General features: G+C 43.2%; 1 protein-coding gene across 2 annotated transcripts; it reads right to left on the bottom strand.

Annotated features, from left to right (window-relative positions):
- Nucleotides 1-71,578: 71,578 nt before the first annotated feature.
- LOC137380604 (leucine-rich repeat-containing protein 27-like) lies at nucleotides 71,579-202,053 on the bottom strand. Of its 2 annotated transcripts, XM_068052679.1 has the most exons (10): nucleotides 201,844-202,053; nucleotides 195,182-195,312; nucleotides 165,922-165,980; nucleotides 152,971-153,120; nucleotides 119,372-119,564; nucleotides 99,353-99,496; nucleotides 93,132-93,237; nucleotides 90,956-91,086; nucleotides 76,546-76,672; nucleotides 71,579-72,076 (listed from the first exon to the last, which is right to left on the bottom strand). In XM_068052679.1, exons 1-10 carry the CDS (start codon nucleotides 202,006-202,008, stop codon nucleotides 71,930-71,932), a joined length of 1,353 nt encoding a protein of 450 aa, XP_067908780.1. In that variant the 5' UTR covers nucleotides 202,009-202,053; the 3' UTR covers nucleotides 71,579-71,929. The 2 variants fall into 2 exon arrangements, with proteins under 2 accessions (XP_067908780.1, XP_067908781.1); XM_068052680.1 differs by lacking the exon at nucleotides 152,971-153,120.
- Between the last annotated feature and the right edge of the window lie 12,248 nt (nucleotides 202,054-214,301).

Raw genomic sequence — 214,301 nt, forward strand, 5'->3', positions numbered from 1 at the left:
CAGGAACTCTGCATCTTCATGGTTGGATGCTAAACCAAGACTTAAACTTGCTTTGCCTTAGCAGTTCCATCTGCATTAGTGTGTGCTTTTTAGAAATATTACTTGTACAATTTTTGTAACTCTGTACTGAAACTTCAATTAATATGTTACATTTGTTGATATGTAAAAAACATACCCAATAAATGAGTTGTTTATTGTATATGGTTTGGGTTCGGTAAAAACATCCTGGCACAATCCATCTTTTCCTCCACATTATCTTCTTGCATCGTTTAATGCAATTAATCACTCCATTCTCCACCACCACCTCTCCTCAGTGGTCCATTTGTTTCATACTGCCCTGTCATAGTTTCACTTCAATCTGTCCCAATATAGCCACTCATTTGGAATGGCTTTCCTCCAATACACACACCATACCTTCCACCCTTGTCATAGAAGAACCATAGAAAAATTACGGCACAGAAGGAGGCCATTCAGCCCATCGTGTCTGCACCGGCCAAAAAAACTAGCTGCCCGTTCTAATCCCACCTTCCAGCACCTGGTCCGTAACCTTGTAGGTTACAGCACTTCAAGTGCATGTCCAGGTACCTTTGAAAAGAATTGAGGGTTTCTGCCTCCACCACCATTCCTGGCAATGAATTCCAGACACCCACCACCCTCTGGGTGAAATTGTTTTTCCTCATGTCCCCTCTAATCTTTCTACCAATCAGCTCCCATTTGTCATCTACACATTGCCAATTCACAATATTGTCCATAAGCATGGGACCAGCTTCTACACATATGTTAATATTTCCCAGCTTTACCTTTCCACCACCACCCATTCCATCACTGTTATCCTGCTGCCTTATGTTGTATGATTGCCTTTAAGAGTGATGTCCCTTTAAGATCTTAGTATGCTAATGAGCTAAGTACCAGGACATGGTCATGTGACTAGAAGCTGGAGTCACTCTGCAGGGGCAGGTTCTGTAAATAGTTAGCTCTGTACTGTGTATAATTAGCTGTAAATAGACCTGTTTGAGATCTTCAACCAACTGAACTCCATGCACTTCATTTATGTTGCATCAGACAACATAAAAAGAACTCATTACAACCTTACAGCTTGTGTGACATTAAATCACAGGTGAAACATAAATTATAAAAACTTACAATCACCAAGATTGAAGCCATTTTATCTGGATCTTGCCAAAAACTCCCCACCCACTAGCTCTTAATTCCATCCCTTCCCAATTTTTTGTTCACAGTGAAACAAACAGCGCACAAGCTTGCTATCCTTTTGTCCGAAGCAATGTGACAATTTGACGGATGACTGGATTGATGAAATGATGGATTATATATAGGCTACGTAACAATGGGGAAACTGTACATAAACAAACCCTTTTCTAAAGTGATGTAAAGAGACGCCTTGAATGTGTTCCTGACTGTAATTATTTCTGACAGAGGGAGATTATAGACAGCAGGAACATTTACTTAAATTGTGCTTTTAATATGGCAAAATGACCTAGGACATTCACAAAGTTGGGGAAAGAGTACCAAGCAGGAGTTAGGAGAAAAGCAAGCTGGAGGTATTTAGGAAGGAACATTCAGATTGTAGTTGTGATGGCTGAAGGCTCTGATATTGATAATCAGGAGACGATTGGGGAGGCAACTGCATAGTAGGTCAGAATTGCTAGCGGGCTTGCATTATTAAATAATTACAATTAGGAATGCAGTCAAGAAGTCCTTTTGCACCATTTTAGAAGAGAGGTTCAATATTTCAGTATAGTTTCCTCATTGTGATGTCTCCAAAGTATAATCCATCATTTCATCAAACCAGTCATTTGTCAAATTGTGACATTGCTTAGGACAAAAAGGAGCCATTCTAACAGCAAAGTGAGAACTGAGTGTAAAGGCATATCTTGAATTTTATTGTTACTTATGATCCTAACACAACTGTGCAAAAAAAACCTAACCTCTTCCATGGTTCTTTTGATGACATTAAATTTATGCCCTCCAAATAACTAATGCTTTTCATTTTATCATTTTAATCAAACTTTTCTTCAGCCTTTCCAAGCTTAAAATACTGAGTGCTTTAGATCTGAATAATATTCACAAAGTTATTTGCTTCTTGCCTTCCCCATTTTTGAATTAAGGAGTTAAATAATTGCTTAGCAGGAGCATTTTTACCTGGTTTAGAGTAAGATTGAAATCATTCCTTTCATGCATATCATGTATCATATTATTTCCTATGAGTGATAGCACTCTTGCCTCTGTCAGAAGATTAGAGATTCGAGCCCCATTCCAGTAAATAAGTACAAAATCTAAGTTGACACTTCAGTGCAGTACTGAGAGATTGTTGTAAGTACTGTCTTTTGGATGGAATATTAAGCTAAAAATGCATCTGTCTTTTCAGATAGATGTAAAGCTCCCCCGTCACTATTTGAAAAAAAAGGAAGTTGTTCTGGCGAATGTTTAGCCCTCAACCAACACTGCCAAAATAGATGAGCTGGTCATCTCACTGCTATTTGCAGGACTTTTCTGTGGGCAAATTAGCTGCCACATTTGCCTACAAAACAAATAAGTCAACAGTTCAAGGCAATTAATTGGCTGTAAAACAATTTGGCACACTCTGAGCACATGAATGTTGCCATTTTAATGAATGTTCTCTCTATATGTCCAAAGTATTAAAAAAAAAATTAAACAAAACATTATGCTAAATTTTTGTTTATTGAGCTATGTATACAGTTCTTTGAAAATAAAAAATCACCTTATGACCCTAGTGTTCAATGGGTAGAAAGAATTATTCCTTCTTGATGTCCTTTCATATGAATGAAAAAGCAAATAAGGCAGAAACTTACCAACTTTGAAATTTTTCTGCAGCTGGGACCAAAAGCGGGTCTCAATCCCACCGGTGTCAGCTGGCCACAAAAAGTTGCAATCTTATGGGAGGCAGCCAATTAAGAGGCTACCTCCACATTCACCATCCAATTAAGGATGTTGGTTGGGTTCCTGGATGGAGGGTCTGAAGCTCTGGACGGCTGGCAGCTCCACCAGGAAGTGGGGGGGAGCGTTGCTGAGGCAGGTAGGGGAACACCAGGGCACCCCCAGGATTGCTTGTGGCTGCAGTAGCTCCATGATGGGGACATTGAGAGGAGGCGTCAATGGCAACCCTCTCCTGCTGCCAAGAGGCCGCCTTCAGATACCTGCTGGGCCGGAGCTCAGTTTGACATTGGGAACAACCTGGTGACATCAAGAACTTGCATCCCCATTTGATCACTTAATTGGCCTAATTGGCTGCCCACTGCTACCAGACAGTAGTCACTGTCATGTTGACCCCGTCTCTGGTAAGATCATTTAGAGGTGGGATGTTTTGGCTCCCTGTTAATTTCAAATTTTGCTCATGGTCCTGCCTCCACGTGGCTGATGAGATTTCACACATAATCTCCCTCATCACTTTTAATGGTAATACCAGTTGTCAAAATAAATTGATTTTAATTACTGCATTTTTCCTAAGTTTTATTTGAGTAGAAATACTATTTAATGTTTTCTTATTATTTCCTTCTTGTTACTTCAGTCTTGAATACATTTTGTGTGCTGAAACAGAGTATTTATATCTATGGATGTGCTTTCAATTCACACAAACATTGGATTTTTATTTATATATTAAAGGGATGTAGGCATCGCTTGCAAGGCCAACATTTACTACCCATCCCTAATTGCCCTTGAGAAGTTGTCTTCTTGAACTGTTGCAGTCCATGTGGTGAATGTACACCCGGAATGCTATTAGGGAGGGAGTTTCAGGATTTTGACCCATTGACAATGAAGGAGCAGCAATGTATTTCCAAACCAGGATGATACGTGATTTGGATAAGAACTTGCATCTCATGATTTTCCTATGCACCTGCTGCCTTTTGCCTTTGAGGTGCTGCAGAAGGAGGCTTGATGAGTTGCTGCAGTGCATCTTATATATGGTACACGCTGCAGCCATTGTGTGCTGGTGGTGGAGGAAGTGAATTTTTAAGGTGATGAATGGAGTGTCCATCAAATGAGCTGCTTTCTCTTGGTTGTATTAAGCTTCTTGAGTGTTGTTGGAGCTGCACTCATCCAGGCAAGTGGACAATGTTCTATCACACTCCTAACTTGTGCCTTGTAGGTGATGGAAAAGCTTTGGGGAGTCAGGAGGTGAGTCACTAGCTGCACAATATCCAGCATCTGAACTGATCTTGTAGCCACAGTATTTATGTGGCTGGTCCAGTTCAGTTTCTGGTCAATGATGACACCCAGGCTATTGACAGTGGGGGATTCAGTGATGGTAGTGGCGTTGAATGTCAAGGAGAGGTAATTAGACCCTTTCTTGTTGGTAATAGTCATTGCTTGGCACTAATGTGGCATAAATGTTATTTTTCTTTTATTATTCGTTTGTAGGATGTGGGCATAGCTGGCTAGGCCAGCATTTATTGCCCATCCCTAAATGCCCTTGAATGGAGTTGCTTGCTAGGCCATTTCAGAGAGCATTTTAAGCATCAACCAACCACGTTGCTGTGGGTCTGGAGTCACATGTAGGCCAGACCAGGTAAGGACGGCAGATTTCCTTCCCTAAAGGACATGAGTGAAGCAGATGGTTCTTTACAACAATCAACAATGGTTTCATGGTCACCATTAGACTAGCTTTTAATTCCAGATTTATTAATTGAATTCAAATTTCACCATCTGCCTTGGTGGGATTCGAATGTCCCTAGAGCATTAGTCTGGGCCCTAGATTAATTAGTCTAGTGATATTACCACTACGCCACAGCTTCCCTGCCACTTATTTGCCACTTATCAACTCAAGCCTGGATGTTGTCTGAGCCTTGCTGCATGTGAACATGAACTACTTCATTATCTGAGGAATTGTGAGGGGAACGGAACACTGTGCAAACATCCCCACTTCTGACCTTATGATGGAGGGAAGGTCATCGATGTAGCAGTTGAAGTGGCTGGACCTAGGACACTGCCCTGAGGAATTCCTGCATTGATGTCCTGGGGCTGAGATGATTGCCATCCAACAATCACAACTATCCTCCTTTGTGCTAAGTATGACTCTAATCAGTGGAGAGTTTTCCCCTGATTCCCAAGGAAGTTATGTTAAACATGTATAAAACACTATTTCAGCTTCAACTGGAGTATTGTGTCCAGTTCTGGGACCCACACTTTAGGAATGATGTGAAGGCGTTAGAGAGGGTGCAGAAAAGATTCACGAGAATGGTACCAAGGATGAGGAACTTCAGTTACGTTGATAGATTGGAGAAGTTGAGACTGTTATCCTTGGAGAAGAGAATGTTGAGAGGAGATTTAATATTCAAAATCATGAGGGGTCTGGACAGAGTAGATAGGGAGAAAGTGTTCCCATTGGTGGAATGATCGAGAACCAGAGGGCAGAGATATAAGGTAATTGGCAAAGATGCAATGGCAACATGACGGAAAGCTTTTTCACACAGTGAGTGGTGAAGATCTGGAATGCACTGCCTTAGAGTGTGGTGGAGGCAGATTCAATTGAGTCATTTGAGAGGGAATTGGATTATTTTCTGAAAAGGAAAAACATGTAGGGCTATGGGGGGAAGGTAAGGGAGTGGCACTAGATGAATTGCTCCTTCAGAGCCAGCACAAACAGGATGGGCCAAATGGCCTTCTTCTGTGCTGTAACTATTCTATGAATTCTATTGAATTCTACTTCAATTTTGCTGGGGCTGCTTGATGCCAGTCACTCAAATGCTGCCTTGATGTCAAGGACAGTCACTCTCACTTCAACTCTGGAATTCAGCTCTTTTGTCCATGATTGGACCAAGGTTGTAATGAGGTCTGGAGCTGAGTGGTCCTGGCAGAACCCAAACTGAGAATGGGTGTGCAGGTTTCAAATGAGTAAGCATCAGTTGACAGCACTGCCGATGACCCCTTCAGTCCCTTTGCTGATGATTGACAGTATTGATGGGGCGATAATTGACTGGATAGGGTTTGTGCTGCTTTTTGTGAACAGGATATACCTGGGCAATTTTCCACTATATCTGGTAGATACCAGTCTTGTAGCTGTATGGGAACAGCTTGGCTAGAGACATGGCTAGTTCTGGAGCACAAGTCTTCAGCACTACAGCCGGGATTTTATCCTTTGCCCTATTCAGTCCACAGCCATTTCCTTGATCCCATGTAGTCTGAATCGGATTTGCTGAAGACTGGCATCTGTGATCATGGGGCCTTTAAGAAGAGGCCGAGATGTATCATCCACTCGGCACTTCTGGCTGAAAATGATTGCAAACGCTTCAGCCTTGCCTTTTGCACTGATGTGTTGGGCTCTGCCATCATTAAGGATGGGAATTTTCATGGCGCTTCCGCCTCCCCCTGGCTGTTTCATTGTCCATCACCATTCACAACTGGATGTGGCAAGACTGCAGAGCTTTGATCTGATCCATTGGTTGTGGGATCACTTAGCACAGTCTTTAGCATGCTGTTTAGCATGCATGTAATCATTTGTTGTATCTTCAACAGGCTGACACTTCATTTTTATGTATGCCTGCTGCAACTCCTGGCATACACTTCTATATTCTTCATTGGCCCAAAGTTGATTGCCTGGTTTGATGGTAATGCTAGGGTGAGGGATATGCCAGGCTATAAAGTTACAGATTGTGGTTGAATACAATTCTGTTGCTGCTGGTGACCCACAGCACCTCACGGATGCCCAGTTTTGAGCTACTAGATCTGTTCTGTATCTATACCATTTAGCCTGTTGGTAGTGTAACACAATACGATGGACTGTATCCTCAGTGTGAAGATTGATGAATGATAACAAACAACAACAGCAACTTGCATATAAATAGCACCTTTAATGTAGTAAAATGTCCCAAGGCACTTCACAGGAGCAGTATCAAACAAAATTTGACACAGTCACATAAGGAGCTATCAGGACAGGTTAATCAAACGTTTCATCAAAGAGGTAAGTTTTAAGGAGCAAATTGAAGGGGGAGAGAGAGAGATAGAGAGACGGAGAGGTTTATGGAGAGAATTCCAGAACTTAAGTTCAAGGTAACTGAAGGCATGGCCAGTAATGCTGCAGCGATTAAAATAAGAGGGGATAAGCAAGAGGCCAGAATTGGAAGTGTCCAGAGATCTCAGAACATTGTAGTGAAGTGATTTATGACTTTAACTCCTTATAGTGACTAAACCAAACCAGCAGTACATCCCTATGAATCTCCTTTAATCATGTTCAAACCAGACAAATTCTCATAGACACTTATTTGGGTCCAAAGAATTGTACTAGCTTTACCTCAAAGAAAGAAAACCAACAGAGAATATTACCATCTTTTGGATAACCTATTTTTAATCATTATGGCTAAGTCATAAATATCCCAGATATTGTAAGGGTCGCAGAAATCAACAAGCGCATGGGAAAGGCTTCCACTGCTCTGTCCAGACTGGCCAAGAGAGTGTGGGAAAATGGCGCACTGACACGGAACACAAAAGTCCGAGTGTATCAAGCCTGTGTCCTCAGTACCTTGCTCTATGGCAGCAAGGCCTGGACAACGTATGTCAGCCAAGAGCGACGTCTCAATTCATTCCATCTTCGCTGCCTCCGGAGAATACTTGGCATCAGGTGGCAGGACCGTATCTCCAACACAGAAGTCCTCGAGGCGGCCAACATCCCCAGCTTATACACACTACTGAGTCAGCGGCGCTTGAGATAGCTTGGCTATGTGAGCCACAGATGGCAGGATCCCCAAAGACACATTGTACAGCGAGCTCGCCACTGGCATCAGACCCATCAGCCGTCCATGTCTCCGCTTTAAAGGCGTCTGCAAACGCGACATGAAATCCTGTGACATTGATCACAAGTCGTGGGAGTCAGTTGCCAGCATTCGCCAGAGCTGGCGGATAGCCATAAAGGCGGGGCTAAAGTGTGGCGAGTCGAAGAGACTTAGCAGTTGGCAGGAAAAAAGACAGAGGCGCAAGAGAAGAGCCAACTGTGTAACAGCCCCGACAATCAAATTTTTCTGCAGCACCTGTGGAAGAGCCTGTCACTCTAGAATTGGCCTTTATAGCCACTCCAGGCGCTGCCCCACACACCACTGACCACCTTCATTGTCTCTCGAGATAAGGAGGCCAAAGATGAGATGTAAGGGTCTGGGAACTCTCTTTAATACATATCTCTCCACTTAAAGAGACACAGAGAGGGGGTTCTTTGTAGTTGTATACAGAATGCTACATGAGACGATTTATTAACTTTTATAGATTTATTAAAGAATTTAACATGCAATACACTTCTAAATGGATAAGTATATTACAATATCAAATATTACTAAAAGATGTAACACATAATCTTATTTCTATCATAGAATCCAAAAGTTTAACCTTGCTAATGTTACAGCAAAAATATCTTAGAATATCCAGAATATCCATCAAAATTTAAAGTAAACTTTTTACCTTAAATTCCCCTTAGTTGGGAAGCATTGTTTGAGGATTCAACACTACTAATCATTGCTTCATAACTTCTCATATTTATACTGTTTCTGAAGTGTCATCTGACTTTTAGCATTGAAATGTGACCTTCATTTATGTGTTTTGCTTCCTTTTAAAATCCATATCTTTTATTATCATTCCCACTTAATGTTTTACTGGACTTCCTTTGCTGTTGAAGTTGTGAGCATTTATCTAGTCAAAATGTTTATAATTGTGTTTACTTAACCTCTCTTGTTCCTGTGAGTACATTCCATTTATTGTTTCATTATCTATAATTGCCCTTTCCATCGTACCCCAAAGCAACCTCCAGAGCCAACCTGTCTGCACAAACCAATTAAGTTTATTGCTACCTCTTGCTGACAGGATATTTCAATTTGTGTGTTTATCTTCCAAGTCCCTGACAACAGAGACACAAATGGATTTCCCAACTTGTTTCTGGTTCATAACAGGGACCTTGAAATTTTCTAACTCTACCTTCTTAAAGAGGAATGTCAGTGAGTTCTAAAATCTGATCATTTATTCAATCTTTAAATCTAAGAGGTATAACCTTCTAACTATTTCTAAATTCTACTTAATTAAGCCTATTATACCTATATTCCATCACAACCCCTCTTGACCCGTATAAAGGCAAATAACGAAAATAGGTTGTTTAAACTAAACAATGCCTAAAATATAAACATTCAATAAAATGTCATAACCTATTATGTGAAACAGGGCAATAATACAAAAGACTACATTAACAATAACCAGAGTCTGCGTTTTTACACGGATCATCTAAAGTTTCCAAAAATGAATCTTATAATGCTATCACAAAGTTCAGAGTAAAACTATGCGAAGTGTCGGTGATCTGAAGTCGCAAAATGTCCACTGTGATGACTGTATCCCGACATGTCAAACATCAATGATCAATTGATGAAACCATGTGATGAGGTAGAGAAGTAAGATTTCATAGCTGCCACTTAATCTGAAATCCTGTTGAGATAAGCTAAAATGTGTTTCTACTTAATTAAGCCTATTATACCTATATTCCATCACAGTAGAGGTTATAGAGATAGACAGGTGGGGGGCATAGAGGGATTTGAAAACAAGGATGAGAGTTTTAAAATTGAAGCATCTTCAGACTGGGAGCTAATGTAGTTCGGCGAGCACAGGGGTGATGGGTGAATGGGACTTGGTGCAAGGTTGGATAAGGGCAGCAGAGTTTTGGATGAGCTCAGGTTTTTGGAGGATGGAAGATGGGAGGCCAGCCAGGAGTGCGTCGGAATAGTCAAGTCTAGAGGTAGCAAAGCCATGGATGAGGGTTTCAGCAGCAGACAAGCTGAGACAGGGACAAGGGCAGGTGATAAGAACCTAGGAACAGAGGAACAGGAGTAGTCCATTTAGCCTATTGAACCCTTGAACGTCTAGCCATTCAATATCATTGGTGATTTGCCATTTAACTCTGCATACCCGCCTTTGCCCCATATCCCTTAATGCCTTTGGTTAACAAAAATCTATCAAACTCAGATTTAAAATTAACAATTGGCCCAGTATCAACTCCCACTTGCAGATGAGAGTTGCAAATTTCTACCACCCTTTGAGCTGAACTTTGTTGAGCTCTCTGACGTGGGGCGGCCACAGGATTGTACTGACAGCAGGCTGCCATGGACCCCAACGCCGGGATGCCGGGCCCAAGCTTCCCATCGGTGGCGAGGCTCCGTGGCGGATCCCCCTGCCGCTGGGTGACGGGACCCGACTTTAAACATTTAAATATTTAAATCAAAGAAATGTACACATTTAAATAAAATTCACAGCTATCTTACTGGCTGCCCTGGATCTTCCGTGCGGCGGTCGGCACTCAGTGCCTTCACTTTCCCGTCCAGGAAAAGCTGGCGCCACCGAGGTGGGGAAGGGGGAACGTAGGATTTTTACTGTAGTCGGGGGGGGGGGGGGTGGTGGGGAGGGAATGGGCTCAAATCTGCATTAACAGTACAGGTAGGGGCGGGGTGACCTCTACACTTTATACAGTTTGGGGGGGGAAGAGGCCAAATCATCATTGTAAGTGTTTTTTTGTCGGGGGGGGGGAGGAGGGAATGGGCAACTATTTTATGTAAGTGTTTTTGTGGTGGGGGGGAGTAGGGCAACATTTTATTTGCGGTGTACTCGGGGGGATACGGGTTTAAATATTCAAATTTAGCGGCAGGTTCGGCAGTCCTTTAAAAATGGCGCCAGCACATTTTTTTTTCCCACTGCCGGGATTAAATCCAGCCCATTTGTGTGGAAAAGTGTTTCCTAACTTCAGTCCTGAAAGGCCTGGCTCTATATTTTGGGCTATGACCCCTAGTCCTAGATTTCCCAATGAACGGAATTAGTTTCTCTCCAACTACACTATCTGTTCCGCTTAATATCCTGAAAAATTTGATCAAATCACCCTTAATCTTCTAAATTTCAGGGAAGTTAACACCAGTTTGTGTAATCTCTCCTTGTAATTTAACCCTGGAATCCAGGTATCATTCTAGTACATCTACGCTGTACTCCAGGGAGAATGCTGTCACTGAGACTGCCCTCAATGCAGCCCAGCCTCTACCAGTCATGGATGAGCTGGACATACAGCCAACCAAATCGGAACTCAGTGATGCCATTGATTCCCTAGCCAGCGGAAAAGCCCCTGGGAAGGACAGCATTACCCCTGAAATAATCAAGAGTGCCAAGCCTGCTATACTCTCAGCACTACATGAACTGCTATGCCTGTGCTGGGACGAGGGAGCAGTACCCCAGGACATGCGCGATGCCAACATCATCACCCTCTATAAAAACAAAGGTGACCGCGGTGACTGCAACAACTACCGTGGAATCTCCCTGCTCAGCATAGTGGGGAAAGTCTTTGCTCGAGTCGCTCTGAACAGGCTCCAGAAGCTGGCCGAGCGCGTCTACCCTGAGGCACAGTGTGGCTTTCGTGCAGAGAGATCGACTATTGACATGCTGTTCTCCCTTCGTCAGATACAGGAGAAATGCCGTGAACAACAGATGCCCCTCTACATTGCTTTCATTGATCTCACCAAAGCCTTTGACCTCGTCAGCAGACGTGGTCTCTTCAGACTACTAGAAAAGATCGGATGTCCACCAAAGCTACTAAGTATCATCACCTCATTCCATGACAATATGAAAGGCACAATTCAACATGGTGGCTCCTCATCAGAGCCCTTTCCTATCCTGAGTGGTGTGAAACAGGGCTGTGTTCTCGCACCCACACTTTTTGGGATTTTCTTCTCCCTGCTGCTTTCACATGCGTTCAAATCCTCTGAAGAAGGAATTTTCCTCCACACAAGATCAGGGGGCAGGTTGTTCAACCTTGCCCGTCTAAGAGCGAAGTCCAAAGTACGGAAAGTCCTCATCAGAGAACTCCTCTTTGCTGACGATGCTGCTTTAACATCTCACACTGAAGAATGCCTGCAGAGTCTCATCGACAGGTTTGCGTCTGCCTGCAATGAATTTGGCCTAACCATCAGCCTCAAGAAAACGAACATCATGGGGCAGGATGTCAGAAATGCTCCATCCATCAATATTGGCGACCACGCTCTGGAAGTGGTTCAAGAGTTCACCTACCTAGGCTCAACTATCACCAGTAACCTGTCTCTAGATGCAGAAATCAACAAGCGCATGGGTAAGGCTTCCACTGCTATGTTCAGACTGGCCAAGAGAGTGTGGGAAAATGGCGCACTGACACGGAACACAAAAGTCCGAGTGTATCAGGCCTGTGTCCTCAGTACCTTGCTCTACGGCAGCGAGGCCTGGACAACGTATGCCAGCCAAGAGCGACGTCTCAATTCATTCCATCTTCGCTGCCTTCGGAGAATACTTGGCATCAGGTGGCAGGACTATATCTCCAACACAGAAGTCCTTGAAGCGGCCAACATCCCCAGCTTATACACACTACTGAGTCAGCGGCGCTTGAGATGGCTTGGCCATGTGAGCCGCATGGAAGATGGCAGGATCCCCAAAGACACATTGTACAGTGAGCTCGCCACTGGTATCAGACCCACCGGCCGTCCATGTCTCCGTTATAAAGACGTCTGCAAACGCGACATGAAATCGTGTGACATTGATCACAAGTCGTGTGAGTCAGTTGCCAGCATTCGCCAGAGCTGGCGGGCAGCCATAAAGACAGGGCTAAATTGTGGCGAGTCGAAGAGACTTAGTAGTTGGCAGGAAAAAAGACAGAGGCGCAAGGGGAGAGCCAACTGTGCAACAGCCCCAACAAACAAATTTCTCTGCAGCACCTGTGGAAGAGCCTGTCACTCCAGAATTGGCCTTTATAGCCACTCCAGGCGCTGCTTCACAAACCACTGACCACCTCCAGGCGCGTATCCATTGTCTCTCGAGATAAGGAGGCCCAAAAGAACTCCCTCCAAGGCTATTTATATCCTTCCAGAAGTGGCCAGAACTGAACTTCAGGTATAGTCTAACCATGGCTTTGTATAGCCGCAGTATGACTTCTAACCCCTTGTATTCTAGACTAGAGATAAAGGCTAGCACTAGCCTTTAGGATTATTTTTTGTCCTATTTTAATGATCTATGCACATGGAGTCCCAAACCTCTTTAGACCTCCACTGTTGCTAACTTTTCACCATTTAGAAAGTATCTTGTTCTATCCCTTTTAGATCCAAGTGGATGGCCTCAAAATTTGTCTATGTTGAAATCCATTTGCCACAGTTTTGCTCATTCACTTAAACTATTAATATTTCTTTGTAATTTTACACATCCATCTACACTGTTTACAATGCCGCCTATCTTTGTGTCATCAGCAAACATGAATATGTGGCTCTCAATCCTAAGTTGTTAATAAATTGTGAATAGTTGTGGGCCACAACAGAGATTCCTACAGGGTGCCACTAGTCACATCCTGCCAATTAGAGTACCTGCCCATTATCCCCACTCTCTGTTTCCTGCTGCTCAGCCAATTTTTTAACCAGGTCAACAATACATTGCCTTCAACTCCATGAGCTTCAACTTTAGCTAACAATCTCTTATGCGGGGCTTTATTGAATGCCTTCTGGAAGTCCTTATAAATAACATCCATGGAGTTCCCCTGTTCAGTACTTTAGGCACCATTTCAAAAAAATTTCAATCAGGCTCGTCAGGCATGACCTACGCTTTATGAATCTCTGATCAACAGAAAAAATCATGCTGTTCAGTCACTCTATCCTTAACTACAGACTAGTAATTTCCCAACAACAGATGATAGGCCAACCGCTCTATGATTCCCTTGGTTACCTTTCTCACCTTACTTAAATAGCAGAGTGAGGTGTGCAATTTTCCAATCTAAAGAAACGGTTCCTGAATGGAGATAATTTTGGAAAACCATAGTTGGGCATCTGCAATGTTATCACCTTGTTCCTTTAAAACCCTGGGATCAAAACCATCTGGTCCTCTGATATTACGGAGGTGGAATTAGGTTGTCTTAGGGATGGAGCGGATGTGTGGTCGCAAGTTCATCTCAGAGTCTAATATGACACCAAGGTTGCAAATGGTCTGGTTCAGTGGCCAGGGAGCAGAGTTTATGGTGGGGACTGAAGACAGTGGCTTCAGTCTTCCCGATATTTAGTTGGAGGAAGTTTATGCTCATGCAGGACTGGATGTCAGACAAGCAGTGTGACAAATCAGATACAGTGGACGGGTTGAGAAAGGTGGTGATGAGGTAGAGCTGGGTGTCAGCAGCGTACCTATGGAACCATCTAGAAATTATTTCTTAATAAATCAGAAGTAGTAATGTCACAATAATTCACTTCTGTAAAATTCATCAGGAACATTGGCAGAGAGCTCACACTGGGACAGGTGGGTGCTGCTGAGGCAGGTCGGGGACCGTGAGGATGCCTCAATATGGAAGCTCCCTCACTGGCCATCAAAGAATACAGAAAATCAAGACTCCCAAAGTTGATAGGGGCATTGGGGTGGAGGAGAAACCCCGCATGATTGGGCTTGGCAGTGATTGCGGCCTTTCATCCATGCAATCCCCCAGTGGGGCATGGAGCCTTTGGCTCCGATGGGCCCCCTGGCCTGACACAGGGAGCCCACCTCCAATGAGCTGGCAGTCTCTGCACGCAGCAGGGGTTGGGGGTGGAGCTGCTCCACTGCTGGGAAAGTTCCTGCGATGCCACAAAAACACCCCTAATTTGAGGCCTTAACCGGCCTAATTGGCTTCCCGCCTCCATCAAGTCAATTCACATCCCGCCCTAGGAAAGTTCCCTAGCGAGGAGCCATATTAACGCAGCTCCAAACCCGCCATCACAGGGCAGGGAAAATCCAGCCCATAGGAACAGGAATAGGCCATTCAGCCTCTCAAGCCTGCATCTTCATTCAATGAGATCATGGATGATCTGTACCCTAACTCCATCCATCTGCCTTGGTTTCATATCATTTCATACTGTTGACTGGCAAATCTATTGATCTCAAACTTAAAATTATTAACTGAACTAACTTCTACTGCATTTTGTGGGAGAGAATTCCATACTTCTATGACCCTTTGTGCAAAGAAATGTTTTCTAATTTCTCCCTGAACAGCTTGGCTCTGATTTTAAAGTTACATCCCCCTCTCCTAGTCTGCCCCACCAGCCAAAAAAGTTTCTCTACCTACCCTACCAGTTCCTTTCAACATTCTAAAAACCGCCATCCAATCACCCTCAACTTTCTATATTCACAGAAAATCTATATTAAAATTATTGCATGGGTCACACATTCCATTGCGAACAGGCATGGAACAACCTGCTACATTTCCCCGTAACACCAGCAGGTAGCAGTCTAATAGTAATTTCCAAGCTGAATTTTAAGATTTACCTGCAATATCTATTTGTCACACCACCAATGAGCCTCTGGTCCCTAGAGATTTCTTGCACCGAACTCCACCTGTGATTTGTCACTGCTCTAGCTCTCGGCTCAGTCTAATGCCACTGTAACACTTTTACTTTTTTCCCTTGTGTACATTATTTTTAAATGCATCTCAGCAATATTATAAAAATTAAAAATCTTTTATCTCCTGCTGCACTTGGAGTTGCCCTCCCTACTCTATTTGGTGTGTTGCCACTCCAAATTCCACCTGCCTGTATTTTCCTTTAACATCCATCCCCCCGCCCACCCACAAAATTCTTCTCTCTAATTAAAAGTGTTTCAAATTCTTGAAATGCCAAAGTTTTTTCTCTCCCCACTGTGCCTCACAAACATCACAACACATTCTACAACCCACTCTGCCTTCCAAACACCACTGCTCCTTCTGCCCCACCCTATCTTCTGAATGCCACTGCTCCTTCTACAACCCACTGTGCCTACTCTGGCAATGGATTTTTTGTCTATGTTGAATTTGTTTACAGTTTGTATTGTTGTTGTGTTAGAAGCATTGCTCAGGGTATTTCTCAAGGAGGAATGCTTCAGTCTAGACAACCTGTCTACGATGTTGCCTACATGTGAAGCCTGTCTCCAGATGCAGCAAGACCTGGACAACATCCAGGCTTGGGCTGATAAGTGGCAAGTAACATTCATGCCATACAAGTTTAAGGCAATGACCATCTCAAACAAGAGTGAATCTAACCATCTCCCCTTAATGTTCAGTGGCAACCATGTCCTCTTGATGTTCAATGGCATTACCATCGCTGAATCCCCCATTATCAACATCCTTCGGGTTACCATTGATGAGAAACTGAACTGGAGCAGCCACATAAATACTACAAGAGCAGGTCAGAGGCTGGGAATTCTGCGCTGAGTAATTCACCTCCTGACTCCCCAAAGCCTGTCCACCATCTACAAGGCACAAGTCAGGACTGTGATGGAATAGTTTCCACTTGCCTTGATGCGTGCAGCTCTAACAACACTCAAAAAGCTCAACACCATCCAGGACAAAGCAGCCCGCTTGATTGGCATTCCTTCAACCACCATCAACATTCACCCCTTCACCACTGATGCACAGTGGCAGCAGTGTGCACCATCTACAAAATGCACTTCAGCAACGCACCAAGACACCTTCGACATCACCTTTCAAACTCGCGACCTCTATCACCTAGAAGGACAAGGACAGCAAATGCATGGGAACACCACCACCTGCAAGTTTCCCTCCAAGCCATACACCATCCTAACTTGGAACTATATCGCTGTTCCTTCACTGTCGCTGGGTCAAAATCCTGGAACTCCCTTCCTAACAGCACTGTGGGTGTACCTACACCACATGGACTGCAGCGGTTCAAAAAGGCAGCTCACCACCACCTTCTCAAGGCAATTAGGGCTGAGCAATAAATGCTGGCCCAGCCAGCGACGCCCATATCCCATGAAGGAATAAAAAAGAATGGCATTGATAAAACTGAGAATAACAGAAAGGGTCAGATTTTTGATGGATGGCCATTTTGATTTAACTAAGCCATTATTTTCACACACCACCCCTCCAACCCCTGCTGACACCCCTGTCAATCCTGCCACAAACACCATTCCCTAGCCATCAATTTAATCCCCTCCCTGGCCACTGTCTTTGGCTGAATCAGGCTGTTTGCAAACTTGGCATTCTAGTTGACCCTGAGCTGAGCTTCTGGCCCCATATCCTTTCCATCATAAAGACCACCTACTTTCCCTCCATTGCATTGCTCATCTGCATTGCCTCAGCCGCACTGCTGCTGAAACTCTCATCTGTACTTTTTTACAACAACTACTTGTATTTATATGGTGCTTTTAATGTAGTAAAATGTCCCAAGGCGCTTCACAGGAGCATTATAAAATAAATTATAACATCGAGCCCACATAAGGAGATATTAGGTCAGATGACCAAAAGCTTGGTTAAAGAGATAGGTTTTAAGGAGCGTCTTAAAAGAGGAAAGCGAGGTGGAGAGATGGAGAGGTGTAGGGAGGGTATTCTAGAGCTTAGGGTCCAGACAGCTGAAGGCATGGCCACTGATAGTGGAGTGATTAAAATCAAGGATGATCAAGAAGCTAAAATTAGAGAAGCGCAGATATCTCAGAAGGTTATAGGTTGGAGGAAATTACAGAGAAAGGGAAGGGAGGGATTTGCAAACAAGGCTGTAGGATTGTTTAACTGGAAGCCAGTGTAGGTCAGAGAGCACAAGGGTGATGGGTAAATGGAATTTGTTGCAAGTTAGGACAGGGGCCACCGAATTTTGGATGACCACCAATTTATAGAAGAAAAACGTGGGAGGCCAGGCAGGAGTGTATTAGAATAGTCAAGACTAGAGGTAACAAAGACACGAATGAGGGTTTCAGCAGTAGATAAGCTGAGGCACAGGTGGATTAGGGAGGTGTTTCGATGATATCTCTGTTACCTCCAGTCTCGTCTATTCCAATGTTCTCCTGGCCAGCATCCTGTCTTCCACCCTGCATGAACTTGAGCTCACCCTTAACTCTGCTGCCCGTATCCTAACTGGCTCCAAGTTAGGTTCACCCACCACCCCTGTGTTCACTGACCTGCTCCTGGTCCACAAACACCTCAATTCGAATGTTCACATCCTTGTTTTCAAATCCCTCCATGGCTCCCCCTCACTATCTCTGTAATCTCCTCTAGCCCTACAATCCTCCAAGATAAGGGCGGCACAGTGGCGCAGTGGTTAGCACCGCCGCCTCACAGCTCCAGCGACCCGGGTTCAATTCTGGACGCTGCCTGTGTGGAGTTTGCAAGTTCTCCCTGTGTCTGCGTGGGTTTTCTCCGGGTGCTCCGGTTTCCTCCCACAAGCCAAAAGACTTGCAGGTTGGTAGGTAAATTGGCCATTATAAATTGCCCCTAGTATAGGTAGGTGGTAGGGAAATATAGGAACAGGTGGGGATGTGGTAGGAATATGGGATTAGTGTAGGATTAGTATAAATGGGTGGTTGATGGTCGGCACAGACTCGGTGGGCCAAAGGGCCTGTTTCAGTGCTGTATCTCTAAACTAAACTAAAATCTCTATTCTCCTCCAATTCTGGCCTCTTGTGTATCCCTCAGTCCCTTCAGCCCAACATTGGTGGTGGCACCTTCAGCTTTCCAGTCGCTAGGCTTTGAAATTCCCTCCTTAAACCTCTCTACCACTCCACCTCTTTTTCCACATTTAGGACCCTTCTTAAAACATATCCCTTTAACCAGTTGTTTAGTATGGCCCTCCTAGTTCTCTTTTGGACACTTTCTTACGTTAAAGGCATTATATAAATGCAAGTTATTGTTGCTGAGGCATCCTGTCTGCTGCTTTTCTTTCAAGAGTTGCAGGGGTTGTTCACACAACTCCCGTTCACGAGTCAAAGAAAATTGACTTTGATTAAAGTCTATTTTGAGTCCTTGAAGGAGAGGACGGGTTCATGATTCATTGCAACCATCGGATTGACAGCTTGGCAGACAGAAACTTTGGACATTTTTCCCTCTGGGCAGTTTCACTTTGACCTACTATTTTGACTCTGGCAGGACCTTAACTGAGTTTCCTGGGTCAGAGCTCATTAAGTATGCAGGACAGAGCTGGGGGAATCCCCACTGCACAGAGAGAGCCCATCAGTTGGGCAGCCACTGAGGATTGAGGAGGAGGTGCTGCAATTAAGGTAACAAAAGCACACTAAAGATTTTTATTTCAATGCTGAAGAGAAGATCTTGAAAAGCCACAGGTCCTCCTTCTGAAAGTAATGAGCCTCAAGCAAGGGAAAATTGAGCATTACTAGACGTCACAGCTGGGATTTTACGAGTCCCAGCAGGAAAGAAAAAGCGGAATCAGAAGCGGATCATGAAGACCCTTCCACTCCAACTCCCGTTCCCATGACGATCTGGTGCCTGCTGGCAAATCACCAGCTGGCAGGTGGTGTGGCCGACCACTCAGCGGCATGAATGGGAGCTGAGATGGTTGCTGGGTCATCACCTAACATGGCAGAAAGTGTGGCCACCATGTTTAAAGGGCCGCCAGCACGTCAGCCCTGATACAAATGTCCTTTGCTGCAGCACTCATCCCTGCAACCATCCTCTGAACAGTCAGGCATGCAAGCATCCTCTGCACATGAACCCTCCGTCATCCTCTGAACATCATCCTGACTTGGAACTATATCGCCGTTCCTTCACTGTCGCTGGGTCAAAAGCCTGGAACTCCCGTCCAAGCAACACTGTGGCTGTACCTACCCTACATGGACTGCAGCAGTTCAAGAAGGCAGCTCACCACCACCTTCTCAAGAGCAATTAGGGATGGGCAATAAATACTGGCCTTGCCAGCGATGTCCACATCCCATGAATGAAGAAAAAAAAATTGAACCCTCTGTCACCCTCGACACATTGAACCCTCCATCATCCTCTGAACATTGAACCCTCCATCATCCTCCATTCATTGAACCCTCCATCATCCTCTGAACATTGAACCCTCCATCATCCTCCATTCATTGAACCCTCCATCATCCTCTGAACATTGAACTCTCCATCATCCTCCAGTCATTGAACCCTCCATCATCCTCTGAACATTGAACCCTCCATCATCCTCCATTCATTGAACCATCCATCATCATCTGAACATTGACCCCTCCATCATCCTGTGAACATTGACCCCTCCATCATCCTCTGAACATTGAACCCTCCATCATCCACTGAACATTGAACCCTCCATCATCCTCCATTCATTGAACCCTCCATCATCCTCTGAACATTGAACCCTCCATCATCCTCCATTCATTGAACCCTCCATCATCCTCTGAACATTGAACCCTCCATCATCCTCCATTCATTGAACCCTCCATCATCCACTGAACATTGAACCCTCCATCATCCTCCATTCATTGAACCCTCCATCATCCTCTGAACATTGAACCCTCCATCATCCTCCATTCATTGAACCCTCCATCATCCTCCATTCATTGAACCCTCCATCATCCTCTGAACATTGAACCCTCCATCATCCTCTGAACATTGAACCCTCCATCATCATCTGAACATTGAATGCTCCATCATTATCTGAACATTGACCCCTTCATCATTATCTGAACATTGACCCCTTCATCATCATCTGAACATTGACCCCTTCATCATTATCTGAACATTGACCCCTCCATCATCCTCTGAACATTGAACTCCCCATCATCATCTGAACATTGAACTCTCCATCATCATCTGAACATTGACCCCTTCATCATTATCTGAACATTGACCCCTCCATCATCCTCTGAACATTGAACTCCCCATCATCATCTGAACATTGACCCCTTTCATCATTATCTGAACATTGACCCCTCCATCATCCTCTGAACATTGAACCCTCCATCATCCTCTGAACATTGAACCCTCCATCATCCTCTGAACATTGAACCCTCCATCATCCTCCATTCATTGAACCCTCCATCATCCTCTGAACATTGAACCCTCCATCATCCTCCATTCATTGAACCCTCCATCATCCTCCATTCATTGAACCCTCCATCATCATCTGAACATTGACCCCTCCATCATCCTCTGAACATTGAACTCTCCATCATCATCTGAACATTGATCCCTTCATCATTATCTGAACATTGAACCCTCCATCATCCTCTGAACATTGAACCCTCCATCATCATCTGAACATTGAACCCTCCATCATCCTCCATTCATTGAACCCTCCATCATCCTCCATTCATTGAACCCTCCATCATCCTCTGAACATTGAACCCTCCATCATCCTCCATTCATTGAACCCTCCATCATCCTCCATTCATTGAACCCTCCATCATCATCTGAACATTGAACTCTCCATCATCATCTGAACATTGACCCCTTCATCATTATCTGAACATTGAACCCTCCATCATCATCAGAACATTGAACCCTCCATCATCCTCCATTCATTGAACCCTCCATCATCCTCTGAACATTGAACCCTCCATCATCCTCCATTCATTGAACCCTCCATCATCCTCCATTCATTGAACCCTCCATCATCATCTGAACATTGAACCCTCCATCATCCTCCATTCATTGAACCCTCCATCATCCTCTGAACATTGAACCCTCCATCATCCTCCATTCATTGAACCCTCCATCATCCTCCATTCATTGAACCCTCCATCATCCTCTGAACATTGAACCCTCCATCATCCTCCATTCATTGAACCCTCCATCATCCACTGAACATTGAACCCTCCATCATCCTCCATTCATTGAACCCTCCATCATCCTCTGAACATTGAACCCTCCATCATCCTCCATTCATTGAACCCTCCATCATCCTCCATTCATTGAACCCTCCATCATCCTCTGAACATTGAACCCTCCATCATCCTCTGAACATTGAACCCTCCATCATCATCTGAACATTGAATGCTCCATCATTATCTGAACATTGACCCCTTCATCATTATCTGAACATTGACCCCTTCATCATCATCTGAACATTGACCCCTTCATCATTATCTGAACATTGACCCCTCCATCATCCTCTGAACATTGAACTCCCCATCATCATCTGAACATTGAACTCTCCATCATCATCTGAACATTGACCCCTTCATCATTATCTGATCATTGACCCCTCCATCATCCTCTGAACATTGAACTCCCCATCATCATCTGAACATTGACCCCTTTCATCATTATCTGAACATTGACCCCTCCATCATCCTCTGAACATTGAACCCTCCATCATCCTCTGAACATTGAACCCTCCATCATCCTCTGAACATTGAACCCTCCATCATCCTCCATTCATTCAACCCTCCATCATCCTCTGAACATTGAACCCTCCATCATCCTCCATTCATTGAACCCTCCATCATCCTCCATTCATTGAACCCTCCATCATCATCTGAACATTGACCCCTCCATCATCCTCTGAACATTGAACTCTCCATCATCATCTGAACATTGACCCCTTCATCATTATCTGAACATTGAACCCTCCATCATCCTCTGAACATTGAACCCTCCATCATCATCTGAACATTGAACCCTCCATCATCCTCCATTCATTGAACCCTCCATCATCATCTGAACATTGAACCCTTCATCATCATCTGAACATTGACCCCTCCATCATCCTCTGAACATTGAACCCTCCATCATCATCTGAACATTGACCCCTCCATCATCCTCTGAACATTGACCCCTCCATCATCCTCTGAACATTGAACCCTCCATCATCCTCTGAACATTGAACCCTCCATCATCCTCCATTCATTGAACCCTCCATCATCCTCTGAACATTGAACCCTCCATCATCCTCCATTCATTGAACCCTCCATCATCCTCCATTCATTGAACCCTCCATCATCATCTGAACATTGAACTCTCCATCATCATCTGAACATTGACCCCTTCATCATTATCTGAACATTGAACCCTCCATCATCATCAGAACATTGAACCCTCCATCATCCTCCATTCATTGAACCCTCCATCATCCTCTGAACATTGAACCCTCCATCATCCTCCATTCATTGAACCCTCCATCATCCTCCATTCATTGAACCCTCCATCATCATCTGAACATTGAACTCTCCATCATCATCTGAACATTGACCCCTTCATCATTATCTGAACATTGAACCCTCCATCATCATCAGAACATTGAACCCTCCATCATCCTCCATTCATTGAACCCTCCATCATCATCTGAACATTGACCCCTCCATCATCCTCTGAACATTGAACTCTCCATCATCATCTGAACATTGACCCCTTCATCATTATCTGAACATTGAACCCTCCATCATCATCAGAACATTGAACCCTCCATCATCCTCCATTCATTGAACCCTCCATCATCCTCTGAACATTGAACCCTCCATCATTATGTGAACATTGAACCCTCCATCATCCTCCATTCATTGAACCCTCCATCATCATCTGAACATTGACCCCTCCATCATCCTCTGAACATTGAACTCTCCATCATCATCTGAACATTGACCCCTTCATCATTATCTGAACATTGACCCCTCCATCATCCTCTGAACATTGAACCCTCCATCATCATCTGAACATTGAACCCTCCATCATCCTCCATTCATTGAACCCTCCATCATCATCTGAACATTGAACCCTCCATCATCCTCCATTCATTGAACCCTCCATCATCCTCTGAACATTGAACCCTCCATCATCCTCTGAACATTGAACCCTCCATCATCCTCCATTCATTGAACCCTCCATCATCATCTGAACATTGAACCCTCCATCATCCTCCATTCATTGAACCCTCCATCATCCTCTGAACATGGACCCCTCCATCATCCTCTGAACATTGAACTCTCCATCATCATCTGAACATTGACCCCTTCATCATTATCTGAACAATGACCCCTCCATCATCCGCTGAACATTGAACCTTCCATCATCCTCTGAACATTGAACCCTCCATCATCCTCCATGCATTGAACCCTCCATCATCATCTGAACATTGAACGCTCCATCATTATCTGAACATTGACCCCTTCATCATTATATGAACATTGAACCCTTCATCATTATCTGAACATTGACCCCTCCATCATCCTCTGAACATTGAACTCTCCATCATCATCTGAACATTGACCGCTTCATCATTATCTGAACATTGACCCCTCCATCATCCTCTGAACATTGAACCCTCCATCATCCTCTGAACATTGAACCCTCCATCATCCTCTGAACATTGAACCCTCCATCATCCTCCATTCATTGAACCCTCCATCATCCTCTGAACATTGAACCCTCCATCATTCTCCATTCATTGAACCCTCCATCATCCTCCATTCATTGAACCCTCCATCATCATCTGAACATTGACCCCTCCATCATCCTCCATTCATTGAACCCTCCATCATCATCTGAACATTGAACCCTCCATCATCATCTGAACATTGAACCCTTCATCATCATCTGAACATTGAACCCTCCATCATCATCTGAACATTGACCCCTTTCATCATTATCTGAACATTGACCCCTCCATCATCCTCTGAACATTGAACCCTCCATCATCATCTGAACATTGACCCCTTTCATCATTATCTGAACATTGACCCCTCCATCATCCTCTGAACATTGAACCCTCCATCATCCTCTGAACATTGAACCCTCCATCATCCTCCATTCATTGAACCCTCCATCATCCTCCATTCATTGAACCCTCCATCATCATCTGAACATTGACCCCTCCATCATCCTCCATTCATTGAACCCTCCATCATCATCTGAACATTGAACCCTTCATCATCATCTGAACATTGACCCCTTTCATCATTATCTGAACATTGACCACTCCATCATCCTCTGAACATTGAACCCTCCATCATCATCTGAACATTGAACCCTTCATCATCATCTGAACATTGACCCCTTTCATCATTATCTGAACATTGACCCCTCCATCATCCTCTGAACATTGAACCCTCCATCATCATCTGAACATTGACCCCTCCATCATCATCTGAACATTGACCCCTCCATCATCCTCTGAACATTGAACCCTCCATCATCCTCTGAACATTGAACCCTCCATCATCCTCCATTCATTGAACCCTCCATCATCCTCTGAACATTGAACCCTCCATCATCCTCCATTCATTGAACCCTCCATCATCCTCCATTCATTGAACCCTCCATCATCATCTGAACATTGACCCCTCCATCATCTTCTGAACATTGACCCCTTCATCATTATCTGAACATTGACCCCTCCATCATCCTCTGAACATTGAACTCTCCATCATCATCTGAACATTGACCCCTTCATCATTATCTGAACATTGAACCCTCCATCATCCTCTGAACATTGAACCCTCCATCATCATCTGAACATTGAACCCTCCATCATCCTCCATTCATTGAACCCTCCATCATCCTCTGAACATTGAACCCTCCATCATCCTCTGAACATTGAACCCTCCATCATCCTCCATTCATTGAACCCTCCATCATCCTCTGAACATTGAACCCTCCATCATCATCTGAACATTGAACCCTCCATCATCCTCCATTCATTGAACCCTCCATCATCCTCTGAACATTGAACCCTCCATCATCATCTGAACATTGACCCCTCCATCATTATCTGAACATTGACCCCTCCATCATCCTCTGAACATTGAACCCTCCATCATTATCTGAACATTGACCCCTCCATCATCCTCTGAACATTGAACTCTCCATCATCCTCTGAATATTGACCCCTTCATCATCATCTGAACATTGAACTCTCCATCGTCATCTGAACATTGACCCCTTCATCATCATCTGAACATTGACCCCTCCATCATCCTCTGAACATTGAACTCTCCATCATCCTCTGAACATTGACCCCTTCATCATCATCTGAACATTGACCCCTTCATCATCATCTGAACATTGAACTCTCCATCATCCTCTGAACATTGACTCCTTCATCATCATCTGAACGTTGACCCCTCCATCATCCTCTGAACATTGACCCCTTCATCATCATCTGAACATTGACCCCTCCATCATCCTCTGAACATTGAACTCTACATTATCCTCTGAACATTGACCCCTTCATCATCATCTGAACATTGAACTCTCCATCATCCTCTGAACATTGACCCCTTCATCATCATCTGAACATTGACCCCTTCATCATCATCTGAACATTGACCCCTCCATCATCCTCTGAACATTGAACTCTAAATTATCCTCTGAACATTGACCCCTTCATCATCATCTGAACATTGACCCCTCCACTATCCTCTGAACATTGAACTCTCCATCATCCTCCGCACATTGACCCCTTCATCATCCTCTGAACATTGAACTCTCCATCATCCTCCGCACATTGAACCCGCCATCATCCTCTGAACATTGACCCCTCCATCATCATCGGAACATTGACCCCTTCATCATTATCTGAACATTGACCCCTCCATCATCCTCTGAACATTGAACTCTCCATCATCATCTGAACATTGACCCCTTCATCATTATCTGAACATTGACCCCTCCATCATCATCTGAACATTGAACCCTCCATCATCCTCTGAACATTGAACTCTCCATCATCCTCTGAACATTGACCCCTTCATCATCATCTGAACATTGACCCCTCCATCATCCTCTGAACATTGAACTCTCCATCATCCTCTGAACATTGACCCCTTCATCATCATCTGAACATTGACCCCCTTCATCATCATCTGAACATTGAACTCTCCATCATCCTCGGAACATTGACCCCTTCATCATCATCTGAACATTGACCCCTTCATCATCATCTGAACATTGAACTCTCCATCATCCTCTGAACATTGACCCCTTCATCATTATCTGAACATTGACCCCTCCATCATCCTCTGAACATTGAACCCTCCATCATCCTCTGAACATTGAACTCTCCGTCATCCTCGGAACATTGAACTCTCCATCATCCTCTGAACATTGACCCCTTCATCATCATCTGAACATTGAACTCTCCATCATCATCTGAACATTGAACCCTTCATCATCCTCTGAACATTGACCCCTTCATCATCATCTGAACATTGAACTCTCCATCATCATCTGAACATTGGCCCCTTCATCATCATCTGAACATTGAACCCTCCATCATCCTCCACACATTGAACTCTCCATCATCCTCTGAACATTGACCCCTTCATCATCATCTGAACATTGACCCCTTCATCATCATCTGAACATTGAACTCTCCATCATCCTCTGAACATTGACCCCTTCATCATCATCTGAACATTGACCCCTTCATCATCATCTGAACATTGAACCCTCCATCATCATCTGAACATTGACCCCTTCATCATCCTCTGAACATTGAACTCTCCATCATCCTTCGCACATTGACCCCTCCATCATCCTCCGCACATTGAACCCTCCATCATCCTCTGAAAATTTACCCCTCCATCATCCTCTGAACCTTGTTCCCCCCATCATCCTCTGAACATTGTTCCCTCCATCATCCTCTGAACATTGACCCCTCCATCATTATCTGAACATTGACCCCTCCATCATCCTCTGAACATTGAACTCTCCATCATCATCTGAACATTGACCCCTTCATCATTATCTGAACATTGACCCCTCCATCATCCTCTGAACATTGAACCCTCCATCATCCTCTGAACATTGAACCCTCCATCATCCTCCATTCATTGAACCCTCCATCATCATCTGAACATTGAACCCTCCATAATTATCTGAACATTGACCCCTTCATCATTATCTGAACATTGAACCCTTCATCATCATCTGAACATTGACCCCTTTCATCATTATCTGAACATTGACCCCTCCATCATCCTCTGAACATTGAACCCTCCATCATCATCTGAACATTGAACCCTTCATCATCATCTGAACATTGAACCCTCCATCATCATCTGAACATTGACCCCTTTCATCATTATCTGAACATTGACCCCTCCATCATCCTCTGAACATTGAACCCTCCATCATCCTCTGAACATTGAACCCTCCATCATCCTCCATTCATTGAACCCTCCATCATCCTCCATTCATTGAACCCTCCATCATCATCTGAACATTGACCCCTCCATCATCCTCCATTCATTGAACCCTCCATCATCCTCCATTCATTGAACCCTCCATCATCCTCTGAACATTGAACCCTCCATCATCCTCTGAACATTGAACCCTCCATCATCCTCCATTCATTGAACCCTCCATCATCCTCCATTCATTGAACCCTCCATCATCATCTGAACATTGAACCCTTCATCATCATCTGAACATTGACCCCTTTCATCATTATCTGAACATTGACCACTCCATCATCCTCTGAACATTGAACCCTCCATCATCATCTGAACATTGAACCCTTCATCATCATCTGAACATTGACCCCTTTCATCATTATCTGAACATTGACCCCTCCATCATCCTCTGAGCATTGAACCCTCCATCATCATCTGAACATTGACCCCTCCATCATCCTCTGAACATTGACCCCTCCATCATCCTCTGAACATTGAACCCTCCATCATCCTCTGAACATTGAACCCTCCATCATCCTCCATTCATTGAACCCTCCATCATCCTCTGAACATTGAACCCTCCATCATCCTCCATTCATTGAACCCTCCATCATCCTCCATTCATTGAACCCTCCATCATCATCTGAACATTGACCCCTCCATCATCCTCTGAACATTGAACTCTCCATCATCATCTGAACATTGACCCCTTCATCATTATCTGAACATTGACCCCTCCATCATCCTCTGAACATTCAACTCTCCATCATCATCTGAACATTGACCCCTTCATCATTATCTGAACATTGAACCCTCCATCATCCTCTGAACATTGAACCCTCCATCATCATCTGAACATTGAACCCTCCATCATCCTCCATTCATTGAACCCTCCATCATCCTCTGAACATTGAACCCTCCATCATCCTCTGAACATTGAACCCTCCATCATCCTCCATTCATTGAACCCTCCATCATCATCTGAACATTGACCCCTCCATCATCCTCTGAACATTGAACTCTCCATCATCATCTGAACATTGAACCCTCCATCATTATCTGAACATTGACCCCTCCATCATCCTCTGAACATTGAACTCTCCATCATCATCTGAACATTGAACTCTCCATCATCCTCTGAATATTGACCCCTTCATCATCATCTGAACATTGAACTCTCCATCATCATCTGAACATTGACCCCTTCATCATCATCTGAACATTGACCCCTCCATCATCCTCTGAACATTGAACTCTCCATCATCCTCTGAACATTGCCCCTTCATCATCATCTGAACATTGACCCCTTCATCATCATCTGAACATTGAACTCTCCATCATCCTCTGTACATTGACCCCTTCATCATCATCTGAACATTGACCCCTCCATCATCCTCTGAACATTGACCCCTTCATCATCATCTGAACATTGACCCCTCCATCATCATCTGAACATTGACCCCTCCATCATCCTCTGAACATTGAACTCTCCATCATCATCTGAACATTGACCCCTTCATCATCATCTGAACATTGACCCCTCCATCATCCTCTGAACATTGAACTCTCCATCATCCTCTGAACATTGCCCCTTCATCATCATCTGAACATTGACCCCTTCATCATCATCTGAACATTGAACTCTCCATCATCCTCTGAACATTGACTCCTTCATCATCATCTGAACATTGACCCCTCCATCATCCTCTGAACATTGACCCCTTCATCATCATCTGAACATTGACCCCTCCATCATCCTCTGAACATTGAACTCTACATTATCTTCTGAACATTGACCCCTTCATCATCATCTGAACATTGAACTCTCCATCATCCTCTGAACATTGACCCCTTCATCATCATCTGAACATTGACCCCTTCATCATCATCTGAACATTGACCCCTCCATCATCCTCTGAACATTGAACCCTCCATCATCATCTGAACATTGACCCCTTCATCATCATCTGAACATTGACCCCTCCATCATCCTCTGAACATTGAACTCTACATTATCCTTTGAACATTGACCCCTTCATCATCATCTGAACATTGACCCCTCCATCATCCTCTGAACATTGAACTCTCCATCATCCTCCGCACATTGACCCCTCCATCATCATCTGAACATTGACCCCTTCATCATTATCTGAACATTGACCCCTCCATCATCCTCTGAACATTGAACTCTCCATCATCATCTGAACATTGACCCCTTCATCATTATCTGAACATTGACCCCTCCATCATCATCTGAACATTGAACCCTCCATCATCCTCTGAACATTGAACTCTCCATCATCCTCTGAACATTGACCCCTTCATCATCATCTGAACATTGACCCCTCCATCATCCTCTGAACATTGAACTCTCCATCATCCTCTGAACATTGACCCCTTCATCATCATCTGAACATTGACCCCCTTCATCATCATCTGAACATTGAACTCTCCATCATCCTCGGAACATTGACCCCTTCATCATCATCTGAACATTGACCCCTTCATCATCATCTGAACATTGAACTCTCCATCATCCTCTGAACATTGACCCCTTCATCATTATCTGAACATTGACCCCTCCATCATCCTCTGAACATTGAACCCTCCATCATCCTCTGAACATTGAACTCTCCATCATCCTCTGAACATTGAACTCTCCATCATCCTCTGAACATTGACCCCTTCATCATCATCTGAACATTGAACTCTCCATCATCATCTGAACATTGGCCCCTTCATCATCATCTGAACATTGAACCCTCCATCATCCTCTGAACATTGAACTCTCCATCATCCTCTGAACATTGACCCCTTCATCATCATCTGAACATTGAACTCTCCATCATCATCTGAACATTGGCCCCTTCATCATTATCTGAACATTGACCCCTCCATCATCATCTGAACATTGAACCCTCCATCATCCTCCACACATTGAACTCTCCATCATCCTCTGAACATTGACCCCTTCATCATCATCTGAACATTGACCCCTTCATCATCATCTGAACATTGAACTCTCCATCATCCTCTGAACATTGACCCCTTCATCATCATCTGAACATTGACCCCTTCATCATCATCTGAACATTGAGCTCTCCATCATCCTCTGAACATTGACCCCTTCATCATCATCTGAACATTGACCCCTCCATCATCATCTGAACATTGAACTCTCCATCATCCTCTGAACATTTACCCCTTCATCATCATCTGAACATTGACCCCTCCATCATCCTCTGAACATTGAACTCTACATCATCCTCTGAACATTGACCCCTTCATCATCATCTGAACATTGACCCCACCATCATCCTCTGAACATTGAACTCTCCATTATCCTCCGCACATTGACCCCTACATCATCCTCCGCACATTGAACCCTCCATCATCCTCCGCACATTGACCCCTCCATCTTCCTCCGCACATTGAACCCTCCATCATCCTGTGAACATTGACCCCTCCATCATCCTCTAAACATTGAACCCTCCATCATCATCTGAACATTGACCCCTTCATCATCCTCTGAACATTGAACTCTCCATCATCCTTCGCACATTGACCCCTCCATCATCCTCCGCACATTGAACCCTCCATCATCCTCTGAACATTTACCCCTCCATCATCCTCTGAACCTTGTTCCCCCCATCATCCTCTGAACATTGTTCCCTCCATCATCCTCTGAACATTGACCCCTCCATCATTATCTGAACATTGACCCCTCCATCATCCTCTGAACATTGAACTCTCCATCATCATCTGAACTTTGACCCCTTCATCATTATCTGAACATTGACCCCTCCATCATCCTCTGAACATTGAACCCTCCATCATCCTCTGAACATTGAACCCTCCATCATCCTCCATTCATTGAACCCTCCATCATCATCTGAACATTGAACCCTCCATAATTATCTGAACATTGACCCCTCCATCATCCTCTGAACATTGAACTCTCCATCATCATCTGAACATTGACCCCTTCATCATTATCTGAACATTGACCCCTCCATCATCCTCTGAACATTGAACCCTCCATCATCCTCTGAACATTGAACTCTCCATCATCATCTGAACATTGACCCCTCCATCATCCTCTGAACATTGACCCCTCCATCATCCTCCGCACATTGAACCCTCCATCGTCGTCTGAACATTGACCCCTCCATAATCCTCTAAACATTGAACCCTCCGTCATCATCTGAACATTGACCCCTTCATCATCCTCTGAACATTGAACTCTCCATCATCCTCTGCACATTGACCCCTCCATCATCCTCCGCACATTGAACACTCCATCATCCTCTGAACATTGACCCCTCCATCATCGTCTAAACATTGACCCCTTCATCATCATCTGAACATTGACCCCTTCATCATCCTCTGAACATTGAACTCTCCATCATCCTCCGCTCATTGACCCCTCCATCATCCTCCGCACATTGAACCCTCCATCATCCTCCGCACATTGAACCCTCCATCATCCTCTGAACATTGACCCCTCCATCATCCTCTAAACATTGACCCCTCCATCATCCTCTGAACCTTGTTCCCTCCATCATCCTCTGAACATTGTTCCCTCCATCATCCTCTGAACATTGACCCCTCCATCATCCTCTGAACATTGTTCCCTCCATCATCCTCTGAACATTGTTCCCTCCATCATCCTCTGAACATTGTTCCCTCCATCATCCTCTGAACATTGACCCCTTCATCATCCTCTAAACATTGACCCCTCCATCATCCTCTGAACCTTGTTCCCTCCATCATCCTCTGAACATTGTTCCCTCCATCATCCTCTGAACATTGACCCCTCCATCATCATCTGAACATTGACCCCTCTATCATCCTCCACACATTGACCCCTCCATCATCCTCTGAGCATTGTTCTCTCCATCATCTTCTGAACATTGACCCCTTCATCATCCTCTGAACATTGACCCCTCCGTCATTCCCTGAGCATTGACCCCTCCATCATCGTCTGAACATTGACCCCTCCATCATCCTCCACACATTGACCCCTCCATCATCCTCTGAACATTGACCTCTCCGTCATCCTCTGAGCATTGACCCTTCCATCATCCTCTACACATTGACCCCTCCATCATCCTCTGAACATTGAACTCTCCATCATCCTCAAAAGAAATCTACACCTCCCTCCATCATTGGTTCTTCTCCTTGCTGGAGAACCCTCCTCCTGAGTGAACAATGCCAATAACACTTGGGCACTACCATTCTGACTGTGTCGCCCCGCCAGTAGCTGCTGCAATGTGGCCCACGTCACCCCCTCTCAGGCTCCGCTCAAATGATTCCCCTGCCAGAACCACAATGGCATCAGGTGGGACTCAAGCCCAGATCAATGACTTCCCAAATCCTTCCTACCTATGAATGAAAAATGCCTCACTCCATGGTTGCCAAATGCAGCAATGACAACAACTGTCACCCCAATGCACTTACTGTTAAATCCAGAGGGACCTGTAAAATCATGGTCTATTGCCTTGTTAATCATCTTTAATAACAGTCAATTGCTCATATTGAAAATGCGAGCGGCATGCCCATCCGGCTTCCTGTCTGCCGCTCATAAAATTCGTGCCTTCCCGAGCTGACGTCATCCCATGACATTTTACAGCCCTCCCTCACCTCCATTGCTGTCCGTTTCTGCAACGTAAAATCCCGGCCCTTACCAAGAAAAATTTTTTAAAACGACAGTAGTGGGATTTCCAACGCTGCCCCAGGGAGTACTTCATTTCTCTCTTGACAGTTCCCAGTAGTTTTCTGCAATTGAGGCAGAAGGCAGGGAAGTCAGCCCATCTGTAGGGTGGCAGTCAAGGGGCTGCTAGCTGCTTGGTGGCAAGGGAAGAGAATTCCCAGGCAGTATTCTTCCACCATACCACCTGATTTCAGCATATTAGAGGAAAGTCCAGCCCTTCACTTTACAAGTTAAGGTGGTGGTTCTTCGAGAGAGAGAGAGGATTCTCAGAATATGCATTAATTTCAGAGCCTGCAACCAAAACCGTGTCAGTGTTTAAAAGCCTGAATCAACTGAGCAAAAAAGAGTTAAATTAGTAGATAAAAGACAAAATACTATGGACGCTGAAATCTGAAATATAAACAGAAAATGCTGGAAATATTTAGTGGGTTAGTATGGCCTGCTGATTATTTCCAGAATTTTCTGTTTGTATTTTAAATTGTTTTGTATTTAAATTCTGTTTCCAGACATACGTTTAAAAAAAAAGTTGTATCTTTGTAATCTCGTACTAAGGCGTGTAGGGAAGTAAATTTGCTCACAGTGTTAAACTTTATCCTGTTTGTACATTTATCACATGTAAATAAAACCACTTGTTAGTTTGAAGCGTGTGTCCCAATTCTGTAAGACAGTTTGTTCAGTCTGCTGTTGTTCAAGAAAGGAGAATTCACATGGCTCAACGGGATACATTCCAATGGCCAGGGTACAAACTGAGGGTTCTCTGTTATGATTCCTTGGTCATGCTATTGTTTATTTAGAAACTGAACTGTATAGAGGTACACTTTGGATTGTTGGGAAGATGAGGTTGGTTTACACATGTAACTCGTGATGCTGGACTTGAGAAAATATTCAGCTTAAAAAACCCAAAAGGTGAAGGTCCCCTCTCCTTCCCTTCCCGGCAGTGCCTCCAAAACACTATTGCTCCTTGTTGCCCCCACTGAGTTCCCAAAGCCTGCTGCTCTATATCTACTCCATTGCACCTCCAAGAGGCTGCCAACCAACATGGCAGCTCTTCTTCCCTGCTCCAGCTCAGACACCACAGCTGCTTCCCTCCATTGCTGTGGTTCAACTTTATTTTTAAAATTTCTGCTCTGCCTAAACTTGAACAATCATTGTGTAAATTCCCTTGAAATTTGTACTGAGGAATTTTGTGCCTCCACATCTTCCCACAGTAATTCTACCTACTCTCTTCAACACCCCTGAAATACCACTGTGTCTTCTGCCTACCGTGGCTCTAACTTCTTTTAAAAGTTGCATATTCAGTTGTCCAATTTCACTGTGAAAATAACAGTGCACATAACAGCGCTCACCATTATTTGTGTGCAAATAGGACAGCAACTTCCAGTGAGCGTGCATGCACAGTTAAATGCAAAAGTCCGGAAATTCAAGTTGCGTTGCTCCTCCATAAGCTGTGTGAAAATGGCATCTCGCCGTCTGTCTCACCATTCAAGTATATTGAATTGCATGAAGTCCTTGTACTGACAGATATGGAGTAAACTCATCACAAACAGATAGGGCTTGTCTAATCACAATTTAAGCAATCTTTTAATGGCGTAATAAGATTTAATTGCAGCACTGAACTAGTAATCCAGAGGCCCAGGTCAATGCCTTGGGGACATGGGTTCAAATCCCACCATAGTGGAATTTAAATTCAATTAATTGATAAGTTCAATTAATTAATTTTAAAAATCTGAAATTGAAGGCTAGTCTCGGTAATAATGCCATGAAACTATCATCGATTGTCGTAAAAACCCATCTGGTTCACCAATGTCTTTTAGGGAAGGAAATCTGCTGTCCTTACCCAGTCTGGCCTACATATGACTCCAGACCCACAGCAATGTGGTTGACTCTTAACTGCCCTCTGAAATGGCCTAGCAAACCCTTCAGTTGTCAAGGGCAATTAGAGATGGGCAATAAATGCTGGCCTTCCCAACGACACCCACATCCCATGAAAGAACTAAAAAAAACTATGGCACTGAGAATTAAACTTACCAAGTGTAGAGTCACATTCTTTCAGTTTTAGTTCTTCTTGGAGATTTAAAAAAAATAAAACTTTTTTTTTAGCTTTTTCTTTCTGTCACTTTTTTCTCTCCCGATTAATTCAAATTTTCTTTCCCTCTCTTTATTTTGCTTTCTGATTTGACATTTGTGATGGAACCTGTGGTCTGTGGGACTAGTGGGGGAGTTTGTGTGACCTGTTGTCTGATCAGATAACTTGTCAAATTTACTGTTAGGTGCACGACCCTGGTTTCAAAGCTTGTTTTTTTTTAGACAGAACCTAACTGAAAGAGAAACTAAAACTTTAGGTTTCTGAGGAAACAGAAACAGAAACTGAAACCAAAATTTCAGATTTCTAGGGAAACAGAAACTGATTGGAACCAACTTAAAAGACAGAGTCATCCAAACTCATCACACTGAGGTAGAACGAAGGCAAATTGAAGAAAGTGAAGGCTGGCAATAGGCAGATGCAATTTGCTGCAGTGTTTCTGTTACTTAAGGTAATACTGGTAGATCCACACCATGAAGACTGTGGTGAGCAAAGCTGAGGAAGTTGTGCAGAAGTGCAGCATTTTAGTGAGGACCGTACCCATGAAGTTTGGGTTGAAGGGGAATTACTGTCGGATGAGAATTAATGGCTGCATCTTGGAAGATAGGAGCTGGAGGTCTACCTGGGGAAGTTCAGAGGTTGAAGAACTCTGTGGCTGTAATTGGTACCATATATCCTGAGTGGACTGCCCAGTTAATCCGTGAGATCTTTCTTTGTTGTATCTGATAGTTAATGTGTAAAATTGCTATATATGTGATTTCTCTGTTAATTCATGTTTAATTTATGTTGATTTTGGTTTGATTGTTAATGTAAAAGTTATAAAAGTGAAATCTTGACCATATTTTTTATTGGTGTTGTTCAGTAAATATGATTCTTTTGGTTTGTTGATCTCCACAGGGATCATAAGAACATAAGAACTAGGAGCAGGAGTAGGCAATTCAGCCCCTCGAGCCTGCTCCGCCATTCAGTACAATCATGGCTGATCTCATCTTGGCCTCAACTTCACTTTCCTGCCCGTTCTCCATAATCCTTCAACCCTTTGCTAATTAAAAATCTGTCTATCTCCTCCTTAAATTTACTCAATTTCCCAGCATCCATCGCATTCTGGGGTAGTGAATTCCACAGACTCACGACCCTTTGAGAGAAATAATTTCTCCTCATCTCGGTGTTTAAATCTGCTACACCTTATCCTAAAACTATGACTTCTTGTTCTAGGTTGCCCCACCAGAGGAAACATCCTCTCTATGTCTACTTTGTCAATCCCCTTAATCATCTTATATACCTCAATTAGATCTCCACTCATTCTTCTAAACTCTAGAGAGTAAAGGCCTAAACTGCTCAATCTCTCTTCATAAGACAAACCCCTCATCTTCGGAATCAATCCAGTGAACCTCCTTTGAACTGCCTCCAATGCAACTACAACCCTCCTCAAGTAAGGGGACCAAAACTGTACGCAATACTCCAGGTGGGGTCTCATTAATGCCTTGTACAGTTGCAGCAACACTTCCCTACTTTTATATTCTATTCCTTCATCAATAAATGCCAAAATCCCATTTGCCTACCTTATTACCTGCTGTACCTGCATACTAGTTTTCTGCGATTCATGCGCGAGGACACCCAGACCCCTCTGCACCGAAGCACTCTGAAGTTTCTCTCCATTTAGATAATAATTTGCCTTTCTATTCTTCTGACCAAAATGGATAACCTCACACTTATCCACGTTAAACTCCATCTGCCAAATTTTGGCCCATTCACCTAACCTATCCATATGTAAATTTCTTATTTCTTTATTGCAACTTACCATCCCACCTATTTTAGTGTCATCTGCAAATTTGCCTATAGTACCTTCTATCCCTGCATCCAAGTCATTAATATAAATTGTAAATAGTTGGAGCCCGAGGACTGAACCCTGTGGCACCCCACTAGTTACACCCTGCCAACCAGAAAAAGGCCCATTTAACCCGGCTCTCAGTTTTCTGTTGGTTAGCCAATCCTCTATCCAAGCTAATAAATTGCCCCTTACCCCATTTGTGTATTAACCTTTTGTGCGGCACCTTATCAAATGCCTTTTGGAAGTCCAGATTTACTACATCTACAGGATCCCCATTATCCACTTTACTTGTTACATCTTCAAAGAACTCTCGCAAATTAATCAAACATGATTTACCCTTCATAAAACCATGCTGACTCTGATAGATTGCGTTTTGACTTTCTAAATGTCCTGTTATTACTTCCTTAATAATGGATTCTAACAATTTCCCAACGACAGATGTTAAACTAACTGGTCTATAGTTTCGTACTTTCTGCCTCCCTCCCTTTTTGAATAAGGGCGTTATATTAGCATATTTCCAATCCACTGGAACCTTCCCCGCATCCAGGGAATTTTGGAACATTATAACCAATGGATCCACTATCTCCGCTTTCACTTCCTTTAAGACCCTAGGATGTAGGTCATCAGGCCCTGGGGACTTGTCTGCCTTCAATCCCAATAGTTTGCTCAGTACTTTTTTCCTAGTGATGATGATTGTTCTAAGTTCCTCCCTTTCTATAACCTCTGCATTATCTGTTACTATTGGGATGGTACTAGTGTCCTCCACAATAAAAACTGAAGCACAATAATGATTTAGTGTCTCCGCCATTTCTGTGTTCCCCACTATTAACTCTCCAGTCTCATCCTCTAAAGGACCAACATTCACTTTAGCTACTTTCTCCCCTTTTATATACTTATAGAAGCTTTTGATTTGATTTGATTTAGATTTAGAGATACAGCACTGAAACAGGCCCTTCGGCCCACCGAGTCTGTGCCGACCATTAACCACCCATTTATACTAATCCTACACGAATCCCATATTCCTACCACATCCTCACCTGTCCCTATACTCCCCTACCACCTACCCATACTAGGGGCAATTTCTAATGGCCAATTTACCTATCAACCTGCAAGTCTTTTTGGCTGTGGGAGGAAACCGGAGCACCCGGAGGAAACCCACGCAGACACAGGGAGAACTTGCAAACTCCACACAGGCAGTACCCAGAATTGAACCCGGGTCGCTGGAGCTGTGAGGCTGCGGTGCTAACCATTTTATATTTTGCGCTAGTTTTCTTTCAGAATTTATCTTTGCTCTTTTTATTACTTTTTTAGTAACCCTTTGTTGATCTTTAAAAGTTTCCCAATCTTCCAGCCTGCCACTGGCCTTTGCAATATTGTATGCATTAGTTTTTGTCTTTATGTTGTCCTTAACTTCCTTGCTTAGCCATGGATGCTTTACCCGCCTCTTAGAATCTTTCTTCCTCTCTGGAATATATTTTAGTTGGGAGGAATTGAATATCTCCTTAAACATCTGCCACTGCTCATCAACTGTCCTACTTTTTAGTCTTCCTGCCCAGTCCACTAGGACCAAATCTGTCCTCATGCCTATGTAATTACCTGTGTTTAACTCCAGAACGCTAGTGTGGGACTCCAGTTTCTCACCCTCAAATTGAATTTGAAATTCTAGCATGCTATGATCACTCTTCCCTGGAGGATCCTTAACTATGAGATCATTAATTAATCCCACCTCATTACATAATACCAAATCTAGAATAGCCTGCTCCCTGGTTGGTTCCACAACATATTGCTACAAAAGACAATCTCTAATACATTCAATGAACTCCTCTAATACATTCAATGAACTCTACCTTGAGGCTACTCTTGCCAATTTGATTAATCCAGTCTATATGCATATTAAAATCGCCCATGATTATTGCCGTACCCTTCTTACAAGCCCCCAGTATTTCCTGGTTTATACCGTGCTCCACTGTGGAACTACTGTTTGGGGGCCTACAGGCTACTCCCACCAGGGACTTCTTTCCCTTGTTATTTCTTATTTCCACCCAGACTGATTCTACATCTTGGTCTCCAGTGCCTATATCATTTCTCACTATGGCACTGATCGCTTCCTTTACTAACAAAGCTACACCACCTCCTTTTCCTTCCTGCCTATCCTTCCGAAATACTGAGTACCCTTGGAAATTCAATTCCCAGACCTGGTTTCCCTGCAACCAGGTCTCATTAATTGCCACTAAATCATACCCATTTGTCTTTTCTTGCGCTGTTAACTCATTAATTTTATTCCGAATGCTTCGTACATTCAGATACAAAGTCTTTAAGTTTGTTCTGTTATCAAATTTCCCTACTCTTGTATGATTCCTTGGTGCAATATGACATTCACACATTCTGTCCCTACCTTTTATTTTCTGGTAACAATCAGCTTCATCACTAACCTGCACTCCTATCTTCTCCTTTAACTTTAACTTCCTAATTTTCCATGCAACTGAACCCTCCCCCCCACTATTTAGTTTAAAGCCCTATCTACAGCCCTAGTTATGCGATTCGCCATGACTCTGGTCCCAGCATGATTCAGGTGTCCCATCAGAACAGCTCCCTCCTTCCCCAGTATAGGTGCCAATGTCCCATGAATTCGAACCCATTTCTTCCACACCAATTTTTGAGCCACGCATTTACCTCTTTAATCTTATTGACTCTGTGCCAATTAGCTTGAGGCTCAGGTAGTAATCCAGAGATTATTACCTTTTTGGTTCTGCTTTTTAATGTAGCCCCCGGCTGCTCATATTCCCTCAACAGAACCTCTAACTTTGTTCTACCTATATCGTGGATACCTACGTATCCACGATAACTGGATCTTTCCCCTCCCACTCCAAGTTCCTCTGCAGCCCAGATGAGATATCCTGAACCCTGGCACCAGGTAGGCAACACCCTTCGGGACTCTCAATCCTGGCCACAGAGAACAGTGTCTATGCCCCTAACTATACTATCCCCAATTACGACTACATATCTCTTTTCTCCCCCAACTTGAATGGCTCCCTGTACCACGGTGCTATGGTCAGTTTGCTCATCCTCCCTACAGTCCCTGCTCTCGTCCACACAGGGAGCAAGAATCTCAAACCTGTTGGACTAGGACAAGGGCTGAGGTTCCTGCAACACTACCTCCTGGATCCCTCTACTTGCCTCACTCATAATCACACCCTTCTGTCCCTGACCACTGGCTGAATTCAAGGTAGTTAATCTAAGGGGTGTGACTGTCTCCTGAAACACAATGTCCAGGTAACTCTCCCATTCCCTGATGTGTCGCAGTGTCTGAAGCTCAGACTCCAGCTCATCAACTCAGAGCCGGAGTTCCTCGAGCAGCCAACACTTGCTACAGATGTGGACACTAGGAACCACAATGGGGTCCACCAGCTCCCACATCATGCAGGTACAACACATCGCCTGGCCCTGCATCCCTATTTTATTGAATTAGATTTTATTTTGTTTTTTAAATTTCCGACTGGTCTTTCGTTTTTAATCGGTAAAATATTTCTTCTATTCACTTTTAATCTGAAATCAATTTAAAATAGGTAATTCAACAAGCACTTACTTAGAAACCAATGAACTTACAGTTTTCCTGTGATGTCACTCTTTGTTTTTTTTCTCTCTGTTTTTACTCCCTTAAAATACCCTCTCTCGCTCTCTCTCTCCGGTCTCCGACTTTGTTCCTTTTGGCGCGCTTTTTAAAGCTCTGCTCCCATTGTGTTTTCTCTCTCTCTCTGGTCTCCGACTCTGTTCCTTTTGGCGTGCTTGTTAAAGCTCTGCTCCCACTGTGCTTTCTCTCTCTCTCTCTCTCTCTGGTCTCCGACTCTGTTCCTTTTGGTGCGCTTTTTAAAGCACTGCTGCCGCTCTGTTTTCTTTTTCTTTCTCTCTCTCTCTCTCTCTGTGGTCTCCCACACTGAATTCGATATTCTAACTGGCACTTCCTGGTTCAGACTGTGCTGCTCATTAATGATTCTTCAATCTGATTGGTTAAGGAGGTACACAAATGCTTGTCCCAGATGCTCTGTAGAGGGTGCTGCACTATTAGGATGTCCCGCTGACAGCAACTTGCCATGCAAAACCCAGTGGAAGTTTATGGGCAAGTGCAAGTCAAGCAAACTGTGGCACTGTTCGTTCATGGCTCACAGCAAAATCTGGTCCAATATCTCTTCTCCTACTGCCTCCTTTTCCTCCATTGTCCCTCCATCCCGCCTCAGATGTCAACCTTTCCCTGTTAGTTAAATGTTCAACCCACAGCTCTTCCCATTTCTACCTGCTTGCTCCCATGAATTTCAATATAAATATTTTGCTATGCTAATACCTTTCTTCCATTTATCCCGCTTTTTGCCTCTCTACCTCCCATTTCTATCTTTTCCCTAACTACCTACTGTTGGAAAATATTCACTTTCAGCCTTTTCCAGGCTGTCCAATCTCCCTCCTCTATCTATCTATGAAGTATTAAAAGTAGTATACACTGACTAGAACTATCACAGTCACTGCCTGTAACACTGTCCCCATAACATGGTTAGTAACTTTCCCATTGATATAAAATGGCAAATCCTCTTACTCATCATGAGGAATGCCAAGGGAGTACTACTAACAGGTTTTAAAGATCTTCAATCTTTACTACACAATGTTAACCTTAAAGCAGAGTATAAATGGCAGGGTAGAGGTTCAGCTTTGGTCACAATTGGTAATCTGGACATAAATTTTGTGAAGTGATTTTTTTTCTCAACTTCCCACTCAAACTCATCTATTTATCGCCGAAAGTGAAATCTGCTATGAACCAGTGAAATTGGGCAAGATTTTAAAGAAAATTTTAAAAATCACTTGATATAATTAAGAGTGGTAACTTGGTACAGCTTTATTAATACAGCTGAAAATAGATTTATCACAAAAAATAAGCATTTTAATTGTCACGCAGAAGTGCGATGATACATCAATCATGAACAAATCTGAAGATTTATAAAAACTGGCTTTGTCTTTTAAAAAATGAATCTTTATTTTAATAAAGTGAATAATACATCCAAAATGGCCACTGAAGGAATAAATTTGGCCTTTGTGTATTCAAATTGTCTGACAAGGACAAGGGACAAGTCTACAAAGATAAGAGGTGTCAATTGCACTCATCTTAAAACATTCCAGAACTGAATGTCTTCTTCTGAAACAAAGAAGGTGTGAAGTAGCCACGCTGTGTGCCATTGTGTGATCACCATGGTGAAGAGAACAGAAGAGGTGAGAAATAAAAGCAAAATACTGCGGATGCTGGAAATCTGAAATAAAAACAAGAAATGCTGGAAACACTCAGCAGGTCTGGCAGCATCTGTGGAAAGAGAAGCAGAGTTAACCAGGGACCCTGGTTTAAATATTTAAAATACCTCTCTGCATACATTACCATGTCATCTGCTGCGATCTTTCCATCCGTTTCTGATCTTCAGCGCAATTTGCAGCACTCATATGCCTTCGCTTTCCCGTCCAGGAGAAGCTGGCGCTGCTGAGGAGGGGAAGGGGTCACCACTGCATTTTATGTATAGGGAAGGAGGAGAAGGGGGTCAACTCTTCATTTTGTTGAACTATCTGCAGGGCTGGAAGCCTTTTAAAAATGGCGCCAGCACCTGCTCCCGCATCAGGTGACACCGTGAATATGCTAAGTGGCCACCCACCGCAGAATCATGTGGCGTGGGTCCCGCCTCGGGTGACCGCCATTTTCTGCACCAGCCACTGCTCCTGGCGGCGGGACAACAAAATCCAGACTACTGTCTCTGAGAAAAAATAATCAAACTTGACAACAATAATGATTTTAATAGCCTGCAACTACATAGAATCAATTTTTAACATGCAAAAAAAATCGTTTTTTCACTTGGAATGACATTCACATATTCTAAACAAAACTAAGAAAATCCTATATAAAATCTCCATTTACAAATTAGTGTCAGTAAAGAACATATAATACAAGTGGTGCTATACAAGCTGGAAGAACAGTGAGAGTGATCACAAAACGCAAATTGATAAGACACTGTGCGAACTGTTCGATCAGCAGAAAGACGGATACAGAATTGTGGTCATCGGTTGCAAGGAAATGTGATGCTGACATGCATCATAGGGCTGGCGCAGCCAGCGATAGTATAGGTCAGTCCGGGCATTGAGTCTTCCTGCTTCCAGCAATGCCGCAATGTGGATTTATAGAGATGGTGGCACAAGAGGCAGATCCACTGACTCATCCTGAGCAATAGCAATGGAGATCTACTCCTCAAAATCACCTCATGCAGCGTCACCTGCACTGTTGAGTACTGGGCTGATCTGCCACCTGCCTGTTGAGTCATGCCTTAATTCCCTTCATTTTTGGCTGCCTATTCCTAATCCACTTCCTTCAGCCTCGGCAAGATTGCCAATGGGTTGGAATTCATCTTGGCTTTCAGCATTTTTATCACCCTTCTCTCACACTTTCCTATAATTGTCCCATCCCTTTAAATATGACTTATATAAAATCTTCCACTCTCACCACCAAATCTGCACTTGGATCTGTGAATCGTCAGGCAAATAGCCTGAACCTGGAAATTTGAGTGCTCTTAGCATATTACCATTCTGGCAGGTTTAGAAGCAGTTCATGCATGATTTCATTGCCTCCAGATTTGACTATTCCAAAGCTTTCCTACCTGGCCTCCTTTGTTCCACCGTCCGTAAACTTGAGTTCATCCATATTCTGCTACCTGTATCCTAATTCGCATGTTCTGTTCGCCCATCACCTCTGTGCTCACTGACCTACATTGGCTCCCATTCAAGTAACAGCTCAAATTTAAAATCCTTGTTTTCAAATAATTCCAAGGTGTTGCCCCTCCCTATCGCTGTAACCTGCTCTAGCCCTGCTTAACAGACTTTAATTCAAAATCCTGCATGTTATGCACACACTTGGCGTCAACCCTTCTTAAATACATAACACTACATTTAGTCAAATGAAACCTGACAGGCACAGGCCTGTACCCCCATCAAATCTAGATAAAATTAATTGTTTGTTTGTCTCATCCAAGGTTCTAAAACTAAGTACATGTGTAAAGCTACTTCAAGAACAGACCAGTGCAATGATATAGGTGAAAGAAGATGATAAGAGCCATGCAACTATGATGTTGTTGCTATTACAGAGACTTGGTTGAGGGAAGGGCAGGATTGGCAGCTAAATGTTCCGGGATTTAGAAGCTTCAGGCAGGATAGAGGGGGATGTAAAAGGGGTGGGGGAGTTGCATTACTTGTTAAGGAGAATATCACAGCTGTACTGCGGAAGGACACCTCGGAGGGGTCATGCAGCGAGGCAATATGGGTTGAGCTCAGGAATAGGAAGGGTGCAGTCACAATGTTGGGGGTTTACTACAGGCCTCCCAACAGCCAGCGGGAGGTAGAGGAGCAGATATGTAGACAGATTTTGGAAAGATGTAAAAGCAACAGGGTTGTTGTGGTGGGTGATTTTAAATTCCCCTATATTGACTGGGACTCACTTAGTGCTAGGGACTTGGATGGGGCAGAATTTGTAAGGAGCATCCAAGAGAGCTTCTTGAAACAATATGAAGATAGTCCAACTAGGGAAGGGGCCGTATTGGACCTGATATTGGGGAATGAGCCCAGCCAGGTGGTCGAAGTTTCAGTAGGGGAGCATTTTGGGAACAGTGACCATAATTCCATAAGTTTTAAGGTACTTGTGGATAAGGATAAGAGTAGTCCTTGGGTGAAGGTGCTAAATTGGGGGAAGGCTAATTATAACAATATTAGGCAGGAACTGAAGAATTTAGATTGGGGGCAGCTGTTTGAGGGTAAATCAACATCTGACATGTGGGAGTCTTTCAAACGTCAGTTGATTAGAATCCAGGACCGGCATGTTCCTGTGAGGAAGAAGGATAAGTTTGGCAAGTTTTGGGAACCTTGGATAACGAGGGATATTGTGAGCCTAGTCAAAAAGAAAAAGGAAGCATTCGTAAGGGCTAGACGCCCTTGAGGAATATAAAGAAAGTAGGAAGGAACTTAAGCAAGGAGTCAGGAGGGCTAAAAGGGGTTATGAAAAGTCATTGGCAAACAGGATTAAGGAGAATCCCAAGGCTTTTTATACATATATAAAGAGAAAGAGGGTAACCAGGGAAAGGGTTGGCCCACTCAAGGACAGAGGAGGGAATCTATGTGTGGAGCCAGAGGAAATGGGTGAGGTACTAAATGAGTACTTTGCATCAGTATTCACCAGAGAGAAGGACTTGGTGGATGATGAGTCTAGGGAAGGGAGCGTAGATAGTCTGGGTCATGTCGTTATCAAAAAGGAGGAGGTGTTGGGCGTCTTGCAAAGCATTAAGGTAGATAAGTCCCCAGGGCCTGATGGGATCTACCCCAGAATACTGAGGGAGGCAAGGGAAGAAATTGCTGTGGCCTTGACAGAAATCTTTGTATCCTCATTGGCTACAGGTGAGGTCCCAGAGGACTGGAGAATAGCCAATGTTGTTCCTTTGTTTAGGAAGGGTAGCAAGGATAATCCAGGAAATTATAGGCCGGTGAGCCTTACGTCAGTGGTAGGGAAATTATTAGAGAGGATTCTTCGGGACAGGATTTACTCCCATTTGGAAACAAATGAACTTATTAGCGAGAGGCAGCATGGTTTTGTGAAGGGGAGGTCGTCTCACTAACTTGATTGAGTTTTTTGAGGAAGTTACGAAGATGATTGATGAAGGAAGGGCAGTGGGTGTTGTCTATATGGACTTCAGTAAAGCCTTTGACAAGGTCCCTCATGGCAGACTGGTACAAAAGGTGAAGTCACACGGAATCAGAGGTGAGCTGGCAAGATGGATACAGAACTGGCTTGGTCATTGAAGACAGAGGGTAACAGTGGAAGGGTGCTTTTCTGAATGGAGGGCTGTGACTAGTGATGTTCCGCAGGGATCAGTGCTGAGACCTTTGCTGTTTGTAGTATATATAAATGATTTGGAGGAAAATGTAGCTGGTCTGATTAGTAAGTTTGCGGACTACACAAAGGTTGGTGGAGTTGCAGATAGTGATGAGGATTGTCAGAGGATACAGCAGGATATAGATCGGTTGGAGACTTGGGGGGAGAAATGGCAGATGGAGTTTAATCCGGACAAATGTGAGGTAATGCATTTTGGAAGGTCTAATGCAGGTGAGAAGTATACAGTATATGGCAGAAGCCTTAGGAGTATTGACAGGCAGAGAGATCTGGGCGTACAGGTCCACAGGTCACTGAAAGTGGCAACACATGTGGATAAGGTAGTCAAGAAGGCATACGGCATGCTTGCCTTCATCGGTCGGGGCATAGAGTATAAAAATTGGCAAGTCATGCTGCAGCTGTACACAACCTTAGTTAGGCCACACTTGGAATATTGCGTGCAATTCTGGTCGGCACACTACCAGAAGGACGTGGAGGCTTTGGAGAGGGTACAGAAGAGGTTTACCAGGATTGTCTGGCAGCATCTGTGGAAAGAGAAGCAGAGTTAACATTTCGGGTCAGTGACCCTTCTTCAGAATTTCTTGTTTTTATTTCAGATTTCCAGCATCCGCAGTATTTTGCTTTTATTTTAGGTTTAGCAGGATGTTGCCTGGTCTGGAGGACATTGCCTTTGAGGAGAGGCTGGATAAACTCGGAATGTTTTCACTGGAACGACGGAGGTGGAGGGGCGACATGATCGAGGTTTACAAAGTTATTAGTGGCATGGACAGAGTGGATAGTCAGAAGCTTTTTCCCAGGGTGGAAGAGTCAGTTACTAGGGGACATAGGTTTAAGTTATGAGCGGCAAAGTTTAGAGGGGATGTGCGAGGCAAGTTCCTTACACAGAGGGTGGTGAGTGCCTGGAACTTGCTGCCGGGGGAGGTGGTGGAAGCAGGTACGATAGCGACGTTTAAGAGGCATCTTGACAAATACATGAATAGGATGGGAATAGAGAGATATGGTCCCCAGAAGTGCAGAGGGTTTTAGTTTAGGCAGGCATCAAGATCGGTGCATGCTTGGAGGGCCGAATGGCCTGTTCCTGTGCTGTACTGTTCTTTGTTCTTTGTTCTTTGTATGCAGCAAACCAAGAAGCTGGTGTGTTACAAGAGCAGGGACTTAGCAGAAATTATATTACACGCTGTGGTTAGAATTCAGATCCCAGTGATTAAAGGGATTTCTGCCATTCACCTGTTAACAATAAAAACATTTCATAGCATTCAGTCTTCACTGTGAAAGAAATCTTCAAGGGATTTGACTGATTCAATGTACCAACACAACTGAGTGAATTAAAGTAACGTTACACCATTTGCAATACTGGTACTACATGTCACAGCTCATGTTCCAGCTTTTGCAGCTGAATATTCAGCACAGCCTTGAAATTCCACTCAGCATTATTTTTAGCGTGCTGGCTGACATGCTCATGTAAAATTCTTGCTTGTTTTAATGACTTAGTTAAAACAGACAAATGGAAGTTTCACATGAGAAGGTTGTCAGTGTGCTATAGATATTGCTCATCAAAATTTGAACCTTTACATTTGTTATCTTGAAATCATTGCAGTCAGATGCAATGTTCAATAGGTGAAACAGTCCTTCACTGTTGCTTTTGTAAATCTTTGAATGTGACCAACTTTGCATTCAGGTATTAAAAACAGCCCCCATGTATGCAGATCTAAAAACAGCATCATGGAAATTGAGAACATTTATCAACAGGTAATGCATCAGTGTGATAGTTCAAAGGACATGCGTAAAGACTGCATTTAAAGTCTGAAGCACTTAATGGCTCATGACAAGAAAACACAAACAACACAGTAATTCTATTGCTTCAATAGCCTTGCACTGTGGTGAATGGGCCCAGTAACAACAATTTTTTCATTAACAAAACTTTGAAATGACCCTGTAACAGGATATTCATTCATATGTGTTACAAAGAATGCACACTGAGTCTGTTCAAACATATATTATTTATGACATTACAATGAATGTTCACTGAAACATTGGGGCTGCTTTTCCTCTACTGGTGCATGCCATGTTTCTTACAGTACAGAAACAGGTCATTCAGCCCAACAGGTCCTTGTCTGCATTTATGCTCCACAGGAGCCCCCTCCCATCCCTCTTCATTTCATCCTATCAGCATGTCCTTCTATTCCTTTCCCCCTCATGTAGCTTCCCCTTAAATAGTATAGATTTCGCCTATACTATTCGTCTCAACAACTCCATGTGGTAGCAAGTTTCATATTCCAACCACTCTCTGGGTAAAGAAGTTTTTCCTGAATTCCCTTTTGGATTATCTTTTCGTTTAAAATTCTGCCTGAGTTGCAATTCTTAGTCGGTTCATTTACACCTTTATTCACAAATCCAGAGGCAGACTGTGTTAAGTCTAGGAACACACCAAAGATAGGGGATAAAAATGAAAGTGAATGTACAGGGATGGGACAATTAAAGACAGGGCGTCAAAATTATGAAAGCCTTTAGAAAGGTTCAAAAGGCATTTAAACCCAATAGCAGGGTTTGCCAAGGTTGGAGGGGCAGGGAATTGATATATTACAAGCAAAACTGAAGGGACAGGAATGTCCATGTGCATGCCTGCGGCTGCTGCTTACTGGTTCCATCACTTATTGTGCTATCTCAATGGTGCATGCTAGCAGCATGGCAGAACTCTGCATCTGCTCCAGACCCCATGAAACCATTTCCCTACACCTATGGCCAGGCTGCAAATATGGCATTTTGTCAGATACAGGCCATGTTGACTAATGACCTGGCATGCCTTTTTTGATGCAGTACCAGATAAAGCTGTGATTGGGATGATTGTGAAGAATTATTCAGCACAACTGATAGTCAAGCCTCCACAGTGCCATTGGGCCTGTCACAATATACATTGAGAGTTGGAAACTCCAATTGCACTAATCTTCTGCCAAAGCACAATTTGGGCACATCTGTATGCAGAAATGGATATGCAGGTACTGTTCTGATGAAGGGTCACTGACTTAAAACATCAACTCTGCTTCTCTCTTCACGGATGCTGCCAGACCTGCTGAGTATTTCCAGCATTTCTTGTTTTTATTTCAGATTTCCAGCATCTGCAGTATTTTGCTTCTATTATATACAGGTACCCCTCTTTGGACACAGAGTAATTCTCATGCATTGCAACTGATTTGCCATCCCGTTGAGTCCTCTTCTTCCTAACAATTGACTTCAGGGGATAACCTTGGGAAACCCACTGATTGTACCATGAGGGGGAAGTAAAAAACAACTGGTGAAATGGGTTGTGAGAATTTGTGTCATGAGAAAGAAAACATAACAGGAACAATGAAGAAAAAGGAAGTGGATATGGGTCTCAGAGCAACTAACAGAAACTTCCATGCTCCCATTTAAATGTTGCTGTTTGCACTGCTCATCAACTGGTAACTTTGGGTGCATGGTTATACTGAGCATAGTTTTTTGCTGCTATAGATATGGTGTTGACATTAGAAAAAAATGCCCGAATCTTCAGAAGAGTGCTCCCATGTCATTAACATATGCTACCAGGGCTGTGCCTATTTCAAGTGGGAGCATCTGCTGCTGCTCCCCCGCCTGGCTGGAAATGTGCATTGAGCATTGTGAGAAAAATAATTGATGCCAACTTTTAAATTGTAAGAGTTTATAATTCAGCTGTATACATGCTTTATACTTGGCTTTTTCTTTAATACGTAAGGATGTAGGTAAGTATGCAATTATACAGCTGAAATAAAACACTTCCAACATTGGATTTGAATGGGGGTTTCTTTATAACTGCACAAAGTTCTAAAAGATTATCTCTCCACAACCTTTCCGCCCATTAAACAATGAGCAGATTCATCCAGCATGTAGAAGTAGTGTGGGTAGGTTAAGGCTGTGCTAAACTAACAGAAATACCAATCAAATACAGAAAGATCTCTGCCAATTCGAAGCAGAATCTTTCTGCTGAAAGAAATCCATGCTTTTACGTTATCATTGGCAAGAGAAGTAAAATACTTTGGCTTGGAGTTTCCACCTGGTTGTGTTGGTTTGTTCAGTGCAATTCACCCAAAATCGGCCAAACCAACACACAAGCTTACAGAATTTCAAATGCAAATGACATCCAGCACAAACTGAGTTTCTGCGATCTTTTGTGCTGGTTTAACAAACGTTGAGCTAAAAGCAGCCCTTATCCACAAAACTGGCTGTGTCCCCCATGTTGAATTTACGACCATTGGGAGTTTCTGAGAACTGCATCGGTTTGTGGGCTTTTGAGGAGGCTTTAAAAATTAAGCTTTTTATAAACACAATTAAAATTTTGTTTTTAATTTATGAAGAAACTAACTACCATACACCTATGTAACTAATAAATGGTCCATTTTTTTTTCAAATGTCATTTTCAGTTGTTCAAAATCCTATTGTAGGTCGTGGACTAGACACTCTGAGTAAAAATGCTTATTTTTTTGTGATAGTTGTGTTCAGTTGTATTAGTGAAACTGCACTAGGTTAACACTTTTAAATTTTAGGTTAACACTTTTAAATACATCAAGGAATATATTTTACAGCAAAGAAAATCTTAAAAATTCTGTTTTAAAGCAATGCCCAATTGTGCTGGTTTATGGCAGAGTTTATGCTCGGTGATATGCAAATATGTTTAAGCAGAAAATTGAACAAAAAAAATCACTTCTGAAAACTACAGGCAGACTTGCATTTATATAGCAGTTTTCATGACTACTGGACACCCCAAAGTGCTTTACAATCAATGAAGTACTTTTGAAGTGTAGTCACTGTTGTAATGTAGGAAAACTAGCACAGCTTTAAGCACAATTTGTGCCCTGATTGCCGATAGTGCCCAAAACGGAAACTCTACCCCAGGACTGTGCTTCTTGGTTGTTAGCCCCACATGAGGACAGTATTTAATGTGGCAGCACAGCCTTTCCAGCTTAAAGTTGTATATTACCTTTATCTATTTAATCACATCCTCAGAGCCCATTCTGCTCAGGGCAATCCCAGTTAGGTATGGCTCTTTCAAACTGGTGATCCCACGATTGAATCTTGCCAATCGAATTGAAGAAGCACTTGAAATTTTCAACATGAGTTCTTAAAAGCACCCAAATTATTAGTAGTAAATGACTTTACTACAGCCATATACACAATACAATATATATAGTAAACTGCAGGTTTCCTCCCCTCCATTATGAACTGAATGGCCATTTCTCACTCCATTTTGTATATTCTTATGTTTAAACAATAAGAAAAGCATCAAACGCATACATATAATGCAGACGGTCTCATTTGTGCTGATACAACAGATATATTTGCAATAATCATTTATTTTATTGAAGTTGTTTGGGAGTGAAGGTACATTGTAGCACAGTATATGCTCACTGTAATGTATTTATAGACTGAATCTGTACCCCTGCCATGGGCTGTCTACAGATCCTGAAATAAGATACTATGATTCCAGGGGGAGAGGTTACTAAATACACCATGAATCGAAGATAGAAGCAGAATTATTTTCAAATGATGGCATGATTTTTTTTTTGTTGTTTCCCAGTATTGACAACCTAAAAATATTGCATAGTAATTTATAAGGCCAGATAACTCTGGAATGCAGAAGGTGAAAATCAATCAGGAGAGTATCTTTTAATAGAGCTCACCGTAATTATTTTTATATGATAAGGCGCAGATTTTACAGATTGTCGCAGTCTGATGACGTCAGCTGCAGCTGCATTGTCAATAATCACTTTGTTTTTATATAACATTGCAAGTCTCATCAGGCACTAAATAAACATGAGTCAGAAATTGAGACCAGTGCCAAACAAATGTGCTGATATGACTCCGATGCACACATTTATAATTGCAACTTTATTCCATTGCTTTAGCTAAGAAACATGGTTTATTAACTTGACACTCAACCTTGAAATTTTGGAGATGGTAATGAGCTGCAGGCACTTCAAAATATTTCTTTTTCCAGCAGAAATTGAAAATAACCTCAAAAGTATGTGAAGGCTAGCAGCAGCTAATTAAATCATCAAGTGGTGGGGCATTCAGAAAAGAGAGGTACAGGGATCTTGGGGAAGGGTATATGTGCTTAGAAAAATGGAATCATAGGGAACCTATTTAATTGCGATGGCCTTCATATACAGCACATCACAGATCATTCATCTAGAGCAAGGTTGTCCTACATACGACCTGCGGGCCAGGATCCGGCTCGCCATCCAGCCCATGGATCTATTTCAGAGATGAGAAATTTCACATCGGCTTCTTCTTCCTGATAGTTTTTTTTAAAAAAATCTTAAGTGAGCTTCACAGATGACAGGCGCTGGGAACAGGAACAGCAGTTTCTGAACTTCAGACAAATTCAGGGTTTTCTGGCAGGCTTTTAAAAAAGAAATCAGAACCCGCCAGAAAATCTCGAATCTGCCCGAAGTTCAGAAACCGCTGTTCCTTTTCCCAGCGCCTGTCATCTGTGAAGCTGACTTAAGATTTTTTAAAAAAATGACCAACCACAAACTCTCTGTCCCCTTCTCTCGCTCTATCCCTCCTCTCTCTCTCTCTCTCTGTCCTGCATCCCCTCCTCTCTCTTTGTCCCCCCTCTCTCTCTGCCCCCTCTCGCTTTCTGCTCGTCTCTCTCTCTGCCTTCTCTCTCTCTCTCTGTCAGAGAGACAGAGAGAGACAGAGAGAGACAGGTTGGGACAGAGAGAGAGGGGGAGGACAGAGAGAGAGGGTGGGATGGCGGGCAGAGAGAGAGGGGGCACAGAGAGAGAGGGAGGGCAGAGAGAGAGAGAGAGGGGGGCACACAGAGAGAGAGAGAGAGAGGGGGCACGGAGAGAGAGAGAGGGGGGGGGGGAGCATGTTTCCCCTAGCGGAGAGGCCAATTACCAGGGGGCATAGATTTAAATGATTGGTAGAAGGATTAGAGGGGACATGAGGAAAAACTTTTTCACCCAGAGGGTGGTGGGTGTCTGGAATTCACTGCCCAGATCAGTGATGGAGACAGAAACCCTCAACTCATTTAAAAAGTACCTGAACATGCATCTGAAGTGCTGTAACCTGCAGGGCTACGACCAGGTGCTGGAAGGTGGGATTAGATTGGACAGGCTTTTTTTTCAGTGACCACAGACATGATGGCTGAATGGCCTCCTTCTGTGCCATAATTTTTCTATGGTTCTATGGTTCAGAGAGAGAGATGGGGGCAGAGAAAGAGAGAGAGGAGGGACAGAGAAAGGGAGGGGGACAGAGAGAGAGAGAGTAGGGCAAAGAGAGATAGAGGGGCAGGGAGAGAGAGGGCAGTGGGGGGGGGGGGGGCTGAGAAAGAGGGACAAAGAGAGAGACTGAGAGAGACTGAGAGACGGAGACAGTGTGATCAAAATCATTTCTGACAGATGGGCATCTATCTGGAATACTCTGCATCGCTGCAACAAGAGCGCGGGCAAACACTGACTGCTTGTGCAAGCATAAAATAATGCCAGGTACCTCACCAAATCAGGGTCCAATATAATGATGAGAAAATAAGTCGATAAATTAATCTTCTCATTTAAAACTTCTTCACAAAAGTGCACATTTGTTGTTGTTTTGATTAATAGTAAGATAAACTATTGATGCCTTTATCTTTACAAAATTTTCTCACCAGTCCCCTATATAAGACAAAAATTGTAATGTGGCCCCCACGCAACAAAGTTGGTAACCCTGATCTAGAGGGACCCTACAGTCACCCATCACTTCTCTTCATGACATTTTGTCTCTACTGTCCGACATAGAAGATTATTCCTTGTGTTGATCACCATTAGTGTAAATTTGAAGTTGGTCACATCAGTGCTCAGTTTGCCTTTCACTAATAAGAATCTGAATCCTCTTGTTCTAATTTTAAGGAGTGCTTTTAATTTGCCTTTGGTCGTATGGTAATTTTTGAAAGTCTGGGTTGAAATAAAGGTCAGCTTATTTTTAAGCAGTGATCTGAATTTATCAAGGCCAATCTTCCTCCCCTCTTCACCTGGGTGTAAATCAGTAAGAATATATATGAAGTCAATTGGCCTTTATTTCCAGGTTTATGTTATCACCATAGTCCTTGAGGCACCACAGACATGAGGCATTGGAAGATAATAATTAAGCACAATAATTTTTTTTTTCCAATTTCTAAAGGAAATATAATGTAACATCAGCTATAGTTGACAAAGAGAATGCCAAGACGGGATTTGTGATTCTAGAAAACATAATACAGCAGTGCAATGTGTAAAAAATTGAAACTGTAATTGCAAGAGGAGGAAAATAAGTAACTGCTTTTGATTTTTGTTTCTATACCAGACAGCTGAAGGTGGCATTGTGTTATTTCCTCTAGGGAGTAGCAGTACTGTGTGTTCAAAATGTGCTATAAGCCCTGCTGACTTATCTTCATCCCCTATGGAGAAGCACTTTATCGTTTCTTCACACTTCTCCAGACAGCTCCGACATATTTAATAAAACTGCAAAGGAGATGGGTGTGAAACATATATAGACAGAATTTCCAAATGTTAAGGAATCTTCATTTCCATTCACAGTATATGTTTACACCAGGCTAGTTTTTTTCTTATTTCACACTTTATGCTTCCTGGATTCGAGATGTGAAATTTGGTGTAATACTCATTTTATATCATACCCTAGTTGTATTAACAATGACAGTCAGTTCAACAGTTCACTACACTGAAGAGTTTATAAAACATTTGGATAACGATATGAGGATCTAAAGCGCAGAAAAGCTCAAAAGTCTTTTTGCGAGGATAAGTTTTCTTTATCATCAAATTAAGGAAAATCTCTAACAATTAACCTATTGGAATAAGAAATGAAAGCATCACAGATTGGAACAATTCACCAAAACCCCTCAGATTACTGAAAAATGTCAGACAAAAGAAATATGAACTTCTAGTCAATCTCCTGTGGCATTGTACATGTAGAGTTAAGAGCAAGTGTAGTTTTCAGATGAAGCCATGCTAGAGAGTAGGCCGGGGTGCGAAGTCATAATTTAGCCCTGTATTAAAGTCATACATTATTTTTAAACATCAATCTCATTTGATCTTGGTTATTATTTTTAAATGGGAATTTAGGAAGCAGAGCAATAGAGGTGGTTGGAATGTGGGAATGTCTCTGCAGCACAAGCTGAGGAGCCGTGAGACACTAACTGAGGTGTTTCAGCACCACCATTGGCAGGAGGTTTTAAATACAGTGTGGCAAGATTAAGTAGACAGTCTTCATTCTGAATGTGGACATAGGAATTTATAATAGAACTGTTGATAGCTATTGCATGCAAGACATTTTTTTTAATTTCCTGATATATGAAGCAAAGGAGAGGATTGATGAGGGTAGCCGGTTAACAATGTGTATATGGACTTTCAAAAGATATTTTATTTATTTAGAGATACAGCACTGAAACAGGCCCTTCGGCCCACCGTGTCTGTGCCGGCCATCAACCACCCATTTATATTAATCCTACACTAATCCCATATTCCTACCACATCCCCACCTGTCCCTATATTCTCCTACCACCTACCTATACTAGAGGCAATTTATAATGGCCAATTTACCTATCAACCTGCAAGTCTTTTGGTGGTGGGAGGAAACCAGAGCACCCGGCGAAAACCCACGCAGACACAGGGAGAATTTGCAAACTCCACACAGGCAGTACCCAGAATTGAACCTGGGTCACTGGAGCTGTGAGGCTGCGGTGCTAACCACTGCGCCACTGTACCACATAATAGACTTGACAGCAAATTTAAAAGCCAATGGGATTAAAGGGCTGTGGCTGTGTAGATACAAAATTGGCTTAGAGACACAAAGCAGAGTGTCGCGATAAACGGTTGTTTCTCAGATTTGAGGGAAGTATATAGTGGTGTCCTCAGGAGTCGGTATTAGGAATACTGCACTTTTTGATCTATATTACCGACCTGAACTTGGGTATACAGGGCATAATTGCAAAGTTTGCAGATGACATAAAGTTTGGAAAGGTAGTAAACAATGTGGAGGACAGTAACAGATCTCAGGAAGACAGACAGACTGGTGAAATGGGCAGCCATGTGGTAGATGAAATTTAATGCAAAGAATTGTGAAGCAAAACATTTTCTTAGGAAGAATGAGGAGAAACAATAGAAAGTTAATGGTACAATTTTGAAGTGGGTGCAGGAACAAAGAGAGCTGCTGGTGTACATACAAAAATCTTTGAAGGTGGCAGGACAACTTGAGAAGGCTATTAACAAGCAAAAGGGATCCTTGACTTTATTAATAGAAGCATAAGATAGAAAAGCAAGGAAATTATACTAAATCTTTGTAAAACATTGGTTAGGCCTCAACTGGAGCACTTTTGTGTTCAATTGTGGATGCCATACTTTAGGAAGGATGTCAAGACCTTTGAGAGGGTGCAGAAAAGACTTACTAGAATGGTACCTGGGATAAAGAACTTCAGTTATGTGGAGAGATTGGAGAGGCTGGAGTTATTCTTCTCAAAGCAGAGGAGATTTGATAGAGGTGTTCAAAGTAATGAAAGGTTTTGATAAGCTAAATTAGGATAAGTGTTTTCCACTGGCAGAAGGGTCAATAACCAGCGGACATAGATTTTAGGCATTTGGCAAAAGAACCGAAGACAAAATGAGAAGACACTTTTTATGCAGTGAGTTGGAATGTGCAACATGAAAGATGCAGATTCAAGAATAACTTTCAAAAAGGAATTGAACACTTGAAGGGAAATAAATTACAGGGCTATGCCGAAAGAGCAGGGGAGTGAGAATAATTGGATAATTTTATCAAAGAGCTGGCACAGGCACAATGGGCCAAATGGCTTCCTTCTGTGTTGCATCATTCTGTAGGTTGGATTTTGTTCCCAGCCCGACATCGACTTCTGTGGTGGTGTTGCGGGGGTGGGGGGCAGGGTGCTGGGTGCCGGAGAGTCGGAGCGGCAGCGACCACCGTGGAACCTGACGCTGGGATGGCTGGGCCCAATCTTCCTGGGGGCAGGAAAGGGTGACGTCAGCTTTCCCGTCCAGAGGCCAATTGAGGCCCTTAAGTGGCCTGTTGATGGCCAATTAAGGGGCTCTTCCCGCCGCCACTGAGATCTTACCAGCGGCAGCGGGGGACGCCCCAGTGCAGAGAGGACGCCTTGGAAAATGAGGTGCCCTCCCTGTGGGCTTGTGGGGAGGGTGGGGGGGGAGGTTGTCCCTCCATCATGGGCAATTCGTGGCCCACAGAGGACCTCCACCACCCCCCACCACAGGAACCACTGTACCCCTGGGACCCCTCTCCCTGGACCGCTCACCCCCTTGTCGTCGGGGTCTCCACACCAGCCCCGGTGTTCCCGCCTCACTTACCTCGGGCCCAGGGTTCCAACGCTGTGCCTGGGGCCAAGGCCTCTGCAGTACCGGCAGTGGCCACCGCTCCTAGTGGTGCTTCCAATACTGTTGAGCTGCCAGTCCTATGATTGGCCAGTAGCTCAGGGGGCGGGATTAAGTGTTTAAAGCGATGGGGATCCGCCTCCTTCCACTTTGATCCCAAAAGACCAGAGGATCGCTCTGGGGTTCAGAAATAATGCAGAGGCGCGGTTCCCCCCATCTTTTCAGCCTGGCGCCAGGAGCCCCACCTCCTGCATAAAATCCAGCCCTATGATTCTGTGATTACCAATCAGTTTCCTCGTGTCACACAGGATGTCATTGGTGACTTTGATAAGAGCTGTTTCAGTACTGTGGCAGGGGCAGAAATCTGATTGGAGGGATTCAAATGTGAAGTTCCAGAAAAGATCTCAGAGAACAGTATATTTGAAACAGCACTAGATTCCACTTATGCTGGATATTTCCATTATTGATTAAAAGGAAATTGGATTTGACTCCTACATTTGGCTAATGTAGGGGTGGGAGAGTCTTATTCTACAGGAGACTCCCAGTTCAGATGCCTTCCCTAATTATGCAGTTCCCAAGGGAGGAAAACTTTCCTCATTGTGTGGATGGTATGCACCCATCTGTCTGATAAACACTGACTGCAAGATTCTTAATATCCATGATTTGGGTGGCCTAACTGGAAAAATTCTCACCTCTCCCAACCCTATCCATCCAGGAATGAGGCAAACCTTTTAGACTGTAGCCAGAGATTTGGGGTGAATGCTCTGAATGATGGTGCAGCACCAGTCTTGGCAATCTCACTCAATGCAATAGAAGGCTTTTAACCAACTAAAAATGGGTACCTGTACAACACTTAGGATTTGTAAATAAGTTTTAATATTATTCTCAGCCCATTACGCAGAGGGTCAATACAAATGCAAAGTACACAAGATACCCTTATGCACCTCTTGATATTTTACACTTGACATCAGAAGATTATTCTTTTTAGGCAGACTAGAGTCTGCTCGATAATGGAGAAACCTAGAATGCAAATGTGCTGATCTGGCTGCAGCAGAGAGAAATGCACTCCTGCAGTGCGAAAGTACCTTTGATGATAACTTCCTGAGCGTCGCTGTTAAAGCACAGATCTTGATCCAGTTTTGAATGTCTGAAGCCATCCCAAATACCAGACAAGTAACAACTATTTGGCTCGAACAAGCTCTGCATGGTTACAAGCATTATGCAGTACATGAAGCTGAAAGAGACCATTTCTGTCTAGTTTCATCACTATATCTCAGACTGTTGTTTGCACTAGTTTCACAACCATCATTGAATGAGTTAAATACATGAGTGCAATATGCCCAAATCTCTTCAATCATTTACAATAGTCTGTAGATCCCTATGTCCATCTTCACTCGTACTACTGGCCCTGTTCTCAGGTTACAGAGTTTTATACTTTAGTTTCTTGCAACTGTGCTTGTTCAGAGACTCTCTTCAAATTGCAACCACATATTCAGGTGTAGCAGGAACTAAAGTCATTCTTTGTTTTTTTTTTAAATTGCACATTTAATTTTTTTAAATCTTCACTGAGACCAGCATTGTATTTTTTATTTATTTGAATAGATTTTTGTGGCATAAGTATAAGAGTCACTTAAAAAAATTGAAAATGGTGCCCCATTTTGAGGTTCTTAAACGTGTTGTGCCTAATATGTATGAATGATAGTTGAATGAGTTGAAGCTTGAATTTACTTGCTTAAAGAAAAAAACATGTGAGTTTGACAACTTTTGTGCCCCCAGTGCTTACTCTGATTTATGCCCATTTTGCATTTAAGAGTATTCTGTTGAGATTCACAGGCAATTTGAGCAGAACTTGAGAATAACAGATTGACCAATTGTCATTCCAGGTTGTATTCAAGGAGGAAATTCCAGACCATTATTTACTGGAATGTTAGGCTACAGGCAATAAGCCAGAAAAGCCCTCCAACGGTGATTTTATAAATTAGATTGAATCTGATAAACTATCCATGGTGATCAAGATCAAGATATCAAGAACTTGCAGCCATGATTAAGCCGCACATTTGGTAATTTTTTTTTCCCCTCAAGGGACAGGGAAATTCTGTCAGGGCAAGTGCTTACCAGACTCGCTGGACTAAATTTGGGGCAGTTGGGAAATAAAAATAGTAAAAATTTCAAACCTGGCTCCAACCCGCCCACGTCTCCAACCTGCCCACGTCTCCAACCCACCCACGTCTCCAACCCGCCCACATCTCCTCTTAACAGAGGCAGGTCGGGGTGGGAGGTGGGAAACCGGCGACCAATGCACTCAAGTGGTGGGCCATTGCAATCTTTTAAGGAGGCTGCATGCCTCCATTTTTACATGCTTTTTATTTTTAATGCCGTGCAGGTTTTCTGGGGCTTGGGAAACCTGGCAGATAAAAGGATGCCTTGAAGGGCCAGATCCATAAGGTAAGTGAATTTACAGCACTGCTCATAAGCCTGGAAGAGCAGGAGTGTTTCCTCCAGGCTTGACAAGCAAATTTCTTCACAGAACCTGCAAATGACCAACAAGCATGCCCCCACTGCTATGATTTATCACCCTCCTTGTCATATAGAGTGATACAGCACTGAAACAGGCCGTTTGGCCCACTGAGTCCATGCTGACCATCAACCACCCATTTATACTAATCCTATTTTTCCCCTCTCATACCCCCACCTTCCCTCAATTCTCCTATCACCTACCTACACTAGGAACAATTTATTTACAATGGCTAATTTACTGATCAACCTGCAAGTCTTTGGGATGTAGGAGGAAACTGGAGCAAACCCATATGGTCACAGGGAGAACTTGCAAACTCTGCATAGGCAGTACCCAGAACTGAACCTGGGTTGCTGGAGCTGTGAGGCTGCGGTACTAGCCACTGCGCCACCCTCTTGGGCTTCCTGGCTGGAACCCTGTCAATCAGGCTGGCTGATGGACAGGAAACCTACAGAGGAAATGCAAAAGCTGCCCCCTGTTAATTTCAACAGGACATCCGGGAAACACTTCCTTCTGGGCTTCCCGTCCAGAAATCTATCCCCACTATCTTCCCTATGCACTCCAATCTCCACAGCTCCACGTAAGCCCATATGTCTGGGATGTGAATATGTTTATGTAGTCAAGAAGGCATACAGCATGCTTGCCTTCATCGGTTGGGGCATAGAGTATAAAAATTAGCAAGTCATGCTGCAGCTGTACAGAACTTTAGTTAGGCCACACTTAGAATATTGCGTGCAATTCTGGTCGCCACACTACCAGAAGGGCGTGGAGGCTTTGGAGAGGGTACAGAAGAGGTTTACCAGGATGTTGCCTGGTCTGGAGGGCATTAGCTATGAGGAGAGGTTGGATAAACCCGGATTGTTTTCACTGGAACGACAGAGGTGGAGGGGTGACATGATAGAGGTTTACAAAGTTATGAGCGGCATGGACAGAGTGGATAGTCAGAAGCTTTTTCCCAGGGTGGAAGAGTCAGTTACTAGGGGACATAGGTTTAAGGTGAGAGGGGCAAAGTTTAGAGGGGATGTGCGAGGCAAGTTCCTTACACAGAGGGTGGTGAGTGCCTGGAACTTGCTGCCGGGGGAGGTGGTGGAAGCAGGTACGATAGTAACGTTTAAGAGGCATCTTGACAAATACATGAATAGGATGGGAATAGAGGGATACGGTCCCCGGAAGTGCAGAGGGTTTTAGTTTAGGCAGGCATCAAGATCGGTGCAGGCTTGGAGGGCCGAATGGCCTGTTCCTGTGCTGTACTGTTCTTTGTTCTTATAATATATAATGATTCCAGCTAGGTACAAAAGGCGTACAATTAAGGAGCAACCATAAAGAAAAGATTTCTTCCCCAACAGAAGTTCCAAATGTATGTTATGCTAACCTAGGGAAAAGGGAATTGATTTTGATGATCATGAGATTCTTGTAGGATGTGGGGCAAGGTCATAAGACATCTCAAAATATATTCCTGGTTGCTGACCTTACCAGTAATGGTGCAGTATAATAAATCTAAATATTTTCCATATAAATATTTATATTTGTAATATTTCAAATTTTTATTTGAAATTGTGAAATTTTCAAAGCAGAAATTAGTTGCTGAAAAGAAAACTAATTGTAAATTAATGCCATGCAATATCGCGCTCCTAACCATATCTCGCCAAAGATAAAATCTTCTTTTCAATATTCTTGGCATTATTTTATAAAATGATTTTATGGTTATGTTTCTCCTCATAAAACAAATATTTTGCTCTATCATAGCTTCAGATACTTAAATCTAAATTACTCTCCCATAGATTAGAAGACATCTCATGAACCAAAACAGAACATTCCGGCTGGAAGACAACGCCATTACAACAATAATCTATACAATTACATATTCATATGAACTGGGTGTGTCCATCACTTTTCAAAGGTGTCACATCTAAAACGTGTCCACAGAGGCATCTCACCTGCATAGTGTCATGCTCCATAGGGAAAAAAAAAGAACCCGTCTGAAATAAACACTGCTGATATAAAATATTGAGTTACAGTATTTCAAGATAAAAATATTTCAAACGATCTATTTGCTGACTTGACAGAAGGTTGTAAAGCTCTGACTGAGATATTTGCCCTAAATTTAAGAATCCACATTTTAAGCATATTGAGCATGGCATAAACAGCTTGTAAACAAACCATTTTTAAAAATATTATTTCCTGTAATGAACAGCAATGTATCACCTTAATAGCAAATAATTCAAACCTTCACTAACAAGAGGAAATTAAGTGATGAAGAACTCACGAGAGAAAGCATTAGTCTCTTCTAGATTCTTTCAAATGTCTATGTGCTTCAGATGTCTTTTGCTGTTGCCTTGAAAAGAAAACTCAAAGGATTAATTTCCTTCATATACTAAAATTAACATACTGTGGAAATTAAAACCCAAAATGTTTGAGAGTTGGAAAAATTGCTGATAACTAGGAAAAGGTAAGAGCAGGACTTAAGTATGCCTCATTTTTCTTAGAAAATGTCAGCCCTTTAAAAAATCTATTTTAATAAAATATAATTTTTAAAATATATTTTTTGGCCGGGATCCAGGTAAGCTAACAGTAAAATATTAACTCTAAATAATAATCCATCAGCCTATACATGGAGCCAGTGAGGTCTGCAGTACATCTTTTTTTTTGAGATACAGCACTGAAACAGGCCCTTTGGCCCACTGAGTCTGTGCTGTCCAACAACCACCCATTTTATACTAACCCTACATTAACCCCATATTCCCTACCACATCCCCACCATTCTCCTACCTACACTAGGGGCAATTTACAATGGCCAATTTACCTATCAACCTGCAAGTCTTTGGCTGTGAGAGGAAACCAGAGCACCCAGTAGAAACCCACACAGTCACAGGGAGAACTTGCAAACTCTGCACAGGCTGTACCCAGAACTGAACCAGGTCACTGGAGCTGTGAGGCTGCAGTGCTAACCACTGCACCGCCCTTGAGACTGCTGATAACTGACCCAGCCAGTCAGCTGACTTATTAACAGTACTTGGAAGGGTCGTCCTGCCATTGAGGGCTGAGATATTTTGCACTTGGCTCCAGTGAAGCTTCCAAACCAATGTACTAATGGGTAGGATGATATAGTCAAGTAGCTCAGTGAGTAAACTCCAACAGCACTCCTTGCAAAATTGGAAATCTCTAAATCTCGACACTTGACAACCTGTACTCATCAGGCTGGATTTTATCAGCCCATTACGGGTCCTGGTAGCAGGACCAGATGAGGGTGGTATCGCTGCTTGTTATGTGCATGGCTGGCCAACTGCAATCATGTGGTGGCCAGCCCATTTGAATGCAGGAGGTGCAGGGCCCATCCCATTGGAGGACGGGGGCAGGGAGCAAGATGCCAATGGCATCATCAGTGGAGATGAATGCAGGTGCTGGCGCCATATTTAAAGCACTGCCAGCCCTGCTTAAACTGCTGTTTCACTGGATTTGCTGCTGCTTTACCTTTGTGCTTCTGTGCTGTTGACCCCCCCTTGTTGGAGACCCTTTGCTGGTGTGCTGGTGTGCTGCTGACCCCTGCTGTCTGAAGTCCATGTGTTGCTTTGCTGCTGACCTCCTGGCTGGAGCCCCTGTGCTGTTGTGCTGCTGACCGTAACTCCACCCCACCCCCCACTCCTGTCTGGAGTCCCTGTGCTGCTGTACTGCTGACCTGCCTGGCTGGAGACCCTTTGCTGGTGCTGCTGACTACTCTGGCTGGAGATCCTGTGCTGCTGACCCCCTCTGTCTGGAGACCCTGTGTTGCTTTGCTGCTGACTCCTCTGGCCGGACACACTGTACTGCTGTGCTGCTGACTACTCTGGCTGGAGACCCTGTCTTGCTGACTGCCCCAACCCCTGTCTGGAGTCCCTGTGCTGGTGTGCTGCTGTGCTGCTGAACCCCCTGGCTGGAGACCCTTTGCTGCTGTACTGCTGACCCCACTGTCTGGCGATCCTGTGTTGCTGTGCTGCTGATGACTCTGGCTGGAGTCCCTGTGCTGCTGTGCTGCTGATGACTCTGGCTGGAGTCCCTGTGCTGCTGTGCTGCTGATGACTCTGGCTGGAGTCCCTATGCTGCTGTGCTGCTAATGACTCTGGATGGAGTCCCTGTGCTGCTGTGCTGCTGATGACTCTGGATGGAGTCCCTGTGCTGCTGTGCTGCTGATGACTCTGGCTGGAGTCCCTGTGCTGTGGGAGGTGCTCACCCAAAAACCCAAAATCGTGATGCCAGTTCTGGATTTTGTCAGTGGCGGAAAAGGACCAAGGCGGCACTTCCGCTACAATGCAGCAGGACTGCAGTAATAATTACTGAACGGGTATTTACCAGGCATCGACATGACTCAGATTTTATGGGTGGTTTCCAATTTAGTGAACTGTTCAAGGGGATCACGTACTTTCAGATCCCCAGCCATTTAATGATGGCTGCACCGAGGCAATGCCTCAGTGCCACCACGGGAAGGCAGCCATGGGGCGTGTTGGATGAATCCAGGAAGGGGAACATGGGGTGTGGCAGCCATTGCCCAACAGTCATGGCTGAAAGACTGGTTTGGGAGAAGTGGGTGGCTCAAAGATTGGTGTGGGAGAAGTGGGTTTCGGTTCATGGGGCACTGGCACCAGTATTGTGGAAAGTGGGGACTGTACCATTGGGATGGTCTGCACCTGAACCATGCAGAGACCAGTGTTCTAGCAAACTGTATAACTAGGGAAATAGAAAGGGGTTTAAACTAAACAAGGTTGGTGAGGGATCAAGCTTGGTTAGATGTAGCAAATCAAGGGGTAGAGTCAATGCAGGAGAGCAGAACAGTAATATAGGAAATTAAGGTCAGAAAATGGCAGAAGGGACAGAGAGAATAAAACGTAAGAACATACCAACAGTCGAGACTATATGTTACAAAGATAATAAAAAGACAAAACTAAAGGCTCTGTAGCATTCATAACAAAGTAGACGAACTGATAGCGCACATTGAAGTAAATAAATATGATCTGATATGGAGACGTGGCTGCAGAATGACAAGGTCCCGAATATTGAGGGGTATGTGACATTCAAGAAGAATAGGCGGGGCAGGCTTGAGGGGCCGAATGGCCTACTCCTGCTCCTATTTCTTATGTTTTTATGTTCCATGTTCTCAGTGGAGGGGTAGCACTGTTAATCAAGGATGGCATTGGTGCAATAGTTAGAGATGACCTTGGTTCAGGAGATCAGGATGTAGAATTGGTTTGGAGTGGACATGAGGAATAGTAGGGGAAAGCAGTCACTAGTGGGAGTGGTCTACAGGCCCCTGAAGAGTACTCACAATGTAGGACGATGTACATAAGAAGAAATATTGGGTGCTTGTGATAAAGGGACGGCAATATCATGGATGATTTCAATCTTCATATAAACTGGAAAAATCAGATTGGCAATAGTAGCCTGGATAAGGAGTTTATAGAATGCTTTAGAGAGTTTCTTAGAGCAGCATGTTCTGGAACCAACCAGAAAGCAGGTTATATGAGACTTGGTATTGTGCAATGTGACAGGATTAATTAATGACTTCAGAGTAAAGGCTCCTCTAGGTAGCAGCAACCACAATATGATTAAATTTTATATCCAGTTTGGAAGAGAGAAGAGTGGATCTAAAACTAGTATTTGTAACTTGAATAAGGGTAACTATGTGGGCATGAAAGCTGAGCTAGCTGAAGTGAACTGAGTTACTAGGCTTGGAGATAGAGCAATAGAGAAGCAATGGCAGACATTTAGGGGGATATTTCGGAATACTCAGAATAAGTACATTCCTACTATACACAAAAATTCTAAGGGGAGGACCCACCATCCATAGTTAACTAAAGAAGTTAAGGAAAGCATCAAACTTAAGGAAAAAGCATCTAATTGTGCAAAGATGAGTGGCAGTTCAGATGATTGGTTAGAATATAAAGAACGGCAGAGAAAGAAATTAAAGCATGAGAGGAAGCTAGTTAGAAATGTAAAAATGGATAGCAAGAGTTTCTATAGGTATTTTAAAAGGAAAAGAGTAAGTAAAGTGAATGTTGGTCCTCTCGAGAATGAGAATGGGGAGCTAATAGTCGATAATAAGGAAACGGCAGATGCAATGAACAAATATTTTGCTTCTGTCTGCACTATAGAGGATACATATGAACATACATAGAAACATAGAAAATAGGAGCAGGAGTAGGCCATTCGACCCTTCGAGCCTGCTGCACCATTCATTATGATCATGGCTGATCATCCAACTCAGTCACCTGTTCCCGCTTTTGCCCGTACCCTTTGAGCCCTTTAGACCCAAGAGCTATATCTGACTCCTTCTTGAAAACATACAATGTTTTGGCCTCAACTGCTTTCTGTGGTAGCGAATTCCACAGGCTCACCACTCTCTGGGTGAAGAAATTTCTCCTCATCTCAGTCCTGAAAGGTTTACCCCGTATCCTTAGACTATGACCCCTGGTTCTGGACTCCCCCACCATCGGGAACATCCTTCCAGCATCTACCCTGTCAAGTCCTGTTAGAATTTTATAGGTTTCTATGAGATCCCCCCTCACTCTTCTGAACTCCAGCGAATATAATCCTAACCGACTCAAACTCTCCTCATATGTCAGTCCCACCATCCCAAGAATCAGTCTGGTAAACCTTCGCTGCACTCCCTCTATAGCAAGAACATCCTTCCTCAGATAAGGAGATCAAAACCACACACAATATTCCAGGTGTGGCCTCACCAAGGCCCTGTATAATTGCAGCAAGCCATCCCTGCTCCTGTACTCGAATCCTCTCGCTATGAAGGCAACATACCATTTGCCTTTTTTACCGGCTATTGCACCTGCATGCTTACCATCAGCGACTGGTGTACGAGAACACCCAGGTCTTGCTGCATATTCCCCTCTCTCAATTAATATCCGTTCTGATAATAATCTGCCTTCCTGTTTTTGCTACCAAAGTGGATAACCTCACATTTATCCACATTATACTGCACCTGCCATGCATTAGCCCACTCACTCAACTTGTCCAAATCACCCTGAAGCCTCTCTGCATTCTCCTCACAACTCACCCTCCCACCCAGTTTTGTGTCCTCTGCAAATTTGGAGATATTACATTTAGTTCCCTCATCTAAATCATTAATGTATATTGTGAATAGCTGAGGGCCTAGCACCGATCCCTGCGGTACCCCATTAGTCACTGCCTGCCATTCGGAAAAAGACTCATTTATCCCTAATCTTTGTTTCCTGTCCGCCAACCAATTTTCTATCCATCGCAATACACTACCCCCAATCCCATGCGCTTTAATTTTACATGCTAATCTCTTATGTGGGACTTTGTCGAAAGCCTTCTGAAAGTCCAAATAAACCACATCCACTGGCTCCCCCTCATCAACTCTACTAGTTACATCCTCGAAGAATTCTAGTAGATTTGTCAAGCATGATTTCCCTTTCATAAATCCATGCTGACTCTGCCCGATTCTACCACTGTTCTCCAAGTGCTCTACTATAAAATCTTTGATAATGGACTCTAGAATTTTCCCCACTACTGACGTCAGGCTGATTGGTCTATAATTCCCTGCTTTCTCTCTACCTCCCTTTTTAAATAGTGGGGTTACATTAGCTACCCTCCAATCTGTAGGAACTGCTCCAGAGTCTATTGAATCTTGGAAGATGACCACCAATGCATCTTAAGTACTCTGGGATGCATATCATCAGGCCCTGGGGATTTATCGGCCTTCAATCCCATCAATTTCCCCAACACCATTTCTCTGCTAATACTGATTTCTTTCAGTTCCTCTCTCTCACTAAGCCCTGTGTTCCCCAACATTTCTGGTATGATATTTGTGTCCTCCTTTGTGAAGACAGAACCAAAGTATGCATTTAGTTGGTCAGCCATTTCTTTATTCCCCATAATAAACTCCCCTGTCTCTGACTGTAAGGGACCTACATTTGTCTTCACCAATCTTTTTCTCTTCACATACCTATAGAAACTTTTACAGTCAGTTAGGAATTAGGAACAAGAGTAGGCCACTCGGCCCTTCGAACCTGCTCCACCATTCAACAAGTTCATGGCCGAACTGAATACTCCACATTTCCACCTACCCCCGATAACCTTCCACCCTCTTGCTTATCAAGAATCTATCTACCTCTGCCTTAAAAATATTCAAAGACTCTGCTTCCACTGCCCTTTAAGGAAGAGAATTCCAAAGACTTAAGACTCTCTGAGAGAAAAAGTTTCTCCTCATCTCTGTTTTAAATGGGTGACCCCTTATTTGTAAACAGTAACCCCTAGTTCCAGATTCTCCCACAAGGAGAAACATCCTTTCCACATCCACCATGTCAAGACCCCTCAGGATCTTATATGTTTCAATCAAGTCGCCTCTAAATTCTCTTCTAAATTCCAGCAGATACAAGCCTAGCCTGTCCAATCTTTCCTCATAAGACAGCCCGCCCATTCCAGGTATTAGTTTGTAAACTTTCTCTGTACTGCCTCCAACACATTTACATCCTTCCTTAAATAAATACTCCAGATGTGGTCTCACCAATGCCCTGTATAGCTGAAGCATAACCTCCCTACTTTTGTATTCAATTCCCTCATGATAAATGATAACATTCTATTAGCTTTCCTAACTACGTGTTGCACCTGCATACTAACCTTTTGTGATTCATGCATGAGGACACCCAGATCCCTTTGCATCTCAGAGCTCTGCAATCTCTCACCATTTAGATAATATGCTTCTTTTTTATTCTTCCTGCCAAAGTGGACAATTTCACACTTTCCCACATTATATTCCATTTGCCAGATCTTTGTCCACTCACTTAACCTATTTATATCCCTTTGTAACCCAAAAAACATTCTGGCAATAGCTGTAAAGCAGGAGGTGGAAAGAAGCGAGGAACTTGGTGAAACTACAATCACCAGGGAAGTGGTATTGACCAAACTGATGGAGCTGCGGGCTGACAAGTCCCCAGGTCCCAATGGACTTCATCCTATGGTCTTAAAAGAGGTGGCTAATGAGGTAGTAGATGCGTTGGTGTTAAATTTTCAAAATTTGTTAGATTCTGGTAAGGTTCCATCAGACTGGAAAGCAGCAAATATAATCCCTCTATTCAAGAAGGTGGGGAGGCAGAAAACAGGTAACTATAGGCCAGTTAGTTAGATGTCTGTCGTGGGGAAGGTGTTAGAATTGCTCCATTAAGGAGGTTGTAGCTGGGCACTTAGAAAAACTCAAGGTAATTGGGAATAGTCAGCATGGTTTTGTGAAAGGGAAATCATGTTTAACCAATTTGTTGGAGTTCTTTGAAGGAGTGACATGTGCTGTACATGGATGTCCAGAAGGCATTTGACAAGGTGCCATATAAAAGGTTATTGTGCAAAGTAGGTGCTCATGGTGTAGGGTGCAACATATTAGCATGGATAGAAGATTGGCTGGCTGGCAGAAAACAGAGAGTATGCATAAATGAGTCCTTTTCTGATTGGCAGGATGTGACGGGTGGAGTCCCGCAGAGGTCTGTGCCAGGGCCTCAACTTTTTACAATTTATATCAATGACTTAGATGGAGCGATGGCATAGTAGCTAAATTTGCAGATGACAAAGATAGGTAGGAAAGTATGTTGTGAAGAGGACAGAAAGGAGGTTGCAGACTGAGAGAGATAGGTTGAGTGAATGGGCAAAAATCTGGCAGGTGGAGTATAATGTGGCAAAATGTGATGTTGTTCACTTTAGCATGAAGAATAAAAAAGCGAAATATTACTTAAATGGAGAACGACTGCAGAATTCTGAAGTGCAGAGGGATCTAGGTTTTCTAGTGCAGGAGTCACAAAAAGTTAGTATGCAGATACAGCAGGTAATAAAGAAGGCTAATGGAATGCTATCCTTTATTACAAGAGGAATTGAAAATAAAAGTAAGGATGTTCTGCTTCAGTTATACAGGGCATTAGTGAGACCACATCTCGAATACTGTGAGCAGTTTTGATCTCCTTATTTAAGGATGTAAATGCGTTGGAGGTGGTTCAGAGGAGGTTTACTAGATTGATACCAGGAATGAGTGGGTTATCTTATGAGGAAAGGTTGGACAGACTGGGCTTGTTTAGAAGAGTGAGGGGATACTTGCTTGAAGTATATAAGATCCTGAATGGTCTAGACAAGGTGGATGTGGAGAAGATGTTTCCTCTTGTGGGGGAGTTCAGACCTAGGGGGCACTGTTTGAAAATTAGGGGTCGCCCTTTTAGGGCAAAGATGAGGAGAAATATTTTCTCTGAGGGTTGTGCGACTTTGGAACTCGCTGCCTCAGATGGTGGAGGTGGGGTCATTGAATATTTTTAAGGTAGAGGTAGATAGATTCTTGTTAGGCAAGGGAATCAAAGGTTATCAGGGGTAGATAGGAGTGTGAAATTCAAAACAAACATATCAGCCATGATCTTATTGAATGGCGGAGCAGGCTAGAGGAACCAAATGGCCTACTTCTGCTCCTAATTCGGATGTTCGTATGGTGCAGCTCTCACAGCAAGGGTGTGTGCAGAGGGGGTGCAGACCTTACAGCAAGGGTGGGCTTCATTTTGGTTTTCGACGTGAGCGCCTCTCCTCTGAACTTTTTGCCCTCCCCCTCCCCCTCAACCCACCGCCACCTCCAATCCCTCTTTTACAGGCTGGATAAAATTCAGCCCACCTTCTCTGGACCGAGGTAGTGTGGTATGTCAGAATATGCACTTCATATTGGACACGCAGAGATGCTACCTGTGGAGATTTCTGAGTAGTTTGTTGTGGAGACCTTTAAGCATATAGATGGATTTTCACATGTTAAACACACACCTGAAACAATGGAGCAAATGGAGCACTGGCTAACTGTTACAAAACATTACTGCAAAGCTGCTAATTTCACTACCCATCGGGGCTAATTAACTACACATATAAAGAACAAAATGATAACTCAAAAATCATAATATTTGATGGTCAATTGCCAATGAGCATTCTGGAATTCAAAACAATACCCTATAAATATTTCTTCTCATAGCTTAAATGTGAGATATGATAGGTTACTGCACCACACTAGAAAAATCCCACATTATATTGCTGTATTGTGTTGAATTAGCTGATCTTAGGTAAGGTAGTTCCAGGAAAGCCCTGATAAATAATAGAACCCAAGAACTGAGGAGACTTGGAGAAAATCATGAAATGATCTTCATCTGCACTGTTATTGGCGGATATATGTGCATGTTTAATAGCCTGCTAACACTCCATTCTCGCTCATACAGGAAGGGTTCCCACTTCAGCCAGAATACCAGAGAATGATGATGACAGGAACAACACTTCTGTGAACTATCAGTGGCAAGAAGTCATTTATTTTTTGCTGCTCCAAATTCTGACAAGCGAGAAAGAAATTAATGTATTCCATTCTGACTTTGATTAACAATTTGAAAAATGCCATATTGCTTCATTCTAGTAAATAAAATAGAGCTTTAAAAATTGTACATATGGACAAAGAAAAGGTTTAATAACCGATTTCTTGTTACAGACAGAAATAATTGCAAGCTATCACACGTTGAACGGAATATATCAATTGAACATAGCTATTGATTCAATTTGGCTCCAGACTATGAATATTAAATAACTTGATGTTCCCAATTATTTCACTTCTATTATAAACTGTAGATATTCTTCAGTAGTGATAGTTCATTATAATTTCATGGTAGAAATACCATTTTGAGAATTGATAGTGGGTGCAGTGCTGGATAAAGGTCCTCCAAAGACCGCAATAAAATTATTTTCTGATAGATTGTCCACGATTTTTCTTCTGGCAAGTGTAGATTTCAGATTTGTAGCCTACACAGAAAGTGAAAAAAGTCTTTCATCAGATTAAAAGCTGTGCACACATGAATGTAGTATGAGAATACTAAACAACCGTACCTGAATGTCACTGATAGAAACTTCTACCTTTGTCTCCCCCTAATATGGTACACTGTATGTGACAGTGTTTCCTTCTCTCTGCCATTTTATCTGATTCCCTCTCAACCAGTACCCCTCTGAAGTAAAAATAAGCACTTCAAAATAGTTTTCCTGTCAAAATTCACTTCAACAAAGCTTCAAAGGTTTACGCTGCAGATTGTAAGTCATTTAGAAAAATAAACTCAATTCCTGCAAAAGCCTAAAGAAAGACATGCCTCAACTAACAGAGCTTTGGAAAGAATGTTGACTGAAACTTTGCATATTTTCCGAGGCAATTTTATGCATAAGTTTTGCAATTGCAAAATACGTAACTTTGTAAGTCTTTATGTTTTAAGCCTCATTTTCAGCATTTTTTCACTGGTGTGTAGGGGACTGACTAAAGTTTAAAAAGTTAGCCCAAAACTTTAAGTGATTTTATTTCTTCACTGCTGTTTTTGTTGGTAGATGTGTTCCCCATTGCCAATGCTTACAGAAAAGTTAAATTTGTGCTGATCAAGTGAAAGTGTGCCACAGGAATTTGCAACATACAGAGAGTAGCAACTGAAGTAAAATAGACATGAAATACATGCAAATATTTCACTTTTATATTACTAATAGATATCCAGTACACTGTTTACAGAGGATAGGTAGGATGTTGCTGGGCTGATGTAATGCTGAAGATTTATGGTCCCTGAGGAGATGTAATTGAACAACTGAGCAATCTTGCCGAATGCATGTTGATGGAAATTGTGATTTTGTTGGGAGGCACTCAGTGATGTTTTAATTGCTGCAAGATTTTCAGTGGCTGCAGATGGGTAAATATGGAAGCCTGTTTTATTTGAACCATGAATACCATTTAAACTAAAAGCTGGTTCCCAATTCAGCACTGAGAGAGAATCTTTTCATGAGGTCTGATCATTTAAGGGACACGATAATAGAGGAGGTGATGGAAGGAGTTACCAGGGAGTAGTAGATTGGCTCTGGATGGTGGGGGTGGAGCTGACAAGAAGGAACACTGGGATCCAGGACTTTCTGTTAGACGAGGCCCACTTTTGACAGAGCCAGGCAGTCTCAATTAGAAGTAAGGAAGTAAGTATAATTAAGACAAATACATAGATTTTGACTGTGACAGACACACATAACAGGAATAGTGCCACTGAAACAGCATGACAGCAGAATATAAAGCAAGAAAGTGCTAACCTCACAGGAAATGTACACATATGCAAGACTTTAAGCGCATCATGAGATCTTCCATAGTGTTGCACAGAGTGATTCAGACAATAAAAACAAGAAATGCTGGAAATACTCAGCAGGTCTGGCAGCATCTGTGGAAAGAAAAGCAGAGTTAACATTTCAGGTCAGTGACCCATCAGTGAAATGCTCACCCTGCTGACTTTGGCTGCCAGGTCGTGTCTTCTACGATCGAATTCCTGGGGGCCATACCCGTTTGACATCAACTGTTCGACCCTCCTCTCCTTCCTCAGGCTGCTTCAGTTGACCAGCCACACAGCTCTACAGGACAGAAGATCAGAGCCTGCTATTACCTCTCTACAACCAGGACCAAAGGAAGTTGCATGCCCTAGGGAATGGGTATGGCCCCCAGGAATTCGATCGTAGAAGACAGGACCCAGCAGCCAAAGTCAGCAGGGTGAGCATTTCACTGACGGGTCACTGACCTGAAATGTTAACTTTGCTTCTCTCTCCAAAGATGCTGCCAGACATGCTGAGTATTTCCAACATTTCTTGTTTTTATTTCAGATTTCCAGCATCTGCAGTAATTTGCTTTTATTTTTGCGATTCAGAGAATGTTGTTTTATCACCTGAGCGCTTTAGTTTCTCTGTTCCTTTTCTCTTCCCTTCCAATTGCAGCTGTGAGTGAACCAATATAGTTTGATGCTGAAATTTTGATGTAGGGTTTTCTCATTATAAATGTTAACCTATAAGCATTACTTCCAGTGCTTTTTGAGTAAGAAATATATAATATACATGCAGAGAACGAGAAAGATATATTTACATACACACACAACTATATATATATATAAAATATATATTGGCAGTTTTAATTTGTTTGTGATCAGCTGAATGATGTAGTTGATCTCAGGAATTACATATAGTTCATCCAGCTTTTATGAGAGTCAGACTTTGACCTGGTTTCCTTTTCTATTGAAAGGCAATGATGCTTTAGTAGACAGAATTTTTTTGTTGCGAGCACCTCCTCGATTGGAAAATGTCTACCAAGGCAATGTTTCCTCCATAGTTAACAACCCTCCTGAACATAATGAGTCCTGAATTTAGGTAGTCCTCCCGCCTCAGTCAGAAGGTTGTGGGTTCCAGTCCCTCTCCAGACCTCAGCATATAATCTAGGTGGATACTTCAATGCAGTACTAAGGGTATACTCCACTAGTTAAGATGCCATTTTTCAGAGGAGAATGATGAAACAGATTATCTGATTGTTTACCTCATTGCTGTTTCTGGGACCTTGCTGTGTACAAATTTGCTCCTACAATTACTTACATTACAAATATAGAAAATTTATGGCTAGAAGGAGGCCATTCAGCCCACTGTGTCTGTGCAGGCCAAAAAAGAGCGATCTGGCCTAATCCCGCTTTCCAGCACTTGAGCCTTGTAGGTTATGACATTTCATTCTTTTAGCCAAGCTTTTATTAAATGTGATGAGGGGTTCTACCTCTCCTAAACTTTCAGAGACTTCCATACCCCCACTACCCTCTGGGTGAAAACATTTCTCCTCAACTCCCCTCTAACCCTTCTGCCAATTACTTTAAACCTATGCCCCATGGTTATTGGCCTTTCTCTAAGGGAATAGGTCCTTCCTATCCACTCTATCTAGACCCCCTCATAATTTTATACATCTCAATTATATCTCCCCTCAGCCTCTTCGGTTCCAAAGAAAACAACTACAACAACTATCCAATCTCGACTCATAGCTAAAATTCTCCAGTCCTGGCAACATCCTCGTAAATCTCCTCTGTACCCGTTCTAGTACAATCACATCCTTCCTGTAATGCGGTGACCACAACTGTACATGGTGCTCCAGCTGTGGACTAACTAGTGTTTTATACAGTTCTAGCATAACCTCGCTACTCATATATGTCTTGGCTAATAAAGTATCCCATATGCCTTCTTAGCCACCTTATCTACCCGTCCAGTTACCTTCAGGTATCTGTGGACAGGCACTCCAAGGTCCCTCGGTTCCTCTACACTTCTCAGGATCCTACCATTTATTGTGTATTCCCTTGTCTAGTTTGCCCTCCCCAAATGCTTTACCTCACACTTTTCTGGATTGAATTCCATTTGCCACTTTTCTGTCCACCCTGAGCAGCCCATTGATATCTTCCTGTAATCTAAGTTTTCTTCCTCACTATTAACCAAATGGCCAATATTTGCACCATCTGCAAATTTCTTAATCATGCCCCTGCACTTAAGTCTAAATAATCGATATATATCATGAAAAGCAAGCTACCTAGAACTGTGCTCTGCAGAAACCCACTGTAAGCAGCCATCCAGTCACAAAAACAGCTATTGTTCATTACCTTTTGCTTCCTGCCGCTGAGCCACTTGCCATTTGCCCTTGGATCCCCTATCGGCTCTTACTTCTCTGAGCAGTGTGCCATTTGAGACCTTGTCAAAACACTTGCTAAAATCCACATAGGCCATATCAAATGTGCGAGCCGCATCGACCCTCTTTGTTATCTCCTCAAACAATTAGTCACAACAATGACTAAATTTCAAAAGCTGGCTGTGAAGAGCTTTCGGACGTTGTAAAAGGCACTATGTATTACAGATTCTTTCTTTAACTATATTTTATGCACGTACAAATTCCAGGAAGTGAAACTGGAAATGATAAAACAGACATGTTGCATGTAGCTCTCTAATATCATCAGTTACTTTGGTCAGCAGTCGCTTGAGATTTCTTCTCCCATTCTTTCTCAGCTCCAAATACATTGTCCTATATTCTCTTTCTTCTCCATGCAGCTCACTGTGTGAAAACCAGATTTCCTATTCTAACACATCCTTTTGCAGGACTCAAAAACTGCGGACTCCTAATATCGATTAACCAAATCTTGTCACCTAAATACAGCTTTCTGCTATTTGCTTAACTTTGTCTTTGGTTCTTTTGAAATTTAATGGCACTAATACCTAGGATTGGTCTCTCTTTAAAAATAAAAACACACAACATTTATATCCTAGACATATTTGGGGAAAAAAACTTCCAGAATACTGAATGTTTGCATTTTCTATTTTTTAAACTCAATCAACAAAAACCTTGAAATATATTAATCGCATATAAAAAATGCTAAGCAATGCTAAATTCAACTCATGCAAGCAAGAATGCTTGATGAACACACAATTTCTAAATCGTTCTTTGCAGCCTCCAGTTCTTCTTGAGCTGTTCCCTTTGGTCTTTTTCTTCTATCTTGCATCAATTTGATATGTTGCTGGATCTGTTCCTGCAGTTCTTTATCTTTAGCGGCTCTACAGAAAAATCAGTATATATAAATTGAAATTTCAAAAAATAGCTTAAGTCAAGAAACTGTTTAGTTTAGTTTAGTTTAGAGATACAGCACTGAAACAGGCACTTCGGCCCACCGAGTCTGTGCCGACCATCAACCACCCATTTATACTAATCCTACACTAATCCCATATTCCTACCAAACATCCCCACCTGTCCCTATATTTCCCTACCACCTACCTATACTAGTGGCAATTTATAATGGCCAATTTACCTATCAACCTGCAAGTCTTTTGGCTTGTGGGAGGAAACCGGAACACCCGGAGAAAACCCACGCAGACACAGGGAGAACTTGCAAACTCCACACAGGCAGTACCCAGAATTGAACCTGGGTCGCTGGAGCTGTGAGGCTGCAGTGCTAACCACCGCGCCACTGTGCCGCCCACAGTTTACTAGCTTCTTGAAACTATGCATACAGCAGAAATTCATACACACTTTCAGAAGTAAAAGTTTAATCATTAAGAATGAATGCAATAGAAATTAAAATGAGAAAGTAGTGAAAAAGTGGTGTTAAAATTATGGTATCTGACAAAGAACATAATTTTTCCCATTAATCTACTTTCAATATGGTCAATTCCTTAAAACCCAAGTTCCTTAAGAACATGGTGTACGAGTACATTAGAGAAAAGAATAGCGGTGCTTCATGTTAAAAATACAATGCATCTTTCTTAATGCTGAAATAAATACACAACATAAGACATTTGTCATTTAGTAGTATAGAATTTAAGTATTGCTGAAAATAAGACATGTTGTCGAAGCTTTTCGTCTTGCGCTCATCAGGATAATCACAAGAATAACCAATGTAAGGGAAAACAACAACTTATACTGCATGAGAAGAGAGTGCCGATTGGTTGGCAAGTGAACTCTGGTAGAGACCTTGCCATGGCAAATGCACCAGTTTACGGTGACTGACAGTTAACTGGTGCATTCGCCATGGCAAAACTCGACCAGAGTTCACTTGCCAACCAATTAGCACTCTCTTCTCATGCAGTATAAGTTGTTGTTTTCCCTTACCTTGTAAAAAATAACATTTTAAGCAACAAAGAGAAAATAACATACAATTAAAAATAAAGGTAGATTTCAATGGAAAATGCCTTCAATTAAAGTATAGCAAACACATGCTGATTTCTGCAGGAATTGTAGGAACCCATCATCCTCCTCTATTTCCTATGCCATATCTTGTAACTGCTCTTCATCTACAATTTGACATATCCCTCTTTTCATGGCTATCTTAGTGTAGTGTGAGCCTAACACGAACAGACTGATAGTTCTCTTCAGGATATATTACAGAGCAACCTTGGTGCAGTCCAAACATCAGAACAATCATTCCAGCATGTCAAGTACCTGCTCAATAGGGTTTCTTTAAAAAGGGGTATTTTTCCATATGTCTGGGATCTATGATATGTATTCTTTTTAAAAGGTTTGTATAGCAATGTCATGAACCAGTTTCAGTATTGTAGTAAAATATTAGTCAAAGTTACGATAAGAAAGAAAATAGCAGGAACCGATGCATAATATCTGTTGCTATTGCAACAGTATAGGTAAACCTTGGAAAGTAGTCCTTGTGAATATAATTGCATAGTTTGGCAAAAACAGTTGGAATCATGCAACAGAAAACTACACTATTATTTACAATTGACTCATTAATGTAGGTCTAAAATCCACAGAGATCCAAGCTAAATAAGGCTCAACTTTAGTATTTAGGTTTCATATTTCCTTATGGCAGAGAAAAAAACTCCTGTGTAAAAAAAAAAAAATTGGCCACACGGACTAGATTTGTAAAAAAGATTGCATCTTGAATTTAAGTCAAATCCACTCAATAGAACTCTTATCACATGGCACAGGATGGACAAATACTAAGTTGTTTTCTCAACTTGCCTACAACTAGAGAATTAAAAAAATATAGGTACTTGACTCAAAAGTTATATCCTATCAATAATTTGCTTACCAGATTGCCATTATAGAAATATATTTCACTATTCCCCAAATCAGAGAAATTTATGCTTTAAATAAAGCTTCTTCAAGTCTTATTTTGTTCTTGTACTGTTCTTGTAAATCATTCCCATCACAAGCCAAATAAAAACAGAAAATGCTGGAATTTCTCAGCAGGTCAGACAGAATCTATGGATTTTCCCCACAGATGCTCTCTCTCTCTACACATGCATAGCAGGTACAGTAGCATAGTGGTTATGTTACTGGCCTAGTAATCCAGAGGTCCAAAGTAATGATCCAAATACATGAGTTCAAATACTACCATGGCAGCTGGAAATTTTAAATCAGTTAATTAATTAAATCAGGAATAAAAAGCTAGTATCAATAATGATGACCATGAAACTACTGGATTGTCATAAATCCCATCTGGTTCACTAATGTCCTTTAGGAAGGAAATCTGCCTTCCGTACCCAGTCTGCCCTATATCTGATTACAGACCCACAGCAACATGATTGACTCTTAACTGCCCTCTGAAATGGCCTCGCAAACCACTCAGTTGTATCAAACCGCTGCAAAGAAGTAGGATAAGAATAAAACTGGGCAGATCATTCAGCTTTGGCCGAGGTATCAGATTCAGTTAAGACAAAGGCCAGTTGACCCTGCAAAGTCCTCATTAGCATCTGGGGACTTGTGCCAAAATTGGGAGAGGTGTCCCACAGACTAGTCCAGCAACATCCTGACAGTCACACTCACCAATTCATACCTTACAGCCAATGTTCTGGACTTCTCCCTCACCATCCCTGGGTATGTCCCGTTTCAGGGGCAGGACAGACCCACAAGAGGCAGCGGCACAGTGGTATACAGTCATGAGGGAACGGACGGCCCTGGGCATCCTCAACATTGACTTTGTGCTCCATGAAGTTTCAGGACACCAGATCAAACATAGACAAGGAGACCTGCTGCTGATGACCATCTACTTGCCTCCCTCAGCTGATGAATCAATACTATTCCAATTTGAATACCACCTTCTGATGATGTGACTAAAGGAGAGGGCAGGAAAATGTTTAAGGTTGTTATTTATATGGCCTTCAAAAAGTCATTTGATAAGAGACTGTTAGCTAAAGTTGAAGTTCATGGAACAGAAGGCAAATTATTGATCTGGTTAGGAAATTAGCTAAGTGGCAGGAGACAGAGAGCAGGGATAATGAGAATGTACTTTAATTGGCAGGATGTTGCCAGTGGTGTCCCACAAGGATGTGTGTTGGGGCCTTAACTGTTCACTGTATTTATCAACAACTTAGATGATGGAATGGAAAGCTGTATATCCAAATTTGCTGATGACACAACGATAGGCAACATTACAGGCAGTGTAGATGGAAGCATAAAATTATGAAGAGATATTGATAGATCACGTGAACAAGGAAAACTGTGTGTTAGGGGCAGGTGAGGAGGGGGTCTTAGTCTCCCCTTTTGCCCTTCCCATCATTTGATCGGAACAGGGTTTAGTCCTTTTTAAAAACAGTGGTTATGCTTACACTCGGCGCGCTGCTCCACAAACCACTGACCACCTCCAGGCGCTTACCCATTGTCTCCCGAGACAAGGAAGCCAAAGAAAAAGAAGAGAAGAGGTTATGCTTACCACCTCAGTGAGTGTTTTACCTTGTTCCTCTAACATGATTGTAAAAGAACCAATCTGACAGGTTTTCTTGAGTTTAAACAAGAAAGAGGTAAGTTTATTATACGTAATACTCTAACCCGACTTAAAATACTAAGAATTCGCTACACATTCATGCACACATTCACACGAGAGTCACACATGCAAATAGATTACAGAGAAAAACAAATTTGGTGTTTGGATTAAAGTCCAGAATAAATGGAACTTAAATACAGTCTGTAAGTCCAGTAGTCCTTGGCTGAAGGACTTAGGGCAAGGCACTGTCCTGGCTGAACTTCTGTTCGGCTCTTTGTTTCCAGTCCAATCTCCTGGTCTTTCAAATGTAAATTGCAGTGGCCATCTAGGCCACTAGTTTTTTAAAGTTAACTTGTAACATTTTTCCATTAAAAGTCTAATGTAAGTTTCCAACCGATGAAATTAATATGTCCCATTTGGCATATAGAGTTTTCCTGACACCTAGTAACCCAGAGACCCAGGGTATTTCTCTGGGGACATGGGTTCGAATCCCACCACAGTAGAAGGTGGAATTTGAATTTAATTAATAAATCTGGAATTAAAAGCTAGTCTAATGATGGCCATGAAACCATTGTTGATTGTTGTAAAAACCCATCTGGTTCACTAATGTCCTTTAGGGAAGGAAATCTGCTGTCCTTACCTGGTCTGGCCTACATGTGACTCCAGACCCACAGCAATGTGGTTAACTCTTACATGCCCTCTGAAATGGCCTAGCAAGCCACTCAGTTGTACCTAACCGCTACGAAGTCAATAAAAAGGAATGAAACCGGACAGACCACCCGGCATCGACCTAGGCACCAGTAAAGGCAACGGCAAACCCAGCCCTGTCGACCCTGCAAAGTCCTCCTTACTAACATCTAGGGGCTTGTGCCAAAGTTGGGAGAGCTGTCCCACAGACTAGTCAAGCAACAGCCTGACAGTCATACTCACGGAATCATACCTTACAATGTCCCAGACACTGCCATCACCATCCCTGGGTATGTCCTGTCCCACCGGCAGGACAGACCCACCAGAGGTGGTGGCAGAGTGGTATACAGTAGGGAGGGAGTTGCCCTGGGAGTCCTGAACATCGACTCCGGACCCCATGAAGTCTCATGGCATCAGGTCAAACATGGGCAAGGTAATCTCCTACTGATTACCACCTACTGCCCTCCCTCAGCTGATGACTCAGTACTCCTCCATGTTGAACACCACTTGGAGGAAGCACTGAGGGTGGCAAGGGCACAAAATGTACTCTGGGTGGGGGACTTCAATGTCCATCACCAAGAGTGGCTTGGTAGCACCACTACTGACCGAGCTGGCTGAGTCCTAAAGGACATAGCTGCTAGACTGGGTCTGCGGCACGTGGTGGGGGAACCAACACGAGGGAAAAACATACTTGACCTCGTCCTCACCAATCTGCCTGCTGCAGATGCTTCTGTCCATGACAGTATTGGTAGGAGTGACAACCGCACTATCTAGCAATGCAAAACTGGGCATCCATGAGACGCTGTGGGCCATCAGCAGCAGCAGAATTGTACTCAGCCACAATCTGTAACCTCATGGCCTGGCATATCCCCCACTCTACCATTACCATCAAGCCAGAAGACCAACCCTGATTCAATGAAGAGTGCAGGAGGGCATGCCAGGAGCAGCACCAGGCATACCTCAAAATGAGGAGTCAACCTGGTGAAGCTACAACACAGGACTACTTGCATGCCAAACTGCGTTAGCAGCATGCGATAGACAGAGCGAAGCGATCCCATAACCAACGGATCAGATCTAAGCTCTGCAGTCCTGCCACATCCAGCCGTGAATGGTGGTGGACAATTAAACAACTAACTGGAGGAGGTGGCTCCACAAATATCCCCATCCTCAATGATGGGGGAGCCCATCACACCAGTGCGAAGGATAAGGCTGAAACATTTGCCACAATCTTCAGCCAGAAGTGCCGTGATGATGATCCATCTCGGCCTCCTCCTGAAGTCCCCAGCATCACAGATGCCAGACTTCAGCCAATTCGATTCACTCCGCATGATATCAAGAAACGACTGAAGGCACTGGATACTGCAAAAGCTATGGGCCCTGACAATTTTCCGGCAATAGTACTGAAGACCTGTGCTCCAGAACTTGCCGTGCCCCTAGCCAAGCTGTTCCAGTACAGCAACAACACTGGCACCTACCCTGCAATGTGGAAAATTGCCCAGGTATGTCCTGTACACAAAAAGCAGGACAAGTCCAACCCGGCCAATTACTGCCCCATCAGCCTACTCTCAATCATCAGTAAAGTGGTGGAAGGTGTCATCAACAGTGCCATCAAGCGGCACTTGCTTAGCAATAACTTGCTCAGTGAGCTCAGTTTGGGTTCCGCCAGGGCCACTCAGCTCCTGACCTCATTACAGCCTTTGTTCAAACATGGACAAAAGAGCTGAACTCCAGAGGTGAGGTGAGAGTGACTGCCCTTGACATCAAGGGAACATTTGACTGAGTATGGCATCAAGGCGCCCTTGTAAAACTGAGGTCAATGGGAATCAGGGGGATTCATATCTAGCTGGAATCATATCTAGCTCATAGGAAGCTGGTTGTGGTTGTTGAAGGTCAATCATCTGAGCTCCAGGACATCACTGCAGGAGTTCCTCAGTGTAGTGTCCTAGGCCCAACCATCTTCAGCTGCTTCATCAATGACCTTCCTTCAATCATAAGGTCAGAAGTGGGGATATTCGCTGATGATTGCACAATGTTCAGCACCATTCGTGACTCCTCAGATACTGAAGCAGTCCCTGTAGAAATGCAGCAAGACCTGGACAATATCCAGGCTTGGGCTGATAAGTGGCAAGTAACATTCGCGCCACACAAGTGCCAGGCAATGACCATCTCCAACAAGAGAGAATCTAACCATCTCCCCTTGACATTCAACGGCATTACCATCGCTGAATCCCCCACTATTAACATCCTAGGGGCTACCATTGACCAGAAACTTTACTGGAGTAGCCATATAAATACCGTGGCTACAAGAGCAGGTCAGAGGCTAGGAATCCTGAGGCGAGTAACCCACCTCCTGACTCCCCAAAGCCTGTCCACCACCTACAAGGCACAAGTCAGGAGTGTGATGGAATACTCTCCACTTGCCTGGATGGGTGCAGCTCCAACAACACTCAAGAAGCTCAACACCATCCAGGACAAAGCAGCCCACTTGATTGGCACCCCATCTACAAACATTGACTCCCTCCACCACCGAAGCACAGTGGCAGCAGTGTGTACCATCTACAAGATGCACTAAGGCTCCTTAGACAGCACCTTCCAAACCCGGACCTCTACCAACTAGAAGGACAAGGGCAGCAAATACATGGGAACGCCACCACCTGCAAGTTCCCCTCCAAGTCACACACCATCTTGACTTGGAACTATATCGCTGTTCCTTCACTGTCACTGGGTCAAAATCCTGGAACTCCCTTCCTAACAGCACTGTGGGTATACCTACCCAAATGGACTGCAGCGGTTCAAGAAGGCAGCTCACCACCACCTTCTCAAGGGCAATTAAGGATGGGCAATAAATGCTGGTCTTGCCAGCGTCGCCCACATCCCATGAATGAATTTTTTAAAAACCTAGGTACCACGCAGAATGAAATGCGACGATGGGAGTATTTCATTAGAGGGGTGAAAAAGAAAAAGAGGAAAACACACATTTATTCTCATTCACTTCTCAACATCACTATTAATCTTAGAATTTGTGCAGCTATTTTTTCTTCACAACAGCAATGCTGATATAATTTCCTTTTTTCTTGGAGTTTTTCTGGGATGGTTATTTGTTGTCAAATGGGGTTAAGGTTTCTTTAGTATCAATTTATAATACCCTGGAGAGGTGCATCTCAATAAACATGTGGTTGTTGGGGAAGCTTAGGGTCTGCAAATTTCCCCATGTTTGTCTAAGGCACATTCTCCTGTATGTACAAGCTTTAACCCCTCAACTGCTGTTTTTGCCACACGTGGTTTTAACCATTCAGGTTCCAGTGCCTTGATCATTTTTCTCCCTATTGTGATAGTGGGCAATAAATTGATTTTAAACCCCAGTGAGGTGTCTGAAATTTCCTCTGGGCCCTTGTTCTTGCGGAATTCTGAAATGAAATTGTTGGATTTGATTAGCTTTGGGCTTGGGCCCTGATCATTGGGTTCTTCAGTGGGTAGATCCACCCCGATCTCACTTTTAGTTTTCTGGTGATTCATGCAAGTGCTGTTCATTTTCGAGCATTTTTGTTTCCCTTTTCTCTTTACTGTGGGGAGGCACTCTTTGCTAATCTCCCTCATGTCCGCTGGGACATTCCTGCTCGCAAGTATCTGTCCAGCTTTCACTGCACTCCCCTGTGGCACTTTGACTAGGTGAGGCATTGCCTTCACTGTAGGTTTGCTTTTTTGGGAACTTTCCTTGTCCCTGCAGATTTCTGTAAATGCTGTTAGCAGTCTTGGTAGGGTGCCTCTTTGGCCTGCATTTACATAGGAGGGTGGGTGGTCTAATTTTTCCAACATTTCAGGGTTGGCTAACTGGAGAATAAGGGGTTCCATTTGGGAATCCTCCCAGCCCTCCTTTCACCTGTCCTCACTGCCCTTTTCATCCCCTACCTCCCTATCTGTCTAACAGACCTGAGCTTGTCTGTTCCCTTTTGTTTTTGGCAGGGGTCCCTTGCAATCCACCAGCACTCTGCTGGAGGGTTTCCCAAAAGTTGGTATGGGAATTAGAGGTGCAGGTTTTACTGCAGGTTGGGGCTTCCCCACAACCTGTCAGGTGTGGCAAGGTTTACAGAACTCCACCACAACCTTATGTTGGCCAGTCAAAATGCAGTCTTAGGCAGGATTTGGTTTTTTGCACAACATGTCCAGCCATTTTAATAGGCCATTCTTAATATTTCTTTATGGTACCTCGGCAGCACCATTATCTGGTGAACCACTGTCCACTCTCTGTCCGCAGGTCTGTGAGGAGGTCTCCACTTCCTCGTCAGCACCTCATCCTTTGAATAGTCGCACTCAGGGACTCCAGTTTCAATTAGGGCAGTCTGTGCTAACTTCTTGAATATTGGGTCGGCTTGCTGAGCCTCAACTAGGGACGATCTGTTCAACCCATCCTTTGGGTCCTCTAACTTCCCAAAGAAGGTTTCAGACAACCAGACATTAGGGTCGTCTGTCTGCAGTGCCAGTTCAGCCTCCTCTGATGGAACTTGTTTGGCCATGGACCCAATCACCATACAGTTAGGGAAAATGCTGGGGACCTTCTCCTGAAATTGTTCTGTCTCCCTGACCTCTTTCAGTCTCTCTAAAACTACTGCAGAAGCTACCACCTTCGCCCTGCCAGATCGTTCCCAGGAGTAGTTCAACCCAATCCACAGACAAACTAGGGACAATCCCCATGGTTACTGGTCCCAAATCTAGGTCGCACTCCAATTGCACCCGATATAAAGGTATGGGCATTCCTTGCCCTCCGATACCATTCACTAACACTCTCACATTCACTGCACTCTCTGGGGAAAAGGTCATACCTTTTCCCAGCAGAAGGGATCTAGTGGCCCCTTAACCCCCGAGTATGACTATGGGCTTGCTTGCCTCACTCGCTGGGAAAGGGGTTACTTTCCCTTGGGATACAAAATCCTGATAACCTTCAGGGAATTTATAAATTTTTTCCGCACTCAGAGCAGTATGTTTCCTGGGTCTTAATGCTGTTGCAGTTAAAGCCACAGCCTGCTCTGCTGTGCTTTCCATCAGGGCCCCTTCTCCTGCACTGGTCTGACGTGCCCTGATTAATCCTACAGGCTTTCCCCATAATTTCCAGCAGTCAGCTCGGAGGTAATCTGCCTTGTTACAGTGGAAACACATAGGTCTTCGGGTCTCACTCCTGTTCTCAGCACCATCTTTTTTGGCATGAAGAAGGCCCCCTGTGTGTCCAGCTTTCTTTTCTCACCCAAGGCTTTTTGGGCTCCTATCACCCTTCCAATTTTTATCCTTTTCGGGGTCGTGGAGGTGACTAGGGAAGAGTTTCCCTTGGGGTACGGACTTACGTATGAGAACAAATTCATTAGCCAAAACTGCGGCTTGCCTGGCTCTTTGAACCCTTTGTTCCTTGATGTGGGCTTTAATAGAAAGGGGAGTGAGTTTTTAAATTGCTCGAGAAGAATCACCTCTGTGAGGTTTTCATATGCAGGCTATACTTTAAGGACCCTTAGCTACTGGTCAAAAGCCAGCTGCTTAACTCTTTCAAACTCAAGGTAAGTTTGATCAGGCTGCTTCCGGAGGGTTCGGAATTTCTGGCAATACGCTTCCTGTACTAGCTCATATACCCCGAAGATGGCATTTTTAGTCAGTTCATAATCTGATGAACTTTTATCTGGCAACAGTGAATAAACTTCATGGGCTTTTCCTCTTAGCTTGCTTTGTAACAACAGGGTCTTGCTCTCAGCTGGCCATTTCAACTATCTTGCAAGCTTTTCAAAAGTGACAAAAAATGCTTCTTCATCTCCCTCATTGAACTTTGGAATCAATGGAAGAACTTTAAGAGCTCAGCACACGGCCCTGAGCTAGGGGTAGCTTCCTCACTAGCCAGGCTTTCACTGGGGGTATGGTGTTGCCCCCTAGTTAATTCAAGCCGCCTTAGCTCTCTTTCCTCCTTCTCCTTCTGGAAAGTTCTCTATTTTTCCCTCACTTCCCTCTCTTTTGCCCCTCTCTTTCCTCTGGAATTACAATTCGAGTTTCCTCTAATTGTATTTTAGCTAACATTAACCTGTCTGTTTCTGACTCTAACCCTGTTTCTGAATCTTCAGGTTCAAGTGAAAACAAGTCTTAGGATTTCGGATTTCTTAGCTTTTGCACGTAAAGTAATCCCAAACTGCCCAGCTACATTCCTCAATTCTTCAATAGATAGGGCCTTTAATTTCTTCCCAAGTTATTTCACCTTGGCTTTGGAAGGCACTGGCCTCGGATGTGGACATGTTAGCATTCTAGCAGTGAAAAGCTGCATTGAAGATTTTTTTTTTGATAAGGATCAATTTGGTTTCCCACTTCCAATTTCTCATTTGCCTTTGGGTTACGATCCTAGACTACAGCCCCAACATTTCTGTTACAGCCAGGTGTGGAGGGGGTTTCAGGCTCCCCTTTTACCCTTCCTCTCTCATTTGACCGCAACAGGATTTATTCCTTACAGTGGTTGTGCTTACCACCTCAGTGAGTGTTTACCTTGTTCCTCTAACGTGATTGCAAAAGAACCAATCTGACAGGTTTTCTTGAGTTTAAACAAGAGGTAAGTTTATTATACGCAAGACTCTAACGCAATTTAAAACACTAAAAATATGCTACACATTCACGCACACATTCACACGAGTCACACACACACAAATAGATTACAGAGGGAAACAGATTGAGTGTTTGGATTAAAGTCCAGAATAAATGGAACTTAAATATTGTCTGTAAGTCCAGTAGACCTTGGCTGAAGCTGTGGTCCTCGCCGGTCCAAGTGCACTGTGGTTGGCTTGCTTTGCTCAGGGTTCCTGAAGGCAAAATTGGTACTTGATTCTTTTACTCTGGTTGCTGGCTGTAGTGGTCTGTAGGCTTGGAGGGGGTCCCCCAGACGCAGCCGGTTCTTTTCCTGATATTTTCTGGGGAGAGAGAAAGAGGGAGACACAGGGGAGCAGCCGCCTGCTTCATTGCTGCATTTTCAGTTACTGCCTGTCTGCTGTCTGTGCCACAAAACGTCAGTTTCCTCAGAGATGAGCCGGCAATTATATGGTTCTATCAATCCTCTTTGTTTTTTCTGGAATCTTCCACTGAAATTCAAAGTGCTACCTGCCCCAGGATGTCCATCCACACTTGGAGGGGGTTGGTTCTTTCAAAGTCAATGGGCAGGAATGGCCTTGACGGCCGTGCTGATACAGCCATTCTAAGTAATTCAATCACTTAGGACAAGCCATTGTCCTGGCTGAACTTCTGTTAGACTCTTTGGGCTATATTTTACCAGCCCTCCGACGTCAGGCGTCATGGCAGGGCGGCTCGGAAAATTCTTCTGGGAGAGGCCTGCCACGACCCCGGCACCGGGGAGGCCCCGTCGCATTGTACTGGCGGTGGCGAGGCCTCGGTGCAGGCACCCCCCCGCCTTTATTTTATTAAAATAAATGAAAACACATGCAAATTAACTTACCTTGTCCCGGCGGCCGTCCCACGCTGATATTCTGGCCGCTGGCCGGAACTCCCGCGCCGTTGGAATTCCATTCAGAGTTCTGAGGCATGACGCTGGTGTGGAGGGGGGAGGAGTGAAATTATCAAGGTGGGAAAGGGGGGAGCGGGGGAATCTGTTTCCATTGGCTGAGGGGATGGTGGGAAGGGGTTGAAGGCAAAGATTATGAAGATTGGGGGTGAAAGGTCAGTACTGGCAAAAATGATTTTTCGGTTGGGGGGGTACATGGTGATAAATATATTGCTTGATCATTATGGGGGAGGGGGTGGAAGAGGGGCTTTGATGTTCAATTTACAGTTTTTATTAAAAGTAAAGGTGCTGTGCTCTTTAAAAATTTAAATTATCGGTAAGGGCTTGAAGCCCTTTAAAAATGGCACTGGCACTGGACGCAATTGCCGGGGACGGAGGGCCCACCCCCTCTACGTCATTGGGGGCGGCCGTTCTGCCCCCTCCATTTAAATGAGCCCCCATGGGAAATATCACAGGAGCTCAGCGACGGCCGCTCCGCGTAGGTGGAACGCCGATTTCAAAGCGCGCTGCTGCAATTTGTGGCATGCTAATAAAATTCGGGCCTTTGTCTCCAGTCCAACCTCCTGGTCTTTCAAATGTGGCCAACTTGGCTGCTAGTTTTTTTAAAAGTTAACTTGTAGGATTTTTCCATTAAAAGTCTAATGTAAGTTTGCAACTGATGAAATTAATATGTCCCATTTGGCATAAATGGTTTTCCTGAAAGGAGGCAAATGGATTTCTGTATAGGCAAGTGTGAGCTCATCCATTTTGGACATAAAAAGGATAGAACAGAATACTTGGTAAATAGTGAAAAGCTAGAAACAGTGGAAGTCCAAAGAGACTTGGGGGGTCCAGGTACAAAGATCATTAAAATGTCATGAACAGCTACAAAAAATAATCAAAAAGGCTAATGGAATGTTGGACTTTAGATCCAGAGAACTGGGATTCAAGAGAGTACAAGCTATGCTTCAGCTGTACAAAGCCCTGGTTAGACCACATCTGGATTACTGAGAGAAGCTCTGAGCACCACACCTTAGGAAGGTTGTACTAGTCTTGGAGGGAGTGCAGCTTAGATTTACCAGAATGATACCTGGACTCCAAAGGCGAAATTACAAAGCGAGATTAAATCAACTAGGGACATATTCCCTGGAATTTAGAGGATTTGGGGTGATTAGATCAAAGTTTTCAAGATATTTAGGGGAGTAGATAGGGTAGATAAGGTAGATAGATTTCTGCTGTTTGGGGAGTCTAGGATTAGGGGGCATAGTCTAAAATTAGAGCCAGACCTTTTAAGAATGCAATTAGGAAAGACTCATACACACAAAGGGTGATAGAAGTTTGGAACTCTCTGCTGCAAATGGTAATTGATGCTAGATCAATTGTTCATTTTAAATCTGAGATTGATCGATTTTGTTATCCAAAGGTATTAAGGGATTATGGGGCAAAGGTGGGCATATCAAGTTGGGTCGCAATCAGCCATAATCATCTCATTGAATGGTAGAACAGGCTTGAGAGGCTAAATGCAGTACTCCTGTTCCTATGTTCCATTTAACATCTCACTCAAAGGGAGTTTCAGCCTTCCAAACGCGGTCTAAGTCCTGCCACCGCTGATCTCGGCAATCTTAAGCGCAGCGGCTCATTAAAAAGCCGGGGGGGCCTGCCCCCCAATCTCGTGGAGGAGATAGGCTGTCCGTCCTCGGCAATGGCGTCAGCTGCCTGTGTGCAGGCGCTGGCACCATTTTTAAAGGGCAACCACCCCTGCCACCTAATTTACATTTTTAAAGACAGAACCCCCAAAATTAATAAATTTCTAATGCCCCTGCCCCCCAATAACAATTACATTAACTATTTGCCCTTATCCACCCCCCCCAAAACACTTACCGTTAACATCTGACCTTCCCTCCCCCAGACTGCACAAAGTTTACAATTCAATCCTTCCCACCATCCCCTACATCCACTACATTTATTTGACCCTGTTCCCTGACCGCACTGAAAAACTTACCCCCTCCCCACCATCAAGAGGTGGTGAGCACAAGTTCAGGCCTTCTAGCAACATGATGGAATAAGATGATTAAAAAGAAAAGCAGATCTACAGTTATGGCATGGGGTATTAACAGGTGCATAAGAGGTTATCTACCGTCTCTTGAAAAGGGAATGGTGCATATTGACCTTGGGAAGAGTGAAAAGAAAGTTGGAAGAAGTTTTCATTGGAAGAGAAGGAAAGAGTTCACTGGAGGGGAAGCTAATTTTTCGAGAACAAAAAACACATCTAAACTAACCAATCTAGCTTTTAAAAGCAGTTATGAACCGTGTAAATAAGAAAAGTAATTTATTTCTAATAGAAAGGATGCATCATGAATATTTATATCATCACATTATTGATGAACATTTCTATGGATGTAACAATCAAAGTTTCATAGAACAGACCTTGCTTCTTCCATTTCCTTTCCTGAATGCACTCTTTGCATGGATTCAGGGATATGTGGTCCTTTTGAATCCACACTTCTCGTTGTACAGTAGAAGTTTGGATCCGTGGCATATGGTGCACTCTTCACTACCTGAGCACAAAACACCAGATTACTCAGTACAAAATCAAAATACTGCAGATGCTGGAAATCTGAAATAAAAACAGAAACTGCTGGAAATACTTAGCAGGTCAGGCAGCATCTGTGAAGAAAGAAACAGAGAAAATGCTTCAGGTCAACGACCTTCCATCAGAACTGCCAGATGCTGCCTGACCTGCTGAATACTTCCAGCATTTTCTGTCTTTATGTCAGGTTATGCAGTACAGGTATCGAAACTACCTCCCAGAGGGTAGCAGTATTTACTTTTTTTTGTATGGAAGTCTAAATATCATGGTTAGGTTATTAAGTCATGCAGGAAAGTTGCACCCATGTATCTTTAATAGAGTTCAGACTGGAATCATGAGCTGGAATTTCTCTTTTGGCCTCATGTAGATAGATTTGGGACATATCTTGGAATTTCTGTGTGCCTCATTGATGTGCCCTGAACCTTTCCCTAATCCCAAGGTCAGGGAACCACATCATTTTCAAGAGGACAGGGAGATGGATTCTACTGCTGCACATTGTCACAGCATTAAAGGCCCACCCTGCTGTCCAAATATCTGTTTGTTTTTCTTTTTTAAAAAAATAGACAATATCAAATTTGTGGTCTTTTAAATTAAACTGGGCAACACTTCTGCCAGTATCAAGTCCTGGCATATCAGTATGTCTACTTGATGCACCCAATTAAAAAGCAGCATTGAGAGCTTTGTAGGGAATGGATCTAAGAGAATGGGACCCAAACTTCCCATGGTCTATTCTGGACCATCAAGTCCCAAACTTTTATGGCAATTCTCTCAACAACTTCCAGCCTCCTGATCCATCCGTGGTGCCTTTTGTGTCTGTGAGTTTCGCTCTGCAACCCACTGCTTTTCCCATCATCTCTGGTTCCTCTTTTCACATTCTTACATTAATGCATTTCAGGGTGGATGTACCGCCTGTGTGTTCCTGTTGCATGCCGGAAACATATTATTGAAAACTGTGCATATCCAAGTAATGAATGGAAAAATCACAAGCTAGGGATACATAATTTCCCAATAGATACTCAAATTATGTTCCAAGAGAACAGCAATGGAAACTTCATCCTTTAGTGCATTTTTAGTTAGTTTGCTAATTTATCAGCCTATTTTCCAAGTTCTTATAAAAAAATCAGCGTGTCAAAAATGGTTTAGAATTCAGATTTGTAAACTGAATTTTCTACAGAAGACAACTGTGACAAAAAATGAAATGCATTTTCAATGTACAATGGTGAATATTAGAAAATAAATTAAAGACAAAGAAACCACAATCACAGGTGCTGCTTGCAAGCAGTTCATATTTTTTCATACCTAATTTACTGCAAAAAGCATTGAGTGATTTGATTGATTTATCAACAAATCATGATGGTGAAAAGTTTACATGTTTGGATAGGTTTTTTTGCCTTTATGAATGGTTACAGGTGGGCTTCCATTACGAATGTTTATATATGGATTGGTAATGCTCAATGATGATATAAAAACATGGAAATAAGGTTTGTGAACAGGAAGTGTGTGGTCTACACAATTTTAATATATAGATATGTACTGTACACACAATAGGCTTGTGAAGTTACTTTTATTCTATCTTTACTTCTTTTCTTCCAGTAGTGGGTGCTACAATGATGGTCATCATCAGGGAGCAGGCTCCTAGGATTGGATTAGACAATGATATTTGAACAAATTCAAATTGTAGTGCATGATTTGAACTGGGTCATATCAGTTTTATTTTATTGCTCAACATAATGAAAAAGCTGATCCTGTTTGTCACTGGGTAGATATTCAATCCATCTTCTGCACAAGGTACCAGACTTGCTACTGCTCATAGTGAACCAAGTACCTTGTCATGGGCAATGACTCAGAAAACCTATCCTTGTGTTTTGATTGCTTTGTTGTTATTTTCTTGAGGATAAACTGAAATACAACAAATAGCTTCACTATCTAACACAGTAAAAACGCACCTATTTTGGAAAATGATAAACAAATTCATTTGAAAGCAACAGTAGAAATATTTATGTGTGCCAGTACCTTGTTCCTTTCTGTTGCATGCACAGACCTTTGCTTTCTTTCTGTTTGTTTCTTTTCCTGTATTAACTTAGCTTGATCCCTCCAATCCTTCAATGCTTTCTGGTCTCTGTAAATAAGTACAATTCTCCTTACTCCTATTAATGATGAAATCAAAATAAAATAAAGGCAAATTCAGGTCTGGTGATAAATGATATTTAATCAAAAACCCCAACTCGGGCTATGATTTTAGGTAATAAATTATGCACTTTGGCTTGACGTGAAATCAGATGGGATGCTAATTTAAACTACAGTAGAAACGCTTGAAGCTAAATGCTCTATTCAACAACTGATTTAAGGTGCGGATCTGAATGCTGCAGGGACTCCAACTGAAACCAGTTAGTACTTTTATATATAACATTTAGGTCACATGAAACTGTGTATTGTTTCCAACATCAGAAACTTTGAAAATTATAAGACATTTATATTCTTAATAAATGCCCAAGATTGCGGCACAGTTTTGATGAAATGACTAAAACCTTAGAGTGAATTAAAAATCTGACGAGGGGATGTTTATGACATTTAAAACTCTATTTAATTTCCAATTGATATTTTTGCCGGTAGAAGATAAGCTTGCACATTGTCTTCTTGACGCATGGCAGCATTCCTCACTGCCTTTGAAAATCTTATCTAGCATTCAGTAATACTTTCCAGTTTCCGTTGTGCCAAATCTACTTGATTTATATTACGTGATGGATTCAGCAACAGAGGGAATTTGCATATATGCGAGATTTGTGCAGTGCACCTAAGTCCTGAATCTCACATTCACACAGTTAGTACCAGATCCCAAACTGTTTATATTTATCACCACAGGTAATGTGAGAGATCAGAAAGGAAGTGCATCTTTCATGATGACAAGGTAAGTGATTAAATACAGTATTAACTGCTTAAGAACTTGAATAAAAAAACTAGCACTTTTAAAGTTTTGAAATGGGAAAATTAGGGTGGTGGAATGGTAGGGTAGGTATGATAGGAGGGTGTAGAAATCATAACACGAGATGGGGGACGGGGGTGAAGTAGAAAGGGGAGAGGGGAATGTGTGACAGGAAGTGCATAGGGGTTATTGTGGGGATAAGGATGATGTGATGTTAAACCAGGGCACTGGCTGCTCTCAGGTGGATGTCAAAGATGCAATGGCACCATTCAAAGAACAGGAAGGGAGTATTCCTGATGTTCTCTGAATCAAGATCAGTAAAACAGTTATCTGGTTATTTAACTAATTGCTGTTTGTGGGATTTTGCTGTGTGCAAATTGCCTAATGTGTTTCTTATACTACAACAGTGACTACATTTCAGAAATACTTAATTAGCTGAGAAGCACCTTGGAACAACCTGCTCTATATAAACACAAGTTCTTTATTTTAAAAGGTTTAAACCGGCAACATCAAGAAGGTATTGTTGCCACTGCCAGAACCAGCTAAATTATTGTCTCTGGGGCACTCTGGCAATTGGATTTAACTTTGTAAAGTTCATTTCAAAGCACCTTGCTATCTGTCTGAAAAGTACTGACTCTTATGAAATTAAAATATAATATTCAAACTTACAATATTTTGGGTTTGGAATCTGCACATACCAATGCTGAGAAACAATGACACATTTTCAAGGATATATTTTGAGTGTTAACTGAGTAATGTGTTAAAGTAAGCTATAAATTGTTACAGCTCAGGAGGAGGCCATTCGGCCCATTGTGTCCACACTGGCTCTCTGAAAGAGCAATTCCCTCAGTCCCATTCCCTTGCCTTCTCCCCATAACCCTGCATATTCTTCCTTTGGATATAACTGTCTAATTCCCTTTTGAATGCTTTAATTGAACCTGCCTCCACCACTTTCTCAGTCAGCGCATTCCAGACCTTAACCACTCGCTGCGTGAAAAAGTTTTTCCTCATGTCACTTTTGCTTCTCTTACTAAATACTTTAAATCTGTGCCTTCTCGTTCTTGATCCTTTCACGAGTGGGAACAGTTTCTCTCTATCTACTCTGTCCAGACCCCTCATGATTTTGAATACCTCTATCAAATCACCTCTCAGTCTTCTCCTCTCCAAGGAAAACAGTCCTAACTTCTCCAATCTATCTTCATACCTGAAATTCCTCATCCCTGGAACCATTCTCGTGAATCTTTTCTGTACTCTCTCCAATGCCCTGTCTTTTCTAAAGTGTGGCACCTAGAATTGGATGTAATACTCCAACTGAGGCTGAACTAGTGTCTTATACAAGGTCAACATAACTTCTTTGCTCTTGTACTCTATGTTTCTAGTAATAAAGAACCTGAAACTGTATGCTTCATTAACTGTTCTCTCAACCTGTCCGACCACCTTTAATGACTTATGCACCTAGGTCCCTCTGCTCCTGCACCCCCTTTAGAATTGTACCCTTTATTCTATATTGTCTCTCCATGTTCTTCCTATCAAAATGAATCTCTTCACATTTCTCTGCATTGAACTTCATCTGCCACCTGTCTGCCCATTCCACCAACTTGTCTATGTCCTTTTGAAGTTCTACACTATTCTCCTCACAGTTCACAATGCTTCCAAGTTTTGTATCATCTGCAAGCTTTGAAATTGTGCCCTGTATACCAAGGTATAGGTCATTAATATATATCAGGAAAAGCAAGGGTCCCAACACTGATCACTGGGGTACTCCACTACAAACCTTCCTCCAACCGAAAAATATCCGTTAACCACTACTCTTTGTTTCCCGTCATTCAGCCAATTTCTTATCCATGTTGCTACTGTCCCTTTTATTCCATGAGCTATAAGTTTGCTCACAAGTCTGTTGTTTGGCACTGTATCAAATGCAACCCTCTCTGTTACCTCCTCAAAAAACTCCAGCAAGTTGGTTAAACATGATTTTCCCTTAAGAAATCCATGCTGGCTTTCCTTAATTAACTCGCATTTGTCCATGTGACTATTGATTTTGTCCTGAATTATTTTTTCCAGAAGCTTTCCCACCCCCGAAGTTAAACTGACTGGCCTATAGATGCTGGGCTTATCTTTACACCCTTTTTTGAACAAGGGTGTAACCTTTGCAATTCTCTAGTCCTCTGGCACCAGCCTGGAGTGTAAGGAAGACTGAAAAATTACAGCCAGTGCCTCTGCGATTTCCAACCTCACTTCCCTCAGTATCCTTGGATGCATCTCATCTGGTCCTGGTGCCTTATCCACTTTAAGTATAGACAACTTACCTATTACTTCCTTTTTATCAATTTTAAACCCCTCTAGTGTCTGACTTACAGATGCAAAGTATTCATTTAATACCTCAGCTATGCCCTATACCTGCATGTGTAAATCCCCTTTCTGGTCTCTAATCGGCCCCACTCCTCCTTTTACTATTTATATGCCTGTAGAAAAATTTGGGATTTCCTTTAATGCTAGCTGCCAGTCTCTTCTCATGCTCTCTCTTTGCTTCTCTTATTTGCTTTTTCACTTCCCCTCTGGACCTTCGATTTTCAGCCTGGTTCTCGTTGGCATTTTCTACCTGGCATCGGTCATAAGCACACCTTTTCTTCTTTATCGTAATCTCTACCTCTTTTGTCATCCAGGGAGGTCTGGATTTGTTTGCTCTACTTTTCCCTTTCGAGGGAACATACCTTGACTGTGCCCGAACTATCTCTTCTTTGAAGGTGGATCATTGTTCATCTACTGATTTTCCTGCCAGCTTCTGACTCCAATTTATTCGCCCCAGCTCCATTCTTACCCCACTGAAGTTGGTCTTCCCTCAGTTAATTATGCTTACCCTGGATTGCTCTTTGTCCTTTTCCATAGCCAGCCTAAACCTTATGATACAGTGATCACTATCCCCTAAATGCTCTCCTACTGATACTTGATCCACTTGGCCCACCTCATTCCCAAGAACCAGGTCTAGCAGTGCCTCCTTTCTTGTTGGACTAGCAACATACTTTTGTAGAAAAGTTTCCTGAACACACTCTAGGAACTCTTGCCCTTCACACTATTACTATCCCAGTCTATGGAAAATGGTGGGAATTATCTTTCTACAATGAAAGTTGAACTACTGTCCTTTAAATTTGTCACTTTCCCAATGACAATTCAACAGTTTATTTAATAATTAACAGCTAACAAATTTATGAGCCCTATTCCTGTTAGAATCTGATCCTGACACACAATGCTGGCGTGCATGATGCAGGCATACTTAGCATTGAGGTCTACAGAAACAGAAATGGTGGGAATTCCAACAGATGCCATCACCCTGCAGCCCACCTCTTCTGGTGACGTCTGTTCATTTTAATAGGTAGGAAGGTTGGAAAGTGCACAAGCAGAACATCCAGACAACTGAAAGGCATATTGCATTACTCAGCTCTCATTGTATCTCTGGTAAAATGGAGGAGGGTGTCGAAATTGAAAGGAGCCCCAGTAATTAAAATCTTCAAATCAAATTACAAACATTGCGAAAGTATCAAAAAATCCCTGAAGCTAATAAAAATAAAAACATGCTTTCATGAGTTGCATTCAAACCCATTACCTCCACTTCTTAATGCAATAAAATGTAGAATCATAGCATGTAACTTCTGTGTTCTTTTTAATGATGCATATAGGTCCCTCTTTCAACTTTCCTTATTTAAACAAATTTCTAAAACAAAACAAAATTAAAATTATTTGTCCATTGGAATACCACACAAGTCCTGATGCGATACTATGGCTCAGATTTTGCGTTAAGAATAACAGTGAGGTGATCAGCATTGACTATTATAATGGATTAAATCTGACAGCAACTTTTGGCATCTATACACATACAGTTAAATGTGGAAATCTGGAAGTTGCAGTCCGAATTACCTTGCTCTTCCACACGCTGTGCTTTAACAATATCTCACCGATTGAGGGACCTGGCATTGAAATTAATGTAAGGACATGAAGTTGTTGTACTTATCTCTTAGTTGCCCACTAATCACACCAGAAAAAAAGTTAAGGCTGGTGTATTCAGGTGTAAGCAAAATTTTAACAGCGTGATACATCTATATTACTGCCAAACAACCTCTCTGGCCCTGAAAATTTAATTTTACAACTGTGGATTCTCATTCCATCAGAATGTAATTGTAATTATTGTTGGAAATGTTAAAAAAAACTTGGTCGCTTTTAGCTCTCTCTCTCCCAATTCAATCTTTCCCTCTCATTTTGTTTTCTGCACAGAATTTTACATTGAATTAAATATTCTAATTTATACTTGCTTGTTCAGACTCTGCTTATATCTCAATGAGGCTTCTTCAATTTAATTGGTTGAAGAGCCAAGCTATTGCTTGTTTTGCTCACACATGCCACAGATTCCCTGTAAAGGGCACCACACTGAAAAGGATTTCTAATTACCACACATTGCCACTGAAAAACCCAGGAAAAGTTTGTGGGCAGCTGTAAGCATAAAGAATGCCGAGCACCGTTCCTTCACCACTGAGCACAAAATCCGGGCCATTGTTTGAACAACTCATGAGCTCAAGCAGAATTCATACACTCCTTAAAAATGCAACATTTCTTCATTCAACCAACATCTTTTTGGCAAATTTGGGTCTGTAATGAACAAAATTATAACATAGTGCAAGTCCAATTTGGGCAAAATACTGGCATGATCATAGTATTGTACAGCACATAAAGTGGACATTTGGTCCATTGAATCAGTATGGTGCATGACGTCACATCAACATAAATCATGGAACAAAATGCAATGGTCGGAGAAAATGTCAAGACTCGACAGATGCTGTAGCAGTTAAATAAACTGTTGCTCTGTAATAACTACTGAATTTGATTTCTAAGTCATAAATCTGTGGGTCTATTTAGCACAAGCACTTAAATTTTCATAATGCTAGTTAGAATAAAGCAAATTCTAGTTAGACAGAAAATGGATTTATGTCTATTCAAACTAGCTATTTAACCACATTTGATTAAATTCAAGATCATCACGTTGCCTTTCATTATAAATTGGTCACAACCAAAACATTGTTTTAATTCAAAGTTTTAATGCATTTTGAAAGCTTAAACAAAACTAAAAAATTCTACTGGATAAATATGTCAACGTTACTAAAAAGGTGAACTTTGTTAAGTCTGCTGTGCAGCAAACTCTTGGCCCTCAACTTAAAGTTTAGCCCTTAATGAAAATAGCCTGATTAAAGCGTTCAGCTAGTTATCATTCCAGTGAAAAACACACAATTTCACTTACAAGAGTGCAAAAGAATTCTGTACTCACTTTCTCCTCTGTTCAATAAATGCCTGCTTTTCTTTGTGTTCTTTCAGTGCAGCCAATCTAAGTTCATTCTTTCGCTTTGTCTGAATGGACATGTCATAAGATGTCAACTCGGGAAATATTGCATTTAGATTCGGAGTCTTCTCTCTGAAATACATAATGTCACGCTACATGTTTACAACAGAAATAGAAAACTATATACCAATGTTCCTTTCAAAATTTAGTTGCTGTGCGTGGCTCATTTTTTTTTTAGTACAAGGTCCCTTTAAATTTTTTTGTGCAGCCACGCACATGCGTTATTGGCCCAAAATAAGTCCTGTGTGGGAACTTTCAGGGTGCTGCTCAGCCCTGCACCCACACAGTTTAGCAGGAACACTGCTATCTACCCTTCCCAAAGAAATGACTATAGGAACATGAGTACGCCATTTAGCTTCTCGAGCCTGTTCCACCAATTAACTGGATCAATTTACTCAATTTACCTACCCTGGTTTCATATCCCTTACTTAATAACTTTACCGAACAAAAGTGATTCAACGTTAGTTTTCAAATTTTCAACTGACCGAGCCTCAACAGCTTCTTGGAGGAGAGAGAGTTCCATATTAAATCCTTAAATCAGTGCCCTCTGGTTCTTGACCCTTTCATCAAAGAGAACGGTTTCTTCCTATCTACTCTGTCCATACCTCTCATGATTTTGAACACTTCTATCAAATCTCCTCTCAACCTTTTCTTCTCCAAGGAGATCAGCCCCAACTTCTCTAAGCTATTCATGTAAATGAAGTCCCTCATCGCTGGAACCATTCATGTAAATCTTTCCTGCACCCTCTACAATGCCTTCATATCCTTCCTAAAATGTAATGCCCAGAAATAGACACAGTACTCCAGTTGAGGCTGAACCAGTGTTTTATAAAGGTTCACCATAACATCTTTGCTTTTGTATTCTATGCCCCTATTTATAAAGCCCAGGATCCCATATGCTTTATTAACCACTTTCTCAACTTGCCCTACCATCTTCAATGATTTGTGCACATATACCCACAGGTCCCTCTGCTCCTGCACCCTCTTTAGAACTGTATCCTTTATTTTATATTGCCTCTCCTAATTTTTCCTACAAAAATGTATCACTTTACACTTCTCTGCATTAAATTTCATCTGCCACGTGTCTGCCCATTCCACAGCCTGTCTCTGTCCTCTTGAAGTCTATCACTATCTTCCTCATAGTTCACAATACTTCAAATAAATTGAAATTTGATAAAATAATCACAAAAAGAATCAGGTGATTAAATTTGATAGTGTACAATTTTCATTTGCGATTGCTAAAAAGGCTTTAAACATAACAGCAGCCTTGCAGCACACTGAGCTTGAACTCTATGTTTTTCCCCCCACAAAAAGCCAATTTTGCAAAATCAGATGTTTACAGGAGGAAGAAATATTACACTTCTAGCCATAGTACACTCAGTGGAAGGGGAAGAAGGAACAGTATTCCTATGTTGGTTGGTCCATCTTATTCGTGTACGAGGCACCTGGTAATGTGCTACTGGGTCACTCATAAATTAACCCATCAGATCCTGTGACGTGGCTATCCTGCCTGGGTATTGCTCCTGAAAATCTGTTCATATTCCTTTGGTGAACCCGTATTGTAGATGAGCAAGTGAGATAAGAGTTATATAAAACTTGACAGTGTGTAGACGTGATGAATACTTGGTGATGCTGGAAATAGTTAAAAGAAAATTGACTGAAAAGTTGTGAAATTGTGACTGTGGAAAGCAAGCAATGAAATTTAAGGAACTTGAAAAGACCTTTAGATCTCTTCAGTTCCTACCTTTTATAGGGAATCAAACTTATCTATCCATCCTATGTCACAATATTCCGCACTCCCTTTTCTCCAGAAACATACCCAACAACCTTTTGAAATAATTTATATTACCCACTATAATGGTCTTCCTTGGTAGCTAATGCACATGCCAGTTAAGACTCTATGGCTCTTCGGACACAGAAGGAGGCCATTCGGCCCATCAAATCCACATCCGCTCTCTATAGAGCAATCCAGTCAGTGCTATTCACTTGCTCCATCCCCATATCCCTGCAAGTTTAAGTGCCCATCCAATTTCCTTACGAAATCATAGATTGTCTCCGCTTCCACCATCCTCGTAGGCAGCAAGTTCCAGGTCATTACCACTCACTGCATAAAAATGTTCTTCCTCACATCCGCCATGTATCTCTTGCCCAAAGCCTTAAATCTGTGCCCTGTAGTAATTGTACCATTGGCTAATCACAACAATTTTTGTTTGTCTACCTTATCTAAACCTGCCATAATCTTGTACACCTCTATCAGATCTCCCTTCAACCTTCTTTGCTCCAAGGAGAACAACCTCAGCTTCTCCAACCTAAGCTTGCAGCTAAAATCCCTCACCCTGAAACCATTCTGGTAAATCTCCTCTGCGCCTTCTCAAAGACCCTCACATCCTTCCTAAAGTGTGGATGCAATACTCTAGTTGTGGCCTAACCAGAGTTTTATAAAGGTTCAGCATAACTTCCTTGCTTTTGTACTCGATACCTTTATTTATGAAGCCCAAGATCCCGTATGCTTTGCTAACTACTCTCTCAATATGTCCTACCACCTTCACATGCACATGAACCCCCAGGTCCCTCTGTTCCTGCACACTCTTTAGAACTGTGCCATTAAGTCTATACTGCCTCTCCCTATCCTTTTTGCCAAAATGCAGCATGTCACACTTCTCTGTATTAAACTGCATATAACACTATTATCTTTTTATTAAAAAAAGTTCTGTTTCCCTTCTTATTCCTTTCTAAACATCAACTTGACTCAATGGTTGCATTCTTCCCTCAGTCAGAAGACTGTGGGTTCAAGTCTTATTCCTTGATTTGAGAGTATAATTTAGGCTGATGCTCCAGTGCAGTTTTGAGGGAGTGCTACATTGCCAGAGGTGCCATTCTTTGGATGAGAGTGTAAATCAAGGCCAAGACCAGCTTGTGAGAAAGAAATGCTAAAATTGGCAGAAGGCATATCTTTGGGGAAAAAAAATGAATAATACCTTGTGGGTGTGACAACCATAATATAGAAGTTATGCTACAGCTATACAAAGCCATGGTTTAACCGCACCTGGAGTACTGTGTTCAGTTCTGGGCACCACACCTCAGAAAGGATACACTGGTTGTGGAAGGAGTGCAGCAAAGATTTACCATATTGATAGCTGGACTCTAAAGGTTGAGTTACAAGGAGAGATTACACGAACTAGGGGTGTATTCCCTTGAATTTAGAGGATTAAAGGATGATTGAATCAAAGTTTTCAAGATACTAAGGGAAACAGAAAGGGTAGCTAGAGAGAAGCTATTTCTGCTGGTTGGGGAGTCGATCACAAAGGGATATAGCTTAAAAATTAGAGCCAGGCCTTTCAGGCGTGAAGTTAGGAAATACGTCCACACACAAAGGATGGTAGAAGTTTGGAACTCTCTACTGCAAATGGCATTTGATGCTGGGTCAATTGTTAATTTAAAATCTCAGGCTGATAGATTTCTGTCAGCCAAAGATATTAAGGGATATGGGACAAAGGTGGGTATGTGCAGATAGGTCACAGATCAGCCATGATTTTAAAAAATGGCAGAACAGGCTCAAGGGCAAAATGCGCTACCCCACTTCCTATGCTCCTAATACAACATAGGCAACAAAAAAAATCACGGGGGATCTGTGGAGTCTGTGAGCAGGACAAGCAACATGAAAGCTGTTCAACCAATAAGATTGAAGAATCCTCACTTAGACATGAAAACAGCAAAGTAGGAAGTAAAAAAAAAAGAAATATAAATTACATTTAAATCAGTGTACAGGAAGTAATTGTACAGGATCAGCGAAAGTGCGAGCGAGGTGGCAGCTGGGAAGGTGAGTTTCAGTTTAAAGTAACTTACCTTTGTTTCGGCAGCTTCTTTTGGATCAGCGATAGTGCGAGCGAGGTGGCAGCTGGGAAGGTGAGTTTCAGCTTAAAGTAACTTACCTTTTGTTTCGGCAGCTTCTTTTGGATCAGCGATAGTGCGAGCGAGGTGGCAGCTGGGAAGGTGAATTACAGTTTAAAGTAACATAGCTTTTGTTTCGGCGGACACGGGGACTGCTGGGTAAGTAAACTTATATATTCGGACAGTGGCTAAACCCGAAACACTACTCCTATAGTGTCTCCCACCCATCCTCCTCCTCTAACCAAAAAAAAAAGGACTCTTGTGTGGAGGGTTTGGCAAGGTAAGGTTTTCCTTTTTCTTTAATCTCTGTTCTCAATTTAATGCGGAGGGGATGGAAGCTAGGGCAGTTGCATGCTCCTCTTGCAGGATGTGGGAGGTAAGGGTCACCACTTGTGTCCCTGCTGACTTCACCTGTGAGAAGTGCACCCAACTCCAGCTCCTCGCAGACCGCGTTAGGGAACTGGAGCTGGATGAACTTCGGATCATTCAGGATGCTGAGGGGGTGATAGAGAGCAGTTATAGGGAAGTAATGACACCTAAGTTACAGGATAAAGGTAGCTGGGTGACCGTCAGGGGAGGGAAAGGGAATAGGCGCACAGTGCAGGGATCCCCTGTGGCCGTTCCCCTCAATAATAAGTATACCGTTTTGGATACGGTTGGGGGGGAACGAACTACCAGAGGAAAGCCACAGCGGCCAGGTCTCTGGCACTGAGCCTGGCTCAGTGGCTCAGAAGGGAAGCGGGGAGACTAGGAGAGCGATAGTGATAGGAGATTCAATGGTTAGAGGAACAGACAGGAAATTCTGTGGTAGCGAACGAGAATCCCGGATGGTATGTTGACTCACGGGTGCCAGGGTCAGGGATGTCTCGCATCTAGTCTACAGGATTCTTAAGGGGGAGGGGGAGCAGCCAGAGGTCGTGGTACATATCCGTACCAATGACATAGCTAGGAAAAGGGATGAGGAACTGAAAAGCAAATATAGGGAGTTAGGTTGGAAGCTAAAAGGCAGGACGAGCAGAGTAGTAATCTCAGGATTGATACCGGCGCCACGTGCTAGTGAGGCTAGAAACAGGGACCGAGTGCAGCTGAACACGTGGCTACAGAGCTGGTGTAGGAGGGAGGGATTCAGATATGTGGATCATTGGGATACCTTCTGGGGAAGGTGGGACCTGTACAAGAGGGACGGGTTGCATCTGAACTGGAAGGGCACCAATATCCTGGGCGGGAGGTTTGCGAGAGCTCTTCGGGAGGGTTTAAACTAGTTTGGCAGGGGGATGGGAACCGGAGCTACGGATCAGTGGATGGGGTAGCTGTTGAACAGGCAGAGACCGAGTGCAGAGAGTCTGTGAGGAAGGTTAGACAATTGACACAACAAAGTTGCAGCCAGTATGATGGGTTGAAGTGTGTCTATTTTAACGCAAGAAGTGTCAGGAATAAGGGTGATGAACTTAGAGCATGGATCAGTACTTGAAGCTACGATGTTGTGGCCATTACGGAGACGTGGATATCACAGAGACAGGAATGGATGTTGGATGTTCCGGGGTTTAGATGTTTCAAAAGGAATAGGGAGGGAGGTAAAAGAGGTGGGGGAGTGGCATTGCTAATCAGGGATAGTATCACAGCTGCAGAAAGGGAGGTCGTCGAGGAGGGTTTGTCTACTGAGTCATTATGGGTGGAAGTCAGAAACAGGAAAGGAGCAGTCACTTTGTTGGGAGTTTTGTATAGACCCCCCAATAGCAACAGAGACACGGAGGAACAGATTGGGAGGCTGATTTTGGAAAGTTGCAGAAGTAACAGGGTTGTTGTCATGGGTGACTTCAACTTCCCTAATATTGATTGGAATCTCCTTAGTGCAAATAGTTTGGATGGAGCAATGTTTGTCAGGTGTGTCCAGGAAGGTTTCCTCACTCAATATGCAGATAGGCCGACTAGAGGGGAGGCTATGTTGGGCTTGGTGCTTGGCAACGAACCAGGCCAGGTGGCAGATCTCTCGGTGGGAGAGCATTTCGGTGATAGTGATCACAACTCCCTGACCTTTACTACAGTCAAAGAGAGGGACAGGAGCAGACGGGAAGGGAAAATATTTAATTGGGGGAGGGGGAATTACAATGCTATTAGGCAGGAACTGGCGAGCATTAATTGGGAACAGATGTTCTCAGGGAAATGCACGACAGAAATGTGGAGGTTGTTTAGGGAGCACTTGCTGCGACTGCTGGATAGGTTTGTCCCGATGAGGCAAGGAAGGGATGGTAGGGTGAAGGAACCTTGGATGACAAGGGATGTGGAACAGCTAATCAAGAGGAAGAAGGAAGCTTCCTTAAGGTTGAGGAAGCAAGGATCAGACAGGGCTCTAGAGGGTTACAAGGTAGCCAGGAAGGAACTGAAGAATGGACTTAGGAGAGCTAGAAGGGGACATGAAAAAGTCCCGGGTAGGATTAAGGAAAATCCCAAGGCGTTCTACACTTATGTGAGGAACAAGAGGATGGCCAGAGTGAGGGTAGGGCCGATCAGGGACAGTGGAGGGAACTTGTGCCTGGAATCGGAGGAGGTAGGGGAGGTCCTAAATGAATACTTTGCTTCAGTATTCACTAGTGAGAGGGACCTGGTCGTTTGTGAGGACAGCGTGGAACAGGCTGATATGCTCGAACAGGTTGAGGTTAAGAGGGAGGATGTGCTGGAACTTTTGAATGATATGAGGATAGATAAGTCCCCGGGGCCAGACGGGATATACCCAAGGATATTACGGGAAGCGAGGAAAGGGATTGCCGCGCCTTTGGCGGTGATCTTTGCGTCCTCACTGTCCACTGGAGTAGTACCGGATGATTGGAGGGTGGCAAATGTTGTTCCCTTGTTCAAGAAAGGGAATAGGGATAACCCTGGGAATTATAGACCAGTCAGTCTTACGTCGGTAGTGGGCAAATTATTGGAGAGGATTCTGAGAGACAGGATTTATGATTATTTGGAAAAGCATGGTTTGATTAGAGAAAGTCAGCATGGCTTTGTGAGGGGCAGGTCATGCCTCACAAGCCTTACTGAATTCTTTGAAGATGTGACAAAACACATTGATGAAGGAAGAGCAGTAGATGTGGTGTATATGGATTTTAGCAAGGTGTTGGGTAAGGTTCCCCATGGTAGGCTCATTCAGAAAGTAAGGAGGCATGGGATACAGGGAAAGTTGGCTGTCTGGATACAGAATTGGCTGGCCCATAGAAGACAGAGGGTGGTAGTAGATGGAAAGTATTCAGCATGGAGCTCGGTGACCAGTGGTGTTCCGCGGGGATCTGTTCTGGGACCTCTGCTCTTTGTGATTTTTTTAAATGACTTGGATGAGGAAGTGGAAGGCTGGGTTAGCAAGTTTGCCGATGACACGAAGATTGCTGGAGTTGTGGATAGTGTGGAAGGCTGTTGTAGGTTGCAACGGGACATTGACAGGATGCAGAGCTGGGCTGAGAAGTGGCAGATGGAGTTCAACTTGGAAAAGTGTGAAGTGATTCATTTTGGAAGGTCGAATTTGAATGCAGAATACAGGCTTAAAGACAGGATTCTTGGTAGTGTGGAGGAACAGAGGGATCTTGGGGTCCATGTCCATAGATCGCTCAAAGTTGCCACCCAAGTTGATAGGGTTGTTAAGAAGGTGTATGGTGTGTTGGCTTTCATTAACAGGGGGATTGAGTTTAAGAGCCGCGAGGTTATGCTGCAGCTCTATAAGGCCCTGGTTAGACCACACTTGGAATATTGTGTTCAGTTCTGGTCGCCTCATTATAGGAAGGATGTGGAAGCTTTGGAGAGGGTGCAGAGGAGATTTACCAGGATGCTGCCTGGACTGGAGGGCATGTCTTACAAAGAAAGATTGAGGGAGCTAGGGCTTTACTCATTGGAGCGAAGAAGGATGAGAGGTGACTTGATAGAGGGGTACAAGATGATGAGAGGCATAGAAAGAGTGGATAGCCAGAGACTTTTTCCCAGGGCGGAAAGGGCTATCACCAGGGGGAATAATTTTAAGGTGATTGGAAGAAGGTTTCGGGGAGATGTCAGCAGTAGGTTCTTTACACAGCGAGTGATGGGTGCTTGGAATGCGCTGCCAGCGGTGGTAGTAGAAGCAGATACATTAGGGACATGTAAGCGACTCTTGGATAGGTACATGGATGATAGTAGAATGAAGGGTAGGTAGGTAGTTTGATCTTAGAGTAGGTTAAAGGTTCGGCACAACATCGTGGGCCGAAGGGCCTGTAGTGTGCTGTACTGTTCTATGTTCTAATGACTGGGACATACATATGGAATAAAGGGAAAGGACATAAAACAGCAAAACAGAAAATTTCAAGAAAGTTATTTTTTTAATCTGCAACATTAATTTTCTCCTGAGGGAATGAGACTCCACACTTGTCAAATTAATTTTTCAGGGCCGGAGGGGCTATTCAGCTGTAATTGTCTTAGTATGCTGTTAAAACTCAGTTACTCCTGATTGAAAAAACGCTAACCTTTAACGTGAGAATAGTGGGTAACTAGCCTAAGTTCACACCATAACAGTCATCCCTGCAGATTCAATCAACAAAGACTTTTTTTAATTCGTTCATGGGATGTAGCGTTGCTGGTTAGGCCAGCATTCTTATTGCCCTTCAGAAGGTGGTGGTGAGCTACCTTCTTGAACTGTTGCAGGCCTTAGGTTGAAGGTACACAAACAGTGCTATTAGGAAGGGAATTCCAGGATTTTGACCCAGCGACAGTGAAGGAATGGCGATATAGTTCCAAGTCACGATGGTGTGTGGCTTGGCGGGGAACTTGCAGGTAGTGGCATTCCCATGCATCTGCTGTCCTTGCCCTTCTAGGTGGAAGGTGCTGTTGAAAGTGCCTTGGTGAGTTGCTGCAGTGCATCTTGCAGATGGTACATACTACTCCCACTGAGCATTGGTTGTGACGGGATTGCATTTTGAAGGTGGTGGATGGGTGCCAATCAAGCAGGCTGCTTTGTCCTGGATGGTGTCGAGCTTCTCGAGCATTGCTGGAGCTGCACTCATTCAAGGAAGGGGAGAGTATTCCATCACACGCCTGACTTGTGCCTTGTAGTGGTGGACAGCCACTGGGGAGTTGCAGAATTCCCAGCCTCTGACCTGCTCTTGTAGCCACAGAATTTATGTGGCTGGTCCAGTTCAGTTTCTGGTCAATGGTAACCCCCAGAATGTTGATAGTGGGGGCTTCAGCGATGGTAATACTATTGAACATCAAGGGGAGATGGTTAGATTCTCTCTTGTTTGATATGGTCATTGCCTGGCACTTGTGTGGCACGAATGTTACTTGCCGCTTAACAGCCCAAGCCTGGATGTTGTCCAGGTCTTGCTGCATCTGGACACGGGCTGCTTCAGTATCTGAGGAGTCACAGATGGTACAGAACATTGTACAATCATCAGTGAACATCCCCAATTCTGACCTTCTGATGGAGGGAAGGTCATTGATGAAGCAGCTGAAGATGGTTGGGCCTAGGACACTACCCTGAGGAACTCCTGCAGTGATGTCTTGAGACTGAGATGATTGACCTCCAACAACCACAACCATCTTCCTTTGTGGGAGGTATGAATGCAACCAGCGAAGAGTTTTCCCCCGATTCCCATTGACTCCAGTTTTGCAAGGGCTCCTTGATGCCATACTCGATCAAATGCTGCCTTGATGTTAAGGGCAGTCACTCTCACCTCACCTCTGGAGTTCAGCTCTTTTATTTATTTAGAGATACAGCACTGAAACAGGCCCTTCGGCCCACCGAGTCTGTGCCGACCATCAACCACCCATTTATAATAATCCTACATTAATTCCATATTCCTACCACATCCCCATCTGTTCCTATATTTCCCTACCACCTACCTATACTAGGGGCAATTTATAATGGTCAATTTACCTATCAACCTGCAAGTCTTTGGCATGTGGGAGGAAACCCATGCAGACACAGGGAGAACTTGCAAACTCCACACAGGCAGTACCCAGAATTGAACCCGGGTCGCTGGAGCTGTGAGGCTACGGTGCTAACCACTGCACCACTGTGTCACCCCAATGTTTGGACAAAGGCTGTAATGAGGTCAGGAGCTGAGTGGCCCTGGCGGAACCCAAACTGAGTATCAGTGAGCAGGTTATTGCTGAACAAGTGCCGCTTGATAGCATGTCGACGACCTCTTCCGTCACTTTGCTGATGATTGAGAGTGGACTGATAGGGCAGTAATTGGCCAGGTCGGATTTGTCCTGCTTTTTGTGTACAGGACATACTTGGGCAATTTTCCACATTGCTGGCTAGATGCCAGTGTTGTTGCTGCACTGGAACAGCTTGGCTAGGGGTGTGGCTAGTTCTGGAGCACAAGTCTTCAGTACTATTGCCGGAATGTTGTCAGGGCCCACAGCCTTTGCAGTATCCAGTGCCTTCAGTCCTTTCTTGATATGATGTGGAGTGACTTGGATTATCTGAAGGCTGGCATCTGCGATGCTGGGAACCTCAGGAGTAGGCCGAGGTGGATTATCCACTCGGCATTTCTGGCTGAAGATGGATGCAAATGCTTCAGCCGTGTCTTTTACACTGATGTGCTGGGCTCCCCCATCGTTGAGGATGGGGATATTTGTGGTGCCTCCTCCTCCTGTTAGTTGCCTAACATTCCTGTTAGCCACCAACATTCATGACTGGGCATGACAGGACTGGAAAGCTTAGATCAGATCCGTTGGTTGATCACTTAGCCCTGTCTATTGCATGCTGCTTCAGTTGTTTGGCATACAAGTAGTTTTGTGTTGTAGCTTCACCATGCTGACACCTCATTTTTAGGTATGCCTGGTGCTGTTCCTGGCATTCCCTCCTGCACTCTTCATTGAACTAGGGTTGGTCTCCTGGCTTGATGGTAATGGTAGAGTAGGAGATATGCCAGGCCATGAGGTTACAGATTGTGGTTGAATACAATTCTGCTGCTGCTGATGGCCCACAGCGCCTCATAGATGCCCAGTTTTGAGTAGCTATTCAAAATCTATCTCATTTCGTATGGTGGTAGTGCCACACAACACAATGGTGGATACCCTCAATGTGAAGACGGGACTTGGTCTCCACAAGGACTGCGCAGTGGTCATTCTTACTAATACTGTCATGGACAGATGCATCTGCGACAAGTAGATTGGTGAGGCACTTGTTCAGCAATAACCTGCTCCCTGAGGCTCAGTTTGGGTTCCGCCAGGGCCACTCAGCTCCTGACCTCATTACAGCCTTGGTCCAAACATGACCAAAAACATGACCCTTGACATCAAGGCAACATTTGACCGAGTGTGGCATCAAGGATTGGTGATTCCCTCACCACCTGCCGCAAACCCAGTCTAGCAGCTATATCCTTTAGGACTCGGCCAGCTCGGTCAGTAGTGGTGCTCCCGAGCCACTCTTGGTGATGGACATTGAAGTCCCCCACCCAGAGTCCATCTGTGCCTTTGCTACCCTCAGTGTTTTTTCCAACTGGTGTTCAACATGGAGAAGCACTGATTCATCAGCCGAGGGAGGGCGGTAGGTGGTAATCTGCAGGAGGTTTCCTTGTCCATGTTTGATGTGATGCGATGAGACTTCATGGGCTCCTGCGTCAATGTTGAGGACACCCAGGGCAACTCTCTCCCGACTGTATACCACAGTGCCACAGGACATACCCATGGATGGTGATGGTGGTGTCAGGGATATTGTACAGTATGATTCCATGAGTATGACTATGTCAGGTTGTTGCTTTACTAGTCTGTGGGACAGCTCTCCCAATTTTGGCACAATTCCCTAAATGCTGGAAAAATTCCAGTGGATTGGAAAATAGCTAATGTAACACCTCTATTCAAAAAATGAGGGAGACAGAAAGCAGGAAACCTTCGGCCAGTTAGCCTAACATCTGTCATAGGGAAAATGCTAAGGTTATAGTAGAACATTTAGAAAATCATAATGCCATCAGGCAAAGTCAACATGGTTTTGTGAAAGAGAAATCATGTTTGACTAAATTATTAGACTTCTATGAGGAAGTAACAAGCAACGTGGATAAAGGGGAACCTGTCGATGTGGTACTTGGATTTCCAAAAGGTATACGATAAAGTGCCACATTAAAGGTTGCTACTCAAAATAAGAATTCCTGGAGTAGGGGGTAAATATTAGCATGGATAGAGGACTGGTTAGCTAACAGGAAGCAGAGAGTAGGGATAAATGAGTCATTTTCAGGTTGGCAGGATAGGACTAGTGGAGTACCTCAGGGGTCAGTGCTGTGGCCTCAACTATTTACAATATACATCAATGACTTGGACGAAGGGACCGAATGTATGGTAGCCAAATTTGCAGATGACACAAAGATAGGAAGGTATGTTGTCAAGAGGGCATATTATGCACTCCAGTGCGTGGGTTTAGAGGTGGGGAGAGCATATAATCAGGCAGGATGGTGGTGGGAAGCCCACCAACTTCCTGCCCCCGCCCAAATTAAGTCCAGGACGGGAAGGCCTGTGAACAGCCTTCCCCGCCCCCCAACCCCCCCACCACCAATTGAGGCTCTTAAGGGGCACTTAATGTCCAATTAAGGGCCTCATCCCGCCCCGCCGGAATTAGCCCAGCAGCGGCCAGGCCCATTGCCGAATCACACCAAGCAAACCCGGGCAGGATGCTTGCCGGCACTGGGGTTGGTGGGGGGGGGGGGCGGGGTGCGATGGCTCCCTTGTTAAAAGGCACTTTGTGTCTGAACGAGAGACCCAGCATCGGGAAGTGGGGGGCCCTTGCTGCTGACCCCCCTACGCCCTCTCTGCCGTGACCCCCACCCCGAGAAACTCTTCCTGCCCTGATTTACCTGTGGCCTGGATCCAGGGCCTTGGATGAGTGCTCCACCGGTAACAGCCACCACCTCCATGGTGGCGCTGCTCAGTTAAAATGCTGCTGGCCTCTGATTGGCCAGCAGCTCTCAGAAAGTGGGGCTTCCGTTGCCGGGGTCCTTGATCCCGGGGAAGGCCCGCCGCTGTCCACTTCAGTGCCTAATTGGCACTTGATTTGGCGGGCCTTCCCCAGAGGTGATGCGGAGCTCTCGCCAATGCTTTGCCAGTGGTCGAGATCCCCATCGCCAAGACAAAGTCGCAGGCAAAGAGGCTACACAGGGATAGGTTAAGTGAGTGGGAAAAAGTTTAGCAGATGGAGTATAATGTGGGAAATTGTGAACTTGTCCACTTTGGTAGGAAGAATAGAAAAGCAGATTATTATTTAAATGGAGAGAGATTGCAGAACTCTGTGGTACAGAGGGATCTGCATGTCCTGGTACATGATTCACGAAAAGTTAGAACGCAGGTACAGCAGGTGATAAGGAAGGCAAATGGAAGGTTGGTCATTTATTGCAAGGGGAATAGAATATTAAAGAAGAGAGGTTTGCTGCAGCAGTACAGGGCCTTAGTTAGATCACATCTGGAGTATTGTATACAGTTTTGGTCTCATTACTTCAGAAAGAATAAAATTGCATTAGAAGCAATTGAGAAGGTTCACTTGATGGATTCCTGGGATGGAGAGGTTGTCTTATGAGGAGAGGCTGAACAGCTTGGGCCTATACCCATTGGAGTTTAGAAGAATGAGAGGTGATCTTATTGAAACATATAAGAACCTGAGGGGACTTGACAGGGTGGATGCTGGAAGGATGTTTACACTTATGGATGAGACTAGAACGAGGGGACACAGTTTAAAAATAAGGCATTTCCCATTTAAGACAGAGACGAAGAGAATTTCTTTTTCCTCAGAGGGTCATTAGTTTGTGGAATTCGCTTCCTCAGAGGGCAATACAGGCTGGATCACTGAATATATTCAAGGCTGAGTTAGATAGATTCTTGATAGACAAGGGAGTCAAATATTATGGGGGCCAGACAGGAAAGTGGGGTTGAGGCCACATTCAGATCAACCATGATCTTATCAAATGGTGGAGCAGGTTCGAGAGGCCAAATGGCCTACTCCAGCTCCTAATTCGTATGTTCGTATGATATTGCTAATGGTCCACTCTCCTCAAGTACTGACCCTTGCTTCTTCAAATCTGCCATCATTACCCTTCTCCTCAAAAGCCACCCTGACCCTTCTGTCCTTGTAAACAACCATCCCATCTTCAAACTCCCTTTCTCTCCTATGTCCTTGAATGTGTTGTTGTCTCACAAATCTCCTCATAAGACAACCTCTTCATCCCAGGAATCCATCAAGTGAACCTTCTCAATTGCTTCTAATGCAATTTTATTCTTTCTGAAGTAATGAGACCAAAACTGTATACAATACTCCAGATGTGATCTAACTAAGGCCCTGTACTGCTGCAGCAAACTTCTCTTCTTTTATATTCTATTCCCCTTGCAATAAATGACCAACCTTCCATTTGCCTTCCTTATCACCTGCTGTACCTGCGTTCCATCCTTCCTGAAACTCCATACTTAAATCCCTCCGCCCGGTCACAGGACTGAAATGACTCTTATCAAAGTTACAAATGACATCCTAGGCAACTGTGACAAAAGTGAACTATTCCTCATTGTCGTTCTCTGCAGCCGCGACTGGGAGCTCCGATGGCTGTGTTGCCTGCCCGGTGCCAGGGTTAAGGACATCTCCTCGCAGCTGGAGAGGAACCTGGAGTGGGAGGGGGAGGACCCAGTTGTCATGGTCCATGTGGGAACCAATGACATAGGTAGAACCAGAAATGATGTTCTGCTTAGAGAATTTGAGGAGTTAGGGTCCAAACTAAACAGCATCTATGGTTCTGATGAAGGGTCACTGACCTGAAACGTTAACTCTGCTTCTCTCTCCACAGATGCTGCCAGACCTGCTGAGTATTTCCAGCATTTCTTGTTTTTATTTCAGATTTCCGGCATCTGCAGTATTTTGCTTTTATCATCTACGGATTGTTAGCTGAGCCACGTGCAACTTGGCACAAGGTCAAGCAGATTAGAGAACTAAATGTGTGGCTCAAAGAGTGGTGTGGGAAGAAAGGGTTTTGATTATTGTGGCACTGGCATCAGTACTCAGGGTAGAGAGAGCTATTCTGTTGGAATGGTCTTCACTTGAAGCAGCGTCCTGGCCAATCGCATAACTAGGGCTGCGGACAGGGCTTTAAACTGACAGGGTTGTGGTGGGGGGGCTGCGGGGGGTAGGGTTGAGGTAAAGGGAAATTTAGAAATCCAAACAGAGAGGTCAGGGCATCAGAGCAGAATAGTGATGTGAGTAACTCCCAACAGAATGGGACAGGAAGGGGCAGAGAGGTTAACAAAAATTGTACGTCGGGAAACAAGGTAATTGCAGGGAATAGAGGTCAAAAAATGAAATGAAATTTCCTTTATCTGAATGCGCAAAGCATCTGTAATAAGATAGATGAACTAGTGGCACTAGTGGAGTTTGCAAGTTCTCCCTGTGTCTGCGTGGGTTTTCTCCGGGTGCTCCGGTTTCCTCCCACAAGCCAAAAGACTTGCAGGTTGGTAGGTAAACTGGCCGTTATAAATTGTCACTAGTATAGGTAGGTGGTGGGGAAATATAGGGACAGGTGGGGATGTTTGGTAGGAATATGGGATTAGTATCGGATTAGTATAAAAATGGGTGGTTGATGGTCGGCACAGACTCGGTGGGCCGAAGGGCCTGTTTCAGTGCTGTCTCTCTAATCTAAATAGAGTAAATGATGTAGATCTAATTGCCATTACTAAGACATGGTTACAAGGAAATCAAGGTTGGGAAATGAATACTCTAGAGTACACAATATTTTGGAAAGACAGACAGATTGGCAAAGGAGGAGGGGCAGTCCTGATAGTAAAGGATGACATAAGGACATTAATAAGAAGGTATCTGGCCTCAGAAGATCATGAAGTAGAATCAGTTTGGGTGGAAATTAGGAATAGGAGTCTGAAAACACTGGTGGCAGTCGTTTACAGGCCCCCTAATAGTAGTTATATTATTGGATAGAACATTAAACGGGAAATTATTGGAGCGTGTAAAAAAGGTAACGTATTAATTGTGGGGGACTTTAAATCGGCATACAGACTGGGACAATCAAATTGGCAACAGTGGTCTAGAAGATGAGTTTGTAGAATGTTTTCATGACAGTTTCTTGGAGACATACATTGTTGAACCGACGAGGGATAAAGCTATCTTAGATCTCGTACTCTGTAATGAAGCAGGGTTAATAAGCAATGTAATCATAAAATTTCCACTGGCAAATAGTGATCATAATACCATTGAAATTCATGTTAAGTGACATGCTCCAATCACAAACAAGAATCTTAAACTCAAACAAAGCCAATTACAAAGGTATGAGGGGAGAACTGGCTAAGGTTAATTGGGTAAATAGACTGGAAGGTATGGCGGTAAATGAACAGAGGGAATCATAGATCATAGAAAATAGAATCATAGAAAGTTTAAGGCACAGAAAGAGGCCATTTAGCCCATCGTGTCTGTGCCGGCCAAAAAACAATCCATCTATTCCAATCCCACCTTCCGGCATTTGGTCCTAGCCTTGCAGATTACAGCACTTGAAAAAACTTTCAAAGAAACAATTTAAAGGGTTCAACAAAAGTACATTCCGTTCAAAAACAAAAACTCGGCAAGAAAGACACATCCATGGCTCACTCAGGAAGTTAAGGAGAGTATTAGATTAAAAGAAGAGGCTTACAATGTTGCAAAAAATATCAGCAAGTCTGAGCATTGGGAGTGTTTTAGAAACCAACAAAGGGCCACCAAAAAGTTGATAAAAAGGGAAAAAATAGAACTTGAGAGTAAGCCAGCAATATAAAAACAGATTGTATGAGTTTTTATAAGTACACAAAAAGGAAGAGAGTAGCTAAAGTAGATGTTGGTTCCTTAGAGGCAGAGACAGGAGAAATCATCATGGGGAATGAGGAAATGGCAGAGGTATTGAACAAATATGTTGTGCCTGTCTTCACAGTGGAAGACACTAGTTCCATACCAGAAATAGGCAGTCACCTAAAGAGGCTAAAAAGAGTGAGGAAATTAAGGATATTGATATCAATATTAAGGAAATTAAGGATATTGATAACAGCCAAGAAAAAAGTATTGTGGGACTAAAATCTGACCAGTCACTGGGACCCGATGGCCTACATCCTAGGGTTCTTAAAGAGATAGCTGAAGAGATAGTGGATGCACTAGCTAGGATTTTCCAGAATTCCTTAGATTCAGAAATGGTCCCATCAGATTGGAAGTTGGCAAATGTTACACTGCTTTTCAAGAGAGGAGGTAGAGAGAGCAGGGAACTACAGGCCAGTTAGTCTAACATCAGTTGTTGGGATGATGTTGGAAACTATTATTTAAAGAAGTCTTAACATTGCACTTGGAAAAGCATAGTATGATCCGAACAAAGTCAGTATGGTTTTACTAAAGGGAGATCCTATTTGACAAATTTATTAGAGTTGTTTGAGGATGTAACTAGTAGGGTAGATAAAGTGGAACCAGTAGATGTAGTATACCTGGATTTTCAAAAGGCATTCGATAAGCTACTACATAAAAAATTAATAAGCGAAATAAGGGCTTATGGTGTTGGGGGTAATATATTAGTGTGGTTAGAGGATTGGTTAACAGACTGGCAGCAGAGAGTGGGCATAAATGGGGCATTTTCAAGTTGGCAGGCAATGAATAGTGGGGTTTTGCAAGGATCAGTGCAGGGGCATCAGCTATTTACACTCTATATTAATGACTTGGATGAAGAGACAGAGAGTAATATATCTAGGTTTGCTGATGACACAAAGCTCAGTGGAAAGGTAAGCTGTGGGGAGGACATAGGGAGGTTGCAAAAAGATATAGACAGGCTGAGTGAGCAACAAGATGGCAAATGGAATATAATGTAGGGAAGTGTGAAGTTCTTCACTTTGATCATAAAAATAGAACGGCAGAATATTTTTTAAAAGGTGTGAAACTGGTAAGTATTGATGTTCAGAGAGACTTGGGGGTACTTGTACAAGGAACGCAGAAAGTTAACATGCAGGTGCAGCAGGCTATTAGGAAGGCAAATGGCATGTTGGCCTTTATTGCAAGGGGAATAGGGGTAACAGTGTGCAGTTTTGGTCTCCACATTTAAGAAAGGATATACTTGCACTGGAGGCAGTGCAGCGAAGATTTACTAAATTGGTCCCTGGGATGAGGGGGTTGTCCTTTGATAAGAAGCTAAGTAAATTGGGCCTATATTCTCTGGAGTTTAGAAGAATGAGAGGTGATCTAATTGAGACATACAAGATTCTGAAAGGGCTTGATAGGGTAAAAGCTGTTTCCACTGGTCGGGGAATCTTCAACGCGGGGGCACAGATTCATGATATGGAGCCAATCATTCAGGACTGAGATGAGGAGATATTACGACACTCAAAGGCTTGTGAATCTTTGGAATTCTCGACCCCAGAGGCGGTATCCTTGTGGATGCTCCATCATTGGATACATTTAAGGCTGTGATAGATAGAATTTTGGTCTCACAGGGAATCAAGGGTTATGGGGAGTGGGCAGGACAGTGGAATTGAAGCCCAAGATCAGCCATGATCATATTGAATGGTGGAATAGGCTCGATGGGCCATATAGTCTACTTCTGCTCCTATTTCTTGTGTTCTTGTCCTTGTTGACCTGTGTAGCCTTTGACACAGCTGACACCATCATCCTCCTCCAATACCTTTCCACTGCCTTCCAGATTGATGGGACTGCACTCTCCCGGTTCCATTCTTATCCAGTCATAGCCAGTGAATCACCTGTAATGACTTCTCTTCCCGCACCATTACCTCGGGTGTCCCCCATCTATCCTTGGTCCCCTCCTATTTCTCATCTGCATGCCACCTCTTGGCGACAGGATCCAGAAACCCAGCATTAGTTTCCACATGTACGCTGATGCCACCCAACTCTACTTCACCACCACTTCTCTCGACCCCCCCTACCATCTCTAAATTGTCAGGCTGCTTGCCCAACATTAGGTACTTGATAAGTAGGAATTTTCTACAACAAAATATTCTGAACCCATTGTCTTTGATCCCACCACACACACTGCTCCCTAGCCACCAACTCCATCCTTCTCCCTGGCAACTGTCTGAGCTGAACCAAACTATTTGCAACCTTGGTGTCATAGCTGACTTCGAGATGAGCTTCTGATCGCATATCTGTGCTACTACTAAGACTGCCTATTTCCATCTTTGTAACATCGCCTGACGCCACCCCTCCCTCAGCTCATCTGCTGCTGAAACCTTCATCTTTGCCTTTATGACCTCTAGCCTTTACAATTCCAATGCACTCCTGGCTGGCCTCCCATGTTCTGCCCATTGAAATCATCCAAAACTGCTGCACATGTCCTAACTCACGCCAAGTCCTATTCACTCATCACCCCTGTGCTCGTTGATGTACATTGGCTCCTGGCTAAGCAATATCTCTATTTTAAAAAATTTCATGCTCGTTTTCAAATCCCTCCATAGCCTCACCCCCACCTTATCTCTGTAATCTCCTCCAGGCCTATAACCACCTGAAATATCTTCACTCTTGAGCATCCGTGATTTTAATGATTCCACCATTGGCAGCCATGCCTTCAGGTGCCAAGGCCCTAAGCTCTGGGATTCCCGCCCTAAACCTCTCCAACTCTCTTTGCTCCTTTAAGAAGCTCCTTAAAATCTACCTCTTTGACCAAGCTTTTGATCATGGGCCTCAATATCTCGGGTGGCACGGTGTCAAATTTTGTTTGATAACACTCTCATGAAGAACCTTGGGACATTTCACTACATTAAAGGCACTATATAAATTCAAGTTTTTGTTGTTATTATTGAGAACTAATGCTATGCCTAGCTCAGCGAGCAGGAGACCAGAGCGCATGCCATCAAATACTGGGTTGACACCCAGCAGGGTACTTGATGGGAATGGAGTGGCATTTTACCCCATTGTACCCATTTGGGCCACCTGGCAGGGGGTTTACGAGTTAGGCCAACAACCTGCGTGCATAAAAAGGGATCTTCATTACAGAAACAATGCAGAGCACAATATGCATGAAAGAGAAAGAATACCAAGCTTGCTCTCACGCTGGGTCTAGCTGTCTAGCAAAGTATATAATTCACAGTTATATTCATGTTTTCATTTACCTAGGGATGTTAGATGTAGTTGACAGGAACCCAGCACCCCAGACTTTCCTAGATTGGAAAGAATCTTCCCTTTTCTCTTCTTGCATTAGTTTCTGTTTCAGTGTTTTGAATCGTTGCCACTCTTTTTCATCAGAGAAACCTAAACTTGATTCTGTTCGTACATTCAGTTGTAGTTTTTCAATTAATGGCATTTCTAAAAAAAAAAAATCAAAGGACTGGTCACTAAAATTTAATACCGTTCGATGTGATGTATGAAGTCAAAGCGTATGGATAATAAGCAGGAGTGGATCCTAAAATTCAGGGTACTTAAAGAAAACAGTATATGTAACTTGATGGACACACTATTATAAAAGAATTCCAAAAATCAAGTTTACTACTTAAATAACACATAACCAACAGACATGTTCATTTACATAGGATATGTCTCAAATATAAATACATGTATACACACACAAATATAAGACTGCATTGTGTATTCAATAGTCTTGACTGAGCTTTCTAAACAATAATAAACAGAGACAAGCTTTTTTTCCGTAGATCCTATAAACCAGTTACATAGCAATTTCACCTGGCTGCCTGCATTAAAACTTCATTTAATAGCATTATTAAGACTCCAGCTATAGACATAGAATCATAGAAATTTACAGCAGAGAAAGAAGCCATTCGGCCCATTGCGTCTGTGTCCCCCGGAAAAGAGCAATCCAGCCTAATCCCACTTTTCAGCTCTTGGTCTGTAGTCTTGTAAGTTATAGCACTTCAAGTGCGTAGCCATTGCTTTTTAAATACAATGAGGGTTTCTGCTTCTACCACCCTGTCAGGCAGTGAGTTCTAGATCCCAACTGCCAACTAATCTTTCTACCAATTACTTTAAATCTATGCCCCCGGTAATTGATCTCTCTGCTAAGGGAAATAGCTCCTTCTGATCCACTCTATCTAAGCTCCTCATAGTTTAATACATGACAATGAAATCCACCTCAGCCTCCCCTGTTCTAAAGAAATCCCAGCCTAATTAATCTTTCCTCATAGCTAAAATTCTCCATTCCTGGCAACATCCTCATAAATCCCTCTAGTGTGATCATATCCTTCTTGTAATGTGGTGACCGGATCTGTACACATTACTCTAGCTGTGGCATGATTAGTGTTTTATATAGATCTAGCACACCTTCCTTGCTGTTATATTCTATGTCTTGTCTAATAAAGGAAAGTATCCTGTATACCTTGTTAACCAGCTTATCTACCTATCCTGCTGCCTTCAGGGACTCCAACGTTTCTGTGCTCCTCTATACTTCTCAGTATCCTACCATTTATTGTGTATTCCCTTGCCCTGTTTGCCCTCCTTAAATGCATTAACTCCGGCTTCTCCAGATTGAGTTCCATTTGCCACTTTTCTGCCCACCTGACCATTCCATTCATTTGTTCTACAATCAACATTTTTCTTCCTCACTAAGAACTACATAGCCAATTTTTGTAATACCTGCACACTTTTTCACCATGCTCCCTTCATTTAAGTCTAAATCATTGACATTTGCCGCAAAAAAACAAGGGACCTACACATTATGCAATCTGCAACATCTGCCTAAACCTGGATATTACGTTCATTGTAACTCGGAGATTGAACCCTATCTGCTAGTTAGTTTCCATCCAAAGCACAACAGTGTTATTTGTGGAGTCAAAATATATATTTTAGAGCTGGTTACATAAAGCATACTCAGTAACAGAAATAGTATTAGTTGATGGCTTTCAGTGAACAATAACTTCAATGGCTCTTATATACAGACATGAATAACAGAATATAGCCAGCTAATTGTATTAAAAATGACTAGGTCCCAAAAATACAGCTGTATCAAGAGCCTAGAAGGAGCAGCCTCTGGCTAGGATGGAGATTTAGATTATGTTATGGTAGGACAAACAGCATTGAAATCTGAAGGAGAGGTGCAAAGGCACAAGCTTAGCCACTCTTCAGCCAGGCCACTAGATGGGAGTATCTCTCCCTGGTTGAATTACATGTCCTATGGATTCATCATAGAACAGAGTTGATGGCAACGTTGGAGACTTTTGTGATCCTGACGATCCTCTGCAAATAGACAAAGAAAATATGGCAATAGGAATAGGAGGATTTGGTAGGTGGCTTCAAATGCAAAAATACTGGGTTGCTTCATACTTGATTTGGGGCAGCATTAATTATTATAATGGCAATGTTATGCATTTTGTTTAACTGTATAATCTTAGAGTTATCTTATGAGGAAAAGTTGGACAGGTTGGTTCTGTATTCATTGGAGTTTAGAAGGATGAGAGAAGATCTGTTTGAAACATGCAAGATCCTGAGGGGACTTGACAGGGTGAATGTTGAAAGGATGTTTCCCCTTGTGGGAGAGAATAAAACTAGTGGGGCACAGTTTAAAAATAGACAGCAATTGTTGACAACGCGATCGGTAGGTGGCGCTGTTTTGGCACATGCGCAGATACAGCATGTGCCACGAAAACATCACAGCCTGCGACTGTAGCAGCTGCCAGGAATAAAGATGGCACTGCTCAAAAAATCACAGATGAAACCTAACAAACACGTGGCAGAATACAATGGCCGGAACGCGGGGAGACCAGCGGTAGCGGTGCCGGGGGAAGAGGGAGAGGGAGGGGGGGGGAGAAAGAGGGAGGGGGGGGAGAAAGAGGGAGGGGGGGGAGAAAGAGGGAGGGGGGGGAGAAAGAGGGAGGGGGGGGAGAAAGAGGGAGGGGGGGGAGAAAGAGGGAGGGGGGGAGAAAGAGGGAGGGGGGGGAGAAAGAGGGAGGGGGGGGAGGGAGGGGGAGAAAGGGGGGGGGAGAAAGAGGGAGGGGGGGAGAAAGAGGGAGAGGGAGGGGGGGAGAAAGAGGGAGAGGGAGGGGGGGAGAAAGGGGGAGAGGGAGGGGGGGAGAAAGAGGGAGAGGGAGGGGGGGAGAAAGAGGGAGAGGGAGGGGGGGAGAAAGAGGGAGGGGGGGAGAAAGAGGGAGAGGGAGGGGGGGAGAAAGAGGGAGAGGGAGGGGGGGAGAAAGAGGGAGAGGGAGGGGGGGGGGAAGAGAGGGAGAGGGAGGGGGGGGGGAAGAGAGGGAGAGGGAGGGGGGGGAAGAGAGGGAGAGGGAGGGGGGGAGAAAGAGGGAGGGGGGGAGAAAGAGGGAGAGGGAGGGGGGGGAGAAAGAGGGAGGGGGGGAGAAGGGGAGGGGGGGAGAAGGGGAGAGGGGGGGAGGAAGGGGAGAGAGTGAGGGGGGGGAGGAAGGGGAGAGAGTGAGGGGGGGGAGGAAGGGGAGAGAGTGAGGGGGGGGAGAAGGGGAGAGAGTGGGGGGAGGAGAAGGGGAGAGAGTGGGGGGAGGAGAAGGGGAGAGAGTGGGGGGAGGAGAAGGGGAGAGAGTGGGGGGAGGAGAAGGGGAGAGAGTGGGGGGAGGAGAAGGGGAGAGAGTGGGGGGAGGAGAAGGGGAGAGAGTGGGGGGAGGAGAAGGGGAGAGAGTGGGGGGGGAGAAGGGGAGAGAGTGGGGGGGGGGAGAAGGGGAGAGAGTGGGGGGGGGGGGAGAAGGGGAGAGAGTGGGGGGGGGGGGAGCTGCGGAACGGAAGAGAAGTGCCTTTTTCTGTGCATGCGCCATAAACACAACAGCAAAAGACTTACTGGCCAGTCCCTGGACCCGGTGACACCAAGGTCTTCGCACTCTCGCTCCCCGCGGCTCTCTCGCTTCCGGCCCTCTCCATTCAGCCGTTCCCTCCAGCTGCGGATGCCCAATCCAGTTGCTTTCTCTACTTCTCCACTGTACTTCAGGCATTGCAACTGTCTGGTCCCTGCATTTTGCATGCTCCCTCTCCCCACCCCTCCCCGCTCTCCCCACCCCTCCCCCTCTTCACCCACCCCCCCTTTACCCCCCTACCTCCACCCCTCCTTTACCCCCCTACCTCCACCATAGTTGAATATCTGAAGTGCAGTTGCAAAGTCGGGGAAATAGCATGCAAAACAAAACCTCAACAATTCTGGGTTTAATTATTGAAAAGTTTTATTAAGTTCATTAAGTATCCGAGGAACTGCTGTGCATGGATACATGAGTGTTGTGTCCAGCATTCCCGTTAGACAGACAGGCCGAGTCTCTGCTATGCACAGCTAAAGAGATTGTTCCTGGAGAGCCTTGTGGTGAATGAACGCTTGGCTCTCTATTCCACTACTGTATTTTCCATGTGAAGAAGGCAAAGTCACAAGAGTCTGAGCTCAGTCTATTCTTGGTGAATGTTCCCCAAGCACATCCCAATGTGCATTCCCAATTCATCCATCAATGCAATGTTCCTTTCCACATCGTGATGAGCTCCGCAGCATGATCCAGTTGCCTTCGTTGCTTGAATGCTGACCGTAGGTCTCGAGGATTGTTTTCTCGACGGCATGTTTTACATGAAAAGAAGAAAAGCAAATCAGAGTCAGAGCTTGCCTCCCTCCATCCACTGAAATTACTGTTGCGCACACCTTTTTAAGTTCTGCAGTGAAGGCACCAATTGATAACGTCGCCAATGAAGCACTTATTACCCACCTCAGATGCAGGAATCATCACATCCTTGTGTCATCTCCTGCACTGCCTCCTTTGCTGGAATGCCGTCCTTAAGTGTCAAGGATTGTTTTCTCAAGGGCACATTTTACACGAAAGGAAATAATGAAAGAACATCAGTGTCAGAGCTTCCCTCCCTCCAATGAAATTACTGTTGCGCATGCTTTATGCTCTGCAGTATAGGCCAATGAATCACTTAGTACCCACCTCAGCTGTAGGAGTCAGGATGATGTAACTGCCCCTATCTCGTGATGGTTCAATGCTGCTCTCAGGGAAAACATGAATGATGTGAGGGTGCTGGAAAAAGAAGCACATTTCTTTTGGACTATGAACATAAAGCAGGCCATTTAGCCCAGCTGTTCCCTGCTAGTGGTTATGCTACTCGTGCGTCTTCCCATCCATTCCCATTTAATCCTGCCTACTACTATCAGCATCATCTTCCATTTCTTTCACTCTTATCTACCTTTGCCTTAAAGCAACACTGAGGATGGAGAATGGTGTGGCTGCACTCCCACCTCACCAGTTGTGTACGCAGCAAGAGTATTCACATTTGTGCTACCACTGGACACGGCATGCTTGTTTCTTTTAGTGCTCAGTCTCTTCTTGCTGAATGTTCCCCAAGTGCTTGACCCCTTTGGACGCCTTCTCTGCTTGACAGGCAGCAGCTGGCAATTGCAGAGTCTCACAAGGCTCTACATGGTTGTTTCAAGGGCGGATGGGGAAACATGTGGCTGTGTGTCCACGTGCACTGCTTGGATGGGTGCAGGAACAGGTGACTGTGTAACTGAACAGCAAGGAGAGGGTACCGCAGGTGGGGGAAGTGGAGCTTTGAACAGGCAGGCGTATGTATGGTCCATCAGATCATTAGGCCAGGGGGTGAAACACTCAGGATCCATGGATTGTGGCACGCGACTGATGTCCAGCGCGTGGCCACCTCCATCCGAAGGTGCTTCCGGGCAATTGTTGGGCAAATTAATTGGCTCCATCTCATCAGCCAGTCCTTGTGTTTATGGCGCATGCACAGAAAAAGGCACTCCCCTTCCGCTCCGCTGCTCCCCCCCGACCTCCCTTCCTTCCCTCCCCCCGACCTCCCTCCCGACCTCCCTTCCCCCCCCCCCCGTTCCTCCCTCCCTTCCCCCCCCTTCCCTTCCCTCCCCTCCCTTGAAATGTATTTTCAGAGCAACTTACCTTGGAACAATCTCCTCTGTCTAATAAAAATGAAGCAAATGTCCAAAATGACTAAATAATTGAGATAAAATGCCCGCCAAAACCTCTCCTCCTTCCATTTTCAAAAACTCGCGGCGAAGCTTTCGGAAGATTGACGCACATGCACACATGGTCTCGGGCCATCTGCGCATGCGCTGCGGATTGCCAGGACCAGTCTGCGCATGCGCAAAGGCCAACCTGGCGTGTTCCCCGAGGAAGATGACGTTACGCGATGACGTCGTCTGCGCATGCGCAAACTGGTCCTGGCAATCCGGACCGCAGCGCATGCGCAGATGGCCGGAGCCCGTGTGCGCATGTGCGCACCGCGGCGCATTCTGATGACGTAGCGTTGTCATCAATCACTTTGTTAAAAATAAGGCATTTCCCATTTAGAACAGAGATGAGCAGTAATTTTTTTCTCATAGTGTCGTGAGTCTGTGGAACACTCCTCCCCGGAGAGCGGTGGAGGCAGGGTTATTGAATGTTTTTAAGGCAGAGGTAGACAGATTCTTGACAAACAAGGGAGTCAAAGGGTATCGGGGTAGGCAGGAAAGTGGACCCGAGTCCACAAACAACTCAGCCATGATCTTATAGAATGGCAGAGCAGGCTCGAGGGGCCGAATAGCCTACTCCTACTCCTAGTTTGTATGTATTTTATTTACAAAATAGTCAAGATTCAATTGCGTTGCTGTAAGGAATTTCCATTCATGGGACAAAATGTGCAGATAAACCAATTTTCTGCAGAATTTCCAGAACAAATCACAACAGGCTTGAAAAAACAATTTTCTTTCCTCTTTCTTGTCTCGGATGATCTGGGTATTGTATCATTAAAACTTTTCCAGCTAGTGACTGCTGCTGTCGACATCCTCTAAACTGAAATGCTTGGATTATCAGAGGTTTCCCAGCTGACAGCACAGCTGTGGAAATAAAGTTCCACTTTGCACTGACACAGTGCCAATTGATGTCTAGCAAAAAAAGAGAGCTTCAAATTGGACAAGAAAATTGAATGGAAAGGAAAAATACAAATGATAATTATTCCACCCAAGCAAAATTGTTGACAATAGTTTAAGCAGCTGTTGGGATATTGGAGTCCACATAACAAATGCTCAAATTTGTAATGCAAAATGCAAGTTTATGACAGGATGTCCACCCCAGTGTAGAAGACTGATGACAGAAATTTATAAACACAGATATAGTTTTCATAAGAACTCTAAATATTGCACAAGATCATTTTCTTTGTATTGCACATAAATTATGCATTACTTATGCCAACATCTCCTCGCTTCATTCCGTAATTAAATCTTTAAAATACCAAGCAACTCTCAAACAACTCTCTGAAACATGTGTTAATATCAATGATCAAACAGCTTCAAAATTTAAATAATTCTGCTTTTGCAGGTTGCAATTTTATTTTTAAATAAATGATTCAAGTTAGATCTGCTACTATATACCTGTGTTTTTAAAATTTATGCCATAAGTTGTGTTTACCTATTATCATTCACAGGTATCAGGCACCACTGCTGTGGCTATCTTTCCAATATTAGCACATGTGCCTCAATCCCCTCTCACCTACTAAGTATACAACTACGTCATTGGGGCTCCTCTCCAAGATTGTTATGCCCCTGAATATTTTTCCTCTACGCTCCTGGGCATGCCCTCTTTTACTCTCGTCATTCTATTTTTCTATCCTGGTTGGCTCGCCTTATTGCTTGCTCTTTTACAGAGTTCACTATTTTCACTCATGGGGCCTCTAAATACTGTGCCATTTTTCACTAATTCTGACCATCGACCAAATAATACCAAAGAAAATAAATCAGACATTAAAATGTGTTTGCACAAATAAAACTCATGTCAGCGCAGCAATGAACTGAAAATAAATATACCCACATTACTTCCTGCCATGTATTCTCTATATTCACAATTCAACATTTACTCTTATGCACGTGAACAAAATCGAAAAATAATTGTAATATGACTTTAATGGAGGATATAATCAGGTAGCATGTAGAACAGGTGTCTGAGCTGCACCAGCCCTGTTCCCACCAGCTGGGTTAGGTTAAAATCAGGGCTTATATTACTGCCAACACATTCTCTTTTTCTGCTCATCCTTGCTCCGCTGCCTTTCACTATCTACATGCTACCGTTTTGCAACTTTATCTAGAGGTAGGTGCTTAACTTCCACATGTATGCACAGCTCGACCTCTCTACTTCCTCCATTCATCTAAAGGTCATTGAGACAATTTCAAAAAGTTGGTGTGATATCGAGACCAAGATGAGCCAAAACTTCCTCTAGCCAAAAGTTGGCAAACTGAGTCCATCTCACATACGAACATACAAATTAGGAGCAGGAGTAGGCCACTCGGCTTCCATTCCTGTCAGCGACTCAATGACTTCCTTTTCAAGCTGATACAAAAGTGTGGAACCTTGGAATCCTGCTTGATGCTGAACTCAGACACCCATTTCCCCTACTCACTGACTCCCATTAAATTCCATGACCAAAATTATTTTCTTTCACTTCCACAACATTGCCCACTTCTATTCCTATCTCTCCTTTTCTGCTATCAAAGCTCTAGTCAGTGTTTCTCCGGTGTCCTCCCTGCATCAACTTCAATGCCACATCACTCGTCCTCATTTTCACCAAGTTTCAGACTCTCATTACCCCACCTTGTTCATGCTGCAATATAGGTACTCTATACCTCAAGCACATCAAATTTAAAATTCTTCTTTTGCTTTTAAAGCTTTCCATGGTTACACCACACCTTATCTTAACAACCTTTCCCTGCCTTATGTCCTTGCATATTCTTTCTGCCACTCTAACACCAGACTTCTCTGCCTTTTGCTTCCTCCATGTTATCAGTGATTGCTTGCTCAGGTACTACATTCCTGCTATCTATAATTCTCTACCCAGTTCCCTTTGGCTTGCCACCCCTTTCTATGATTTCAAGAGTCACCTCAAAACACTCTTCTTCATTAATGCTTTTGGTACCCAATCGTAACCTATCCATTTTCCACACTCAAGTCTCAATTTTAACTCTGGCTAGGAATTGGGCAGGTTCAGGTGGTGCAAGCTGTCAATATCACCAGTGTGAGGCCTGTGCAATTTTCCCAGGACTTAACATGCAGAACTCTAACAGGCTCCCTACCTGACCGTGTTGAGAAACAGGCAGTCCATCCAGTTTCATTGCACAATTTCCAGCAGACTGCCGGAGATCTATTTAAAGTAGGACTGCATCCCATAAAACGAGGTTGCATTCCCGTGTGCCAAGTTTCTTTGGAACAGTGGGGACAGAATAACATTAGGCAGTAACAAGTAAAAGGTCAGCCCTTAGATTTCCTGACGTCTCTGTGGAGGTCTTGGTGGTGCAGGTCAGGGCAAGGAGGGAGGTACATTTTCCCTAGTGCCCACAGGAAAATACTCAGGAAGATAATCCAGCAGTCGGAGACAGAGGTGGCTGATAAGATCTGGCAGTATCACCCCCAGAACATGGCTTTAATGTAGGAAAAGGTTCAACGACCTCACTAGAGAAGCCCAGAAGACAGCTTGCCAGAGGTCAAGATCATCTCTGCTAAACAGGAAAGAGATGAAGACTTCAAGGGCCCAGCTAGGCAAATAAAACTGCACATCTCTCACAAACAGTTATACCAGGTATTGGCAGGACTGCCAAAGAGTTTCAGTACCATGGCTGAATGCATGCTGAAGTCTACTTCCAGCCTGTTGCATCATCTCGCATAGCAACAGAACACCGCAGTTTAGCGTAGAGAGCGTGGCCACTTCCAAGGACTCTGCAGCCACACTCTCACAAAAAGGAGATAATGTTATCAGTCTTTGCAGCTTTAGTGGATCTCAAACAGCTACCATACAGGCCCTGGGATTCACATTGAAGAGGCAGGTGTCCACCTTGGACAGATAGGTGGGCCAAATAGATGGGGACTTCTAGAGTTCTGATTGCAATTTGTGCAGTCTATGATACACGGGATGGAAGGGAAGTCGGCCACTGCTACAAATCCTTGAGCTTTCTAGTGTTGATGGTTGCCATCAATGGCAAAAGTGATGTATTGGTTAGCCTGGGTGAACAGGCATTGGTGACATAATGCAGCTGTGCACTGCAGACTGGGATATATGGGAGATGTCCTTTGTAGCAGCCTGGAATGAATCAGTGGCAAAGAAGTTAAGGGCCATGGTGACCTTTACAACCACTAGCAAAGCTACTGGAATCTCACTCAAAAGGAAATATTGAGGGAGTGATGCACTTACAACAATGAAGAATACTTGGGAATTAATGGCAATGTCAGATGAAGAATCAGGCTGTCATGCAAAACATAGCAACCACCAGCATCCGAGATAGTTGAACAAAAATTATAGGCTTTTTTCTTGTCTTATCGTTAGAATGTCTCAACAGAGTTTATAAAAAGATATAACCACTGATTCTAATAGAAATATGAAAAACTCTCTATCTGAAGGGAAGAGAGCAGTTTTAAAATAAACTATAACTAAGTTAGAGTCATATTTTAAGCATAACCTAGGGGAAAGGAATATTTCAAAAAGTGTAAATTACATTGACTATCGATTTTGCTAATATTCACCTACTTACTTCATAATCTTTACACAGTGTAAAACTACATTTAATAAAGTAAGTGACAAATATATGAAGCGAAGGTGGAAATAATATTAGATTGTATATTTTACATCAAATGAGCACCAAAGATGAATATAGGCAGTTACAATCCACTGGGTTTAGGTATTATTCCAAAAACATTCGAATAATGCTCTCCCAGTTTTTGATGTTGCATGATCCCTCAATTCTGTAACTGCCTTTTAACTTCTAGTGTGATTTAGACTTGCAAGTGAATCAGCTTATAATTTGGACTATTTTGAACTCACTGCTAACATTTATCTTTTTCCAGACTTCACTGACAGCCTTTCTAGGTAGAATCCCCCTGTCTACTTTTCTCCTGTACTCGTCAATGATAAGCTGTGCTTCTTGATGCTGTGTAGTAGCAAATCCTGTTTACGAAATTAAAACAAACAACCTTCCATTATAGACGAACTAAATAAAAAAAGTAGCTCCCTTACTAATTCCACTTAGCTAAAATCAGCTTTAATGCTATTACAGTTTCAGTACCATTACTAGTACAAGTAACAATATGAGGACATTTCCAGTACAGATTTAATATTTATATTTATTGCGGTTTTAACTGCCCACAAGATGATTTTATGTGATGGAATTAAAAAACATAACTTAGCAATTTCACCAGCTATACCCCCGCTGCAACATTTTCAAATTTTTTAGTAATCTGGAATTCAAGTAACATTTCTTACACGATTCATAGGAACGGAGGAACAGGAGTAAGCCATCTCGTCCCTCAAGCCTGTTCCACCATTCAATGTGATCATAGCTGATCTGCAACCTAACTTTATATATAGGTTCATAATGCAGCCAGTACCAAGAAAATCTCTGTCAAAATTTCCCTCTCATTTACTATTGATTCTAATCTTCAAACAGAGGAACAAACATTTCTATCAGCAAATAATTTTCAAGTGATTCGTACCAAAAGTCATTCATAGTGCATATGAAGCAAATTTGATAATTTGATAATTTGAATTGTGTATAAACAAGCAGTTAATTAATGTCTAAATGTACTGCACTTAATTGTTTTCATCCTTACTAATTCAAAGTGTAAATGCAGGTCAGTAAGTGATAATCCATAGGCAGACATCACTACTACTTTTACAGGCTCAGTTCAATGCATTTCCAGGATACTACAATATATTCAGCAACAAAGAAAACCCTAATGTCACATTTTACTTTTCTCACACTATATTCAACCATTTTAAGCAATTTGTACATGTATGATTAACCTAGGACTCTGCAGTCTAGGCAACCAATGGATTTCTGTAAACATGAATTCAAGATACATTCAACTGTGACGAAATCACACGCGCCAAATGGAAACTTATCAATTTTGTCAGATGGAACATTATTTGAACTTTTACTGGACATTGGATATAACTTGTTTAAAAAGAAAACAGAGCTGAAAACATGGCTGCACATTTGCATTCTGAGAGACAGTTGAATAAAGAGACAATGGAAGTGCTCCCTGATTCAATTAGCAAGATTGGGCTGGGCAACAGTGATAATCCACATCTTGTCTGTGTAAGAGCCAGCACTATACCTGCACTCTCCCCGCCCACCCCCACCCCTCGCCAAGTGTGTCTAGTAAGCTTTGAAGAATCAACAACTCTCACAGGCAATGCTGTTGCAAACAAAGAGATGGGCACATGACTAACTTGCTGGCCTACCTGGGAATTCATTGAATTGTGCCTCACAGAAAGGTTTGGGGCAGACTGCAAATGAACTTCAAGAAGAAAACACCCCTCTCTCCAGCAAAGTTCCAGGAACCCATGGAAGCAGCTGAAGAGGACTTCTTCGGCCTTCTGGTACCAGCAAATCAAGGCTGAAAGTGTGCACTTGGCCCCAATGAGAACTGCAAGACTTAAGGCCAATCAAGATCTTTACATCCAAACCAAAGACAGTAATTGAATTCCATTTACTACCCACTTTAATTATTTCTCCTCCTCTGTATTTGTGTATGTGTGTTTATTGCATATGTATACTAGCCTGGTTGTGTTTTGTATTTTTAGTAATTTTAACTGAATTAGAGTGTTAAGTTTACATCTTTCTTGATTAAACCTAAGAAAGCCTGTCTGATTGGTTCGTTTACAATTACAATTAGAAAGCAGTGAGCAAGGACTCACTGAAGTGAAGATAAAAACACGGTGTTTTAAAAGTTAAACCTCGTTACGGCCAAACCAGGAAAGGGGCGAGAGGGGAGCCCGAGACCCCTTCCTCACCCGGTCGTAACAATACTTTCCTACATTATAACAGTGACTACATTTCAAAAGTAATTCATTGGCTGTAAAGCGCTTTGGGACTCCCTGAGTCTGTGCAAGGCAGTATATAAATGCAAGTTGTTGGGTTTGATTGCTCTGTGCTGTGTTTGTAAGACTGCTCACAATTGTCACAATCCTTTTTATTCTCCTCGGGAAATATTGCAGTGCGCCTTTAAGGCTATAAAAGATCAGTACTTCCTTAAGACAGCAAGTTCCGGAGTCAGTGAGCAAAAGTGCATTCTGGTTGCCAGGCAACAACCAGACAGAGAGGGAGAACAGGGCTTCAATGTATCTATTTTGACTTTGAAACTGGCTAGCAGAGCCACACAGTTGACAGACTGATTCAGCACATGAAGTAAATAAGAAAGCTCTCTCTCCAAGTCAGTTTAGACCCTGTGTAGTTTCTCTCTCAAACTTTTAAAAAGCCAAACGAATTCCTTAAAGAAATAACAAATTATTGATCTGCTGTGTTCATTGCTGGAAAAAAAGTTTAATATTAGAACTGCCAAACTGAACTGTTGAATCCCTATCTCTGGAAGGATCCTTTTCGCATCGGATCTTGGAAGACTGCAAATGAACTTGGACTGTATTGAATTAGAAGATCGTTTGTCGAAAGTGCAATCTGCAAAGACTTTATTGTTTTTTTCTGTTTTTACGGGCAGCTAATTAAAAACCAAACTACTGATAGTTTGAGTATGCAAACGCAGGAGTTAGATTTTTTAATAATAAGTTATAAGGTCTTTAGATATTGGTTTATCTTAGTAATGTTTAAGATTTTAGTTTTTTTTCAATAAACAGTTAATTTGTTGATATCTAAAATATCTGGTTTGGTTCGTCTCTTTCGGGGGTTATTAGATTGTTTCAATTCGGCTGCAGCTTTCTTCAAATTGGAAAACTTAAAGATATATGATGCAAACTGTGGTGCGGCGGGACTGAATTGACAGTGTGTTGCTCCCATCGTGATCAGAATCATATATTTTGATTGGGGGCTTGTTCTGAGCGGTCGTAACACTATGCTGTCAGTCAACCCTGAGGGTGAAACGTGAAACAAAGACAGATCCGGGCACCCATCTGAATAAAGCCTACACACAGAGAAATCATGCATCTAGTGTCTTCATGCTTGGGGTATGAAACATAACATCTGGTGACCAAGATGGTGAGTAATTTAAATTTATCAGCCCCAGCGCCTTTCCTGTCATCGCCAGGAGATCCTCCCATTCTGTGGGACGGATGGATTTCTGGGTTTGAAACCTACTTGCTTGCTACAGGTATGGACGTAAGGATGTAGAGGTGGCCCACCAAGAAGGTGATACTCGTATATTGCCTCAGAGCAGAGGGCCAGCTTATTTTCAAGCAGCTAACCGATGATACATCTACATTCAATAAGGCAGTAAGTGCTCTCGGGAAATACTTTGGCCTGCGATGATTGAACGATACACATTCTGCCAGAGATGCCAAGAAAATGGTGGGCCCATAAAACAGTATGTGGTAGCATTGTGTCTGTTCGCTTCTACATGCAAATTTGGCACACTAACTTATGAACTAATTCATTACCAACTAATTAACAAAACTTCAATCCCACCAATTAGGGAACTCACACTCATGGAGGATGATGGTTTGACTTTGGAAAAGGCCATCCAAATCAAATTTGCCATGTTCGATTCAAAGATGTTACACAAAAATACACCCTCAGGCTCAGGGTTGCAGACACATCTTGCCCAATCAGCTCACGTGCAAGGGTTACAGACAAAGGGACGTCAGCAGGCTCATCAACACTTCCCTTATCACGGTCAGGCACCCTCAAAAACATGCCCAAATTGTGAAAATACACAGTGGTGCAGTGGTTAGCACCGCAGCCTCACAGCTCCAGCGACCTGGGTTTAGTTCTGGGTACTGCCTGTGCGGAGTTTGCAAGTTCTCCCTGTGACCGCGTGGGTTTCTGCCGGGTGCTCCGTTTCCTCCCACAGCCAAAGACTTGCAGGTTGATAGGTAAATTGGCCATTATAAATTGCCCCTAGTATAGGTAGGTGGTAGGAGAATTGACGGAAGGTGAGGATGTGAGAGGGAATATGGGATTAATGTAGGATTAGTATAAATGGGTGGTAGTTGGTCAGCACAGGCGCAGTGGGCCAAAGGGCCTGTTTCAGTGCTGTTTCAGTCACCATGTCCAGCATGAGGGATAAAATGCAATCACTTCCAAAAGGTATGAAGTTGTCGAGATGACGACTTCAGGCTAGATTTAATGGGCCCCTAGGAGGCGGGGAGTGCCTCTACAATTGCGAAGGGAAGCAGGGAGGCAGATGGCTTGTCGCCTTCCCGTCACACTGCAATTAATTCAGGGGTAGGATAGGCCGACGACAGCCTTCCCACCCAGAGGCCAACTGAAGGGACAGTACTGGATCTAATCCTAGGGAGTGAAGCCGGACAAGTGGTAGAAGTGTCAGTGGGGGAGTATTTCAGGGATAGTGACCATAACTCTAAGATTTAAGGTAGTTATGGAAAAGGATAAAGAGGGACCGGAAATAAAGTTACTGAATTGGGGGAAGGCCGATTTTAATATGATAAAACAGAATCTGGCCAAAGTGGACTGGGAACAGATTCTTACAGGAAAGTCTACATCAGACCAGTGGGAGTCATTCAAAGAGGAAATAGTGAGTTCAGAGCCAACATGTACCTGTTAAGTTGAAGGGTAGGACCAACAAGTCCAGGGAACCCTGGATGTCAAGGGATATAGAGGATTGCATCAGGGAAAAAAAAGGAGGCTTATGGCAGATTCAGGGCGCTGAAAACAGCAGAGGCACTAGAGGAGTATAGAAAGTGTGGGGTGGGGGGGGGGGTACTTAAAAAAGTAATGACAGCGAAGAGGGGACATGAAAAAACACTGGAGGTCAAGATAAAGGAAAATCCTAAGGCGTTTTATAGGTATATTAAGGGCAAGAGGATAACCAGGGAAAGAGTAGGGCCCATTAGGCACCAAAGTGGCAATCTGTGTGTGGAGCCGGAGGACATACGTGAGGTTTTAAATGATTACTTTCCATCTGTGTTCACTATGGAGAAGGACCATGTAGGTTTAGAGATCAGGGAAGGGGATTGTGATATACTTGAACATATTAGCATTGAAAGGGAGGAAGTATTAGCTGTTTTAGCGGGCTTAAAAGTGGATAAATCCCCAGGCCCAGATGAGATGTATCCCAGTCTGCTATGTGAGGCAAGGGAGGAGATTGCAGGGGCTCTGACACAAATTTTCAAATCCTCTCTGGCTACATTAGTGGTACCAAAGGATTGGAGGACATCAAATGTGGTACCATGATTCAAGAAGGGTATCAGGGGATAAACCAGGTAATTACAGGCTGGTGAGTCTAACATCAGTGGTTGGGAAACTATTGGAAAAATTCTGAGGGATAGGATTAATCTCCATTTGGAGAGGCAGGGATAATCAGCATGGCTTTGTCAGAGAGAGGTCTTGTCTAACTAATTTGATTGAATTTTTCGAGGTGGTGACTAGATGTGTAGATGAGGGTAAAGCAGTTGATGTAGTCTACATGAACTTCAGTAAGACTTTTGATAACCAATCCCCCATGCGGGACCTTAAGTGCCAATAGGTTCCAGGGCAATTTGGCAAACTGGATCCAAAATTGGCTTAGTGACAGGAGGCAGAGGGTAATGGTCAAGGGTTGTTTTTGTGAGTGGAAGCCTGTGACCACAGGGATCGGTACTGGGCCCCTTGCTGTTTGTAGTGTACATTAATGATTTATACGTGAATACAGGAGGTATAATCAGTAAGTTCGCAGATGACATGAAAATTGGTGGTGTCGTGAACAGTGAGGAGGAAAGCCTTAGATTACAGGACGATATAGATGGGCTGGTAAGATGGGCGGAGCTGTGGCAAATGGAATTTAACCCCGAGAAGTGTGAGGTGATGCATTTTGGGAGGACTAAACAATGGATGGTAGGACCCTAGGAAGTACAGGGGGTCAGAGGGACCTTGGTGTACTTGTCCATAGATCAGCGAATTTAGCAGCACAGGTAGATAAGGTGGTTAGGAAGGTATATGGGATACTTGCCTTTATTAGCCGAGGCATAGAAAGAAGAGCAGAGAGATTATGATGGAGCTGTATAAAACGCTAGTTAGGCCACAGCTGGAGTACTGTGTATCGTTCTGGGCACCACACGATAGGAAGGATGTGATTGCACTGGAGAGGGTGCAGAGGAGATTCACCAGGATGTTGCCTGGGCTGGAGCATTTCAGCTATGAAGAGAGACTGAAAAGGCTAGGGTTGTTTTCCTTAGAGCAGAGAAGGCTGAGGGGAGATATGATTGAAGTATACAAAATTATGAGGGGCATTGATAGGTTAGATAGGAGGAAACTTTTTCTCTTAGCGGAGGGGTCAATAACCAGGGGGCATAGATTTAAGGTAAGGGGCAGGAGGTTTAGAGGGGATTTGAAGAAAAAAAATTTCACCCAGAGGGTGGTTGGAATCTGGAATGCACTGCCTGAAGAGGTGGTAGAGGCAGGAACCCTCATAACATTTAAGAAGTATTTAGATGAGCACTTGAAATGCCATAGCATACAAGGCTACAGGCCAAGTGCTGGAAAATGGGATTAGAATAGTTAGGCGCTTGATGGCCGTCACAGACACGATGGGCCTCTGTCACATGGGGAGGCCGTCCAGTGAAACGAGGTGATCTCCCTGCCGGTTTGGATGGGTGGCCTCCTTTATGGGTAATCTGTGGTCCACAGAGGGACCACGGCAGAAAACAACCCACCTCCCCGAGCCCTCCCCTCCCCTTACTCTCAACCCCACCCTCCCTCTCCCCATCGACGGGGCCTGCCAGACAGGCCCTGGCGACCCCGCCTCACTTTCCTTGGCTCAGGGTCTCCAGCGCTGGGCCTAGTGCCCAGGCCTCCTGCAGTATCAACCGTGATCACTGCTCCCGGTAGCACAGCAGTCACTATTGAACTACAGGTCCGCTGATTGGCCTACAACTCGGGGAGGCAGGATCCCCGTCCTTTTCGGCCTGGCACTGAGAGCCCCGCTGGCTCCACTAATTCCTGCCCTTTGTCAGTTCGACACATGGCGGGACTTATTCCTGAGAGTGAAATAATGTATCTGTATACTATCGCAGACAGTAAAGCGGCCAGTCCCATGTAAGGGGGTCACTTCAAGGATTGCACAGTCGCGATCGCAGGCATTTCAGTGTCACTCCTCATTGATGTGCGTGCAAAAGTATTCATATTGAGTGAAGACCTCTACTGTTATTTTTCGCAACTTTCACTGCTGCGACATATTCTTCAAGATTACGATGACTCGATTATCCCGGTCTTTGGAATGATCTTAGTTCCAATACACTACAAAAATGTCAGCCTAGATAAGTTCACGTTCTATGTGACCAAAGGCTTATGCGGATAGACCTGTTTGATAAGCTTGGCTTCAAACATGCAGACCCCACCCATGCACACATTAATGTGATCGATGATAAAGACTACGCACAACAGTACCCTTTCCTATTCATCGGACTTGGGGAGATTAAGGGGTACATGCTCCTCACGTCGACACATCAATTCCGCCTGCTTTGCAAAATTTGAGATGGTTTCCGTTCGCAATCTGCGCCAAAGTGTCACAGGAGCTGAAATGACTGGAAGTTGATGATATCATTGAGTGAATCAACTCATTCCCATGGATATCGAACCTAGTCATTGCATAACACAAAAATGGAGAACTTAAGACTATGTGTTGATCTTAAGTTGATCAACAAAGCATTTATTCCAGATATGTACTCGCTCCTTATGATCCAAGAATTATCGCATCATTTCCTGATTCAACAATCTTCACAACGCTCGACATGCGACAGAGCTATCTTCAGATACCCCTAGTAGAGCGAAGGCAAAATCTTACAGCCTTTGTTACATACAATGGCATGTTTCAGTAGGTTTCTTATGGAGTAGGATCAGCACCTATCACGTTGCACAAGATTGTCTCTTCAGTCTTGTCAGACATTGAGGTGATGCTTAACCTTCTCAACGACGTCGTTGTCCATGGAAAAGACGAAGCAGAACACAATCAGCGGTTATCCACAGTGCTCACTCAACTCGCACAACACAATTTGACACTCAACAAGGACAAATACACATTCGCGGCATCCAAGATTGACTTTCTGGGGTACTAAGTGACAGCAGTTAGAGTAAAGCCTATGTACAACATCAAAGCCATTCATGTGCTTCCGACCCCGTATAATGCAAAAGAGTTGGCATTGTTCCTCAGCACTACCAACTTTTATCACAAATTTGTGCCCAAGTATGCAGAGGCTGCAGAGGCTCTTCAAAAGCTACTGTGGAAAGATACACAATGGGAATGGACAATTGTACAGCAAACAGCATTTGATACATTAAAGGCAAAGACGAATTCACCCTTCGCACCCATCACCAAACGTGACTACATTGTTAGCCACATTAGGATCAGGTCATCGGCCTCTATGCATCTACTGATGGTCTGATTTGTCTTCATCAGTACAATTTCAAGGTCGAGTATCTTGCAGGTCCATGCAACCAAATAATAGCTGAACTGCTTAGCCGCACTACTATCGCAGACAGCATTAGCGATAGCAAAGCGACTTGTGACATCGAAGACTATGTAATCATAGTGATTTCACAGGGGACTGCAAATCTTGTGATGCAAGAGGAGTTGAAGACACATTCAGCAAACAGCGTACTGCAGAAAGTAAGCCAGTAAATAAAAACTGATTGGCCTCACGAAATACAGAAAGAACTGGTCCCGTACTACAGAGTATGCAATGAGCTTGCATTGCTAATGACAACTGTATCGCATGCGGAACTTGAACGATTACCCCAAAAGTGCTACAGCAATGGGTGTTGAATCTTGCCCATGATGGACATCAGGGTGTTGTTAAGATGAAACAACGATCCCATGAAGCAGTCTGGTGGCCAGCAATAGATGACTATATAGAAGACTTCATCAGAAACTAAACAGCATGTACACTCAGTAAAAAATCTGTTAAACTGTGTCCTGCACCTCTACAACTGACCCCATGGCCAACAAAACCATGGCAATAACTCCAAGTAGATAATTTCAGATAAGTACATGCAGCCCAGCAATCAACGTGTTTTTTTGCTATTCATTCGTGGTCTACATAACAAGTGGCTGGAAATTGCTAACATAAATTCCATAACCACCACTCCGATCATTCTAGATGAGTTGTTTACAAAATAAGGTTGCTAGAGACTACCTTATGGAAAACGGACCACAGTTTGTTTCTGGTCAGTTCACGGAGTTCCAAGCAAGCTATAATTCACCACCATCTGACATTACCATACACCCGCAATCAAATGCTGGCAACGAACGTTTCAACAGGATGATCAAGGACAGTTTGAGAGCTCAGATGTCAGAGGGGAAAACATTTGAACAATCCATTCATATCCTATTTCACACATATTGATCCACCCCACACTCTCTGACCTGAACGACTCCGGGCAAACTTATGATTAGTTGCAACATTCGCACGCCACTGACCATTCTTCAGCCGTCACCACCATATAACGTGAATGTCAGAACAAAAGCAGAAGAAATCGCAAAGCGACAATGCAACGTAAGAGCACACTCCAATAAGCGAACACGCGCAAGAAAACCACGATTTGTAGTCGGAGATTGGTTTTGCATTAAAGGTCCAAATCACAACCACATGCTCATGTCATCTCTATTGTGACCTAAACAAGACAAGCGGATGCTCGGTATCAACAGTTATCTCTTGGATAACAACACCAAGTGGAACTCAAGATGCCTGATTGCAAACAGACCTGGAGATTTTGATGATCGTGACTACGAGGATACATTTCCTTTTCTGATTAGCGACGTGATGTTGATCATCCACCTCATCAAGATGGTCGTGCTGAACCACAACCACGTCCTCGTCGATCTCAGTGCCATTATAGGTGACCTCCATATCTCAAACATTATTTGTATACTTAGAGGAACAAAAAGACTCTAAGAAATGACTCAATATATACCTGTTTGATGCTTATGAAGGTTTAATTCAAAATAAGCTCCTTCGTATACAAGTGGGAAAATATGTGTTTGATTGCTCAGTGATTGATTGCTCTGTGCTGTGTTTGTAAGACTGCTCAATATGCTGTCAGTCAACTCTGAGGGGGCGTGGTTCCAAAAGTGAAACTAAGACAGATCCGGACAGCCATATGAATAAAGCCTACACACATAGAAATCGTGAGTCTAGTTTCTTCATGTTTAGGGTATGAAACATAACAGATGCTTTTCTTTTCCTCACTGCATGGAGCTCACCAATAAGAAGTTTCTTGTTGGAAATAATTAAATATATATTCTAGAGTAATAGAATCATCCGTGCACAGAAGGCGGCCATTAGGAGGAACACACATTTTCTTTGCTGAACCAATCCATCCAGACTTGGCATTTCTCTTCACAACGTCATTCCAATTTACAGACAAGTCAAATACATTCAATTTTACAATGCTTTTCCCAAGTTATTACTAAATTGAGTAATGTAAAATAAAAATTTAAACACAGTTTAGCAACCAGAACCTGGCCCTGTGTTTTAAGCTTCTGTATCATTACAATTAAGGGTTAAGAAATGTACAAATTTGCATGAAAAAATCAAGTTATTTTGGGGAATTAAGAAAAATTGTGGATCATTTGTATCACTATAATGTCAAGCACATTGACTTAAAGCATTTCAATGTGTCTTAGATTATCACAGCATGCATGTGCAAAAAATAAAGAAAATGTACTAGCCTTCTTTCAAAGATGTGCTCTTTTAACTTTTGACCTAGATGAAACTGAAATGGTCTCAGAGCCACCCACAAAACAGCTCAAACAGTCTCAAGGTATACTCTTTGGAATAAATTGTCCTCTCCTGTCCACATTTAAGCAAGAAATGTTAGATCTACACACATCACTTATAAAGAGAAGACAGGTTATGACATTTTGGATATTAGCAGAAAAGGGAATTTTTCAAGGCACTGTGCTTTTCCAGATATTTCCATTGCACCATGGGATTTCTTTACCAATCAATGTTAAATCAAAAAACGGAAGTGGAAATAAGACTTCAATTTCTCTAAACATAGTATTTGTGGGATGAGGATGTTTTTTCTATAATAGTCTCTTTCAGCTTTCTATATATGTGTGGTACAAGTCTGTGCAGCAGTAGGAAGATTAAACCCTGGTGCACATCTGTCAACAACTTATCAGGGTGACTGGACTGGCTGAGTAGGTAGCAATATCGTGACACGAACTTGGACAACGGCCCAACCATCATCAAGTTCGAGAGAAATTGGTATTTGTCATACTTTGACCCAGTGGCCTATGCAAAATGTGGTGTTACGGTCAAGTGAGGAGGAGTCGAAGGGCTGCTCTCTCTTCCCTCTCCTTGTACAACCACGACAAGATTAATTCTTTCTTAAAGTGGATGTACTGGCCAATGCAGTAGACGTTTGATTACTTACTTGCTACCAATCGGACAGGTTTTCTTGAGTTAACAAAGAAAGAGGTTAACTTTATTGTACTTAAACCGAACTAATAAAATAACAAGACAACTTTCACTCTCTCACACACACTCTAACATATTTGTGTGTGGGGAAAGATAGAATTAGAGTCCGTAAAAAAGGTATACAGTCTGTGGAGTTTGGTGATTCAGTTGGCTTCCAGGTGAATTCAGTGGCCCTGAGGCTTTTAGTTTGAAGAGGTAAATGACTGGTTCGGTGAGTCTGTTGGAGATAGTGATGCGGATAATTTCCTCCAACGGGGTTTCTGATTGTAGCTTGAATATGCAAAGGTGGTCAGTCAACAAGCAGAATTTGAAAGCTTTCAAGCTGAAATGGAGAAAGAGAGAGAAAGGGACCCCCCACTTAAGGTCTGCTCACGTCAGAGTCCAGTTGCTTCTCCTTTGCTGCAGAAAAAACATCAGCTTAAAACCACAGATGGGGAGGGGCTTGTCACGTAACAGTCACTCAATGATTCAACCATAGCAGTTAGCAGTATTTCTCTGCTTGCTGAGAGAATAGGTAGTTCCTTTAAACTTCCTGGGTCTTGGTTCTTGCTGGGGACTGAGCAGACATTTTGTGGAAGAAAAAGAGTGGAAGGGCTATAGTCGTAGGGGATTCGATTGTAAGGGGAGTAGATAGGCGGTTCTGTGGTCGAAAACGAGGCTCCCGAATGGTATGTTGCCTCCCAGGTGCACGGGTCAGGGACGTCTCAGATCGGCTGCAGAACATTCTAAAGGGGGAGGGTGAACAGCCAGTTGTCATTGTGCACATAGGCACTAATGATATAGGTAAAAAACGGGATGAGGTCCTACATGCAGAGTTTAGGGAGTTAGGAGCCAAGTTAAAAAGTAGGACCTCAAAGGTAGTAATCTCAGGATTACTACCAGTGCCACGTGATAGTCAGAGTAAAAATGAAAGAATAGTCAGGATGAATGCGTGGCTTGAGAGATGGTGCAGGAAGGAGGGGTTCAGATTTTTGGGACATTGGGACCGGTTCTGGGGGAGGGGGACTATTACAAATTGGACGGTCTACACCTGGGCCGGACTGGAACCAATGTCCTTGGAGGTGCTTTTGCTAACGCTGTTGGGGAGGGTTTAAACTAATGTGGCAGGGGGATGGGAACCAATTGAGGTCAGTTGACAGTAAGGAGGTAGTAACAAAAGCCTGTAAGGAACTAGATAATGAAGTCAGTGTGACTACGGGGAAGAGCAGGCAAGGAGCAGATGATGAATATAAAGGGACTGGTGGTCTGAGGTGCATTTGTTTTAATGCAAGAAGTGTAGTAGGTAAGGCAGATGAACTTAGGGCTTGGATTAGTACCTGGGAGTATGATGTTATTGCTATTACTGAGACTTGGTTGAGGGAAGGGCATGATTGGCAACTAAATATCCCAGGATATCGATGCTTCAGGCGGGATAGAGAGGGAGGTAAAAGGGGTGGAGGAGTTGCATTACTGGTCAAAGAGGATATCACAGCTGTGCTGAAGGAGGGCACTATGGAGGACTCGAGCAGAGAGGCAATATGGACAGAACTCAGAAATAGGAAGGGTGCGGTAACAATGTTGGGGCTGTACTACAGGCCTCCCAACAGCGAGCGTGAGATAGAGGTACAAATATGTAAACAGATTATGGAAAGATGTAGGAGCAACAGGGTGGTGGTGATAGGAGATTTTAATTTTCCCAACATTGACTGGGATTCGCTTAGTGTTAGAGGTCCAGATGGAGCAGAATTTGTAAGGAGCATCCAGGAGGGTTTTCTAGAGCAGTATGTAAATAGTCCAACTCGGGAAGGGGCCATACTGGACCTGGTGTTGGGGAATGAGCCCGGCCAGGTGGTTGAAGTTTCAGTAGGGGACTACTTTGGGAATAGTGATCACAATTCCGTAAGCTTTAAAATACTCATGGACAAAGACGAGAGTGGTCCAAAAGGGAGAGTGCTAAATTGGGGGAAGGCCAACTACACCAAAATTCGGCAGGAGCTGGGAAATGTAGATTGGGAGCAGCTGTTTGAAGGTAAATCCACATGTGATATGTGGGAGGCTTTTAAAGAGAGGTTGATGAGCGTGCAGGAGAGACGTGTTCCTGTGAAAATGAGGGATAGAAATGGCAAGATTAGGGAACCATGGATGACAGGTGAAATTGTGAGACTAGCTAAGAGGAAAAAGGAAGCATACATAAGGTCTAGGCGGCTGATGAAAGACAAAGCTTTGAAAGAATATCGGGAATGTAGGACCAATCTGAAACGAGGAATTAAGAGGGCTAAAAGGGGTCATGAAATATCTTTAGCAAACAGGGTTAAGGAAAATCCCAAAGCCTTTTATTCATATATAAGGAGAAAGAGGGTAACTAGAGAAAGGATTGGCCCACTAAAGGACAAAGGAGGAATGTTATGCTTGGACTCAGAGAAAATGGGTGAGATTCTAAACGAGTACTTTGCATCGGTATTCACCGAGGAGAGGGACATGACGGATGTTGAGGTTAGGAACAGATGTTTGATTACTCTAGGTCAAGTCGGCATAAGGAGGGAGGAAGTGTTGGGTATTCTAAAGGGCATTAAGGTGGACAAGTCCCCAGGTCCGGATGGGATCTATCCCAGGTTACTGAGGGAAGCGAGAGAGGAAATAGCTGGGGCCTTAACAGATATCTTTGCAGCATCCTTAAACACGGGTGAGGTCCCGGAGGACTGGAGAATTGCTAATGTTGTCCCCTTGTTTAAGAAGGGTAGCAGGGATAATCCAGGTAATTATAGACCGGTGAGCCTGACGTCAGTGGTAGGGAAGCTGCTGGAGAAGATACTGAGGGATAGGACCTATTCCCATTTGGAAGAAAATGGGCTCATCAGTGATAGGCAACATGGTTTTGTGCAGGGAAGGTCATGTCTTACCAACTTAATAGAATTCTTTGAGGAAGTGACAAAGTTGATTGATGAGGGAAGGGCTGTCGATGTCATATACATGGACTTCAGTAAGACGTTTGATAAGGTTCCCCATGGCAGGCTGATGGAGAAAGTGAAGGCGCTTGGGGTCCAAGGTGTACTAGCTAGATGGATAAAGAACTGGCTGGGCAACAGGAGACAGAGAGTAGCAGTAGAAGGGAGTTTCTCAAAATGGAGACGTGTGACCAGTGGTGTTCCACAGGGATCCGTGCTGGGACCACTGTTGTTTGTGATATACATTAATGATTTGGAGGAAAGTATAGGTGGACTGATTAGCAAATTTGCAGACGACACTAAGATTGGTGGAGTAGCAGACAGTGAAGGGGACTGTCAGAGAATACAGCAGAATATAGATAGATTGGAGAGTTGGGCAGAGAAATGGCAGATGGAGTTCAATCAGGGCAAATGCGAGGTGATGCATTTTGGAAGATCCAATTCAAGAGTGAACTATACAGTAAATGGAAAAGTCCTGGGGAAAATTGATGTCCAGAGAGATTTGGGTGTTCAGGTCCACTGTTCCCTGAAGGTGGCAACGCAGGTAAATAGAGTGGTCAAGAAGGCATACGGCATGCTTTCCTTCATCGGACGGGGCATTGAGTACAAGAGTTGGCAGGTCATGTTACAGTTGTATAGGACTTTGGTTCGGCCACATTTGGAATACTGCGTACAGTTCTGGTCGCCACATTATCAAAAGGATGTGGATGCTTTGGAGAGGGTGCAGAGGAGGTTCACCAGGATGTTGCCTGGTATGGAGGGCGCTAGCTATGAAGAGAGGTTGAGCAGATTAGGATTATTTTCATTAGAAAGACGGAGGTTGAGGGGGGACCTGATTGAGGTGTACAAAATCATGAGAGGTATAGACAGGGTGGATAGCAAGAGGCTTTTTCCCAGAGTGGGGGTTTCAATTACTAGAGGACACGAGTTCAAAGTGAAAGGGGAAAAGTTTAGGGGGGATATGCGTGGAAAGTTCTTTACGCAGAGGGTGGTGGGCACCTGGAACGCATTGCCAGCGGAGGTGGTAGATGCGGGCACGATGGAGTCTTTTAAGATGTATCTAGACAGATACATGAATGGGCAGGAAGAAAAGAGATACAGAACCTTAGAAAATAGGCGACATGTTTAGAGAGAGGATCTGGATCGGCGCAGGCTTGGAGGGCCGAAGGGCCTGTTCCTGTGCTGTAATTATCTTTGTTCTTTGTTCTTTGTTCTAGTCCTTTGCAATGTAGGATACAGTGTAGCAAACTAGGTGATCATCTTAAGCTGAAAGGAAAACTTTACTAGCAGCTTGTCTTTTAAAAATGTCTTCAAAAAATAAATCCAGATCTCCATCAGTAGATTAAAGAAAATTATCATTCAACAAAGCCATTGGCATAACAGTAGCAAAGAGAAAGGGCCAAATTACAACCATTATATCTGGGGAAGGTGAGAGGCAGTGAGGAAGGTTTGTACAAATGGTTAGTTTGATTTATTTTACTTCTCCCCACACAAAGACCATCCTTATTTTAACCCACTTCATTAACTGAATCCAATTCGGTGTATGAAGCAGGTACTTTTAAAAAATATCACATTATTGACAACAATTGCCGCAGAGTTTTGACAAAATCTCTTGACTTTTAAATTTATTTTTTTTTACAGCTTCCAGATGCCTTTTGAAATATGTAAACTCATAATGATAAGGGTCCTGTTTTAACTGCAAATTGCCCATTGATGGGAATGATTAAAGAAATTTGCTTCTTACAGTCTTAAAAAGGACAACCTGCATAGAATCTCAAAATTGCTCAGCTCAGATTAACAAATTTTAAGTAATATACTCACAATCAGGCCTGTGAAAAGTGCGAAGGACAGACAAGATGTCCACGTTTTTCTGCAGCAAAATTTTCTAATCACAACATGGATTCAATAACAGCCATGAACCACTGCAGCCAGGGGTGACTGTAAGGTTGGTCCAATTGCGCAGATTCTAGTGTGCACCATGACATTTATTTGATAGTCACAGTTATGATGGTGCCAGTTGTTTTTCATGTTCACTGGTATATAATTTCCTTCAGTCAGTTTAGTGTACTTCGGAACTTCTTCAGCACATGGAAAGTGTGACAGGCCATAACATATTTGAAATGATGGAATCTTATTAAATAAATAAGTTCTTGTGATGTTTCAGTGCATGTGTGATATTGCAGATCATGTGTTGCGAGTGTCAACTTATTTTCCAGACTGCCATTGTTTTTTGTTCATAAGATGTGGGCACAATTGGCTATGCCTCATTGGACCAACTCTAGTTGCCCCGAGAGGGTTGGTGGGCCTTTTCCTTTAGCTGCTGCAGTCTTTATGCTGATGGTATTGATAATATTGTTAGGGAAGGATTACATGATTTTTGACCCAGGAACGATAAAGGAACTGTAGTATGTGTCCATGTCAGGATGGTATATGACTTGAAGGGGAACTTCGAGGTGATGGACCATACGCATTAGGAGCAGATGTAGGCCCTTCGAGCCTGCTTCGCCATTCAATAAGATCATGGCTGATCTGTTTGTGTCTCAAATTCCACGCTCCCATCTACTGCCGTTAATCTTTGATACCCTGCCCAATAAGAATCCATCTACTTCTGCCTTAAAAATATTCAATGACCCCGCCTCCACCACCTTCTGAGGCAGAGAATTCCAAAGTCACACAACTCTCAGAGAAAAAATTTCTCCTCGTCTCTGTCCTAAAAGGACGACCCCTAATTTTAAAACAGTGCCCCCTAGTTCTGGACTCACCCACAAGTGGAAGCATCCATTCCACATCCACCTTGTTAAGACCATTCAGGATCTTATATACTTCAAGCAAGTATCCCTCACTCTTCTAAACAAGTCCAGTCTTTCCAACCTTTCCTCATAAGACAACCCACTCATTGCAGGTATCAATCTAGTAAACATCCTCTGAACCACCTCCAACGCATTTACATCCTTCCTTAAATAAGGAGACCAAAACTGCACACAGTATTCGATGTATTCAATATGTGGTCTCACCAATGCCCTGTATAACTGAAGCATAACATCCTTACTTTTATTTTCAATTCCTCTCAAAGGATTGCATTCCATTAGCCTTCTTTACTACTTGCTGTACCTGCATACTAACCTTTTGTGATCCTGCACAAAAACACCTAGATCCCTCTGCACCTCAAAATTCTGCAGATGTTCCCCATTTAAGAAATACTCTGCTTTTTTATTCTTCATGCCAAAGTGAACAACTTCACATTTTCTCACATTATACTCCACCTGCCAGATTTTTGCCCACTCACTCAACCTATCTATATCCGTCTGCAACCTCCTTTCTGTCCTCTTCACAACATACTTTCCTACCTATCTTTGTCATCTGCAAATTTAGCTACCATACCATCACGCCCCTCATCTAAGTCATTGATATAAATTGTAAAAGGTTGAGGCCCTAGCACAGACCCCTGCGGAACTCCACTCGTCACTCCTGTCAATCAGAAAAGACCCATTTATACATACACTCTGTTTTCTGCCAGCCAGCAAATCTTCTATCCATGCTAATATGGTACCCCCTGCACCATGAGCTCCTACTTTGTGCAATAACTTTTTATGTGGCATCTTGTCAAATGCCTTCTGGAAATCCAAGTACAGTATGTCAACGGGCTCCCCTTTATCCACAGCGCATGTTACTCCTTCAAAGAACTCCAATAAATTGGTTAAACATGATTTTCCTTTCACAAAACCATGCTGACTATTCCCGATTAACTTGAGTTTTTCTAAGTGCCCAGTTATAGCCTCCTTAATGATCGATTCTAACATCTTCCCCCGACAGATATCCAGCTAATTCGTCTATAGTTACCGGTTTTCTGCCTCCCCCTCATCTTGAATAGAGGGGTTAGATTTTCTACTTTCCAGTCTGACAGAACCGAGCGAATTTTGAAAAAAGTAACACCAACACATCTACTACTTTAGCCACATCCTTTAAGACCCTAGGATGAAGCCCTTCAAGATCTGGGGATCTGTCAGCCTGCAGCTCCATCAGTTTGCTCAGTATTTATGGTCTTCTGCATATTTCTTCTTCATGGGCTTTCTAGTCAAGAGAAGTGGCAACTGATGGGTGAGCCAACCAATGAGATAATTGGGATTTAGATAGTCTGCTGTGACTAGCAGTGGAAAGAATGTCCTGTGCTGTAGTCAATAATTTGAGATGGTGCGTACAGGCAGTTGTATAAGACAACATGATGGCACAGAGCCATTACTTACATGACTTGTCCGTTCCTCTATGCATTTTATTGCTGTTCACAGTGGAGAACGGAGGACCTGTACGAGATCTTTAAATGCCTCTCTGATGGTTATCTTTAAGCCTTGGCCAAGTAATACGACCTCAGTAAGACCGTTAACGTCAAAATACATGTTATGAATCCCCAGACCATTTTAAAGAATTACATGACAAGATTTCATGTTTTAAGTCTTTTATTATAACAGCTAAACTAAAAGAAATCCCTGTTAACTAAATAGTACTTTGTAAGTAGCTGATACCCAAAATTACAAAGAAAAGGTAGCTTCTTTACTTATTAAAATACTTGGAAACCTCACATCACACTTATATGCTACATAGACCTCTTTGATGGAAAAATCTTTGCCGTTAAAAGTCCCAAACTCCTCCCAGTTGCAATGGGTTGGATCTGCCAGACCTTTTCAAAAATCAATGTCCTCTTCACTCACTTCACTGAGCACTTTCGACCTGGACATCCGTGAATAAGGTGATTTTTGGTGATCCATTTGGGCTTTTACTTCTCTGCGAACTTCAACCTTCAAAACAGGTTCCAGTGTTTGCAACCTTTTCGCTGCCCCAGGCCTCCCAAGAGCAGGTGTTCCCTCTTTTCCCCTCAAGGCTGCCACTGCTGGTTTTTTTCCTTACAGCATGCTCCGAGGCTACAATTGCTGGTTTTCCCTTCTTATATCCTGCCTGCCTTCAGAAAATAGGTTAAATTTATCAGGACTCAAAAACCAATAGCTTATTGTCCTGTTCCAATATGAAAAGTCCAGAAGTCTGGTTTCACAGAGCCACCTGGGCCTTCCATAGTTTCCAGATGTTAACAGCTGCTTGGTACATTTGCATCTTCAGAGAATCACTGATTCCTTGTTTACTACCCGAAAGTCTGGGGGAATGAAACCCACTGCTCTTCAAGTGTTACACCTGAATTCTCTGTGTTTTCAAAAGAAAACTTTGATGTGTTTTCAGTTGTCCTGGTAACCATGATTTCTGTCTTGTCCTTCAGCAGAGTGGATGCGAGGTCACCTGACCATCCGAACTTCATCTTAAACTTTTAAAACCACAATTTTTAAAACATAATCATGTTACAAAGTCCAGTGTTCATAACACCAAGCAAATTAACACAATTTCTTTAATCTTAGATCATAGCAGCAGTGGGAGCATTGATGGGGAGATGGTGGCATAACGGTAATGGCACTGAACTAGTAATCCAGAGGCCCAGGCAAATGCCCTGGGGACATGGGTTCAAATCCCACCATGGCAGCTGGTGGAATATAACTCCAATTAATTAATAAATTCAATTAATTAATAAAAAAAATCTGGAATTGAAAGCTAGTCTCATTAATGGCGCCATGAAACTATCATCGATTGGCATTAAAACCCATCTGGTTCAATAATGTCCTTTAGGGAAGGAAATCTGCAGTCCTTACCTAATCTGGCCTACATGTGACTCCAGACCCACAGTAATGTGGTTGACTCTTAACTGCCCTCTGAAATGGCTTAGCAAGCCACTCAGTTGTCAAGGTCAATTAGGGATGGGCCTTGCCAGTTACACCCATGAAAGAATAAAACAAATGAAAGAAGTTGCCATTGTATCCACAGTTCATATTATTGATGGACATTGTAGTCACCATGGCTGTTACACCCTGCTCAATGCACTGCAGACAACTGTTTTTCGCTTGCTTCCACTGCCATGATGTAAAGTGAAGTGTTTTATGACAGCTGTTTAATATCAGTTCTTCAGCAAGGCTCCCAAGATAAACTTCTAAATCTTCTGCCATGGTGACATTTAAGCTAGTATTATTATTGCTTATTTCAATTTGGCCTGCTCCTAACCTTCACAAAGTAAGTTTTCCACCTGTAGTTTTTTTTTATTTATTCATGGGATGTGGGCATCGCTGGCCAGGCCAGCATTTATTGCCCATCCCTAATTGCCCTTGAGAAGGTGGCGGTGAGCTGCCTTCTTGAACCGCTGCAGTCCATGTGGGGTAGGTACACCCACAGTGCTAGCGGTTAGCTACAACTGAGTGGCTTGCTAGGCCATTTCAGAGGGCAGTTAAGAGTCAACCACATTGCTGTGGGTCTGGAGTCACATGTAGGCCAGACCAGGTAAGGACAGCAGATTTCCTTCCCTAAAGGACATTAGGGAACCAGATGGGTTTTTACAACAACCGACAATGGTTTCATGGCCATCATTAGACTAGCTTTTTAATTCCAGATTTATTAATTGAATTCTAATTCCACATTCTGCTGTGGTGGGATCTGAATCCATGTCCCCAGAGCAATACCCTGGGTCTCTGGGTTACTAGTCCAGTGACACTACCACTACGCCACCGTAGTGCAGTAGGATAAAACTCTATTGCTTTATTGAGCATAATGTGCAATTGCTGTTTTCTGCAAATGGCCAACTTCCCAAAACCCAAAAGATGAAGCATTTGAAGTAATGATTCAAAGAGGAGAGTGTTCTTCAATTTATGTCAAATGCTCTCCTATAAAGTGAAGATCATTCTTCAAACAAAAAGGAAATAGATAAGGCAGAGTGAAGAAAGAAACATGCCAGACATTTAGAACAATATAAAAGGAGAACAGAAGGCTACAGGAGATGGAAAATGACAATTCTGGCTCCTTTATGCACATTTTGAAACAGACCCTGGCTCCTCTGGTCACATGGTAACTCTGGTAACAGTCCAAGACATTGGAACAGAGAGTGAAACAGGATTGCACAAATGAGATGATCAGATGTGGAATTAACAACAGCCCAATGTGGCAGGACATCACATGCTGGGGTACTATGATGATGACCATTCAGATAACTCTGCTCTCTAACAGTCTTTGTCTTTCTGATCCTGCAACCCTTCCCATTGACCCTATTCAGTCATGCAGACCCCGGCTTTACTTTCCAAAGTATAAATGCAAGCTCTTTCTGTCTTTCATTGCAACAGTGACTATACTTCAAAAATACTTCAATGGTTGTAAAGTACTTTGGGACATCCTTGGATCAGGCAAAACAAGATATAAATGCAAGTCTTTCTTTTTATTTTTCCACTCACCCGATTCTTTGTTTCCAAAATGAAGTTTCTGGTTCCTCTGCCTCTATCCTATTCTCTCATACCTCCAAATCTTAATATCACTGTAGCCCGTCTAACTCCCCCTTTCCCAGCTGTCATGGAGTTCAGTTTATTCAGTGAAGCCACCAGCTACTATTTTAGCACCCATCCATCCCACCCTTCAGCATTCATCCTTGCCTTCACCAACATTAACAAAGCATCCCTACCATTGGGGCATTGTTTGAAATGTTTTCAAAACCATCATTATCACCCTTCTAAGAGAAGCCCACATCTGAACTCTCTATCCTTGAACTCCAATCTTATGTCTCACCTGACCTTTTGCTCCTTAAACATGTTCTTGCAATATAATTCATTGCTCTGACAACTTCCTGTTCAGCCCACAGCACCAAGACTACACTGATCAAAATCAATATTATCCTATATTACTGTGACCATAAATCATTGTACCTCTGATTCAGTGGATAAGTAGTGACTGCAGTGGATCAGGTAGAAGTGGAAAGGTATTTGACTGTTCTCGCTCCGAAGGCTGTGCAAGTCGGGAATAAACATGATAGGTGCTACAACTGCTTTAGTCCACAATTCAATCATTTATTTCCACACTGCAATGATGAGCCAGAAATTCAAGGCGCCTAGTAATTCATGTACAATATATAATCTCACTTAAAGATTCTGGAAAAATGGTACTGAAAATCTCAAACTTATTTTTTTATGCTGAACTTCAAAAATAATTTAACATACCAGTGAATGTTAAATAATGTATTGCCAGCTAACCTGCTGAATCTAGCTTCCATATAATTTTAGTTCTTAGAACAGATTTCAGTGAGTATTTATGACCTGAGCTACATGGCCTGTTAAACAGCTGTTTTTCCTACAAATTGGAGAGAGGAGTAATGCATACACCAACATATAGGATTCACTGTTCATTCTGTGGCACACTATTGCATATATTTTGCATGTAAGATCAAGTTTCATGAGAAGTCTGAACTTGCTTATGGAAGCTAAGTTTTGAAGCAGGCACAAATAGATGAGTACCCTGAATTATAGTAATCCCCTTAAAAACATGTGAAAAATGCAACTGAAAAGAGTCTAAAAATAACAGCTGATATTTCTGTATATACACTACATATGTAATTATCTTCCCTCAGCATAGAGGGTTTGATTTCTATTTTGTACCTGTATCATTAGCAGCTAGTCCAGTTTTTATTCTCAATGGCTTTCTGAGGAAGGCCAGAATTGCAATTAATCCTTGATGCATAACAGCTTTAGGAGGAAACTCAATTGGACATTTTCTGAGATTGAGGGCCTTCAATGAAGTCAGATTACCTGTTAGAAAATAAATCAGTTTAATAAAAGTATCTACTAATAATCCTGATTTGCCAAAGAATGGTGCATGTACAAACATATACATGACTATTCCACTCTTGTACACAGCATCAACAATTTTTAAGTAAATAACTACAGGAGAAAGGAATTTTAGTTTTTTGAGAGGGGAGTTAAATTTAGGGTTCAAAGTCAGGCATGTCTGTACTCGAGATTCAAAATACTTAGTCTTTGTCAGTGTTAATCACTCTCAGGCTTGGTACAAGATATGCCAGATACAAAGCAAAATTCTCTCTCCACTGTTACATACACAATGTTACGACCAGGTGAGAAAGAGGTCTAGGGGTCCCTTTCAGCCTTCACCGAGTCTTACCGTAACAGGGTTTAATTTTAAACACACCATGTTTTTAGCTCCCCCTTGGTGAATCCTTGTTCACCACTTTCCAATTATAAAACAAAGAAACCAGCACAAACGGGCTTTCTCAGGTTAAAGAAGAAAAGTTGAAATTTATTAAACTTAAACTGTAATTCGATTGACGCCTATGGATACACGACGCACCCATACTAGCATGCATACGCGATACGCACAGGCAAATAGAGACAGAAAAGAGAAGAAAAAATAAAATGGGCGGCACAGTGGCGCAGTGGTTAACACCGCAGCCTCACAGCTCCAGCGACCCTGTTTCAATTCTGGGTACTGCCTGTGTGGAATTTGCAAGTTCTCCCTGTGTCTGCGTGAGTTTCCTCTGGGTGCTCCGGTTTCCTCCCACCACCAAAAGACTTGCAGGTTGATAGGTAAATTGGCCATTATAAATTGCCCCTAGTATAGGTAGGTGGTAGGGGAATATAGGGACAGGTGGGGATGTGGTAGGAATATGGGATTAGTGTAGGATTAGTATAAATGGGTGGTTGATGGTCGGCACAGACTCGGTGGGCCGAAGGGCCTGTTTCAGTGCTGTATCTCTTAATAAAAATAATAATAATAATAATAAATAATAATAATTCATTAAAGTTTGAGGCAATCTCTGAAGAGTTGTTGTTACGGTTCTTTGAGCTCACTGTAGAGTCCTTGATTGTAAGTAGATCTTGCTTTTCGTTTGGCCCAGTATTCTTCTTAAACCTTGTTTGCTGTAGGAGACTTTTCTCTCTTGGGGTTCATGTGTCTTCAGTGGATTCAGAGGCTTGTGAGAAAGAAATGGGAGCAGACAGGAGAGAGATCTTCTCAGTCCAGGAGCAAACAGACTTTCTGCCCAAACTGTTTGCACAAATTCAAAAATGTAGGTTGCCCAGCAGGTTAGTCATGTGACTAGCTGGTTTGACCATGCCCGTTTGTTTATTCAGCCATCTTAGCAGTCAACCTGGAATGCTAATTCCCCCACCTTCAACGTCTGGTGATCAAAAGTCCATTGTGGGTTGAATGTCAGGGAATGGCTGCTTTGTCCTTCCAAACACTGTCTGTTAATATGCAAATGTCTTTTCCAGCCACGGCTGATCTGTTTAACAAGTCCTTTCTTCACTCCAGTAACAGTTTAAAATCAATGTTCATGACAAACTTAATGTGCCTCATTCTTGGCAGGTGGGGGCCTAGCATGACAACATACTCCGAGGATGAACCTTTATAGCTCTCGTCTGGATTTTACAACTCCCCACACCAGCCTTCTGATATTTTGAATAATTATGCCCTCTTTCCCAAAAGTGAGACTACCCAAATCATCTCAAAAAGGGATTCCTGCAGCCTGACAGAAAATGCTATTGGGGCCAATTTTCAGTTTTGGAGTGCATTGGTTATTCGAAGCATGTGCCTTCTTGAGATAGCTGGTGAGAAAACAGGCCAACTGTTGGGCCTCACTACCGTTCCAGCAGTGAGCTGCTTGTGCATTTCGAGCAGCTCACCGCTTGCAGAAGCTCCAAATTCTGACAGCTTCAGTGTGGAGTTCAGTTGATACAGGTAGGATTGGGCTGGCAGGGTGGGTTGGAGAGTGGGGGGGGGGGGGCGCTAATGTGAGAAAGGAGCCAATTCCGGGGGAAGAGTTTCACTGTGGGCTCGGTATTGATTTTTCATGAAGTCAGAAGCAACATTAATATCCCTCCTCATCCCACAATAATCAATTTTAAGCCTTAAGGTTACCCATTTCTGAGAATCCTGCAGCTGGTTAAGCTGCTCACTCCCAACTATCAATCTGTGCAGCATATGCCACACCAGCTCTGCCCATTGGTATCGGAAAACTTCATTGCGGTCATACTGATGTCATAGGAACTGATTCGAATGGGCGAATGAGGTGCCTGCCTATTTTCAGCAACTGTCTAGGCTGCCTAAGTTTGCCATTTCTTGTTAATTGAGAAACCAGAATAACAGGTCAAAGTTCACAATACAGAACACTACCAAGGCTAAAAAGAGTATAACAGAAGATTAAATGAATGGATTAGTGGTTTGGAAATTCTAAGTTTGAGGTTTAAAAGCCTGAGGATTATAGGAGAAAAGGAAAACTACAAGAAGCAATGAGTCTCAAGACCATGAGAAAGAATGAATGAGCATAAAAGATAAGGAAATGAGTCTTGATTTTAGCACGACAGATGGCTGGAAGGAAGCAACATGTATTGGACAGTGAATCTGAATGTTAGGAGGAGCAAAAGATCACAGCAGGGTTACAAAAGTACTTACATTTTTTTTTACATTTCGAAGACTTGTGTTTAAAAACTGAAAGAAGGTTTCCATAGATACTGGACTTGATTTTTTTTTAAATCATCGTAAGGTCTATTGGACTTGGTTTGTAAACAGCCCTTACTGGAAATCACCTGTTTTCAGATAGTTACCCAGTTTTTTTGACTTGGGGAGATGTTGACAGAGAAGTGACAGGTTAGGATTTATACGGGTCAGGAGGCTTGACTCGAGATTGTCTAAAGCAAAACTAAAAACAGTCAGTTGGAATTTTAAAAATCAACCTGAAGGACAGAACCCCAGATTAGCCTATTCCATCTCTTTGAAAAGCCTGCCAATTTTTCCATCTCTTAAGAGAAGCTCTTAGGAGGCAAGTGTAAGAAAGAGAGCTATTGATACTACATTCTTCCTGAAAGGCCTGTTGCCGCATTTCTCCTGAGACACTGGAAAAACTTGCAGGATAAATCCTCGATGCCATCTGAACAAATTGCTCCAGAGAACAATCCCAGTGACAGCCATCTATGCATATTTGGGACACCAAATAAAAAAAAGACATCTGACATCTTTCCATATCTTCTCATTTTTCTTCAAGAATTAGCAAGTATTTAGCCAAAGTATTCTTTTTTTGTTTATTCTTTGTAACAGAGCTCTAAAAATAAAATCTCTATTTTTTATGGTTAACCGGGTGTGTGTGTGTGGGGGGTGCTAAGGAAAAAGGGAACTTTCATATTTCAATCTGTGTGTTAATGCTTTGTTTCATTACTGGTTATGTCTTGTTTTATAATAAAATGATACTTTTGTTGTTTATTAAAGAAACCTGGTTAGTGTATTTTATTCTGGATTGAAAATAGAGTCAATCATTGACCATATCGGGAACTGGGTAAACATTTAAATATATGTTGTGACCTGTGGAGAATTGGAACTAGAAAAGACAGTGCACTCCTCCCACCTCAGTCGTAACAGCAGGAAAGACGATGCATCTATATAATTTAAACAGCCCAGTACCTTTCATCTTAAATGTGTTTGTAGTATCATGAATCATCTGTCACAAACTAATAATTGCTTATCTATTTCATTATCAATGCTTGATTGCTCATGTATCATTTCTGTCATTAGATAGATAGGAAAATTTATCACAACTAATCAGAAACCAGCAATCCTTGTGAAACCAACCAAATGCCTGGAAATGTTTTCCCCGGGCTATAAACAATCATCTTCCTTTTCCAAAAGGTACACTTTTTGCAGATAACTTAAAAAAATTATAAATGCATTAAGAAACTCTGGGGGAAATAGCAAGAAAATCAGTCACTGCATGTTTAAAGTGCTTCTAAGAGATTCTCCTTTCACAGAGCTACACCTCCATCTGTGGCTTGAGTTCTGCTGCATTCCCCATCTCAATACAGTGTGTGTTATTAGAACATTACAGCGCAGTACAGGCCCTTCGGCACTTGATGTTGCGCCGACCTGTGAAATCATCTGACCTACACTATTCTATTTTCATCCATATGTCTATCCAATGACCACTTAAATGCCCTTAAAGTTGGCGAGTCTACTACTGTTGCAGGCAGGGCGTTCCACGCCCCTACTACTCTCTGAGTCAAGAAACTACCTCTAACATCTGTTCTATATCTATCACCCCTCAACTTAAAGCTATGTCCCCTCGTGTTTGCCATCACCATCCGAGGAAAAAGACTCTCACTATCCACCCTATCTAAACCTCTGATTATCTGATATGTCTCTATTAAGTCACCTCTCCTCCTCCTTCTCTCCAACGAAAACAACCTCAAGTCCCTCAGCCTTTCCTCGTAAGACCTTCCCTCCATACCAGGCAACATCCTAGTAAATCTCCTCTGCACCCTTTCCAAAGCTTTCACATCCTTCCTATAATGCGGTGACCAGAACTGCACGCAATATTCCAGGTGCGGTCTCACCAGAGTTTTGTACAGCTGCAGCATGACCTCGTGGCTCCGAAACTCGATCCTCCTACTAATAAAAGCTAACACACCATATGCCTTCTTAACAGCCCTATTAACCTGGGTAGCAACTTTCAGGGATTTATGTACCTGGACACCAAGATCTCTCCGTTCATCTACACTACCAAGAATCTTCCCATTAGCCCAGTACTCTGCATTCCTGTTACTCCTTCCAGAGTGAATCACCTCACACTTTTCCGCATTAAACTCCATTTGCCATCTCTCAGCCCAGCTCTGCAGCCTATCTATGTCCCTCTGTACCCTACAACATCCTTCAGCACTATCCACAACTCCACCGACCTTCGTGTCATCCGCAAATTTACGAACCCACCCTTCTACACCCTCTTCCAGGTCATTTATAAAAATGACCAACGGCAGTGGCCCCAAAACAGATCCTTGCGGTACACCACTAGTAACTAAACTCCAGGATGAACATTTGCCATCAACCACCACCCTCTGTCTTCTTTCAGCTAGCCAATTTCTGATCCAAAGCTCTAAATCACCTTCAACCCCATACTTCCGTATTTTCTGCAATAGCCTACCGTGGGGAACCTTATCAAACGCCTTACTGAAATCCATATACACCACATCCACTGCTTTACCCTCATCCACCTGTTTGGTCACCTTCACGAAAAACTCAATAAGGTTTGTGAGGCACGACCTACCCTTCACAAAACCGTGCTGACTATCGCTAATGAACTTATTCTTTTCAAGATGATTATAAATCCTGTCTCTTATAACCTTTTCCAACATTTTACCCACAACCGAAGTAAGGCTCACAGGTCTATAATTACCAGGGCTGTCTCTACTCCCCTTCTTGAACAAGGGGACGACAATTGCTATCCTCCAGTCTTCCGGCACTATTCCTGTCGACAATGACGACATAAAGATCAAGGACAATGGCTCTGCAATCTCCTCCCTGGCTTCCCAGAGAATCCTAGGATAAATCCCATCTGGCCCAGGGGACTTATCTATTTTCACACTTTCCAAAATTGCTAACACCTCCTCCTTGTGAACCTCAATCCCATCTAGCCTAGTAGTCTGAATCTCAGTATTCTCCTCGACAACATTTTCTTTCTCTACTGTAAATACTGACGCAAAATATTCATTTAACGCTTCCCCTATCTCCTCTGATTCCACACACAACTTCCCACTACTGTCCTTGATTGGCCCTAATCTAACTCTAGTCATTCTTTTATTCCTGATATACCTATAGAAAGCCTTAGGGTTTTCCTTGATCCTATCCGCCAATGACTTTTCGTGTCCTTTCCTTGCTCTTCTTAGCTCTCCCTTTAGATCCTTCCTGGCTAGCTTGTAACTCTCAAGCGCCCTAACTGAGCCTTCACGTCTCATCCTAACATAAGCCTTCTTCTTCCTCTTGACAAGCGCTTCAACTTCTTTTGTAAACCACGGCTCCCTCGCTCGACAACTTCCTCCCTGCCTGACAGGTACATACTTATCAAGGACACGCAGTAGCTGCTCCTTGAATAAGCTCCACATTTCGATTGTGCCCATCCCCTGCAGTTTCCTTCCCCATCCTACGCATCCTAAATCTTGCCTAATCGCATCATAATTTCCTTTCCCCCAGCTATAATTCTTGCCCTGCGGTATATACCTGTCCCTGCCCATCGCTAAGGTAAACCTAACCAAATTGTGATCACTGTCACCAAAGTGCTCACCTGCATCTAAATCGAACACCTGGCCGGGTTCATTACCCAGTACCAAATCCAATGTGGCATCGCCGCTGGTTGGCCTGTCTACATACTGTGTCAGAAAACCCACCTGCACACACTGGACAAAAACTGACCCATCTAAAGTACACGAACTATAGTATTTCCAGTCAATATTTGGAAAGTTAAAGTCCCCCATAACAACTACCCTGTTACTCTCGCCCCTGTCGAGAATCATCTTCGCTATCCTTTCCTCTACATCTCTGGAACTATTCGGAGGTCTATAGAAGACTCCCAACAGGGTGACCTCTCCTCTCCTGTTTCTAACCTCGGCCCATACTACCTCAGTAGACGAGTCCTCAAACGTCCTTTCTGCCGCCGTAATACTCTCCTTGATTAACAATGCCACACCACCCCCCCTCTTTTACCATCTTCTCTGTTCTTACTGAAACATCTAAATCCCGGAACCTGCAACATCCATTCCTGCCCCTGCTCTACCCATGTCTCAGAAATGGCCACTACATCGAGATCCCAGGTACCAACCCATGCTGCAAGCTCACCCACCTTATTCCGGATGCTCCTGGCATTGAAGTAGACACACTTTAAACCAAGTTCTTGCTTGCCAGTGCCCTCTTGCGTCCTTGTAACCTTATCCCTGACCTCACTACTCTCAACATCCTGTACACTGGAACTACAATTTAGGTTCCCATTCCCCTGCTGAATTAGTTTAAACCCCCCCCAAAGAGCACTAGCAAATCTCCCCCCCCAGGATATTGGTACCCCTCTGGTTCAGGTGAAGTCCATCCTGTTTGTAGACGTCCCACCTACCCCAGAAAGAGCCCCAATTATCCAGGAAACCAAAACCCTCCCTCCTACACCATCTCTGCAGCCACGTGTTCAACTCCTCTCTCTCCCTATTCCTCGCTTCGCTATCACGTGGCACGGGCAACAACCCAGAGATCACAATTCTGTTTGTTCTCGCTCTAAGCTTCCACCCTAGCTCCCTGAATTTCTGCCTTAAATCCCCATCTCTCTTCCTACCTATGTCGTTGGTGTGTTCCCAGGGATGCACACAGAGATAAACATCAACTGCTGCTGGAGGACTATCAATTTGGTGAAAGACGTCCTTTGGTCTGCCCGAAACTTGCTGGTCTTCCAGCGCAAAGAGTCGTCCACGACCGAATGTTGCAGACTGGCACATTCCAAGGTCCAGGACTATGTGTTGAGGGACGCACTAAAGCTTGGGGCAGCCGCAGCAAAAGCTCAATGGGGAAAGACCACTGTGTAAGGTTCCCCTCCACCAAGCTGAACTGAGGGGCTGGATCCATGGAAAACCCCTCAAACTGTATCGGAAAATATTTGTTTGCTGTAAAATGTACATGGCATGTAAAATGAAATGGAAGGGGTGTGAGGCAACTCACTCCTGTACTGAAGGAAACTGATCTCCTTTGAATTCTTTGTATTGTTTGACTTGGTGCTGTTTGGAACTGTTTTGTAATGTATTTTTTTTTTTAATAGATTTTTATGAATAAAGTATATTTTGGAAATTAAAAAAAAAATTGTTGTCTGTGTGATGTATTCCAACCTTGGAGTACCTCACCAAGATCAAGGTCAACTTGCTGTTCTTAAAGAAGTGTGGCTTACCGTAATAGTGGTCCCACAAACTATTGATCTGTTCGGGAGGCAATGATTGCTTCCCTCCAGTTTGGGTATTCTGTTGCAGGGAGGCAACTTCACCACCACGGAAACAAAGGAGGCAATGGGCAGTTGCCTCCTCGCAGTAGATGTAGTGTATAAAAAAGGTTCCGCTCTGACTCATCAACATGTACACCCCAGCTCTGAACGAACAACTGGCCTTCTTTTGCAGACGCTGATGACAGCCAGGCTAGTCACGCTGGGTGGTAACTTCAACTGCATCATCGCTCCAGCAAAGCCAACAGCAAACTGGGTGTCACATTCAGACTCCTGATGGAATTGGTATAAGATGCCAAACTGATACCTTCAGCAATCCTGCACAGTTTCGCGTAGATATACCTGGTCAAGACTAGGTGCATAAGCCCGCTCCAGGATAGACTTCTTGTCCCAAGCACTCACGGTCAGATCCACCGATGTCACAACATTATTTTTCTCTGACTATTGCCTCCTACTGTCTTGACTATCACCCACAAGAGGACCAAAAGGTTGGGAGGGGGCTATGGAAGCTGAACGTGAAACTGTTGACCCCAGAAAACATCAAGGCACTCAAAAGAGATTACAAAGGTTGGAGAACTATGAAACCCGCTTTGATACCCTGATGCACTGCTGGGAAGCGATCAAGGCCAACATCAAAAGGTTCTTCATCCTCAAAGATGTTCAGAAGGTGAGGGAGAAGGACAGAGAGAAATGTCCTGACTCCATAAAAGCGTGCAGAATCTGCTTTTGCTGCAGTCCATGGTGGTGGGAGCTGGGGATCTGTCAGGCAGAAACTCCAAGAGGTGAAGAGCCAGCAAGCCTCGCTTTTTGCCTCAGAGTGCTCCAATATCATCTCTGTCCAGAGTCCACTCTGTGCAGTAGATGTGACATGCTCATGTTTCTTCTTTGAAAAGGTACAGAGAGAGAGCTCTGTGATTAGCAACCTGAAGGAAGACGACAGCTTGGTAACATTCTTGCATCCAGACATACAAAGGATCAGCAAATCCTTATATGCTGGCTGTACGACGTGAAGCCTACAAACAGCAGAGCCTCCCAGTCCTTCCCATCCTCTATCTCAGGAGGTTTTAGATGACAGATAGCAGATGAGTCTGGATAAACTGCTAACTCTGGACAAGCTGACAAAGGCCATCCACTCCTTCAAGATAAGTAATACTTCCAGAAGAGACGGTTTACCAGCTGAGTTGGATTCAACTCTGTGGGACTGGATTGGTCCGGACTTGCTGGACGTGTACAGTGTATGCTTCTGGCCAGCAGCATGTCTGAATCAATGAGGAAAGGTATCACCATGCTCATCTACAAACAGAAGGAGAAGGAAGAAATCAGAAATTGACAGCCCATTTCACTGCCTAACGTTGATTACAAAATTCTATCCAATATCATCGCCAATCAGGTAAAGTTTGCTCTGGAGCTGATAATCCACCTGGATCAGTCCTGCGTTGTACCCTGCAGGAATATCTCTGATAGCACTACTCAGGGATGCAATCACCTACGTACAGTGCAGGAAGGTGAACACGTGCGTAATCAGTTTGGATCAGGAGAAGAACAACTTTGATAGAATATTACACGTGCATGATGGATGTGCTTTCCAAAATGGGGTTTTGGGACGGGATTCGCAATTGGATCCAGCTGCTCCACGCAGACATCAGTAGTGCAGTTTTAATCAATGGGTGGAAATCGGAAAGCTTTCCTATCAAATCTGGAGTCAGTCAAGGCTGTCCTCTCTCTGTCTTGTTTGTGTGCTGAATGAACCTTTTGCTAAGTCCATCAGGAATGATGTGGCCATAACAGGAGTGATGATCCTAGGCAGCGAAGGCACTCACATCAAGGCTTCCTTGTTATATGGATGACATTGCTGTATTCCGCTCAGATCCACCGTCTGTCTGCAGATTGATGATCATCTGCAACCAGTTCGAATTGGCCTCAGGTGCCAGAGTAAATCATAATATATGCAAGCCCAAGCTCTTTGGTAACTGAGCTGACCAATCCTCTCTGTCTCCTCAACTGTCAGATTTCCTGAAGATGCTGGAAATATGGTTTGGAGGGACCAGTGTGTGCACCGAGAATTGGAAGGAGTGTATAGTTCAAGTAAAGCTGAAACTGGGAATGTGGAAGCGATACTCCCTCTTGATGCAACTAAGAACTTGGTCATTGGGTGCAAAGTGCACTCAGTGTCGCTGTACATAGCGCAGGTCTGATCCATACCCTGCTCCCGCACCATGACAGTCACCTGAGCCATCTTGCGCTTTATCTGGAGATTGAAAATGATGGCGTCCACAGGAACATTATGCACAAATCTCCAGATAAAAGGAAGAGAAAACCTACCCAACCTTTCCTCATCCTGATGGCCACCTTTGTGTGCAGCTTCAACAAACTGTGCATAAACCTTCGATATACAAATACCAAATGTCACTATGTGAAGTTCTATCTGTTCCCAGTATTGTGAAAGATGCGTCTGGCAGCATGTCATGGAACATTCCATTCTGTTAGATCGTCCTGTCCTTCATAGAAAAACCTGTGCAGAAAAACAACTCTGGCCACAAGTCGATCAGTCAGTGGTTGCATGTAACATCCTAGAGGATGGAAAAAGGAGATGGTGCATCCAGTTGGATGGTTCCATGAGCAGACGGTCAAAGTAATTTGGAAGAATGCCTCATCGCCAGAACTTTCAAACAAGCACCAAGATGTAGCTTAGCTAGTGATGAGAAGGGCCCAACCCGTCAAGTTCTTCATAATCCCACTGAATGGCAGAACAAGCTTGAGGGGATAAACGGCCTGCTCCTGTTCCTATGCACACCTCGAGACAGCTGCTGTGGGGAGAGACCATCACCGATCTCCTTCTGGAATATGCATTTGCAAAGAATGTCTGGAAAGATATGTAGGTTTTTGTCAAGGCTCATTCCAAGGAACTCCATAACACAGGGCACTGTGCTCTACAGATTGTACGCAGGGGCACACACTGAGACAAACATCAGCTGTTGTTGGAAGGCCATCAACTTGGTGAAAGATGCTCTTTGGTCTGCCAAAAACTTACTGGTCTTCCACTGCAAGTAGCTGTCCATGACTGAGCGTTGCAGACTGACACGTTCCAAGGTTCAGTTCTACATGCTGAGGGACAGACCTTGGTGCAGTCATCACAAAATCTCAATGGGGAAAGGGCACACTTTAGGGCCCTCCTGCCACAGTATATAGAAAGGCTGGAACCAATGTAAAACTACTGGGGATGTATGTATCAGAAAATGTTTGATGCAAATGTAGATGCAATCTGCACTTTAAGTGATGTGAGGCACCCTAGAATGCCATGTACTGTATTTAAACCAAATTGATATTTATTGCAGTGTGAACCACCACACTTGAATTGTATCATAATATACCTTTAAAAATTTCATGGGTGAAGTATACTTTTGGAAAAAAATCTTGTCTGAATGAAGTGACTCATCCAGTTAGTGAACTCCAAGAATGCATCAGAACTACTGCATGCTACTTTGATAAATTGCAACTCACAGAATAAGACAGACAGTCATCTGCAACATTGGAGAAGGTGAATGTGCAGCTTAGAAAACAGGAAGTTGTGTCACACACTTGGAATGTGTTGACTTCCTGTCAATTATTAAAATGTTCTGGTTCTTCAAAGACATATCTTATTTTCTGACTGGATCAACAATATTCCTCCCTTCCCCCACCCCACTGATACAGGCTTTTGTTTCTTTCATTTCAACTGCCATTACAGTTTGCTGAATTCTTGACACCATTAAACAGGTAAGCCCTGACATTTTACAAGTCCATTAACCTTAATTTTCAAGTTCTACACTCCACTCGCTGCCCCTTTCCTGCTGCAATCCATTCCCCACCTCTTCCCTGCTGCACTCCACTTCCTGCCCCTTCTTCTCTTCAATCCACTCCCCACCACTTTCCCACTGTGCTCTGCTCATCAGCCTCTTGTTCTCCTCTATCAAATGTGATCCATTTCCCAGATCTTTCCTCCATTGTGCAGCATACTCTAGTTTGAAATGGGACCATACTTAACATCACAACTATATTCCAGCCTCCAGCCTATCTGTGAGCAACACTGTGGAAGATCGACTTGTATTAATACAGATAAAAATAAAGACAGGACTGAATGAAACAGAGAGAGAGAGATTGGTGTTGGGGGTGAGAAAAGGTTCACATATCAGACAATAGACATTTTCTTGTATCCTGTCCAGTAGAAAGAGATCCTGGAAGAGCATAAAGGTGTAATGCAATGAGAAGCTATTGAATTCATTCGCCCACTCTGCTGAGCCCTCAGTCATATCACTGTGGGGAATTGGAGTCAAGGCTGAGAAAAATCAAGAGGTTTACATCTGTATTTTTTTTAAACTTAGCTGGAGTAGGCACAGCATAGACCAGCCTAAAAGCATCCTCTACAGAAAATGGAGAAAATAAATGAAAAAAAATTGGTAATGAAACTTTGTCACCACGGAGACAGTTAAATCCTTCAGTCACAACTTATGTCATCAATTAAAATGAAAAATTTAGATCACTGTCATGGAAAGTGTTAAAGAGCAGTATTACAAAGGCATGAGGAAATAAGGGAATGACAAGCGAACTTAATTTCATATACACCAGTGAGTAGAAAACCAGTGAACTGCAAACAAATTGAAACTTGTCATGGGATGCAAAATAGTAAAGAAGTGATTCGCAGGAGGCTCACTAACAGACTGGCTTGGCTAACTGTTTTTGACTTTAAAATGCCAAGTTTTGTTTTTGCTACGTTAACAGATATAACAATACAACATTGAACCAATTAATAAAATTAGAATTTCACACTAACCAAGCTCCACTGGTAGTTTTCGGATTGGATTCCCCTCAAGAAGCAAAGTTTTAAGGTATCTGCAAAAGACAAAATAAAAATAAAGTATATACTGCCCTCATCATAATAAAATGGTCCATGGTACTTCACAATGGTGAAAACAGACATTTAGCAACAGTAGCAGAGGAAGTGGAGTAACCCAAGGCATGGTTAAAGAACTAGGTTTTAAGGCAATTAAAGCAAAATACTGCAGATGCTGGAAATCTGAAATAAAAACAGAAAGTGCTGGAAATACTCAGCAGGTCAGGCACATGATGAAAGGTCACAGACCTGAAACATTAGGTTTTAATGGAGTTTTTGAAGATGGAAAGAAAGATAGCAAAGTGAGAAGGTTTAGGGAGAGGGTTTCGGAGTATGCAGCCAAGATGGCTGAAGGTTCTGTCACTAAAAGGTGAAGTGGAGGGAAATGTGGAATGCAAAGGTAAGACCAGATGTTGCACGCTGGCATGTACAGCTGTAGGAGATTGCAAATGGAAGATGGGGCAAAACCTTGGAGAATTTTTAAATCAGGATAAGGATTTTGAATTCAATGTTTTGGTGATTTAAAGTCAGTAGATGGAGGTAAGGACAGAGGTGATAGTGGAGAGCAGGATGTAGGATAGGCTGCAGGCAGTACAGTTTTGGACTAGCAAAAGAATTTCAGGAGGCCTGTGTTGGAAGAAACTGGAGGGATGAGGGCTTGGGTGAGATAACGACAATAATGGGAAATGTTTTGTGAAAATAGGTGGTCATGGCAATTCATAGAACTATTTTTTGAATCACAGATCAGAACACTGTGGTTATGCACTGTCAGCATCAGCATGAACACACAGTCAGGGAAGGGGAGGGAACCTGGGGCTATATGCAGAGTTTTAGAGAAGAGCCAAAAATGATTGATTCCATGTCAGAAAGCAGTTGTGGTTGTGGGTCTAGAGTGGGAGCTAACCATCTCGAGATGGTGGTGCTGTGGGACAGCATGTAGACAAGGATAAAGGCAGGCATGGCACCTCAAGACACTCCTGAACTGATCATGTGGGGGATGTGAGGGATATTGCAGAAGTTATACTAGCCACTATGAAATAGATAGGGATAGAACTAAATGAGTTCAGTACCATGGGCTGGGCTACAGAGAGGGATATTGGAGGGGATTGGAGTGTTCAATGGTGTCAAATTTCAGACAGTTTAAAGAGAACAAGGAGGATGGCGCACCACCACAGCAGTGAAAGAAGATGCCATTGGTGACTTTGACAAAAGCAACCTTGTTCTTGTGGGCAGGGCAAAAGCTAGACAGCAAGTCTGTCTGAGAGAAGTGCTGCCTCAGTCATCAATATCAACATCTGAATGATCGGATGTACATTCAAAAGTGAGACCATGAAGGCAGGTCTGGTTTTGCAGTAAGCACAAATTATTTAGCTGAAGGTGTCTGTGATGAAGTCCTTGCAAGTGGATTGCATTCTGTGTCGCTAACCTGTTTGGTGCTGTGACTTTGGATTCAAAGGGTGTTTTTTTGAGAAAGACCCTGGTTTAAAAATGAAACTAAAGGCTTTAAGGTTCTGGGAGGGTAGAACCAGGTTAACAAAACAAACAGGTTTTTTTTTCCCCCCCAGAGAGATGTGATTGAAGCTTAGGTTTCAGTTTCACAAGCAGACTCTAGAAGGTTGAAGCCAGCTGCAAAGCTGGAAGTGTTGTTTAAAAAGACAAGCTCTTTGAATTGGAACCTGTTTTCTGGGAGCTAACCTTTGGAAAATACAAGTTGCTACCATTGTTTTCAGTGCCTTAAAGAGTTACAGAAGGCAAGACTGGTGAAGTTACACCACCAGGACTATTGTGAGCAAAACCATGGAAGTTCTGAAAGAGTGCACGGTTTTGATGAAGATGGTATCGGTGGAGTTTAGATTGCAGAGAAACTGCCATTGAGTGCAAGCCGATGTTTGCAACTTGGGAGACAGGATTTGGAGATCTACTTGAAAAGTTCAAAGACCGGAAGGACTTTGTGATGGTTCAGTGTAACCCTGCTGATAGGATTCGTGCATCTAATAGTTAACATGTAACCCTTAAGATATACCTCGACTGTGATTTAACTTGGTTCATGTTTTGGTTTTGGTTTGAGTTTTAAAGTAAAATTTATAAAAGTGGAATCTTGTCATTTGATTTCTGTTTCCTAAATTGGGGTCAGTTGGTGGATTTGATTCTTTTAGTTTGTTGGTGGTCTCCATTGGGATCATAAATAAATTGGGGTCTCACCCTGTGAAATGGGTTCACTGGAATTTTCCAGAGTTTAAATAAACATGATTTCACATTTACTTTGGCTGCATTCAATGAGAAATCAACATGAGTACCTTTGATGCTCAGGCCTTTGTGGAGAAAGGGGATTTGTCTCTTAGTGCCTTGAAATAGTTGACAAAAGAAAAGCTGAAGTATATAGCAGGGAACCTAGGAGTCAACTTAAAGTCAGGGGCTGAGAAAATTGCCATGAATCCGGATTGGCCCGAATCATTTTCGACAATGCTTCTACAGAGTAGAGTGTTTTCATAGGGAAAGCTTTGGATGTGTACTCATCTCTTTCAGACAATCATCCCAAGACTATGAAAAAGTAAAGATTGCTGTTCTCAACGCCTATGACTTGGTAGCAGAGGCCAACAGACAAAAATTTAGGAATTTAAAAACAGGGCCAGACATATCTGGAATTTTCTGGAGAAGGAAATGGTGTTTGATAGGTGGTATAGATCGATGAAGATTGTGCAAGATTTTGAGAACCTTAAGGAAGTGATGCTGATGGAAGAATTAAAAAATAGTGTCCCTTCAGGAATAAGGTCCTACCTGGAAGAACATAAAGTTTTTAAAATAAGGGATGCCGCAGTAATGGCAGATGATTAGGAATTGAATCATAAAAGCAGTAGACATAGGCCCCAGTTTGGAAACTTTCAGAGAAGTTGGAGAGATAAGAAGTTTGAGAAGGAAAAAAGATCTGGTTCTATTGAGAAAGATGACAAAGGTAAAGAGACAGACACACCTCAGGTTAGTAAAAGAGAAAGACAGCAGAAGAAGTTTGAACAAAGAACAGTACAGCACAGGAACAGGCCATTCGGCCCTCCAAGCCTGCGCCGATCTTGATGCCTGCCTAAACTAAAAACTTCTGAAATTCCGGGGTCCGTATCCCTCTATTCCCATCCTATTCATGTATTTGTCAAGATGCCTCTTAAACGTCTCTATGGTTTGGTTTGAGATGACCAACATGCTTTTTCTGTCATAATTAAAGGACATGAAAAGGCTGAGTGTGGGAAGTGGAAAAACAAGCGCATTGCATGTGTACCGTCAAAGGGAATACTGTCGTATTGGGTAACGTACATGATACACAGGTAGTTTCTCCCACATTCACATTAGAGTGAATCAGGTTGCAGAAAACCACAGAAGTTTTCTGTTTCAGGGGGAGGTATCTCCACAGTCGTTTGATGAGATAGGCAAGCCAATTGTTATCCTTACAGATACAGGGGTGGCACAGTCACTGATGCTGGCAGGTGACAGGAATCTCTTCCCCAGTAATGTGAATCCAAGAGATAGATGGAGCTTATTTATCCATTCCCTTATATAGGGCAGATTGAAAAATGTGACTTGGTCACTGTCCTGTTACCATCAGTGTCATTCCTAGTTTGCCTATTGAGGGTTTAGATTTTCTGCAAGGAAATGACTTGGATAGGGACAAAGTAGTGGCATCTCCAGTAGTTTTGGACATTGCTGAAACTGAGGTTTTACAGGAAGGATTTCCTGGAATATTCCAGATTGTGTTGTAACTAGATCCCAGGCTCATAGTGTTAAACAAGATGAGAAGGACTCAGTTGTTGTGGAGGACAATTCAGGTGTTTTGTTGACTGAAACCTTTTTCAAGGATTTGGATGGAGATGTTGGTGGTAAAGGCTCCAAGGCCAACAAATGGGAATTGGCTAAGAGATCCTCTTTGATTGAGGTACAACAGGCAGACCCTGACTTGAGAAACCTGTCTCAGATGGCATGGTCTGGCGCAGAAGTTGAAAAGGTCCCAGAGTATTACTATGAAATTTTGATTGAGGAGGTGGAGGCCTCCCCAGAGGCTCGCTGATGAGGATTGGACTGTAGTCCATTAAATTGTTGTCCCTCCTTGCTACCATAGTGAAATTTTGAGAATTGCCCAATGAGATTCCCGTTGCAGGTCATTTGGTTATTCAGAAGACACAGGTTAGGCTAATGATGCACTTTTACTGGCTGAAGCTGCAGAGGGATATGGTTGACTTCTGTAAGACGTCACACATATCAGCTGATTGGGAAGCTCAGCCTTCAATTAAGCCTACTCCATTAATACCAATACCTGCATTTGACGAACCGTCCAACTGCACTGAGTGTGGAGAAGGAAGCTTGGTAAGTGAATGAATTTTAAGGGTTAATCTCTCAAGACTAATTTTTGTTTTGTTTACATCTAGCAATTAATTGAAATTCCTGTTTCAGTTAAGAGGTAAGTTAGGTTTCTTGCAGTTTTAAACAGGGGTACACTAACACTCAGTATCTGTAGATAGTGAATGAGGTAGCTAGCTTAAACTGGTTTCTGAGCTGCAGCAGAGCTCTAACAGAGCTGACACAGCATTATTTTCAGAGTATAAATTCAGGGGACTCTCAGTGCTGCTTGTCTGCATTGAATGCTGCTGTAGGGCAGAGAGTGTTAAGAAGGGAGTTTAGTAATTGAAGGAGTTCGGGAAGGAGGGGGAACATAAATTAAGAAGAAAATAAATTTGAGTGTAAAGTGGGAGTTTGTTGCATGAGGGAGGGACTCCTTTCTTTCTTTTACCTTTTTTCAGCCTCTAGTAGCTGCCTCTCTCTTGGGTACAGGGGAAGAAGCTGATTGGTGAGTAACTGGTAAGTTATTTTACTTCTCATTGCAATAAAAAGTTTTTAAAGTTACGTTATGGCAGGTCAGCTTGGCCAAGTGGAATATACGTCCTGCGGTATGTGGGAAGTCATGGATGCACCACGTGTCCTAGACATCTGCAGGAAGCGTCACCGGCTACAGAAGTTTGAGCTGCGGGTTTCGGAACTTAAGCAGCAGTTGGAGTCATTGTTGTGCATCCGTGAGGCAGGGGACTACATGGATAGCACGTTTAGGGAGGTGGTCACACCGCAGGTTAGGAGCATGCAGGCAGAGAGGGAATGGGTGATGGCCAGGCAGTCTAAGAGAACCAGGCAGGCACTGCAGGAATCCGGAGTCTATCTTGCTTGCTAATCGGTTTTCCATTTTGGAAACTGGTGAGATTGATGGTTTCTTGGAGGAGTGCAGCCAAAGCAAAGTCTTTGGCACCACGGATGGCTCAGCTGCACAGGAAGGGAGGAAGAAGAGTGGAAGAGCAGTAATAATGGGGGATTCGATAGTCAGAGGATCAGACAGGCGTTTCTGCAGCAGTAAACATGACTCCAGGATGGTGTGTTGCCTCCCTGGTTCCAGGGTCAAGGATGTTACGGAGCGGCTGAAGAGCATCCTTCTGGGGTAGGGTGAACAGACAGAAGTCGTGGTCCACATTGGTAGCAATGACATAGGTAGGAAGAGAGAGGAGGTCCTGAAAGCAGATTTTAGGATGTTAGGAAGGAAATTAAAAAGCAGGATCTCCAAAGCAGTAATCTCAGGATTACCCCCAGTGCCACGTGCTGGTGAGCATAGGAATAGGAAGATTGATCAATTGAACATGTGGCTAGAGAATTGGTGTTGGAGGTTTCGGAGGCATTGGGACTGGTTCTGGGGCAGGTAGAACCTGTACAAGATGGACGGGTTACACTTTAACAGGACCAGAACGAATATCCTCGCAGGGAGATTTGCTAGTGCTGTTGGGGAGGGTTTAAACTAACTAGTCAGGAGGATGGGAACCTGAGGGGTAACTCAAAGTGGAAGGAAATAAAGCTGGTAACAGGAGGTAGAAAAGTAACAAGTGACATTAGAAGTCAGGCGAAACAAAGGCGTGCATCAACTCGGCTTAGAATGCAGAATAATGTAAAAACGACAAGATTAAGGGCCCTCTACCTGAATGCACACAGCATTCGCAACAAGGCAGGTGATTTAAAGGCACAAATACAGATAAATGACTGTTATCTAATTGCCATAACAGAAACAAGGCTACAGGGTGACCAAGGCTGGGAACTGAATATTCATGGTATTTGACATTTAGGAAAGACAAGCAAAAAGGAAAAGGAGGTGGCGTTGCGCTAATAATAAGGGATTGATCAGTACATTAATAAGGGAGGATCCCAGATCAGAAGAGCAAAATGTGGAATCTGTTTGGGTGGAGCTAAGAAACAGCAAGGGCCAGCAAACATTGGTAAGAGTTGTTTATAGGCCACCAAACAGTAGTGGTTTTGTGGGCCATGGTATTAATCAGGAGATTAGAGCAGCATGTGGCATGAGTAATACAGTAATCATGGGTGACTTCAATCTGCATATAGAGTGGATAAACCTAATGAGCATTAATGCTGTGGAGGACGAGTTTGTGGAGTGTGTTAGGGATGGTTTTCTAGAGCAGTATGTTGAGGAACCGACAAGAGAACAGGTATTTTCGATCTAGTTTTATGTAAATGAGAAAGGGCTAATTAATAATCTTGTCGTAAAAGAACCATTAGGGATGAGTGACCATAATATGATAGAATTTTACATTATGTTTGAAAGTGAGGTACTTCAATCTGAAGCCAGGGTGTTAAATTTGAACAAAGGAAAGTATGAAGGTATGAGGGGGAAATTGGCTGAGGTAGATTGGGAAAATACATCAAAAGGTATGACAGTACATAGGCCATGGATAGTCTTTAAAGAAATATTAGATAGTTTACAGCAAATACATTCCTTCAAGGCACAAAAACCCCAAAAGGAATGGCAGTAAACCGGAGATAACAAAGGAAGTTAAGGATTGTATAAGATTAAAAGAAAATACCTATAAAATTGCCAGGAATAGTAGTAAACCTGAGGATTGGGAGGATTTTAGAACACAGTGTAGGAGGAAGAAGAAACTGAAATAGAAAGGGAGAATAGAATATGAATGTACGTTAGCAAAAAACATAAAAACGGACTGAAAAAGCTTCTACAGGTACGTAAAAAGGAAACGTTTGACGAAGAAAAATGTGGGCCCATTACAGGCAGAGTCAGGAGAATTTATAATGGGGAATAGAGAAATGGCAGAGAAGCTATATGATTACTTTGTGTCTGTCTTCACTGAGGAAGATACAAGAAATGTCCCAGAATTAGAGATCCAAGGGATTAGGGGGAATGAGGAATTGAAGGAAATTAGTATTGGTAAGGAGGCTGTATTGGAGAAATTAATCGGGCTGAAGGATGACAAGTCCCCAGGACCTGATATTCTACATCCCAGAATGTTGAAAGAGGTAGCTATGGAGATAGTGGATGCATTGGTGATCATCTTTCAAAATTTTATAGATTCTAGAGCAGTTCCTGCAATTGGAAGGTCGCAAATGTCACCCCACTATTTAAGAAGGGAGGGAGAGAGAAAAAGGGGAATTACAGATGTTAGCCTTACAACAGCTGTTGGCAAAATGCTCGAATCTATTCCAAAGGATGTGATAAATGGACACTTGGATAATAATGATCTGATTGGGCATAGCCAACATGGATTTATGAATGGGAAATCATGTTTAACGAACCTGTTAGAGTTTTTGAGGATGTTACTAACAGAACTGATAAAGGGGAGTAGGTAGACGTGGTATCCTTGGATTTTCAGAAGGCTTTTGATAAAGTCCGCCACGAGAGGTTGGTGAGCAAAATTAAAGCATATGGAATAGGAGGTAATATACTGGCATGGATTAAGGATTGGTTAACAGGCAGAAAGCAGAGAGTAGGAAGAAACAGGTCATTCTTGCGTTGGCAGGCTGTGACTAGTGGGGTACTGCAGGGATCATTGCTTGGGTCCCAGCTGTTCACAATATATATCAATGATTTGGATGTGGGGACCAAATGTAGTATTTCCAAGTTCGCGGATGACTCAAAACTAGGTGGGAATGTGTCTTGTGAGGAAGATGCAAAGTGGCTTCAAGGGGATTTGGACAGACTTCGTGAGTGGTCAAGAACATGGCAGATGGAATATAATGTGGAAAAATGTGAGGGTATTCACTTTGGTCGGAGGAACAGATGTGCAGAGCATTTCTTAAATGGCAAGAGATTAGAAAGTGTAGAAGTACAAAAGGACCTGTGTGTCCTTATCAATAAGTCATTGAAAGCTAACATGCAGGTGCAGCAAGCAATTAAGAAGGCTAATGGTATGTTAGCCTTTATCGCATGACGATTTGAGTACAGGAGTAGTAAAATCTTGGTTCAATTGTATAAAACCTTGGTTAGACCGCACCTGGAGTATTGTGTGCAGTTTTGGTCCCCTTAACTTAGGAAGGATATTATTGCATACGGGGAATGCAACAAAGGTTCACCAGACTTGTTCCTGGGATGGCAGGACTGTCCTATGAAGAGAGATTGGGGAAACTAGTCCTGTATTCTCTAGAGTTTTGAAGAATGAGAGGTGATCTCATTGAAATCTACAAAATACTTAAAGGGATAGACATGGTAGATGTAGCTAAGATGTTTCCCCTCGTTGGGGAGTCTAGAACCAGGGGACACAATTTCAAAATAAGGGGGAAGCCACTTAGGACAGAGATGAGGAGAAATTTCTTTAATTAGAGGGTTATGAATCTTTGGAAGTCTCTACCCCAGAGGGCTGTGGAAGCTCAGTCATGGAGTATGTTTAAAGCAGAGATTGACAGATTTCTAAATACAAATGACATAAGGGGATATGAGGATAGTTTGGGGAAAAGGCATTGAAGTGGATGATCAGCCATGATCATATTGAATAGCAGGTCAGGCTCAATGGGCTGAGTGGCCCACTCCTCCTCCTATGTTCAGAAGGGTTCTTGTGGAATGTATTAGACCCTCACCCACAGCTGAGTCAGGTCATAAGTATCTCCTTACCATCATGGATTTGTCCACTCAATTTCCCAAAGCAATAGATCATAGCAAAAGTTGTGATTGAGGGGTTGGTCCAGTTTTTCACTCGGTATGGGTTGCCAAAAGAAATTCAGTCTGACCAGGGGTCAAATTTCACGTCAGCTATATTTCACGAGGTCATGTATAATTTTGGGAGTGATGCAGCTCAAATCGTCTGCTTATTACCTGCAGTCACAAGTTGCTTTGGAGCGATAGCACCAAACCCTAAAATGAGTATGATTAAAACTGTGAATAAGCCAACCTATTTTGTCCATCACCCCCATAAACTCGAGAAGGATAGAAAGTGGGAGAGTGAAAGGAAGGCAAGTAGCCGGGGACAAGAAGGAAAAACTGGGAATGTCCCAGGATCACCTCCTCAGGTCAGAAAGGAAGGTACTGAGGGTAGAAGTGAGGTTCACAAGCCAAAGTGTTATCATTGCAACAAAACGGGTCATCTTCGTTCAGAGTGCTGGAAATTGTGAAGTAAACCCATAGGACTTGTTGGGGTACACAAAGTTAGTGCAGAGGAAAAGACTCTGACTGAGAGTATAGCAGACCAGTCTATAGCTTTAACGACAACTGTGAATGTGAAACCATATACTAAAACTAAGATGAGTGTAGAGGTTATGAATAAAATACCTGAGAGTTATAATGATTTTTTGTCAAAGGGGAGAGTAACTCCATATCCTGTAAGTGAGGCAGGAAAACCTATCATTCTACTCAGGGATACAGGAGCAACCCAAACACTCTTGCTGGGGGGAAAGATATGAGGTTTCCACCAGAGAGCGCCTTGAACGATAATGTTTTAGTTAATGGAATTGGAAGAGTGTGGAGACCCATACCTTTGTATAAAGTATGCCGAGAGAGTAACTTAATATCTGGGATAGTAACTGTAGGTTTAATTTCATCTTAGTTTGTTCAGTTTGCTTACCCATTGTTTTTTTCATGTTTGTACTTGTGGCTGTTCAAATCTCAGTCCGTTAACACCCTTTCTGTACTGATAGTTTGTCTTTCAACACACCATTAACATATCTTTGCTCCATGACCTATTCTGTGACCTTGTCCTATCTACACCTTCTCCTTTGTTATCTCTTGCCCCACCCCCACTTTACTTGCTAATAACCTTTTACATTTCTAATATTTGCCAGTTCTGAAGAAGGGTCACTGACCTGAAATGTTAACTCTGCTTCTCTCTCCACAGATGCTGCCAGATCTGTTGAGCGTTTCCAGCATTTCTTGTTTTTATTTCAGATGTCCAGCATCTGCAGTATTTTGCTTTTAATTTAGTAACTGTAGATGTTGTCCACAGTTCACCAGTAAAGGGAATTGATCTACTCCTAGGAAATGATTTGGCAGGATCAAAAATATCAGTTTCTACGATGGTTACAGAGGAAACATGTGAAATGAAGGAAACGGAGCAATTACAGGAAAAAGTGCCGGGAATATTTCCTTCGTGTGTAGTTACCTGAGCAATGGCTAAACAGGATCCATTGTTGGAGGTAAAAGGGGCACCACAAACAGATAGTTAACAATCTGAAACCTTATTTGGGGATTGAGATAATCAAAATGAGATGTTTAACAGATCATCTATCATTGCAGCATAGCAAGCTGATCCAGAGATCTAACAAATAGCACAGACAGCTCTGTCAGAAGCTGAGGTGAAAGGAGTTCCGGAAGGCTATTATATGACAAACGGGGTTTTGAGGAGGAAATGGAGACCGCCTCATAGACCTGCCGAAGACTGGACAGTTGTTGAACAGATAATGGTACCACCTAAATATCGACAAGGATTATTAAACTTAATACATAACATTCCTTTTGCAGGACATAGGGGAATTCAGAAGACCAAATCACACATAAGCAAACAGTTCCGAAGAAGGGTCACCGACCCGAAACGTTAACTCTGCTTCTCTTTTCACAGATGCTGCCAGACCTGCTGAGTGGTTCCAGCATTTCTTGTTTTTATATTATATATTATAAGCAAACATTATTACTGGCCAGGCCTTACAAAGGATGAGAGACAATTTTGTAGGGCATGCCACACCTGTCAAACGGTGGTAAAACCACAACCTACCATAAAACCAGGGGTTGATGTATTAGTGCTGCTACCATCACAGGGAGAACCAGTGAAAACATGGGGGAGGCGGTGGCGTAGTGGTATTGTCACTGGACTAGTAACCCAGAGACCCAAGGAATTACTCAGGGGACATGGGTTCAAATCCCACCACAGCAGAAGGTGGAATCTGGAATTAACAAGCTAGACTAATGATGGCCATGACACCATTGTCGATTGTTGTAAAAACCCATCTGGTTCACTAATGTCCTTTAGGGAAGGAAATCTGCTGTCCTTACGTGGTCTGGCCGACATGTGACTCCAGACCCACAGAAATGTGGTTGACTTTTACATGCCCTCTGAAATGGCCTAGCAAGCCATCCAGTTGTATCTAACCACTACGAAGTCAATAAAAAGGAATGAAACCGGACGGACCACCCGGCATTGACCTAGGCACCGGAAACGACAACGGCAAACCCAGCCCTGTCGACCCTGCAAAGTCCTCCTTGCCAACATCTGGGGGCTTGTTCCAAAGTTGGGAGAGCTGTCCCACAGCAACAGCCTGACATAGTCTTACTCACGGAATCATACCTGACATTGCCATCACCATCCCCGGGTATGTCCTGTCCCAACGGCAGGACAGACCCAGCAGAGGTGGAGGCACAGTGGTATACAGTAGGGAGGGAGTTGCCCGAGGAGTCCTCAACATTGACTCTGGACCTCAAAGTCTCATGGCATCAGGACAAACATGGACAAGGAAACCTCCTGCTGATTACCACCTACTGCCCTCCCTCAGCTGATGAGTCAGTACTCCTCCATGTTGAACAGCACTTGGAGGAAGCACAGAGGGTAGCAAGGGCACAGAACGTACTCTGGGTGGGGGACTTCAATGTCCATCACCAAGAGTGGCTCGGTAGCACCACTACTGACCGAGCTGGCCGAGTCCTAAAGGACATAGCTGTTAGACTGTGTATGCGGCAGGTAGTGAGGGAACCAAGAGGGGAAAACATACTTGACCTCGTCCTCACCAAACTGCCAGCTGCAGATGCATCTGTCCATGACGGTATTGGTAGGAGTGACCACCGCACAGTCGTTGTGGAGACAAAGTCCTGCCTTCACATTGAGGATAACCTTCTTCATGTTGCGTGGCACTACCACCATGCTAAATGGGATAGATTTCAAACAGATCAAGCAATGCAAAACTGGGCATCCAGGAGGCACTGTGGACCATCAGCAGCAGCAGAATTGTACTCAACCACAATCTGTAACCTCATGGCCTAGCATATCCCCCACTCTACCATTACCATCCAGCCAGGAGACCAACTTTGGTTCAATGAAGAGTGCAGGAGGGCATGCCAGGAGCAGCACCAGGCATATCTCAAGATGAGGTGTCAGCATGGTGAAGCTACAACACAGGGCTATCTGCGTGCCAAACTGCGTAAGCAGCATGCGATAGACAGAGCTAAGCGATCCCATAACCAACGGATGAGATCTAAACTCTGCAGTCCTGCCACATCCAACCGTGAATGGTGGTGGACAATTAAAACAACTAAATGGAGGAGGTGGCTCCACAAATATCCCCATCCTCAATGATAGGGGAGCCCAGCAGATCAGTGCGAAGGATAAGGCTGAAGCATTTGCAACAATCTTCAGCCAGAAGTGCCGAGTTGATGATCCATCTTGGCTTCCTCCTGAAGTCCCAAGCATCACAGATGCCAGACTTCAGCCAATTCGATTCACTCCACGTGATATCAAGAAACAACTGAAGACACTGGATACTGCAAAGGCTATGGGCCCTGACAATATTCCGGTAATAGTACTGAAGACCTGTGCTCCAGAACTTGCCGCGCCCCTAGTCAAGCTGTTCCGTACAGTTACAACAGTGGCATCTATCCTGCAATGTGGAAAATTGCCCAGGTATGTCCTGTACACAAAAAGCAGGACAGGTCCAACCCGGCCAATTACCACCCCATCAGCCTACTCTCAATCATCAGTAAAGTGATGGAAGGTGTCATCAACAGTGCCATCAAGCAGCACTTGCTTAGCAATAAACTGCTCAGTGATGCTCAATTTGGGTTCTTCCAGGGCTACTCAGCTCCTGACCTCATTGCAGCCTTGATTCAAACATGGACAGCACAGCTGAACTCAAGAGGTGAGGGGAGAGTGACTGCCCTTGATATCAAGGCAGCACTTGACCGAGTAAAGCATCAAGGAGCCCTAGCAAAACTGGAGTCAATGGGAATCAGGGGGAAAACGCTCCGCTGGTTGGAGTCATACGTAGCGCAAAGGAAGATGGTTGTGGTTGTTGGAGGTCAATCATATGGGCTCCAGGACATCAGTGCTCCACAGGGTAGTGTCCTAGGCCCAACCATCTCCAGCTGCTTCATCAATGACCTTCCTTCAATCATAAGGTCAGAAGTAGGGATGTTCGCTGATAATTGCACAATTTTCAGCACCATTCGCAACTCCTCAGATACTGAAGCAGTCCCTGTAGAAATGCAGCAAGACCTGGACAATATCCAGACTTGGGCTGATAAGTAGCAAGTAACATTCCCGCCACACAAGTGCCAGGCAATGACCATCTTCAACAAGAGAGAATCTAACCATCTCCCCTTGACATTCAATGGCATTACCATCGCTGAATCCCCCACAATCAACATCCTAGGGGCTACCATTGACCAGAAGCTGAACTGGAGTAGCCATATAAATACTGTGGCTACAAGAGCAGGTCAGAGGCTAGGAATCCTGCGGCGAGTAACACACCTCCTGACTCCCCAAAACCTGTCCACCATCTACAAGGCACAAGTCAGGAGTGTGATGGAATACTCTCCACTTGTCTGGATGGGTGCAGCTCCAACACTCAAGAAGCTCGACACCATCCAGGACAAAGCAGCCCACTTGATTGGCACCCCATCTGCAAACATTCACTCCCTCCACCACCGACGCACGGTGGCAGCAGTGTGTACCATCTACAAGATGCACTGCAGCAATGCACCAAGACTCCTTAGACAGCACCTTCCAAACTTGCAACCTCTACCAACTAGAAGGACAAGGCAGCAAATGCAAGGGAACACCACCACCTGCAAGTTCCCCTCCAAGGCACACACCATCCTGACTTGGAACTATATCACCGTTCCTTCACTGTCGCAGGCTCAAAATCCTGGAACTCCCTTCCTAATAGCCCTGTGGGTGTACCTACCCTACATGGACTGCAGCGGTTCAAAGCAGCTCACCACCACCTTCTCAAGAGCAATTAGGGATGGGTAATAAATGCTGGCCTGGCCAGCGACGCCCACAACCCATGAGTGATCAGAAGAGTGGGTAAGGTAGATTACTTGATTGACACCTCTGATCGCCAGATTAAGAATTGGTTGTGTCACATTAATTTGCTCAAACCATATTACCGCAGGGAGGAGGATAAACCAGTACAGGTATGTCAGGTAATCTTGACTGTGGAGAAGAAAAAGGATAGTGAGGATGAGGTAGAAGTAGGCCCAGGGAATTCTCAGATTGCACCTCCAATTATCCAATCAGCAAATGCAAAATGGCTAGGAAAATTAAACAATAGGCTTTTAGACTTAGAGGCAAAACAGCGTGAAGTCCTAACCAGAGTTTTCACAATATTTCAAAAGGTTTGTAGGAATAGGCCACACATGACATGGATATAGGGGGAACCATTCCTTTAAAATGGCATCCTTGTTGATTAGGTCCAGACAGACAGGCCCAAGTGGAAGCAAAGGTACAATGCATGCTAAAGGGCAGCTTAGATGAATCTAATCAGGACAGCTGGAATTTGATGACTAAACCTGGTGGGACGGCTCAAACTTGCATAGACTCTAGAAAAGTCACGTAAGGAAGACAGACTCCTACCCAAATTCTCCTTTAAAGGAGTGTATGGACAGAGTGGGCAAAACAATGTGTCTTAAAGGGATAGATGTGTTGGAAGGATATTGTCAAATTCCTTTGACACCCCCGGGTAAGAAAAAAATCAGCTTCTGTTACACCGGACAGGGTTTTCCAGTGTCAAGTGATGCCACATAGGTTAAGGGGTACTTGAGAAACTTCTCAGAGAATAGTGAACCCAGTCGTGGTCAGTGCTCCTAGCTGTGCAGCTCACCTGGCTGAGGTGATGGACAATAGGGACACTTGGAAGGAAAACACGAAACAATTGGAAGACGATGCTTGTAAATTTGAAATGGGTTAATTGGAACAACCTTTTGAAAATTTAAAACCGAAATGTTCTGGTGGAACTTGCTGCTGTAGTCTAAACATTTCTTTTTAGAAATGTGTATATCTGTAATGCGTGAAAGGAAAAAAAAAGTTAGCGTTTTTTCAATTTGTTTTTTTTTTACCCATTGTAATGAAACACATTTCAGGAATGGTGTTTCATTCCGCTAGGGATGAAGGTGTCATGGTCCTGTAGTTTTTTTGGGAGAATATGCGGTTAGCCTTTAAGGCTTGCAAAGGATCAGTATTGCTTTAAGAACCAGCAAGCCTCAGGAGTTATAGGAAGGTGCATTTTCGTTGCCTTAGAAACAGCCATTTGGAGACTGCGATTCAAAGGGTGCATTCTCGTTACCATAGATACAGCCACTGGGTGTGAGTATTAAACGATACATTTGTTACAATTCAATTTTGAACTGGCTTTTTAGTTGAAGACAGTTTGTTCTAACAGAGAATACAGACACAGAGGACACACAGACAGCTGTGATGACACATCTGGAAAAAGAGCTCTCAACCATTTAAACTAAAGGAAGAGGATTTTAGTCTAATTATTATCTCTCAAAATTCTAAAAAAGTCAAGCCAAAACAGAGATCTCTGGTAATTTAAACCGAAGGAAGGGAAGTTAGACTGTGACAATCTTTTATCCCTCAAAAATTCTAAAGTCAGCTTGATTCTATTAAAAGTGTTTGCAAGTCGTTAATTGTTGAAATTCGCTGGAGAAGGAAAGCATCACTTGGAGTTCGACTGTGGACTGCTCTACTGTGGAAGAACCTTTTTTCTGCATCGGATGACTATGAGGACTTCACGCAACACTGGACTGTAAATTTGCAAAGACTCTATTTTTTTCTATTTTAAATGTTATTGATATCTTCCTAGTGTTTAAGAATTTAGTTCTTTCAATTAAAGAGTTAATTTATTGATTTAAAGACACCTGGTTTGGTTAGCCTCACTCGGGGGTTAATAGATGGTACAATTTGGCTGGGTCTTTCTTTAATTTGAAAAGTTTTAAATAATATGTTAGGCGATCTGTGGAGCGACGGGATTGAATTATCAGTGCGTTTCTCCCACCACTATCAGAATCATACATTTTGATTGGGGGCTTTGACTGGAGCGGTCAGTCGTAACAATATGCTGAAGCGGAATTATGACTGGGAGCATAGTCAGCCAGTGGGTGTAGTACAGGTGGTAGAAAATGTAGATGGTGATACTGGTGCAAGTGATAAACCAGATGATGAGTCTGAAACTGAGTGTTCTCAGAGTAAGCCTCCTGCGGTAAAGCCAGCAAACACAGAGGTGTTAGAGGGTCTGGATGAGGTGCGATAACACCTACCTGAGCATGAGAGGAAAGACATAACTGACCTATTGAGGGAGTATAAACTGGTATGTGCAGTTAAGCCAGGTCGTACCTCTCTGGCGATTCATGAGGTTGACGTAGGGGAAGCTAAACCAATTAAATAAAACCCCTACAGATTCTATCCCAGTAAATTGGCTGAAGTCAGGGAGAAAGCTCAGTGCATGTTAAGTAATGACATAATTGAACCCAGTCAAAATAGATGGAATTCTCCTGTTCGTGTGGTACCAAAACCGGATGGTTCTCAAAAGTTCTGCATCGATTACCGATACATTAATGCAGTAACTAAGATGCACTCCTATCCGATCCCAAGGCTTGATGATTGCATTGATAGGGTGGGGAACTTGGCCTTTGTTTGTAAGACTGATTTACTTAAAGGATACTGGCATGTCCCCTTACCTGACCAAGCCAAAGAAATAACTGTTTTTTTGACACCAGATGGTCTGTTCCAGTGCAAAGTTATGCCATTTGGTATGAAAAATGCATCAGCCACCTTTCAAAGATTGACAAATCAAGTGATTATCAATTTGAGTAATTGTGCTGTGTACATCGATGACCTTTTGGTGTACAGCAACATGTGCAGTGATCATGTCTGGCATTTCAGAGCTCTATTTAACAGACTGGCCAAGGCAAACCGGGCAGAGAGAGAGCTTGCCAAGGTCAAGGTCACTTTTTTAGGATATATCGTGGGTCAAGGTAAAGTATTACCACGAGAGGCCAAGGTTCAGATGATAATAGATTTTGCTGTACCCAAGACAAAGAAAGAAGTATTACAATCTCTAGGTATGTGTGGGTTCTACAGGAAATTTGTCCCTAATTACAGCACAGTAGTCACCCCAATGACTGATCTGTGAAAGAAAAATGTGAAGTTCGAATGGTCAGAGTCATGCCAAACAGCAATTGAGAGGTTTAAGGCAATTTTCATAAAAGAACCAGTTCTTGCAGCCCCAGATTTTAATAAACCATTCAAAGTGGCTATTGACACCAGTGATATAGGGGGTAGGAGTGATGCTGCTCCAAGATGATGATGCTGGTTTCGAACAGCCTGTTTGCTACTTCTCTAGGAAGCTCAGTAAACATCAAACAAAGTACTAGACCATCGAGAAAGAAGTTTTCAGTCTTGCACTGGCTTTATAACAGTTTGAGGTATATGTAACCAATAGTCAGGAAAAAATATTGGTTTATACAGATTACAACCCACTTGTTTTGCTGGAGATTAATTTTATAGCCACTTACACTGAAAATTGTACAAATAGTAGGGAAAAACAATGTAATTGCTGATGCTCTGTCTCAAGTTTAAAGAAAAGGTGGAAGAGGTCTGAAACATGAAAATTTTACCATATCTAAATCTATTAAATTTGTTATTGGTTAAGCCTCATAATTTTGTAAATATGACGTGTAATTGTAACAAAGGAAAACATTACCTATTCAGTATACAATAAGCTACTTGCTAAAAATGTTTGATGTTAAGACCTTATTGTATTTCTTTGAATTGCTTGAAAGAAAACCTTACTACGGTAAGACATTCTTTTTCTCGGGGAAGGGGGGTGGGGAGTGTGGTGGAGTCCTTGGGCTGAAATTTATACTTCTGCTGCCGTAATCTGCAGTGGGCGAGAACAATGGCAGCCCGCAGGTGCGGCCCGCACATCTGGGAGGTCAAAACCAGGTTAGCAAAACAAACATTTTTTTTAAAATCAGAAATGTGATTGGAGCTTAGGTTTCAGTTTACACAAGAAGACTCGAGAGGTTTGAAGCCAGCTGCAAAGCTGGGTCTTGGTGTTTAAAAAGACAAGCTCTTTGAATTGTTTTCTGGGAGCTGACCTTTGGAAAATACAAGTTGCCACCATTGTTTTCAGTGTCTTAAAGAGTTATGCAAGGCGAGACCAGTAAGGCTACACCACCAGAACTGCGGTGAACAAAACCACAGAAGTTCCGGAAGGATGTACAGTTTTGGTGGAGACGGTATCATAGAAACATAGAAAACAGGAGCAGGAGTAGGCCATTCGGCCCTTCGAGCCTGCTCCGTCATTCATTATGAGCATAGCTGATCATCCAACTCAGTAACATGCTCCCACTTTCCCCCCACATCCTTTGATTCCTTTCGCCCCAAGAGCTATATCCAGCTCCTTCTTGAAAACATACAATGTTTTGGCCTCAAATGCTTTCTGTGGTAGAAAATTCCACAGGCTCACCACTCTCTGGGTGCAGAAATTTCTCCTCATCTCAGTCCTGAAAGGTTTACCCCATGTCCTTAGACTATGACCCCTGGTTCTGGACTCCCCCACCATCGGGATCATCCTTCCTGCATCTACCCTGTCAGGTCCTGTTAGAATTTATAAGTTTCTAGGAGGTCCCCTTCTGAACTCCAGCGAATATCATCCTAACCGATTTGATCGCTCCTCATACGTCAGTTCCGCCATCCCAGGTATCAGTCTGGTAAACCTTCGCTGCACTCCCTCTATAACAAGAACATCGTTCCTCAGATAAGGAGACCAAAACTGCACACAATATTCCAGGTGTGGCCTCACCAAGGCTCTGTATAATTGCAGCAAGACATCCCTGCTCCTGTACTCGAATCCTCTCACTATGAAGACCAACATACCATTTCCCTTTTTTACCGCCTGTTGTACCTGCATGCTTACTTTCAGCGACAGGTGTACGAGAATACCCAGGTCTCGTTGTATATTCCCCTCTCTCAGTTTATAGCCATTCAGATAATAATCTGCCTTCCTGTCTTTGCTACCAAAGTGGATAACCTCACATTTATCCACATTATACTGCATCTGCCATGCATTTGCCCACTCACTCAACTTGTCCAAATCACCCCGAAGCCTCTGCATCCTCCTCACAACTCACCCTCCCACCCAGTTTTGTGTCATCTGCAAATTTGGAGATATTACATTTAGTTCCCTCATCTAAATCATTAATGTATATTGTGACTAGCTGGGGTCCTAGCACCGATCCCTGCGGTACCCCACTAGTCACTGCCTGCCATTCAGAAAAAGACCTGTTTATTCCTACTCTTTATTTCCCGTCTGCCAACCAATTTTCTATCCATCGCAATACACTACTCCCAATCCCATGCGCTTTAATTTTACATGCTAATCTCTTATGTGGGACTTTGTCGAAAGCCTTCTCAAAGTCCAAATAAACCACATCCACCGGCTCCCCCTCATTAACTCTACTAGTCACATCTTCGAAGAATTCTAGTAGATTTGTCAAGCATGATTTCCCTTTCATAAATCCATGCTGACTCTGTCCGATTCTACCACTGTTCTCCAAGTGCTCTGCTATAAAATCTTTGATAATGGACTCTAGAATTTTCCCCACAACCGACGTCAGGCTGACTGGTCTATAATTCCCTGCTTGCTCTCTACCTCCCTTTTTAAATAGTGGGGTTACATTAGCTACCCTCCAATCTGTAGGAACAGTTCCAGAGTCTATAGAATCTTGGAAGATGACCACCAATGCATCCACTATTTCTAGGGCCACTTCCTTAAGTACTCTGGGATGTGGATTATCAGGCCCTGGGGATTTATCGGCCTTCAATCCCATCAATTTCCCCAACACCATTTCTCTACTAATACGGATTTCTTTCATTTCCTCTCTCTCACTAAACCCGGTGTTCCCCAACATTTCTGGTATGATATTTGTGTCCTCCTTTGTGAAGACAGAACCAAAGTATGCATTTAGTTGGTCAGCCATTTCTTCATTCCCTATAATAAATTCCCGTTTCTGACTGTAAGGGACCTACATTTGTCTTCACCAATCTTTTTCTCTTCACATACCTATAGAAATTTTAGTCAGTTTTTATGTTCCCCGCAAGCTTACTCTCGTACAATATTTTCCTCTTCTTAACCAATCCCTTGGTCCTCCTTTGCTGAATGCTAAACTGCTCCCAATCCTCAGGTCTGTTGTTTTTTCTGGCGAACGTGGATCTAATGCTAGCTCTAATTTCCCTTGTAAGCCATGGTTTGGCTCCCTTTCCCATTTTACTTTTGTGCCAGACAGGAATAAACAATTGCTGCAGTTCATCCATGTGCTCTTTGAATGTTTGCCATTGCCTATCCACCATCATCCCTTTAAATAACATTTCCCAGTACATCATAGCCAACTCACGCCTCATACCTTCATAGTTTCCTTTATTAAGATTCAGGACCCTAATCTCAGAACTAACTACGTCACTCTCCATCTTGATGAAGAATTCTATCATATTATGGTCACTCATCCCCAAGGGGTCTCGCACAACTATATTGTCAATTATTCCTCTCTCATTACACAATACCCAGTCTAAGATGGCCTGTTCTCTAGTTGGTTCCTCAAAGTATCGGTCCAGAAAACCATCCAGTATACATTCCTCCTCTACGGTATTGTGACTAATCTGCATATAGATTGGGCAAATCAAATTAAAGTCACCCATAATTACAGATGTTCCTTTTTCGCATGCATCTCTAATTTCTAATATCGGTGGGGTTTGGATTGCAGAGCAACTGCCATTAAATGAAAACAGGCGTTTGCAACTTGGGAGGCAGGATCTGGAGGTCTACTTGAAAAGTTCAAAGACTGGAAGGACTTTGCAAAAGTTCAGCATCATCCTGCCGATAGGACTGCCAAAGGACTTGAGATATATCCTTGTTGCATCTGGTAGTTAACGTGTAACCTTTAAGATATACATATCGATTGTAATTTAACTGTTAGCTTATGTTTAATTTATTAATTGAGTGTTAAAGTAAAAATTATAAAAGTGAAATCTTGTCCGTTTGGTTTTTGTTTCCTAAATTGGGGTCAGTCAGTGGACTTCATTCCTTTAGTTTGTTGGTGGTCTCCATGGGGATCATAAGTGTCCCTTATGACCTCTGCCTGGCAGGTGAAAATGGTTCAGTCCGCAAGCAGGACCCTGAGCTTCCGGTTGCTTGCCATTTCAACACTCCCCCCTGCTCTCATGCTCACATCTCTGTCCTGGGATTGCTGCAGTGTTCCAGTGAACATCAACGCAAGCTCGAGGAACAGCATCTCATCTACCGATTAGGCACACTACAGCCTGCCGGACTGAACATTGAGTTCAATAATTTCAGAGCATGACAGCCCCCCACTTTACTTTCATTTTTAGTCATTTTTAGTTATTTTTTGTTCCTTTTTTTTTTTACATTCCTTTTTACATTTTTTACAATTTTTTTTTGCATTTATTTCATTTCATCTTAGTTTGTTCAGTTTGCTTACCCACTGTTTTTTTCAGGTTGTTTTTCTTCAGGTTTGCACTTGCTGCTGTTCAATATTCAGTATATTCACACCTAATCTGTACTAATGCTTTGTCTTTCAACACACCATTAACATATTGTTTGCCTTTGCTCCGTGACCTTTTGGTCAGCTATGTGGCCTGGTCCAATCTGCACCTTCTCCTTTGTTATCTCTTGCCCAACCCCCACCTCACTTGTTTATAATCTGTGACTTTTCTAATATTTGTCAGTTCCGAAGAAGGGTCACTGACCCGAAATGTTAACTCTGCTTCTCTTTCCACAGATGCTGCCAGACCTGCTGAGTGAATCCAGCATTTCTTGTTTTTGTTTGAGGTGAAAATGGTTCTCTTCTTCAATTCAGGATTTGGTTTCTGCTGACCCAGGTCACCTTCTTTACGCATGCAAAATGATGCAGCATACAGCAAACCACACAGATACAAGAGCCCCTGACTGGACTCTACTGGAGCCCTCCTCCAGATCTATCAGGGCACCTGAAATGCACCTTCAGAATCCTTATAGTCTACTTAATGACAATCCTGGTGGGTCCATGATTAAATGTGCAACAGAGAAATCCTCTGGATCCGAACTGATATGATGAGTTACTGCTGCAGAGGGCAGTCTTGATCTTCAAGTCTGGCATCCAGACAGACACCTGCTTTTCACCTACTTGTCTTAAAATAAAAGATTTGTGCCAGCTCCTTGGGTAGCAATCATTAATTTGTCTGATGAAGTGCTTCTCAATAAACATCAGCTACATGTTGATGGAAATTTTTTTAAATAATTATTTTGGGAGATAGACAGCACCAGCAAGGTAGTATTCATTGCCCATCCCCAATATGGGACTGGAATCACATGAAGGAGGAAAAAAAGCACCAGGATCAATGCTAAACATATTAGCAAGGACAAAATGGCAGAGAGAGAGAAAAACAAATCAAGTTTTATCAGCAAACTAGGTAGTAACTTCTGGAAGTGACATTCAACTCCACTTACATTTCTTAGCAGCCGTTAAGTAATTCAGAATGTCTCTTTTATATAGGTGTTAATTTCAAAAAGCAGCCCTAAACAGTAAGCGAGGGTAATGTAATGTTAGTCTTTGAAGCTCCACTTAAACATAATACGCATGTATTGATGGCTGATTATATCGCATTTCCATGAAATTGGGAAAAGACCTTTTGGCTGGCAGGGAATTGACACTATGAACCCGAACTGATTTCCCTTTACCAGCTGCCCCAAATTCACCGGGGTCAAAAACCTGAAAATCCCTTCCGAACAGCACTGTGGGCATACCTACACCAGATAGATTGCAGTGGTTCAAGAAGGCAGTTTACCACAACCTTCTCAAGGGCAATTAGGGATGGGCAACAAATGCTGGCCTTGCCAGCAATGCTCACATCCCATGAAAGAATAAAAAAACTAAAAAGTTGTAAATGTGAGGAAAATTTAGGCCTTAAAAAAAAAAGAGACTGTGACATATGGGCAGCACAGTGGCGCAGTGGTTAGCACCGCAGCCTCACAGCTCCAGCGTCCAGGGTTCATTCTGGGTACTGCCTGTGCGGAGTTTGCAAGTTCTCCCTGTGACTGCGTGGGTTTTCGCCGGGTGCTCCGGTTTCCTCCCATAGCCAAAGACTTGCAGGTTGATAGGTAAATTGGCCATTATAAATTGCCCCTAGTGTAGGTAGGTGGTAGGGGAATTGAGGGGATGTGGTAGGAATATGGGATTAATGTAGGATTAGTATAAATGGGTGGTTGATGGTCGGCACAGACTCGGTGGGCCGAAGGGCCTGTTTCAGTGCTGTATCTCTAAATAAATAAAATGAAGTACTGTCATATTATTGCTGGTCAAGCTCCTTGAATTAATTCACATATAAAAAGAATCCTCAAATCTCCGCTTTTTGCAGACTTGGGTGGGCAGGACAGGGCTTTCACCCACCCAATTGGGCTACTGGCCCAGATGGATCCACCTTTCGGATGAAACCAAGGCCCTGTTTTCCCACTCAGGTGCACATAAAAAGATCCCATAGTACTATTTCTAGAACAGCAGGGGAGTTATTCCCAGTGTCCTGGCCAATATTTATCCCTCAATCAACATCACAAAAACAGATTATCTGATCATTATCACATTGCTGTTTGTGGGAACTTGCAGTGCTCAAATTGGCTGCCGCGTTTCCTACATTACAACAGTGACTACACTTCACAGGCATTTCATTGGCTGTGAAGCGTTTTGGGACTTCAGGTGGTCACGAAATGCACTATATAAATGTAAGTCTTTCCTTCTTTTCTAACCTTGGAGTCATTAACATATTGTAGGTAGACTGCCCAACCACTGCTGGGAGCTTCAGCCTGAGGAGAGTCACAGAGTCATACAGCACAGAAACAGGCCCTTTGGCCCACCGCATCCATGCCGGCCATCTATCTATTCTAATCCCATTTTCCAGCACTTGGCCCATAGCCTTGTTTAGAAGCATTCGGCCTTCGAATGGAATGGGACTTGAAATGCAAGCTTAACAGATGTGAAATAGGGTTGGTTAGCAGACAGGACTATTATTATAACAGGACAATTGTACTGCAATTTCATTAAGCCAGCTCACAATGCTGTTGCACAGACTATCCTCATAACTGCTGCCGTGCTAGCTGACTTCTGTCAAACATCAACTCTTTGGGGGAAGGTGGTGGCGTAGTGGTATTGTCACTGGACTAGTAACTCAGAGACCCAGGGTATTCCCCTGGGGACATGGGTTTGAATCCCACCATGGGAGCAGGTGGAATTTGAATTCAAATAATTTTTTAAAAATCTGGAATTAAAAAAGCTAGTCTAATGTTGGCCATGAAACCATTGTCGATTGTTGCAAAAACTCACCTGGTTCACTATTGTCCTTTAGGCAACGGAATCTGCTATCCTTACTTGGTTTGGTCCACATGGGATATCAGACTCACAGTGGTCGACTCTTAAAATGCCCTCTGAAATGGCCTAGCATTGTACCTAACCACTAGAAAATCGATAAGGAATAAAACTGGATGGACCACCCGGCATCAACCTAGGCACTGGAAATGACAAGCAAACCCAGCCCTGTCAACCCTGCAAAGTCCTTCTGCCGAACATCTGGGGACTTGCGCCAAAGTTGGGAAAGCTGTCCCACAGACTAGTCAAGCAACAGCCTGACACAGTCGTACTCACCAAATCATACCTTACAATGTCCCAGACATCACCTTCACCAGGTATGTCCTGTCCCACTGGCAGGACAGACCCAGCACAGGTGGCAGCACAATGGTCTACAGTCAGGAAGGAGTTGCCCTGGGAGTCCTCAATATCGACTCCGAACCCCATGAAGTCTCATGGCATCAGGTCAAACATGGACAAGGAAACCTCCTGCTGATTACCACCTACTGCACCCCCAACCCCGCCCCCTCCCGCCCCTCAGCTGACGAACCAATACTCCTCCATGTTGAACACCACTTGGAGGAAGCACTGAGGGTGGCAAGGGCGCAGAATGTACTCTGGGTGGGAGACTTCAATGTAGAGGCCTGCCACCCGACCCGAACCAGACGACATGTGTCGGGTTGGGCCGAGTCCAGATCGAGTCAGGTTGGGTCGGGCCGGACCGGACACACACGGTAAGCGCTCTGATGGTAAGTATTAAAAATTGAAAAAAAACTTACTTGAGCTGGGAGTCCGGGACGAAACTGAATCTGCGCAGTGAGCGAGTGATGTCACTATGACGTCTCGCGCATGCGCTGCAGGTTCAGTATCAGGAAGGTAAGTAAATGGATGGTCAGGTCGTGCTCGGGCCCGCTGTGGTTTGGTCGGGTCAGGATCTTTTTCCCGACCAAAAGCAGGCCTCTACTTCAACGTCCATCACCAAGAGTGTCTCGGTAGCACCACTACTGAGTCCTAAAGGCCATTGCTGCGAGACTGGGTCTGCGGAAGGGGGTGAGGGAACCAATAAGAGGCAAAAACATACATAACCTCATCCTCACCAATCTGCCTGCCACAGATGCATTTGTCCAGGAGTGATCACCGCACAGTCCTTGCGGAGACAAAGTCCTGTCTTCACAATGAGGATACCCACCATCGTGTTGTGTGGCACTACCACCGTGCTAAATGGGATAGATTTCGAATAGATCTAGCAATGCAAAACTGGGCATCCATGAGGCGCTGTGGACCATCAGCAGCAGCAGAATTGTACTCTACCACAATCTGAATCCTCATGGCCCGGCACTCTCCATTTTCCTGGATGGGTGCCGCTTCCAACAACACTCAAGAAGCACAACACCATCCAGGACAAAGCAGCTCATTTGATTGTTTGTGGATGATGTGCCATTCACTCCCTCCACCACCAATGCACAGTGGCAGCAGTGTGTACCATCTACAAGATGCACTGCAGCAATGCACCAAGGCTCCTTAGACAGCACCTTCCAAACCCGCGACCTCTACCACCTCGAAGGACAAGAGCAACAGATGCATGGGAACATCACCACCTGCAAGTTCCCATCCAAGCCACACACCATCCTGACTTGAAACTATATCGCTGTTCCTTCACTGTCGCTGGGTCAAAAACCTGGAACTCCCTTTCTAATAGTACTTTGGGTGCACATACCCCACATGGACTGCAGTGGCTCAAGAAGGCAGCTTACCACCACCTTCTCAAGGGCAATTAGGGATGGGCAACAAATGCTGGCCTAGCCAGCAATATCCACATTCCATGATTCGAATAATTTTTAAAAAAAGCTGGAGCTTACTGCAGGTCAACACTGGTAAAATACTGTTTGGTTTTTCATCAGAAATTTTGCATCTCAGAGATAGGTCTCATCCTATTTTCCAGATGCCTGCTCAGGCTGAAACATGTCAGCAAAACTTCAGCACTCTGTTCAATCCCAAAGGTAAGCTTCAAGCCATACATCCAATTATCAACTAAAGCAATGCACTTCCAATGCTTTGAGTGAATGCTTTCCATTCCCCCTCATGCTTAGCATGTTCTGATCTCCTGCAAAGTATCTGGGAATGTGAAAAAAACAAATGTTCTGGCTGCATGCAGATTTTTATTTATGGAAGATGAACTCTGCTTTATGTGCAACATTTTAGCTGAAGCTTCCAATTGCCCTACAATTATGTCAATTAAGCCTTTTGCATGATGCAACTGTATGGTAAACAGGTAATAGGGAGCTAATTAGTGGGTGGAAGTGAACGACTGATTGATTGATTACAACTGAGTTAGCATATGTTCAGATTGGCTAGTCCTGTGGTGTTATCTGAAATCGTGTTCAGTGACATTCAGCCAGAGGGAGATAATCAGCAGATTTATTCAGTTGTGTAACATAAACATTTAAAAAAAGCAAATATGAAGCCTTGTGTAGTAAAAACAAAAGCAATTTTATAATAACATAAAAATGGTGTTGAACTTATTGAAAACCCTATTTGCAGACCTATAAGCCCTATGATATCATTACATATACAATATTATTCTTGAAACAATGATGGCAATCAAGAACTAAGTACCAAAACTGAACCATATTTGATACACTGCTGTGTGCATGATAGCCGGCACAGACATGATGGGCCGAAGGGCCCGTTTCTGTGCTGTATGACTATGACTCTATATTATTTGCACTATTCACATAATCAAGTAAATTAGTAAGCACATGAATAAATGGCAAGGTTACAGAATTTGTTGCAATATGTTGGCCTGAATTTCACAGTGAGGTGAAGTAATGGTGCTCGCAGTTGACTGCAAAGCCAGAAGCCCACAAATATCTAGTGATCTCTGTGGTGTGGATTTCCTTTTTCCAAATGTCAATTAGAATCCACTGCCAAATCAAGGAGCTGGCCAGGGGTTCAGTGATGTCAGCAAACAGGGTAAGCAGCCAATCACAATCTACACTAATGGAGAAGCGTAGAATCACTGACAGTAACTTCTGGATTTCCTGTTTTGAAACTGCTCCTGTTCAGTCTCCCAAAGTTGTCAATTTTAAAAGGAGTAATGACAGGCAACAATGACAGCTTCACCCATCATCACTACCACTAAATCCTAGTCATTATATACAACATCCATTGTTCCCAATTAACCAAATTCATCATAAGTGCCATTATCCTAAAGCAACAAAAATGACAAACCTGAAGTGTGGATGTTTTAACATTCAGTTACCAAATTCTTCTACATGCATCATGCATGGAACATAGGGACAGGAGCAGGCCCTCAGCACCTCGAGTAATGCTGGTGTTCATATTTCACACAAGTCTCCTCCCATTTCATCTACCTCATCTCAGCCTTTTGACATATCTTTCTATCCCTATTCTTTCATGTACAAGTCTAGTTTCCTTTTGAAAACATTCAAGTTATTTGTCTCAACCACGTCTTGCAGTAGCGAGTTTCACATTCGAACCACTCTGAGTAATGGAATTTCTCCTTACATTCCTATTGGATAGATTAGTAGCAATCTTGTATTTATGGTCCCTAGTTTTGGATTTTCTTACAATGTAGAAAGATTCTCTCAATATCTACACGGTCCAACCCATCCATAATTTTAAAGACTTTGATCAGGTCACCTCTAAGTCTTCTCTTTTCTTCAAATAGAGCTCCAACCCACTCAATTTTTCAGTACTAGTACCATGCTTGTAAACCTTTTCTGCAGTTTCTCTAGGGCTTCTATGGCCTTTTTATAGTATGAAGACCAGAACTGTGCACAGTACTTCAAGTACAGCCTGACCTGGATCATACACAAGTTTAACATAACTTCACTACTTTGGAATTTAATACCCCCTAGAAATAAATCACAGTGCTTTGTTAGCATTTTCAACTGATTTTCTGCCCCGCAATGCTGCTTTTAATGATTGGTTCACCTGTACCCTCATGCCTTTGCTCTTATTCCCCATTCAGTTTCTTATTTTCTTTATTTATTTTTATTTAGAGATACAGCACTGAAACAGGCCCTTCGGCCCACCGAGTCTGTGCCGACCATCAACCATCCATTCATACTAATCCTACACTAATCCTATATTCCTACCACATCCCCACCTTCCCCTACCACCTACCTATACTAGGGGCAATTTTATAATGGCCAATTTACCTATCAACCTGCAAGTCTTTTGGCTTGTGGGAGGAAACCGGAGCACCCGGAGAAAACCCACGCAGACACAGGGAGAACTTGCAAACTCCACACAGGCAGTACCCAGAATCGAACCCGGGTCCCTGGAGCTGTGAGGCTGCAGTGCTAACCACTGCGCCACTGTGCCGCCCCTAGGGGCTCCTAAACAGAAAAACCATTACAGACAAATAATTTCCATTCTTCCAAATGCAAATCTTTGCTCAACTGTTATAAATGGTACAAAAGATAATAGAGGCAGAGGCACACAAACATATATTTTTATGAAAATAAAGAAAAATTGTTGTCAAACCTATGGTCTCCAATTGAAAGAGGAAGACTTGTTAGCTTATTGTTTCGCAGATCCAACCAGATAAGATTTGGCAATTGATGAAAGAAGTCTTCAGAAAGTACAGTTATAGCGTTTCCTTCCAGGTATAAATTCTATTGGAAAAAGTTATTCAAATGACTGACATGTTTGGCAATAGGCATATTATTAAAGAAAAACAAAGACTTGCATTTATTTAGTGCCCTTCACAATCTCAATATTCCAAAGTGTTTTATAGCTAATGAAGTACTTTTGAAGCATAGTTACTGTTATAATGTAGGAAACAAGGCAGCCAATTTACACAAAGCAAGCTCCCACAGACAGGTCTGTAATAATGACCAGATCAGTTTTTTTTAAGGTGATGTTGATTACAGGATCAATATTGGTCAGGACACTGAAGATAATGTCTTTCCTCAAAATAATGCCACGGGATCTTTTGCACATGCCTAAGAGCAGTCAGGCCTCAGTTTAATATCTCATCCAAAAGACAGCACCTCCGACAGGGCAGCACTTTCTCAGTACTGCACTGGAGCATCAGCCTGGATTATGTGCCTAGGTCTCTGGAGTGGGGCCTGAATCTACAACCTTCTGACTCAGATGTCAGAATGCTACCAATTGAGCTATAGCTGACACTATTGTGTTGCCAATATGAAATAAATTAAATCATCAACTGCTTATTTCAAATTTCTCACTGTTAGTATGAAATATATTCACTTCTTAAGCAGAGTTGTGAAAAAGGCCTCTCATCCAATTGCCAATGCAAAGTAAACATGAATAAAATTTAGTCTTCTTGAAATATTTTGTTCAATCTGATGATAGGATTTGTCATACATTTTTTAGGCACCAACTATTTTGCTGCTCAGGTGCTGCAAAAGCATCTCGCAACATAAATGGCACGATTCCTTAGTAACATGAGCCTTAAGGTACAGAAGGAAAGCATCACAAAATTACTTATTTTTAAAGGAGGTTGGTAAGATAACATGAAGACATCCACGGTTATTATGAGATAGCGGCAACATTTGTATTGTAACACAGACCAGACCCAGCAGGACCAACCAGTCTTTAAATAAACACAAAAGGTAAAATTTTAAATTGTTTAAAATCGCAAACTCAGCCAATATTAGAGATTAGCCTTCATTTTTTTGACCTAAGTGCAGGTTACACCTAAATGATGTAAAGCAGACACAATTGTTCTAATCTAGAAACCAGACGGTTAGAATTGCAGCCAATCTTTACACACTTTTATTTAAAGATACACATTACAAATATGCACTTCTTGACCCCAACAACCCCAGTTTCAATCTGCTCCTATTTATAGAAACACAAGTGAATCCCCAGTTAATGCACCACCTGCATACAATTTAACACAATTAGCATAAAATAAATAAAGATGTCTTCTAATTGAATTCAATTCTTCATGCACAATTTATTACACAATTCTACAGAGATTCAGGTGGAGATTTGGACATAGAACCATCAGAATTTACAGGACAGGAAGTGGCCATTAGGCACATCATGTTTGTGCTGGCCCTTTACTGGATCAATCCAAGACTAAAATAAAAGCAAAATACTGCAGATGCTGGAAATCTGAAATAAAAACAAGAAATGCTGGAACCACTCAGCAGGTCTGGCAGCATCTGTGGAAAGAGAAGCAGAGTTAACGTTTCGGGTCCGTTACCCTTCTTCGGAACGGAGAACGGTTCCGAAGAAGGGTCACTGACCCGAAACGTTAACTCTGCTTCTCTTTCCACAGATACTGCCAGACCTGCTGAGTGGTTCCAGCATTTCTTATTTCAATCCAAGACTAATCTCATTTCCCCAGTCTCTCGCTATAAGCCTGTTTCTTCCTCTGTTTCAGATGTTTATCCAATTTTCCATAAAAGATGAAATGATCTCTGCCTCGGTTCCTCCTGTGGCAAAACATTCCATGCTCCAACATCCTTCAATGTGAAGAAATTTCTCATTTACCCTTTCCATGTGGAGAGAGCACAATACTGGTGTGAGTGAAAAATGGCATGCAAGAGAACTGTAAAGCAATGCAAATGAAAATGTCAGAACAGGGGTGCGTGTTGGAAGTACAAAATCTTAAAGCCTCAGAAAAGGCTGAGAAGACATTTCAACCCATTGCCAGCCTGTCCCAAGGCTGAACGATAGAGCGAAGGCAAAAATAAAGGGACAGAAAACCCAAGGTTCAGGGCATGAAAGTTTGCAGCTCGCCTTCTCATGCTGAATTATCCATCACTATAAACTGCCAAATCACAGTAACAGAAAATTAGCTGTCAGTTGTATTTATTCAAATTCACTGTCGTAACTACTGGATGTGATGAACCTGACCATGGAATCCTCCTTCTACAGTATCAAATAGCACTGAAATAAGATGGACGGAAAATACATCTAGTTATGTTGCATTTAAGGTTTTGTGGAACAATTTAAGATAGTAGAATATACATTCCTAGGCACCAGAAACATTTACGATATAGGAGATGGCAACTTGATATGCATATTTAAAAAATGAGACAAGTTTTCAGTTGCATGCATTTCTGAAGACTGCCAAAAACACACAAATGTGTGATATGCAGCTAGGTAAACAGAGAAAGTTATTTACAAAAACAATGCTATAATTTGATTTGCCTAAGGAAAAACCATTAATATTCTACCTTTTGGAAGACGGACCACTTTAACTCCACTATTTCTGATAAGTGCTAATTATTTCAGAAACTAAGGGTCCAAAATTCAATTGTGTAGGGCCGGTACCTGGCTTCCCCAGGGGCAGATTGTGCCGCAGATCACTAGTTACATGGCCTGCTCGATGTTCTTCAACAACATTGGTGTATGCAGCTGCATCCCCTGCCTGCGCCCAAACATGCTGAATTAGCACAATTCTGGCGTCACAACCGGCTGATCTGACGCCAGGATTTCAAAGTTGGACAATTCAAGTTCTGGCAATGCCTGCATTGTCTACTCTTGAAAAAAGGCATGAAGCAGCAAGATGGGCCATGCAGTAGCATTCTTTAAAGGGTCAAACACCCCAATTGCAGGTTAGTTAAAGTTTAGAACTTTTTCTATTGGAGACTGTCTGAATGTCCTCTGGAATGTTTTTGGAGGTGTTTTGGTGAGCTCCTGCATTTGCCAAAGAAAGTTGCCTCATCCTCACAGGGATAGCAGAGGAGTAGGTGACCTGCCCATACAAAGGCCGCAACAGGTAGGGAGGCAGCAGTTCCAGTGCCTCAGGGTCTGCAGCATGACAAGGAGATGGAGCAGAGGCTATTGCAAAGAGGGCAAGTTCTGTGCCACGCTCTCTGCTAAATTAGAGCTAGACTCTTCTATGCTTAACAGTGACAAGAGGCTGCCCAGCAAGCCAACCAATGCACCCAGCATTTGTGTGCATGCCCATTCACCACTTTCCTGTAAGCCACCCCAATGAAGTCCTCGGTCTGAACCCTCTACAGCAGTTCTTGTCTGCCACTTAGCCCTCTGGTGAGCTGGCAAAAAAACTCTGGCCTGGCTGCAGCCCACTCATGCCCTGTAACTCACCATGTGCTAATCCCAACTCTATTCCAGCCTTTAAGCTACATGCAGTGCCGAGTGTCAGATCAAGTGAAAGGGTCACTTCAGTGTTGTGCTGTTGCTCTCTTTCCTCCTCCTGGGGTTCTTGTGCCTGGGCAGGTGGCAGCTCTTGGGTATCTGAAAGCAGGAACTCAGAAGGTGTAGGTTGTTGTGAGGGAGGTGGGAAGGAGCAGTGGGAAACAGGAGGTCAATGGTCACACCATTAGCAGCTTGCTTATCCTGCCAGTTAGCAGGATGAGGGTGTGCTGGAAGTTGAGAAGGGGCATAAGTTAGGAAGATGCCATCATCTTCAATATTTTCAGAGACGTTGGATGCTACGGGCCCCACCGCAGTTGGCCACGTGATGCTGAGAGTCATCTTCCTCCATAGGGCTCCAGAAATGTGAGCATCCTTGTTCCCTTTCCAGCTCTGCTCCGTGCTTCTATTGTGTGCCACCTTGTCCTGTAAGAGAGGAGGCAGAATGTCAGTGGTTGTGTAGCACTGTGTTCGGGTGATACGCTTGCCATAGCTGAGTAGCTGCAGGTACGTAGAAGCAGTGAAAGGTGAGTGCTAGGCTGGCAGCATTAGTAAGGGTGAGCTGGAGTATTTGGATGTTGGGTGCAAGTCCTAAGTGCCAGTGACTGGCGCTGGGTGAGTGACAGGGATTAGGGTGCATTGAGTGGTATGAGGGGCTGGTATTGTGATGAGTCGGAGATGTCATGTGAAGATGCATTTACTGACCTTGACCAGCTGCACGAGGCCATTAGATCTCCTGTGGCACTGCCGCCAAGTCTTCGGGTCCAGGCTCCGGGAGTGGCCCTTCCTGGCCGCCTGCTCCCACTCCCTTCTGATGGTGGTCCTCGAGGGTCTCCTGGCCCCTCGACAGACCATGGCATCTCTCCTCCTCTCCACCTGCACCACTAATGCCTCCAACACCACATCCATTGGTCTAGATCACTCTGTAGGCACTGGTATTGAGTTTTCAAGAACTGCCATTGCACATCTTTTTGTGCATCTTCCCTTTAAGAGGCAGCCTGTCTTTGAGACAGAGCAGGCTGCATATTCAATGTGGTGTGCAGTAACGCTGCCGAGGTTTCCTGCTGTGTGCAATGCTGGAAGAGTAGGAACTAGCAATGAAATCATTCAGATGAGGAGGGTACACAAATTTTGTGTCTTACCCACCCTTGATCTGAACAGGCGTGGGCAAGCCGTGAATTGTGGCCCCTGTGCCCAAAAATTTGGACACGTGAATTTCACACCCCATTTTCTTCTATTTGGTCATATATTGCGACAATACATGTGCAAGGCCTTTAGACCATGAACAGATATTTTTGTTTTTTCATCAACCTGGTCCATAGTAATGCTTAATATTCAAAATTCAGGCAAAGTCTTAACATATTCCTCAACTCAAACAGAGTCCAATTTGAATGAGACAAAATTTCATCCTTAAATCTCCACAGATTACTTGCTCACTGCCTGAAGGGTCAATAAACAGGATGTCACTGTGGTAGCTGGGGAGGAGGAACTGTTTGCTTATCACAAAGAAGCAGGGTGGATTTTTAAGGCATTGAAACTGTCATGCTCATGAAGGGAAGAGTGATGAAATATGAAATGAACTGGAGGAATTATGAAATAAAAGTCAATTGTTGAACTGACTACAAAAAATGGACACATTTGTGCCACAGACAAAAATGGAGTAGAGGTCAAGTGACCCCTCCTCTCCTGTCAATAAACATGTTTGTCTGTGAAGATGAAACCTATTATCTACATCTGAATTAACTTTGGTGAAAACACATTAAAATGGAAAACAGCCCATTCCATGCTCTCAACTCCTATCTGCAGGAATGGAGCGAACAAAGATTTTTGCTCCAGACTGACTCCGAAGCCAAGGCCAAAATAAGAAGTGTGAAATAACATCTATTTATCAAAATGGACCACATTCAGATGCCATCATGTAACAAGGGTTCCCATATCCTGGTACATTGTATGAACCACCTCAGGAGAGAGAGACCAATACCCCAACCTGACCAGTTTTACCTTAAAAAGTATCTCTCTGAAGAGAGAGAGGCAGAACAGCCAAAGAAGGTCTTTTCTAGCCAGAACAGCTGAGAGACAGTTCCAGCTAAGCAGGAGCACTGCTGATTCCATCCTTTAACCACTGGAGCAGTGAAATTGCAAGGTATCTTTGGAACTCCCCATCTGCAAAAGTGAACCAGGCTTTCCCACCATCAGATTGAGGCTTAACCGCAAGGAGCTTGCAACACTTCATCCTTTTCAAGACAACAAACATTCAGGCCTGCACTGCTGAAAGATTTCCTCCAGAAAAGCTTCAAAAGTTTTTTTTTTAAAAAACAATGAACTCTTTTACAACAATTGCATGCAACCGCTCTACTCTCCATTGTTTCTTTTTTGTGAATGCGTGAGTGGGTGAAGTCACGAATAGTTTTCAGTTATTGTGTAAAAATATTTATCTTTCTCTTTTAACCTATGAGAAAACCTGTCATTTGTCTACTTATTTGACCCTTAAAACTACGACACTATTTTAAAACACTATCTGTGGTCAGTTGAGAGGTGAAAAGTGGAACCCATCCGCACCACTTCCCACCTGTCCAAGACAAAACCCAGGAGCAGCAAAGCCCATTGGAGGAATCAGCCGCTTGGGCCTGTGTAGGGGTGGCTAGAAGACATCACAGAAATAATAACTTTCTGCAATGCCAATATCACAATTATTTTATTTGTATGATTACTGATAGTGTAAGGGGTAGGGCTAGCATCGGTGTTAGGATTAGGGTTCGCGTTAGTTAGGATTAGGGTTAGTGTCAATGTAAAGATTAGGGTTTGTGTTAGTGATAGGGTTCAGGGTTTCTGTTTGGGGGGGGGGAATTAGGGTTAGTGTTTGTGTCAGTGACAGAGTTAGGGCTTTTTGTTGGAGTTAGGATTTACGATTAGAGGTTTATATTTACGTTTAGCGTTAGTGTTTTTAAAAACACTATTGCCAACCCATTACCAACAGACGCGCGTCTACAAACTAAACAAACCAGCACCTGCCCTTCACTCACACCCACCCCACCCCCGACCCTCCACTCGCCGAGCTGCCTTACCTGTAACCCGGGGATGTGGAAGATGTGCTCCGGTAACTGCTCCAAACCCCTTCCACTTAAATCCACCATTTCACAAGGTGGGTTGGGAACCGAGGCAGGCGCCCCGTCGGCCGCCGCTTCCCCCTCCCCACCCGCGGGGTTCGGCCACCGCCGCTCCTCCTCCATCCCAGACTATTTGCCTCCCGCTCCGGCTCCTCAGCTGGTCAAACATTCCCGTCTCCATGGCGACGCACGCCGTGTCGTCACTACGGATCGCTACCGCTAACAAAGCAAGCGTAAAGTGATCGGGGTTGAAAAGGCAAAAGGCGTTTGGTCTTTATTGTGTTGTGTGTCTTTGGAGAGAACAATGAAACTGGAAATGGGGCTGGGGGGGGGGGTATGTGAAATAACACAAAACCTGAAGCTGCTGGAAATACACAGCAGGTTAAATTTTGGGTAGAGACCTGTGTTCAAACAGAATTTTAATGCACCTAGTGTAACTAAGACCTCCTATTTCTCCAGCTCCATATCATCACCGATTTTACCCCGTCTCAGCTCATCTGCTGCTGAAACCCTCATTCACGCCTTTGTTACCTCTCGACTTCACTATTCCAACATTCTACTCTCTGTAAACTTGAGATCATCCAAAACTCTGCTGCCTGTGTCTTATCTTGCAGCAAGTCCTGTTCACCTATCACTCCTGTGCTCGCTGACCCACTGGCTCCGAGTCAAGCAATGACTTGATTTTAGAATTCTCCTCCTTGGTTTCAAATCCCTTGCTACTCCCCACCTCTGTAATCTCCTCCAGATCCGCAACCCTCCAAGATATGGGCACTCCTCTAATTCTGGCCTCATGTGCATCCCTGATTTTAATCACTCCACCATTGGTGGCCGTGCCTTCAGTTGCCTAGGCCTAAACTCTGGAATTCCCTCCCTACACATCTCCACCTCGCTTTCCTCCTTTAAGACATTCCTTAAAACCGACCTCTTTGACCAAGCTTTTGCTCATCTGACCTAATATCTCCTTAAGTGGCTAGGGGGCGTACTTTGTTTTATAATGTTTCTGTAAAGTGCCTTGGGATGTTTTATTACATTAAAGGTGTGATATAAATATAAGTTGTTGTTGTCATCCTTGTATCTTTTACAAATACAGATAAACTTGCTGGTTATTTCCAGCAACATTTTCTGGAGAAAGAAATTGTGTTTTACAGTTTTCTACACCCATGAATGTTGGATACACAAATTGTTATTTCACTATATGAGTGGTGGACCTAAGTTTCAACCTGCAAAACAATGGGGATGCTGGAAATTTGAAATACAAACTAGAAATGCTCAGCAGGTCTGGCAGCATTTGTGGAGGGAAAGAGAATTAAAGTTTCAAGTTGATGACCTATCATCAAAATGAATGAAGTTAGACATACAATAGGTTTTAAGGAAGTACAGAGGCAGGCAAAGATCAGAAGGGAGGAAAGAACACACGGGAACATCTGTGATAGGTTTGAAGTCAGGCGAGATCAAATGACAAAAGGGATGATAGAGCAAGGCAAATGGAGACATTAATAGGACACGTAAAGAAACAAAAAATGGGTCTTGAGGAGGTATAAATCATAGAATCATAGAATGATAAAATGGTTACAGCACAGAAGGAGGCCATTTGGCCTGTCGAGTTTGTGCCAGCTCTCTGCAAGAGAAATTCAGTTAGTCCCACTCCCCCACATTTTCACTGTAACCCTGCACATTTTTTATCTTCAGGTGCTTATCCAATTCCCTTTTGAAAGCCACAATTTAATCTATCTCAGCCACACTCTAAGGTAGTGCATTCCAGATCCGAACAACTGATTGTGTAAAAAGGCTTTTTCTTCAAGTCATTGTTGGCTCTTTTGCCAATTACCTTAAAACTGGGTCCTCTGGTTTGTGACCCCTCTGCCAATGGGCACAGTTTCTCTCTAACTACTCTGTCCAGACCCCTCATGATTTTGAACACCTCTGTCAAATTTCCTCTCAACCTTCTCTACAACAATAACAACTTATATTTATGTAGCACCTGTAATATAATAAAATGTTTCAAGGCCCAACACAGGAGCATTATAAACTAATGAATAACAAGTATGACACTGAGCCACAAAAGGAGGTATTAGGTCAGGTGGCCAAAAGCTTGGTCAAAGAGGTCGGTTTTAAGGAATGTCTTAAAGGAGGAAAGCGAGGTGAAGAGGAAAGGCATTCCAGAGCTTGGAGCCTAGACAATTAAGGTGCAGCCACCAATGGAGGAGCAATTAAAATCAGGGATGTACAAGGGTCCAGAATTAGAAAAGGGCAGAGATTTTGGAGGGTTATCAGGCTGGCGGAAATTACAGAGTATAAGATACTAACATTACCTACAGGTTGCTTTGAAATATAAGTAAAAGTGTGTGTCGCTTACCTAGCCTATGAAAGCAAAATGTAATGTGCTGCAAACTAATGCCAAATCAAGGGAATGGTGGGAAATTATGTCAAGTTCATGATTGTGCAAGCTCAGCTAAAGGCTTGAAAAACAAGTGACTTCAGTGTTCCATGTTTATAGAATAGAATGCTGAAAGGTATGAAACTATGGAGAAAGCAGAAGTTGTGAGATTGTCACCATAGAGTCTTTATGTGCATTTTTGCACAGACAAGTGTCCTTCACATGAACAACTATATGATTGGACAAGAGCTGTACGTTTGTGTACGGGGACTATTTTAATTGGTGGTCTTGGTGAGGCAACTGGAAGAACGCCAGGATAAGAGGAGATCCTCCGGGTGGTCGCGCCACGGCAAGAGAAAGAACATGAACAGAAGACAGAAGCAAAAGACTGCATACTGCAAGAAGAGGAAATGCGCCCTACCATCCAGATTCAACATAGGAAGTATATAGCCCACATTGTTCTGTAAATTGCTGCATGAACTTGACGTAAACTTGACCTTTAGTGAACTGGTTTGTTCTGACTTTCTCTCAATAAAGTAGCTCCATAACAGAACTTTTGTTGTCACATCCAATTCGAGTAAGGGGTTAAATTCTTGCAAGAGATGGGGAGAGGCAAGGCCATGGAGGGATTTGAATACAAGGATGACAATTTTAAAATTAAAACATTGCTTGACCGGGCACCAATGCGAGCACCGGGGTGATAGGGCAATGGGACTTGTTGTGAATTAAGACACAGGCAACAGAGTTTTGGATGACCTCAAGTTTACGGAGAGTAGCATATGGGAGACCAGCCAGGTGTGCATTGGAATAGTCAAGTCTAGAGGTAACAAAGGCATGAATGAGGGTTTCAGCAGCAGATGAGCTGGGAGGGGGCGAAGTTGGGTGATATTACAGAGGTGGAAATAGGCGGTCTTAGTGATGGCACAAATATGAGGTCTGAAGTGCATCTCGGGGTCAAATGTGACAAAGGTTGCAAACAGACTGGCTTAATCTCAGACTGTTGTCAAGAAGAGGGATGGAGTCGCTACCTAGGGAACAGATTTTGGAGCAAGGACCGAAAACAATGGTTTCAGTCTTCCCAATATTTAGTTGGAGGAAATTTCTGATCATCCGGTACTGGATGTCGGATAAGCTGTCTGATAACACTGGAGGAGTCAAGAGAAGTTTTGGTGGGGTAGACCTGAGTGTCATGAGCATACGTGTAAAAACTAATGCTGTGCTTTCAGATGATATCGCCGAGGGGCAGCAAGTAGATGGGAAATAGGAGGGGGCCAAGTACAGATCCTTGGGGGGGGCAGCAGAGGTAAAGGTGCAGGAGCAGGAAGACAAGCCATTGCAGGTGATTCTCTAGCTACGATTAGATAGATAAGAATGGAGCCAGGTGACAGCAGTCCCACCCAGCTAGACGACAGTGGAGAGACATTGGAGGAGGATGGTGTGGTCAACCGTGTCAAAGGCTGCAGACAGGACAAGAAGGATGAGAGGATGAGGAAGGAATGTTTACCTTTATCACAGTCATGTGGGATCTCCTCTCAACCTTTTCTAAGTAGAACACCCTCTCCAACTTATCTTTTAACTGAAGTCTCTCATCCCTGGATCCATTCTCAGAAATCTTTTCTACACACTCTCTAAAGCCTTCACAGCATTCCTAAAGTGTGATGCCCAGAATTGGACACAATATTCAATTGAGGCCATACTTTTTATAAAGGTTCATCATAACTTCTTTGCTTTTGTACTCTATGCCTCTACTGATAAAGCCCAGGATCCTGTATGCCTTTTTAATCACTTTTTCAACCTGCACTGCCACCTTCAATAATTTGTGCACATATACCCTGAGGTCTCTCTGTTCCTGCACCCGCTTTAGAATCATACCCTTTATTTTGCATTGCTTCTCCTTATTTTTCCTACCAAAATGTATCACTTTGCATTTCTCTGCATTAAATTTCATCTGCCACGTGCCTACCCATTCCACTAGACTGTCTATGTCCTCTTGAAGTCTATCACTATCCTCCTCAGAGGTCACACTACTTCCAAATTTTGTGTCATCTGCAAATTTTGAAATTGCGCCCTGTACATCTAAGTCTAAGTCAATAACATATATATCAAGAAATGCAGTCATCCTAGTACTGACCTTGGGGAACACTACGGTATACTTTCCTCAAGTCCAGAAAACAACTTTTTACCACTACTCTCTGTTTCCTGTCATTCAGTCAACTTTGTATCCATGCTGCCACTGTTCCTTTTATTCCATGGGCCTCAACTTTGCTGACAAGCCTATTTTGTCATACTTTATCAAATGCCTTTTGGAAATCCATATACACCACATCAACTGAATTACCCTCATCAAACCTCTCTGGTAACTCATCAAAAAAACTCAAGCAAGATAGTTAAACACGATTTGCCTTTAAGAAATCTATGCTGGCTTTCCTTAATTAATCCACCCTTGTCCAAGTGAACATTTTTTAAACAAGGGTGTAACATTTGATGATGAAGGGTCACTGACCTGAAACGTTAACTCTGCTTCTCTCTCCACAGATGCTGCCAGACCAGCTGAATATTTCCAGCATTTCTTGTTTGTGCAACATTTGCTGTTTTCCAGTCCTCTGGCACTACCCTGTATTGAAGGAGGATTGGATGATTATGGCCAGTACCTCCACAATTTCGCCCATACCTCCCACAGTATCCTCGGATGCATCCCATCTGTTCTCGGTGACTTATCAACTTTAAGTACAGACAGCTTTTCTAATACCTCTTTATCAATTTTTAGCCCATCCAGTGTCTTAACTACCTTCTTTTTCACTCTAACTTTGGCAGCATCTTCTTCTTTGTGAAAGTCAGTTGTAAAGTACTCAATTAGTACCTCAGCCATGCCCTCTGCCTCCATTCATAGATCCCTTTTTTGGTCCCTAATTGGCCCCACCCCCTCCTCTTATCACCTTTTACTATTTATATACTTATAGAAGACTTTTGGTTTCCCTTTTATGTTACTTGCCAGTCTCTTTTCATACTCTCTCTATGCCTCTCTTATTTCATTTTTCACTGCCCCTCTGAACTTTCTATAGTCAGTCTGTTTTTCACTTCTATTATCAGCCTGACATCTGTCATATGCACCTTCCTCTGCTTCATCTTACTCTCTATCTCTTTTGTCATCCAGGAAACTCTGGCCCTACCTTTCCCCCTCATGGGAATGCACCTTGACTGTATGCAAACCATCTCCTCTTAAAAGGCAGCCCATTGTTCTGTTATAGTTTTACTTGGCAATCGTACATTCCAATTTACCTGGGAGAGGTCCACTCTCAAATCACTGAAACCGGCCTTTTCCCAATTAAGTATTTTTACTCAAGATTGTGCCTTGTCTTTTTTCATAGCTAATTTAAAACTTATGATATTATGATCACCGTTCCCTAAATGTTCCCTGATTGACACATGATCCACTTGACCCACTTCATTCCCCAGGGCCTTCCTTGTTGGGTCGGAAATGTACTGATCAAGAAAATTCTCCCGAACACAATTCAGAAACTCTTCCCCCTCTCTGCCCTTTACACTATTGCTATCCCACTTTATATTGAAGGAGTTCCCCCATTATCAGTACAATATAGCTTTTGCACCTTACTGTAATTTCCCAGCAAATTTGCTTCTCTATATCTTTTCCACTAGTTGGTGGCCTCTGAGAATACACCAAGTAGTGTAATGACACCTCTATTATTTTTTAACTCTAACTGAATCTAACCAAATGGTAATAGCAGAATCATTACCGACAGTTGCCATAGGGAAAAATGGGAATGGTGGTTATGATCTGAAGTTGTTGATTCTAGAAGGCTGTAAAGTGCCTTATCAACAGATGCGGTGCTGTTGCTCGAGCCTACATTGAGCTTCATTTATATTATGTAGGAGGCCAAGGACAGAGAGGTCAAAGTAGGAATGGAGCAGACTATTAAAATTAGAATCCCTCTGTTTCTGTAGGTCTCATTATGCCAGCATGCTTCTAAAGAGTTTCCAAATATCCTATTTTCTCATCAATGAAATAGCATGAATGTTATCAAAAATGTGTGTGAAAAGTTGTTTAACATTTTGTTGTAACAATAACTTTAAAAATTACAAATCAAATTGAAACATGAATAGATCACTTACAGTTGAGAAAAATGATACATCTTTTGATAAGCAAGGGGGTGAAGGGTAATTGGGGGTAGGCAGGAACGTGGAGTTGAGGTTACAATCAGATCAGCCATGATCATGTTGAATGATGGAGCAGGCTCGAAGGGCCGAGTGGCCTACTCCTGCCTCTAATTCGTATGTTTTGTTTGCTCAGATTTCAAAGACCAGTAGCCAACTTACAAACTAAAACTTACACAATTAATCCCATAAAAGAGAAACAGGTCTTTGAAACATGGCATTTAAGGGTCGATAACTAGGCCATCTCATTCTCACCTCTGATTTTTCTTGAACTTGGGTCAACAATCTGTTGGATTAAGCTGTGAACTTTTTTTTAAAGTCAAAACTAAAATATAGTGTTTATAATCAGAAAAGTTTAGTTTGCTTTAATCAGCAAACAATTTAGGAAAGAACTAAACAATTACTTTAACTAAACAATTAACACAATAGTTTTCACAAGGGAGTTCACACCAACAGGAAACGAGTGCATCATTAACTGCCCCCTACAGCGCTTTTTCCTCCATGAAACATCACTTTGTTAACTGAATGTGGCACATGCAATGTCAGTGCTACTTATTGGTAGAGATGGTGCTGCATGTGACAAACAGAAAAAGTAGCTGGGTAGTCACACCAAAACTGCATTATTCTGACATTGATATTTCCAGAACTCATTCTATATAACCTTAAATTTGGAAATCATCTTTTTGTGATAACTATTGGGTTTCATCGGATCTAATCCAGAGGCTTCTGTAATCAGCCAGAATTATTTCTAAGGAAAAGCAACAAAGTTTTGTGTTGGATGTTGTTAATGGTAAACCTTTTGGCTTTGATACTATAAGACTGGCATAAAATATGGTTGAGTCATTACAGCAGCCGACAGAATGTCGCTGGGTCCAGTAAAGCTGATTAAATTACCGGTTTCAGTGTTCCTTTTGTGCAGCTACAAAGGGGATCCAAGCCTGCCTTTCAGAGCACTACGTACAAGCTTCTTAAACTTTTAAATTAGAATAAAGTTGACACGAGCACATTGTTACGAAAGTGCCTCTGTGTTTTGTTGAATATATCTTTTGAGGATTCATTTTTGAAAGATTGAAGAAACTTTGGGGTTTTCAAAGGGGGTCATGTAAAGGCCACTTGACTTTGAAAAACAGACCCTGGAAATGTTTTTAAAATGGGCACTGTGAGATCTTGTGAGGAAAACAAGCCTTTCTGGGAAACCACCTGACTTCCAAAAACAACAACAAGCCTTTCTGAGAAATCACCTGACTTCCAGCTCAATAAACAACAGAGCACTTTGGATATCTGGCAAGGTTGTTTACAAAGAAGTGACAGGTCAAGATTGATGGAGTTCAAAAGGTTGACCTCCTGTTGTCAGTTTCGCTTTTGAATTGTTTTGAGTTGGGGTTGAACTGTATAAAAAGGACGAGAATTTCCAAGGAGAGAACTTTCAAGGAGGGAAGAGAATTTCCAAGGTGGGAGAGAAGGCCACAACCCAGCTCAGCTTTCGTGCACCTCTCTAAAAGACCCTGAGAAGTCCACTGCGTCAACTCATCTCGTCTCCTGTCTTTGAAGAAAAGCCTGCTAAATTAATTCTCAACGCTGTCTGAAAAGAACTGTTCTAAAAGATCTCAGTGACTCATCTACGTGTACTCGGAGGCCAGACTGTATGCCAGTTTTGGAACATAACATACCTCATCTGCTGGTTCTTCCAGAATGAGCAAGTATTCAGCCCAAGTGTTTTTGTCTGCAATAGAGCTCTAAAAACAAAAATCTCTTTTTTTTCCAGTTAACCGGTATGTCTGTGTGTGTGAGGGGCTAAGGTGAAAAGGGAACTTTAATATTTCAGTCTGTGTGTTTATGCTTTACTTCACTACTGGTTAAGATTTGTTTAATAATAAATTGATAATTTTGTTGTTTATTAAAGAAACCTGGGATAAAAATACAGTCTATGATTGACTGTAACAGTAAGTGGGAAAATATTTAAATATATTTGTGACCTATGGAGAAGTGGAACTAGAATAAACAGTGCAGTCCTCCCACCTCAGTTGTAACAACATATCTTCATAACATTGAAAAGATTCAAACTCAACTTTGTAAATATCCCAGACTGCTTGCTTGAGGCCTAGATGGTGAATAGTATATGCACTGTTCTTTCCCTCCCTGACTAAGATAAAAGTTTCCTCTGTTGGCCACTTAGAACAGTTCTATACAAATTATTTTTGCCAAACTTAATGCAGTTCCCTTTAGGCATTGGCATGCAGTACAGTTGTGTCCCAGTTCAACAATAATTGTGCAGCCTTATTTAAATAGGACACAGATGGCCGGTGAGAGAAATAAAAAAAAAACAATCACACTGATGTAGGAAGGAAGTTGTGGTCTTCTGAAGTTGTGGTTGAGAGAGGGTACGGGGAGATTTGTACCTCATCTGAGAAAGCTTGCTGCTTAGACACTTACATTTACAAAAATAGGATTCAGCAAGCCCATGTCATAACATCGCAGCTTTGAAGGCAGGCTGCACTAATGGGAGTCCCATTCTTCTGATTTGAATAGCCAATTGGCTTGCCCAAAAATTTGGCTTATAGCATACTTGATTGCAAGCATAAAATCCAGAGTCAGCAGGCTAGAAGGTTCTGATCGCATATGAGAAGCCTAAAAGGAATTCCCATCTTCTTTCAACAGCAACTCAAACAACAGTCTCATTTTTAAATGAGGATGCTAGATCCCAGGACTCCTGATGTGCTCACTTTAGATGCGTGAAGTCGGTTCTGTAGGTGACACTACAGCCAGAGTGAAAACTAAGCAAAATGAAACCATCTTTGGGAGGTGGTCTCACATCTCCCGGTTGTAATGTGGCTTAACTGGAGTATAATACTGGCTTTGTGTCACTCCAAAAGCAACAACTTGCATTCATACAGTATTCTTCACACTGGAAAGATGTCGTAGACTGCTTTGTGCAGTGAAAAAATGTGCACCAAGTAGTAGGGAAAAAATATGTAGAAATAGAATTAAAGTATGGAGCCAAAAGAACAATTTTTTAAAAGCAGGGAGGGAAGAGGTAAGGCAGAGGGATTTTAGTAAGCATTTACAGTGTACAGTGGAATGACTGAAAGAGTGGATACCAATAGTGGAGCGAAGATGATGGGCAACAAAGGATAGACTGACATTGGAGGAGCAAAGGGTGTGAACAAATGCATAATGATAGTCTCAAAGATAGGGTGGAGTGAGGATACATTTATGGGTAAAAACAAGGAATTCAAAAGGGCTCACGGAACTAGTGCAACCTAATAAAAAACAGAGCAATGGAACTATGGGACATTGACTGGGTAAGGATGTATTTGCTGTGCTATACTCAATGATTCACAACTTATGAAGTTTGAGCATTTGTGAGATAGATTCTTAAGCTGGTGGAGGAATGGATTAGTTTTGGCAAAGGTTTTCCAAAGGTAGAAGAAGGCGATGTTTGTTGATAGAACAGATATGGGGAAGAAAGTCCAGCTTGAGATCAAATAGCACATCTAGGTTCGACATACCAGTCTTAGCCAAAGGTGGCAATCAGATGGGTGATTGTGGTGGTGGTGGGGGGAGATGGGGGTGGTTGTTGTGGGATTAATGGAGTTAGGAAGAAAGGTATGTAGGAGCTGGCAGGAATACATTTAAAACCACTTTGTATTTTTGCAAAGCAATACAGTAGTTTAATGCTTTCTTCTTCCTTGTGCCACTGTGTCTGAAAGGATGTCAGAAATACGTGAAGTTGCTCCCATACCTGCAAAAACAAATCATGCTTTTTTTTAGCAGAAAGATAACCCCTAAAGATCTATTGGAAACAAAAGTAGGACATCTGATAACCCACAGGCAAATGTCTATGGGAGTAAAAGAGAAAAGGAAGTGCATCTTGTTACCTGATTAGCAGAATACAGTGATTTTTAAACTGGGGCACTGCAGGTAAAACATAACAGACAGGATCTGTGTATGCTTTATAGGAGTGACATCATCTCTTTAAGATTTTATAATTGTATTAAGCTTGTGTGGAGTTGGTACTTGTGAGTTAATGAGACATGGCATTTCTGCTGTGTTTAGCAAAATATGATAATTGCATTATTTCTACTCCAATTACGACACAGAACAAAATAAACTATTCTGAAAATATATTGAAAAAAACTGACAGGAAAGATGTGATCACCATCTGGGAACACTAATTATTTTATTAAAAATGTTCGGTTTTAACACTGGGAAAAGAAAATAATTTTAAAATAAAAAAGTACTATCCATGTAAATTACTCAAAAATGCCACAATCTCCTTTCATAGAAAAATGCCTGGACCACTGCTTCTGTTTGCTACTTTGAACTGACAATAACCTGTTTTACTAAAATGTTCTCCAGCACGCCATGCAGGTCTAGTTTCCACCTACTATGTAAGGGACTACCAAAAGATGGCTCTGTTGGTATTCCTGTCAGCTTGATTCAGTTAGCATTGACTCAGTCGCACTTTCACCTATAAATCAGAAGGTTGTGCGTTCAGGCTGTATTATGGGTACCAGGATCTAATCCAGGATGTCCCTTCGGTATGGCATTGAAGGAGTGCCACATTGTTTGAGATGCTGGACTTACAATTCTATTTTCCCAATGTTGCTCTGCCAAGATGGGTAAAGCCTGGCGCGGTATAAAATTAAAACCCAATCTGGGCCCGACCCGACCTGACCCGACCCGAGTCCGAGCCCTTTAATTTTTTTTTGGATCCGACCCGACACGAATCTCCTTCATCTGTTCCGGCAGCAGGCTATTCCTGCAGCTGGAGTTGTGGGGAATCATGGGTAAGCCTGATCCTGTGACTTTGCGGAAGCAGTGTCCCGCCTGATCTGACCCGAGCCCGAATGTTGGACTCGGAATTTCGAACCGACCCGACCCGAACCAAACCCTACACATGTAGTCAGATCTCGTCGGGTTCAGGTCGGGTATCCAGGCTTTAAAGCTGGGGATTCTCTCCAGCACTAACCTTGCTGTAAATTGTGAGGTCAGCCCATTTAAATATCCATGGTCATTGGCTGAATGCAACTTCCATGTAACATCTATGACTCTATGAGAGTGCTGCACTGGGAGGATTTGGAAGTTGTCAGTTGAAGCCTTCAGGAAGGTAAAGATAGGAAGCAGCAGTCTGGGGGAGCAGCAGTTAAGTATGAAACATTTTGAAAGATTAAGTAGACTGCTGGTAAACTGTAGAGTGAACCTTAGCTCAGCAGTAGCATTCTTGCCTCTGAGTCGGACAGTTTTGGTGCAAGTCCCACTCCAGAGACTCGAGCGCATATTCTAGGTTGAAACTGCAGTAATGAGGGAGTGCTGCACTGTCGGAGGTGCCATCTTTTGCATGGGATGTTAAAATGATGTGCCGATTCCTCTCTCAGGTGGACGTAAATGATCCCATTCACTATGCTATTCAAAGAACAGCAGGGAATTCTCCCTATTGTCCCAGCTAATGTTTAGCCTTCAACCAATGCCAGTAAAACAAATTATCTGGCCATTATCTCATTCCTGTTTGTGGGCTCTTGTTGTGCTCAATTTGGCGGCTGCATTTCCTATGGTACAACAGTAACTACGCTTCAAATATACTTCATTGGCTGTAAACCCTTTGGGACATCCTGAGGTAGTGGCACATGCTATATAAATGCAAATCCTCCCTTCCTTGCTTCCTTTCTTCCCTCCTTCCCTCCCCACTCAGGTGGCTTTTAAACATCCCATAGCATTATCTGAAGAGGAGCAATGAGGGCTCGGATGTTCTGACCAACATTCTTCCTTCAATCAACACAATCAAAAACAAATTTTCTATTCATTCAGTCATGCTCTGTTTGTTTGTCCTTGGCTTGCTAAGTTTACTTAAATAACGACTATGTTT

This window comes from Heterodontus francisci, chromosome 20, assembly GCF_036365525.1.
Source record: "Heterodontus francisci isolate sHetFra1 chromosome 20, sHetFra1.hap1, whole genome shotgun sequence".
In the NCBI taxonomy this organism is placed as follows: domain Eukaryota; kingdom Metazoa; phylum Chordata; class Chondrichthyes; order Heterodontiformes; family Heterodontidae; genus Heterodontus; species Heterodontus francisci.

Bases quoted from the DNA above. Each gene is read 5' to 3' on its own strand.
- LOC137380604 (XM_068052679.1), bottom strand. From the start codon at position 202,008: ATGGAGGAGGAGCGGCGGTGGCCGAACCCCGCGGGTGGGGAGGGGGAA. The intron at 99,497-119,371 runs GTAAATGAAAAC...TATGTATTTCAG, and splicing joins ACTACATCTAACATCCCTAG to AGAGAAGACTCCGAATCTAA. The intron at 76,673-90,955 runs GTCTGTTCTATG...ATTTTTCTGTAG, and splicing joins AAGGAAATGGAAGAAGCAAG to AGCCGCTAAAGATAAAGAAC.